At 46.1% G+C, this 240,732-nt stretch overlaps 4 protein-coding genes and 2 long non-coding RNA genes across 26 annotated transcripts; 4 read left to right on the forward strand and 2 right to left on the reverse strand.

Moving 5' to 3' along the window:
• The first annotated feature begins 1,806 nt into the window (after positions 1-1,806).
• On the forward strand, positions 1,807-25,086 carry MAPK8IP1 (mitogen-activated protein kinase 8 interacting protein 1). Of its 2 annotated transcripts, XM_075030756.1 has the most exons (12): positions 1,807-1,918; positions 9,038-9,143; positions 15,201-15,434; positions 18,626-18,707; positions 18,944-19,819; positions 20,457-20,532; positions 20,982-21,154; positions 21,434-21,543; positions 21,693-21,812; positions 22,841-22,911; positions 23,274-23,372; positions 23,811-25,086. In XM_075030756.1, exons 1-12 carry the CDS (start codon positions 1,833-1,835, stop codon positions 23,881-23,883), a joined length of 2,106 nt encoding a protein of 701 aa, XP_074886857.1. In that variant the 5' UTR covers positions 1,807-1,832; the 3' UTR covers positions 23,884-25,086. The 2 variants fall into 2 exon arrangements, with proteins under 2 accessions (XP_074886857.1, XP_074886858.1); XM_075030757.1 differs by lacking the exons at positions 1,807-1,918; positions 9,038-9,143 and adding an exon at positions 11,414-11,471 and having other exon boundaries at positions 23,811-25,084.
• Positions 25,087-25,796: 710 nt separating this feature from the next.
• PEX16 (peroxisomal biogenesis factor 16) lies at positions 25,797-33,318 on the reverse strand. 2 transcript variants are annotated; one of them, XR_012650797.1, is made up of 11 exons: positions 33,029-33,318; positions 32,823-32,858; positions 32,467-32,543; positions 31,059-31,192; positions 30,647-30,753; positions 30,084-30,164; positions 29,487-29,639; positions 29,056-29,128; positions 28,575-28,761; positions 28,368-28,432; positions 25,797-27,266 (listed from the first exon to the last, which is right to left on the reverse strand). XR_012650797.1 is itself a non-coding variant. In XM_075030758.1 (11 exons), the coding sequence occupies exons 1-11, from the start codon at positions 33,189-33,191 to the stop codon at positions 27,208-27,210; spliced, it is 1,068 nt and encodes a 355-aa protein (XP_074886859.1). In that variant the 5' UTR covers positions 33,192-33,318; the 3' UTR covers positions 25,802-27,207. The 2 variants fall into 2 exon arrangements, 1 of the variants encoding a protein (XP_074886859.1); XM_075030758.1 differs by having other exon boundaries at positions 25,802-27,266; positions 28,642-28,761.
• LARGE2 (LARGE xylosyl- and glucuronyltransferase 2) lies at positions 33,271-57,361 on the forward strand. Of its 10 annotated transcripts, none has more exons than XM_075030753.1 (15): positions 33,271-33,368; positions 50,462-50,635; positions 50,931-51,187; positions 51,586-51,668; positions 51,967-52,090; positions 52,612-52,783; positions 52,949-53,053; positions 53,308-53,420; positions 53,539-53,664; positions 53,822-53,977; positions 54,053-54,261; positions 54,529-54,807; positions 55,140-55,286; positions 55,575-55,660; positions 55,790-57,361. In XM_075030753.1, the coding sequence occupies exons 2-15, from the start codon at positions 50,536-50,538 to the stop codon at positions 56,038-56,040; spliced, it is 2,208 nt and encodes a 735-aa protein (XP_074886854.1). In that variant the 5' UTR covers positions 33,271-33,368; positions 50,462-50,535; the 3' UTR covers positions 56,041-57,361. The 10 variants fall into 10 exon arrangements, with proteins under 10 accessions (XP_074886854.1, XP_074886847.1, XP_074886852.1 ...); XM_075030746.1 differs by having other exon boundaries at positions 33,273-33,368; positions 55,465-55,660; XM_075030751.1 differs by having other exon boundaries at positions 33,273-33,368; positions 54,104-54,261; positions 55,465-55,660.
• A 4,899-nt stretch (positions 57,362-62,260) lies between these two features.
• On the reverse strand, positions 62,261-197,803 carry PHF21A (PHD finger protein 21A). Of its 8 annotated transcripts, none has more exons than XM_075030764.1 (18): positions 197,349-197,803; positions 165,282-165,322; positions 160,552-160,687; positions 155,860-155,892; positions 153,624-153,710; positions 94,661-94,861; positions 90,678-90,932; positions 88,815-88,901; positions 86,272-86,568; positions 84,389-84,487; positions 83,233-83,284; positions 82,325-82,404; positions 81,843-81,903; positions 79,510-79,532; positions 71,991-72,146; positions 70,263-70,338; positions 69,831-69,934; positions 62,261-67,902 (listed from the first exon to the last, which is right to left on the reverse strand). In XM_075030764.1, exons 3-18 carry the CDS (start codon positions 160,603-160,605, stop codon positions 67,648-67,650), a joined length of 1,920 nt encoding a protein of 639 aa, XP_074886865.1. In that variant the 5' UTR covers positions 160,606-160,687; positions 165,282-165,322; positions 197,349-197,803; the 3' UTR covers positions 62,261-67,647. The 8 variants fall into 8 exon arrangements, with proteins under 8 accessions (XP_074886865.1, XP_074886867.1, XP_074886866.1 ...); XM_075030766.1 differs by having other exon boundaries at positions 88,815-88,898; positions 153,624-153,689; positions 197,349-197,802; XM_075030765.1 differs by having other exon boundaries at positions 153,624-153,689; positions 197,349-197,802.
• Positions 107,869-111,883, forward strand: LOC142032463 (uncharacterized). The gene is made up of 3 exons (XR_012650834.1): positions 107,869-107,960; positions 108,540-108,639; positions 111,218-111,883. It is a non-coding gene; the product is annotated as an uncharacterized LOC142032463 (long non-coding RNA).
• A 24,680-nt stretch (positions 197,804-222,483) lies between the features above and the next one.
• Positions 222,484-226,464, forward strand: LOC142032464 (uncharacterized). 3 transcript variants are annotated; one of them, XR_012650836.1, is made up of 3 exons: positions 222,484-222,563; positions 223,629-223,735; positions 225,666-226,464. It is a non-coding gene; the product is annotated as an uncharacterized LOC142032464 (long non-coding RNA). The 3 variants fall into 3 exon arrangements; XR_012650837.1 differs by having other exon boundaries at positions 222,523-222,585; XR_012650835.1 differs by lacking the exon at positions 222,484-222,563 and adding an exon at positions 222,944-223,426.
• The last annotated feature ends 14,268 nt before the right edge of the window (positions 226,465-240,732 follow it).

The following is a 240,732-nucleotide window of genomic DNA, read 5'->3' on the forward strand; positions in this document are numbered from 1 at the left end:
GTACCTGATGGTCAATTGGACAATTTGAAAGAGACAAGAAAGACAGCAGGTGCCTTCTGTGCAGACACTGGCTAGGGCAGAAGTGTCGTCTCTATTTTGCAGGAGATGTACATGCACTCTCCCAGAGGCTACGGGCTCTACCGTGCATATAAGGAGATAGATGTGACTGGCAGTAGTGCAGCCAGAAAGGCCAAAATAGGTCTTCTGCCAGGCCAGCCTGAACCAGGGCTGGGATGAAAGGCCTGATGACCAGACTGGGGGGGAGCTCTTGGTGCTTGGCGTCCCAGCAGAAGATGGGGTGTGCTGGTGATGATCTGGGTGCAGGAGGAGGAGGCAGCCTTACCTTCTGCCCCAAGTCAGAGGCCAACGACAGCCATGCTGCAGAGGGATCGTGTTTTCGTAGATGGGGTTCATGCTTTGAGATGGAGCTGTGTCCCTGAATGAATGCTGCTGAGTCTTTTGAGTCGTGCATGTAAGACAGTTTGGTCTGTGCATCCAAACTGCAAGGGGGACACCCAGCCCCCCTCAGGAGGCTGCCCCGGGGGTACCTGCACGTGGTGACCCTGGGGGGGTGTGCTTGTTTCCACGCTGGCCCAGGAGTAACATCTCTTTCCAGTTTGTCTGGCAGGAGACCAAGGCTCCCGGGAGAGAGCAGGGCTGTGTGCCTTGGAGGGCTCTGCTTGCTCTTCTCTGGAGGAACAGCTGACGTCCTGGGTCTGGGCCAAGAACTAATACCATCGCCTCAATGGCAGTCAGCTCCATGGTTTGAGAAATATGGATGGGATGTGCTGTATCTTTAAAGTTTGAACTGCTAAAGCAGTGCCACCCACCCCGTCCAGGACCGTCACAGACAGTAACTGGGAGTGCAGTGGCCATGCAGGGAGTACGAAAAGTTCTCCTGTTCAGGTACAGAAGTGGACTTGGGACGTAAAAAGACTGATGTCTACTGTGCACAGCGCAATCTGCATGGTTTTCTGAGAGAGCCTGCAAAGCATGGAGAGAAGAGGCAGGGGAGAGAAACCTGCTGCTTGGGCTGGTGGGGAAGGGTAGCGGCAAAGACCATTCACCCAAGATCAGATGCTCCCTGGGACATAGCCGGATGCAAGAGTGGGTCTGCCTCTTCTGGGGAGAGACCTGCAACCTGGAGAGGCGGGTTTTTTCTCCCTTGTGTCTGGGGAACGTGTGTATAAGCTGCTTTTTTTTAATTCCCCTTGCTGCGCTTGCAGCCCTGGCCAGCTTCAAGAAGGGCAGGCTTCGTGCTGAGGCTGCCGGACCTGTTGCCAGCCGGGCGCTGCAAACCTGCCGTGGGTGGGAAAGCACAGCCTGGCTTTAGCTGCTGCTCCTGCCGCCTCCAGCCGTGTCCCCACTGGGGACGAGACCCTTCCTTGCGAGTGGCCCTGTGTGTCCATCCCCTCTGCCAGCCGGCTGGGGGCCACCGCAACCGCCCCAGGCCCCGGGGCTGCTGCCACCGCCTGCGGCACATCTGCCCGGGGGGGGGGAGCTCTGCCTCCGGCTGGGGGGGGGGGGGGGAATCGGTCCAGCTGTGGGCACATCTGCCCCGCCGGGGTCGGCGTTTCCCAGGGCCCGGGCGGTGCGGCGGGGTGCGGGGCGTCGCCTCCAGCTGTGGCCACATCTGTCCTGCAGCTGCCGCCGGGGGCCGCGGGAAGGAACCCCCGGGGCCTCTTCTTCTTCCCCCCTCCCTCCCCGGCGGCAGGTATGTCCCTCCCCGCCGGCACCGCCAGCATCCCCCTCCCTCCATCCCTCCTTCCCTGCCTCCTTCCCTGCCTCCCTCCCTCCCGCCCGCCCTCCGCCTGCATGGAGAGAGCCACAGAATGGCGGAGCGAGAGAAAGGAGCCGCATCCCCGCCCGCCTCCTCCCCCTTCCTGGGGCTGCACCTCGCCTCGCCCCCCAATTTCAGGTACCGGCAGCCCCCCCCCCAACCCCTGGACCCCCGCAGGGCTGCCCCAGCCCCCCCGCTCCGGGCAGCGGTCCCCATCTTCTGCAGCCCCCCCCCCCCCGCCCCACACCGCCGCGCCGGGCCCCCGCCTCCTCCCCGCGCATCCCTTCTGCCCCCCCCCCGCCCCCCACAGCCCTTCTGCCCCCCACCCCGGCACCGCTGGACCCCCCCCCCACCGCGTACATCACTCCAGCCACCCCCCATCACTGCTCGGCCCGCCCACCCCATATGTTGCTTCAGCCCCCCCCCCCCCCCCATGTTGGCCCTCACCCCATCTACCAGTGCAGCTCCCACCTGCTTGGCCTCATGTCCCCCATCACCCCCCCCAGCCCCCTTACCTGTCTTCTCCTCAAACACCTTTTCCTTACAAAAAAAAAAAAAAAAAAGCTTCATCTCTTTCCCCACCCCCAGGAAAGCCTTTTTTCTAGCCCTTTCCTAGAAATCCCAGGTGCTCCCGCTTCCCTCCCGCCCCTGTGAAACAGGAACCCCGCGTGAGACGGTGGGAGAGTGCCAGAATTGATCCTCTCGGCAACACCAAAGCGCTCCCATCGATTTGGGATGCGGGGGGCTGTCTCTCCTCCAAAACCCCAACGGAGGCTGCTCACGGGGACTTCCGAGGGCTTCGGAGCCTCCCGCGTCTCCCGAGGGCACCCCTGGGCCAGGGATGCGCTGGGTGGGTACGGGAGCTCTGCCGTGGCCCGTGGGTGCGGTGCCTGGCGTCGTTCGCTTGCCATCCGGGGGAGGCTCGCTGCTTCTGGCGGCCGTGCCGTCGTCAGCCATTGCTCTCTGCTTGCCTCTGGCACCCAGGGGTGCTGGCTGAGAAGGGGGGATTCGGTACGGGCTGCTTTGCGCGGTGAGATTTTGGAGAGGGAAAGGAGGGGCTGGTCCATACCGGGGGCCGTGGTTAAGCTCGTGTCTACCGCTGGCAGGCCCCAGCCCCTGGGGCTTGGGGGCCAGCGGGTCCCTGCGAGGAAGCAGGCAGGTGCTGTCGAGCTATGGTGATGTTTCGGCAATTTACCCCCGAAGGGCTCCTCTGCTTCTGGAGCCCCTTTGCCGGGTGGCTCCTGGGCTTCGGCAGCCGCCTCCTATTGCAGCACTGCCTGCGAGAGCTGCTGGGAGCTGTTGCAACATGGCTGGGTAAACCCTGCAAATCGAGCAATTAAATGCTGCCTCTGGAAATGTCCACCATGGAGAAAGGGCTTGGCCGCTGAGCCGGGGGCCGGAGGGTGAGCCGCCGAGCAGCTCCGGGCCCGTGAGAGGGTCGAGGTTGCCACCCGGGGCTGTCCTGGATGCAGCGGCTGTGCCCTGGGCACCCTCCCGCTCCCCAGCAAACAGCGATGCCCCGGGAGGGAGAACGAGGTGCTGCTTTTTGCTGCGCCTCAGACCTTCGGAAAGGGAGCCCAGCACGCTGGCAGCCTGCCCCGGGGGAGAACCGACCTCTGTGGGGGAGGCCGTGCAGCCGGGCGGAGAGCTGGGGAGTCGAGGCAGGGGCATGAGTTCTTCCCCAGGCGTCGAGCTCCGGCGGTGAGCCTTGAGGTGGAAGGAGATGCCGGTGACGTCCCCGAGCCTGGGGCAGGTTCTGGCAGACCGAAGGCGACGTCGTGACGGGGAGCGGCGTGCGAGGAGGGACCCCCGCTCGCGAAACGTTTGCGAGCTGTGGTCCTGGGTGAGCCCCGTCCTCTGCCCCAGCTTGCTGCCCACACAGCGAGGTGTTTCAGCTTTTCTTGCCCTCTGGTACGTTCGCCTGCCCTTCCAGCTCCCCGAGTGGTAACGCGCCGGCACAAGCGTTAGGTGATCGGTTGGCTTGAATTCAGAGAGGACTTGGTCCTGGCCAGCAAGCGGCCCGACGGGCTGGGGTCTGAAGCTCTGAAGAGGCTGGGGATGGTGGTTTGGCAGGTCCTCGTTGCCGGTGATGGTTTGGCGTTGTCTGAGAAGAGGTGGGAGGAGAAGGATGGTGAGGTGAGCCCTCCTTTAGCCAGGAGGACCTCCAGAGGTGGCTGCTCACCACAACAAGAACAGCAGCATTTTAGGAGACAGCAATAAAAAAGTTCTTCTCATCCAGCCACCCCTTCGTCCTTACGCCTCCCAAACCCTCGTGGCGGGGGCTGTGCCCCACTGGGGCTCCTTAGCATCTTTCTCCAGGACACCCTGTTGCAGCTCCTTGCCCTGCCAAGAAGCTTTGCCAGTGCTTCGGGCCAAGCTTTCCCATAAGGGGCTCTCTGGGGCTGGGGGTCCCTCTGTCCAGTATAAGAGGGGCAGGGAGGGCTGGCACAACTGGGGTGCAGCCGGGTGCAGGACCTCGCAGCGCTCGCCATGCTGCCCGCCCCGCTGCCCCCAGGAGTGCGGCTCTGAGGTAGCTGGGACCTGGGAGGGGGATTCAGCCACCCATCCCTTCTATCGCCTTCTGGTTTCTCTAATAAAAGCAAAGAGCATCCAACTAGCTGCTGGGGCAGGAAGGCTCCTAGGGAAGGAAACCCTTAGGGAGTTATTTGCATTGGTCAGGAGAGAGGGGGAACTATCCCACTCCTCGGGGAGCCCCGTGGGAAATCACAGCCCTTTCTTGTGCTGTTGCCAGCGCCTCGGGATGGGAGGAGGTCTCGGGGGAAGGGGAGCCCTCCATCTCCTCGGGAAGTTCAAAGAAGCAGCTTCAGGCTGAGGCAAAAATCAGTCCTAGCGCAATGGGTTGGTTTATGTGTCTGCCGCGCTCATCTGGAGCTGTTGGAAGAGCCTGTTTGGAGGCAATGAGCTGGGCGTTGGAATGGGGCTACCTGTCTTCTTGTGAGGGGAGACAAAAGGGCTGTCTTCTTCTGATGGAGACAGAGAGAGAGGCGCCTTCTCCTCATTTCAAATAAGAGTCTCTGTGGCTCTTGTGATGGAAGAAAAAAAACCAGGACCAGCCAAATGTAGGATAGTACTATTTTCCCCACTGATGCCGGTTACAGGAGTTCCACACGGCGCTGCCTGGGAGCAGAGTATCGGAGTACGGCCCAGGCAGGTGGGCTTGTTGGAGCCCCCCAGCTCTGTCGTGCCATGTTGCTCGTGGGAAATCCCACGCAGCAGCAGCGGGCTGGGGAGGCGATGCTGTAAGTCCCCTTTTCCCTGGCAGGGGATGGAGTCAAGGAAGGCGCAGCAGCCAGGCTTGATTATAAGGCTGTTATTAGGACTGTGATCAAGCTGCTCCTGCTCCGGGCGGGTAACGGCTGCCTCCGCTCATGCACCCACGTGTGCTCCCTCACTCGCAGTTCCCGGGTGTCCCACGTTTATCAGTTCTCGTGCATTCTGCAGGGCTGCCAGCCTCCGGGTGCCCCTTGGCTTGTCCTTCAGGAGAGCACCTGTAACCTCTGCAGACACAGGGTTCGCCCACTCTCACAGCCGGGGAACAACCTCCCGTGTACCTGCGATGCCGTGGTGCCCACCTGCAGCAGCACCCAGGTGGCACCCGTGCCTCCGCGGCTGCTGTTGGCAAGGGAAGTTGGCCAAAATACCCGTGTAGGTCCTGCTCAGACTATTACTGCCAGTGACGGAGCTGAGAGGAGTCAGAGCTGTTTCATTTTGCTGGTATTTTTAGCCTCTTTGAGAAGCAAGAGAGAAAGGCAGGGGTGTTCCCAGCACAGGGAGTGGGGGGAAAACAGAGAGCCTTCCTTGTATCTCCTACGAAGTCCTGGAGCATCCATGTGAGAGGAGAAAAGGGCAGGAGTAATACCAAGATAGAGATTTCTTTATTCATTGCATTAAGCGGGGAGGTTTCGAGCAGACGAGGTGCCTCCAGGCAGAGCTGATAGGGAAGATGGAGCCCTGGATACCGTTATCAGCGAGCTGAAAGACAACGAACACAGGATCACGAGTGACATTCGCCGGTGGCGCGGCACCGGTGGGGCGAGAGCCAGCAACAGGTTAGTTCAGCAGGGTGCTCCAGGCCACCCGGTGAGCTGGACTCCTGCGAACATCACCCACCTTAATCCGGCCAGGGGCGAAGCCGGGTCCCGACGGGGTGAGAGGCTCACAGCCTGCGGCGTGCCGGTGGGCGGCGAGCGGGTCCGAGAGGCTCGGGGGCGATGGCAGATTATCTGAGGCCACGATGCCAAAGGTTTGTCAGCGACACCTGGCAGCCCCTGTTTCCTTTGGCAGCAGAAGAGGGGTGGGAGCTGGCAGAGCAGCTCACCAGGGGTTTCTCTGGCCTTTAACAGGGGTTAGAGGTTGGGGAAGCTCAGGAACGGCCCTGCCTGAGGCGGGAGCGGGGTCGGGGGTTAGGTGAGGGCAGACGGGGAAGGGGCAGCTCTCCTGGCGCTGCTCTGCGCCGGCTGGGCTTGCCCCTTGGCGAAGGCGCTCCTCTTGCTTCCCTCCGCTCCGGGAATGCGGCCGGCTGCGACGCTGGTCCCGCTGTGCTGGAAACGCTCCAGCCTTTTGCGTCGGCGAGTGGCCCCGCTCTACCTGGCGAGAAGCCGGACGAATGCTCCTGCCTCCCGCAGGAAGGGATCCCGTCGTTTTGGCGGGGCAGAGAGGGGCAGAGCCCCTCGTCCCTGGCTCGGCCGACAACGCTGCAAGGGCAGGAGGAGGAGGAGGAGGAGGAGGCTGGGTGGCGTGGGCGTCCGTGCCGGAGTAAGCAGATCCTCTGCGCCCGCTGCGGGTGCTGGGGAGCGGGTGCTGGAGAAGGACCAGGAGCCGGGCTGGCTGGCTGGCAGGCAGAGGCAGTCAGCATCCCCGGCAGAGTGCAGGGACTTGGCACTGGCTCAGCTGGGGAGGTTATTTTTTTTTTTTTTTTTCCCCTCCAGGACAGCTGATTCCATCTATTTTTAATGAGCTTCCCCAGGTTGCGCAGTGAGGAGACAGAGCAGCGCCGGCGGCCACAGACTGCGACGGGGCAGGCGGAGGGGCAGCGGGCGCCCGGGGCTCGGCCGTCGTCTCCCTCACTCCTCCTCGCTCCGGGCCTGGGGGTCTTTTTTGGGGTGGGAGCGTGTCCCCCAGGGAAGGGGGGGTCCTCCTCAATGCAGCCGCCCTTGAAAATGGAGTCAAGCACCGAGGAGGAGAGCTGGCTGGAAGATCAGTGGGAGAAATGGTAGGGGACCGGCCGGGCCTCGGGGAGGGGGGGCTGTCCCGGGGGCTTGCGGGGGCACGAGGGGCAGCCCCTCACCCCTGGGCACATCGCCCTTCTCCGCGAGTGATGGCCGCAGGACAGGAAAAAACTTGGCACGCAGTCGAGCCTAAAGTTTTCCCGGCTTGTGCAGGGATCTGCACGGCAGCCGGGTGCCGGAGCGGCAAAGGTGGCTGGCCGCATCCTGCCACGCACCGGCATCTGCAGGCAGGGCCGGTGCTGGACACTTGCGCAGCATCTCCCCATCCCCGAAAGCACGGGCAGGGCTGTCTGCCCCCGCCGCGGAGTGGGGAGCGCTGGCACCCACCCCAGGTGCTTCTGCAGAGCTGGGGACCCCCTGCCAGCCCCTCGCCGACAACGCTGTGCCTCTCGCCGGGACCCCGCCGCGCTCCCACGCCGTGGCGGGTGGAGGCCCCCCAGCATTAGCGGCTGATGATGTCCCACCCGCGTAACCGGAGAAGAAATCGATTTGTGCTTTGAAGGCTCGTCATGAGCCTCCTGCTTTGCGTTCTCTCCCTCCCGCGGGCAGCAGCAGCAGATGGGTGAGGTGGGGGATTTGGGGGGGGGGGTCTGTGTCCCTGTCCCCCTCTGCCCCGATGCATCTCATGGGGGCTGCCCCCATGGGCACGGTCGTTCCCGGCCACCTCCACTGCAGAAGACCACTACTGGTGGGGTCCTTGGAAACACGGAGGGGAGATGCTGCTTCCCCCATGGGCTTCTCCTGCTCCTTCCCCCCGCTCTGGGGGCAGGGACAAGGGAGGTGTTACCCCTCCATGGCACTGGCTTGGTGCCACTGCCGGGGGGGGGAGCCCCAAGGTGTGCAAGTGATGCTTAAAGCGAGGGTGGGAGCTCTGCAGGTCACAAAATACCCTTCTCCTTCCTTCCCTGCCGGCGAGGGCCAAGCCGGAGAGGGGCGATGAGCTCGGCGTGGTACTTTCACCCGAGCATCTCCCAGCGCGAGGAGCTGGGAGCAAATGGAAACGGCGGCATGCGAAGCAGTGCCCGTGGCTGCTCCAGACAAAACTCAGGGGGCTGAGTTGGTTGGCAGAGGAATTTCAAGCTGGGCTCTTTTATTTACCCCGGTGGTAATGAATAAGCGAGAGGAGCATTGCGGTACCACCACGGAGAAATGTTTTAATGCACAGAAGCCAGGAGCGTCTCGCCTTTCCCCCGGGGATGCGAGCAAGCACATGAGAACCCTGCTCGTCAGCAGGTTTCCAGCCACTAAAAGGATATCTCTGTAAACTTTTTGAAGAGGTATAATGAGCCTGTGGGGCTGATAGCCCTAAGGGACCCCTGAGGCCATGCAGGCAGGCTCGGCAGCACCGATGGTCACGAGGATGCCTACAGTCACCCCGGGGAGTGATTTTGGCGCAGAGGGAAATCACTGCCCTCTCTTACTGCAGGCACCTGGGCTGGGACATCCCTCCCAGCCATGGCTCGGGGGCTGGTGGTGCCGTGGCCGGCAGGTTTGCGGTGCTTGCAAGGTCTGTGGGTCTTGATGTGGTCACCTCTCCCAGCAGGTCCATCCTCCAGTTGTGCCTTGCCAGGACCCCCAGCCTTTCCCCTCCCTGTAACCATGGCCTTTGCCCTGCTGGGTGTCTGTGCCCAGCTTGGACAACCCCAGATGGGGTCCCACATCCCTGGGATGGTGGGAGTGGAACCTCCTGGGACGGGGCTGCCTGTGCTGTCTGTCCCACGGTCTCCCAACCTGCACGTCCGTGCTGCTTTCAGTCAGGCAGGGGCTGGTTTGGGGCACACTCCTGCCTCCCCACAGCCACGCGCCATACCAAGCCCAGCCATTTGATGGGGACAGACCCATCACCTCTGGAAGGAGTCCCCTTCTCAGTCTTTCATCCCAGTAAAGACTGCGAGAGCCTGTCCTGGGGCAGGCGGTGCTACTCCCTGCCCGCAGGCAGCAAGCTGCCCTGCACCCTCCCGCCCACCGCCAGCGCAGTGGGTGATCGCAACGTCTCCACTCCCTCCAGGCTCACCCATGACATCAGCCTCGAGGAGTTTGAGGATGAAGACCTCTCCGAGATCACGGACGAGTGTGGAATCAGCCTGCACTGCAAGGAGAGCCTGGCCACCCGGGTAAGTGCGATGGGGATGGGGACAGGGATGGGGATGGGCAGAGCGTGCGCCGGTGGGGCTGGCGGGACCATCAGGTCCCACGCAGGACCACCAGGTCCCCAGGCTAGCGATGCTTCCTCAAGGCGTCCATTGCCACGACGCCAATCCCCTCGGGTCAGCAGTGCCCTCTCCTCCCCACGGCACAGCGCAGACCCCTTCTGAGTCAGCCAAACCCAAGGGACGAAAAAGCATCTTTTGAGAACCTTTTGAGATGCCGGTGCCTTTTGGTTCCCACTGTGCTGGAGGGGTTTGAGTTTGTTCCTCAGGGATGAGCCTAAGGGTTTGGGCGTGACTGGGGGCATCCCCCCCATTTGAACGGGATGGCCAGAGAGCCTCTGGCACCCGAGGAGCATCCTCGGGAAGCGAGGCCACGTGCGACGTGGCACCAAGGGTCCCGCACAGGCTGTGCCTCCTGCGCCCACGTGCATCCCTGGGTTTGGAGGTGCGGCTGGGCTGGCATGGTGAGAGCTCTGCTCTGCTCATCCAAGGCATTCCTTCTGACTTGCTAGCTGCCTCTCAGGAATTTTAGGAGGCTGGAGACCTGGAGGCTGGTGAATCAGGGAGGGAGGAGGTGGCTCTGACCCCAGCAGGTGAAATAAAAATGGGAGCTGTGAAGTCTATGCAGATGCAGGCAGGTCTCCCATCCACCTTAAGCACCCTGTGCAGACCCCAACAGGGTTCACGCCACTCTTTGAACTGCCCAAGAAGGCCATGGGGGCAGAAACGTGGAAATAAACTGAGAATTACATTGGATTTGGAAATATGCAGGGATTCTGCATTTTGCCAATGTGTTTCACACTAGAGGGATGCAAATGCTGGAGTAGCAACCAAATGGTCTGAGAATCATTTTGTCCCTCAGGAGAACTATTTCCTCCGCAAAACTGATAAAGACCCAGCAAGGAGGGGAAAGGCAGAACAATTTGTTACAGATTTAAAACTAGAAAGTGAATTTGTGGTGTTGGAAATCCCTCGTTACAGGCAGGAGGGTACAGGCAGACCTCATCCTTGGGAGGTGAAGGTGTCCTGCTGTGCTCCCTGGTCTAATTTGGCATCTTCCCAGCAGAAATTCAGCTTCTCCCGGCGATGGGGCTGCTGTTCCACGTCTCTGCTCCAGCCATAGCCTCCTGCTGCTCCAGGATGTTATGGCCAGGGAAGGACAAGGAGAGCCTGGGCTCGGGGGCTGTGTATGCTGAAGGAAGGAGGGATAACGCTGGAGGCAAAACCAAAGTCAAACCTCATGCTGGATGTCCACGAGGACAGAGCCGCAGCAAGGGCAGGGCATCGGGAAGATCCTCCTGCCTGCAATAGGTGAGGCAGGCAGGGGCTGCGGGTGCATTGCTGGATGCTTCCCATTAGCTGTCCCAGTTCTGCGCTGCTGATGGCACCACCAGGCTCTTAGGCCAGGATTTCTTTTTTCTTTATGGACTGCCAGCCCTTGGCTGAGGTTTGGCAGGGAGGGTAAGGAGGAGGGGGGACTTGCAGCTCAACTGCTGCAGCCCTTCCTTGAGGGTGAGGAAAAAGAGACTGTTTCGCCCATCTAAAACAGTTTACTGAGGGGTTTCTGCATCCCTGTGCTGCGATGCAGAGACCTGACCCTCGGTAGAGGGTTTGCTTGAGCTCCAGCAGCCAGCCCCACGCCTTCCCTGGGGATGGCTCAGAGCCGCTCTGCCCAAATGCCCGGGTGCACTACGAGTCTGCTGGAGTGGAAGGGGAATGCGACACTGCCCCTGGGAAGCAACGAGCTATTCATAAACACAGCAAAGGAAGAAGACTATCGTGCTTAGAAAAAATGCCTGCTAAAAATACGTCCTAATGGTTTATACGGGACATGAAGGATTGCCCAAGGAGCAGAACCGAAAGCAGTGACGGCAACGGCGGCGAGAGGGGCTTTTCAGTCCCAAACATCGAAGGCGAGAAAGCCAGGGAGCTTTGTGACCCGATCGTCATCCGGAGCGAGCGTGAGGCGGCGGGCTTGCAGGATCAGCCTGATGGAAGCAGCCAGGCCCAGAGGGAGCGGCTTGGCCGGGTCTGCGTGCGGCGGCGGGGGCCAGCAAATCAGTAATGACCCGCGGCCGGCATCAGCCAGCTAATTGCATCACGTGGGGATGGCTGGCTTGGCAAGTCGCTCCGACGCCGGGGCCAGGGCCGGGGGGGCCCCACGCTGACGCCCTGCCCGTGACGAACTCCCGGTGCCGGTGCCGCAGAGCGCACGACGTACGTAGGATGGACGGTTGGCCCCGATTGCCCCCGCGGCTGGCAAAAGCCCGGTGACGGACAGAGGGATGCGAGGTGAGAGTGATGCTGCTGGGTCACCGGATTACACCGGAGCAGAGAGTGACAGGGAAGGGGGAAACACGGAGACGTTTGCTCTGGAGAGCACGGTCAGCCATGGGGCTGGGGACATCCAGCTGCTCCGAGCTTCCCAACCCAGCAGCGAGTCTCCGGAGAGATGGGCAGGCACAGTAAACCAGCGGTGAGCAGGAAAGCACCGGGAAGGAGCGAGGGGACAAACCCTGCCGGAGGGCTGGGAAAGCGGCTGGCAGATAGGGACGGCTGGTGACCTTGGCGAGGCAGGGGGTCCAGGCAGAGTCGCTCAGCGGCAAAACCCCGTGGCAGGAACGGGCAGCCAGTGTGGAGGTCAACACCCAAACAGAGGTGGGGTTTGGGGTTTTTTTTGGCCCTGGAAAAACAAAGATGACTTCATCGTGGGCTATTTTAGCAGCTTTCCAGAAATAGTGGCTTAGACACACAGAAACTGCAAGGAGGCGTAGACTGATGTTTGTGCAAGAGGGAACTATCCACCGACAAGGACCACACCTCATGGACGGGAGACCATGTACTGAAAATGAGGAATAATCCCAAGCGCGGCTGAAAAAAAACCTTAATTTCAGCAAGAAGTCCCAGGTGAATGAAAAGCAGGAGCAAAGTGGGGGGTGGGCTGAGGAGAGGGCTCAGTGGAGGAGCAGAACTGCCTTTAGGGCTGTTGAACGGCAGGGCAGGAGGCTAGCTGGGGAGGAGCGGGGGCCACCGGGGCGAGGGATGCCACCCCCGCCTCGCAAATGGCAGCGGTCGGGCACGTTGAGAGGGACAGTGGCAACAGAAGCACCAGGCCTTTGCTTCGGGTTTGGTGGCTTGGAAATCCCGGGTGACGATCCCTGGTTTCAGCAAGATGGATCCCCGCAAACAGCCAGGCTGTGGTTAATAAAGGCTCGGTGCCTTATCTGTATTCCACGAGCTGCGGAAAATGGTTAATGCAAGAATGGAAAAAAAAAAAGAAAAAAAGAAATACCCTTCTTGGAAATACCTGAGAGCACAAAGAATGAGTGCCCAAAGGAAAAGAGCCGATATAGGGCTGTGCTGAGCCTTCGTGGTCTGCATGAAAAGGCCTGAACCAGCCATGCAGGTACAGAAATGTGGAGAAAAAAAAACCAAAACACTTTGTTTTTCCAGCATAATAAGACTGCTGGAAATGCCAGGCTTCCTCTTGATGTTCACTGTCACTGATCCAGTGTGCCGCTGGCAGCAGCCACCCCGAGAAAGCCAGCGGGACCCACTGCAAAGGGAGAAGCAGCTGCCATGAGCCGGCCAACCTGCTGATCTGGAGACCGGCGGGGAGCCGGCTGCATGGGCTGGGAGCAAAGGATACAGCAGCAAGGTGGCTGCTTACTCCGGGCGGCTTTTCAAAGGCTGTCCCACGAAGCTGCCTCTCTGATCCGTCGCCAGCTGCGGCTGCACCAGGCTGGGAGCAGAGAGGCTTCTCCTGGCGCTTTGAAGCCAGGAGCAAAGCAGTCGCAGCTGGGTGGTAGGGAGAGGGGACACAGCTATTGCCTCTGCTCGGCAAGTCCCCCTTGCTTCCCCATGCTCATAAAACGCTTTTCCTAGCTTCTCTGCTTGACAGGGAAGGCTGCCGGGGTGGGGGAGCAGGGAAGAGCCTTCTGCCTGCTCGACCGTAGAGGGTATGGACCCTCTACAGGCCATTAATAAGTACCTGCAGTGGCTCTAGTTTCCTCCTAGCTATTGAACCTGGGCTGGTGCATCCCTCCTAGGGCGTGCTTTTCTTCAGAACAGGTACTGTTTTGCTTTTCTGCATCCTTCTGGGAATTTTCCTTCTCTGTGAGTTTTCTGAGTGATTGCTACGGCTACAGGATTACTGAGGCAGCACCATTAGCAGGCTAAGTTGAACGTCACCAGCTGAGACAAATACACCTACCTTGCCTGGGTATCATCTATTTAGCTGGCATTTCCCCCCAGTTCTGTTCCTGTACCTCGATTTCCTTGCTAAAATCCGGTGCCACAGAAACACAGAACTTGTTGTAAGAAGGCTAATGTTAAAAACAAGGGAGTTAAATGTTTAAAGCCTCAAGAAGATGAGTTTGGGTGGCAGTGCTCCTCCAGGTGCTCACCTGGTACCTGCCAGGGCTGCAGCAGGGACACTGGGGTGAAACGGCCCCCGTGAGAGGGTTCGTACTGTGCCTGCAGCGGGCAGAGCCCTGTCTGTGCTGGCTTTAGTCGGACAGTTTAGGAGCTGGTAGCAGCGAGAGCTCTTGGGGGGGCTGCCAGAGCTGGGCCCCCACAGCAGGGGTTGTTTCTTCTCCCACAGCTCAAGGGGCATCCTCCATGCAGCCGGAGACATGGATAGCATCAGCTGCAAAAAAATGCCCTTTTCCACCTCTGCCCGCCGATGAGCTTTCCCGTCACCACAAGCAGCTGATAACACAGGGAATTCAACTCGCTAACGCCAAGTCGCAGCCTTTATTGCTGGCTGCAGCAACCTGTGCACGTGCAAGCTTCGGTTACGGCAAGGAGGGTGGCTTGGGAAGGAAAGCGCTGACCTTTAAACACCTGCAGCCGTGGCGGGGACATCGGTGCCTCTTTGCCCGGCAACACAGCCACGAGGAGTGCGGTGGCTCAGCGATGGGGCATCAGCTCCTCGCTGCCCTCACGGGCCATGGTGGCCACCCTGCTTCAAGGGTGCAAGGGGAAAGAGGGGGGCTGTCCCCAGCCAGAGTGCAGCCACCACCCGCGGGTGACTGGAGAGCTAGTGTTGGGCTACCGGCTCGTTGGGCGTCCCTTCTGCATGGCTTCAGGTCCCGATATGTGCAAATGCAGGGTGTATGAGAAAAGGCTTGTTCAAGGTGAGGAGGCCAAGGGGGGTGTAGCTGCTGTCCCCGGCTGCCTAATGGGTGTTACAGGGGAGAAGGAGCCTGACTCCTCTCGGAGGTGTGCGGTGATAATTTCAACCCCATAGAGAGAAGAAGTAGCAGTAGTGCAGCACCCAACACAGCGCTGGGTTCCCCGTCTGTGAGGATATTTGGGTGTGATGGGTGAGGCCCCAAGTGACCAGGCAGGGCTCGGACCAAACCTCCAACCAAAATGATTGCGTGCTTGTAGGAGTCCCAGTTGCCAGGACAGGAGCCCCGAAAGGGCACGGTCCGCCTCGGGAGGAAGAATCATAGGGCAGCCCAGGCTGGAAGGGACCTCAGAAGATCCCCTGGTCCAACCTTTCGTGGGAGAGGGACCCTAGATGAGATTATCTAGCACCCTGCCTGGTCGCATCTTGAAAACCTCCAGCGATGGGGCCTCTGCCGCGTCCCTGGGGGAGGCAGTTCTGCTGAATGGTTGTTCTCACCGTAAAAAAACCCCGTCCTTGCCAGGTCGAGACGAAGCCTGCCTTCGTGCCCTTGGCGGGGAACGGGATGGTGACGGTTACCTACAGCCCCCCCGCCACGGGGCAATCACGGCGGCTGCCCCTCGCCCTCCTGGGGCAGGCGGGGAGGGGGCGCGGAGCTTCCCGGCCGCGGGAATAACATCCCTGCCCCCCCGAAAGGGAAGAGAGCCGCCGGGGGGGCTGCACCGGCGCCGGCCCCCCCCGCCCCCGGCCCGACCCCCGGCCCCGGCGGGAGGCGCGGCGGCTGCCGGCCCTGCCTCTCTCCCTCTTTCCCTCCCTCCCTCCCTCCGTCCGTCCGTCCGTCCCTCCCTCCCTCCCGGTGGCCTGATCGCGGCCGCTAATCCCGGCAGGGCCATGTGAGCCGGCCGGGCGGCGGGGCCCGGGCGGCGGGCGGCGGGGAGAGCAGCCGGCTGCAGGCGGAGATGCTCCAGCTCGACCTCATCGACGCGGCGGGGGACGCGCCGGCCGAGGAGCAGACGGCCCCCGAACCGCTGCAGAAAGAACCCCCGGCCGGGACCACGGATGTCTACAGGCCGAAAAGACCCACAACTCTCAACCTCTTCCCGCAGGTGCCTCGCAGCCAGGTGAGGCCGGGACCGGGGGGGGGGTCGGAGGAGGAGGAGGAGGAGGAGGAGGAGGAGGAGGAGGGATGCTCCCACCGCCGGGGGCTTTTTGTCTCGGGGGGTTGAAGGGATGGAGCGATGCTCTGCGGGCCGGCCGCCCCCCCCCACTCCCACCGCCGGGGGTCTCTGCAGGTCCGGGGGACACCCGGGGACGTGCTCGGTCCCTGCCGGGCCCCCCCAGGCCGTACCCGCCCTGCCTGGGCACTGCGCTCGGTGGGGGTGGATGGGGGGGGTTAGGGGCCCGGTGGGTCCTTCCTCCATCCCTGCTGCCGAGGTGGGGAGGGAACAGGCCGGGATGGGGCATCGGTGCCCCTGCAGAGCCCGTGGGGATGGAGAGTAAACGAGGCACGGCGTACGGAACGCCGTACGGGACGGAGCCACCAAGCCACGGGGCTGGCGAGCCCAAGCCTGGCACCGCTGGCCAACAGCTGGCTGGGTTCCAGCTGCCCCAGGTCCGGGCAGCCCCAGCCCCGGGGCAGGACGGTGACACCCGGCGGCGCCCGGCAAAAGAAGCATTAATGTCGGCGCCCCGTGCAAAATTTGAGAGGCGGAACGGCAACACCCAAAATGGTGGCCGGGAGGACGAGGGGGTTCTGTTGTCTTGCTGGCGCTCAAATTTTGTACGAGGTTTTGGATGGCTTTTCCCCAAGACAGCCCGCCCCACGCAGCCGTGGGGTTGCTGTCATCCCCCGGGCGGGTGGCGTTTCGGTGCCACCGAGCACCTCTGAGCGGCGGCCGGAGTCCCTTTGCCCCACCTCTCCCGTAAACTTCACAAACCCGTGCGAGATGCGCGATGCGCAGAGGCTATTTTTGCCACCCTCCTGCGTTCAGCCGTGCCTTCTGCCAAGTAGGAGGATTTTCGTCGCGGTGACGTTCAGCCGAGGAGCATGAAACGAGAGGCAGGTGTCCCCGTGGGTGACAGATGGGGAGTAGTCGGGGCTGGGTGTCACCAGCCCAGCACCAGCAGCTGATGCCAGCTCTCTGCCTGAGGCCACGGGTGGGAGGAGGAGGAGGAGGAGGAAGGCACAGAGCCAGGATGGGTGCCCGCGGGGCAGCTGGCACCAGGGACAAAGGCAGCAGGGCTGGGGAGGCGGGGGGGGGGGGAGCCCCGATGAGCATAATGGACAAGGGGACAGTGGCAGCCTTGTCCCACCCTGTGCGGGGACCCCGAGGAGCGAGTGGCACATGGCAGCCACATCCAGCTGGGGGGACAGGGGACAGCAGGGCCCCCCTCCCAGGCAGCCGGTCCCAACCAGTGTCTAGAGGTGGCAGCAGGCTTGTGGAGAGGGATTGGGAGGGGGGGGGATGCTGCATAGACTGTGGGCCGGGGAGGGGGAGCTGATGGTCCCCTCACAAGGGGGATGTTGGAGTCCCCTCACAAGGGGGATGTTGGAGGCTGTGGGGCTGCACTGGGAGCCACGGGTATGGCCCAAATTGAGGATCCCTCCCGTGCCTGTGGCCTCCTCGTGCTGGGCAGGGTGTACGTGGGAAGGGCACCGTCCCACCCTCTGCTCCAGCTAGGGGCTGGCTTGGTGAGGTCTCAGTTGCTGCTGGGCTCTCTGTGATCATCATCCCAGGCAGGTGGTCTGGAGACAGCGGGAGGAACATTCCCAGCTTCCCAGGCTGGGAAGAAACAGCTGCTGGGACTGGCTAAGTTCATCCTCTAAGACCTTGTGAATGCCCCTCCACCCTGGCTGGGCATTGCAGACCCCAGAGCGCCCTGGTCCTGCAGGATGGGTGGGTTCTGCTTGCTGGGTTGCTGCCCCCCATCCCAGTCCGGGCAGCCAGTCTGGCTCGCGTTGCTGGCCCCGTGGCACTCTGCACGCAGAGGCCGTCGCTGCGGCAGCTCCCCTGGCCCGCGTCCCGGCCCGCCGTGTCCCTGGGAAAGGCAAGCGAGGACGCGCTGTTATTTGCCTTGGCACGGGAGGGGCTCGCGGAGGCTGTGCCGGGAGGTCACCGAAGGAAGCCCCGTGGCAGGGGTCTCTCCCCTCCCCGCGCGGAGGCAGGGACCTGGCGGCCGCGGTTCAGCAGCGTGCGACTCGGTGGACTTTCAGGGCAAAGGCTTGCTTCGTGTTGGTGAGGAAGCGAAGCAAAGGTGGGGCAGCCTCTGCGCTGCGGGTAATAGCTGTAGGCTGGCGATAAGGCCGTGAGAAAATCCAGGGAGTCCCAGCGGGGCTTAGTACTTGAGCAAAAACTAATGGTGTGGAAAATGTCACTGCTGCAGCTGGGGGAGAAACAGCCGGTGCCCCGCAGGAGGGGCTGGAGGAGAGGATGGGGACCAGGGCTGGGGCTGCAGCAGGTGGGATGTCGTGCCCTGCTGAGGTGGGCAGGGAGGACTTGTCCCCCTTCTGCGGGAGAGTCCTCGTGAGAGGGAACCTGGTGGCCTTCAGTCCGGGGTCTCACAGCGATGCTGAGCACGCGTTCCCCTGCGCGCACACGCATGTGCGCACACACGCATGTGCACACGCACGGCCGGCCACCCAGGGCAAGGCGGGCAGGGCACGGCGCCCGCAGAAACTCGCCCGAGCACGGGCAGCCCAAGCCTGCCTCTCCTCTCCAGCTGATCAGGATTGACGTCTGCTAGTGAGCTATGTGTACTACGTGCGTGTGCGCACGTGCATGTATAGATACGTATCCATACGTGTACATGTGTGTATGTTGTACCCCTATATACACCCAAAACGGATGACTCTAGTAGCAGGTGTTAGTCTGTCCCGTAGCATCCCCTGGCCCTTGGGATTTCCCCCATTTAAATAACCTCGGGTGGTCTGAAGGTGGGCAGGGCCAGCGGCATGGGAGCAAAGCATGCCCGCCCAGACTAGGCGGGCTCCAGGCAGGCTCAGCTCTTGAATTTTTGGTTTGGGACCGTCCTGCGTCCAAGTCTCCCTGGCGTGGACGAATACAACCTTCCAGGCCAGGCCGTCTGCCTCCGGGCTGGCTCTTTGCCCACGTTGCTTCGGCCGCCGCACCAGATCTCACAGCAGCGGCGTGGCGAGACGTGGGGCTGGCACTGGGGGGGGTCCCCTGAGCACCGCGTGCCCAGGCGAGGGGGGAACCGAGCGGGGCGCTGCGGACCCGGGGAAGGATGGGTGCTGCTGCGCCACGCGCTGTTTACTGTTCGGGCTACAAGGCGGCTTTGTTGTTCTCCTCAGGACACTCTGAATAACAACTCTCTGGGGAAAAAGCACAGTTGGCAGGAGCGGGTGTCCCGGTCATCGTCCCCTCTGAAAACGGGTGAGTTCTCAGGCTGTTGGCCAGGGGCAGCTCCTTGCACCCTTTCGTGGCTCTCAGGAGTAAAACCCCTGCCCGGAGCCTGGGGCAAGTGGTGCCAGAGCAGGGGGTTGGGGAAAGCATTCCCAGACGGATGCGAGGCACGTCCGGCTTGAGTCTGGTGGCATCCCCGGCCACCTTCCCCACCAGGGAGCATCCCCCTCTGCGGGCTTGTCAACGCTGCTCTCCTCCCTCTCCAGGTGAGCAGACCCCTCCCCACGACCACGTTTGCCTGAGTGATGAGGTCAATCACCAAAACAGCACAACCTCCACCAAAGACCGGGGCACATCCACAGAGAGCCCGTGCCGGCGCTCGGCGGCCACCCAGATGGCCCCCGCCTGCGTCGCCTCGTCCCGGCCACCCGAGAAGCACCAGGCCGCCAGCCGACCCCCACCGCACGGCGCCAGCGTGGTGGTGGTGACGACGAGGGGCCCCGAGGCCCACCGGGACCGCATCCGCTACCAGACGGACGTCAGGCTGGAGGCCACCGAGGAGATCTACCTGACGCCGGTCCAGAAGAACTCGGACCCCCTGGAGACCGACAAGCCATTCCTGTCTCAGTCCAGCGAGAACCGCATGTCCATCAGCTCCGACATCGACACCTCCGGCTATTCGGCCCTGGCAGGGAAAACCAACCCCTCCATCAGTGAGGAGGACGAGGTGCTGGACTACATGTCCTCCCCCGACAAGACGAACCTGCCCAGGGCCTCCTGCGGTGGCGGGAGCGGTGGTTCCCGGCCGGGGCACAACCTTCAGAGAGCCTCGGTGAGTTCGGACACCAGCGCCCTCTCCTACGACTCGGTCAAGTACACGCTGGTGGTGGACGAGAACATGCAGCTGGAGCTGGTCAGCCTCAAGCAGTGCTACTCGGGCTACAGCGACGAGAGCGACTCGGCCACCGTCTACGACAACTGCGTCTCCTCGCCCTACGAGTCGGCCATCGGCGAGGAGTACGAGGAGGACGCCCTGAAGCGCGACTCGGTCTGCCTCTCCGAGGACTCCACCCCCGAGGCGGACATCCACTTCTCCAAGAAGTTCCTCAACGTCTTCATGAGCGGCCGGGCGCGCTCCTCCAGTGAGTGCTGGGTGCTGGGGCGGGGGGAGGTGGGCTGGTGGCTGCCTGCCCGTCCCTGGTACGAGGCTGAGGGCACGCTCGGGGACCCCCGCAGCGAGGTGGAGAGCCACCAGCCCCAGCTCTGCTTGCTGCAGCCTGTGGCTCCATCCCTGGTGGCTTTGGGGGGGGCTTGGAAAAGCCTTGCGGCCTGCAGGTGGGGGTGGCCGGAGGTGTTTCGGGGCTGCTTTTTTGGCTAGCCCAAGGTATGGCTGTGCTGAGGGGAAGGTTGGGTGGTCTTGCAGGGGGACAGCATCCCTCCTGGAGCGTCCCCCTCCTCCCTGAGCCCAGAGGAGCGCCGGGGTGGGTGGCATGCCCCAGCAGGCAGGGCTTCCTGCGGTGCGGCTCGTCCCACGGTGCTGGTGACACCGGCTGTCACAGCCACCTGGGGTGGCACAGGCAGGTCGTGGTCCCAGCGGGGACCACCGGGCCCCGGCGCGCCAGCTCTAGCCGTGCCCTTCTCCCGTGCGGCACCGCGTGGCTTTGTCTCGGTCGAGACGTTCCCCAGGAGCATCAGCAGCCTGGTTGGCTCGATGACCACCCCTTGGTTGTGGTGCTGACCCCTCAACGCTGAGATATCCCCCTCTGCCTTTGTCCCCAGGTGCCGAGTCCTTCGGGTTGTTCTCCTGCATGATCAACGGGGAGGAGCAGGAGCAGACCCACCGCGCCGTCTTTAGGTGAGCTCGCAGGTCTGAGCGGTGTCCCCAGCCTCTCCTGGGGCAAAGCCTGTGCTGCCCTCCCACCACGGTGGAGCCGCCTCAAACCCCAGTGTTTCCAGCTTTTGGGAAGCCCTGGGGACCAAACCACTGCCCGTAGGTCGTGTCCTGCCCGGGAGCGACATCTGCCCAGGCTGCTGCAGGGGCAAGACCTCCGAGGGCGGCCAGGACCTCTGGGGACAAGCACGGGTGGTGCCGTAGGGATACCCTTGTCTTAGGCGCCAGGTTGCTGCCGCCTTTTGAGCCTAAACCCGCTGAGATGCGTTATTCAGCATCTCGGGTCCCCACGGCTAATTACACCCGCCAGGGCGCTGCCGGCGGGTTTTGCGTTACCCCCTGCCCCAGCCGTGAGCCGGTGAGAAGGCCACCAGCGCTGCTGGCCGGCCAGGTGCTAGTGCCTCCCTGCCCAGGTTTGTGCCTCGCCACGCGGATGAGCTGGAGCTGGAGGTGGACGATCCTTTGCTGGTGGAGGTGCAGGCAGAAGATTATTGGTACGAGGCCTACAACATGCGGACGGGCGACCGGGGCATTTTTCCTGCCTACTACGCTATCGAAGTCACCAAGGACCCAGACCACGTAACAGGTACCAAGCCTCTGCGCGCAGCCTGCTGATGTCCTCCGTCTTGTGTCCACCTCCTCTCCCCTGAGGACAGCAGGGGGATGGAGGGACGACCGAGCTGGGCACCCGGCAGGGAGCGATCGGCAGCTTCTGGTGCGATGCTGGGAGCTGGTACCCGCTGCTGCGGGAAGCCTTCCCTGGGCAGGGAAACGTGCCGGGCTGGGAATACGGAGCGGGGAGGTGGATCTCGGCCCACGTTCCCAGTCACCGGAGACGATCCCCGCCGCGTGCTCTCTCTTCCAGCTCTGGCCAAGAGCAGCGACTGGGTGGACCAGTTTCGGGTGAAGTTCCTCGGCTCGGTGCAGGTTCCCTATCACAAGGGCAACGACGTGCTGTGCGCGGCCATGCAGAAGGTAGTGTCCCACCCCATCCCCCGGAGCAGGAGCGCCTGCTGCTCCTGGGTGCAGGGCAGAGCCTCAGTGGGGAAGGGAAAGGGTGAACGAACCGCCATAACTGCTCACGAGTGTCAGAGCTTTGTCTCTCGGTCTTCCCCCCCCTCCAGATTGCCACCACGCGCCGCCTCACTGTGCACTTTAACCCACCCTCCAGCTGCGTCCTGGAGATCAGCGTGCGTGGGGTCAAGATTGCCGTGAAAGCCGACGACTCCAAGGAGCACAGCAAGGTAGTGCCCCGCTCCCCGCTCATCTCCTCCCTTCCCCGGCTCGTGCCCCCCCCGTGCTACAGGTCATGTTCGCGTGTGAAAATGGAGGGTCTCCACCCTACGTCTGAGGGTGTGACAAACACCATCAGCAGGGTCGTCGGCCCACCTCGGGGTCCCTCGTGCCCCACGGGCTCCCGGCTTTGGGCCGTACCCGTGGGGCTGGCTGATGCCCTCGCAGCTGCCAAGCGCGTTGCTGTGCTGGGACGCTGCAAGCTGAGCCATGCCAGTAATCTGTCAGCTGCTTCTAAACCTTTCTGCTACTATTTTGAGTGGTGTCCTCCAGATCTGCCCTGTAATCTCTTTAGCTGGCTATGGCAGGCTGCTGATTAGCGTTCTGCATAAGTAGCCGAGCAAAGCACGGTGAGATGCTGGGCAGGGGCAAGCGAGGGCTTTGCAGCAAGCTGTTGGGAAACCTCCCCTCCGGCTGGGGGGGCAGGAGTAGTTCATGGCTGCGGATGCTGTGGCAGGGAGCTGGGCTGGGGTTTCTACAAGTCCTGCCTGTATCTAGAGGATGCCATCAACTTGGTTGCTCTTTAAACTTGTATAAATGAGTTCCCGTTTCTGGCTGGGACCCTTTGAACACCCAGGCTTGAATGACTGACTGACTTAAAAGTTATCCATTCACCTTCTATCTGCGGGTTATTTCTGAGAGCTTTTTTAGTGAGGGAGAGGGGCTGTGTGTGCTAGGCAAACAGCAGCGCTGATTCTAGCCCGCATACAGCCTAACACAGGGCCTCCAGGGAAACTCTGCAGGAGCTGCTGGAGCTAGAGGCAGCCGGGATGGGAGCCAGCAGGGCTGCCTGGAAGCGCACCCTGTGTGCGGGTGCTTGGGGCCATCCTGAAACCGCTGCTGGTAGCAGCCCAGGATCAGGCTCCAGTTGATTATTTTACTGCTTAGTCCAAGCACAGATTTCCAGGGGTCAGACACCAGCTGCCCCACAGGCCTGGTGAGGAGGAAAGCTTTGACGTGTCCTCTCTCTGTCCCCCAGGTAAACAAGTGTAGCCATTTTTTCCAGCTGAAGAACATTTCCTTTTGTGGATACCATCCAAAGAACAACAAGTAAGTAGTGGGGCAGCGCGGGGCAGCTCTCAATGCCAGCGGCTTGGCCCAGAGGCTTCACCGCCTTACTGCTGAGGGCAGCGCGCCTGGGGCCGGGAGGGGAAGGGGAGGCTTCCCAGCGCCCCGGTCCTGAGGGTTCCCCTCCACCTGTAAGCCCAGCCCTGCAGTTTCACGCAAGAGCAGCCTTTGGACGGCAGTTACATCCCAGCTCTGGGCACGGACCGTGGGAGCTGGCGGTCACTGGGTTTTGTGGGGGTGCAGGTCCCAAACGCCTGTGCTCAAGGGTGGGTACACCTCGGGGATGCTGAGGTACCTGTGCCTGCTTGTCTGCCGGTCCAGTCTCGCCCACTCTCTGCCCTCAGATATTTTGGGTTCATCACCAAGCACCCTGCTGACCACAGATTTGCCTGTCACGTCTTTGTCTCGGAGGAGTCCACGAAGCCGCTGGCGGAGTCTGTAGGGTGAGTCCTGGCTGAGCGGGGAGCGAGGCGCTCGCTCCCGAAGGGCAGGAGGAATGAGGCAGGCAGGCTGAATCCTGCCATCTCCCCACACGTGTGGGGCTTGGACCTGGCCCCAGGCTGGCACCTCTTCCCTCAAGTGAGAGGCTTGGAGCGAGAGCCAGGGCTGACGGGGCTACGGGCGGCATATTCCTGACAGCACTGGAACAAGTCCCAGCGCAAGGCTTTGCAGGCAGATGGCTGAAAGTCATGCGCTGTGCAGGGGATCAGAAGCAGGATGGAGACCCTGCGGCTCTGGTGGCAGCTCTGGGTGCTAACGCAGGAGAGGCAAGGGGCTGGGGGGGGGGCGGGAGGGTCAAACTGGCCACAGGGTAGGAAGCAAGGGCAAGAGGGGCTCTGTAAATGCCTCGCTGCTCAGCTTTGCCCGGTGCTGTGTTGCAGGAGGGCTTTTCAGCAATTCTACAAGGAGTATGTGGAGTACACGTGCCCCACGGAGGACATCTATCTGGAGTAGGGGCTGGCACAGGCACCTCCTGCACAGCCAGGGCTGCAGTCTCGCCCCTTCCCCGTGTCGTGCATGGACAAGAGCTGCTTTGAGCCTGGAGGAGGAGGGGGGGGGCCCGGGGCAGGGCTCCCCAGGGCACGGAGCACCGCCTCTTTTCATGACTCCCCTTCCTCGGGCTGGGGGGGGACGGGAGGGGGGAGGGCTGGACAAATTGTGTTCCTTGTACAAATACTCTTAGTTTATTCTATTGGAGAAGCACCCGCTGGGTGCCCTGCCTGTGCGCGGCGGAGGGGTGGGCAGCGGTGTGCTTGGGCCCTTCCCCGCTGCAGGCTGGGGTGACAGCATCTCCTCCTTGTGACCATGGCCCAGCTTCCCGTCACATCCTTCTGGGGTGACTTTTAACGCAGTGGCAGAGTCGGACTCTCGCAGTATGAAGACACAGCAGCTACAGCAAACGAGACCCACGTGCTGGCTTCTGCCTAGGAGGTGGGCTTGCCCTGGGCAGGCATTGCCTCCCTGCCAGGCGCTGGGGACAAGGCTGCTGGGCAGGGATGACGGAGGGAGCCCCAGTATCTCCTCTGCCGGGGCCAAGATGAGCTGAGACAGCTCACCCCTGCCTCTGCCCCCCGTGCCTGTCCCTACCCTCTTGTATCTGTGCCCCAGGGAAAGAGAAAAATCCCCCCAATACCTCCCTGCAGTAACCACACCTCGGGAGGGGAGCCTTTCTCTGCCCCTTTCCCCCTCTCCCCCCCAGCTGCAGGTGGCAGAGGCAGTGGCAGAGCTGGGCCACCCCAGAGCAGTGGGGCTCAGCCCCTCTGCAGCACTGGGTGCCTGCCAGAAGAAGTGGGGCAGGGAAGGGCTAAGCCTGCAGGGAGCCGTGCGAAGCACCGGGGAGGTAGAAGAGCTCTCCCGGTCCCTGCAGCCAGCGGTCTCTGTGCTTCAGCTGGATCTGCTGTGATGGCAACAACTATTAAATATGATGGTTCATGGAGCAGGGCTGCTGTGCTGTTTGTGTCCCACCACAGTGGGTTTGGGCCCTGGCTGGTTCTTTCCCTTGGGACCCCCCAAGAGGAGCTGGAGCTTCTCAGGTTTGGTCCGAGAGTCCCGGTTGCAATTCCTGGAGGCCAGAGATCATCATATGATGATCGGAAGGGAACCTCTGGATGTCATCTGCTCCAGTCCCCACCCAAAGCAGGGCTCGCTTACCCTTAACCCACCCCCCCATTCCTACACCCCATACCTACACTGTCCTGCAGCCGTGGGGGGGGTCCCCAAGACCGGGCTGTGGTGGGCACAGGGGCACGCTGGTTCACAGGCGGGCATCGTAGTAGTACTCCAGTAAATCAAGCTCATCGCGCTTGCTTTTGCCAGCTCTGCGCAGTGCTGCTGGCCGCTCCCGGGCTGCCCAGGTCCTGAAGCGAGGCTGCTTGGGTTTGATGCCATAATCTGCCGGTAGAGTGGAGAGGCTGGGCTCAGCCCTGGGCTGCTCACAGGACCGGGGATAACTGCCTACCTGGAGAGGTGAGTTCATGGAAAGGGGTTTCAGAGGGGTGAGGAGAGCACTGTACCATCCACCAGGCCAAAGTGCTGCTGTGGAAGCTCCAGGGGAGCAGAGAAGTCCTCGGGAACAAAGGAGCTGGCCCTGCGGAGGAAAACCAGGGGCAGGAATGAGCCAAGACCCTACGGCGCTTGCCCAAGAGCTCCCACGTGCCGCTTCCCTTCACCCAGCCTGGCCAGCTCTCGAGGGCTTGTTGCCACAAGTGCCAGCCCACACCTGGGCCAGGAGCCCTGCAGCACCTCTGCAGGTACCAGGGTGAGGAGGAGGAGGAGGAGGGAAGCACCATCACCTCTGGCTCAAGGGCCACGGGAGGGCAGCCCCCAGCAGCAGGGTGAGCAGCAGGAGCCAGCACCGCATGATGCGCACTGATGCCAGCTCCGCAGCGAGGTCACAGAAGAGCCACACCAGTAGCCCCTGGACACCAACTGGGTTCTGCAGGGGACAGGCTCCTGCCCAGGCGCTGCTGCCTACCCCTCCCCAGTGTGTAAGCTTCTGGTCCTAGGCTGCTTGGTCCTGCCAGCTGCTCACAGCCCTCCCTGCACCGCTGCACATCCCTCCCATGCAGCCATAGCTCCAGGTCTGTTTCCCTGTCCCTCACCACCACCCTTTGCCGCCTCCTCAACCCCTCTAAAAGCAAACCCCTTCATCTCAGTACCCGCCCCAACACTTTCCAGACTTTGTAGTCTTCAGTATCTTCCCCTGCTAAAAGTCCAAACGAAGAGAGCAGAGTCTCTCCCTCGTGGCTCTTCCATGCTGCGTTACAGGGCATTGCTGTGACCTGAGGTGGCAACACAGACCCCCCACACTGCCAAAGCCCTGTGGTCCCCAACTGCTGTGGCCCGTTAGGGGGGCGTGCATGGGGCTACATCCCATATTTCAGGTGCTGAGGCAAGAAGGCTGTGACCCCTGCAGCCCCAGAGTCCCTCACGCTCCTGTCATCCACCTGAGGCCAAGGCACCAGTTTCCAGCTCCCAAGCTCTGCACAGGGCTGGTAGCTGCCTCTGAGGCAAACCAGTGCCACCAGCTGGCTTACCCCTTTGTCCTGGCCAAGGGAGCCACCACAGAAGCACACTGAGCAGATGGATGCCTCAACTGTCCCCCAGTTAGCTCAGCAGATATAAAGATGGTCATGGCTGTCCAAGCCTCTCCTGGGCCCTTTATTGGGGGTGGCACAGCAGTATTTGCAGAATTAATCTCTAAGAGACAGCATATCCCAGGGTAGACAACTGCAAAAGCTGCTCTGATATAGGGACTGGCTGACAACCAGATACGAGGGGATCCCATGCAAAGAGGGAGAGGTCCTTTAGCTCAGTTCTTTCCATTCAGTCAGTTTATTTGACAGACAAGCCTGCTCCAAGCAGATTGGCCAGGCACGGCCAACACAAGCAGACTGCAGGTCAACCTCTGTGCCATGAGGTGGGAGACAATGGTCTCCAAAAACCACTACGCTGCCTGGCTTTATTATAGTGCAGCTGTACAAAAGGAGAAAAATCAAGTGCTTAAAAAAAGAGCTTGTCCCATCACCATCACTGCAGCCACAAAACAGTCCAGAGAAAGAGGTGGCCAGGGTCTCTCCACATGTGTAGTGTCCATCATTCACAGCTAGATCTGTTAAAAAAGCTACATACAACCCCCTCCCCACCCTGCAGAACAGGAGCTTCTCATTGATGGTTTAACTGAGAATTAGGCATTATCAACATCCCTCCCCCAGCCTGTGTGCCCTCCTTAGAGATGTCCAGCCATGATCTTAGCAGAGAATAATCATCATCTTCTCATCAGCCCCAGTTATAGAAATAGATTTTCTGCCAAGCAGGCAAGTAATCCATCAGTGGCCCTGAAACAAGAAAACAGAGGGATCATGCACATAGAAATGCAAGAATTTGAGGCTGTATGTATACAGGGTATATCCCCCCTTCTCATTCCAATACCCACCAATCCCAAATCTCCAGTTATACAACTCGGATGTTCCCGAGAATAGAACAGCTACTTCTGCCAAGATGGGAGACAACTTTGGGATGTGGTGCCAGAGATCAGAGCAGGACCAAGCAGGGTGTGAAACATGGTCAGCATGGCCATGGTGTGGGACACCACTCCCTCAGAGCTGACATATCCAAGCTCCAGTGGGAAAGGGCATCTACAATGTGCAAGGGGAAAACCCGCATGCAGCGAGTCAGGAGGACACCGCTGTGGCACAGGGAAGACAACTCAGCAATAACAAGCAGGTGCAGACACAGAAGCAACTGCTGTGGAGTGAAAATGCTTATGTAGCACATGGCTTAATGCAGACTCCAAAGCCTCTCTGAAATTACTAACTGGAGGAAGCGGCTCCTGAGCTAGCCAGCTTTGTGACCTCCCCAAAGAAAGGACAATCCCACGATGCCAGGCTGATCTAATGCCACATCACTGCCACGAATCACTCCACGAAAAGGCTTCACATCAGCAGGGAAGAGGGGGAGGTGGAATTCTGGCCCATAATAAAGGGCTCCTCTGGTGAAGAAGACAGACCTGGTTCGGCCCTTTGATTTACCATCGGTTCCTGCCTGGGTCAATACCTCTAGGCACCTGTTTACCCCTCATGTCTGCACTGCAGACTAGGGATCAAGGAAAAGAGTTCAGAAACAGGGCTGCAAAGCAGGGCTCTGGTGCACCAGCTGAGGTGCAGAAAGGGAGCCCAGGAGAACAGGCCTAGGTGGCAGAGACTGAGCTCTGCAGCCAGGGAGGGCACATAGAGGTTTACCACTCTGGTCGAGCCAAGAAGCAATTCATCCTTTCTTGTCCCAGTTTAAAACAAGCATCACCACAGTGTGAACTGGTGCTAACCATTCTAGGGACTTCCCAACTCCTTCCTCAGGTTGGAAACTAATTGAGAAACATTCTGCCCAACTCCCCTGATTTTTCTCCACCAAACAGAGATATGGCAGTGGGGCCCACTTACGTGTGACAAAGCCAACTCCAGGCACGTAATCAGCCAACAAGCGCAGAAGGAGGAGGATCCTGCCCCTAGGAAGGGAGAGAGTATGAATGAGTCCAGCGGGACACCTCCCGTCCCAGCTGTCGAATGCAAGAACAGCAACGGCAGCTGTTACACAAGCGCTCAGATTAACCTGGTCACAGGCACCCAGACCTCTTCAGATCTACTCACCCAGTTCCCTGACGCTATTTCTGTTAAAAGGGAATTTTTCAGCAAAAGCCCAGCAGGGGCCCCTTACTCTGAATATCGGTCATAGAAAGGAGATCTCAGCAGGTAGTACAGCAGTAGGATGGTTCGTCGCCTCAGCTCTGCTCGCTCTCGCCTGTTCAGGTCTTTCAGATCACTCAGCAAGCTCAGACTGGAAGAAGGACAGAGAGGTAACTCACGGCAACAGCAGCCAGCAGGGAAAAGAAAGCGCATTTCTAAATGCCCTCCGTTCTCAGCTCCACGCAGAGTGGGCTGCACCAGCTCAGAACAGAGAGCACTGTAATTGTTGCAGAAGATGCTTAAATGTGTCAATCTCCCAGCTAAAGACCATCCCCTGTGCGTATTTCTCTCAGTGGGGCCCGCCCAGGTTTGGGGAACAGGGTGAAGTGTGACATTCAGCCACCACCAACCTCAAGCACCCGCAAAGACTCTTCCTCAGACTGACCTCGAGATGTCCAGGACTGCTGAGAGGAGCCAGGGTTTCCATGATCTCTGGCCCCACAATCCTAAACTCAATACTAGGAACACACAGTCAAGGAATAGAAAGAACCAGAGATGGCTAACAAGAGGCACGCAGACAAGCGATCCCCTGGGTACCAGCAAAGCTCTGCCGAGTGCAGGAGAACACACTCTAAGTAAGTGCCAGGGGGGGCCCCAGGGAAGGGGCTGGAGGACTTGCGCCCACAACTCCAGTGGCTGAGGCGAGCTCTCAAGGCGTAAGAGAAGAGAGGAGTCCCGAGGCCCCTGCCTAAGCAGAGCAGCAGCAGGGAGAGAGAAGCCTGGTGTGGCACTGCCCTGCAACAGGGCCGAGCCCGCAGCACCCTCTGCCGGCATCCGGGCTGTGGTGTGAGTCTGCACGCGGCCAGGGCAGGATACGGTGGAGCAGAGGGCGGGTAATGTAGAGGGATTCTGCGATGGTTTCTTGGAGACCCAGAGGGGTGGGAGGCTGGTTCATCTCCTCTGCTCTTCGGCTCTGTGACTCCTCCCTCTGCTGGGGGGACCCCCAGTGCCGGGACTGCAGGGATGGGGCTGAAACAAGCAGATCAGGTCACTAACACAAATAAAACCTTCCTACCGCACCACCCCCTCTGCTGCTTTCTGCAGCGTGAAGGTGTGAAACGGGAAAGCTTGAAGAGCTGCTCACACAGCAACTGCTGTGGCTGACCAGCACCCTCAGGGCTTGCCTGCAGATAGGACAGAGCAGGGACCCGTCCTTGTAAGGTCTGTGCTCCTCAAAGCATAACCACGCTGAAGGGTTGCCTCTGTCACACAGCTCACTTAGGAAAATACAATTTAAGTGCTAGCCTTGCAGCACGTGCCTGGATCCTCATGCTACCCCAGCACCCACAGCGCCCGGTGACTGGCAAGATATGCCCCAACACAAGGTTCTGCTCTTTACTGCCCACAACCAGGTCATACATAAAGGGCCCAGAGCAGAAACAGCTCAGACAAAAAACAGGCTTAGCTACTTACTGCTCTGGAGAGAGCGCACAACACGGCTGGAACGCCTGCCAACATAGGTCTGATCTTTCCCTGAGGAGTTGTCTTCCATGTCTGCAGGAGAAAACAGCCACAGGGGTCAGGCTCCAAAGCAACACGCCTCACACGGGCTGGCAGCACCCCTTCCTACATTCCCACCAGGAAGACCAGACTGAAAGTTTGATCTAGTGCAAACCAGACCATCCTGAAGGGGTTAACACTACGCAGAGGGTGAAAAGGTAAATCTGCCTGGCATTGCTCAGGCCTAGGATCTCTTTGCTCACTGTCACACCAGGGGACATGCAGCTTGACTCACAGTTCAGCCAACGGTTCCAGGCTTAGACTCCTCCACCCCCTCCTTCCAGACCGTAGGACAACCCTGCCACCAAGCTAACTCGTGCTCTGTAGAGGGTGGGAAGTTCAACACAGCTCAGCTTCGTGTTGCCTTACAGTTCCCTGTGCTGCCCAAGCCACTGCTCTGATGAGTGATTCGTAATAGGACAAGACATGTAGCCCAGCAAGGTGGCAAGCCAACGATGACAGCACCGTGGGCTCACCTTGGGGGTGGAGAGGCTGCTGCTGCTCCCTGTTCAGCGGCACAATGGGAGGAGATGTCTGGATGCCAGCTTTGTACCACAGCAGGAGCAGAAGACGAAGGATGGCTCTGTAAGCAGACACATGGAAGCTTTCAATACCAGGCTACGGAGCTGGGTTCCTGTTGCACTGGAAAGGTGGCTTCCACAGAAGAGGGAAAACCTCAGGTCTGCTCAGGGCAACTGGCAAGGCGAGAGGGGTAAGCGTCCCCTTCTGTGGCACAGTATTCAGCACACCGCGGGGCTCCAAATTCCCCCAGCCTCTGGGACTAGCAGCTCAGTCCTGCTTAGGCTTTTTCCTGGGGTACTGCCGAGTGCCCTCCAGATCCCCTTTCCGAGCGCACGCTGCCCCTTCCCCTCCGCTCGCGGCACTTACTTAGCCAGCTGGATGAGGACAATGATGGTCCACCGGCCCATCTCCCCCCACACCCTGGCTGTCCCCATCTCTGCAAAGACCTCCACGCATTCTAGCACACTCAGCCAGGTCAGCAGCTTCTGCTGCGGCAGCGACTGCAAAACACAGAGGGGAGGAGGGGGAGAGGATGGAGGTTCTGTTTGGGAGTTAAACGGGGCAGAAGCACAGCCCAGTCTGGTGGGACCCTCAGAAATAAGCACCGGATGGCCTTGGAAGTCACAGCCCCAGAAACAAAAAGTGGTGCCTCCGCTGCAGCCAGAGTCTACGCACAAGCCTGCTTCTCCACCTCCAAGCAGGGGCAGACCGAGACATCACAGTATCACACAGAGCTGCTACCCTAGAAACAGGTAGAATACCACAGCTGTATCTTGGATTGCGTTCTACCCCAACTGACACAGCAGGACAGTCTCCCCGGTTGTGGCACTGTGCCTGAACTCCATGCCAAAACTCTCTCCTCCTTGTCCCAGAGTCAGCATACACAACAAACCTCCTCCCTGGTTAGAGTTGACAAGGGAGTACGCTTGCAGTAGAGGGAAGGGGACCCAGAGTCCACAGTCACACCAGACCAAATGCCTGCTGAATACAGCATCAGTCTAGATTCCAGGCATGAACCCCAAGACAGCGGGTGCTCCGCCAGCCTGGGCCCCTGCTCCCCATGCAGGAACTTGCTGGTGCTGTCAACCACAGGATTTAACCCGTTGAAAAGCATCCATAAAGACAATACAGCTGAAATTTACTTCGGCCTTTAACAACCAGGGAAGCAAGTCTTCTGCATTTCTGTTTGTTACACACCTGACACTCCAGCCGGAGAGCTGCCTACACCCAAACCCACACAGCGGGCAGGCTTGCAACAGAAGAGGCCTGTCTGGAAAAAAACGCCCTCCTCCTCCTCATTCCCCAAAGGGCCTAACAAGTGCTGGGAGCCAGCCTGGGGCTCTTGCAAGAGAGACATAGAAGCAAGGTGCTTACGTTTGTTTTGCTCAATAGCGTATGCAAAGGAAGAGTCTGAGGAAATGGAATCGGCACTTCAGTGCTCCAGAGCCACTGCTCTGGAAACAGCAATGGTTATTCAGCAACACCTTTGCCTAGCTCAAGTTCCAAACTTCTCAAAAACCCAGTGGAGCTCCTGGTGCAAGTCAGGGCCTGATTTTTGTAGTCCAGGGAGTGCTCCAGCCACTCCTCCAAGCCAGGAGCTACAGGGCAGGGCTGCTGTTTACCTGCCTTCAGAGGTTGCGTCTGGCCTCTACATACCTCACAGCAAAGAGAGGCCACAGCAAAGACCTGTTAGCTTCTACAGACACTCCCTGAAAGCTTCTGCAAAGAAGAAAGCACGTGTTCCAAATCCTCCTCCCACACACTCCAACCTTACCACAGGCAGGCTCTGCTGCAGCTCTTTTCGGAGAATCCAGTCATTTAAGAGCACTAGGAGGTTGGAGGCAGAGTACACTAGAAAAGGAGGAGAAGAACACCGCAGTTATGGAACACAAAGAAAGCAAACCAAACCTGGACAGCTGCCTCTTCCCCCAGGAGGGAATGAGGGAAGAAGGGCAACAAGACATGCAGATTCCTCCCACGGGCTGCTGGAGGATGCAACCAGGTGTGAAGAAAACAAGGGGTCCGGGGAACAGCCCCACGCACCCCCGCGCAAAGCCACAACCACCAGCCCTTCAGCCGGCGGGTGCCAGGCTGCCGCGGCAACCCCCCGGCTCCCCGCTGCCCACCTACCCAGCTCCGACAGTGCGTGGGAGTCCGAGAAGCGACCTGCGAAGGGAAGAGAGCAGCTACCAGCCGGAGCCCAGCGCGGGGGGGGAAACCCCCGCTCCCCGCTGTTCCCCAGCCCCCCACACACCACCACCACCCACCCACGGAGCGGGGCCCAGGCCCAGGCCCCGGCGGGAGGGACGAGGGCCCGGCCGTCCCCCCTCCCTCACCTGGCAGCAGGTAGGAAAGGCCCCGCACGGTGCCTTCCAGCTGGGCCGTGGCGGCCGGATGCCGCCTCACGTACTCCTGGTAGCGTTGACACAGCAGGCGCAGCCGCGCCACCGGGCCGCCGCCGGCAACAACCGGAGCCGGGGCTGCCGCTGCCGCCGCCATGGCTCTCACAGCCGCGCGCTTCCGGGGATGGCCACCGCGCCTGCGCGCCCCGCCCAGCCCAGCCTAGCCGAGCGGAGCGGGCCAGGCGCAGCAGCCGAGCGCCGAGCAGCCGATGGGCGGCGGCGGCGGGGCGGGGGTTTAAAGGACCGGGAGCGGCGGCCAGCGGCGGCCGGGCAGGTACGGGGCGGGCTGGGGGAACGGGGGCTGTCGCCGGCTTCTGTGGGGGCCGAGGGGAGCCTGTGTGGGGCTGGGGTCCCGGCCTGTGGGGGGGGGGGTGTCCCGAGGGGGGACGTGGTTGCCGCGGGGTGAGGAGCCCGGTTATGGGTCAGGGGTTTTTTTTGGGGGGGGGGCTCCGGGAGGGAAGAACGTTCTTCAGGCGCTGCAGCGGGGCGGGGGGGTGTCGGCCCACGCGTGGATCTGGCGCTCCGTGGGCCTGGGAGCGGCGGCGTGGCGAGTGCTGGCTGCCCCCCCCCCCCCCCGCGGGGAACTGACACGGGGTTGCTCGGGGGAGCTACTGGGTCTGATGGTGGCACCGGTAAAAAGTTCCCGGGGGGGGGTGTGGGGGGCTGCCAGTCTCGTGTGCGTCTTGGATCGTGCGTGGCAGTGTCCGTCCCTGCCCCGGGATCGCGGCGGGTGGGGGGGGGGAACACGGAGAGGGGAAGGGAGATGGTGAGGTGCTGTCAGTGCTTCCCGGAGCCCACTCGGGACCTGCCCCGGCCCACGGCCACGCTCTGGTCTTTCCTTACTGAAGCGCTCAACCCAGCTTTAACAGGCGAAAGGCGTGGGACCCGGCTGGCCGCTGCCTGTTGCAAGAAGAGGGGCTTCCAACCTGCGTTCTGCCCCGCAGACCCTTCCTCCCCGCCCGGCCGAGGGGTCCCAGGCCGCAGGGGCTGCTGCGTCCCGGCCCTCCACGCGCCTCGAGGTGCGAAGACCGGCCACGGCGCGAAGATCGGCCACGGGTGTACGCGTGGCCGTGGCCGGCCGCCTCCCCGCCGAACCTGGCGCGCGGGGTGGGCGAGGAGGGGGTTTCGTGGCCTCTCGAGGGTCCCCCGAGCGCAGACGGAGCTCTGCCGAGCTGCCCCTCCTGCCTCCTGTCCGGTTACCTCCACACAATGGACGCAGTGTGTGCCTGCGGCTTTCCTCTGCAAGAATTACAGTTGCATGGGCAGGCACTTTATCCTTTCTGATCTCTCCTCTTCTCCCCCCCCCCCTTTCCCCGGAGGGTTTGTTTTCCAGCAGGCTGAGTTCAAAAAGGGCACGAGATACTGCTGGCAAACAGTCTGGCGCTAAGCAAACCTTTTTAGTCAGAATCACATGGATTAGACCCAGCTTGCCACTCACACGTGGGGTTACCTGTGAGCTCCTCCGAATTTCACCGTGGCCTAAGTACCAAGGCTGGCGAGAGAGCACCTGAAGCCCGTGACAGAGGTGGGGAGCACAGCTTGCTGGGGGTAGGTGCGCGCTGCCGGTGACACTAGGGGCATATCCAGTGCAGACTGCCGGAGCTGCTGTCCTTCAAGGAGAAGCTCTGTCTCTGCCAGACAGCAATCTGAGAGCTGGCTGCCTAGGAGACTGCCAAAGACACCTTGTCTTCAGCCGGAGGTGAAGCTTGATGCACAAAGTCCTTGGGCTACTCCGAACAGCACAGCTAGATAGTGCGGTTCGTCCCTGAGCGAGAAGCTTTTTGGCAGACGCTTCCTCTTCATCCTTTGCCCCCAGCCTCCCTCTCACCCGCTGTCCGTCCTGTCCCCCTTGCTGTTCATCTCCCTCCTGCAGTGAAGGAGTTTGGAGGACAGTTGGAGTAGCATCACGCTGCCTTTTTATGGTAAATATGCTACAAGGGAGCTCTGCAGGAGAGGTGGCTTCTCAGAGCAGCGGCGAGCCCGTCGGACTGGGCAAGACTTAAATCTCCTTGGCTTATGGTGCCCACCGTGGGGGGGTGGGTAGGAGGTGAAAGGCTGGGTTGAGGGGCTAGTTATTCTCTTGGCTGCACCCAGAAAGATCTCTGAGCAGCTCCTTTCTTAGCACTTACTGTCAGCCTGGGTGCCGAGGGCTCGTGCTTACCAGAAATCCACTGGCTGTAACTGAGGCCAAATGGCTCTGATGCTCTGACGGTGAGAGGTGCAGGCTCAGCACTAATGGTAGGAAAAGAAGCAAACCAAAAAAAGCAAACGCTCTGCCAGCCCATCAGTGGGTACAGTGCTAAAGTCCGACTTGCATGGCTGCCAGCGTCTTGCTCTTTGCTCGGATCTGCGAGACCACACCATTTCTGGAGCACTGCCGTGGGTCTGAGGCAGCTCATCCCAAGTAAGCCTTGCTCAAAATATACCTTGCAAGGTGCTGGGGTAGGTGAGGGTGTGTTCTTACAGCGTCAGCTAATACATGTCCAGGGAGTATTTTAGTCCCTGACACATGAGCCCTGCCTAGAATGGAAGGCCTGATTCACTCACGGTATCTCACTGGAGGCCAGCACCTTTCAGGATTGCTCCAAGTCCCTGTCCAAATGAGGAGACAAGGGCAATGAGGCACACGAGGCTCCGAGCATGGTGTTGCTGGTGGTGGCAGCTTGTACCTCTGATCCCCGACAGCCCTCCTGGGGCCTGGAACGGCAGCGGCTGGCAGGGGACGTCGGTGGTGTAGTCCTTGAGTTCCTGAAGTGCTGCTGACAGGTCTGCCGCTTGAAGCGGTAGTCTGAGGGGAAGGGAAACCCAGGTCAAACAAGCTTAAGGGGCCTTTTACTGCCTGTTTTGACTTGGAGGCATTTTGTTGCTGTTCTCTGTCAGGGTGCCCCTGCCCTTCTCAGCTTAGCTGAGACTTGGCATCTCAGGAGAGAGACTCTTTTTGGTTTCCCAGGAGGAACAACATGTCTGGCAATGTGTGCAGAGCCCTGCTGTGAGATAGTGACCGCCTCCCGCCTCCAGATGCCTTTTCCAGAAAGCCATTTAGAGCCCCAGGCTGTTACTTGGATAACTCCCTTCCCTGATTCATTAGCAGCGTGCAGTCTCTCCTGTAATATCCCAAATCTGCCTGAGCTAAAGGCTGAGCGGGAGAGGCCATATCTTTTAATAGCCATGTGATGCAGTTGGAAAAAACTTCTGGACATGCAGTTCTCTGGTAGCCTGAGTTAATGGAAACACTCCAAGGGAGAGAGAGATGGAGCTGGGCCCCGAGGGAGAGGGTGCTGTGGCTGCTTTTGGGGGGGGGGGGGGGCAACTGCTTGTAGTTTCTGATCTGCCTTTCCCCCAGCCTCACCCTAGCTCCCCCGAGCCCACCTGGAGAAGGCGGCAGACCTGGAGATCGGTCCCACCACGCGGCGGGTCTCGCAGGTCCCGTGCGCGGCGCGGTGTGAATAACTGCTGGTGGCTGGCTTGCAGCCGGTGGACGTGGGTCCACCTTGGAGATGAGGCTCTTGCCATGTGGGCACGGGGAGCCTGCTTTCCCGGTGACGCTGGTGGCCGTGCTGTGGCAGATCCCGCTGGGCAGCGCTGCTGTGTGTGGCAGGCACGTGCCTGGCTCTCCCCACTCAGTGTTAGCTCTGCTGAAGGTGCCTTTGCTTTTCCAGCTCTTTGCTATTGAAACTGCTTGGTCTTGCTGCTGGCAGCTTCTGCTTCCTATCCCAGGTGGGTGCCAGGGGCTTGGCTCTTACCTGCTTGTTGTGGTTTAAGCCCAGCCGGCAACTAAGCACCATGCAGCTGCTCGCTCACTCCTCCCCCACCCCACCATGGGATGGGGAGGAGAATTGGAAAAAAAGTAAAACTCGTGGGTTGAGATAAGTGGGTTTAATAATTGAAATAAAATTATTATTATTAAAACTGTAATGAAAAGGAAGATAACAAAAAGAGAAATAAAACCCAAGAAAAACAAGTCATGCACAACGCAATTGCTCACCACTCGCCGACTGATACCCAGACAGCCCCTGAGCAGCAATCGGCCCATCCCGGCCAAGTCCTCCCAGTTTATATACTGAGCATGATGTTCTATGGTATGGAATATCCCTTTGGCTAGTTCGGGTCAGCTGTCCTGGCCATGCTCCCTCCCAGCTTCTTGTGCACCTGCATGCTGGCAGAGCCTGGGAAACTGAAAAATCCTTGACTTAGGATAAGCAGTACTTAGCAACAACTAAAACATCAGCGTGTTATCAACATATTCTCATACTAATTCCAAAATACAGCACTGTACCAGCTACTAGGAAGAAAATTAACTCTGTCCCAGCCAAAACCAGGACACTGTTGAACTGCTCCCTGGAAATGCAGGGCTCTAGTAGCACCAGAGGGAGGGTTGTGACTGCAGAAGGGATGTGTGCCAGGCGGATTTGGCAGCTTAGTTCATATCCTGTTCCCCCTGCTCCAGAAGTATCCGTCTTCGAGGTTCCCCCCTTAGACTTCTTCTGTCTGAGGTGCAAGCTGACAGTTCAGGACCCTCGTTGGGATTGATGTTGCCTCCCTTGTTTCATATTGTGCAGTGCCAGGCTGGCCTGGGGTTTGCTGTGGCTAGAGGGGTGCAACGGGGCTGGTGCCCAGCACACTGCACACTTACTTCTCTTGTTTGGGGATCTAAAACAGGTGGGGCAGACCAGAAGGATGGTTTTGGTAGGTTTTACCTGCTTTGAAGGTCCTGTTCCACCAGCATCTCAGAGCAATGATGTGTGGATAGAGGGGCTTTAAATCAAAACTCCCAATTCCTCTCTGATACCTTTGCCCCGACTTATTGGCGTGGCTCTGTGCATCTGGTTTGGACTTTCTCCCGATAAGGAGGGGCTAATCCCTGTAGCCTCCTGGGAGAAGGGCTCATCCGTTCCAGCCTGCAATTGTGGGGTTGTGGGTTCCCAACTCCATGGGAGCTGGAGGAAAAGAGTGCGCTGGCAAGATCCCAGCAGAGGAGGAGGCTGCTCCGCTCTGCAACGCAAGTTGCGTGTTGGTTTTTGCCTGACTTCTGTCTCCTCTGCCTTTATCCCTTCTCTCTCCCTGTTGTGCATCTATCTGGATAGACTCTCTTGGAGTCCCCTCCTGGGACTGCCCAGGGTATGTCGCAGAGGCTCAGGTTACTGGACATGATAATTAATCCCTTCATTGCCTCACAAGCTAAACGCTTGCTGCTGCTATCATGTTTGGGAGGGGGCCAGGGAACTTGCATCCCTCCCCTAGCTCCTCGTCCTGCTGAAGAGTCGGTGTTAGGACTCACGTGTGTTGTGATGGAGCACGGTGGCTGTGGCTTTGCCAGCACTTCTGGGGACACGTGTACAGTCCTACTTGCGTGGGTGGGGAACGTGCTGCAGGACAGTGCAGCTATCTGGGACTAGGAACATGCGTGCAGATATTCTCCCATGGGCTGTCTGGGTAGCCTTGGGTGACACCGAGTTGTCCTTTGTAGCAGACTGGAGGAGAGGGACAGGACCTAGCTCTTCACATGACTGTCTGTTGGGTTTCAGGTGACGGCACGCTCCAAAACCCTCACGTACAGCTGAGATGTGTTATCTGCCCTTCACGCTGAGAATCCCTGGTTAAAAGGTGGTCCTCGCCACCACCACCAGGCCCTGCCACCTTCTCCAGTTGTTCCCAGGTACCCCTGCAACATTGGCAGCCTCCGAAAGTTAGTTATCTTGCTTGTTAAGGAGACGGTTTACACGTGCTCGTTCCCTTCCTGTCTTGGTGCTTCGGTACCCAAATTGGTAAACGGGGGACAATTGCATGGCAGAAGGTCTTGGCTCTGTGGGTTTCCTCTCTACTGGGCATGGGGGTATTTGGGACCTCTGGGGACATTCTGGCGACGACACTGGCACTTGCAAGCCCGCGTGGCCCAGTTCTCTGGAGGGAAAGACCAGATTCCCCGCATGAATCCTTGGAACAAAGTGTGGTCCCATCTCCGTGGCCATTTCAGTTGAACTCCCCTTGGACGTGCGTGTCTGGATCCGTCTCCTCAAACACTACTACGGTCTATTGCTTGTTTGTAGCATAGTGGGCAGTAGGTGACTGGGACCTGGACTGAGGAGCTGGAACAGGCTCCCCGGGCCAGGGGAAACGGGAAGACCCTCTTCTGAAGGCTGGGAGCTTGTGCTGGCGTTGTTCTGCCCTAGCAGCTTCTTTTCCCTCTGTCCCTCACACCAAGTGTTTCTGTGGGGCCACTGTTCTCAGTGGCCACCTCTCTCTCCTCTACCCCTCATTAGTGCGGGGCTTGGCATGCCAGCAGGAGGGAGCCTCGGCGTGTCTGCGCCTTGATCGGATTTGTCAAGGCTCCTTCCCTTTTCTTCCTGTCCATTGAGGGCTGAAACAAAGCAAACAGAAGAGAGGAATTCCAAAGAATAGGAGCGAGGGAAGAAAGAGACGCTGGAGTGACAGGCTGCCCCTGCACACACGCACCCCCCTGCACCCCACCACCCCCCCGCCTCGGTCTGGTGGGGCAGAGCTGGAGGCAGAGCGTTTTGGGAGGCGAGACCCTTCCCTGGCACTCCTGTTCCCAGCTCAGCCACCTTGCCCCCCGTGCTGTGGGGCCGTGACGTGCTGCAGCCCCGAGAGCTCCCGTCCCCAACGCTCGGGTAATTCCCCCGGCGAGGCTGTCCCCGCTGCGTGCCGAAGTTCCAGGAACGAGGAAGCCATTATTTGAACTGCTGTGTTTGTTGTGGGCTGCGGTAAAAGGTTTCCCTCTTAACCTGTGCCAGGAAAGTTTCCCCTTCCAAAGGAGCCCGGCGCGGAGCTGAACGTCCTGCCTGGGTGCCAGGGCAGCAAGGCACCGGCCGGTCCCCAGCCTGGAGCCAGATAAGAGCTTGAACGAGGCCCTTCTGTGCGAGACAGGTCTGTGGAGACAAACACGGTCCGGAGCTTGTGTTGTTTCCCAGGAGGCAGGGGACTCGGGACGGGAGTCGTGGCCGGCCAGGCGAGGCTGATGGAGCCCCTCGCTCCCTCCTCTGCCATCCCCAAGCCATCGCGTGGGTTCCCCTTCACCCTGCCCTCAGCCCCACTGCGGACTGCATCAGGGGAGGCAACAGGGTGCTCAGCAGCCCCGGCATAAAGCACTTGAGGTGAAATACATCCCTACCAGTGACCGCTGCCTTGCGTTTAAGCCCCAAGGAACAGCCTTTAAGCCACAGCCTCTGTTTCCTTTCCTTCTTCCTCCTTGTTCTCCGCCTTCTGGCAATCTCTGCACTCTGTGGTTTAATTAGAGAGCGGAGTAAAGTGCTTAGACTCCAAAATGTGCAGATTAGGGGGTTGCTAATCCTCTTCCTCAACGGGTACTCACATCCTGCCCAGTCTGTTATCGAGCTTCTGTCCCCAGCATGGAAACTCAGCCAAACTCGAGACCTCTACCTCTCCTCTTGCTTGCTGCGCAGAGGAAGGGCGAGGGGTGACAAGGAAAGCCGTGGGGGAGGAGGGAAGGGAGCTGTGGGCTTCTGAAATTCTCAAGGTGGGTTTGTAGTCCGCGCTGGCTGTCTTTGCTTCTTGTGCCCTGGCTGGTTTTGGTGCTCCAGGAGCAATAAAGCAAGGATTCGGTGTTGTGGTTTGGGGTTTTTTTGAGTGCCGTCTTCCTGTTCTGACAAAAAAAACTTTCTGTCAGAGGAAGCAACTGCTTCCCTGTATGTGTGCGTGCACGTGTGTTTACGTGTCGGGTGATTCAGCTCAGGTCTTGTGCTTTCCCTGCGCGTACACGCCTCTCCCCGTGTTCCCAACCGCCTCTCCCGTGCTTAATTCCCAGCGAATGCCCAGGCGAGCCGTGCTGCAGCACTGCCGAAAGCGCGGGGCTCCCCGCTGAGAGCGGGAGGCTGGTGCCTGGCAGTGCTGCGGGAGGCTGGTCGTATCCTCATCTGTGGAGGCTGAGAACCCTTTACGGGACATATGCTGTCAGTGTGAAGGGGAAGGCGGAGTATTTGCTGTTCCAGATGGAGGCACCAGCAGGGAAGAGGGAGTAGGGAGGGTGAGCGTAGTGGGAAGGATATGGCTCTTCCCGGGGGTAGGAGGGGAACGTGACCCTGATGGTCACAGGATGGGCTGAGCTCTTCTGCCTCTGTCCCACTCCTGGGGCGGGCTGGGCACTGCACAGAGGTTGCTGTGGATTACAGAAGACACGAGCTTTTGTCCTGAGCCACTCATCTGCTGCTTGGTTGAGTTGAGCTGTGCTGTTTCTTCCCTGCCTTTGTCCTTTGGTGTGTGAGCTCAGGGTTTAGCTCAGCAGTGTGAGAAGCCCTAGGGATGGGAACACAAGGAGCAGCGGGAGGGGAGCAGTGCTGGGAATGGTCAGTGAGGAGTCTGGGTGTTGAGAGCATTCTCTTTTCCACCGGCTGGCTTTGGGAACCACTTCGTCTCTGGGATCCACTTCCCCTCCCTTTTTGCCCCCGTCAGTCGCTACCTCATTTCCAGTTTGCAGAGTGCCCCACATGCGCTTTCACAGGTAAGTTCGCAGTCTTTTAGGCCAGCCAGCAGCTCTTCCTCCACAGTGTTGTCAGAGCCTATTTGCAATGTGCAAGCCTCTCTGTAGCTCAGGTACCACTTCAGGTCTTACAAAATGCCCAGAGCACCCTGAGTGGATGGCACTGTTGCTGCTTGGGTTTTTTAGAGCCTGCCCTGAGCCATCCTGGTTTGCTATTTATAGTTCAGTTGTTCCATTCCTCTGTGGACGAGCTCTGCTTTCAGTCTTGCTTGGGCACTGAGGGCACCAGTGCCAGGAATAGCTCTGGGCGAGGAAGACGTGGGAGCGGCTGCTTGAGCACAGCTCCCAGTTTGGGCCAGTCCCTGGTGGAAGGGGCACCAGGCTGCATCTGTGAGCTCGGGCTCTCGGTGAGCGTCAGCTGCTTTTCACGCAGGGGAAGCGAAGGGATTGCCTTTCCTTGTCAGATGCCCTGCGTGCCTGCCTGGCTCCTCCGTGCTGCCGAGGCTGCCGGAGTAGAGTTCGGCACTGTGAGAGATGGCATCTGGAGGAGTTGCTCCAGTGCCAGGTACCAGCGGGACTAGTGAGGGATCTTGTTGTGATGTGCTTGCACCGTGGAGGGCAGTTTGCACGGGAAGCCCTTGCACATCCTTCAAGCAGTGGCTGTGACCTCTTGGTTGTGTATCCTGAACCGCTGCCCACCAGAGTGGGTGGATGCCTTTTTCGGTGGGGCACCTGCCATCGCTCGCACAGCGTCCTGCTCTCCTTCCCCCAGGATTGCTTGCTGGCCTTGAGGGAGCTCGAGCCGAGGTCTGAAGGGAGCCTGCAGCGCAGAAAACACCAACACCCTCCTTAGCGCTGCTGCTTAGGCAGAGCTGCTCCGGCCCTTTGGCTCACGATGCTCGCAGCTTGTCTGGAGAGCAGAGCTGAACAAATAATTAATTGCTTGATTTAGTGCCCAAAATGAAAAGCTGGAGGAAAAAACCCAACACAGCCGAGTTTGAGAGGCCCTTTATCTTTTCTTTTAAATGTAATGCAGCTCAATTGCAAACGAAACAATGCAAAAGGAGACTTTTTGCTTGGAAAACAAAGTATTTTGTTCTCGTCGAAAACTTGTCGTGAAGTAGCAAAAAGCTCTGAGCTCTCTGGAAACTGCAGTTTTCAATCAATAACTATTCAGCCAAAAACACTTACCCAGCTCTGCCGGTGACAATGCACGGCAGGCACCTGAGGGCCTGGCTCACGGCCGTGCCCCTGGCACCTTCCCAGAGGTGGCGGGAAGGATGGTGTCATGCCTCTTGTGGACTTTTCCAGGCAGAGTGCCTGTCTGGGGTTGTTGGAGTCCTTTTGCCTCCTTTTTTTTTTGTTGTAATTAACCTAATTAATTTTGCATGAGGTGATGGAGACTCTACAAGCATGTGTAGGGGTGAGGTCTGGTCAGATGCGCTGGGATGCGGTCCCCCTTGTCCCGCCAGGACACCGCTCCTGGTGCAGGTTGTTCAAGAGCGTTTCAAGGGAGCAGGGAGATTTCTTTTTTTTTGAGGGGGGAAATCTGTCATTCCCTACCGGTGGGCACTGCTAGCTGGAAACTTAAGCCGTCAGTAGCTCACAGGGTGAAATTCCCACCCCTTTGCTTTATGGGGCATGACGCCTGCCGGGTGCTCCAGCTGCACGGACGGCAGAGCTGGAGCTGGCAGAGGGCTTGCTGCAGGCTGCCTTGGAGAGCAGCGGCAGCTCCCGGCTGCTGACCCTGCTCGGCTCTGACCCCAGTAACTGGTGTCTGCTGCGAGCACGCTGCAGTGGAATTGTCAGGAAACGGCAGGGGTGAACAGGTATTGATGCCCGGAGCACGTCCGGAGACCGGGACACGGTGAACCTAATGGATTCAGAGCTGGCCATTAGCTGCAGCGCAGGCGTCAGCAAAAATGCAGATATTAGAAACCTAATCCCGGCAGAGGGAAGGGAGCTGGAGATCAGCCCAAATGCTGCTCCTCTTCTGTTTCAAGAGGCAGGCGGGGTCCTCCTGCCCCTTGTAGTGCTCCTGCACGGTGCCCGGGCTGGGTCCCTCCTGTGCCTAGCTGGGCTGGCCTGGGGGGCACGTGGAAGAGATTTGATCCAGGACTCTGCAGCCTCTGTGTTGGTGTCAGAGCAGCTGTCCTGAGTCAGGCTTATGCTCCAGCAGGCCCAGAAAAAGGCCAGTCGGTGTCGATACGTCACCTGCCGAGCATCCTCCTGGCATCGAACAATTTGTAGTCCAGGGAGGTAAAGCTGGAAGCAGTGTGTTGAACAGGTATCATCTCCTCCGTGAGCTTGTCGGGGGTCTCGGCAGCACGTTGGCAGGGTCTCGCAGGGGGAGGAGGCACTGGGGTCACCTCCAGGTGCCAGGTTGGAGCGGGGCTGGTGTACCCCGCCAGGCTGTGTGGGAAACGGGCTCGGTGGGAAAACCATGACCGGCGTGGATGTGCAGGGTGCTCCCTCGCCCTGAGCCTGGCACTGCGGGCACAGGGCTGGCTGAGCCCCGGGGGAAGGTAATCTGCTCCAGAGCCATGCTGGAGGGTTGGACAGCCCTTGGGTGAGGGAGCTTTCTGCTGGCAGGGAGCAGCTTGGTTCCTGAGAGGTGATCCTTACCTCTAGCCCGGGGTGAGACCCAGCCAGCGGTGTTGGCACGGCTGGGTGGGTGTCCCGGGCAGCGTGTCCGGTGTGCTGCAGCTCTGCTTTAGGGTCTGTCCTGCTGCTCCCCTGCTGCAGTGAGGGACAAATGCAGCACGTGCAGAGGAGTGCAACCCAGCACCCTGCTTTCTGCTGCCCCAGTGTCCCCACAGACATGGTTAAAGTCTATGGCTGGCTGGATCCTTCCAGCTTCTTCTTGGGCTTAAGGGCAGTGAGAGCACTCGGGGAGCGAGTTGCTAGCTGGGTGGCCCCCTCTTGCCTTTGCCTGAGAGCTGTGGCAAAATGCAGGTGCCCAACTTGCAAGCATTGCGGGATGTCTGGTAGATGTAAGCCTCCTACGCAACACTTACACGCTCTGCTGTGGCACCGGGCTTCCCACGTGTGCCCTGCGCAGCCCTCTCTCCAGCTGGGGCTCCTGCCGGGCAAATGCATCCAGTGCCCGGCTGCAGACAGGGAGACCGGCTGCGGGGCCGCTCTGCGAAAGCGGACCGTGTCTAGCAGGGCCTCGTGATCGGAGTCCCTGCCAAGAGGAGTTGCTCCCTGATGCATTCCTGGGGTTTCAGGCATGGAGAGGTAAGCAGCGAGGCGTGTTCCCGTGTCAGACCCAGCCTGAACTTGCTTGTTTCCTCTGGAAACAGGGAGACTGTCTGGTGGCGAAAGTCCCTGCTTCAGCCAAGCTCTGAGCTTCAGCTGACACCCTTCAGAGACTGTTAGCTCCTCGTCCCCAAGTGCTAGGCTTCTGTCAGAGAAGAGGAGATGGCTTTTCAGCGTGACCTTTGCAGAATAAAAAGCTGAACTCTTAGAGCAGCAGAATTGTGTGTGCTGATAAGCTTATGGGCCTGAGGAGAGCTTGATGCATGAGGATGAGCAATAACTGAGGCACAGCTGACTGCTGTCCCAGGAAGATCTTCACCTTTCTGGGATTTTCTCTGCAGCTCGGTGGTGTTGGGGGCAGTGGAGAGACGGGGACACTTTTTTCTTGTACACCTCATGTGCCGGTATCTAACTCTGTGGCTGCTGCTCGATCCCATCTTTAGCATACGGGGGCTGTTTTGCCCCAGGTTGCTCTTTCCAGGGAAATAAGGTGAAAAATTCTCAATTTTTGCTTGTCATACGACTGGGGAGGGAGGGTCGGCATGGTAATCCGGAGCATGGGGTTTTAATCCTGCTCTCCTCGCCGAATTCCATTCCGCCTCTGTAAATTCCTGCAGCTGCCCTGCTCCGCACTGCCTGTGTGGTATCTGTCAGCTGGTGCAGCCCTCCTCAAGTGGCAGCACGAGGAGGGGGACAGGGAGGTGACCCCGAATTGTAAGGCACTTTTGTCAGGTGGGTGCTGCAGTACGTGCTTTAAAGGTGACCCGCTGGACGAGGAACCAGCCTGTCCCCTCCCATCTCTTTGTAAGAGCAAAAGAGATGGTCCCCGGTTGCCTCTCTTCCAAGTGGGATGCTTTTTCTCAGTTGCTGGTCTTGCTGCGCGGCTCTCGCCGTGGCTGTCAGGCCCTTTCTCACCTCCTGCGAGCCCGGGAAGCTGCCGTATCGTGCTCCTGCTGAGGCAGTCTGAGCAGGACAGCTAAACTGTTGCTGCTCTCCCAGCTCCCAAAGTGAGACCCGGGAGACGGATTTCCAGTTTCTGTCGCCTACGGCTAGGTGAGACAACAGGCAGCGTGGCTCTGCGACATCACTCCTCTCCTGGCTGCCCTGCAGCTCTTTACTGGGAACAGCCCGGGCACCTTTTCCCTTGTAACGCCTGGGGGGGACACAGTGGGGGAGCAGCAAGGCTGCGGCTGTCCCCGTGCCCCTCTGCGGCCGGCAGACACTCTCGCTGTGCCTCAGCGTCCCCTCTGCAGGCGAACATTAGCTCTAGGAGAGACAACAGGCTAAGATGCCCGCCCTGCCGCGGTGCTGTGGGAAAAGCGGGCTGCTCCCCTCCTGCGCTTGTGGGGCTGGGGGAAACGTGCCGATGCGGTGGGAAAGCTCCCGCTGCCAGCTCTCCCTAAACATTAACCGCTCACCTGATAGTCGCCGAGCCAGCGAGAGCGAAGGCCGGTTGGGCTGAGCCGTGCTCCTACAAAAAGAGGGGAATCTTGGAGGAGTGGGGTGCCTGCACGTGAGCCGCTCTGGGGGGGGGACCTGGGCCAAGCGAGGTGGGTGCACCGTCCCGGGAGCGACGGCTGGCTCTGCACGGAGGGGTGGCCGGCAGGCAGGCAGCCAGCCTTGGGCTCCTGCCCGCGCTTCAGAGGTCGCCGTGAGCGTGCCCCTGGTGTTTTTGCAGCTGCCCGGCGCTGCCGGCTCGACGCTCCCTGTCCCCCGGCTATCGCCCTGTCCTCGCTGGAGGCACGGGTGGCCGGGCACGAGGCGAGAGAGACCGGGGTCCTGCCTGCCCCTTCCCCGGTGTCTGCCGTCAGCCTCTCCCAGCAAGAGAGGGGACCCGGGTGCCTCTTTCTGTCCCGTTTGCCACGTCCCCCGATCCCTGCCAAAGCGGGAGCCGCGCTGCTCCCAGGGAGGACGTGGGGGAGGGAGGGTAACCTGCTGCGAACAGCATTTCTGCCCCGCACCCTCGCGCTGGGATCGGAAACTGGCAGTATTGGGAAACCTCTCGTCTTACTGCGGGCTGCGCTTGTCTGGCGCGAGCAAGGAGACCGAGGAGGGCCACGGCTGCAAGGATGGGCAGAGCCGGCACGCTTGCGTGCCGTGCCGCGGCTGCCGGTACCCGCTGTGCCCCTTGCCTGGGAGCCGCTTCCAGCCTTGCCCTCCACTTGCCGTTGCCTTTAACGTTTCATGGGGCAGGAGAGGCCACGTAGCTGCCTTCCCGCTCGCCATCTCCCTCCCGCTGCCATAAACATCCTAAACCGTCTCCGCCTCGCCTGTGTTCCCCAGCAGCCTACCTGCTCCCGCCCCGGCTGGTGTGGACCTGGCTTGGGTCTCGGTGGGCTCTCGCTTGCGGGAGCGAGCGAGGTAGGGAGGCGAGGAAAAGCGTGCGGAGAGGCGGCGGTGGTCAGTCGGAGCAGGAGGGGGTTCCCTCCCCTGGAGCAAGGAGGCTTCGAGAGGTCTGGGCTTGTCCCAGGAGCGTGGGTAAGCCCTGCGCGGCCGCTCAGGGGTAGACACCACGGGGCAGAGTCCCCGGGGCTGAGCTCCATGTGGCTCCTGGGACAGGCGAGGGAGCAAAGGGAGGGCTCCGGCTCTGGGGAGCAGGGGGGCAGCCTGGGGGGTTCATCTCCCTGCCGGGGCTGGGCTGGGCAGAAAAAACGCAGCTGAGCGAGTGCCTGTTGTAAGCGGGGCTCTGCAAGGGCAAGCGAGAGCTGCCTGAGCCGGAGGTGAACGCGTCTCCCAGGGCAGCGATTTCAGGGCTGCCTGGGTGGAGGAGACCCAGCCTGCCCCTGCCCTGGGGCTGGGGGGGCTGCCTTGGCAGGACCTGCTCTCTCTTTGCCAGGCAGGCCGGGGCTTGCTGCCGCAGCTCGCCTTTGGGTTACGGGGCGGGGGGGGGGGGGGCAATTTACTTTTCATCTAAATTGCTAAGCAGGCAGTTTGCATCCTAATCCCTCTGCCTGCTGCCGGTGGGGGCCTCCTCCCACCGCACCCTGCCTTCTCCAGGCATCTTCCAGCAAGGCTCCCTCCGAGACCAAGGCAGGCAGGAGGGCAGGGGGGGCTCCTCCTTCCCCTCCGGCCCGGGCAGGAGCTTGCTGCCTTTCCCCAGCCCTGGGGCCAGGCGTAGGGGGGGGGGTGAACTGCAGGTAGAGCCCGTCTCCGCATAGTTTGCATTCCCAACTCCGGCCTCCCGCTCCTGCTGCCGCCGTCCTGCTCGCTCCCAGTGCGCTGGGCAGGTTTGGGGGACGCTACGCCCTTCAGGGAGCCCCTTTCTCTGGGGCTAGTGGGGCTGGAGCAAGCCTGGGCAACTGGGGGGGCAGCTCTTCTTTCCTTTTCAAGCCTACAGTTGGGGTTTGCACCCTGTCCAGGTGAGGGGCTAGCGCTCAGACGGCAGCTGATACTTCTTCTTTCTGGGGAGCAAGGACTGCACCCCACTCTCGCCTTCCTTGCATCCCGGGCTGTCCGTGCAGCCCCTCTCTGCCAGACGAAGGGAGATGGGGTGGCCTCTGCTGCCTTCCAGAGCCCCCCCCCGAGTCTCTCTCTGCGGGTGGACAAAGCTTCCCGCACCTGCCCCGGGGAAGGAGGAGGTGGGTGCTGGGTAGGGGGTAAATAATCCCTATGCTTCCCTTAGCAAAAGAGGGATAATTGAGGCCTGGGAGCAGGAAGGGGGCTGGAGGGAGGGCTGATTCCTCCCGACTTACTTTGGGCAACTCCGTGCCCCTCGCGCTGGGGGCTCTTGAGTGGAAAGCGAATTTAATCTGTTTTGTTTGTTCTTTCTTCCTCGGAAAGGGGGGCTAGCGCGGGGCGTGCTGGGGGGGAGCGTGGGTTTGAGAGCGGGGAGGAGGGGGGAGAAGTGTCAGATCTGAAAGGGAGGAGTAAAGGGAGGACGGGGAACGGCAGACCCGGGAGGGAGCAGCAGCGGTGGGCTGCCAGCCGGCTGGGAAGGCGCCGGGGAAGGAGGAGAAGGGGAAAGGCAGGTAAGGACATTGCTTTCTGGGGAGCAGGTGAGCGGCCAGGTGAGGGGGGTGGGTGGATGGAGCCCTTGGGTGCCTCCGGGAGGGTCTTTGGCAACTGGCCCACTGCTGGTCCCGTCCCGTCCCCGCAAATCGCCGTAACGTGCTCCCGTGCAGGCTGGGGACAAAGTGCTGTTCCCGCAGTGAGACCTCCCCGGAGGGGCCGCAGGGGCGAGCGGGAAGCAGGAGGGGTGCTGCTGTGGGCCGCCTCCTTCTCTCTCCCCTCCGATCGTGCTAAAGTCCCTTTCTTGTCCCTCGGCTCGCCAGGCTGCTCGGCGCTGGCTGACCTCCCTCGTCTGGAGGACCCCCGTTTCTCGTGTCGTGAGCACAACAAAAAGTTTGGGGGATGCCCGGACCAGGCAGGAGGGGTGGAGATGGGCTTGTGGGACGGGAGACAGGCTGGCAGCAGCATGCAAAGACCTCGCCGGGTCCAGCACAGCTTATGGCCGTGGCAAGGAGAAGGGGTGCCTGGGCCTCCATCCCTCGGCTCCCTCTTCCCCGCCATGGCCGCGCTTGGCGAGCGGAAAAAAAAGCAGGGCAAAAGCAGGCAACACCAGGCCCCTGCTTGCGGGGTGCTGGCATTGACCCCTCGCCCGCCAGGAAAAGGGGTGCAGCGCTCGGGTGCTGTGCCTGCTGCCGCGGGGGCTTGGCTGCATCCCCCGGTGGGTTAGGGTGGCCGTGCTCCCTTGGGCTGGCCTTGCCCCAACCCTTGCAAAACCCGTGCCTGTTGCTGCGTATCCCTCGATCCCGGCGAGCTTGCTGCAGCAGGCAGGCGTTTGCACCCTTGTCCCAGGGGCTGCTCAGGGTGATGTCCTCCCCTGTTCAGAGCCCCCAAGCGCTTGCGGGGCCCCATAAGGCATCTGCACATCAATGGGTTCCGGGGGGGGGGGTGGGTGGTGGTGTGTGTGCAGGGGGGAGCAGACCCTAATCCGGCCCATTCATCCCTCGGGCAGCTTTTGTTGAGCCTCCAGATGTTGCAGCCGAGGGCAGGGGCTCAATCTTGAGCTGCAGCAAGGCAGGCAGGCAGGGGTGCGATGCCGGGCAGAGGTTGGTGTTCTCTTGCTTTGTGGGGTCTTTGTCCACCCCCCCCCAGGCACCTGGCTCTTTGGGAGCTCGGGGCAGAGCTCTCTGGAGAAGGGGCCTTTTGCCCCCACAGGGAAGTGAGTTTCACCGAAGTGTTTGGGATTTTTTTTTTTTTTTTTTCCCACCAAACTGGGTCGGCCTCCAGAGGCGGTGGGGAAGGGACCCGCGCTCCCTCTCAAGGGCAGGCTCCATTAACCAGACCGTCACCGGCCACCCGGCTCAAGGAGGACCTCTCCGGCACAGCCTCGCTCCTCCCCTGGGAGCCCTTCGCCAGTGGGGTGGCATGGGGCGAGGAACAGAGCTGGAGTGAAGTCGCTCGGCGGGCTCCTTCCCGGGCTAAGGGGGGGGTCCAGGTGCCCCAGCACGGACCGGGAGGGTGCTGGTGGGAGAGGCTGTCGCTGGAGAGGTGAAGGGTGTCCGTCTCACCGCTGCGCTCGCCCCGGGCAGTGTCCTGGAGGGAGCGGGAGATGGGGGACATCGTGCCTGGGGGGGTGTGGAGGCAGCCGGGTGTGGGCTGTGGGGCTGCGGGTGATCCCACTCTCTCTGCTCCCCTGCCCCTCGCAGGCTCTAGGATGCTGGGGCCAGCCAGGCTCGGGCTGCCCACCTGATCCTCGCCGCCCGCGTCCCGCCGGCACACCATGTTGCGCTCCTGGCGCGTGAAGCTGAAGCTGCTGCTCGCCACGGTGACCCTGGCCGTCCTCCTCTCCTGGCTCTACCTCTTCGTGGGCAGCCTCGAATGTGAGTGGGTCCCTCCTTGGATCGAGGGACGGTCCGCCGCAGAGGGTGGGCAAGGGGAGGCCGCGGCCTTGGAGCGGTTGCTCTGCGGCCGTGCAAGTTGCTGCGGGTGTATCGGAGCTCTGCGTTTCCCGGGCCATCCCCGGAGATCGGAGCAGCGGAGCCGTGACGTTGGCTGGGCACGCGTGGGGTGCGCCGGGACCTCTCGGTTGCGCCTCTGTCCCACCAGCCACGTGGGTCGCTGCCGGCCGAGCTCTGCCTCGCCGTGCCCGTGGCATCCCCCGTGTCTCTTCCACAGACGGCCGCTTCCTCCTCCTGCCGCCCTGCCTGGGCGAGCAGCCGAGCCGGGACGTGGAGCGGGAAGCGCTGGCTTCGCGGGTGCGCAGGGTGGAGGAGGAGAACCAGCAGCTTCGCCTGCAGCTCAGCCAGGTGCAGGCGGAGGGTAGCGACGGCAACCCGCAGTGGGGGACCTCGGCCGAGGATGGGGAACCCGCCGGGGGCGAGAGGAGCAACCGCACGGCTTGCCCCAAGCAGCGGACGGTGCACAAGTGTGAGGTGGGTGACGGCACCGGCGCGGTGGGTAGGGGATGTCGAATGGGAGGCCGGGACCCTGGCTGAGCGTGGATGTCCGTGCAGCCCGCCTGGCGCTGCCTACCCCATGTTCTGGCTGTGCTGGAGCCTCATCCGGGCTCTCTGTGGTGCTCAGCCGGTGGGTGAGAGTGCCTTGCTTCTCCAGAGAGGGAGGTCAGACAGGAGGAGCGCTAGCCGGGCTCCTGCTCCCCACTTCTGAGCCAGGGGACTCCCACCTCTGTCTGGGTCTTCTTCCCCAGGGGAAGGGCTGGGTTATGGAGCCTCTCCCCGTAGCACAGCCCCAGGGAGTTGCTGACAGGGTCCTGGGGGGTGTGTGTGTGTGTGTATCCAGTCTCAAAAAAGCACCGTTTGTCTCTGGGCAGCTCCTGCACGTTGCGATTGTGTGCGCCGGGCACAACGCGAGCCGGGATGTGGTCACCCTGGTGAAATCCATCCTCTTCCACAGGTAATGGGGAGGTGCTGTGCCAGAGGCCCGCTGGTTTGGGGTTCCCAGATGAGCTGCTGCAGGCTGCGGGGGGGGCAGTGCTGTGGGAGAGGGGCTCTAGGGCCTCTCTCTGCCCCCCGCTCTGTGCCACTGCTAAGTCTTAGAGGGCCAGAGGGGAATTTGTTTCCCCCAGGCAGCTGGTCTGTCTCCATCTGCCCCCTCGGCTGGCATCTGTCCCCCGGCAGGGGTGGGAGGGATGGGGACCGTGTTCTTTTCCTCTCACCTTGATGCTGAGTGCTGCTGCACTTGCCCTTGGCAGGAAAAACCCCCTCCACTTTCACTTCATCACGGACTCAGTGGCCCACCAGATCCTCCAGACGCTCTTCCAGTCCTGGATGGTGCCCTCCGTCCACGTCAGCTTCTACAACGCCGATGACTTGAAGGCAGGCGCTTGCCCCCCCTTTGCCCTGTCCCAACCCAGTGCTCAGAGGGCTGAGGGAAGCAACAGAGAGGGGCGAGCGGGAGGGGGTTTAATAACTCTTCTCCTGCTGGTCTGTCACTCACCTGCTCCCCTTTCTGGACTCGTTGCCGGTCCAGCTGAGAAGAGGGGCACAGGGTTGGTGCTGGAGGGATGGGGAGGCCCCTTGAGCTAGTGCTGCCTCTGGAGCAGGGCTGGGTCACCCACCGAGCACTGAAACGCTGGGGTTCTGGTGGCTGGAGGAAAAGCCAGGCCAGGGTGAGAGCAAAGGAGAAGGTGGTGCAGCCAGCGAGCACCCGAAGGGTCGCACCGTGGCTGCCGGCGGTGCAGCTGGAGGAAATACGCTCCAGGCTCGGCTGGCTCCACAGCTCTGTTGTGCCCTTCTGCCGGCCTCCTCTGCGTGGGGTGCCGGGCACACACAGCCGTCCTGCCCGGGCAGGGGAAGGGCATGGCCGTGCCCAGCCCTGAGGCCGTGTCGCTTTGCAGCCGGAGGTGTCGTGGATCCCCAACAAGCACTACTCCGGCATCTACGGGCTGATGAAGCTGACGCTTACCAAGGCGCTGCCCTCCAGCCTTTCCAAGGTCATCGTCTTGGACACCGACATCACCTTCGCCACCGACATCGCTGAGCTCTGGGCTGTCTTTGGGAAGTTTTCTGGTGAGGACAGGGTGCCCCTGGGACCCGCTGGGGTCCTGGCAGGACCCTGGGTGCTGGGCTCAGGGCGGCAGTCCCTGTCTGCCACAGCACCAGGGCGGTGGGTTTGCTTGGGCCCTCTGAACCTACAGCAAGACTGGCTGCATCCACGTCCCTCTGTTTCCTCAGACAAGCAGGTGATTGGGCTGGTGGAGAACCAAAGCGACTGGTATTTGGGCAACCTCTGGAAAAACCACAAACCGTGGCCGGCCCTGGGACGCGGCTTCAACACGGGTGAGTGTGGGCTGCCGGGGTGGACCCTGCAGCCTGACGGCACGTCCAGCTGAGGCGGCGCTCGGCACGGGGAGGCTGGGGAAGGCTGAGGTGAGGCAGGAGAGACTGCTGAGCGCGAGGGGGCTGCTACAGCGTCCTGGGGTCGTGTGGGTGGGCGCAGAAGCAGCGGCGCGTTCCAGGGGCCGAAGGCACGCAGGCTCTGTAATGGCTGGGTGCTGCCTCGGTGACTCAGTGCCCTCCTCCCCGGCACCCAGGGGTGATCCTGCTCCTGCTCGACCGCCTGCGTCGCCTGGGCTGGGAGCAGATGTGGCGGCTGACAGCGGAGCGGGAGCTCATGAGCATGCTCTCCACCTCGCTGGCCGATCAGGTAATGGTCCCTCCTCCAGGGTGGTCGGCCCTTCTGCGTTCCCGTAGCTCTGCTGGCACGGTGGCGGCGCCTTGCTGTCTTCCTCATCCACCTGTGCGCTCGCCTTTCTCCCTCGTAGGACATCTTTAACGCGGTGATCAAGCAGGACCCAGCCCTGGTGTACCGGCTCCCCTGCTTCTGGAACGTGCAGCTCTCCGATCACACTCGCTCGGAGCAGTGCTACACCGAGGTCTCGGATCTCAAGGTGGGTGGGTTTGCTTGCCTTTGAGGCTGGGGAGGGCCCGAAGGACAGCACATGCGCTGGAGGTCCGGGGGGAGTCAGCATGGGGTCTGGGGGCTTGGGGAGCGCTGGGTGCCGCTGACTTCCCCGCCTCCGCGGGGTGACACGCCACTGCCCTCAGGTGATCCACTGGAACTCGCCCAAGAAGCTGCGGGTGAAGAACAAGCACGTGGAGTTCTTTCGCAACCTCTACCTGACCTTCCTGGAGTACGACGGGAACCTGCTGCGCAGGGAGCTCTTCGGCTGTGCCGGTCTCCCCAGCCCACCCAGTGACCAGGTGAGGGTGACGGCGACTCTGCCCCCGACCCCAGAGCGTGGGGTGGGTGGGCAGAGACCCCACGCAGCCCCCCAGCTCCCCGTGGGGCTCCCGCTCTCCCTCACCCTCGCGGCGTCGCAGCTGCAGCAGGCGCTGGAGGAGTTGGACGAGGACGATCCCTGCTACGATTTCCGCCGGCAGCACCTCACGCAGCACCGCGTCCACCTCTTCTTCCTGCAGTACGAGTTCCTGGCCCTTCCGAACCCCACCGATGTCACCCTCGTGGCCCAGCTCTCCATGGACAGGTACTTGCTGGTGGGGCTGGTGGGACGTCGGATCCACAGCTTGGGAGCTACCAGGGATCTCGAAACGTGGGTTCCTCACCCTCGCACCAGTGCTTTGCAGTGAGGAGCAGCACCCCAAGCCAGGAGCAGCAATTCCTCCCGCTCTCCCCCCCCGAACTGGGCTCGCTCGGCTGGCGTGTGGCTCGCTGGCGGGCACCCAGTGCTGGGTTGGGTCAGGCTGCCACGGGGCAGGACTTCTGCCCACGCAGTTCTCCTCCGCTTCCACAGGTTACAGATGTTGGAGGCCATCTGCAAACACTGGGCAGGCCCCATCAGCCTGGCGCTGTACATGTCGGACGCGGAGGCTCAGCAGTTCCTGCGCTACGCCCAGGCCTCGGAGGTGCTGAGCGCCCGCCGCAACGTCGCCTACCACATAGTCTACAAGGAGGGGCAGTTCTACCCCATCAACCTCCTGCGCAACGTGGCCTTGGCCAACACGCAGACGCCATACGTCTTTCTGACGGACATTGACTTCCTGCCTATGTATGGCCTCTACGATTACCTCAGGTAAGGCTTTCTCCGGCTGGCTCTTGCTCAGCCAGGCTCCCCAAGCGCCGGGGCTTGCAGAAAACACTGTGGGCAGCAGATCTCAACACGCAGAAACCGTTTCCTTTGCGTTCAACCTCGGGATCCTGCCCTCGCTTTTGTCAGACGCCAGCTGAGGAGGAAGCAGCCACAGCTGTGAGGGCTGCCCCGTTCCTCCTCCTGCCCCTGCATGGCACCAGTACAAAGCGTCTAAACCCATTAATACCCTTCTGGGCAGGCCTGAGGGGCTGAGGAAGGAGGCTGCGGCCACGGCTGACAGCCAGGGAGACCTCACACCCCTCCTACCGCTGTAGGAACTCCATCCAGCAGCTGGAGCTGCCCCAGAGGAAGGCAGCTCTCATCGTGCCGGCGTTCGAGACCCTGCACTACCGCTTGACCTTCCCCAAATCCAAAGCAGAGCTGCTCTCCATGCTGGACATGGGCTCCCTCTACACCTTCAGGTAGGGACCGGAGCTGCTCTGCCGTCCCGATGGGGCTGTCACACCCAGCAGAAGCCCGTTTTGTACCCCGGTGCCTTGGGGCTGTGGGGCAGCCGGCCGAGAGGATGCCCTGCGTCCTCTGTCTGTCTCGGGGAGCTGCCAGCTCCCCCCAGTCTCTCATTTCCATCCCTCCCCGTAGGTACCACGTGTGGCCAAAAGGCCATGCCCCAACTGACTACGCCAAGTGGCGGACGGCCACCGTGCCGTACCGCGTGGCGTGGCAGCCAGACTTCGAGCCTTACGTTGTAGTGAGGCGAGACTGCCCCAAGTACGACCAGAGGTTCGTGGGCTTCGGCTGGAACAAGGTGTCCCACATCATGGAGCTGGATGCGCAGGTGGGTGAGGGACTGCTCCCGGCACCGTGGAGGCGCTGGGTGTTGGGGAGGGGGGTGTCTTGGCCGGGCAGCGACGTCTTGGTACCGCCAAGCCGATGCTGCCAGTAAGGGCTGCTGCTCTGCCCCCAGGAGTACGAGCTGCTGGTCCTGCCCAACGCCTTCATGATCCACATGCCCCACGCCCCCAGCTTCGACATCTCCAAGTTCCGCCTGAGCGCAGGGTACCGGGGCTGCCTCCAGACGCTGCGGGAGGAATTCCACCAGGACCTGTCGCGGCGGTACGGGGCCGCCGCGCTCAAGTACCTCACCGCCGAGAGGAGCCTGTGACGCCCGGGGACAGCGGGTGCGGGGCACTAGCCCACCGCCGCAGCCTGGCCTGAGGGAACCGAGCCGGCAGCACGACCTCTCCAGCCCGGCAAAGGGATGCCCGTAGAGAAGATGGAAGATGCCAGCTGCGAGAACAGGCGGTGCCTGTGGGTCGAGCTGCTGTGGCGTGGCCAAGGGGTTTTTTTTGGAGCAGCGGCGTTCCTGTGTTACAGGGAAACCTTCCCATGGCGGGGGCCAGGGGTCGGGTCTCCTCCCTCCCGTTTTAGGTTTTAGCAGATGTGGATTCTCGGCCTTCGTTAGCTCGCCTCACCTTGAGGCTTGGCTCCTCGAGAGGTCTGGGAGCTGTACCTTACCCTGCTCTGCCTCTGCTCCATGGTCCCAGGTCCCAGTCCTCTGCACACCCCTCGGGGGCTTTGGTGAGCGGATGTAGACGAGGATGTAGAGCATCCTTTCGCATCCTTTGCGGAGCAGGCTCAGAGAACACCCTGGGAGGTGGGGCCGGGGAGCACCAGGAATTGCGGAGACCTGCTTCAAGCCTGGATAGAGGCTGGCTGGTTAACAGGGCAAACCGGTGGTACTCCCCATCCGTACGGATGCAAAGTCTCCAGTGGGGTTGGCCCAGGACTGGTGGTGTGGGAGTCACCCAGAGCAGGACAGGCTGTCTGCTGTCCCAAAGCAGCGAGCTCCCAGAACAGGCTAGAAACAACCATGCCCGTGACAGGCCCCGTCCTGGGGCTGGCAGTGCCCCCCAGGGCAGGGCTGCGAACCATCGCCATGGGCAAAACAGCAGCTGCGTGGGCCAGCGCACGCTTGGAGAAATTCGTGGCAGGGGACCACCCTGCTCCTCCCCAGCTCTTGGCAGCTCAGACGTTGCCATCGACAATCAGGGATGTGGTTGACACTGGACAAGACCGTAGCTGAGCACTGTGGCGGGATCCCCGTGCCGGGAGCAGCTTGGCCGGGCGCTGTTCCACCGCTAGCACACACTGGAGCACAGAGGATGCATTGCTTTCCTCACGCTATTTAAATTATTTAATACTTTTCTCATAAGAATTAAATGATTAGGGTGTCTGGGGGTTTTTTTGGGGGGGTTTTTTTTTTTTTTTTTTTAATCCTTTCTTCCTCCCAGATGATTTTGCCGGTGGCCCTGGAGGCTCTCCAGGCCACCTGCTGCTGCAGTCACCGCTGTTCTCTCCTTAGCATTACTCTGGGCTGCAGGAGCCAGCTCTGTGCAGGTGTGAGGATTTCCGTCCATGGTGGGAGCGGCTAGGAGGAGCCATACAAAGCGCGGGGTATGGAAAGGGCACAAGGGCCTCTTGCTTATTCTCTCTTTTTAATTTAATTTTTAAATTAAAGCTTTTTTATTCTTTTTCACATCGTTGTTAGAACTGCCTGGTTATTAATTTTTTCTGCTGGGAGCCTGCACATGTCCGCTGGGGGGAAGGCAGGGGGAGGAGAGCAATGCAGGGGTAGCCTGAGCCTCGGCTGGGGAAAAGCAGAGCAAGCCCAGCAGTGCCTGGCGCGTTTGAAGCCTTTTCCCTTTCTGGCTGGCACAGTGGGAGGGTTGGGGAGCAGGGAGCAACAGCAGGGAAAAGAAACACCCGTGGCACCAAGCGGCAGGCACGCCGGTCCCCTGCCAGCTCCGAAACGGCTGGCGGTCACTGACTGCGGTGAGATCAAGTCTGCCGGTTCCCGGCGCCGCAGCGGGGCTGGCAACACGGGTAGCAGCGCAGCCTGCACCATTTAAATGGAGCCTGTGGCTTCATGGCTTAGGTATGTAGTCAGTTTAATCACACCCAAGTAGAAGAGATGCGGTTTCTTCTTCTGGCGGTGCTGCGGCTCATCCCCGAGACCAGCGTGAACAGCCTTGGCTTTACAAGACTGTTGGGAATAAAAAAACTGGCTCTTGGGCCACACGAGCCGCCAGCCTCGCATCTGGGGGGAGCGGGGAGGCTGAGGGGGTTATGCCAGGAGCGAGTTGTCGAGGCTTTATTTGGGAAAGGGCTGGGAAGACATTGCTAATCACTGTGAAGCCAGGCGCACCTCGACCCGACCAGTCCCTAGCAGACAGCTTTCAAACGAAAGCCAAAGCTTGCCGATATCGCTCTGCTGCCGCACTAAGAGACAAGACAGGTTTAGATCAGATCTAGGCAGTAGTTTAGCCTGCTCTCTGCTAGAGACGTGGTGGTGGCACAGTGCTGGGATGGGGCAGGCCTCTCCTGGGCGTTTCTTTGATGGCTAGGTGGCTACAGAAATGCTGGCTCTGCAGGTTTTTTGGAAGGTGTGCTGCTATGCCTGCAGCAGGAGGACTGTGTGCCATCATTTTCAGATAACGCTTCCCAGCCTAGCCAGTCCTTAGCCCAAAATGTGCCTACAAGGGTGTAGGTACCTGGAGTAAACCCAGCTCGCTGTTGGTCTCTATGTGCCCTCTGCCGGGCAGCATCAGCTGGAGGCAACCACTCAGTCAGAGCCTGTGGAGATATTCTTTAGAGCTAAAATTCATTTCTACTAACGCAGCACCCTTCTCCCTGCCAAGAAAGCAAGCCTTGAGCCGGAGCGTGCCGCAGCCATCACGCAGAGCCACGGCTCAGAAACCCCTCCTGGGGCTGGGGACCTTCTATGGGCACCGCGCCATCCCCTGTGCCTGTGGGACCCGCTGTCCCCACCTGGTACATATGGCTAAGGAGACAAGAGATTTTATTGTGTTTTATTTAGTAAAATGTTAAAATAAATAAATACAAATTGATCAGATGCTCTGTACCCCCTCCCCCACCCCAACTTTAATTTGCTAAAATCTAAACACATTTGTACCAAAACTGAAACCACAAGGGACTTGAAGGCAGCAAAGAGACTGCAGATCACTATGAGCATCAGGCTAAAAAAAATAGAGATATTTAAAAAACCCAAACCAGCTCACAAGTCGGTGTTCTCATGATGTGAATCTGTGACAACAGAGCAGTACCAGTCAGAAAGGGCATTTTACACCAGGGCCTGTAAGGACGGGAGATTGACGGGGAGAGGGGCAGCACAGGCGGCATCGGCTCACGGAGGGCAGAGCCATGGCTTTGCGGTGCGGAAACCCAGCCGGGACAGAAGCTGCCGCCGTCCCCGCGCAGCACCAGCCCTGCAGCCGCGGGGAGCTGTGCCGCCAGAACAGGGACTGTTCATCAAGAGCACCTGGAGGAGTCGGGCAGGCTGGGGAGGGACCGGGGCTTGGACACGGCACCCTTCAGCGTCAGCTCCTGGTCTGACCCCAAGCCAGGACTCCCACTTTACAGCTTGGTTTCGGGTGAAACGCTGGGGTGGGGGGAGAACGGGACGAAGCACGGCACATAGGCGGGGTGGTGGTATCAACAAGTCTACTGAGATGGTGCTGGCACGATCGCAGGAACATGAAGCTGTGATCGAGGCCTGAGTATTTTCTCTATACAAGCAGAGCTGCCTTCACAACCCGCCTGCCCTCGGCTGTGGACGACTCGGTGGGTGTTTGCAGATTAGAGCCAGTCAACTCCCAAAAGACAAAACACGGCACGGGAAAACCACCCCACTGCCGCACCAGACCTCGCAGGCAAGCAGCAGCTCACCACCGCTTCTCTGCACCACGGGCTCCACTGCTGTTGACGTGGCAAAGTTGTTTCCTTCCTCCGCAGGAGCCTGAACAAGTTGGCGCTAGCAGTTTCCTCCCACCGGTTACCTCGCTTAATCTTTGCTTAACGGAGTTTGCAACCCGTGCTTTGCTTCCGTGGGGGACCCAAGATGCCTCTGCCAGCCTAAGAGGGTGCTTGGGGGGGGTCCTGCAGCTGTAACCAGAGTGAAGCAGCTCGTGGACACAACTGCCTGTTGGCTCTGGTTGCGTGGGGCTGCCGGGAAGCTGCCTGAGCCTCAGGGGGCTTATGCGGTAGCAAAAACCCTCCTTAAGGAGGGTCTTGGCTGCCTGTCATATATGGCACCAGGAACGATTCGGAGATAACGTACCTTCTGGAAGGGAGAGCTGACAGGTAAGGCGCTACTCCTGGCTCTAGAGTCAATCACTGTTTTGATGCCAGTGATAATTAAAGTAAAGAAATGTATGAGACTATGATTAGAAATTACACAGTAGCCCAGAACAAGCAGAAACACGCAGCCTCCTGCTGCACCCAGCACGGAGCGTGACTGTACCTCTTCTTTCAACAGTGCCTGCTCCCTGTGCCCGCAGCCCATGAAAAACAGCTCTCGCAGTGTCAGAACTGCCAGTACCCGCTTAACGGAGGGGAATGCGAGGCATGGAGGCATTTCTTTCTTTCTCTTTTAAATAAGTGCCCTTCTCCCCTCAATTTCGGCATGCTCCACCTCAGAGGCCAAGATCTGGGTAACGAGCAAGGGGAACTCCTGCCCTTGCTTGCACGTGCACAGCCGCCTCCCTGTGCTGCTGCAGTATCAACCCTCAGCGCTGGGGATCCAAAATCAAGGGCGGCCACCGAACGCAGCCCCAGGAGCTGGCCTGTGCCACTGCGGGATCTGCATAAGCCACTGCCCCCCTTCCCCACCTGAGCTATGCCCCCAAGGCCATTCTGGTTGCCGACTAAGAAAAGGGCTTTCTCGAAGCTCGGAGGTAACAATACTTCATTTCTTTTCCAACACCACAGATAAAAGAAGGCAGGTGACAAAGGGGCAGGAATTGGTCGAGGTCTACATTTGCCAGTGTAAATTTAGGAAAAAGAAAAAAAGATGCAAATTCCCCAGGTGGTGAAAACACTGCTGAGTGCCAGCAGACTGATACCGCTCGCTGCTGCTGCCTTTCCGTGCCACCTCTCCACCCAGGACAGACAGAGCCAAGCTTTCAAGGCTTTTGAGTTCCCCAGGCACTCCTGATCATAAGTATGCCCTTAAGTACTTCTTCCTTCCTAGATGGGCACTGGGCTGAGTTTCTCTGTCTGAAGCATTTGACACCTGCTTGGATACTACAGAGTTAAAAACAGAAAGAGAGCTTACTCCCTCCTAACACAGGAGAGCTGGGACAGCCCTTGTCCCAGGAGGGTGCCCCATGGGCTGCTGCTTAATGTAGCCTTGATGCAAGCCCTCAGCTCCTGAAGGGTTATCTTAAACTTACCACATGCCCCTGTCTAGCTGTACTGGTGAAGTGCCCCTTTGCATGTGTCCCTAAAGAAACCAGATCCTAAGAAAACAGGGAGGCATTGCTGCACAGAGGGGTTTTGGCACAGAACTGCCAGATGTGACAGCTCAGAGCGCAGGAATCTTGCACGAATACTCCAAGAGATGGCCGAGAAGTATCTGAGTCACAGGTCCTGCCCGGCATCATCTCCTCCACTCGGGACCTGTGTAAGCTGACACTGGTTTCAAGTAGGCTGATCATGACACTTGAACTAGGAAGGTGCAACCACATTGGCAGAGCTGAACCTTTAGCTAGTCTCGGGAGTATTTCTAGCAAGATTTTTAATTAATGCGGTCCAGATTAGAGCAGGCTCCAGCTGCCCCAAGGTCTGCTTCATCTGCCTTATCCCACGTTGTAGCACAGAAGTCAAATAAGGCTCTCGTCAGGACGGCATCACTCGGCAGCAGAAGCAGAGCTAGGGATGACTTAGTGCCCGCTTCCTTCCCCATCCGCAGCTGAGCAGCTCTTTTCTCCCACCGCACTTGGTCCTTTTGGAATACAGATCAACCCAAGTCAGGAATCAAGGTAGGATAAAGAGCCTTTTTTCCCTAGTCTTTCCACTGTACTTTCAAACCCTGTAACTGCAGGAATACCTGTCTCGTCACAACAGAGCCCCATTTCACTCCTGGGTTTTTCCTACCCTCACTCTCCCTCCTTCTCCTCTCTTTCCATTTCTTCTCTCTGCTCTGCTTTATCCCACGTAATCTTCATTTCCTTTGCTCCTCCTGCTTCCTCTCTTCCTTTCCCCCGTCTCCAGCTCTGTACCCCTTCTCACTGCCCTTGCTTCTCAAAAGAGGCTTCTGTCCTTTCCTTTGTCCTTGCAGCACCCATCTCTGGCCTGGGGAGATGAGAAGCCCCAGCCTGGCTGTTCTCATGCGATACACTCCAGGGCCTTGCACAGCACAGTGATTTTCACAGCTCGTGGCTGATTTTTCACCAATGCTCTTGGCAAGCCTGTTTTCTGTTTGCTACTCAGGTAGTTTAGTAGTACTGACAGGGGATACAGACAGACCCTCACACAGGTAAGGTCTTGGTTTTCTGAAACAAGCCCACATCTTAAATTAACCTCTAGGAGAGGCGTTTGTCTTTTCATGGGTCTGTAATTACCAAGCTTACCAGTGCATGGTATAAATAATTTTCTTTATTGGCAAGTTTCAACTATGTGCTCAGCCTATACAAGACACAATGATGCAGAAAGTTCTTGTCCCAGATAAAAGATAAACATGGGGAAATGGGAGCTAAAGGTAAAGGATATAGAGTCATATTTTTCAAGTATTACATTCCATTCTGTAGGTGTTACAAACAGGACTGAGGCTCAAAGAAGGATCTGAGTAAGACGGCAATAACCTGGAGACAAGATGTCTGCAGCTCTTGTGTTTTCCTGATCCCACCTGATATTTAGGGCATTCCCTGGTCCAGGTCTGACCACTGAAAACAAGGATCCAACAGTGTGTCGCTGCGAGGCTCGCTCGCATCCCCTCAGAGACCAGTACCTAGCTGGCTGTTGGAAGGGTTCTTCGGAGACCTTTTGCCTTCTGAATGCCAGAAACTACAAAATCCACATAGTGCTTGGGAATGGCCTTTGCTGAGGTAGTTTGTTGGCCAGGCAAGCCTAAACGCCAAATGAAATTAGCTGCACGACAAAACATCTTCCTCTTTCTCCAGGTTCCTGACTCTTCTTCTACACACTTGTCAGAAAACTGTCTGCAGTAACCCAGCAAGGTTGAACTTGCTCTGGATCTTCAGAATTCCCAAGGGAGGACAAATGGAGGTGAAGCAAGGTCAAAACAGTTCTGAAAAGACACAACAAATTCTGCCCAAAGGGGCATGGTCCACAAGGAAGTGTAGTATCGGTATTTCAGTGGTTATCTGAGCAGCTCACTGAGAGAGGCCCTCAGTAAAAGAGTGAACTGTGGTTTGACATCAGAATTGGCATTTTAAAAACATGTTTCATTAAAAAACATGTATTCATCATTAGTGCTTCACAAGCAAAGAGGGCAGGGTGCAACCCAGCTGGGGAAAAAAAAGCAAGAGAAGCATGTGCACTGCAAATTCACAAATATTTTCCACTGTATCCACACGGGAAGGAAATTTCAGAGTTTACTCCCTGTACTGTGGGCTGCTACAGCTTGGTGGGGCTAAGAGGGAGATTTCACTCTGGGTCCTCCTGAATGCTGATCAAGCTGCTTTTCAGGGCTGTCTCTGCAACAGTACAGGGAAGAAGATGATTTGAAGCCAGGGAGGTCAGAATTAGGGTTCACATTTCCAGACAGCTGGAATACACATTTGCTCTCTTAAGCCTGGTCAGCTAGGAAGGATAAAATACAATATTGTTCTTCCTACCAACCACAAAACCAACAGATCTGCCCTTAAAATTATCACCTCTTTAATTTCTAGGTTAGCAGCTTTTAGTTCATATCCCCACCAACAGAAACTTGCTTGCAACAAAGAACAAAGTCCTTGTTTTGCTCATGCAAACCATTAGTTCATCCTACCAACATGGTAACTCCTGGCTAATGATGTCCTCAAAGAATCATCCATGCTACTCACCCTACTCGCCAATCTTCCCTAGAAGTATTGCCTTTACTGCGTTTTGTACAGCACTAAACCCACCGCTGGCTCTAAACGAACATAATGAGAATATTAATGATAATACTAATTCTTCTAGCCAGGTCACACCCTCACTTTCCCACTCTGACCACAACACACCTTTCCAGCTGTTTAAAGAACAGATTGCAAGGAGGAGGGAAAAAACTACTTCTGCAATGCTTACTCTGTTTCTGAGCAAAGAAGCAGGGTGACTTCTTAAAGCCCTTAGCACTGGGCTGAGAGCCAGGGCCGTCTCTGATGTGAGCCTCCTCTGTGGTCTCATCTCCTCCTTTATAACTGAGATTTAAAAGCCACTTATTTCCCATCAATGACAAGCAATGACATAAGAATTAGTTAATATCTTGATGGTGGTTTGGAAATACAAAACGCCAGTCATTATGACAGCTTCCCAAAGAGCAGAAGTTTTAGTACAAACTCACCCTCTCTCAAATATTACATGAGAAAAAAACCAAACCAGTCCAAACCCAGAAGACAAATTTGAGCTTCTAAGCTGTCAGAGTTTAAATTTCTCCCTTGATTGGAAACTCTTAGAACAGCTAGAAAACCAACAGTTTCCTCTGTGTTTAGCAAATGGCAATTCCCCTTCCACCCTATTGTTGCTAATTGGGCAGAGATAACCCCAATTTACTTGTGTCTATGTAGCAGCATCATTGCCAGTGTCAGTGCAGCCCTGGGAATGCTCCTTGCCTATTGACTGATACTGCTGCAGAGCCAGGAGGGAAAGCATCCAAACGGGATCAGCGAGAGAGAGAGAGAAAACTACCTAGCAGCATCGAAAAGTCTAAGTTAAGATCATTTCTCTGCCAGGTAATGATTAACTAAAGGCGTCCTTTTACAGTCTGGAATACAAATGCTGTAAGAAAAGGGACATAAAAGTCTATACTTATCTACTCGGATTCTGGAGACAAGCAGATGCCTCAGAAAAGCAGTAATAGCTGTTTTAAGATCTCCTGGCTGGTTAACTGCACTCAAATTTAAATACGGCTACCAGTGAATTTCACTTCCATCCCCTCCTGAATTGGCAAAGAAAACAGAAGGACTATTGAGTCTTCAGGCATAGCTTGCTACCCCCAAATAGTGCAGTGCTTCCAAGAGAGCTCAGAAGGTAACACCAGAAGTAAGAACATGAGAACCATGAAGCCTCAGCGCACCTATCCCTAGAGACTGTCTCTTACCAGGAATGTACTCGATGCTTCAGAAGATGATGTTAAGAATTACCCAAGTGGCCAACTACAGAACAACCTGGCCAAAAAGGCAGTTTCTCCTGAGTATCTGGCCGTTAGCTGCTGGCTCATATTCTAAAGAAAGAAGGCTCATGTTCAGTTTGTTTTTTCTCTTCATCCCTTCAAATACGTAGTCCTTTGTTTAAGTGCTATGGGTTGCTGGCACAGTGCTGCCCTATGGTAATGAGCCCCACTGGTAACTGGGTTGATGGAAGGACATTTTTAGTTTGACCAGTTTTGACATCGTCTGCCCAGCTGTCTCCTTGCCACTTGTGCTAACATATCCTTCCAGCTCTGCTAGTTCCAGAACAGAACTCAAACATCACAAGACAGAGTCGAGGTTATCACAGGTTCAGCTGAGAAGTGCACGTAAGAGTCACTTTCCCAACTACAGACAAAATGTGAGAACTCGGGATATCAGTTCTGAGCTCAGAGCTGAAAATAGTGCACACGCCTACAGAAGGAATAAAAGTCCTTAAAGGGCAGAAGGGCAACCTAAAGGAGAGGGAAGCAAACAGCTCCAAGAATCCCACAGAAGCATACTTGGCTGTAGCAGCAGAGAGACTCTCTCAGGCTATGTAGTGTCTGGAGTATTCACTTCTTGCTCAGAAATGCATCCTTGAAATCCAAACCTTTTCTATCTTCCACTAGAAACAGCTGAGCAGGTCTGCCTTGCCACCCAACGCCATGCTCTCAAGGGCACCGCACCGGGGACTCTGCCTCACATTGTGTATAGTGGCTCAACTCTGCTCCCACTGGAAGTAAAGGGAGTTTTCCCAGTACTTACAGTAGAAACAGGGTTTGCCCAAAAGTTTATATGCAGTAGTGAAACTAGGCAGCTCTGGGACACAACCCTACATGACCAGAATCAGCACTCTAAACTGAGACAGACCCCACAATAACAGGAAGCACAAGGCAAGCTTTGCTATCTAGAGTGAAAAGATTATACATAAGAGATGAACTTCTTAAACAAGAGGATGTAACAGAAGGCGATTTCAGCCTAACCAACTCACTTTCATTCTCAAGCTCTAATCAGTCTGTATCACAAAACTATAAAAGCCTTAAACAAGCACGCTGCCAATTGCTTCTCTCTGGGTTACGAATGCATGAAAGAATGGGGAAGATATGGTAACAGCAGAGACAAGCCTGGCAGATCCTCCAGGTGGGGTGAGATCCAGCACTGTAGGATTTGATTCTCTTTAGAGTTTAGCCAGTAGCATGTATGGTATAATCTATGGAAACTGTCCCATTGGATTTTAAAACACAAACACAGCAGAATGTCATCATAAATAAGCAAAGTCTGTGTTAAAAAATTCTAAGTACACAGCGTTTTCTCCAGTTCTGACACCTTTTTAATAGAAATCACTTGTTTAGGAAACAAATAGCACTTTTGTAATTTTTTTTTTTTTACAATGTTTCTTACCTTGATCTTATTTTAAGTAACACTAGGAAGACCTCAATATCTTTTATTTTCCTTTTTAATTTAAAAAAGTTGTTTTTTTTTTCCCCCAGATACAAAGATTTTGCCCTTGCATAAAAAAACAGTGCCCAAAACGATGACACAAGGACTCACAAAGACTCACTGTATCTCACTGACACTATTACTTCTAATCTATACCATGCAAGGTCCCATCTACCTCTTTAATTAGACTGTCAGCCTGAAAAACAGCTTTTCTATTCCTTATTTAGTTCTTGTTACCAAAAGAAGAGAAAGGAAGTGAAAGAAAAGGACATTTCTCTGTTCAGTTCACACATCTGGGTCATGTGCTACTTTGTTCAGGATACCTTTGTTGTTTATAAATATAGAAAAGGGTTGGAATCTCATTTTCAAGTAATCGATGCACATTTTCTCTTGGGACACCTCCGTCCAATGCTCCAAGCTGACCCTGGATTCTGGCCCTCTATTTTCCCATTCCCAACATAGACTTTCTGGATGAGTGTGAGGACCCAAACCAATTCTGCAAAGCATGTCTGTTGTTTAATGTGAAGAAACAGGATTAACCCAAAGCTGTTGGGACAGTAGATACTCAGCCTGTACATGTGCTGGTTACTCAGTGAAAAGTCCATCTCCTTTCCTTTTGTACATCTCCTGTCTAAACAATAGTAAATACTGCTTATTTGATAGACTTGTCCCTTCTGGGCACTGGGATTTGATAATTTATATTTCTGGTTTTTTTGGTTTAATAGTACTGAGAGTTTAGAAACAGGAAAAGCCCACAGGCTCTTTGGACTTGTTTTTGTTTTCCCCTAGCTAAACAAACTGTTCTGCAAATAAGGATTTGAAACCTGCTCTCCTCCCTCATCCCTGCTCCTCACCCCAAACAAAAATAAAACAAACCTATAGTGGCTGTGGAGGCTGCTGCAGGCACACACTGGTGTAAAATATAGAGAGAGTAAATATATTATTTCACTTGGCATGGTGCTGGCAAAGAACCCCCAGCTGGCACTATTCATGTAACATGATCCAAACTTTGCATGTACACACAGAATAAGAAGGATCAATTGGCAAACTCCGGTGCCGCCTGGCACAAGCATCTTCACGCTCTCTCTGGAACCAAAGAACTAAAGAATTCTGCACTTTCCAGAAGAAATCCGGTTTTGCTTTTCTAGAGTTTCATTATTTTGCTCTTCCTCCTCGCCGCCACCTCCCTTGGCTCCTTCTTAACTTCACTGTGTTATTTAGTCTCATCGCCCTTGTTACAGTTCACCATGCAGCTCTGGGAAGGGGAGGGGGCTAAGGTGGAGGTGGCAGCATTAGTATTGTTAGTGGAGTCCATGCCATTGGAGATGGCTACTGAATTGACCTCAGAGTTTATGGGTTTTGAAAGGTCGATGCCTTGGATGAGGCGGATCAGCTGTTTTACCTTCTCCAAGGAGCTGTGCATCTCCTTCTGTTTTGCAAGGATGGTATTCTTCATTTCCATGCATTTCTGCAGCAAAACAGAAAAGCAGTAATAAGTTCAAGCTTATGAATTAAAGAAGGTAAAAGAAGGAATATGATGTTCACAGATCTAAATATAAATATGCAGAAAAGAGGCTGCAACTACAATTTCACTTTCCCAGCCTAGAAGAAAGAGAGTCTCAGGGCTGTGTTCACAGGAGAATTCGTATTTGCAGGCTGAGGAATTAAATTGCCAGTACGTAGCTGTCACCTGGTATGGCCCCCTTTCATCCCAAGGTGTTTTGCAAATGAACACAGACAGCTCCATCCTTTTGTGTTCCTTTTGAAGGGAAACTTCCAAGTATATGTTCTTCTTATTTTTTCTATTAGTATTGCATTGCTGAAATTTCTTTAGCTCAGATCTGCAAACTCAGGCATCCTACTGCAGCTGACTGCTGACAGTGTGTGTGCAGGCCACTAAAGGGATACAGCCTTTGCTTTCACATATATTTTAGCAGGAACATCACTTCCTTCTCTCAATAAATAAAGGGGTACTTGAAAAGAAAAACAAGCCCTTCTTGACTTGAAAATCTTATTTTGTGGACACTTCTTTCTCTTAGAAGCAAAAGTAACCTAGCTAGCTCATCAGGTAAGAGTCAGCATAAAATAACTGTAAAAAAAGTCCAGAAATGATGTTTCAAGGGTGAAAAACTGGTTATATCTACATTTGAAACTCTCAAAAAGGAGATGGTAGCTATGTCTGTAACATTGAGGTTCTTACATGAAGATGGCAACCTTCCTACATTTCTTAAACCTTTTATCCATGCTGATCTCCAGACACTGTTGGTTTCAGCTTTACTGTTTTCACACACAGCTCATAGCATCATAAAAACACCACAATATTTAGACCTAATGTGTCTTTTTTGGACAGTTCCAATGAAAGCATAAAAAAATGACTCGATCATAGAAAATAAACCATTCTCCTTACCTACTGTCAATCCCTCACATTAAGGGCTTGCATCTGCCTGGGTACATCACAGAGAAACAGTGTTAGTGCTCTAGTGCTGCTCAGGTTATGCCCAGCTACTGCTAACCAGAAGATGACAGTCTCTAGAACTGCTAACCAGCACCTCTCACCACTTGTTTTCTCCCAGTTGTTTTATTTGTACGGTCAGCATTTAGGGGTCTATAAACATGGGACATTTACTTTTGTCCTAATAGGTAAAGACAGGCAGACCAGAAAGTGCATCTGTATTTAAAAAGAAAAGCCTGTACTTACGTATCCAGCCTTACAGATGCTGCCACATAAGAGATTACAGTATTTTTAATTCTGTGACACTGACTAGGGCTACACCAAGTGAGAGGCTCAAACTTTACACTGGCAACTCAAGAGCCTGATTTGCATAGAGCAAATCAATATGTATGCTCCAATTACTGTGATAAACTAAGGTGGGAACTACAGTTTCTGGTTCCAAGTATGACATTGTCTGATTAATATTATGCAGTGTCCAGCTGCTGACTGCCAAGGCAACATGTCAAAAGCCTGAGAGTCAGTCATGAGTCAACAGTCACTTTTGTGTTAGGAAGGTCTAGGAAGTGCACCAGGACTGTAACTCTTATTACACACAGAGGCCCAACCATTCTTATTTAAGTTAGCCACTGGGGAATTGGACTTAATCTACTGCCCACAGACAACAATGCTCTGGGTCATGTTTGTCACCTGCTGATATTATAGGTCACTGTATGTCTACAATGTATGGTCAGCATGGATCATGTATAAGTGACTCAATGTAAGTATACGTTGCCTGTATTTCATTCCTGCTCCCCAAAGTCCTAAAAAGCAAATGAAAGTGCTCACTCAATTCTCAGTAAATCCAGTGGACGACAGGTCTTGTACATGGACTCACTCTACAGTTTTCTCTCTGCATTCTGGCACCAGAACACAGGTGCAGAGTTATTTGCGAGGGCAATACTCACCGTTATAGAATTGCTGAGCTGTTTGACCTTCTGCTCTAGTTGTTCTCTTTCCTGTTTTAAATCTGAACTCCATTTAAGTAGTTTCTGTTTTTCCTCTTCTTTTGCTGCAAAACAGAATATTAATCAGACTATTTAAAATGTTCCTGTTACAACAGTGAATAGAGGATCTAAACTGCTTCATGTAAAGAGGGTAATTGTGTTTCAAGTCAATTTAACAACTTGTGCGCTAAATCATGCCCAAAATTTCACCTACACACACAAGCATCACAGAAGGCTTAACAAATATTGAAACTGCTATTTTCACTTCACTAGTGATTAAGGTTCTTCCCTTTTAACTTCCTTTTGCAAAGCAAGTACCATTCTATCCCATTCCTAAAATAACATCTTCCATTATTAAAAGTGAAACAGAAGTGTTGTTCTGCATTTTCCTACCTGCTTTATACGCAATATATGAATGAACAATTGCTAAAGTTCCTGGCCATGGGATTGCTTCTTCCTTCTTTAGCATCTGGAAGAAAAGCATTTAGAGATTTAGATGGTACACAATCCACCTCTAAGAAAGCAAAAAGGAAAGAGAGAAAGAGGGAAAGACTGAGGATTTTCTTTTATGGCTATCATTAGCCTCAGCCCTGTTAACAAGAAGCGTCACAGACCTGTTCTGAGATTTAACAGAGAGAATTATTCACAACTGTATTGTGGCTCCCGCAAAGCAGGCCTGTTTCTTACAAATGTCAGCATTTTCTCAAATTCCCTCCATAGCCACAAATAAAGTCTACTAATGAAACTGAACAACTTAAAAGAGGAATGAAAGGATAATATACCTGAACTCAAACTTGCCAGGAGACATAAACGTTATTTCATGGTTCAGACAAATTGCTGATCTTAGTTGTTCTGGGATAAAAGTTTTCATGGCACAGAACAGTCTCCACACCATACATTCAAACATCACACTTCCTGGCTAGTAAAACATGAAACCATCCTATCTCCCCTTTTTATCAGAATCATCTTAATAGAGTTGTCAAACCCTCTTTATAAGGGTAAGTACCATTTATATCTTTCAGATCCTTCCTATGTATTCCTTCCTAACAAAATTTATTTTGAGAGGAAAGACAAGTATTTTTAATAAATAAATCAGAGGCGTGTCTCAGAAGATAGAGGACTTGGTCACTTTACAGTGAAATTACTTGGATTCCGCCCCCCCCCCCCCCCATTTTGTGGAAACCTATCACAGAAATAGGAAGAAGAGGGATAAGGTGAGAGTAGGCAAGAGCAGGAATAGGGAAGTGGTAGCACTCCCTCCTCTCTCATAACCACTGACCAAGTCACCTGAATTTTTCATTTTCATTCTTTTGAACAGCGTATCATACATCAGGCTGTTTTCTTATGTTGCCATCTGGCTAACCGAAGGTCACATGGGCAACCAAGCAATATGCTACATTAGACAGAATGCTAACAGCTTCAGGCTGCTGATTATCAGCAATCCTTTGCAACTTCTGGAGTTCCATGTAAGGGTTAGGAATACAATAGTTTACTTCTTTGTCTTGTCATCTCAGTGGAATTATAAACAAAATATTAAAATATAATCTGTTCACTTCAATTGTGTACTTTCAGAGAGGGATCTAGAATGAAGAACCACCAAACTGTTCGCCTATTTTCATTACACTGATGCTGGCTGGTATTATTAGAGACGTCACTGAAGACAACCTTTCTGATGTTTGATTTATATAAGCAAACAGGGGCTTATATTTGCTCTATCTATTGAGGTAGGCTTGTGCAAATGTTTTATTTATTTGTCCAGAAGAATATACTAATAACTTTTGAAGAAACAATAAGCTTAAGATGAACAGCAAAATTTCTGTGGGTCATAGAGAACCTTTCCCAAAAGTCTGTGTGCTTTGGCCCAGTAAAAACAGTAAAAACACAAGGGTAACAAATAAAGATCCCAAATCTGGGAGCAAAACCTAACAGTTTTGTATTTGCACACATTCCAACAGAGGCAATTCGATCAAATTCACACAAGCCTTATTACAGATCAAATAGATTTTTTTCAGCGTCAGGCTGTCTCGATCTAAGTAAGCCAAGTGATCTGGTTATTTTCTTTAACATGGAAAATTCTTCATAGCGCATTGTATATAACTCTTCCTGTCTGTCAAACAATACCTGGTCTTGACATTTGGGACAGATCCACATGCCCTTGGGAATGGTTTTCAGAGGCGGGTCCAGACAGTCCAGGTGATAAACACGTGAACACGTGTCACACATCAGCAACTGCCCGCTTTTTCTGCAAACACTGCAAAAATCCTCATGGATATCGCCCTATAAAATTGAGGGGAAAGGGTGTGGGTGAGAGAAAGAGAGAGAAGGCAAAAAGTGAACTTTGACCTTTGACATCTACATCCTAGTTGAATGCAAAGTTTACAGCACAAACTATTTCTAAGGGGATTCCAAATGGTCAAGCCCTTTTTAGGCTGTAAAACAGGAAAACGAGGCAAGATGTCAGAAACACTGACATCTGTCCTCCCAAACACTCCCTCTGTCCTCCCAAGGCAAAATGTTACAACAAACACTTATTACCATAGCTTCTCTTAACAACTGCTACCCCATGGCCTTTCTTCTTTAAGTTTCCCCTTTACCCTGCTTTTTTTATTTTATTTTTTTTTTCCTAAAGTAATGAGCTACCCACTTTCCTAACCCTTCTCATTTCTGGATATAAGCACAACTCCACTTCATGAATGCTGATGAGACTGTCTCTTGCCAGTAATAGTATGTAAGAAACCCCAGCTGAGTGACTTAAAAGAACCTGTCAAATATTTAGGTCACTTTTAGAAATGAAACTGGAAGGAAAAGGTGTTGTGCTTGTAAATGAAAAAGAACAGAATGAACGACGATCTGAGACAATTCTTTTTACTTCACTTAGGTTACCTCAAGTTGCACCAAAAAAGCTGTGACTCAAAATTTTCTCATTCTCTATTGAGAGTGGTTTATGTTTCATCACTAACACAGGCTGAGAGCCAGGATGAAGGAATACCAAGAGAGATTTTCTAACTAAGGATTTTTTAAAAGAAAGGATTGAAAACATTACTGGCAGTGGCTCTCAAAAAAACCTAGATTTAGTAACTATTGCATCATCATCAGAGAGAATTTTTTTCTATAGCCATTAACTTCCCAGAAAGGTAAGTCTGATTTTTGTCACTTCTTCCCTCTCTCTCCTCCTGTTACTCCCATCTCATGCTTGGAGTAGTGGTGGTGTTTCTGTTTGTATTTCGGCTATTTGAACAAAGAGGTATGAAACAAAGATGGCTCAACATCCACAGAGGGGGAGAGGGGCACCCCAGCCCTCTCCTCTCACCACCTGTGGGCTGTCCTGGCAACTCGACATAGTCAAGACCCCACCTGGAGTCTGAAATATGCACTTCTCACCGACTTTGGTTAAAGTCTCACACACACAAGAGATCTGCAAACCCACAATCTTAACACGTGTGGGTTGAGTCAAACTGTGCGTATACACTCCCCCTGTATGAAATATCAATGTGTGCAAGGTTTCATTTTGACCCATACAGTCTTTTCACGTGCGTGAATAAGTTCTATCAATTTGGAGGGTAGCAGATTTGGCTGTGAACTTACACATTAAGTTGCCAGGCAAGAAAAATGACGCTGATCTCTACTACGGATAAAATATTAAACATATTAGAAGAATGACACACAAGCAATCTGCTCAGGTTTCTGCTTCCCGGCTCTACTGCTGATGAGGCCTTTCTTCAAAGGGAAGGCTATCCTTCTTTTAATTCCCAAGGTTAGCACTGATGTCATGTTTTGTAAAGGATCAATTTTCAGTGCCATGTTTTGGTTCCGTAACTCCCAGGTATCACTGAGAGCTGGGTTATAGTATTACTTCATCCTTTAACACCAAAAGGTTCCTCAGTGTTAAATGAAGAAGTAAATGAGTGACATCTCATGCCTCTTGTGAAGTGATCTGTGTAACCAGGCTGGGAAGAACTTCTTTTCCTCTATCATGCGTTCTGTGAGTACAAGGAAAAGAAGGCAGGCAGGTGTCCTGGTTTCAGCTGGGACAGAGTTGATTTTCTTTCCAGTAGCTGGTATAGTGTTATGATTTGGGTTCAGCATGAGAAGAATGTTGATAACACACTGATGTTTTCAGTTGTTGCTGAGTAGTGTTTAGTCGAAAGTCAAGGATTTTCCAGCTTCTCATGGCCAGCCAGCAAGAGGGCTGGAGGGGCACAAGAAGCTGGGAGGGGACACAGCCAGGACAGCTGACCCAAACTGACCAAAGGGGTATTCCAGACCATATGACATCATGCCCAGTATATAAACTGGGGGGAGTTGGCTGGCCGGGCACTGTGGCTCAGGGATTGGCTGGGCATTGGTCAGCTGGTGGTGAGCAATTGTGTTGCGCATCACCTGTTTTGTATATTCTATTATTATTATTATTTTCCCTTCCTTTTCTGTCCTGTTAAACTGTCTTTATCTCAACCATGAGTTTTACTTTTTTGTTTTCTGATTTTCTCTCTCATCCCACAGCAGGGGTGGGGAATGTGCGAGCTGCTGTGTGGTGCTTAATTGCCCGTTGGGGTTAAACCACAACAGTAGGAGATGTCACAAAAGCTGAAACAAAATCCTCTGCAACCTAAGGCAAAATTTAAGAGGAGAATTCTCACATTTTAGAAGGAAATTCTCATTCTAGAGAATTACATGTGTTAAGATGCTTTGGTTGCCACAGACTACATGATGGCACTTCGTAACTGGCTCGGGTGCAAAATTATTGGTGTGTTGAAAACAAAACCTGTTTTGTCTAATACCTTGCAGAAAGAGACACATGCAGCTGCTTCTTGAGGGGGAGACATTTAGACCCAGAACCTTCTAAATTCAACTGAATGCTGCAAAACCTGAAGTGACACAGCTGGTCAGTGTGCAGTGCAGCTGAACGCGTTGAGATGACAACAGACGTGCACAAAATCCAGAGTCCTATTTTTGGTAATGCAAAATTCAGGGCATTTCCTCAGAATTAATAACCAGCCTTACCAAAATCCCAGCCACTGTTTGATTCCAAAGAAATGCCCCAAGTTTTATGGGCAGTTAATAAATATATGCATAAAGGCAGGCTGGATTTGATGTTGTGACATGCACCCCACTAATCTCAGCTTTTGGACCAGCTCAGTGAGGGCTATAGGCAGTGAACTTAGACTAGAGCAGAGCTCGCTGAGGCTGCTCTAACACATGCTACAGGCTGAAGAGACTGAAGAATAATTTCAGAACAGAGACCATAAAAGGTGATTTAATGTCACTTTTTGCTCTACTTCCTCTGCACCAAGAGACCACGAAAAATAAATGAAAGCTTTTTGGATGGCTAACAGTTTTCTTTATTTTTATAAAGTGTGTAGAGCAGCAGGGCCTGGCTTTAGGCAATAGAACTGAATAATACAGTATCAAATCAGAAGTGTATGTAGTTTGTGTGTTAGAATATGTAATACCTATACTTATATGTACATTTCACTGGAACAACATGGGAAAACTAAATACTCCGCAACAGGAATTGTTCATGACAATATAAATAAAGATGATCATAATGTATGATGTAAGTGAATTAAGTTATCAGAAGCAATAATAATTCTTGCATTTCGTAACTTTTATGGGCTTGACTTCGCAATCTGAATGTTCTTTAATGTTCCTCTGAATTGAAATCTTGTTTTGATATAAAAAGTTTACTAGTAAAAAGGCATTTTGTGACCACAGACTTGAACCATCACTAGAATAAAGATTTTTGCACTGTTCTTACTGCATAGTAATTGACCTTCAAAGGCAATTGCTATCTTCCAGGTGAATATGCCGCTACTGCATGAGGAAGAATCACACATAACCAAGTGGTTCACAGCCAATTGCCAAAAAGAAAAAAGAAAAAAAAAAAGGGGGGGGGGGGGGGAAAGGAGAAGTTTTGCTCAATCCTGCCTACTGCATTACTTCCTTCCTTTTCCCAAGTTCTATTCCTACTTTCTACCCTGCCACCCTTAACACCAATCCCATCTCAAGTTCCTGCTTCATTCTCCCTTCAAAATTTACCCTTGTCATTCAAAGAATGACAACTCAGGAGAAAGGCAAGAAGGTCATTCTGAGCCATGGTGCCTGGTGCCAAGTGCTGGGCCTGATTCGTAATTTTCATAGGCTTGCTAAAGACAGAGATTACTCAAGTGCTAAATATCAAATTTCCATTCTAAAGCCGATAGGAATTAGACCTTCTCAGCAAATTAATGCAAAAATATTTTGAAGATGGGCAAAACTGCAGTCTTCTGTATCTGTCTGAGGAACTGCTCATTTGTTTTAACCAAGACTTCTGAGATAGCCTTTTACTTAGGCATGCACTTGTTGTGTTTTCATTTTTAAGTCCCCCAAAGCTGGAGGCTGTAACTACAGACAATGTTTTCTGTCCTATCTAGATTAAAGAGACCTTTCTATAATCACATCATCTGCTAACAGTGTAGACCCTCTACAACACAACATGGACTGGACTCACTGCCAGAAGAAGTGATCCTGCCTTTTCTATGTGCCCAGACATTCATTTCTGTCCCCTGCATGAGGCTGGCACAAGAACTAGTGTGTCTATAAAATTAACCAGATTAGGGCACGATCTTGGCTAAGACTAACAATTTTTAGCTATGCCAGTTCCCTTATGCAGATCACAATGTGGCCTCAGATATATCTGTGCTGGAACAACACAGGAGGCATTTAAGAGATGAGAAAAGACTGCTTGTGACAGGCAGGACAGTTCTCAGTGGTAGCACTGGTCATAAACCATGGCATGAGCATTTCAGTGTATACTGTATTCTACATTTAATTAAGCTGCAAGCTCCTTAAATGCCAAAGACCTATTTTTCCTCTTTGTCTTCACCGCCAGCACAACTCATACTGTTGGTGTTTAAATATATAGTACTTTTCCAGCATTATGTAGCACTTTTCCAGTCAAGGATGCTAAAGGTTTTTACAAGTATTGCTAAGTTCTCAAAACTCAGATGGGAAAAGGAAGCACCACGCCAAATACATACATGGGGGAAACTGAATCACAAAAAAGGGATGTGACTGCACGAGCTTATACAGCAATTTTATGAGAACGTATTAACAGAAGACTACCTTCCAGCTCATGATGGCAATGGGAAATCATTCATCTCTTTATGATTAGCAAGTAAGAATCATTAGATCTTATGACAGAAGAACAGATCTCATATTTACTTCCTTTCCAGTATTTTGCTGTCTCTGAAGGTTCAAATTTTGTTTAATAGTCTATTTTTTAATTAAAAAAAATAATTTTATGAGCACTTTGAAATATACTTTCTACTTGTATTTTATTTTATATGGAATTAAATACCAAATATTTCTGAAAAGTCTACCAAATTAGCCCAATTGACAGCAAACATGCATTGAATGGGACTTTGGGATAAAAATTTTTCAAAAAATTAAACCCACAAAAATGTTAGTGCTGTTGTATATATATAAACCAAATGACTTGTCTGGAAACATGTTAAAGGAGATTTATATATGATTCTAAAGGGGAAAGAGTGCTACTCTGCTATATTGTAATATGCTCAGGTAAGATAGAATGTTAATTACCTGCTGTGTAATATTCCATTGCCTCCTTTAAAATCCTTCTATTTTCATTAATTAATGAATATTAAAGCAATCCCAAACCTAGGCCTAAATACTATCAAAATTCAGAAAATTCAGGGCATTCAGAACTAGATTTGAATGCTACAGAAATTCACTATTCTTCATTTAGGTTGCTGCCACCAGGCACTGCAGAAAACAGGGCAACAACTCATCATACTGTTTTGAGAGCTCTTACATGGTAGGAAAAGACTGGGCAGTATACACACACAGGTCAGAGATGGAAAAGACCCTCACCACATTATCCAGTCCTTCTCTTGGGGCCAATGTAAAAAATGTGCTCTCCAGCATGCTTCCTAGCTGTTTGTACTGTTTACTTTCAAAAGTCCCCAGGGATGGAGCTGCCCCACCTTCTCCCTGAGGGGCTGTTCCACAATCCCATTCATTTGACTGTCAGGAAAGGGTTTTTACAGTCAAGTGCTATTCTGGTCTCAAAAATGACTATATGAAAGAGAACCTTTTAATTTCACATACATATTCCCTGGGTATCAGAATTGCATCTATTTATTTCAGTGACTCAGACACACTTGTACTATTTCTATTCCTGTTACCTCTGCAGAACAAATACAGTTCAGAGGCAAGAAGCTGGCTTCTATTCCCTGTTGTATGTGGCCAGTAGAGTTGGTCTCTCAGTCTATGTATTTACAGTGGTGCAACTGCACAGACAAAAATAAAGCTGCCCAACTCTTCCTTAAAGCCCATTTCAAGTGGTTGGGCCTCAATTATATGTGATATGTTTAACAAAAAAAAGGGGGCGGGGGGGGGGAGGAGACCACTCTGACTCAGATTGCAGAAGGAGTTTGCAGCACTGGTATGAAGAAATAAGCAAGCACCTTTTTATTTTTAAACTGTGCCCAGTAAGTACTAGTCATTGAAACGCAAGCACTTTACTGGAAGTACACTACAGCTCCTGAGAATTTTTGTGCAATGAATTGTTTCACCCATACTGAACAGGCACAGTACACTTTCAGACAAACCATAGTGTACAGTCCCTTCCTTATGTCATTTTGGACCTACGCAGCGATTCAGTCCAATTCTTCCCACACTATTTTTCTTCTAAAGTTTATGCATGACCTTTAATTTTTTTCATCATGTTTTTGCAAGAAATAAAACAATGAAATAATTGGATAGTTATCAGCAACTTAAAAAAGGTTGTGCTTTGAGTAACAAATCTTATCTTTGTATTAACTTAAAATAAGGACACTCACTTCTTTATAAATTATAACAATATGACCAGATTTCACTCAAGACAGATTTTGTGATCTGACCACAGGGGCAATGTATTTAGCTACGCCAGTACACCAGAACTGCCAAACCAGTGCCACAAATGCTGCTCCTGGCTGTTCTGCGTGACCCAAGCAGTTTCCCTCCTTCTCTCATTACAGAAACACCACAACTTTTTGTTATTATGGTCTGTAAGTAATACTTTTCATTCTCCTCTTCCCCCTTTTTCATGGATGACAGATTCAATTCAGTCCGACAAGATCTCAGACATTGCACAAAGGAAATGAGCTCATCTAGCATGCCTGGTGCCTCCCAATGTTTCAATCCACTGAAGGAGTTATAAATAAAATCTCCACAGGACAAGAACATAGGTGCAGGAGGAAAAAGGAAGGGTGTTAAAAGAATGCTGGACTGTTTCATTGAACTGAATCAGGACAAATGATGAGTGAGACTAAAGAACCAAAATCAGCAAAAATTTTCCTTGTGGCTGTTTCTGCATATCTTTCTAAAAGTAACCCCCTCCCCAAGAGTTACTTACGTCTGTGGAGCTGGGGCTAGGCAGGGACACAGGCTGAACAGCTGCGGGAAAAGTAAATGTGGTCTCTGTCTTTTCATTTTCAGGGGAGTCAGGATAACTGGACAGAGGGGATGTGGGGGTCAAAGCCCCGAACCCCAGCACCGTGTTGTATTTAGGTGGACGACCTATATATTAACAACAGGGAACACAAAAAAAAAAAAAAAAAAAAAAAAAAAAAAAAAAAAAAGGAAAAATGATCTTACATACCTTTGGCCAGTGGTCCTCATTGGCTAGCGTGAAAAAGGAAATGATGTAGCACAGAGAGGAAGTTAATATAAAAGTTACAAGTGGAAGGACAGAAGCAAAGATTTAAACATTTTTTTAGAAATCTTTAAGTAGAATTGTGCAAGGAAAGAACATTTAAAAGATGTATTTCAGAAGGAAATAGAAATAAGCTCTGTAGAGGGTCAAAGAATCACTCCCACAAAAGCCACTCCTAGAAATGAGGCTATTTAGTTTTTAGGGAAAACATGTTGGCATCAAAGCTAGAGAGAAGCTACAATAACTACTATTAAATCCTTTCTACTGTTATCCCACACCTCCCTATCTTTCTAGTGCCAGCATGAATCTACACAAAGGTTAAGTCCTTTATCAGAGGCCAACACTCACCAACCCCCCCCCTTTTTTCCCCCTTTTTTAAACCCACTCACCCACAGATCAGCACTTCCTACCCTACTGGTACGTTTTTTAAATTAGGCTACCTCAAGAACAGGTCCTGTTGTCTGACTCGCACCACCAGCACTACCAGTTGTAACCTACCACTAGTATTCCACTGTAACCCCCCCCAGATTCTGTATTCTTTCTTAGACTCTCTCAGTCAAATATGTTTGATTATGCACAACTTCTATATGCTCCTTTAGACTAGCAGAAGAGCCAAATGTGTTCGTAACATTTTTCATAAAATTATGTATGCAAAGCAAGACAGCAAAAACACAGTATGTAACCATCATTTCTGCCTCCCTTCTCCAGGGTAATTTATGGATATGTAAACATAAAGGAGTTAGGATCTAGGAATAATTCCCCAGATCTTATGTTTACAGATTGTCAGTCTATACCTATTAACATGCTAAACCTTGCATTTAAGGTCTGGATATGTTCCAGAACTAAGTATGTCCTTGGAAACGGATTTCTAATAGTGATGTCCATGGCTGAAATTTCTGACATGCTCAGCACCATCTAGAATTAAACTAAAGCTCTCAAGGGCACATGCTTGCATAAGCTTTTTACCTAATATATTGCTATACTAAATCACAAAACAAGTGTATACATCCAAATCTTTTGTCAACTGAAAATGTGTGCTACTGATTTGGTGCTGATGCAAGGTACAGGCTCACAACAGGGTGTGAGGAAAAGAAAGTATAATAGCAGTCAGTGTGCAAAAACAGGCTAAGAGAGTATCAAGTACAAAAGCATGCAATTGTTTTCATCGATACAATAATTGTTCACAATGAGTTATAAAATAGAATTAAGAAATCAGTACTAGGAGAAGGAACATTTACTTATCCACAGAGTAAATGCAAAACTCTCTCTCTCTGTAAAATCTACATCATATCATTTTAAAAAATACATTTAATGTTATTAGAGGATGGCAGTAGAGACTGGTGTCTTTTATTTAGAAACAGCATAGCTGCAGAAGTGTCAGCTTTGCCACACTACCTGCTGGACTGAAGAGGTATATCAAGGAGAGTACACGTCAAATGAATATTTGACCTTGCAGCCAAAAAACAAAGCTAATGGAAGTGGTCAGTGCTAGACAGGACTGGGTTTTTTTGATCCGATTGATTACTTTTTTTAATACAGCAAACTCTGGAGTAGAGAAGGTATTACGAGACTGCAGAAAATCATCAAAAATCAAGGAAAGATTGTCATATATGTGTGGTTGATGCCATGCACAAAAAATGGTATCATGTTCTCTCCTATGCTGTTCTGACTCATCTGTTTCACCATAATCTAAGTCTTCAAATTTCACCTGCTCTACAGACGGATTTCTACTGAATAATACTGCATACCTATACGAAAGATCCATCTCTCATTTTAGGACAAGTAGCACTCTGGTTGCAGAAAAGTGCTCCGTATGAGCACGTTAGCCCTTCTTGCTCAAGATAAATTCTTTTGAAGGACCCATCTCTACCCCCAGTGGGGAACAAGGCTTTTGTCACACTAAGTTTCCTCTCCTATTCAGGGCACAGACATTTTTCCATAACCACCTTCTTGACAGTAACAATACAATTTAGTTATTAACAAGAGGATTTGACAGCAGCTTTATACCACTAAATGATGTTCAAACATCTCACCTTTCACTTGCTCTATCTGCTGTATTTTTTTTTTTTTGGGAGAGTGAAACTGAAATGAAACAAGCTGCCTAATAAAACCTGCTATGCTAATCCCTAGAAGTCATGACCTTTGCTGTGGAAATTTACTGGACAAATGAAGTACTGTAGAGTCCTTCTTTGTTTTGCTCTTCAAATTAACAAGGGGACTGCAAATGCAAGATGGAGGAAGAGGCATATAGCAGGGAGACAGGTCTAAGTATACCTCACCTCTTTTACGTGTTCCGGGATGCATTGTGCTGTTCAGGTACGTGACTGCACTCTTCTTGCGCTGCAGGGAAGAATATAACAATTTTTGTTGGTTAATATTACATAGTAGTACTAAGTGAGATTACTAGCTGTTCTGTTTTCTGAAGCACAGCTTCAGAAAGGTTGGCTTTTTTACACTACTGCTGACATCTGGACTGCTTCAGGCTGATATGCAAGCAGACCTAATGGTAAGACTAACACACGCTGCCATTTAACATCAGCTTTACATAGGAAGAGGCAGAAAAAGATGCATTAGAAGAACATCCCAATGCATTTACTATTTAAAAATCTGAGGGTCCTATCATTGCAATGGCCTTTTGAATTATAAATGATAGCTTGCCTGTCTAGTTAGGACTGAGATCGCTTAGGAGATAGCAACATGGCAGAAAAGACACACAAGCTCAGAATGAAAATACCAGCTTTCCCCAGCAAAAAATTAATACCTCAGGCTCAAAAACTGCTCCACTGTACACTGGATTTGCTGTTGTTCTTCTTTTCCTCTCTTGTCGCTTACTTTGGATTTCTTGTAAAACAAAGCATTCAGGTTAGAAAACAACGGGTCTCGGAAATTATATAAAGTCCTCAGAATTCAGTTTTGCATGCAGGGAGAGCTGTGAACATTTCTACAGAACACCAGTCATGCTGAATATAGGCAACTTTGTTATACTTCTAATTTCTGAAGGTTTGGAAACTAAGAGCTGACCAGGAATACAAACGCAGTGCTCAACTAACTAATGAAATGACTGCCATCTTCTCGCCAAGTACTCCACGACTAAGACGTTTTAAACTCATGGTCAGTGTAATTGGGATTTGAAACAAAAAGCCTCTGGTAACCTTGTTGATACTTAAAAATAAACACAGTACAAAAATATGCAAGCCATTGAAATATTAGGCTGTATTTCACTGTATAGGATTAAGGAGATTAAACTATAAACCCAATTATAATCTATTAACTCATTCACTACAGATTACAGTCCCATGACATCATGAAATAAATGAAAAGCCCACATGTGGGTTACAGTAAAATTAACCATGGTGTAACTTTGCAGATACAGGGGTTGTCCAGAAAGCAATGGGATTGTCACAAATTGCTTTCCTACCATCAGAGCATATACATTCTTCCCAACCACTGATCTCTGCTGCATAAGTAATTGCTTTGTTTCAATGTAATAAGAGGAATAAAAAAAGTCTGCACAACAAACTAAGTTAGATCAAGAGTACAGACATCCCAAATGTACTTTTGTGCAAGAAAATACTGCATTTAATACAGAAATATTTTGGACCCGTACTTTCAATTCAGAAAGGCCATGAAACAGGGAGTTTAAGAACCAACTTAAGACGTTTTTCCTACCTTCCAGATGGTCATGAGTAACTAGTCCCAGAGACACCATGAAGGCAAGTTTCTGTGAGGGGGGAGAAAAAAAGATCATGACAAGTCCAACCGTTAGGATGAGCTATGTCACTCAGGCCCTTTGAAGACAGTTGACAGATAACTACAGAACAAAAATGTTATTGGTAATACTTTGCTTCTATAAATCACTTTTCATTCATATATGTCAAACTGCTTTACAGAGGACAGACAACAGTCCCATTTTCTAGATGGGAACCTAGGCTGAGATACAAGGAAATGCCAATTGCTCACGATCACAGAGCTGGCAGAGGTGGGAACAAGAAAGCAGTTTCTTTTCTTACAGGCCAGCACTGAACCAACTATATGATTGGCTCTTAGTAAATACCAACACAGTTCAATTGCCAGCAAAATATTGGTAGTTGAAGATCATTCTCCATATACTCTGAACTACAAGCAGCAACTCTGGTTTACATTTGCCATTTGACAAGGGCTATGGCTTTCTTAAAGGATTCTAATTTTAACACAGGAAGTGCACAGACATGTAAAAATCAGAATTTGTACTGACAACAGTTAATGCTCCACAGTAGTCCATTTGAACCCACCTACAAAAACAAATGTAGTAGAGCATTTAGCTGTAATCAGTTCCAAAGCCCTGCACGGCAGAAAGGCTTTAAGAAACAGCCATTCTGGCCAGTCTTTTCCCCCAAAACCAACGGGACTGAAACTTGAATAAAACCCATGCAGAATGTGAACATATATGACTCTTTCCATCTTGCTCACCAGAGCAGAAATATTTTATAAAGCAAAATAAAGACATTTCTCTAGCATTAAAAATAACTCCAGAAGTCTAAAACCTCAAAGGAATGGAAATCAAAACTGTAATCTAAGCCTCCTGGTTGAAGTATCAGAAGGAAATTATGATCTTCTATCTTACAAAAGAGTCAGAAGTCAAATGCATTCCAGGACTGAAAAATGCAATGCATTATATTTATTTAGAGTTCTTATTCTGTAGCCTTATCAACTACTACTATCCAACAAGAATGTATGGAATGTTAAAGTTAGGGAGTCTTGAGGGAACAGAGAGGGAAAAATGTTTTCTGAAGGACAGAGTGTTTCCTTTTTTTCTTAAAAGAAAGCTCTGGGTGTGTTCTGATACCTGTGGATTTTCTTCTCGTTTTGGCTTCGGTGCAGCAGGTGGAGTAACTGTACGACTTTCTGTTTGCTTCTCTTCTGCTTCCACGTGCGGTTTAATAGTCTGAAAAGAAAGCGTTTCTCTCATTCAGTGATCAGAATTACTTTTTTTACTTTGACTAAGAAAGCAAAACAAATACTTTTGCAGATACAGGAGAAAAACAGTTTTAAAGCTCGCAGTGTACTAACAAAGACTTAATTGACAAATCTGATGTGAGAGGAATGTTAAATAAAGTGTTTTCCTTTAACAAAGGATGAAACAGGCTTACCACCATGCCATTAACCCACGCAGCCATGCAAGCAATAAAAGTAATCTTAAGAGTTAATTCCATTACAGAAATCACTATATGGTATGGGAAAACTAACAGACCCTTTAAGAAAAAGCATCCCATGGAAGACTTCCAGATAGAAACCATTCTGCATGGCACATGCATTTTGTACTTCTCACTCCTCAGTCTTCCTATTTCATAGAATTATGAATGGCTCAAAAACTGTCTCTGTGACTCCTACAATCTCAGATGTTTCTGAAGCTTTTTTCTTTTCTGAAGTCATAAGCCTCTGCAATGGTATCCCAAACCCTGCATGACAATCCTCAGCCCATGGCATAGTGGTTTAGGCTACAAACTGAGTGAGGAAAGCTACACAGAGACAAACTTCTCCCCTTTACGATATGGAGAAAATATAGGGAAAAATTCATGTATTGCTAAACCACCACAATTCTGTATGTTTTTCAACAGTTGAATTGCCAGTAATTATTCAAAGAGCAAACAAATATTGCTGACATCAAAAGGAACAGGTATCAAAAATATAGTATTGTAGAAGTACAACTCCAAATCAAACAAAAAGGGCACTCATTGCTGAGTAACTTGTGGCACAGCCTTGAGGTATGCAAGAACCTACTCATGAGAATTAATAAGCAGAACTGAGCATGAGCATATCTTTCATGCACATGATTTTCAGTCTCCATAGGTGACTTCAAAAGCAGAAGGTAACTTAAAGGCACATTAGTCTATGAAAGAGTTACAAATGAAATATACACTATTATTTATATAAATTACATAAATATTATATGTTATAGATAATGTATTATATAGTATACAATATTATACTATTACTAACATCCAATATACGGTAGAGTTAAAAGTGAAACAGAAGATTGCTTTACTTGAACTGAATGGCAAGGACTCTCAGTTGCAATCCACACTGACTAAAGTCATGTTTTATTTTATAAAAGTTTTTTCTGGAGAGAGACTATAAAACTAAACATCTAGAACTCTCTGTTTCTGAGGGTCTCCTTTCCACTCAATCAATCCAATTTAGTCACAGGGAACTATCAGTCTTCAGAAGCTGAGTTAGCCTATTTTGCCTCCAATCACAAGACGGCAAGATCAAGGAAGAAATGGCTACATTTATCGTATTAAACACCCCTACAATTTTGCGTAATTTTTGCCTTTCATGTAGCCACCCTTTGAAAAACAGAAACACAGAAAATATTTTTCCAGTGTTTCCTAAAGGCTTGGTATGAACATGGATTACAGTTTGTACTTGGTCTCCAAGATACTAGTACAGTCCTGCGATGTAGCTTGCTTATAAACTACTGAAGTTAAAACAGTAGGGGGAGCATAAAAACACTGAAGCATGAGAAAAAGATTCCAACAGCCCGTATTAAAGAAAATGGTAACTTCTACCCCAAGAGTTGCAAGTCATTCCATAATTTGTCCTATTGTTGGAACATGAGTATCTCCAGTACCCACTGAAAATTTCTCCACGGTTGTCATCCCCTCCAAATCGGCACAGTAAAGCAATAAACCTGGTACGTTGCATTAGTAGACACTTTCTTATCTGTACCTGTTTTTCAATGTTTGGTTTGCTGATCTGTACAGTCTGAGGTCCAGCGAGCCTGGTACCCGGTGCTGCTATCACGATGCTGGTGAGCTGTGCCATAGGGAAAGTTTTGGCTATGGTTGCTGTCTGCCCATTAACTACACGAACTGGATGTATGGAGTTCTGAGAGTTGGGTAAAGAGGTGGGTGTGAACTTTGTTGTCAACATCACAGGTCTCTGAATAAGCTGAGGAGCTGCAAGCATTGGAGGAGGTGCTGGGGCAATAGGAATGTTATTTTGGGCAACTGGTTTAGGTCGAACCTACAAAAAAAAAAAAAAGAAAAAAGAAAAAGAAAGAGATTTGTATATCAGTATTTCAGATGAACTTTTTTACTAAGTCTTTCAATTCAGCCTGTATAATCTGCAGAAGGTTGCTCAATTTTTTTATAAAATGTAATTTTTAGCATAGTGTCCTAAGTATGCTATGAGAAGGAAAAGCCACATTTTCAAACCTACTTGCATAAAACCCATCCATAACATTTGCATATGCAGTCACTGTCCCCGAAATGGTATTTGGATGCATAGACACTTATATTGCATGTTTATTGCCAAGTGCCTTATCTGTATCTAAATCAACATATTGGTTTTGCAAGCCAAAAAATTCATGTAATATTTACAGACACAGCTGAGGCTCTCATGTTAAAAGTGTGTCTCAGGGCTTTATACTGAGCCTCCAAGAAATCATGAACAGTTGATTGTGCCCTGAAAGAAATAATTAAATTTTTCAGCAAATCCCTGTTACCTTTGTCAACTCCATATATTATTTAGACACCTGCACAACCAATCTTGCTAAGCAAAAAAATTGCCAGGATTATACATTAATCCCTCATTGAAAGTGCTAAAGGCTACACGTAAATGCAGTCATTACTCTTTTCTTCTTTCACAAGAAAGAAAAGAGCCGCAAGAATCTTCATATACTCCACCACCAATACTTGCTTATTTCTTTCCCATTGTTAAATTTGTACTTATCACATCATTAGAGTACAGAAGTAGAATGCATTACTCTGAAAATAAAGTCTTTTTCCTTATTTGATTCCTCTTGTCCTATCTACCTTTAATACTCAATAATGCATTTTATCATGGAAAACTAGGTCACATTCCAACAGATCTCACCATCGTCAAATCTTAATCAGATACCAGCCTATATTTTCCTTTTTTCTTTTGTAAAAGATTTAGACTTTTATTCACAGTACTACGTATTTCTTACAAATGAAAAAGTTCCTCCAAGATGTTTTTTTTAAGTGAACAAGCAATCTGTGTCTTTCCCAAACCATGAAAAAAAAAGTAAACCCCAAGTTTTACTGCTCAGCTGCAAACAGAGGTCACTCTCTGTTGCAATACAGAAATAGTTGGGAACAATCTAGAGACATATTGTTTTTTCTTTTTTACTCATGAGCAGCAAACAACAACTAGAGCAATTTAAGGCCTTGTGTGATGCTTTGATTTTTTTGACACCTGTTCCATGGGTTCATTTCGTTTGATGTAAATAGGATCATATATGACCATCATATGCACATTTCATAATCACAGACTCATGCAGGTTGGGAGGTGGCTCAGGAGGTCTCTAATTCAACCTCCTGCTCAGAGCAGGGCCAACACTAAATGCAGACCAGGTTGCTCAGGGCTTTGTCCAGATAGGTCTTGTAGAACTCCAAGGACGGAGCTTCCACAATGTCTCCGGGAAGCCTCTTCCACTCCTAATCGTCCTCAAAGAGAGAATTGTTTCCTTATACATGGTCTAAACCTTCCCTGTTTCAATTTTTGATCATTGTCTATAATTCTCCTGCTAAGCACCTATGTCTCCATCTTCTTGTTAATTTCCTTGTTGATATTGGAAATAAGGCTGCTGTTAGGGTGCCCCCGAAACCTCTTCTCCAAACTGAACAAGCCCAGAACCCTCAGCCTCCCCTTGCAGGTCATATATTCCTGCCCCTGCCCCAGCTATCTTAGAGGCCTTCCTTCCCTGGATTCATTCAAATTTATCAACCAGGGGGTCCAAAACTGCATGCTGTGTATCAGATCCAGTTTTATGATTGCTAAGGAAAGGTGGCTAATCTCTTCCCTTAACCTACTGGCTGCAGTCCTGCCGGTAGAGCCCAATAGGCTGCCAGGCTTCTTTGCTGCCAGGGCACATCACTAGTTTAGCGACTGTCAACCAAGACCTTTTAAGCAGTGCTGCTCCCTAGCCAGCCAGCCCCCAGCCTGTACCTATGCAGGGGGCTAGTCCATTCCAGGTGCAAGACTTTGCCTTTTTCCATGCTGAAGCTCAAGATATTCCTGCTGGCCCATTCCTGTGTCCTGTCTAGGGCCCTCTGAATACCAGCACTGCCCTCAAGAGTATTGACTGCATCCTCAAATTTGGCATCATCTGCAAACCTCTTGAAGATGAATTGTCTCCGCTACCAGGTCACCAATAAAGACTGACAGAAATGATGTTCATAGAAACTCTCTCCTATCTATGCTATAATTAAGTTCCTCCTTCTATTGCTTGTTCTCTGTACACTCACCTGTGGAAGAAAATTTGGACGAGGAGTAAGTCTGGGAGGAGGGATGAACTGCGGCACTTTTATGGGCTGAGGCGTAGCCTGAACCTGCTAGAAGAACATAAGAGATCAGGAAGAGGAAAAATAGCTCTGCAGTTGTTCACCAAAATCAACGTCCTCAATGTATTTGCAGACCTGATGTCCCTGGTTTTCCACTCTGTAAAAAGTTTTTCACAGTAACAAGTTCCTCATTAGAAATGTATTAAAGACAGAGCTAATCTTACTTTCCAGTTCCTACACCTTGCTTCATAAATTGAAGGTATCTTTTCTTTTAGTTCAACTGTACTAACTACTATGCTCTGCATTTCATCTGAAGATAATGAAAACTCCTATTTGTTTTAATAGTTAAAAATTAGCTTTACAATGGACAGAAAATAATAACAGACTTTGATGTCCAGCTATATGAACCATTGTCCTTTCATACTGAATGGCATACGGAAGAATGAAAGAGCATCTCACGCAAACAGAAAAGAACTGAAAGTTACAAGTCTTTTAGCAATGCTAATGACGCTATGAGGGGCTCTAAATACACAACTTGAAATTTTCAGAAGTAGGCCATTCATTTGAAACAATTAAGATCTGATTTTAAGGCAACCTAAGTACTTCGCTGTCTAACTGAAATCAGTTGGACAGAGCTGCCACAAAATTAACCTCTGAACAGCACTACTAGCTACCCTAAGTTGAGTACCCAGTGAGCTTCTCCGAAATTAATGTCTGTGTTAGTTTCCACCCTTCTATACTTCTGTCCACCCACATAAGACTGCAATTTACTTCAAAAAGGTCTTGTACTGATTAATTAATGCTTGGGAGAATATTCTGAGATTTTTGATGAAATTTGCTACAGAAACATAAATCATGAACTATTATTAAAACAAAATCACCTCCCCAAACCTAAGTTATTCAGCAAAGAAATGAAGCACAGACAGAAAGGACAGACGACAGTGGTGCAAGCGATGACATGGGAAAAGAGAACAGTAGAAAAAACTCCACTCAAAGAGTCTTCTCTATTCTGATTGCAAACATATGCCTCATTAGGAAGCAAACTTACTTCCATTTGCATTATGGAACTGTATTTTTTAATAAAGATAAATTGGATTTTTGTTTAGTGAAGCCTTAGCCTTTATTCCAAAAGTAAAATTTCCCTGTCATGATGTTATACAATGACTGGTTTCCAGACCAAGAAGCCTATATAACCCAATTTTAAAACATTGCTTCTTTTATTTCTAGGTGGCTAACCACTCTGGAAAAGACTGTGTGGTGTCATCAAAGCACTTTCCAAAATACATACTTAAAGAACAGGATCTGTGTATGTGTATGAAAAAGTGGTGAGCAAAGACATGGTAGCGGGCAGAGTTAAGTGATGTGTCTAGCACCAGAGACTTTTTATCATGCAAAGGGAACGAGAGAGATTGACTCAAAATACGTAAGATGAAAATCCAAACTGATCAAATGAAGAAAGTCTGACATCTCCTTTACCAAAGAAAAGAGTTGGAATTCTGCAGAACACAGCCACGTAGATTAGGTAGGGGGCAAAGCAGTCATTACTTCCCCATGACTAACAACTACTAATAGGGGAAACTTTACACAGAGGTCATAATAGCACTGATTTAATTCTATAAAGCAAAACAGTAGTAACAATCTGTGTAGATAGTAAATGCTTTTCTCTTAGACTACCATTTTAACAATGTCAACTAGTGAAGACTCACGACATGTCCCTACTATTCTCCTTTCTGTGCAAAAAAGTTACTTTTTTTTTTTCTTTCCCCAATAGCCCTCTTGTAAACCAAACCAACGCATATCTGCAGGGCAAACACATGGAACGCTTACCAAAGTTACTGTGTTTTTTGCCACTATTTGGACCGCCTCAGCTCCTGGCCCAGTGACCTTATTTGTTGTCTGGAGGTTGACTGGTGCATTCTGCGCATCAGTGCTGAGGACTGCTTTCTGATTGTTGTTGATAGCAGTAACCATGGCAATGGTAGGTCTCTGACCCACAACAGAGGCAGGCATGGTCGCAGTTGCTGCTTTCAAGACGAGAGGTAGTGTCTTAGTGGTGATCATAGAAGCTGTAGTTACAGTTTTCTAAGGGAAACAGAAAACACACTGTAAGAGACAGAGACACTTCGTATCAGACAGGACGTGGGTTGGTTAGTCAGAAACAATAGACAGTAAGAGAAAGAAAAGGCAGCACTGAGTCTATCTACCTACTGTTCAGACAAGCACATTATCTTATGTCTCTGAAAACTGGATAGCTAGAAAGGATTCTCATTTGAGGCACCTGTTGGGTCTATTTCAATCACCTGCAGCATTACAGATTGATTCAAAACAAATTCCTGACAAAATGACAATCAAGTGTTAGTAGTGGCATATGCACTTCTGGATCTTTTAGTTTTATATTACTTCCAAACATGTACTGTCAATATCAAACCTGTAGGGTGGAGGTTTATGAAACACACCAGCAAACTAGCTTCTCAATTAAAACTCAATTTTTCAAATGGAAACTTCATTTACAGAGATCCTCACAATCAGAGGAAGAGGGGAAAAAACATTCATAAATTGGTTTCTTTAAGAACAAAAACATATTTTGATTTTGGGTATCCCAAATTTCAGTTTTAGCCATACATACAGTTATTTAGCCCTTAACTTTCTTTCCTAAGAATATCAGTAGGGCTATCCTGAAGTTGTATGAGCTGGCTGCTAGTCTGTCCAGCTGCAGGCAATTAAGTTTAACTTCCGTGCAATGGGCTGGTTTTGGAACATATATGTGATGCCATGATTGCTCTTGGCCTGTTTTAATGAGAGTGGTTTTGAATCACTTAATGCCAGCATTTATCTGAAATGCCTGAACACACTATGCCCACAAATTCCAAAGTTAAAACAACTATAATTTCATAGTTTTGTTTTAAAATGTACTGTCTTCTAAGATGTTAAGGGAAATGGACAATTATGAATCTCATTCAAAAAGCAACAAGGCAAGAGAGTCTCCATATAAAACCAGAACACAGTGTGCACAGAAAACTCACAAGTGACACTCAACAGAATGTCAAGTGAGCTTATTTCTTTTCTTTTTGGTGTAAAAAATCCGTTGTATCAATGGCAATGCATCTTCAAAACAGTTATTGGCACAATCGGATGCTCTCAGTGTGAAATAACCGCCATTCCCTCCTGATGTCAGCACTAGGCTCTACAACAGGAAAAAATGGAGAACCAGGGATCAGGCAGTCTTTTTCACATTCTGAACACGCCTCATTTAGACTGCTTGATTTTAGTCACACAAGACCTTTCTCTTCTTTCTAATAAAATAATATAAATACATTTCCAGTTGGATTCTTCAGTATTTTCACCAATATTATTTCCTTAAACAAAAACGCATTTTACCTTCACACTTCTTATTTCATAATGCTTAAACTATATTCCCTGTTAATTATGCATAAGTGTGGAAAAAAATTCAAACACTGTATAATGCCAAATCAAAGGATAATTCATGCTTCAGTTTTACACATTTATACAAAATCCAGACATAATTAACTTTTCCTTGTTGCAACATGAACAATTCCCTTAACTTTGAGATTTAAGAACTTATCGACCTCTGCTGCACTTTCTCCAAAGCAAGAGGCTCCATTTCTCTAATGCAGTAACATTATTCAAGCTTTTCCAATGAGATGTAACATGGTATAATTTTCACAAGCATTACATTCATCCATAAACATTTTAAAGTAAAGTGTAATCAATCATGTAATACAAGGCTGTGACTCTTTCAAGGGGTTCTAGTAAGTCTGTAAGTACTGAGAGTATAGTTTCAGTCAGCCGATCACAGAGCTTGAATATCCCTGTTACTTTGCTGAGTATTAATTACCTTGGTTATTCTAAAAAGTTTTCAATGCATGAATTCATACTGAAGTGGCATTTGTAGTAAGTCTGCATTATTTCACATAATAACATGGCAATAATATGACCTTTTAGCAGACTTGGTGCTTTATGAAAATTTAAAAAGCCCTTCTTACTGGACTATATTAAGTATATTAAAATGTCACAATTAAGGCAGCATATATACCTTGATTCCTAAATTTAATTACTCTGAAAATAACCATTGAAAGCATTCTCTTTACTGACACAGCCTTGAAAGAGGCATTATTTGCAAAAGTAGGCACCAAAAAACTTTCTAGAGGGACAAAATATTTGACTTCTCTTTGCTGAAAGAGATTGAGGGGCAACAGGACAGAGGCACAACCTTAGATGTGAAATGTATACAGAAGCAAGTGAGGTTACTTCAGAATTACACCAACATAAACAAAAGTAGAAAAGTGTTAAGGATAAAAGCTGGCTTATTTATTCAAATGAGAGGATGACCTGCCTTTCAGTTTGTAAGTACTTTCCAAGTACAACTGTATCAATGGTAGTCAAAAGGGTGTAGCAGTTTTTTGACTGTTTCACTAGAGGGCTCTTTAACTTTGAACAAAACCTCAATTTTTATAACCTAGGAGATGACCTGGAAGTTAATGCATGAATGCAAAGTCTGGAATATGGAGAAACACATGAAACTGCTTCTGCAGTCATGTTTCCTGACTGAAAAACAGAGATCAGTGATACGGCAAAGAGTGATCCATTGTTTGCCTATAAATATTTTAGGACGTGGTAATATTTATTTCTTTTTTCTGTTTTAGCTTTGATACTGATGTTGCTGCTCAGAAATGCCTTTTCCTTAGTTAAGTTTGCTTCATTTCTTCAATATTCTTTTCTGAAAAATACAATTACCTAAGCCTCACAAATATATTTTTAGAGGGCATCCCAAACAACTTGCTGAGTTAAATAAGAGAACTAACAGCCCAACCATTTCTCTCTCCTCTACTTCCAGGAAAAGGGAAGACAAGAATCAAAACCGGTCAAAGCTATGGTTGTGATTCACTGCAATGTGCATAAAGTAAACTTCACAGGTGAATTCTGCCATCTGCCTATCCAGGTAAACATGAGCTGCTGAGATTGCATCAACAGGTTAAAAGACCTCACACACATTTCTTTTTACAAAACACCTCCGTGCACTGTCTAGCTGTTTTATTAGCACGCTTTGGGGATTCGAAATATTTGAACAGGAGAAACTTGGAATTCCCCTCTCAGTAGAGGCAGAGCACTTCATCTGGTGAGTTCTGGGATTACGTCTCTAATCCTATATTGTACTGAAATTCAGTGTACCTTCCCAATAAAGACATTACTTTCTAAAACTTGAACTTTGCAATTAACATTGTACACTTTTAAATGAATCCTTGCAAACTCAGTTAAATATTAGTTGATATGAGTTACATCTGTTTAAAAAGAACCAAGCAGAAAGAGGAGGGAACTGTTTTCTTACATTTTGTTCACAGATACAGTGGGCACTCTGTTAGTCTTTTACAAATAAAGTATTTTAATCATACACCTCATACAGTGTGTGTAAAGGCTTTACTGTTTCTTGAGACCTACCGGGTATGGACAGACCATCATTCATGCACCTATGGAAAAGATAGGTTAATTTGCTAAACTTCCATTTATTTTTAAGAAAGGTGATACTGCCACCCTTCTTTTCTGTGAGGTTATGATTCAACTTGTAAGAACCACGTAATCTTTTTGACTCAGATAGAAGGTTATTGCCAAAAAACCCCAAAAGACCCATATCTGCATATGCATAGAAGGAGAAATTCATATTGGTACACTAACAGGTGTAAGTGAAAGTCTGCAATTTTCTCTCTGCACTTCTCTTTTTTTCTTTTTTTTTTTCTTTTTTAAAAGTGAACTTCACCTTTAGCAAGGAAAATAATTATTGTAGAGATTTTTACCTGTGATCCAATCACGTTTGGAGAGGGTGCAGTAGACTGCTGCTGCTGTTGATGGTGATGTTGCTGTAGCTGTTGTAGTGGTTGCGGCTGTGGTGTCTGTAGTTTGTTTTCTGACTGTGCCAACGGCTGTATTTGAAACTTACTGTCTGGCTGTTCCTGCTTCACTATCAAATTCTTTCGAAGCTGTTCCACCACTCTTTTCTACCAAATAAACAAAAACATAAACAGAAATTATGACAGTTATTTAGCTGCACATATTAGAGAAGATAATAACACTTAAAGTTACATTTATTTAATGTAAATAAAGAACTGCTCAGAAGCTTAGTGGGATTTCTCTTTTTGGAATTTTAAATATTGGTGTTATCTAATGGGCACTGTGTCAAAATAGGCCACAGAGCAGTCAGTACTGCTGCCCAGCAGGATGACCTTGCTGTCCTTGCAGAAACCCACCCACCAAAATTCAGCCCATTCACAAACCACTGCAAGACCTCCTTAACCTAATATTCACTTGAGACACGTTAGCATTCAGACTCCAGAGTTTCTGATTCCTTCAAACACGCACTATTCCTAAACAGTGACGAAAAAGGACTTCAGGTTGATGCCTTGAGGCTGACTTCAAGGCAATGGGGATGCCATTTTGTACCAGGCATCAAAACTGAGTGGAGAGATAGCCAGTCTGAGTGCAAAGCGGGGAATAGGAAGGGCATTCTGTTCAATATTATTGTCACCTGAAAGAAAATCAGATAGGGCTACCTACACGGGAAGGAAATGGCAGAGATATATTTCTTCCAGCTTAAAGACTTCCTATTACATTATAGCTTCCATGAAAGTTTGAAATTATTTTTAAAAGCTTCTTCTCCTGGTAGCCATTGTGTCTCTCTAAAGAGTAACTCAACAGACTTAAGAGCTGACCAGGTGTCCTGCAGGGTAAGATACCATGTCACCACATGGGTAATAAGGGCTCACAATTTATGTTCATATTATGAACTAAAGTTCATATTATACTTTAGTGTGGACAAGGGAAAAACCACCACAATACTTTTTTTACCTTTTGTGGGCATGATAGAAAATGGACATTTTTTCCTACACTCCAACCACCCTCAAATTAGTACAGCTTTAAAAAGATTTAGATATACACTTAAGCCCCCTTGATCAAGAGCATACGCATACTCGGAAACAGTTACATGACAAGGTTGGCTTTGGAAGAGGACAATGAAGTCAACAGATGTAGGGGCTCAACTGAGAAAGCTCTAGTGGAAACAGAAATGGTGAGGAAACCTCTACCAGAGCCAGGTGCTGACAGTGGGCTGCCCCAAGCAGTTCCATTTACACAGAAAGGAAAAGAAAAAAACCCACATTCTGACAATATCAAATCTTTTGATTTTTGTTTTGAAGCATTAGTATTAAGACACAGTACAAAACAGAGACATGGAGGAAAAAAAAATCCAGCTATTTACAAGCAACTGAAACAATTTTTCCCCTCCAACTTCTGTCACACAGGATTATGAAATTCTGAGCTAACAAAACATCTGTTCTCTGCATAGTTCTTGTGGACATACTGTAGACTTTTGATTCTGAGTGTCTTGCTTATGATGAGTTAAAACTGCAGTGCCTCACACACTGAATGTGTACCTCTAGCCCAGAAGAAGATAACAAAAGGCGCAAGGTCCCAAATTGGCAGATTTGAGTACCGGAACTTTAAAAAGCCAAATAAAACACAGAAGCAACAAAAAACCCACCCCTGTTTCATAAGGTTGAAATGTGTGAGCTCACATGACTCACCTTTTTGCAAAAGACTGAATTCAGCGCCTCAGAGGTGTACAGAAGGTGGATTGCCTGGCTTCTACAAACCCCACAGCCCCGGCTGGGGATGCACGCTCAGTTCCGACGGCAACAGAAACACAGGCCCAACCTCACTGAAAATTCAGGGAGTTGGTAATGGACGACAGCACAAAGGAACTATTTTACACTGCATCCAGAAAAGTGCTAAAAGCTGTCAGAGCCTAAAAGCTGTAAATTGTTTGTTCCCTTCTACAACAAGGAGAAAATAATAGGAGTGTGGAAGGCATTTTTCTAATTCCGATATTATACATAGTTTTAAATAGCCTGTGTCTATCAGCTCATTCGTATACAAAGTAACCGAACAACCATTTAAAATTGCTTTCTGAAAAGATCAACCATGTTAACATGCAAACCAAAGTGCCATGTCAGCAAGCAGATACAAGAGCTGAAAAAAACATTTCCAGAGAGTAACCCGAGGGGGAGGAGAGGAGAACTGAGCAAAGTAGGAGAGGAAATAATGCAACATGCCTATGGAATACCTGCCAAAAAATGGACTGCACGTACAATGCGCAGGAGGCTAAAGAATTACTGTACCCGGCGTGAACAGGAAGGGAGTTTTTGTCTTCCACAGCTGCCTGTATGAAATTCAGTGATAATGGTGCTCTTCTACCGACTCCCTAACCGGAAGAAATCAGCAGCAATGGCCCAAGAATATGTTTCCATCTTGTTCTTTGCAACGGGAGGAAGGTTAGTGAAAGGATTTTTTAAAAAACTAAAAAAGAAAGAGAGGAGAGGGAGAGGCAGGCTGGAGGACTCCTCTGCCACACTGCTACAGCAGGGCGAGAGCCAGCGAGGACGGGAGCAGGGGGCAGGAGGAGGTGAGTCACATCGTGTTCGCACACCGCCTGTTCCACCCCCAGGCCCGAACCACGGAGCGCAGAGCTGGGGAAAAACAGGACCGAAGCACAACTTTTATTAGTGCCTTGTGCAAAAAACTGAGGCTCAGCATATTTGGCACAAGACGGATAACATGAGTGGAAAAACACTGTTGCTCTGGAATTCTACGCTAGCCTGTTAGAGGCTGCTGAGAGCTGCCTGGCAGCAGCGTATCCTGCCATCCATATCCATTATGCAGATATTAAATTGGAAGAAACATCTAATGCTTTTAAGATTCAGAGAGTAAAACTGAAGTTTGCAGTGCATGCCAATTGCTTACGCAGTTTATTAAGCCGCTTCTATCAACTGTCAGTAAAAACACCACACTGAAACTACAGAAATCCTTTTACTATCTGCGAGACTGTTGGGATTACCTGTTCGTTATCCAGAGGAAGACTCTGAACGACATATGCCAAAGTTACGTAGCTTAATTAGCAACACCAGCCGAGACTCTCGGGGTTGCACCTACACAGAAACTAAGAGCAGCTCTACGCCCATTTCCAGCACCACCCTCTGCTCGGTCTCAACCCACGCCGCTGGTCGGGCACTGTACATACAGCTCCTCCACGGCGTCCTGCTGGAACCGCTGCTCCGCAGCTGCACAAGAGCCGCGGCACGTGTCTGTCTGCAGCAACCTTACCAGAGCCTTGTTTTCTAGGGGATTAAACGGGAGGGCAGCATGAAAGAAACTCTTGTCTGCTGTCAGATTCGCTACTTCATTAAAACCGCTTTTTGTAAAATGGCTCTTCAGTTATTTGACTGTTCTTAATCAATTTTGAAGGTGGCTTGTGCTGCAGAAAGTACAACCTGTATAACTGAAATTTGCCAAGGCTGGTATAAAGTCCTAGCTATGTGCCTTAGAGATTGAGTGCCAGTGAGACCGAGGTCATCTAAAAGTACTGCAGAATCTAAAGAAATATTCCTAATTCTTTAAATTTAATCATTGCCATTTTTCCTTCCCACATTTAAGAATATTTAATCCAATTAAATTCTTACTGACAACTTCAAAATTTTAAATTGAGATTAATTCAATCATAAACACATCATCATAAACACAACATTATAGTTTTCTGCATGGCAGAGAGCTCTAACTCTCCCCATATAACTAAAAGTTTCTCTTCCAGCAACACTACAAATATATGAAAAGCATCTGTCTTTCAAGTTTACTGAATTTTCCTCAAAGCCGAATGCCAATCCTCTCTTTACATTCAGAACATGGAAGAAATTAATAATCACATCCTTTCTTCCAAACTGTATTCTACCCCAAAACTAACTAGCCCTCTGCAACGGTTACTATGAGACTACTTCAAAATCTGTTTGTCTAACAGTGCCCCGTAAGCATACTACATAATCTCACAGCTCTTGCTGTCTTGACATCTTTATCACTAATCTCATCAAGAACCGTTCACACCACTGAGTTCACAGAGCCCTACACATCTTATATGACCCTTTCTTAAAGGTAATAATTGTAATCAATATTGTGACATTTAGCGATACCACTTCCTCATTCATGCCACAGGCCAGATCCTAACACAGCATTAGGAGATTATTTTGGTTTGATTAAGCAGAAAATCTGTCTTGTTGGCCATATATCTGTGCCAAAAGGTGTCTTCTCTGTGCTCACATAAAAAGCTATCATGAATATGTCACTAGAAGATAAGGAAAGTCCTTGGAGCAAATTTAAAGCTTAGTAAGGTTTAAGTTTAACAATATTAGCTAAGCATTATTTCCATTTTAATCAATCAATCAATAACAAAATAGTTCTCCAAGTACAGCAATTTTTTAAGTACTAGATTCCTTGTTGTATTTGGTGACACATTTTCTTCTTCATCCAGGAAACACATTCAGAAAAGCATACATATCTAAAGGAAGGTCTATCTTTAAACTTAAAAAAATATATACAAATTAAAATATAAAAATCTTGTAAAAATGAGAAAAGTAAAGTACTAAACAGCCTTGCAATGCATACCTTTTGTATCGCAAAACCAAAGCTGATGTGGTTTGAATTGCTCAGCTGCCTGTTAGTGACCCGCTCTCCTGCTCCACCAATTCCATGAAGTCAGCTATTAGGGATCATCTCGTTACCTGTTCCCTCCAATGACCAAGAAATGTTCTCTGGGATACTAAAATTGCCAACTGCTACGAATGAAATGGTAAGAGAAAGTACCGATTTCAAATAAGCTCTAACTTGGGAGTGGGGAGGATGGAGGGAATTTCACTGCTCTGCAATCTTCCTTTCCAGCCTCACTCCTCTCCTTGCCAGCATCATCCCCTGCCACTACCCAAAAAGAAGTGAAATACCTCTGCTTTTTGACAAAACAGAAAGCTACCAAAAATTCTGTGGCAGAAAGAAGCTAAAAGATTTTTGGAGCCCTGGCACAGTTAGTCTTTAACCTGCAAAGAGGGTGCATTTTGGGAGTGGAATTTTGCAGTGGAAATATTACAAGCAAGGAGAATAATGGTACACTCATCTACTGCTTTAAGATAGTATCTAAAATTTAAAATAGTGAAATCCAATTATAGAAATTGATGACGCAGAATCTACACCAGTGAGGGGAAAAAAACCCTGTTGTACAAAACAACTTGAATTAAATTTCATTGAAAGAATGATCACAGGACTACAGAAGTATTTTCAGCTACTCTGTGGTTATCCTGAATTTTTGTGGAATTTTGCACTTCTGGCTGTGCTTCACTCATACCCAGATCTTTTTATCAACAAAAAAAATTTAAACCAACTAAATGAGAAAGAATTTTATTCCAAGAAAAAAGTGTGGTACAATTTCCTACTTCTTAAAGGCGATCAAACTGGTACCTGTATCTTTCAGTAGTAAGAAAAGACTCTCTTGGGGCAAGGGTGCTTGTGTCCTGAATGGGAACATAGCAGTGGGACTGGGAGACCACCTCATACTTGAACGCCTTACTGGGCATGATTATCAAAACGTGCACTATTCCTTTTTATAGTTTAAAAACCTAATTTTTTTTAAGCTTCTATTAAATACACAGATATCTTAACCATACCCAGTCAATGGCTGCATTGCCAACACTCCAGTAACTGTCCCAAAGAGCATGTGCTGCATTCAGCCCACAGAAAACATGGCTAAAAGCTGCACAAAGAAACAAGGATGACCTCTGCATGTCTAAAAGAGGTTGCGGAGCATGTTAGGGGAACTGAATGCTTCTCCTCCCTCTGCCACGATGGTCCTATGGGATAAACTGAGCAATACACTTATGAAACCAATGAGCACTAGAGATGGACCAAGATAGTACTGTTAATTTTGGTACACCCTAAATTCATGAGCTTGCATTGCAGTCTTAATATCTTTAATACAATTACGGAACACGGCATAGGGTACCTTGTGTAAAATAGAATTTAAATAAATCTTCATTCCGTAAAAATCTACTTTGACACTTTGTCAGATAAATATTGTTATATAGCATTGGCATGATGTGAAAAATATTTTTGTCATTAAAAATGCTGGCAAACTTATTACACTTCATTATATTTTAGACTATTTAAAATAATTACTACAGGTGCGATTCTGAAATAAATACACAGTTCACACATGAACATACGTACTTCGAAAAAGAACATGGGATTTTTGCTTCAGAATAGAGAAACACTACCTGAAGTTGCTAGAAATCATTCAGAAGTGAATTATTTAAGTTCTGAAAATAATGTTCATTCCTTCATTCTTAACGAGGGAGAATGCTTATAATTTTTTAATTTTCTTTAAAAATATAGCTAGAATTGTAAATGAAAATAACCAAAAATAGCTGCTGTGCCATTCTGCTTTATGTGACTTCTTGATTGCTTTATTTTCAGTACCGTGTCTTTTACATTTGCAGCACCACAAGATCAATTAATTTTTGGAAGGGAATGTTGTACCATGAAATGCCTTATGCATCACTGTCTTCTCATTTTAGAATTTTTACTCTTGCACAAAGTAGGGAACAGAGACTGAACTAGTTGAAGCAGCACACATACAACGTTTTCCTGCAGCTTATATATCAAATAAACCTAGTATCTACCTTCTTATCTTAGTACTTAGATTAACAGAAAGAAACTTGCAAGAACAGCTACAATAATTAAACAATGAAGCAATTAATGAATGGAGAATTAAATGTATGACAACAGACAGAACAGGAAAAACAGTTAAGTGCAGTACTTTGAATGTAATTAAGGAGGAATGGAATGAAAGGAACGAAATTAATTTTTTAAAAATTGGACAAGGTTTAAAAAGGTTTGTTTTGGTTTAGGTTTTTCTGCTTCCCAGAAATACTTCCGAGTGCAAATACAAACTGGTAAAAAGATGTGGGGATCACCTTAAAATGAAAAGGCTGAAGAAATGAAAAAATTAAACTGCTGACTACCACAGAAAAGGTGCTCATTTTGATTTTATCTTGCTCATCTCTGTATTGTTCTACCCCCATTTGCCTGTTTCAGGAAAAAAAATCTCCTTAGGAAAAAAAAAAAGCCACCTAGACTGTGCAGAAATGAAACAAGCTTTCTTTTGTACTTCAACATAAAGTATGTTTCTGTGATCTCTGACTGAACCTAGTTTTCCAGAAGTGTATAACGTGGTCTTGTAAAACCTGTCATGGACCAAAGCTTGGGATATAAAATCTCAGCACAAAAAATACTGTGGGTTATTATTCTCCTGTGCAGGAGAACACACAGGAACAACCACCCCCATGGGAAAGCCATTCGCATCTATATACGGTAGCCAGTTGCCCAAGCTAAACACCTTTGCCAGGGAAGTCCTGCTGCTTCTCTTCTCCTACCTCTGATTCACCTCATAACGTGACATCCTTTAAAGTGAATTTGTCTGAATTAAGCAAGCACAGTAGAGCAATTTAAATTAGTAAACTTATTTCATGTTTTAGAAATGATCAACCTAAATAGAAGTCTACTTTCTAATCTGATAACTCCTCATATTTTTGAACAACCCAAGTGGAAGGGATAGTCATCAAGTAATTTTACAGCGTACTACTGCACAGTAACAGTCCCTTGACTAAAAATGAATCAGCTTCAGCAGGATTCTTGTGCATCCTACAGCTATTCTCACGACTGAATCACACCTCCTCTCCTCCTCATGAAAGGAAACACACACAGTTCAAGCTCATGTGCTTCATGCATGATCGGAAGTATCGAGCAAGATGACTAGCTTTATTTCACCACAGAATGCAAACTTGTTTTTTTGTGGACAGAAAGATCTGGATGCTCAAACTATACTGCACAACCACCTGTTGATTACTCTGATGTTGTTAACAGCATCTAATGTTTCATTTCCACAGTTGCTTTACAAACATCACAAACTAACAGCAGCAGACAGGCTTTTTCCCTATGTCGTCAACCAAATACTGCTTAGCGCCAATTCAATTAAAACCCATCACTAACAACATCACATCACAATTCACTGCTGATCTGCGCTTCATAGGGAGAATGAGTTATCAGAGCAAAAAGTCATAGTTTTACCTCACTCAAATGAGAGATTTTCTCTTCTTCCTAGTCACTTGAACAGGATATCAAATACAGATATCCTGTCCAGCTAAATATACCTGCTGTACTATTCTCTTTAGTTAACCAAGCACGATCAAAACGAAGAAAAATGCCTGCTTCACAGAGAAGACGAATTAAATCACTGCAGAGGACCCAAATCACTGGTCTTCAAGTGTATCAAGGTTTGTGGATCAGTCAACAGTGACTCTCTGAAAAACAAAGCAATGGTTCTTCCTTAGCCTCCCGATTTAAATGGCATGGGGAGGGGGACTTTGCCCCTGTGTAAATTTATCTCAGCGCAAAAAGCGCCTCACGAAGCAAGGCCAAAACTACTCAACAACTGAAGATTTGGTGAACTTCCACCTCCCTTAAAAACACCCAAGAACAGGCATTTTGCCAAAAGAACGGAAAGCTACCTTTTTCACGAGGGATGTAGAGCTACTGGAGACAGTTCAAAGGAAAACCACAAACATAATCAAGGACCCAACAAACAACGCTGTGTAATGTGAGGCTTACTGGGGCTCAGCATATCCAATTTATTGAGAGGTGACTTCTCTGAGCATAGATATTTATACACGGGAAAGAAATCTGATGATGGGAGGGTTTTTAGTTAGTTTCTCTGAGAAATGTAAAATGATGATTCTGTGGCTGCAAGTTGAAGGCAGACAAATTCAACCTTGAAATAAGATGCAGAGATGGTTAAATGCCAGAACAGCCTAATATGAGAAGTAATGGTCTACTATGGTTTGAAGTCTTTAGGACAAGGTAATACAGCTTTCTAAAGGTAATACTTAATCTAAGTTTTGGAGGAGATTGTATAGTACATGTGAGGAGGAGAGGGATCTGGGACCTGGGAAGCCTCTGCTCATTCTTGTCCCTTACAGGGACAGTGCAAGTGCCAGCACTGCTCCCAGCACGCTTCTCCAGCACTGAAACTCCACATAAAGACAGCCTTACTCTTCAGAATATGAACATGTCCGGAGGCACAAACAACCAGATATACTCAAATTTGTTTTTTCAACTTTCTCTGAAACACAAGATATTGGCCACAGCTAGAGAACAGAAGCTAAGCAAAGCAAGCTTATCTTCTTCCTTTGATGCCTTTTATTGTATGTTTTCTTTACATATTTAGATTCTTATTGATTTTAGACTTGGAATGGGAAAAAATTTCCCCAGGTCAGACTTGCTGGGATGGTTTTTTTTTTCCCTTCTGCTGCAATGCAGGATGTGGACTGCCTGCTAGGATTAGCTGGGCAAATTTCCCCTAATCAACCTGCTGACATTGCAAGGGCCTTCAGAATAACTGGCAGCCCAATCCACCACCTGTTTTCTGGAACACACAGATGTGGAAGACAGAAAGTTAGTACCCTAATAACCAAACCATCCTACTCTCCCTGAAGTCAGAAGACATCACAGAGGAGTATTAAGGTAGAATATAATGCCCTCTAACGTACAGGAAGTGAAACTGGGTAATCTCCTTTTCCTTTTTGGATTTGACGTATCTTCCTTCTACTTCCTAGATGAAGTTTCACAACTAAAAGTTATCAGTATTCTTTTAAAAGGAAAAAAAAATATCTGCATGCTAGATGAAAGACAAAAAAAATTTTATGAACATGATAGTTTTCAACAGATGTACATAGTACCTAACTTAATTAACAGGATCAGGCATTAGTATCTAATATCAAATTATGTATGTAATCTCAAATTTCGGTTAGTTCCTGGAATGTAAACCGCAGTAGCAGTTCTTGCTCCTGCCAGAACTCTTCTCTATGAAAGCTTAATTCCTTGGTATCAAAATGCCTTAGGATGGTGCCATCGCTTCATCCTGCAAGGTAACAGTTACACGAGGTGCAGACACGAAGAAGCCATGCATGGAACACAAAGATCTTTCTGGCTTTGATGGACACCTCACAAGAAAACACATTTGAGACCTGCTGTATCAATACAGAAAATATCCCGCATGAAAAAAAAAAAAAGTACTAACAGAGACCACATAAGGGAATGTAAACACTCCTATCCATAAGTTCATACTACTTCTTCACAGTGTGCTTGCTTGTTTGACAGTTATACTGTCATATTTTAGACTGTTAAACCTCTGCTCTAGGGTTTATAAAAGATCAGAGCACTTGTCACTCTCAGTGCAGGTAGAGTGAGATAGAGTGGATGAGCAGTTCATTCTTCTTTCTAATTACACTCCATTAACCTTCCACATGAGAGCTCCCCTGTGCTTTCATACCAGCAGCACCAACTGGCTGTGTTTGATAAGGCTCAGCAGAGTCTGCAAGACCAGCACGTGTAACTAAAGGAACACTTTAGCACTGCAGACTTAGCAGAAGCTGGGCTGAAGCTCTGTTACTGAGCTGCAGTTATATTCAGCTAAATTATACACAGATGGACACCAGCCTCACCCTACCCACTTGCCTCACAACTCTACTCCTTGAACTTCATAGATACGTGATCTAGCATTTGAAAGCCAAATGCAGAACTAGGGAATTATTCACTATAGGGAGCTGAATAGTTACCATGCTTTCACCTCACTGCAGAGACCTGCCAAGAGAAACACATTTAGAGCATTAAAGCATGCAGGGCAATAGAAAAGAAGTTGTTGTTACATTATAATTAGATCATGTTAGTGTATGCAATGAGAGTACAGAGAAGGAAAATCACTTTTGAAATTTAAATCTTTTTTAAATGCACTTTCAGTATCTGGGGTTGTTTGTTGTATGTTCTGAAGACCACACGGTTAACAAACAGCATTATATTTATCTATAAGCTTCTCAATGGTGACCACGTAAATGATAGGCTTTTCTAAAAAGAGAGACTTCTTCGATTAATAATGTATTCTATGGGAGTTTTAAACTCAGTGCCAGGAAAGCTATTCTCCATGTGCATGAAGGTAGATTAGCATTTGTGTATACTGAGCAACAGCGTCAGCACATGCTTGCACAGATAAAAGGGAAACAAATTTGTAAGGAGGGTTTGTAAACAATCTGGAACAGAATCCAAATTATTTAAAAAATAAATGAAACACTGCAAAATCTGCACTTTCAAATGACATTTTATACTATCCATTGGAATTTTTAACCATTTCAAATGACTTCACAACATAAAGTTGTATATGGAACTGGCCTATACAAGTGAGTAATGGTGATACTCTTTTTGCTATTACCTCCATTCTCCTTTCCCATCCCTCTCCTGTTGTTTAATGCATTGTGATACTTGCATCTGCATGCATCTCCATAAATAAATATAACTTATTTCTCTTCTATGCTAAGTTTCCCAACCTTCAGCTAATATTTTGAAGTGATCTGCTGTTTTCCCTGTCTTGGTAACATTGAAGTGTCTGAAACAAAATCTGTTTGTGCTACAAGCCAAGCTATGAATCCAGCACTGTCCTTGTTCAGAATGGTACAGGATTTTTATTTCATAATTCTTGTGAACATTGTCAAAGATCCCCTCCATTACAAAGGAAAACGGAGGTGGCCCTTCTCTTGTAACAGAAAGGTAAACACTGCTACTGAACCCACCTAAAGTACCCTGAGGAGACTCAGTTTTCTGAGTGATTATTAAAGACCCTTAACGTAAGACCCCTTTTCTACATCTAAGTAATTTTCTAAACCATTTTGTTTGGACCTCCTTTCCCAAATTTTCTTAAATTTAGTCTAAAGGTGCCAATTCAGTCTTTAATGCAATTTAACTTGTGCCATCTAAGCCTATATTATATGACATAAATTCAGAATTTGTGGATGTGACTGAATACAGTGATTCCCAAACTGTCAAGCTGCTGAGGTTGCCTCAGGAAAGCTGAATAGTCAGAAGACAGTTAGTTTTTTCCTCTAAGATAGGCTCGCTCAAAGTGCAAACACAAGTACCTTGGTGACAATAATTTCTTAGATGAACAATGAACATTGTTGTTGGGATGCATTTGATATCAACTAAGATGCAAGATGAATTTTGTCAGATTTAAGTTCTCTACTAAAGATGATGTTCACTCTCAAACCTAATACATTTGAAACAAACATGATTATGACATTGAATAAAATTATCAAAAGCATCCACATCTCGTGTTGTAAAAATGTATCTATAATGCTTCAACGCTGTAACACAGTGAAATCTTGTTTGAGCTGGGATTAAAATTTGTCAGGACAGTCAGGATAGCACTGTGAAAGAAGGCAGAACCGTGTTTTTGTGCCACACTGAGCTCTTACTTCTGTAAAAAAGAATTTTGAATTTTTGTACACATGAATTGTACTTAATACCTCTATAACTTGCTCTCTCACCTTTTTTTGGAATACGTACTAGAATCATGACTGAAAGCTCCAAAATTCCTGGCTGTAAGCATCGAGTGCTGAAACTGCTTTCAGAATAAAGCATTGCAGAGGTGCTTCCACTTCCTTGAGCAGTCAGCCATCGCTGCTAACACCATGTGGAATACCGTTTTCTAACAAGCGGGCAAGCTCACCTCTGAAGAATACAACACTGCAGTTGATGGGACCTTTTTTTAACTAATCCCCTAAGAACTGTACCTCTTCGGAACTTTTTGGTAATGTTTATTCTTTTCCCAACACCTCTTAGAAAGTATTTCAGAAGGAAATATTTTGCTCTACACTGGCTCATCATTTCCTTTTTACAGAGGAGCTGTCAGGAATAGTGCAAGTACTTTCCTTTTTTATTATGTCAATAAAGAAGATCCCTTCAGGGTTTTGGGGGGCCATGAGGTTCATGAACAGATCTTTTAACCTAGCACAGACAGAAATACGCAGTCTGGTGAAGTACTCCTGGAAGAGAATTGCTGAGGCGTTTTATACTGTTCTTGTAATAATCCTTGAAGACTGAGGGACTGTTGATATCACAAATACAAATGTGAGAATCTAATTTTAAATGGTGGTTGAAGAGTCCTAGAGCAACTGGCTAAAACTCTATGTATTTTGGGGGGTTCTGGGGGGTGGGGGGTGTATTTTTGTTAATAGTATTTTGTTAAAATTTTTAGAGAGACCATAAATGCTACAGATGTAAAATGAACTCTGAAGAAGGCTTTGATGAATTTCTGTAATTCTCCAAGGAGTTCTCTGTCAAAGAGAGGTAAGAAATAGAAAATAAGCTCTCTTGTAATTCCTCTTATGCAATACTAAACATACATACTTAAGTGTGTTTTTAGGGGAGACCATGATTTCTTCTTTGCCTCTGCAGGCCCATATTAGATTTAAAAGGCACATTTAATCCTTTTAAAAAAAAAAAGTTAACAAAAACTACTGTATATTTTCATCACATAATGAAGTGCAAGTTCTGTTTTCAGACCATATGCTTGACTTGCTACTTATTGCAGAGAACATGCAATATATTGCCGGATGAACATGCTTCATGCTACAAACCGGTCTGACCAGCTAAACATGCACTCTGAAGTATCAGACAGTCTTAGCGAAACTCAGAAGTATTATTTCATTGGCCCTCAGTCAGCATTTCTTGCGTGACAATTCAGCTGTGAATATGTTTGGAAGCATTAGCTCAGAACACACGGACTTCTAAAAATAGCATCAGCAGGTCTCTCTCGGGTATCTCTAAAGACACCTATCACAACTGCCTCTAAGAGCTGTAAATCACAAAATAGTAGTTTTCCTCCCCGTGGTTTTGCACTGATGGATTTTTTTTTTTTTTTTAAAGGAAACACATGTTGCGCTGTTGAGAAAGGCTGAAAGACTACAGAAACCTAGCAACTGAAACACAGGCTGTTACAGCAAGCCATCTTGCTTTGTGTCCTCAGGTCTGGTAACTTTACTCATACTGGGATCTCAAGCTCTATTATTAATCTAAGAGAAGGACCCTAAAGCTGCACTGTCTTTGCAACCAGAGTCTAATTAAAGTTTCATACACGTAATGGGTACCCTTTTAAATCCCAGTCCATAAAATAAGCCCTCACATAACCCTCTTTCTCAGATAACTTCCACAAAATGAGAAGAAGGGGAGGTTCAACATTAGGGAGCAGGTTCCATCAGTTCTGAGGTAGGGGGGCCATTAGAAGAAAAAAGCAGCTGAGATAACTTTTTCCCTCATATTACCTCTGAATAAACCAAACCGACGCTGAAATGCAGGGATACTTTGGGGAAAAAAGCTTCAGGGCTTCTTTATGTTTTCTAACAAATACGACAGGGCACATATTCAAGAAAATAGGGCATATTTATCTGTTTGTTTTGATAAAACTATCCTCTATTGTATTTCATCTGGAGTTGGGACAGGATGTAAGCAGAGGAAAGAGGCTTTTAAAACAGCTATATTACACACACACTTCTATCAGTAAATACATGCAAGGGCATGTACGTAACTAGTGATCTAACTTTGCTTTAAAAAAAGAAACACTATGACCAAAGGCTGAGAAAATATAAACCAATTGTAATAAAAATGTCATTGTGTGATAGGTGTTGCAGAAATAAAAAAGACCAATGTAAAGATTTTAATGTGCAAACAGAAATACTTGACTTTGCACTGTATAGGCAGTCTTTGTTATGAGCAGAGTAGGATTTTCATGGTAATTGTTTGGAGGATCATATAAATATGTTTGTATCAAACACACACTTAATTCAAAACACATTTGTCAGTTTGCATAGGAAGACGGTCAAGCTGTCATTGATTGCAAGGAAGCTCAGAAGAAAACAAAAAAACAAGCTTCAAAATAAAAAAAAAATAGCAAGAAACATAGAAAGCAGTAAGAAGAAATAGGCTCGCACAAGCAAAGGGTACTCACAGACAATGTAAAGCTGAACTGAAAAGTAGTGAAGTCTGACAAGCAAAATTAGTCCTTTCTCACTGGCAGGCTTGCAGGAGAAACCATTGTATTTTATCAGATTGACTTGGAAAAAAGGGCTCACCTCTGGTCACACAAGCCCCTTTTAAAGTCCCTTCTCGCTGACACATCAGGCCTATGCCCAGAGGGATGTCCAAGGTGACACAAGCAGTGCAGGGCATACTTTTGAGATTTTTTTCCAAGGTATTAGAAATAACTCATTGAAGAAACAAAGTCCATAGTTCATATACACATATGCAAAAACTGACCAGTAAACCACATTCCATTTAACCCCACAGACCCACATTCTTAATTGTTTTTCCTCTTTTGTTTCCCTGCTGGTACGTTGCACAATTAGCTTGTACGCTCTGCAGGCCAAAAACCTAGTCTGCAAAAATCTTTTGAAATATTTAACGCGTACTGGTACTATGTAAATAGTAATAATAATTCAGTGGCCTTTTTCCTGCTCTGCATTTCGAATGTATTTATTATGAGCTAGACAAATAATGCAGGATTGTAGCATTCTGCCTCCGCATTCCTCATCTTCCTCTTCCAGTTTACCAGAGCAATGATGAAACAGGAGTTTTTGCTCCAAGCCTGTAACACTTTCAGCACAGATTCCCACACTGCACAGCTCTCCAAACTGGAGGATCCATCTTTTGCACAGGGGCAGAAACTGATTTCCTTTCACCAATTTAAAGACGACCAGAAGCCTGCCCAGTGACCCACATTGCTCGAGAAACCACACCAGCAGCGGAGGCTATAGAGGCAGCTGCTTTTAGGCCAGCAACAGCATGCTCAGCATGAACAGACTGTACTAAGATTTTTTTCTCCCACACACAAAACCAAACTGTTCCTGTGCCCCCTTTGTGCTGACGGAGCCCGTCTCTTGGTGGATGAGCAAGTCGCTGTTCAGAAAATAATTTCTCAACCTATTTTGGAAATCTGCAATCATGTACAATTGGCTGTGTTGGTTAGTATTCAGCGGCGATTTCAAAGGTTCTTTGTCCTGGGGAGGAGATACGACCATTCACCAGCATGCCGGCAGAACTGCTGAGTGCACAGCTGGAGCGTATGTGGGGGAAGGGAAACGGTGTATGATTTTGCAATTATATCTGTTAAATCCATGGATCTGAAGAATGATCACTTGGCATTTCTACTGTTTTGCAAGTGAAAACTTTTAACACGCTTGCCAGAATTATTTGGCTGTTTTTTCTTGTAGGAGGATAGAGGATCAGTGCAGAGAAACGTTAAGCCACATGTACGTGCTACATAATTGGTTCTTTCAGCCCCTTGCAGTGCAAATGATTTGCAGTAACATGCTCCGCACCTCCTTACTAGTTAGCAGCCCAATCCAAGACAAATACTTCAAGCAAAGATAGAGAGGAAAAGCTGTGGACAAGATTAACCACACAAGCTTGGCTTTTTCATGATGCTCACATTTTTTCTATTACTCAGCTGCTAGATATTCAAGAGAAAACAGGGTGTACTATAACAACTGCTACAACAGGCCACAAGAGCATAAAACCAATAAGAAACCTTTCTGTTTGGCTCTTCACAGGGTTCTCGCTTGTACTAGAAAAACGTCACTTTGATGCCCTGTTTGCATTCCATTTCCAACAACAAGGAGGAGGATGGAGGTCTCGGGTTTCTATGACAACCCAGATGGGCCACAATACAAGATACTTACAAATGTTCAACTGCGGGGATGCCAGATCAAATTAAGCTAGAGTTTACACTACTTCATAGAAACTAAAATGAAAGAAAAAACCCAAACAAAACATGAACGTCAAAGGAAGGATGACATTTCCTCACCACATTCCAAAAGATTTCTGAAAGTAGATGATAAAGAAAGGAGGAATTTGTTCTCTACGAAAATAAATAATAATGTCAACACAAACAAACCGAAACCCTCATTTACATGAGTAAATGTTTTCATTAAAACTAGACTACTGGAAAATTACTATCAGACATTAAAAGCAAAAAACAGGTCCCAAAAATAACATTATTTTATTAATTTACTTAACTCATTATGAACTGGCAAATTTGTCATCCCACTGTTTTGTATGGCTTGTTTAATGCCATTACTTATATTTTGCGATACAGTTTGTTTTTCTGTTGTTTACCCCTGATCTGCTCTTCTATGACATTTTGCAAAAGACACTCAGATATAGAAAATAGTCCGTATTCTACCTGAAGAACTGAAATTATTAATAATGAGATATTCTAGTAACACTAAGAAAACTGCAAAAACATTTAACGTGTGACCTTCGTAACTTAACTCGTCAGTTGCTAAAAAGGTGAGGTGAGCTTTCTTCTCAAAGGCGTTAATTCAATGTGCTGGGAAGGCAGGTAACTGTTAACAGGCAAGCCAGTTCAGGCAACATGAATACAACGCCTTCCAAAGAAACACCTGTAAAGGCTTTTTCCAAGCTTTTCAGATGTGGCATACATAGATGTGGTTCCCAAAACAAACCAAGTTTAAGAACTTCTTAATAAATGTATATTTTAAGGAACATTATTTTGAAAATGTGTATTTTTTTAAATCTTCTGATACAAGCTAGGTATTGTCTTCCTTTTTAGTCACCATCCTATTTCAAGTTACTCTCCTGTCTGTCTTTCAATTTCATCACCAGGTAGCTAATAGCCTTCATTAAATATGTGGTAGCCGGCAAGGCTCACAGTAAGACAGATAACCGTGGACTTTGAGAGGCTTATGTTCTTTGGGGAGAGGAGAGGCGGGAGAGGAGAGGCAGAAGAGGAGAGAAAGGCTTAACAGCTGTGCCTAGTCAAAATAATCCAAAATTAGAGGGACTGTAACATTTAAAATTGGAACAGAGAGCCTTAAAATCTGGGTCTGTGCAGCTATCTTCATAAACACTTTATTAAAAACTGCAGACACTCACTCTTCATAAATCATTCCCCTTTGCAGCACCGCTAACCAGTACTATTTACACAAGGACACATCAGCCTAGCTTTAAAGTGCCACCTCAGCACCCAGGAGCACCCGTGCTGCCAGCTGAGAACAACCACCCCTCGCACCGGTCGGCTGTGCCTCCTCTCCCCCCGTATTTAACATATGAGCTAGGACCTGGGGACCACGGATTTAGAGAAGGTGCCAGGGGTGGGCGGACAGCGGCACTGAGACACCCAGGTTAGCACCTGCATGTCACCCGCTCCTCTTCCTTCCTTTTTCACACCGAGACCTCCCATTCCAAGTCTCCCCTGCGAACATCCACAGCCCGACGTTGCAAGGGCTCTTGTCATTGCTGACAAGAGCACGGCTGGCACGCGGCTTGCCAGGCCGAGGCTGAGCAAAAGCTGCCCGCTCTGCTGCGTTCCCTTGCCCTGTGCAACAGTGAGTGGAGCCGGGAAGACACGCCGTGGTGATGGTATCAGCACCTCAGGCAGAGTGCTCCGGGGATTTGCAAGGAGCTCCTGCAGAATGACCAGAGTGCCTCGGTACTGAGAGGTGAAGAGCTGAGGGCTGAAATTACACATCTGTAATAAAAATTAAAACACCTGATGACTCTGCTCAGCTAGTGGGAAGTGATGAATTAGGATGGAGAAGTGTGACTAAGGACACAGCTGGGCATGATTAGCTTTAAACTTGGACTACACTGCTTAAACTTCGGCTATACAGCTGGGGCTGCACAGTCACATCATGTTAACTGCTACCTGTGTTTCGCATATAAAGCAGAAGACAAGGAATGGCATAATGAAAAGGAGAATTTGCAAAGTGCTAATGCTTACTAGAATCATAACAGTTTAATGGGGAGAACAGAATGAACTGGAAATACCACCAGGAAGGAGCTGGAAGTTGCAAGGGATGGTAGTGCGGCAATGAACAAGCTGCTTGATGCCACACGGTTAAAGTTACTCTAATCATTGTTTGGTGTAAATATCAAGAGACTGAGACAAATAGCCAGGCCAGTGGATTCCTCACAGGTATTGCCAACCACATACCTCAGACATTTCAAAGCATGAACTTGCACTCTGCAGTGATACGGCACGGAAGAAAGTTGTACTTGCAAACTGCACAGCATCCGCTATTCCATCGGGTTGTTCAACTATCAATTTCATGCAACCACTACAGCGTAACTGATTACTGGCCCCTATAAAGAATTCTTTCTCAACAATAACCAAAGAAGCAGCAAACAAAACACCAAACCACCATCAACAAACACCAAAGTTGTATGGAAATTCAGCGACAAAAATTTTTATTAACATGAAGTTATAGTTGCCTGGTGCTCCCACTGACTATCAAACTCAGTGAAACCCAAGTATCTGAAACTAAGGAAGTGTTCAGGGTACATATCCATGCATATTAATTTTGTCCTCTTGGGATCCTCATGCTCTGGATATCATCAACACTAAATACACAGTACTTTTTTTTTTTTTTTTTTTAAGAAGTAGCAGGGAATGTATTTGCAGTCTTCCAGTACCTTAGCTGATCACAGCACAGATATTTTCAGAAAAGCCATCTACACTGCATACCTAGGATGGTATTCAACTCTTCCAATAAAAAAAAAAAAATTATCCTTTGCCTCCATGTATAGTCAACAGACAGATGGACGGTTGAATAAGTAACGCTCGGCATGTGCCCTCCACAAATTCCGGACAGTTCAGACTACTTTTTACACAGCTGAAATCAGAAACCCTGAGCTGACTCCCTAAACAGCACATCTCTTCCTTAACTCCACAGACCTCTCCTTTATTGCCCCATTACTTGTATGCATATATCACCGTTTGATATTATAACTTAATCTGTCCATCATTATAAACAGCAACCACACTCATACTCCACTTTGCTGCTGACAGCAGCAATCATTTACAGATGTGTACCCTGATGCTAACACAGGCAATACAATGCAGCACCTCTGCCCTTGCTGACATTCACTCTGCTTCACAAATACCACCCACTTCTTCCTCTCCAACTGACAGTTTTCAATTAAAACACTGAGTGACTTCTCAGCGTGTTCGTAGCTTGAAATGTGCTTTTTCCATTTTGCAACTATAAAAGGCTTGTGCTCCTGATTGGGCATCATTTCTTTGAATCAAAGCTATTACCACTTCCTATAACCCTCGCCACAGTGGAACGATTCAAAGCAGATCTCCCTGGGTATATATGCATCTTGCTTGTTTGGTTATAAACATTAGGAAGAAACAAAGGGGTTATCTCATGAAGCCTCTAGGAAATCCCCTTAAAACAGCTCTGCCATATGATCCAGCTAAATATTTTTAACTTGGAACACTGTTTTGACTGACTTCATGTTAATAGTAAAGTATTTGCAAATAATTCCTACAGACTAGCTCCAGTATCAAAGGAGCCGTAACACTGAGTTTTGCTGAACTTAACTTTTTGCAAGGGCCCAAGATATTATTGGGAAACCTGTGTTAAAATTTCAAATGCTGTTCATATTTTCAATATATGCATCATAATATATCGAGTTTCAGCCAGAATTGACACACTTGGGTGGGGTGTGTGTGTTTGTCAAAAAAGTAGATCATCTCTCCTGTATTATTAAAGTACGTGAGACTAGAGAACTACCAAGGACCACAAGACTTACAGCTTTTCTATCCTCTTGACTTTATGACTATACTGAAATACAGAAAATCAACTGCACAAGAAACCAAAGCAACATGTTTTTTAGCACCTGGTAAATGATAATTTTAGAATGAAAACAGTATTATCAGTCTTGAAGATGCACAAACAATGAGGTAAAAAAGAAGAAATTGACATTCACATCCAGTAAAAACACATGAAATACATCAAAGTTTGCTGAACAGAATAGGATGAAGTGGGTGAAAAGCAGGTAACTTACCTGCTTCTAAAAGGCTTTTTACAAAGAGATTAAAACCAAAAGTTATTAACATTTATAAAACCAAAAGTAGTTAAAAGTAAGCTTTCACATGCCCAAACATTTAAGCAGTTGCATCTGTAAAATGCATCCTTCTTCTGGACTTGACATTTTTCCGAGGTACCAAATTAATGTTTGAGTTTTCAGTTATGTGTCTTAACAACACTGAGTGAATAAGTATTGTTGTAAGACAGCTAAATACTTTTGCTGCTGTATTTTGTTCAAAATCCAATTACAGGACCAAACACTTCTGCCTATTGTTTTCTGCTTTTGTACTTTTTTTTCCAAATCTGCTCAATTATACTATGTACGGGCACACAGGAAAAACATATGTTCTCAAAAACTTTCCTCCACAAATGTTTCTGTATTAATTTTCAATTAATTAGGGTCAGAATGGTCTTTAAAAGTAAGAAAGCTGAACCCTAACAATCTGTCAGTGCAAAACAAGCACTAAAGATAAGCTCATGCTGTTCGAAGTACTGGCTGTTCCGTGCATCTGGAAGAATTTACATTCATCAAGTACATTTGCACGATAGGACTAAAAATTACTTTAACAGAACATGGAAGTTGTTTTAGTAGCAGGAACCCTGACTTCCTCAAGATCCGGCCTTCCAAGAAATGACCTACTTAATGCAGATAAATAGGTATTTCACATTAAGAAACATCCCCCAACCAAAAAAACCCCAAAACTTGTGCAAAGTTTTGCGTTCTTTAAAATGAGCTGAAACTGCTACAAAACTTAACCAAACCTCACAAATCTTTCTCTCTTGCACAGAATTAAAAATAATGGGGGGGGGGGGAGAAGCAGCATCTCTTCCACTTCACTTTTCCAGTGGCCAAACCACCAAAACGGCTAACAAATCATTTAGTTGTCAATTCAGTTATTATAAAAACTTTCTTTTTCTTGGATGGTACCGAGAAAATTCCTGTTTCAACAGAGAGCGGCTACATTCTACCCTCACCTTCTAAAGTCAGAGCGATCAGAAGCTTAGCGATTAAATAAACCACCAAAACCCACCACGCCACTCTCATCCACGTCCTACAGAAGGCGGAGGATGCGGAAACCCATCTTTTCCTGGCGGAGGAGGGGAGCCGTGCCCGCCCCACGCCCGAGGGTTCCCCGTCACCGGCGGGTGGGGGTGTGTTGGAGCCGGCGCCCGCCGTCCCGGTCCGCTCCCCGCCGTCCCGGTCCGCGGCCCCCGCCGCGCCGGGAGTGAACGGCCGCCACCTAGCGGGGGCTGGCGGGCGGCGGGACCGCTCCTCCATCTCTCCGCGGGTCCTCATTAGGCACCCGCGGAGGCGAAAATTTGCAGGGGTACGAAAAAACATGAAGCCACCGCTGTTAAATTCCGAAGAGACTTTTCGGATCTCCAAAGCCACCCGCATCCGCTCGTAGCGCAAGGGAAGCCTTACAGCTACGCCGCGAAGCTTTCGTTCACGCGAACCTCCCAGCGAAGGCGTTCCTAGACGCTTAGCACTAAGCCTCTCTCGCGTGACATTATTTACTCCTACCGCACATCAGGGTATTTGCAAAGGCTCTAGCTGAAGACCGAACAAGACTTTAGAGACTTCCGTCGCCGATCCCGCTCCAGCTGCCGTGCGCTGCTCCAGCGGCTCAAGGCAGCTGGAAAGCCAGCAGGAACAGCAGCCCCGGCGCTCCACCAGTGCAGGGGTCCCTCCCCAAATGTGGCACAGCCGGCACACGAGCTGGGGCGCTACTCGCTGCCAGGCACGACCAAACCAGAACTTTACACCCGCTCTCAGACTTAACCACCCTCGTGGCCAGTGGAGCCGCAGCCCAGCAGATGTCCAGCAAAAGGCCTTCAGGTTCCTCTAACTTACAGCGAAGACTAGTCTAGTTTCATTTGTCCTCAAATGAGAAGAACACAACCAAGACGCGCGCATGCACACACACACACTCATATATATATATATATATATATAAGGATGTGAGTAAGCTATTATCACAAGAAATCCAGTTCTGCATTTCTGTGAGTTATGGCAGAACAGGATTTAAATGTGCTCTGCATTACAAAGTCCGAGATGCCTGAAAACAAATACTAATTTCCACACGCCCGTAACAGCAATCTGTCAAGCCACATCCATGTACACAAAAGGGTTTTCATGTTCAAGACCAGCAGACACCTCTACTGCTGTCCTGACAGCCAGGCCTCTAACACGCACTCTTCAGAGATGTCTGCCAGTTATCAGTTATCCAACAGGTACTCCAGACCTCTCAAGCATCACAGATTTCAATGTTTCAGAGCTTGAGTCAATCAATCTTCTCGACACCCATCTCGGCTAAGCAGAAGTTGAGAAAAAGTGTGTTCTACAAAATACACGGCCTCAAGGAAGGTGTAGTGAACTGTAAGGCAAGGAACGCTCACTGCTATTCATGTTTTTGTTCAGTTCTAGCATTTTATTATTGAACCTGGCCACAAACCATTCAATCTGTAAAGGTGAAAAATTATTTATTTTGCCTTATAAATGAATTAACATAGATTACACAAGGTTTTTTCTGGAATATCAGACATGAAACACAGTCCTAATACAAAAGAAAAAAGACTCATCCAGTCCAGTCTTTAAGACAACGTGTCAAACCCATAGATTTGACTATTCTGCATGAAACCACAGCTCTAATCAGGTGCCTCTCCTCAAAATAGCAGGAGATTCTAGGAAATCCAATGCACAATCAAATGCTACTTCAAAAATAGCTGGTTTTGGCAAAAACACCAACAAACTGCTTTGTTACTTCTCCCACTATCCCATTAACTCAGTCAAGACAGAGCCATGCTGAAAGCTAACGAAGGGACCTTGTTTCAAACCTTCCTGTAATCCACTTGCATGAAGACAGAAAGTAGCATATTTGTTATGGTAGCCAGTAGCAAAATCTGGGTTTTTTTCTGGTTTTCTTTCATAAATAACTCTGATTTAATCCACATGAATATTTTCTTCAAAAATCATCATTGACGAAAATACCATAACTGAAATTACAAGGACACACAACAGAAGACAGGTGTTGGAAATTTCAGTCGCTTCTCATGTATTTTGATCATGTCCCACACACCGTATGTCGCAGCGTGTGGAGGCTGAGACATGCCGCCCTCCACTGTCCCAACAACTCTCTGGGAGCAGAAGCCCAAGGAGCTGAATGGGCAGTGGAAGCTCCAGCCTTGCAGAGAACAAGAATTGATTTTTCTTAACTTCATAGTTCTGAGATTAAACTGCTGTTCCCAAACTTTATAAAAAAAAAAAGTTAAATGTATCCACACACTTTGAAAAAACTCCTTTCCTCTCTCCTGACATTTTTGCACTGTTTTCAAGGAATAAAACCCACAACTGTCTGTACAATTGTTTAATATACTAAGACTTTAATTTTAACTAGGTCTTCTGGCTGTTTACATTAAGCAAAAATAAGCCCTTAACAGTTGGAAGAGCTGAGCTTAACTGATACTGGTGAATGCAAAAAGATTGGTAACATTAAACTTTTTTTCCTTCAATTTGGGTCTGAACACTTAAGGAGGAATATGCTACAAAAAATTCTAGATAGAATTAGAAACACGTGAAAAGGAAGTTTAAATAAGGAAAGTGCAAGGTTGAACTTAGCTAAAAATAACAACATAGTAATTAAAAGAATGTATCAGAACACGTGGAACCAAACAGAAATATAACACTTTTTCTGTCTCATCTCCAGTCAAGAACATCTCTCTGCTTAAAACAGGAGCACTTCATTAAGAAAGTGTGGAAACAGAAAGAACAGAGGTTTTAAAAATGAGAATGCCAGATGTTGAACGTAACACTCTGCTAAATTGTTTTCCTGGATACTACTGGAAATCACTGATTGAAGGGCCTTACTCCAACAATCTTGCTTCAGGAAGCTACTGTTTTTGTTCCAGTGCATTACTGGCTTTCTGAGGTGTTGTTAATAATTAAAATTTTCTTTTAAAATTATTCATTAATATTAACTTTGTCTGAAATCTTCCTGGAAGCTAATACTTTTAAAGGAAATAAAACAGTAAAAATACACTAACCACAACAGTTAAATAAAAGAAAGCATTTAATTTGAGAAAGAAGTTACTTCTTGTAAATTCACTTTCCACAATTCATACTCAGTAATAATGCTGTATAAAAGACGTTTTCAGCCTTCACTCTTTACACCTATGAGAAACTGAAAACAATGGCAATTTACCAACCCAATCTCCTTCTTTGCTTTTGATTCCTCTAAACTAATAGAAGGTCAAGTAAGATAAGAAAGTAAAACAATGTAGGTGAAACCATCGTATATAAGCCTCAGAAACCTAATAGACTAGCGAAGTCTGTTTGACACCACTTGCATGTGAAATGTGAGGAATAACCATTAGTACTGAATTGGATCCAAACGAGTTGTCTTACAAGAAAAGCCACTTCTCTAGCTCCCGGAACTACTCAGTTCCAAGTTATTTCATTCTTACTTCTTTAACCTTTTTTCCTACTGGCTAGTGCAGCACAGCTCCACAATGTGGAACCAAATGCATCATCCTGGCTATATACACGCAGATTCAGATGCTCGTGCTGGGGTACCCCTGTACCTTATGCACTGCTTAGGGAGAGTTAACACAAAGATTTACAGCACCTCAAGTCCCATGAATCCAATTCTGCCTAAAGGAAATCCTGAAGGGAAAGAATGCCTGAAATCCCATCTCTTCTGCACGCTTAGGCATCTACCCACTCTACTCTGGCAGTGCTTGGCTGCACATGTCCTTGTGCTTGGAGTACTTGCCCAAAAAGTGACAGATGACATTCATTTCCCCTTTCAGCTGGAGATAATACAAAAGTACATCCCCTTCTCCCAAGAGATTTCTAAGCGCCTGGTAGTATGTGAAGTTGGGCCAGGGACACTTCTTATCTCCCCTTCTTAGCCTCAATGTAGAAAAGAACCCAAGATTGCCATGGATGGAGCGAGAAAGGAAGAGGGAGAATAAAGAGGATAGATGTCCCCCGAGGCAGAAAGCTAGTCCCTGCACCAGCATCTGTTTATTTTAATTTTGCGTTGGAAGCCACCAGATGCCATACATATGAAGTATTCCCATATAGTCTGCCTTATGGGGACCCCCCTCTCTTCCACTCCACTGCACACAAACCATAAAATTCCATCTTCTACAATCATTCCGTCACTGCCACGTCTCCTCCCTCGGAGTGAGCAAAGCTCTGCAAGACATCCCAGGGGCATACTGCTACCCAGATTCCACCAAGAATCACATGCAAGGGCTTCTGCCGCCTTTCAATTTAGTGGGAGGACTGTGTGTTGAGCCTCTACCTGGAAAAGCTACATGTTACCTACAGGTTCCATCTGCTCCATTAGAAGAACCAATGAAGTCAATATTATTCCTAGGTCTTGTTTGGATTCATTTATTAACTTCTGTATCAAATATTTCTGGCATGTTTATTTTACTTTCCTCTTGAAACACTGTATACAAAGTAATGAAAAAAATGCGTACAGAATGTACTGAGGAGAACTGGGTCTTTCTCTAACATTGCAACTCAGAAATTCTGGTCTGCAAAATCCACTCTCTACAAACTACAGGCAGGAGAAGACTGTGTTGCAATATGTGCAGCATGAAATTGTTTAAAGCTGTTCAAATTGGTCTCACAGCCTTTTTCCTTAAAAACATTTTCTACCCTCAGTTCGAAAACAGAAATGACGTTGTTATTTGGGTGTAACTATACCCTATTTCTATAAATATTCTTCCCCCCACTTTTTAAGGAGAAGAAAAAATGCTACCAAAGATGACAGCTTCCAGCAAATAAGCGCTGTCAGATGAGTCCAATGGGTTTTCTCAATTGCATTTTGCCTGTAACAGAGCCACTGAGCACTCTCATGTAACACAGACCGCTAACTGCTGTTTCCCCCCCCAAAAAAACCTTCTTTTCAAATGCAGAGACCCGAAGTATAAGCACTAGCTTTAAGGAGAAGCTACTGATAAAATTACGAGGACTCTCTATACAGGGTGGCTGACTAGCAGGTCACAATTCCCTCTGCCATTCAAGCTGAGGAGCAGCAGTTGCTGTCCCTTCTCAATGTGTACAAAACTTCTGAAACGTCTATCACATTCATTAATGTTTTTTAAACCTCTTCTAAAAGTAGCCTGTCAAGATCATTTTCACATTAAAGTGAACTCCATTATCAGGTCCATACAGCACAGCATACAGAATCCATTTCAATCAGCTACAAACCTCTCAAACCTGTATGTGGACTAGGAAAAATCCAAATGCTGCCTTTTGATTATTTATAATGCATGTTTTGGATTCTGAACACTGTAATACCACACAAAACTGTAACCTCAAGGATTCAGCTGTACGGTCAACTTGGCCAATGTTGTCACCAACTTGAATAGCTTTACCTGGGTTTAACTGCTGCCAGCTGAGGCTAGAAAGAGTAGAAACTGTGTCATTAGTTTCAGTTGCAGCAGAAATGACTACAGTTCCCCAAATAATGACAATGAATGTTTGTCTACCTATCTAGATACTCTGTTAACTTCAGGCAGACAATGTGAAAGCAATAGAACAGTAACCAAATGCATGACGGCAGGGTAACGGAACACTTTCCTTCATCTCTAATAACCTGCAGGTGTCCAAGCCTGCTTCTTACAGAGATGACCAATTACAGTAAAATGGCTCAGTGCAGGCCACTGGCAAAAGTTACAAGACTTGTCATGACAACCGCAAAACTAACACATATCCCATGCATCTGTAGCAAAAGCACATCTTCACTGTGACAGGATCTCAGTTAAAGCTACGAAGGAACAGGGAGACTAAGCGATAATTGAAAACTAGGCTTTTAGAAATACACAGAGGCCAGTATTACCTATTTGAAAGTCAGCCCCTAGAGGGAAATAATGATGTTTTGAAAGTCTAGTCCTATCAATGGGTATCAAGACATTTTCTGAAGTTTGACTTGGGATACAACAACACAATATCATTTTTTAAAACACCTGTTTTCGAAGTTCTTCACATGGTATCAGCTATGTCCTTGATGATTAAACAGTGATGTATTTCCTTCATGTGCACACTGTGAGATAGACATTATATTGTCCAAGAGCCTGTAATTTCTCATTTTAAATAGTTGGCTTTTGCTTTAACTTCTTGAATATACAGAGAAAAGCTACTTCTCATGTTTTTTAAAGCCTTTTAAAGCATTTCTAGGGTGTCAGCATTCTCATTTGCCACTAGAAGCTCTTTCTGATGAGCTCAGGACTTCAGCTTCAAATCAAGTTACATCAAAATGACATCAGCTGAATATTAATCAGGGTTGCATGCACAAACAGGTGTGACAAAACCATGTTGTGACTAAAATGTGGAATTCTAATTCCTATCAAGCCCCCCAAAGAGTCTTCATTTCAGTCCCTCCATTAAAAAAAAAGACACAAAAACCTATTGAACACATTGAAATGACAGAATTGTTCACTAAAACAGTTGTGCGCTATAGAATAACCCTCTTGAAAAAAATCAAACAGCAAAATATAAACTATGAGGTTAGCGTAATTCACATATGGAGAGTTACACATTCACATGTGGATGCTGATGGCAAGGCTGTGGTTACATGCTACTATTATACACTACTACATCACTGATAAATTCAGCCTTTCTGGAGGCTACTCGTTTATTCAGCCCTGCTGGTTCAACTGTAGCTGGAATAAAACACATGTGGCGAGGGGAAGGAAAGGAGGGAATCTAACAAGCAACAGAATAGTAACAAGAAACTGGTACCTACAACCAGCACAACGCTGCTGACCTCTGCTTCTAACATACCTCTCTCTCCAGGTATTCGGATAAAGAAGTGAACATCCACTAGTGACGTTATAAGCAAAACAGATCATATGGATACAAAGAGAAAGACTCAAGACAATGGTGTTGCCCTCTGACTCCCAGACACAAAGATCTATAGGTTCCCCTGCATTATCAGGTGAGTTAAATCAATTAAAATCTAAGGGTACATTTTATCCATTAGGGTGCCCAGGGAAGTTAGTGAGCTTTGATTTTGATTTTTCCTTTGAACAGAAAAATCTTCATTTAAACAGCTGGGTTTTAATCTTTTCTGAATTTGTATTTATTTTTAATTTTTTTTTAGAAAAAAAGCTGGTTCCCACTGGCAGTGAATCTATAAAACACACAGTCTCTAAGTTTTTTTACCTATCTTTGCTAACCAGAAAGTAGCTCAGATCAATATAATTTTAAGGTGAAAATAAAGCTAAACATACATTCATTCAAATTATTCACATATAGATTACTATGTTCAAAACCAGTTATTTCATGTTACTAGGTTTTATTCTTTTAATCTCTTACTATAATTTGTGGCAAGAAGAGTATCAATATTGTACCAGAACACTATACATTTTAAAGAAGATCAGTACAAATATATTGAATGAGTTGTGTATCTGAGGGGAATGGAAGTTTATCAAGGCATGATTTGCATTTAAAACAGATGTGTTAAACAGAGAAGGGCCATCTGATAAGACAAAATTGAACTGTTTTTAGGGAACATGTCCTTCAAGATCTTAGAATTAGTAGATCTTGCCCTTCTTCAGCTGCTTTTTACTTATAGATTAAGATAGAAAACAGTTTCTCCATCATTGTTTTTCAGCTCTTTATGAAGCAATTATAAAACTAAATTAACTGAATACGCATAAATGAGGAAATATGCTCTCTACCTGCAGAAGGGACTACTACTGTCATAATTCAATTCAACATACACACACCAATTCCAGCAGTCTACCAAGTGATTTCCATGAGGTGGTTCATTTGAGTTCTTTAAGATGTCAGAAAAAAACTTGTATTGTTTAATATTATCTTTATTAATATTAGATTTATTCAAATTGAAACAGGGCATGACATTGATTTGCAACAATTTTAAGTAGGTACATTTTAAAATAAAAGGAGGAATTTAAATGAACAATCTTTTTTTTTCCTTCTGCTTTTTTAAACTATCAACTGCTAACTACTCATCATTGAACATTACACATCTATTTATAGGATGAACCATGCAAATACCTAATAAAGCACAGTAATACTGCTGGCAATATTCAGGCCTTTATATAATGTTTACAAGCATAATTAATCTTCACAATAACCTTGTAATGTTGGTAGGGAGTAAAGTATTCATTATTCTTTAACTTCACATATGGGAAAACTGAAACAGAGAGATTAATTTAAAAACAAAAATGCAAGTGTAGGTCCCCCAAATGTAAAGCCAAGGCCTAAGCAAAAAAAGACTAATTTTAAAGGCACTAAAAATCAATAAAAGCAGATGGGGCTCTGAGCTTGTGAAAACAAGTTTTCTCCAGGAGTATAACATTAGACATTTGACAGTCTGGGCTAACATTTTTATTATATTTTAAAATTTTGTTACATTATTTTCCATAATTAATGAAATGGGAGTCCAGTTCTGTAGCAAGATTACCCAGGTCCTTTTACAGCTTCTAGTCCATGATCTTACCTACCTTTTTATAACAATTAATTTCAACTGAGAATGCATGTTAGTTCTTCAGACACACAAAAAGGCCTTTATTTAATATGACAAAGAATGAAGAATCATACACTGGTCAGTGCCACCTTCGTCAGAATTAGGGCAACCAAGCACCAGCCTGAGCCCACTTTTGCTTTGGTTTTAACAAGAAGCAGGACAAAGGTGGCTCCAAACTTACACAGAGAGGTCACCTTCCTGCATGGATTTCTATCGTACAGAAGTAGAAAGACCACCATTGTCTCTTTCAGCTGTTCTGATTACGCAACACAGGAAAATGGACTGTATATACTATGCCGTATCAGTTCAAGGTAAATAACTTCCTAGCAGGACATTGTTGCTCTTAATTTGGCTTCGCTTCCCTTGAATTCACTTACATGTATATTTTGATTTTTTGGAACAAAACCTGGTATTGTTTTGGGTCTGCATTTTCACCGAGACTTTTGCTTATTCCGTCCCCCGCAAACAAAAAGTTTGTGAAAATAATTGCAAAAGAAACACTTCTTCGCGGGTGCTGACCAGGGAGCGGTGAAAGGAAATATATTGCGACGTGCAGCTGACATATGTAAGCATAAGCAAATGAAAAATACAGGTACGCGGCCAGAGCTGGTCCGGTCTTTGTTTTCTATACTGGGCTGGAACAGACTCCTGCCAGGGACACAAACTCCCGGGAGAAAAGAGGGTGCAGTAGCAGAAAGCCGACACAAGGTGGTGGTCCCTGAAGCACGGAGGAAAGGAAAGGGAGCGGGAAGCCTGAGTGGGGAAGGCCATGAAATGGGGATGTTGGCTCCAGCTGTGGTATCTGACTGTCGGGCAGGGGATGCTCTAATGGAAAGCATTCCCTTTGAATCTAAGCCAAAAACTTAAAAGCATCGCCACAGCTGCCTGCATTGTGTTACTCTAGATTTCAAAAGGGGAGGAAAAAAATCCAGAACTATCCCCTTGGCTCAGTTCACGAGCTCCACCAGTTTCTCCAATCATGCTTGAAAGCTCCTACAAACACACAAGGCAGCTAACCGGACACTTACACACAAATGTGTATGAATACTGCCCAGAGAGGATCCCTTTGGGAAAGGGCAGGTGTTGTGCAACTGGAATTCCAAACGCTAACTGCTAACTTAAAACTTCAGAAAACTGACGTGGGTCAAAAGGCTTTACGAATAAAAGCAGGGAAACTAAAACCCCAATACTTACCAGAAAGCCTTTTACCAAGCAAAAAAGACTCATGGAAACCATAAAACAAGCAAAGAAAAACACCCATACAGAATAGGAAGCAAAAAAGTGAGAAATAAACCGGTTTCATTAATGGTATGACTGAAGAGGTCATTAGAGGCAAACATGTATCCTTCAAAAGAGGGAAACTCACCCCTAGCAAACCGATAGCAGGAAGTATCAACTATGACAGATGAAATGAAAGATGGAAATAAGGAGACACGACAGGAAACGTGAACAGCAAATAACAGAGCTATAACGGCAATACCAAGGCATTCTTGCAATGCATCAAGCAGGAAGCCCCTAGTCTGCTGGACTGCTGAAGAATCAATGGACAGCTAAGGTCGAAAATTTGCAGGTAAAATAAAATTATGTCTTTGTAGCAGGTCTTCTTCACAGAAGATGAATATAAGCCTCTAAATTTACTTTTCATATATCTTGATATGATAACTGAGATGCCAAAGAGATGATGTTGGAATCAAGATGATAAAATTACAGGAGAAATAGTCACTGAGAATATATATGAAGTATCTTGAAAGTATGAAGGACTTGATCAAGTGACAGAAACAGGCATTTCATATACACCAGCATATTAAAATGTAAACACTATAACTATCTTAAAGATGCAAAAAGAAATCTTAGGAAATACAGCTGAACCACAATGTAAGGCACTTTGAGTGCTTACCACAGACAATCTGGTCAGCAGTGACATAGCAAAATCAATCAATAAATATATTTTAAATTAAAAACCTGGAATGCTTCTTTTAGAATCTCAGTTTTACACAATGTGAAGAATCATTTTTGAAAAAGCAAAGCAAAGAAGATGTAATACACAAATTATATGGCACTACATAAATTAGCAATAGGCCTAGGATCCTGAATATATATTTTCCCTAATTCTGTTCTCAGAAACAATCAAAATATAATTAATTCAGTAATAGACAACACAAATAAATAAATAAAAGGCTTAGAAAGATTTTCTTGTGAGGGGAAAAAAAAATTAGACTTATATAATTGGTTCAGATGAAGTGAGTGAATGAATGCTACAGAAAAAACAAAGTCCTCTTAGTCCTTTTAAAAATTGAAGAGCAAAGGAATACTAAAAAAATTGAAAGTAAACAATTTTGATTGGAAAGAAATGGATTTTGTTTAATAACTTTTAGAACTCACAGTCACAAGGTAGCATGGTGAAGACCTAACATTCATATTTATTTAGGTAAGGACATCATTATGTAAAGAAAAGACTCCTCCTACCCTTTTATTTCCCCTTTTCTCCCCCAAAAGACAGAAAATCTAATTTTTCTCAAGGGTTAAGGTACCAAATCAATTACAATCTCACAGCACGTTTTGATAAAGAAGGAAAGTTAACTACATTATTTCAATAGGTAAAAATATTTTACCTATCTCCTTGTCAGGAATACTCCAAACAGCAGATCAGGTCAAGATGTAATGCAGTACTCTACACTGCTTAGTTGTGCATCAGCCTGGTTAGAATAGTCTTACCATAAAACAATTCCTAATATAAAAATTTAAGATTTTTTTAAAGATTTCTGAAGCTTGCCAGAGATGCAGAGTAAAGGAGCTAGGGATACTGAGAAAGGTAGGAGGTTGCAGGGTGAAAGTCTCATTTTAATGAAATCAAATCAATTGGTAAAACTCCTGCACCTGAGTAGCAAAACAAGTCACTTGGGCTCTATGCCCTTCATGTTATGCAGACATCTAGCCAGAAATCACCTCCAAGCTGAATGAATGCCTGCCTTTATAATTCCCCCACGTGACTTATGAATAGAATTGCCCTAATATTTAAAAAGGTAATTTTAAGGTAATACCACTGCATGTGTTTAAAATGTCAATTAAAAAATAAGGAAAAAAAGCAAAACATGAAACAGGCTGGTAACTGTTACAGACTTACTTTCAAACGCAGCCCAGATTTGCGCAACGCTTAATCTCACTTAACATCATCCTTTCAGATCGCATTCAGGACATGTAAACAAGCCTACTACCTTAACTTATTTGATTCATGCAAATACTCAGTAACAAACTGTTAAGAGTTTCCTGATATGAAAGTACTACACCATTCAAAACTACTTAAAATACTGAAAATTTGGTTTGGTCCATTTATTTAATTTCTTTAGAATGTGAAAAATATGCATTGCTTTAAAAAATAAAATGCTTAGCATATATATATAAACAATCATCACTGGTATCTGATGTGTTACAGCCAAGCACAGTAATCTAGCTACCAGTCTGCCCAATTATAAACAGGCTGCCAATCTGGGCAGCAGCAGCAGCAGCTGTCTCTCATCATTCTGCTTTCCCGCCTCCATTTCTTTCAGATTTCTAACATGATATAGTGATTTCTGCATATTTTCTCCACGCTCCGTAATAGGTGTGACAGGCACAAGCACAAATACATTTGTTTTTAAGATCATTCACAATGAACGCAATTCTATCCTAACCTGTTACTGTTTACCTGATTTATATATGTGTACAGACTAACTGGCCTGCACACTTGCATTGTCTGTTATAAATTAAACGTTTAGTATTATAATTCAGCTGTCTTTAGAAAAACAACTAAACTGCCTGTCCTACTAGACACTGGGAAATAATATATGCACCTGAACGTTGAAGCCTGCAGCAACAACCACAAGACACAGACCAGTCTCTGCCTCTATCATGCAAGCAACACAAATTACCCAACTCATTGAGGTACTTACTCAAACACCAACATAATGAAAACCACGCTCAGAAGTCTGCCACCTCATTATTAAACTACATACAAACTAAAAATCAAAACTGTAATTAAAACCAACTTACTTCGGTGTTATACGCGGAAATGCCATAAAATACTTTATCATAATTAATATTCTGTAGTGGTTCTATAAAGGATGACTTTCAGAGTACAATTCTTATTACAAAAATTGTAAGAAGTGATCTCTGGTTTTGTATTTGCAACACATTAAGTCTTGACACTGTTCCCACTTGAACACTTTTACTTTCTGTCTTTAAAGTCTTTTGACTATAGAAAAATTACTTTGTCAGATAAGTATTAGTTTTATCTCATCCTGTTGGCAACACTGTATGTTCAGATACCACTACATCAAACTATATCCTTACAAGTAGTAGAGGTATTTTTAAGACAAAGTACACAAGTGAAAATGTTCTTGAAGGGCTGTTAGCGGTTGTAATGCTCCAAGTAATTGGGAATGCATTCACAATTCTTCTCCACGCTCCTTGGCCAAAAAGTTCAAAGTCCTGTTGGTTTAGTGGCTATTTCCAGCAAAGGCACATAATTTTATTTCAATACACACATATGTTATTACACAGCTTGCATCTGAGAAATTTCAGTGGGATCAATTAAAGACTACCTTTCCTACTGCATACTTCCTCTAAAGTATTGAAATCAACATGTACAATGCACCTACTGGTGCTTAAAGTAAATTCAAGAAAGCTGAGAGCAGATGCTCTCAGCAAAAGACATCAAGCTATAGAACACTGACATTGATCAGGGTTAATCTTATCTCCTCCTTCCTTTAGAGCAACACAAGACAGATGTTTGCTCCAGATTTTTTCAGACAGGATCCTACATCTAGAGCCAAAACAGTGTTATACTGATAAAAAAAACAACCAAACAAAACCAAACCCCAAACCCAAGACTGAACTACCTGCACTCTTAATACAGTGTTAGCAAGATCATATTGAGCTAAAATTTTCAGTAGATGCCTAAATTTTACCATGATTGCATTATCAATATAGGTGACACAGACATGTAAAAAAATAAAATGCAGAGCTTTTCACCTGTCCTTCAAGTTTTGTCAGTATTAACGTACAGATTCCTATTCCTGCCCAGGTGCTTACTGATACCACACATTATACAGAAATTCATTAGTAGTCTTTGCAAGCACAATGCAAGTTCTGAAGTTATACCCATTTAAACCCATTGTATAGCACTGATACACAAACAACATACTAGTTGCTTTCCAGGCAGCTTGGAGTCCAGTGGATACCATCTTCTAAGTCTGCCTACAAGCCTTTTAGCAGTTACTTTTCCCCACTCTTACTTCAATGTTCTACTCTTCTGCAGATGGAAATGTGAGGCCACTTCGCCCCAAGTTTTGTCACTATCAACTTGTAAAACATTTGAAGTATTTGATTAGCTGAGGTGCAGAACATGTAACTGCTGCCGGTAACATCTTAAATAAATTCTACACGTTTTTGCAAAAGGATGTCTGTCTAGGCACTTAAAGGGAGTTGCTACTATGAGCAGTGTACAGTTTATAGATACAGCAACAGAAGTTACAGAAGGAGGAATAATAAACAGCAAAGATTATTTTTTTAAATAAAACCCAACTCAGCTCCATAAAAGCAGCAGAGAAGAAGTATGCTCTTAAATGGGACTTAAATGTGGCCAAGCTAAGCACTTCTACAGATGAGTCCTGGGAGGTCACAGGATGCATAGATGGTAACATGGAAGATGACACGGAAGCAACTGCTCAAGAAGTGACAGATGGATGTGTGGGAACATTAAAGAAGTGGAGCGAGTGGGGGAGAGACAGGAAACTCAACGAGGGAACAGAAGTAAGGAAGGGCAGAATTATATAGAACTTTGAAAGTACTGAAAGGAGCTCAAATCTGATGCAAATATGGGTGGTGAACAGTAGGGGGAATACAAAAATAAGAGTGACAATTAAATCAGCAAGCAGGAAGGATTATTTTAACAGCTACATGTTAGGAAGTGAAAGAAGTCTCTATTCCTTCTGTCATAATAGACATGTCTAGAACAGAGCTGAAGATAGTGCAGTGGTTAAGACATGGCATGAAATGAGGCTTGCCCATAGGGATTAATAAAAGAAAAAAGCATGTCTTAAGATGCTAAGAAAGCAAGCACCTGATTTATAGCTGACCTAGATGACTACAACCAATGGAATGAACATACTAAAAAAAAAAAAAAAAAAAATCTAAAAATTGCACACCTAAATAATACAGAAATTGAAGACTCTACTGTCAGTAGCAGAAAGAGATAGAAAACTAAGAATCTGGGACAGAAAGAGGGCAAGAGATGAAACTTTGGCCCCACTGAAATAAACAGCAAAATGTACACCAGCTTCATTGGTGTCTGGATTTTACAGAAGGAGATAATTTTTGGCCATTTTTCAGCTGATGACATGGTATCTGACAAACATCATATGAATGACTGCCTAATACTGGAAAATGGATCTGGAGATATCATGGAGAAGCAGAATAAAACATAGTTTCTGAACATATTCATATTACTAAGATCTCATTAAATAACTGGGGGAGATCAAGAGGTTATGAAAGGGGCCAAGTTTTTTTTTCTGTCTTCCATCAGCTGAGTACCAAACCCCAGACAATTTTCACTATTCACGTTCTAATTTCAAGAAGGATTACTCGGTTTTAATTAACCCACTTTACTAATGTTTAGAAACACATAGGACTGCATTTGTATCAGTCCAATAAAAGATTTAAATATGAACACTGAAAAATTTTGCAAAAGGTCTGCTCTATATTCTATTCCAAAGAACTCTACAGATTGGCTATAGTTTTACACTCCATTACACCTGCTGCAAGCTTTAAAAAATAATTTGAAAGTTAAATAAAGACAAATTTTCCACAATGGTCCAAATGACTACAAAGTCTGTTTTCCATTTGCAGGTGAGTAGGCACTTCAAAGTCTGCACCTTCACAGAAGTCAGCAAGGCCTAATTTTGGAGATTTATTCCATGGCTCCCATCAAATATTAAATGGACAAAACCAGGTTGACTACAAATAAAATATATTTGAGAGAGAACTAAGACCTACAAAAAGCAAGATTAACAACTTGTTCTACAATTTAAACCCCCCCCACTATTAGAAGCAGTTTTGTTTGGACAGCCATTCCCGCGTTTGCAACATATATAATATATTAGAATCCATAAAGCTGATCAGAAACATAAATTATCTTTATACCACAAGGATGTAATACAAAAGTTGGCAAAAATATAGCAAATGATGTTATTTCATAAATCACCTGGTTTAACTACTCTTAGGGCTGTTGTTAGTGGAGTGTTTCAAGGATTTTTCTTTTACTTTCTTTTTTACATATGGACTAAATCCCTGAGCTACTCACTTGTTTCTCATTCCCAATATTCTAAGACAATTTCTCACCAATTCAGTGTGTATTCACCCCAAAGAGCACTTCAAGAATTGGCTCTATTTTCTAACTGACATCATTCCAAATGTGCTTGAGAGTTTCATTTCTGAATAGGTGAAAACTGAGGGCAGGACCAATAAAACAGGTTAAGAACACACCCACTTCCACTAAAAGCCTGCATTTACATTAATGAAAGAAATGCACTACATAGTTAATTCATGCCTTACATGTGTATCTTAGATCATTAACAATAATAATGTTAAAATATCCATAAAGTTCTGTGGTTGGTTTACTGATTGTAAGTGTTATGAACACAAGTCACCTTTCCACTATTCTGTATCTTTAAGAGTAAGCTATCAATATTGTTCATGATGACTGCTGGGAATGCTGCTCTGAAGGCTGCTTTGCACAGGCTGTCCATGGCTGGAGCATGTTTCTGGGTTCTCCTCTGGCCTGTTTCCATTTCAAGATACATTATTTTCTCTGACCATGGAGGTAAATTTACTGTTTAAAACGTGAAGGGAGACTTAGAGTTCAATTATTTTATTTCTTAGTGATTTATTCAGAAAATACAAGAGTTTTCTGTGGGAGACTTGATTCTGTACCAATTCAAGTGAACAGAAAATTTATTGATTTTAACTGATGAGAATTGAGCCTAGGGAAGGGCTGGAATATGCCATGCATTGTACTAAATAATTAGCAATACCCACAGATAAACTCTTTGATACATTACTTATGCAATGTAATGTAAATATTCTGGTCCATTTAGCAGATCTGGCTTTTCGTAAGTTGTAAAACTTAAAAGTTTTGTAAACTTTTACTGTTAAATACTGCTGAATCCATCCATGCAGAATTTATTCAATAAAAATTATGCACTTCTGCTTCATATCAAGTCAAATTCAAACAAACTTTGAAACATACTGTTCATTAATTGTGGTCTAATTTTTTAATCTTCTGTCATTTTACTCAACCTGCTTTAAAAAGCAGGAAAATATTTGTTGGGACTTTTTTTTTTTTGGTCCAGAATATCTCCTCCTAACTTGAAATTAAGACAACTGTTTGTAACAAATAAATTAGGCTGTCCTTTTGCAAAATTATCTCAGCTTAATTTCTGCAGTAGCAATACAGAAAGACATCCTTACAATTGATCAGAATGAATGTTCAATAGTTACCAATGACACAAGGGCAGCAGATAGTGTAAGAGAATGGTGCTTGTGGCAACTAACTCCCCCCCCCCCCCCCATATTGTGACACCCATATAGTATATTTAGCTCTCTGATCATATACACCAACAGGTAAACAGGTCAGGCCTTTCAATCAAAAAAACTTTGAGTGCCATTTTCTGTGCCATTTTTATTCTGACGTTCATGAGTGGTCTGGAGTATGCTGAAATTTCCTGAATGAATAGTGTAAACTGATGTGCAAGTTAGCCATTCTATGCACTGCATCTGTTAATCTTATTTTTCCGAATTTAGTCTAGGAAAAAATAAATCAGTCAATAGAACAGAAGATAACTCTGTTCCTCAACCATGCCTGTTCACAGTCTGACATCTTGCTGTAAATAATAACTTATTAGCATGAGTTTGAGATATGATACAGGACTGAACTGGTGTAGTCTAAGCATGCAATATGTTCCTTCCCTCTACTGACAGTGCAGTAACTTGAAACAGAGAAATACACTGGCTACCTTAAGGCAGAGCCCTACCTGTAGAGCTGCCGCTTACTCTTCTTTATCTGTCCTTCCAACACAAAATGATGAGAGCACTCTTTCACTAGTAAATAACTAAAATCTATTACTAGATTTCCATTGTCTTCTGAGTTTCTCTCAAAGCAAAGTAAAACCATCATTAAAGAGAAACAGACAAACCAAAAATAACCACTGGAGGATATAAAAATCTGCAATTTTTTCTGAAGCAGCTCAGAACTTTCTAAATAAGATTAAGTAAGTATGTCAGAGTGAAGATTACCAGGAGTAGATCTGACTCTATTTTCTTCCCTTCCACACTTCATTTCGCAGCAAAATGAAGCATGAAAGTATATTCCAGATTCACATGTGAAATTACTGAACACTAAGACCTTGTCCTAAACAGGTGTTTATATTTGTAGGCTCGTCTACACAGATGGTTCTCCACCTACACACATCTAGATGGTGTCCAGACACTATGGCATTATACCAAACCAATGGTATTATAACAGAACTCGGCCTTCCTTATGTATGAGCAATCAAAGTAGTTATAACACTATTTTGTCCCTATAGCTTATGAGGCAATTTAATACTTCAAAGCACCACACAAACATTAACAAATTGATCTGGAGAGTCTTTTGTAAGTTATGCTACAGAAGTAAATTCTACAAAGTAGAAATTCTATGTTCTACAACTCTACATGTTCGAACAATTTTTGTGCTTTCATTTCATGCACTGGGGAATAAAATCTTCATTTATGTGACTTCCAGCATAATTACTTCTGAATGAATTAGTAAAAGTGAATAAGAAAACAGCAGAACAAGGCAAACGATGTCCATACCACAACACTTTGCCTTTTCCCACTTGCAGCCTTCTTCACATGGCTGTGAACGAGCTCTCTCCTCTCCATGTGGGGGGCTGTCAAGGTATCTAAGTTTCAGCTGAATACATCTACAGACAAACACTGGCACATAATTCCTGTTTTGATGTACCATTACATACACACAATGAAAACTGCCAAAAGATTCATTTTTAAAGAAAAATGACCCACTTTCAAAAATCAGCAGTTTTTTGTTCAGGTGAATCATGAATATTTATATCTAAAAGTGATGATGCCAGAAGCAAACATTCCAAACAGGATTACCGATGTGAGCATTTCACTTTGGCATCCTGAAGGACAATCCTCTAATAATTTTCCTAGCCCTCAGAACTATATATTGTAGATCAGGTGGCTATGTGTGAGGAAAACAATGAAAAATTAATCTCTTTTAGAACCTTAAAATGTGCATTTAATGATTTATATCAGGCCATTTAATAATTGAATTTGCAGTACATCAAGGCAACTGGGCAAATTTGGGTTTGTGGTTAACAGCTTTAAACCTGCTTCCATCTTTGCCATACATTAACAAAGCTTTCTCATTGAGCACTGTGGTTCAGGCCAGCATAAACTTATCATGATGACACTTAGTGAAATCCAGTTCAAGCCTGAGATCAGTTGCTCAAGGACAGATTGATTCTGACAACTCTTAATACAGCACACTTGAAGAAAACAAGCCCAGAAACATTACATCCTACCCAAATCCACACAAAAAACCCCTTACATTGAGACATTCTTTCTATCTAGATTATGCTGCCTTTAAATTCAATAGAAAGTAAAACTGTTTGCTAGTCTTTGATCAGCCTTCTTTGAACTGATCATTCTGCTGGAAGGAGTTTCAACCAAGCTTAAAAACCGCCAGTTTAATACTAAGGCACATTTGCTTGCAAAGTATGTACTGTTAAAATGTTGCATTTTACAATGTTTAGATTTACAACTAGCTTAGAGTTGGTTTCGACTGCTTTTGCAGGGAGAGGAGCAGGGGTCCTGCAGAAGCTCTCATTCTTCCCTTCCTTAAATACACTATTTAAGCAATGCCACTCCACAGCACTTGCACAAACATTACTGCCTAATGAAAAAGCTTTTATTGCCTTGTGCATGTTTTCCCTTGGAAGACCAGAATATATCTGAAAGTTTCTCTGCATACAGGAAGGATTTAAAAAACACAATCCTAAAAAAGAAATCTTTTGAAAAATTTGAATACATACTGGGGTGATGTTGATACATAGCTATAGCTATATGGACAGCAGGGTGCTTCCATGTCCATGCCAATGTGTGTAGTATCAGATCGCTTACATTTAATAGTAACATAGCTCTTTGCATAATCTAGGTAGTTTGTAAACAGAAATTAATGTATCTTCAGTTACTTAGTCACTTGATGAAATACTCTGAGCTATGTTTAATTGATCAGGGATATGGCACAGAGAAGCAAAAGGCTGTTGTAAGTACACCCAGTGAATGACAGGCAAGTAGGAATTAGAATTCAGAGCAGTTCCTAACTTCCAGACTATGATTTTTTTTTTTTACCTACTCACTGAACAGAACGTGCTGCAAAAGTGTTCTGTGAAGAGAGACTATGGTGAAACAGTAAGGGGAAAATACAGACAGTAAACATCTTTTTTTCCCTCTTCTGATAATCTTCACAATGATGATGACCAAAACTGTAGCCCCCCCTCTTCCCCCACAAGTACCCTCTCAGTTCCTTCCCCCTCCCAAACAACTGAAAATCATCCTGTAAGCAGCTGGAATGCCTTAGGGTGAACAAGAGATCAGTGTATCCTAAGTGCAATTAAATTTTAAACCAGCCTTTTAGGGAGTCTAGTTAAACGGAAAGCCCACTATTTCCCTTTGTACTTTTATCATTTCAACAGCACTAGAAATCAAACTTTCAAATGTGAGTAACCCTGCTCTGAAGGTTGTCCATATTACAGAGCATCTATGTACACAGCCATAGTGTGCCTACATGACCTCTTTCACAGCATCTGGGAGAATACCTCCCGGCATTTTTTACTGAAATTCTTTTGACTCCTCAATACACTGTGCAAAAGCTGGAAGCATTTGCAGATGGGATAAAAAAGCATGTAAGTTACAGGAAAACACTGGAGGTCTTACGTTATTAAGTGCGCATCCTTAACTACTGGCTGGCATCTGCCAGCTCACAGTTAAGCAAAATTCACATTTGAATCCACATCTCCAGTGAGCAACCTAGTCAAGAATTAAATTATGTCACATAAGATGTATATACAAGGACTGTAATAGGACGCAGAATAAACTTTTAAGTTCAAGGGCCGACCCACATCTAGGTCACAAGCCCTGTTATAGCAGGACAGTGCCTATAGCCAAAGGCACACAAAGGAACCGATACAATCAGCAGACACAGCTGCCCAGCAAGAATGATCCGATAGACCCACTATCAACACAGCAGAGACCAAAGGGAAAGTTTTTCGTGGGAGTTTGAGGCAAGGCTAAAACTCACACCTCAAGCTGGACACAAGAAGAGCTTTAATTTCCACACCACCACATCCCTGAAGGTGAGATAAGCACCTTGCATATTATCCCTGCAGTTTGCTAGAACGACTGGCATCCAGATTCAAGCTGATGTGTGAGTAGGGACACTTGCTATATCCCAGTTACTGTCTTCTCATAGGTAATAAACCACTTACAATTCGCTCATAGGATTTCAGGCCCTAGCACAGGTTGCTTTTGTGTTGTATGCATTAAGTGGTGTGTCTTTCCCAGTTTTAGAACTTGCCCACCCTTCCAGATACACAATGGAAAGAAACTACAAAAAGTCATTAGAAAACTATCATAATGCAATGACTAGAAAGTTATTCAGAAGTGGCTGATTAAAAGGATAAGTGTAAAAAAATACTGCCCATGCTTAACAGAGACTCCTAGCAGCAAAGGTGAGCTTCAAACCATGCCAAATTCAATGAAAGTTTGGTGTGTGCATTTGCATAGAAGTTTGTATAGAAATAGGAGTGTGAAAACTCCTGAGAATGAGCCGAGTTAATTGTGCAATAAAAATACACACCAAAGGAACAATTTTATTTCTCTTCCATTAAACTTCACAGGCAGGTTTGTTATTGTGAAGTTTACCTGATTTCTCAGAGTTTGCATCTTGTCTTGTTTTATGATTGTATACATCTGTGTTTTAAAAGCACAAGTCAGTCCTTTAAGTTGCCTGTATGAGATTTATATAGTCACTCAAGAATTTTCAAACACTTGAAATACTGCAGAACATTTCTAGGTTATTGATGTCATCACTTATTATTGTTTGTTCCTAAAGTAACACCTTAAAAACTGACTAGTTGTTACCATACAATGGTAAGCTGTGCCTTTCTGTAGTTATCTGTTGTAACTGAAATCCCCAATTTTTGCCAGCTTTAGCTAGCATTCAGCATGACAGATTATGAAGCCACATGCTACCCCATCATCTTTCTTTGTGTTTCTTAGAGGCTTTCTCTCTCTCTCTGCACATGCCTGCACAGGAGTGTATGTTCTTCAGTTGATTCCTACACATCATTGAAACGGCATGAGCACATATCTAGGCCCACAGCAGGGGGGTTAATTAACTGTACAAGGGACAGAGCTGGCTCTAGAGCTATCTTTTACATGTATACAGAGAATAAACAGAGCTGATGCTCTAGGGAAAATGCAGTAAGTTTTGCACTCCTCACTTCCTCATAAAAAGACACTAATTTAAATAAAAACAAAACAAGTTTAGCAGCAGCTCTAGACTAGAAGTGAATAAGAAAGATCTCATCTTAAACACTGACACTGGAACAGTCAGTTTAAGACTCTTTTCAGACTGGAATAAGACCTTGCAGATGAACAAATGAAAACATTTATCTCCTTGTCATAGCGCCTGCTCAGATCAACTGCAGTTAATAATGGTTGGATGCACAAAAGAAAAGCACTGGTTGCTTACTTTCACATTAAGAGTTAGCAGACAACACAGTAGCAAAAACTGTTTGCATACAGCACCACTCTTGGTGTTAGTGCCAGCAGAGCTGCAGCAATGTTAACGCCCTGGAAGAGTTTTAGAAAAAAAACCTGGTGTTTTCAAAACATCTTCCTAAAATGCTGCAATGGACGGAGTTCTCCAGCCCGGGAAAATAAATTGTCAACTATATGAGTGAACATACTAAGACTGATGGCACACGCATTGAGTTCAGACAGGGATACTAAGTAATACAAATGGGAAAACAACTGTTATACTTCTATTCAAATAATGCAAGTCCAGGCCATCAATCCCTTTTGGGAGACTGGTATCACTCTGTGTTCATGAAGTACGTATGTGCTTTGAGCAGGAGGTTGGACTAGATGACCTCGGGAGCTCCCTTGTACCTACAGTTTTCCATTTACCATACACCATCAAAACACCAATTATGGTATCAGCCGTGAATGCACATTATGAAAATAAAACTTGCATTATAGGCTCTAGAGTGTACCCCAAGCCTGAACTTCTCCATCTTTTTCACTTTCCTGTGCCATAACAACCTTATTTCTTATCAGAGGCATAACTCACTTCTGAGAAGCATCCTGTAGGACTCTGCATCTCTAGAGCTGAACTATGTGCTCTATTACCAGTGCGCTTTGAGGGGGGTGGAATATAACAAAGGTAAGCTACAGCCAAAGGGGGTTTCCTTCTTCCTCCATGTAAAGGAGCCTACCTCTGCCTACTGTCAGTCAGCATCTCTTGAGAGTTTCTCACTCTTTAGACTGTGAGGATCGAGGCTGATGATAAGGAAAGACAGTTTTCTTGGAGTTTCGTTTTTCATTTTAGTGGTTGCAGTAGCTGGGGGCGTGGTTTATTTGTTTTTAAGCTCCATTATGTTAGTCTTTGTCATTTACAATTCCTTTCTGGCTGACCTGGCTGCTGGTTTATTCAGAAACAACCTGAGTGCATCAGCACGCTGGTGAAAAATTACTGAACAGCATGTTGAAGTTTCACAGATGTCTTTTTTCTCAGACATCCTTACCCATCACCCTGCTGCCATATAAAGCAATTATGATGGGAGATTTGCAGGGGGCAGAGGAGCAGAAAAATTAGAGGCTGCCCTGCTTGGAAAAAGCAGAAAACCTCTCACAACTGCCTGCCCCAAATGGTAATTTTTGTAGGTTTTGGTTTTTTTCAAATCCACACCTGTGACCAACTAAATTAAAACGTCCATGGTCTTATGCCCTAACATTCTTAGAGTTTCTTTAGTTTTTTTTTTTTTTTTAAATGATCAAGTCATAAATGTCTTAAGAGTAACTGCTATGTATTGATCCAAAATACAAAGATACCCTACAGCACTAGACTGAAGTTACCCTCTGGAATTCTTGATTCTGAAAGTGATTTTGTGTAAGTCATACTGCTAGCTTTCTGTTACTCAGCTACACTTTGAAACATGAGTGCAGAAAAGTTGTCTTCCTTAGTAGCTCGATCACTACATACATTTAAAGTCTAAAAAAAACCCAAAAAACAAAACCCAAAACAAAAACAAACCACCAAAAAACCAAATAATTTTACTATTTTTTATTTATGTTGAATCAACTCTGCAGAACTTAGAAGGAAAAAAACTTTCTATTCCAATTCATGCATAAAAAACAACCCAACACTTTTTAACCAAGCTCCAAGTACATAGTTTTATTCAAAGCCAGAGATTAACATGTAAACAAAGGCTCTGACTGTATGAGATTTTGAAGACACCTCATTGTTTGGCCCCAGTGTACGTGATCTATATTGAAACACTCAGGACTTGCAACATAAGTTCTCAGGCAGAATTTAAAAGTTCTGTCTCCAGCTAATTCAGTTTGAAATTTGCTAAACAAAAATCATAATGCCTTAGAATTCAGGTTGCTCTGCTGTCAAACAGCTTCCAAAACACCTTCTCAGCCGTCCTTCCTACACAGAACTCAAGTTGTACGAATTCAGTTCTTCAAAGAACACTCAAGAACCGTTTTAGATTTCTTTGTGTGCTTCATCTTCATACTTATGTTAGGTTATACTGAAATAGTATCAATGGTGTCAAAGAAAATGCAAAGCTTTAACAGAAATTTTCCATGTGCAATTGTAACAATCTCCACCCTCTATACTTAAATCCCTGTCATTCAGGTGTACTGTCACATGTGTTGTGCCTGCTTCATGCATAGGGCTACTGTGTGGATTACCTATTCCAGTGGGAGAAGCAAGATAGACACAGCCTGCCTTCCCTTCTGCCATTCAGGAGCAGCAGGTACATTTACTCTTACTTTTGGTTCAGACACAGTCCTGTCCCTGTTCTGGTCCAACTTAATTGCATTCATCTTTCAGCCTGACGTGGCAGTAATGATACCAAGCCTTAGTGTAGAGTTTTACCAAGTGAGCCCAAGATTACTACAGCGCCTGGCATTTCTGTGTGGCCTTAGAATTTGATGCTGTCATTAGACACTGTCAGAGGAAAATTTAACTTTATAGAAATGTATACAACTAATTTTCAAAATATTAGGTGGGGACAGAGGGGGCAAGGGCTCTGTTTTCACAGATTTACTGGCTATCCCAGCCAGCCCAAGAGAGTACAGACACTGTGTTCTGTGGGTTGTAGGTACAATTGTAATAAAAAAATAGTAATAAAAAAAAAGAAAATACCACCCAACCCACTGCATGCCTCAGACTGGCGTCAAATTTAAGTCCATAACCCATTTCTCCTCTCATACAGAAGTTTATGAGAGATTACGTGACCAATTAGTCAAACCTTGTCTTTTCAAGGAACAGACTTCAACTCAGGAGGTCTTAGAATATTTAATACGGTTAGAGACATGTAGCTAAACACAGAGAAACCCTGAGTACCATAAGCAGTAAAATGAACTTTGTCTCAGCATTTTCTAGTCTTAATCAGCATATTGCATGAGCAGATCATTAATATTTTAAAGGCAAATAAAGGATGTAATGAAATTTTGGAGACATCTGACCCACTAAAATATTTTTTAAAGCTAAGGCTCAAAATGATTGTATGTGTGTCAGTTAAGTGGGTCTCCTGCTAACTCAGGAGAGGTCAGAAGGGAAGCTAACTATCTGCTAAATGCCATAATACACATACTGCTTAAAAAAACACATAGCTGATATAGATACTTTAAAAGCTAGCAAAATAGCCACCATTCAAAGATATAAGTAAGTGAACTACGAAGGTGAAGGAGATTCTGCCACCTGCAAGGCTTCAAACGATCAGCAATTTTCATTCGAGCAACTCTTGAATAATTTGGAACCCAAAAAGATTATTTTGAGAAGAAATAGTACATCAAGTTTAATTCCACATAGCTAAATCCAAATGATGTAAACCCCATTATGAAATGATGGAATAAGAAGTGTTTACATCACTTAATACAGCAGAAAGAGATAAGCAGGATAAAGAAAGAGGAAAGGGCAAAACCTGTTTATTTACCCTCTACCTTCTAAAAGTGCTAGATAGATTACTTAATATGCACTGTACACTAGCACCAGTGCTTTGAGAGCATGTCCAATTATTGTAGAGGATGCACAAGCCTGATAAATACTAACTGTTGTTCTGATGGAATTTAGTTTAAAAGTAGCATTTATTTTCAGAACTAAAAACCAGAATAAAAGCAATGTAATATTTCAAGTTCTAAACTTTCTTCTTGAACATGAGGACAATAACTGTCTTTTACTATTCAAATGTAAACCCCAGCATATTATACATGGAGTTAAACCTAGCACTGCCATATTGCAGTCCAAAGTGATATTACCACATAAAAAACAGGTACACCGTATTAGTGTCCCACACAGTGCCTCACCTCTGCAGCTGCAGGGCCATCCTACTTAACACTTTGATTATTGCCAGTGTTCTTGGCAGAAAAAATAAGGTTTAAGGATACAGAACCTGACACATTTTTATATTACCATAATGCACCTTCCTAATGCAAAGGATAGAAGCAATGCATTTGGCATTTATTACAGAAACAAACACACACACAACAAAACTATCAGCTGTGGTTTTACTTGGTTTATCCAGGAAAAAATGCATTGTAGAGCATCAGTAAGGTAAACTCAGGTAGCATAGCTCTTTCTAAAAATATTTGGTTATTTATTTCCTCTCTTTTAAGTGCTTTAGTTTTATGACTGACATTACGTCTAGTGATTTTTGGTGACCTCAGAAAAAATACTCTGCTTGCTGATCTGTCCAGCTCACAGGCTAGCTTGTCCAACACACCATTCATTTTGCTTGCCTGCAGCTGGTGTGTCTGCCTGACATCTTGCAGTGCCCAGAGACGTTTGCATTGTAAGTGTTGATTTCTGTGGGTTCTTGAAGAGTTTTCTCTTTATAGTTCTCCATGTAAGTGGGATTTAAATGCCTTCAGGTTACTAAACTAAGAATAATAATAGAGACAAGGCTAAAAATTAAAAGGGCTTCATATTTTAAGTTAACTGGATTCTAGCCATAGGATTCCTTGGATTTTAACATCTGAATTGACACCTACTGAGGGCCTGACTCAATGCTCCTGTTAACAGGAGATGCACATTGCTCTAAACTCCAGGGTGTAGATAATATTCAAGCATCCAAAGTGATCTACAAATTCATAATACCTCCTGAAGACACAACTTTATATCATATCTAAAAATCCTCTCAAAAAAAATCTTTCCATTAGCAGATCAAAACTGAATTTGTAGTACCCGCATTTCTCATCTAATTGTATTGTATTTTGCTCAAAAATTAAGACCTTTGCAGAAATTTCATTCTTTACTGTTGAAACTCTGTTAGACAAAATCTATGCAACTACTTGAATGCATTTAAAAGTAATTTGGGAGAAATTATCAAGTCTCTCACCAGTTCTCCATAAAGAAAACTGTTATAAACTCCAAATCTATTTTGTGATAGTCATGTCTAAGTGACTATTTAAAGGAAATTAACATACACTAAGTTGCATTTAAAGACAAAATCTTTCAAATAATTTGTCTGTATCTATAAATATAAATTAGACTCATTTGCTTTTGAAAAAGAAGCCTAGTATCCAATTAAAATGAATCTTCTCCACTTCAGCACTGTATTGTGCACCAAAATCCTTTACACAGTAACTTCGGAAGTTCCTAAAGCTATGTTAAAAGCAGACCTACAATGAATTTTTGTCCCACATGACAGTACCTTGATCAGTAACCAAACAACAGGGTAGCAGTTCAAAAGAAGGGAATAATATTCAGTTCTCTAAACAATAGTAGAATAATTTGACACTTAGATGACACCCAGTCCCCCTACAGAGGGCCATTTTCTCCGTAAGATATTAAACTACCAGTCCTGGCCTGGCAGCAGAAGTAATGCTAACATTTAGACAGAGCAAGATTTTGCTGCTTTTCATCCATTTAAAGACGACAATTTCAACACACTAAAGCATCCCAATCCAATAACTCATTTCTGAAGAGTCTCACTGTATGGAAGAAACACCTATCAAACCAGCCTTCAAGTGCAGGATTCCTGCATATTACAGAAGACAAGATGTTAAGAAAGTAGCTCTTACGTGGCAGGTTGAACTGAATCTTGGACAGCCAGTAAGTCATTCTCATTTGAAAAAAACTTAGAAATTGAAAAGCTGCCTCTGTTTCCAAGTTTCAAACAGAGAACACAGTACCTTTAGGCCACACAATTTTAATAGCCCAGCAGAAAAATGTTAGGAGCTTAGTGTTCTGGGCTGCTGTAAAACTGCTTCCCCCAAATGATTTACTCGAAGAATAGGATACTTCTGTTTCTTGAGATATATGACAAACTTTAGAATGAGTTGGAGAATTCGAGAATGTAGTTTTGTCCAAACTGATCACTGAAGCATTTGTTACCAGCCCAAAGGTGTGCGTGCTTTTGACAGTAGAAAGCTGCTAACAATCAGGTACTTCCACGCTGCTCTGGGCTGGCTGCAAGTCTAAAGGACAAAGCACTGCTCTGAAAAGCTGCCATACTAGAACGAAAATGAAGCATTTTATAAAGAGAGTGCATGGATATAGAGCAAGACTCCACAGGCTTAAATACTGCCAAGTATTCAACTTTTCGGAAGTCTAAAATAAAAGGATAGCCACTCACTGTTCTGCAGGACATTAAGCCATTCTAAAGCATGTGTCTCAAGAATTCACATCACATATTAGAGTTCCTATGTAATTTTTCTCTGTTTATTTTTGAAGGAAAAATAAGGTAAACAAGTTCTGCCTTCTATAAACAGTGCAAACACCATCACTGAGGTTTTACTTATTGGATAAGGAAAAAAGTGGCTTGTTTCTCCTTGCTACATAGGGCAGCCTGGGTCCAACTCTTACACACTAGTGTCCATTTACTATGACACACTGCCAACATTTTACTGAGGAAATCTTGAGAAAGAAGAGGAAAAAAAAAGAAATCACAGCTACTTAACTGTTTCTAACTCACCTCAACTAACCTTGAAGGGAGTTTACAGGACAAAAAAGAAATGCTCATGGCAACTCAAGGGCTTTCTTCCTGCGAGCTTTCAAAAGTCTACTGTAAGAAGACACTTAGAATTTCTCGCTATTAGAAAAATAAAGAATAGAACAAGAACTCTCTTCCATCAGATAAATGTTGTAGGGGAGAGGTAATGAACTCACAGGAGTTAACCAAAGCCTAATCTTCCTACAAGTTTTCTATAGCCAGTGGAGTGAGGGACGGGCCCTCACAAATGCAACACAGGACAGTAAGAATTAGGTTCTCTTGTTTGAAGTCCCTCCTGGGAAGTACTCTCTACCCCTCTCTTGATCCCCATAGTAATTCAAACTTCATTCCAGCAAAATTTCTGTCAGAATTCTGCACTCACCACTACCTAAATCTACCTGTTATGTTACGATAAGGGGGGAAAGTTGAGAAAGACACCTTGCACATCAATACCCGTTTTGACAGACTTAGAATTTCTGAGAGAGAAAATAAGAAAAACTCAGATATAATGGACCTAATTAAAACAAAAACACCCCAAGAAAACCTACACGCTATCTGGCCTCCATCACCTATCTTCCCTGACACCCCATCAAGTGTATCTGCTAACTAGGTATTGCAATGCAACAGCAAGGAAAAAGTTGCTCCAAAGAGATTACATGCTTTCGGGGGTTTCCAAAAATCAGAACAAATATTTTAAAAGTTAACCCAGAAATAAGTACAATACTGAAAAAACCTGATTATATATAATGCCCACAAATAGTAGAATTCACAGTTATTTGGCCCAGATTTGAAGAAAATAAACCATTCTTAATTATTTCTATGGAGAGAAAAATGTATACCAGGTTATAAAGTCAGCTGACACCAATGTTTCCTAAGGATGAAGACTGCATTGTCTCCCTACAACAGTGTCAACACAGAAAAGAAGGCACAGAGATTTAGTGAAACCCCATCAAGGGCATTCTTTCCCTTTAATCCTTAAGGCTTGTTCTCTCTTTAAGCCCTTCAAGGCCCAAGCCTATCACAGTCTCCACAATAAAATGAGAAATAAACCCTCAGAGTGACTAGAGCAATAAGGGCAGTTAACATTTATTCAAATAGAAAAGTCAGTCCCTAAAATAAACTTTTATAAAAACTGTACATGCATTTGGCCCTCTCATGCTTCCTTAGTATGCCATCTTCTCTCTAAATCGCTTCCAGGAAGTGTATTTCCTCTTTATTTGTCCAGTGTCCACCACAAAGGACCCCCAGTCCACCTGTAAAGGCCACTACAATTAACAGAAACCATTCCAAACCGGCACTACAGAAGCAAAGCAATATATCACATTCATCTTGGTTCTTTTCAAAAATGAGCATGAGGAGTTGAACCGAGTGGTTCCACACTGCACTATGAGGGTATCACATGTAACCCATACACTGGAGAATACCACCTAACGCTGACTACCCTAGTTGGTCTTGTTCTTGGCATAGTACCATTAAATAAGATAATCTTTACTAATAAAAATATTTTAGCCCATAGCTATAGCACATTCAGTAAATAGTGCAAAAAAAAGCACAATCTTAGGAAGTGGCTTATTTTCAAATCAAGTACCAGGCAGCAGAGAACAAATGGCAAAGACAAGTTTTTGCCTGTATTCTAAGCATTAGATGCACTGTCTCTCTCTCTTCTCTCCCTTCCAAAATTCAACACAGTTTTCAGAAGAGCTAGGGACAAAACAACTCCAATAGGAACTAAAGATCCATAAGGCTCTGAAAAGCAGATCCCTGGATTTGATTCCCCTTCTAACACTGATACACTTGGAATAAATCAAAATACTGCTTCTGTGTCCACAAGGTTGTTCCACTGAGGCATGCAGAACAGAGCAGAATGGGCTATTTTAATCTGTTTTCACTTATAAAAATTCATTAGTAGATTTAATCCCTTTTCCCAGCCTCCAACTAAGACGCCTTCAAGGGTGCTATACAAAACATCCTAAATCCCAGATGTTTCTCCTGTCTTTCCTCCAAATATAAAAGGGAAAAGGGAATAGCAGGCCTTAAAATAACTACTGATGTGTAAGGTTATCCAGCAAGTCAAAACATGCAGGAGCACCTAATAACCAACTCTCGCCATCAGTAGGGGATTTTCAAGGAAATACTGTAGTTTAACTGCCCATTTTCTATCTACAGTGTTGATTTTCAAGCAGAGCAGGCTATTTTGGAGTTATGCCCTGGCCTATATGAAGATGAAAGATGTATCCAACTAGCCTCAATTAAAAAAGTTCGCCAGCTGCATCCAAATGTGGCTTAAACACAGCATGAACTCAAAAACTGTAAGTTGAGCCAGTGCTAAAGGAAGGGTGGCAGGGGGAAGGTGTGGAACTTTTTTCTTCTTTTTAATGATATAATGAAATTGTCACTTGCGTTTCCTAAATTAAGTTACTCCAGTGCTAATGTATATTAGATATGCAAAAACTAAGTTCACAAACCCATAGCACGAAGTCTAGGTGGAGTTACACTAAGAGAAGAACGGGAAATCCAAGTTTAGATGCCACAATGAGTTTAATCATGATTTAAGCATTACAAAAGGTCTGAGAAAGCTTAGCAATATTTCAGTCATATGCAAATAATTATAACATCAGTTTTGCAAAAGAGGCAGCAGGGAGAGATGCATGCACTCTGCCTATCTACAATCATCTGTACAACATTCAAAATTTGCTTCAGCCAGTATATCTTGAGAATATGGAAGATGATAACTTAATGAGAAGTCATTATATTCACATTTTCACACAATATTTGGATGCAAATTAAACAAATACCAAAGATTAAAACAGTAAGCTCATGCAGATTTCTCAAACAAACATTCACCTTCTGAACAGGTGCTGTTCACGCTGATCAGAGGGTTCAAAAGGCTCTGACGATTCACAGAGGCAGTTAACTTACTCCTCCTTACGTCCAGACAGACCAGTATCTTTTTCACAGGAAAAATGAGTCACTACTTCAAACCACCTAAGAAAGGAATCTACAAATAGTCAACTATGGAGGCAGAGCCAAGTGTATCACTACAGCATTTCAATATTAAACCCAAACTTTGGGAAGATGCAAAATTGTTTTTCATGTATTTTAAGACTGCTTTATAAACAGTTGGCATAAATGGATGCTTGCAGTTACATGGAAATTAGCGTATCTTTATCATTCATGCCATTTACTTAAAAAAGACAGGTGTTTAGTAATACATACAGTTCTGGACAAACAACTGGAACTGAAATTAAGCATTACCTGCCTCAAGTTATTAGTTGCTACACATTCATATGGCATATTTGCACACTTCCTCCATTACTGACAGAACTGGCATTTTAATATGCCCTTGATGGATCTCAGGGAAAGGAGGTATTAGAAACTCCAGACGAAACTGGCAGGAGTGAGAAGTGACTGACTTCATTGTTTATTTCCAGATTTTGAGCCCTAAAGTTCTCATGGTATTCATTTGCTGTATCTACAGCATAGAGGCATATCTTCCCTACCTTCTCATGCAGAAGCATTTCAGAGTGCTCCTTTCTACCCCTTAACTGTACCCAGTTTCCCTCCTGCTCTCTAGCTTTGCTGCACTTATTTTCCTCTCACCAAAACACTGCCTTTCCTCTTTACAGAATAGATGGAACATGTTTCGGGTACAATTTTCTGATAATGTGTTCAAAAAGCCTCCATAAAAATTCACCTTTACTATGATTGACAAGCGTTCAAGAAGAACAGTCTCACAGGATGAATTTATGCACATTACCAATCTTTTCATTACTCAGTTATGGTACCTGTAATAAATATAGCAACATTAATGCTTAAACCTATTCCTCACAGTTTTTTTGAAGACTTAAATAACAAGTTTCCTTTGTCAGTCTAAACCACATGTTTACATTTGTTCAACTACACAAAGCCATGGTTAAACTACACTACCTTTCTTAATCTCCCCCCAAATCCCCTTTCTCATTACTTGCTATTTAGTGCCAACATTAAAAGGAGTCTCACCCTGAACATACAGGATTTAGAATAACCTCAACCACCACAATTTGCTGTAAACTTTAAATACAAGCAAAAGTCACTAGATTTGCCTATTCATAAGAGAGATAAACTTGCTTTTATAGCATGCATTTTTTCTGATGATATTCTACAGTTTCAACTATTCTTCACAGTAAAGTATGTTAAACTTTTTCCCCCTGAAAAATAAAAACCACAAGTATCCCTATGATAACAACTATTTTTGGGTACTTTTCCCTACAAGTGTACACAGCTCTTCAGAATTCAAAGTAACAAAGGGATCCACTTTATTCTTTCCATGTCAAGAGCAAATGCATTAGAATACAAGTCGAGTTTTCACAAGACTGTTTTCTGAAGATTCAATGAATTTCCGTGCAACTACAGTAAGAGACATTTTCATTTTATTTTCAAATATAGCAGAAAGAGCCATATGATTTCTTTAGTATATGCTTACCACCATCACCTTTTTACCATAAGGTCAAAAGACTATTTCTGTAAGCTTTCTTCCACATTTAAGACAGAATGCTCCAACTTCTCCAAGAAATTGTAGTAAGGACAGATGTAGAAATTCCTCTGTATTTGACATGATATTGCTAAAAAGCACTTGTTTGCTGCCCACTTCTTTCTTTACAATTTTTAGTGAAATAAAGATGACCTCTTCCTGGTCACTGGAAAAAAGTACTGTTATGATACATACTCAAGGATGTTATATCTGCAAGATCATATTATAAGTTTTTAATTAACTATGGAGGGAAAGAAGCAGAAAAAAGGTGTTACTTCAAGATTACATCCCTCTTGCTCCTTTATGTTAGCCCTGCTCTACCTCAGTCTTTCACCAGTGTCACTGGTAACAATCTCCACCCCACCTCCCCAAAGTAAAAAAAAGTACACACTGATACACTTCCTCATGGAAAAATTCAAGAATACATTCTTTATGTTTTTTTTATCATAAGGAGTACATTTCACCTAGACAAGAGCTGAGTAGTGACAGGTAATTGTGGGCAAAAGTCTACAAAACAGAATACCAAAGGAAGACACTATCATAGAATACAAAGTGAAGGAAAGGGTGTTAAGACTATGATTTTCTTACAAAGATGTGAAAATATAATAAAAAACAGCGCTACACAGCAACAGAATTAATTCATATTTACAACCCAAGCTTAGATTTGGCAATTAAAACTGTTTTGCAAAAAGTTACTCTTGATTTCTCTTTATTGAAAAGAGGGATGGGGGAAGAAAGAAGAAACCAGTTTTAAAACCAATGCATTCCGGCTTTCCAAACTGCAGCACCCACACAGCTGAGGAACAAGACTGTTAAACTGAATTCACCTTATTGCCCACGGATTAGAAAAATAAGGTAAATGCAGTTTAGAACTCTGTGGTAATAACAAAGAGAGTAGCAGAGGAAAATGATCTTCTGAAGGATTCAAGTTTACTGCCCTTTAAATGCAAATTATGTTCACATAAGTTTTTTCTCTTTTTTGAAGGTTTTCTTCCATATGATAACGCAATCAGCATCCACTGCTACATCATCTCTCAGGTGAAACAAATCAAAGCATTTATTTTCACCTCTTTTACATTTTCAAAAAACATATGAACATATGACATATCTTACACTGTAACACTTTAACCGTGCATCAGCTAACAAATTTCTTTAGGTTTAAGCGTACACGCTGCACAGCCTACTTGCTTTCTTTTTGTACTTTGCCAGATCTCTTCAATTTCACAAACTTCTGAACAGAGCTGTCATTAATTCTCAGCAAGAAACCTAAGCCACTACGAATCACTGCAGCGACTGGCAGCAAGTGTCGGCACTACTCTCACAATGCTTCAGAAATGGAGAGAAGTCCTAAAGTAACTAAAAGCTTTTAGCTAACCTACCACTGGCTTGGTTCTTGCACAAGTCTTCATGCAACTTTATTAAATAAGCAGGCAAAGAAAAATGGTACACTAGGCTGACATAATATTTCAGAAGCCAGAAATACCTCAGTATTCTGCCTCTCTAACACCAGGGTCTCAGCTCCACGCCACTGTTTCCGAGTAGGGACACCATACAGGCTGGAACTTAAGCTTTTAATGAAGTGTGAAAAACTAATCAGACACAATTATGCCTCCTGTAACTGTCCACAGTGGAGTTAAGCCCTCAGAGTTTATTCATCAGACATCAAGACTACTTACGTGGCTCTAAACAGGTACAGATAACACGTGTTGCACTCTTCCTTAAGAAATGCACTGCACAATTTACTATGCAAAACTGCATGTTTCTCCACAGTGTGTGAAAATTAAGTTGTTGGATAATATTCTCCCCATAAAACAATTTATATTAATTATTTTTCCTAAGGAAAAATGAAAGTGAGAACAGAAAAAAGGGCTTTGTTGTAGTCTCTAAAATGCTGCTTAACTCTGTATTGCTAAGCCACAGATGTCTATAAAACAGATTCCTACAAATAAGAGGGAGTGAGCATTTCTCTGCATTGGGAAGTTGTGGGCTCTCCTTCTAGAACTCAATTTGCCATGACCATTGCATTTTAGCAGCCGTACTACTTTAACAACACTATTGTCTGGGACACTGGCAGGTCTGCGGTCCAGTGGCAGATATTACAAAATACTAAAACTTCAACAATCATAGATAAGTTCACTGTTCTACTGATAATCAAAACCATAAAAATACAAAAGAAGGAAACTGGACTGTGACTTCACATTGACTATATTCGCTATGGGGTTGAAAAATTAGTTTCTGACTTCTACTTCCGAGTCTTTCGGAAACTTAGCCCATGTTCATCCCCATGAACAAGTGTGCTTTACTACTTTGAGCTGTAATTTTCAGCAGAAAAGATACAGCTGCATTTCAGGTGATGGGTAATTTAAATACATGTTAGTATAGACCACTGTAATGTAACTTTAAAGAGTTATGAATCCAAGTTTACAAGTTACAGTAAGATATACTTACTTCTTTCTTACCTTCCCTTCACTATCTCACTGCCTTGTCCCTGCTGATCATACGAACTGGTAGTCAATATGACTTGCTTCGTGGCATCAAGGCAAGCTAATTTTGAAATTACCATGGGCCTCCAGAGCTTACCAGAGAATTCTGGAGCTGCTTGCTGTGAGACATAGCCACATGCAGAGGCTCATGCTGGTTTTAGAGACTAAATCATCTTCAAGAGAGGGATGCCATCACATCAGCAAAACCTCAGTTTTTGTTGAATTAGTATTCTCATTAAAAAATCATTTTCTTTATCATCCTTACATGTTCCTTCCTAGACTCACTGTTCCACCACTAAAACATACCATAATTTTTTAGTAAAATTTCTAGATAAGTGTAATCACTATCTGCCCATTTCCTTAGGAAAGGTAATTCTCAAAACAGAACACATGCAGATAACAGATGAATGCAGGTATCTAGATGTGACACTGATGCATAACTATATTCTTACCTATACACACGTTCTAAAATGTTTCCCCTCTTCAAAGGTGTTATCAAATGACCTAATTTGGTTCTGTTATTGACATAATAGCAATACAATTAAGGGACTGCTTAAGTCAGTTTAGTTTTTGGGGGGACGTTGTGTATGAGGTTTTTTGTGTGTGTTGCTGCTTTGGTTTTTTAAAAACATAAGTGAGAACAAGTTTTGTAGATCTCTCAAACTTATTTTTCTTCCAGTTACCCATAAGATGCGTCTTCAAGTTTTACAGTCTTTCTATTAAGCATTCAGTTCTAATTACTACTCATACTTTAGACCTGTCAAAAAGAATTCCTACCAAATGGCAAACCTAAGACAACTGTGGTATAATTTATCATGGTAAAAACGCACAACTGATTTCCAAATTGTCTATTAGGTACCTGTAACTGACATGAATTTAATTGGTCTAGACACAAAAAATTCGAGCATACTCATCCAGATGCACAGTGTGGGCCAACTAAGACAAAATCTAAAGATTTGTCTAAACCAGAATGGTCTGGTTTAGAGTAAGTTTCAAGATAATAACAGAGGAAGTGACAAAATTAATTCCTTTTTCCAGCTCCCTTAATATAAAACATTTGTTTCAACACAAGAAAAATTGCTATAGCTTCCACTGATTATACTAGCTGCTTGTTTGACAGACTCACAATAACGTGACCTATCTTTTGTTGAGAAATCAAATAAAAATCCAAAATGTCTGGTTGCCCACACTTATTTTTGCACATAAAAATTTAGCAGCTTTCTTGGAAGCTGGGAAAAGAGACCTCTTTGGAACAGGGTGTTAACAATACATCTCTTTCCCTACCTGTTTCTCACTCAGAGCTGTGATTTTGGCTTGAAGTTCATGAAGCTGTTTCTTCAAATCAGCATTCTGATTAGAAAGAAAAAATATCTGTGAGAAAGATATTCCATTTGTTAACATAGAGTAGTAGCAGGAAGGTGGTTTTTTTTGTTGTTGTTTGTTTTTTGGTTTTTTTGTTGTTTTTTTGTTTTGTTTTGCATAGTGTACTAGAAATACAGCACCTCTGGATGTACAGCCAATAAAATTCAAGAGGCCCAACAAAGCCTTATTTAAGTCACTGAGTGCAGCAATAATCAGAGGACCTTTCTAGCACTCAGAGATACAACCCAGTTTGGAATGAAGATTTCATTAAAACATCCATTAGTGCTTAACACATTATAAATCACATTTGTACATTTCATCCAAGCTTACAAATTAAATGAGAAACATTTGTTAATATATAATACAATAGTATCATATTGTATACAATAGAATGCTATGGTATGTTACCTAAAGCATTCTCACCTATGCTACTTACACAAAGATATTATCATACATTTGACTGTGTAGAGCATCAGCAAACATATCTATTAAATCTTAATTGACACACATGTCAAATGAAGGCAAACATATCTAAGTCTTCATTTCCGTGTATGTTTATACCTTTAGCTGTATTTAAGAGAATTACATTTGCCTTAACACATCGTTCATATCAGCACTTTGCTTACAACAGCACTTTAAGTTTAAGATTTCAAAGCCATAAGCATCACTATAGCGATGCAGTCAGAAAACAATTTTTTACTAGGACCATGTCTTTCCTACTAAAAATAAAACAAAATAAAAAAATCCGTCCACAGTTTAAAGCCTGTGAAGCTCTGCAGAAACATGACAGGGAAGTGAGCTTCCCTGCATTTTTTCTCTTTTTCCACTTTCTTTGTTCTCATTTATGTTGTAAACTCTACATTAGATTACACAGGTTTGCTGTGCTACACAGAAGTATTAAAACATAGGACTAATGTTGTTACAGGAACTTCATGCTCAGGAAAACTTCCCTATTTTTATATTCCTCCACACAATTTTGAAATGCATTACAGTCTCAGCTTGTAGATAGTCTTCTCCAATATACACACAATTCTAGCAAAACCAGATATTGACCAGTCATCCTCCCTTCTAGTTTCCACTTATCAATCTGGCATAAAAATTCATTAAGAGCATTGGAAGCTGGGACCAGATTTACTCTTTCTGGCTCCAGGAACTTTGCATGGCTACTTGCACCATTTTCTGGCCTTCAGCAGGTATGAACTGAAAGCAGATTGCTCTGCAGACTAATCATTAGCAGACTTGCCCAACAACTAAGAGTAGTAGACCTTACCCAAATCCCATCGGAAGTTCTAGAAAGCAGATTTTTTCCAATACCACCCCACTCCCTGGTCTAACTATTTGACTGTTACAAAAAGCTGTCTTCCCACTCCACTGAGCCCAGAAAAATATACGCTCAGAAAATTACAGGGCATTTAGTATTGTAGGGGGATGGAAGAACTTAATAGCAAGCTTCAAGTAAGCTGTCTTTATCCCTGTACTCAGCATTACAGACTGGTTAGAGAACTCCACGCAACTCCCCATTCAGCACACTGGAGTGCTCAATTGCTGTACAAGATAACCCAGTCTCCTTACACAGTCATTGGGAAAGGGATGACTTCAGCTGCCTATGCAAGGAGTCCAGTTATCCAACTTCAGTAGCTCTGAAACACCCCAAGGCCAGGTGCCCACTCTGTGGACACTACAGTGCTGAAGTTGGATACCCGAGACAGGCAATCCGAACACAGCCTTAAGCTACACTATTTGGACAAATTTCTTGGTCAGAATATCCTATCTCTTCTCGTACAACTGTGAACCTTCTGATAATCAAAAAAGAAAAAAGCAAATTCAAGTAATGGCAGATTTTATAAAAGAGCAGCTCCTAACAGAATCAGAAACTTACTGCATGTTTGAACTGCACCACAGCCCACAAGAGTCACCCGATTTAAACTATTAAGAATACAAGGCAAAAAGCTCCATAAAGGAATAGGGTTTTTTTGTTTTGTTTTTTTTAAACTATCCAACAGTCATTGTTTAAAGATTTGTTCATAATGGTTTTCTTCTAAACACTGTGTTAGCAGGCAAGAACATGATCAAGAAATAGCTAAAATTCTCAAGCTTCATGCACTGTTATTTCCTGTATTCTTAAGGTAAATAATGCAATATAAAAATAAATACTTACCTGCGGATCTTGCTTCATTTGGGCAACCAATTTCTAGAGAGAAAAAAGATGCAACAATACAATGAAGATTTTCATTACAGATCTTGTTGAACAGTTTAAAATTCAACATTTTTGAAGAACGTTTGTAAAAGCAAAATATTCAGTTTCCAGCATTTCAATAGCAAGGCCTGGAATCCAGTATTATATAATTTTCAAACCCATTCTTATTAATATAGTAAAACCACTGCACTAAGCCACCACTTTTGCTCCTTCTCTTAAACAGCTCTTGAACAAGTGATGCCTTTTAAAGACAATTTCAGCCAGCTGGGTAAGATAATTTAATAGCTGTGTCTCCTCTAGAACTGCTGCCGCCTTTGCTTGCAGTCACAAGAAACACAAATCGCTGATAACCACTGCAGGCACAAAAGCTGTCTGTATATTCAAGAGCAGAATGTTTCAAGTACTAAGGGTCCGCCAGTGTGTTGGCTTGGCTGGTGCCACATGGAAGACCCATGTTCACAAGTATCTTTGCCACTTTTCTCCCTCAGAGAGAGATTGAGATCATTGTAGAAGAGATGCCCTCCACATCCAAGGGAAAGCAGACAGATAGTTACCATTCACTATTCTTCCTCCTGGCAGCTGCAGGAGAATGCTGTCTATTGCTAAGCAAGGAAGAAGTTACCAGGCTGTCACCAAAGAAAACCAGAGCCCAGAATGAAGCAATGCAAACCAAAAATTCCCAATTTCTTTTTTGGTTACAGCCTCGTTTATTCATCACATTGCCATGTCCTTTCCACACATGCAAATAACAATGTAAAGTCTGTACTTTCTTCCCCATTTCCTCATCAGAATCAGGAAAAGGACTGAGAAACAGAAAGGCAAAGCAAGCAAGAAAAATATATGTTTCATTCTGCCTGCATTGATACCAGTCAGAGAATTCAGATTTTGTCACCTAATTATCTTTATAAGTTTATTTTATTTCACATCCTAAAAATGGTATTAATTAAAAAAAAACAACCATAAACAAAGATAATCCTGCATCAGACCACAGGTTTACCTGCTGCATTTTCTTTCCAGTACTAGCCAATAGCAAACAGAGGTATCAGCATGTCTATGCTGGACAAGCATAGTGTTATATCCCATCTTTCAGAATTTTACATCTCTGATGTTTTCAAAGATTATGTCTTACGTTTAATAGCTAGTAACACACTTTTTTCTTCCATTAATCTGCCTTAATTACTTTTTGAACTCAGGAAAACACTCAAGATTCTGTGACAATAAGTTCCAAAGTTAAACTACAAGACTTTTACATAAAAGGACCTTCTTTTTCTTTTGAATCTGCCTCCTGATAATGCAAGCATGAAGGGCAAATAAGATTATGGAAAATGAGCCTTGACTCGAGTCAAGAGGAGCTGCAAGTTGGACTTGATGATCCTTACGGGTCCCTTCCAACTCGAGATATTCTATGACTGTTTCTCTATTTATCTTCTTTCTACATTTTTTCCACACCACATATTCCTCCATCAGTCATCGCTTCTTCAGACTGGAAGTCTCCTCATGCACGAATCATTCCATTGCTTTGCTCACTCTTAACACCCTTCCCTGTACTTCTCTAGTTCATCTCTATCATCTGGAGACAAAGTTTAAAACTGCATGCAACATTCAAGTACTCTGTACTGCAAGAACTCCTTCAGCAGCACTAATAGCTAATTCACAGCCTGCTATTGCAGATGTAAAACGAGGACTGTTTTTCCAAAGTGCATCACTTGGCATTTATCTACACTAAATATTATTGTTTCGTCATGCTGCCATTCAGTATCACAGGAGCTAAGGTGCTATGTTACCCTTTTGCTTACATGCTTAGCTTATTTTTCCTTGGTGCTTTCTGCCACATTGGAGTTTGACAAGCAATAAATCTGTTAGTTTTTATGCAAAGTGCTTGTACAGACTCAGTCATAAGACAATACAGTCAGTGACTGTAAACTGTTCGTAAAGTATTGCTAAATTTATGGATCACACAATACTGTGTCATCCAATCATAAGAAAAAAAATAATGTTCTTCTGCACTGACCCCAAATGCAAGCTAAATTTAAGATATTTTAAAACCTACTGATCTTTTTGCTACAAAATGAGAGAAAGAAAAGGATGTTTTAGGTTCTTTCTATGCATCAGCTCGAGGAGTCATCCATAAAACCCAACCCTTCTGTGAGAATAGCTAAATATAACTCCCTTAACACCTCTTGTGATCAAAACTATGAAGAGCAGACTGTTTCAAAATAACCTTAATTAAGTCAACACAGTAGCAGAATGAACTACTTAGATTTGATGCATCTCTTCTCAGGACAAGCAATATAGCTTTGACATGGAAGATACTTGAATATTCAAGTTGTACCCTGATAAAACAAGCGACCTGGTCAGACTTCAGGTATGGAGGATTCTTCAATCATCAAAACGAAACAAAAAAAAGTAGCTTTTTCTAAAGAACTAAACACCTCCTTTGGGTCCTTACTGGTAGTTTAAGATACACTTTGCCAAAGCAGCAGCATCAAAGCTTCGGACAGAGTTCTGGAGGTAAACTGGAATAGGCAGAAAACAAGGAGCTATTCTACTAACAAAAATAGTCATACTGAGCATCACTTTCTACAGCTATGTAAGCAGTCACAGGTAACACACTGCATGAGGAAGCTGGGAGACTTTGCTCACAGTGCAGAGCTGAACTTTGTATGCTCATTAGACACCTGTCCACCACTTACAAGGGCATGATAAACTCTGACTGTATGAGTGCTGGCAAGCTTTTTCAGAGAGTCCTCAGAAAAAGAAATACTACATAAGTAAAAGATAACAAGTGAGACAATTCTCCACAAATCCTGAGCACTGCCGAAAGAAGGGATATATTGTATCTCTAAGTTACAAAATTCAAAGATACACAATACAGTTCAAGCATTTCATTTGAAGATTTCTTTCTTTTTGTGCCAAAAACAAGTTTCATTTCTATCAGTGGCCATTTGACAAGCACAGCAGTAACCACCCGCACACAGTTCAAGAGAAGTTTACGGAAGCACCCAACATGTTGCTACAAGTGTTATTTTCCACTGTAAACATTTAGACTTGTTCTTAGCCTTAATTATGAGAATATACAGTATCTTGAAGAAAACAAGACAACCTTCTGATACAATGGCTTGACTAGCTTCACCAACTAAACTCAAATTTAATTAAAGTTGACTTCAGTGCAGAGCTCACTTTTAATGAAGATTGGACAAAGCTAAAAGCAAACAGGGTCAAAAAACCTTGAAGTTGTTAAAAAAAAAAAGTCTTTTGGGGCATTTTCCAGTCTCCATCCCTATTCATCATAATTATGAACATATGCTAAAGATTATTCAAAATTTGCAGTCTTAAAATTTTTGGTTAGTTTAGGCATAAAGGGGAATGAAGATACACACAAGTAGTAAATGCTGTTATACAAACACAAGTATGACTAGTGCTCTGATCACCATAGAGCAGATAATACTTGGAAAAAAATACTCACTGGCCTTAAACATTTTAATTTCTGCAGCAAAATGCCATGGGTAATTTCTGAATTTCCTTACCCCCATAACAAAACTTCATTGAAGTTTTGAATGCAAGGGCCTTGCAGTTTCTGAGGAGAGCAAAATACTTGTATGTAGTTCTGGAAATTAATCTTTAGCTTTTTCAAGCTTTTTTTCCCTAGCTGAAAGTTATATTTTGTTAAAGCAGACATAGCTTCATTTTACTAATCCACCCATTCAAGTTCCTGCACTATGCTCATCATTGCAGCAACTCCTGAACAAGTCATCTAGAACACTTGTCTAAACAAGTCACCAGGTTATTTGGAAACGTTTTCCAAATTTTGTATTGATAGGTTACACTGATCAGTGTAACCTATCACATATTTCTTGAATCCACTGTGTAACAGTTGCGTGTTTCAGACATCCAGCAGAAATACTTGGAGAACTGTCTTTAGAAAAGGTCTCACTGATAAATTTAACATTTTAAGTTGGCAGCTACTCTGTTTATGGCTGTAACAATTTTGTTCCAAGAATTAATATGCATATGTCCTCTTACATTTACTAAATTAAGTTTTATTATTATTATTTTTAATATTTCTCATTTGTATGTAACAGAATTGCAAACTGCAACTCTACTGCCATATAGTATCGGACAGGCCACCAGTAAAAAGACCCAACGTGTAAGAATTTCTGAGCCCATGCACTACAAGGTTTTGGTTAGCAAAACTATGTAAGTTTAGAAGGTACTAAACGAAGTCACTCCAGAAGAGAAGAACCAGATGAGACTATGCAGCACCATACACATTTTGCCTGAAAGTTCCTCCACTGTATTCTTCCATTGCCAACTGAATACTGAAGTTGGCTTCAGAACGTCAGAAAAACCTTCCAGACAGAAGTTGCTGAACTTAAGAGTTTTCAGAATGTTTTTATCACTGCTACAAAATATTAAAAAAAAATTTAAAAAAAAAATCCCCACCCACAGCCTGATATGTAGATTTTTCTAAAAAACAACAGGTGGTGGGGTCAAAATGCAGAGTATAAAATTCTGGAGTAGTTTCAAGCTTATAAAACAATTATTACTATAGTTGTAGAGCTATTACTTAATGCTACCATTAGTAGTAATACTATCAGCAATACTAATGCTGCTATTACTTGAAAGTATAAAGCATGAAAGAATACAAATTACCTGGTGAACCTGAATTTCCACTTTCAGAGCCTCCTGTAGAGTCTGCAGCTCCATTCTCTACCTTCTCCACTTTCTCTAGAAGTGTCTTTGCTGATTCTAGTGCCTTTAGTTTCTGGTTTCCTCTTTAACACCAGTGCTACAGAAAAAGAAAGGTTTTGGTTTTGTTAGTGAACAACAGAAGCCAATTTGAAAAAAGGAGATTACAACAGAGCAGGAATTCAGTAGTGAACTACATTCAACTGCAGCTTTCCAGCCTAAACACAAACAATCTTTCGAACATAAGAAGTCTGCAGGCTGTACAAAATGCCTGCCTTAGAGTCGTTAAGCCAAATTTGTTACTTCCCACATATCCCAAAGTTGACATACTTGCCCCTTATCTTAGTCTGCAGGCAGCTATTTCCTACCAATATCCTATTGCTGTTGCATATTAAATAGAAAATTTAACCACCGGGAATGTTTTAAAAATCTGTGTAGATGAGAAAATATTCTGGAGACTAAAATTCTGTAACCCAAACAGCAGTAAGTTGTTAAACAACGTACTGCATTAACATACTTCCATGATACTATCGAGCTGTTCTTAGATGGGATGGTCTGCATGCAAGTTGACAGAACAACATTAATATACCAATAACCCACTGCCTAAAGTTTGTGCTGAGTTACTCATTTCAGTTGAAACCTATTTTGAAGGAACACAAGATTGATATAACGCAGCACAAGACTTTTTCAAAGCCATTAATTTTAAAATCCTTTTAATCCTGGAATTCTACTTCTAGAACAAGAGTATGAGTTTACCATCTTCACTTGTACTACAAACTAATGCCCCCAACCTCTGACATAGAAAAGCATTATCAGCTATACTTATAAAAGCCTTGAAAGTATCAGCTTCTGAAACAGGATTAAGATTCCTGTCTATCCCATATGCTTAAATCACAATGGAACCTGTATAAAAACATCTATAAATCTATCTATACACATAAAAAGCCATTGGAAAACGTTATATAACAATCTTTCCAGTCACTTTTCCATGCAGACACCCCATATTAAAGAATTGCTGGAGTGTTAAAATAGTTCCTATTTTTTTATTTTTTGAAAATTGCTCACAATTATTGCACAGGTATTGTAGCCAACTCAGAGGCCTTCATAATGAGACTTCATTGTTTTCAAAAGGATATTGACAGTTTAGATTAGACATGTAGGCTGTAAAAAGAGAATAATTCCCATAAGTTACAGAATTTTATTTTAAAGTTGTCTCACTACAGTAAACTGAAGTGCTGGACAAGTTTGTGAACTCCTGAAAATAAAGAGGTTGGGGGTTGGTTTTGTTTTGTTTATTTAAATTAATTGTTTCTCTTTCCAAACAGAAACATGTTATAAAAAGAGAAGATTATAAAGGGGTCTTAAAAAGCATTATATTTAAATTCATTCTTTGTCAGTGCTGTCTGCTGTTAGCTTAAAGTTACTTATTTAAATAACAAAGGCCTGATCAGAGTTTCTAGTCAACACATGAAATGACCTTCTGCAAGGGCCTCTCCCACATGTGACACAGATGAGCGAAAACAGCTGCCTTTGCAGCACTACTCTCTATAAAATTGTAATTTGTATCAAGGGATACATGGAAATTACATATAGTTCCCTGTTCTATTACCACAAACAGTAATGAGAAAACAGAATCCTGGATTATTACTTCCACTCACTGACAAGAACAACTATAGCCTGCATTAAGTCCCTACCATTGCAGTTTCAAAAGAAACCATGCTTCAGAAAACCACGTGGGAGACTGGCTAATGAAAACTGGAACCCACTGCAGATGTAAAAAGTCTTTCATAAGCCTTGGAAATGCGATTTCGGGGTAGAGATACAGGCAGATATGGCCATAGTTTCTTTTTCAGTGTGTCTTCAATGAATGAGAAGGCACTTATGATGAATAGCTAGTATCACTCTGTAACTATGTATTAACTTTAAAGTTAAGTGCAAAACAGCAGAAGAGACAGTTATCTCAGTTGAGAATGTGAACAATATCCTTAACTTTAATATATGTGACTGTAAAGCCCAGTACTAGTTCATGGGAAAAATAACACTGTACTTGCGTTAAAAAAAAACAACAACAAAACAACAAAGATTGAGCAACTACTGTTAATGCACACCTTAATTTGACAGATAGAAATTGTAGTATCAATGGTTCATAAAAACTAATCCAACCTAATTGCATAGATGCCTTGAACAGCTAGAAGGATTTTTCAAAATTAATAGTTAAGAGGTTTAAGAAAAAAGTGTTAGTGCTTTGCAGAAGCAAGTGGTTGCTCAGCCTAGCCATGTTTACAGGGGTGTAGATATGAACTAATGTAATCCATTGTTGTATTGACAAACACATATTGTGAAAAGTAAAAAACCCAAAACAATTCTAGTAACATACCAATCATTCAGTTCCACCCCAAAATATGTTACAATTTCAGATTTTTCTTTCATTATAATTTAAAAAGTTAGCAGATTTTACGATTCCTCAGAATTTATTCCTTCCATATATATAAATTTGAAACAGGTGCCATACTATAACATCCTGGAGGAATTAATTTCAATTCATAAGACTGAAGCTTCCAAGAAAAGGCAAAAGAGATTAACAAACTTTTGATCTTTATTTTTTTTTTTTATTTTTGGTAGGTTTTCTAACTCTTGACTCCTTCCTACTTCCCCTCCTCCAGCATTCCCATTATAGCCTCAGAGAAACTCACTTCGCAGTATCATTTACTTCCAGTTACCTTCTGCCAGCAAAGTTATACTGAAGCACATTTTAAACATAGGGAACAACCTCCTCTTCAAAAACTAAGTGTCTGACATGTAAGGAGAGAGAAACTAACACTGCTTCATCAGTGAAGGCCACACAGTGAAGAATGATCCCTTGCAATCACCTCTGCCAGCTGCTGTATTGATCAGCTAGCAGCACCAGTGTTCTCCTTGGTAAAAAAGAACCAGGATAAGCAATTATGAGAACTTTGTTAAATTACAAATAAGATACCATATATTTGGCATGCCAGCCCAGCTGAGGCATGCATCACCACCACCTTAAAGACAAGGAAACAGGCAAAGGACAGCACAGAATTTATTACAAGGTTCTGAAGTGTTCTAAGCATTCAAATCATTGGTGGGGTGGGAGGACACATTAAATAAGATGTTCATTTAAAAATGTGGTCAAGTTGCTGATTTCTGAATACGAAATATATACAAGTTGTTATTTGGTTGTACCCCTCTAGAACTGAAACACTCTAGAACATGCACTTGTAGCTTTCCTTCCCAAACAGGAATAACTATCCAAAGTTATCCCTGTCCAAAATTCCTCTGGAGTACCTTAAACACTTCTCCAATGTTAATTTAAAAAAAAAGTTATCATTCCTTACATCCAACAAATCCTAGACTGTATTTTTCTGTTTTACGTAGAATAATGTCTAGAAATATCTATGAGGGCAGCTGGTTAAATATTGCTAATATTTCCTTTGAAAGCAGGTACAGAACTATATAAGCAAGTACTCACACACATTTTATGAGTGCAAAAATCTTGAGTATTTTTGAACATCTATTCTTTTAGACTGAACTTCAAGGGAAGATTTAAAAACTTAAGTCCAGTGGCATTATAAACTACCTAGAATACCACATCCGAAGACGTATAAAACCATTCCTGGATTAATCACAAAACATACTGCATTTTCCATTTTACTCTTATGACAGTGGAATTATTTTAATTAAAAAGCCTGTAGATGATTGAAATTGCATGGATGGGTTGGTCTGCAAATATCCTTCATCCCATTAGTTTTTAAAGGAAAACATGCAAATGCCTTGTTCAATGCGAGAATCAGTGATTTTCCAAAAGGAATGCAAAGGATTGTGGAGTACATGCATCTCTTGTACATCCAGACATACTTCCAAGCCTCAGCCAGAAAGAACACTGAGAGCAAGAGGTAAATTTGCCATTCCTTGGATTGATTTCAACCATTGGGAAGCAGCAACCCTCTATTTAATTTCTTGCTGGCATGCATTTGTTACAAATAATCCCTTATATCTTACGCGGTTGCTTCAAGACTTAAAATTTCATACTCAGATCTAAGTACCCCAATGCACTGCAGTTAAGGTAGTAGATGTTTATATACTGTATAAATATTCAGAGACTGAATGAAACCTTAAACTCTACAATAATCACATAAGTGCATAAACACTTCTCTATTATTATCTCAATTAAATACAATCCACATCAGAACATCTAAAATATCACAAAGCTATTTAAACTATGGCTATTTTGGAAACTACACTAGAAACACAGCGGACAAGATAAAAACAAAGGTAGGACCCACACAAAAGCCATTAATGCCTTCTGCATGTATGGAAGGACTCTGAATAGCTTAATTTTAGACAGAAGTCTTTCTGTGCCAAAAATCCCTTCAAATAAATTTGTTTTTCACATTACACAGAATAAAAATTTAACATTATTATTTTTTAGTAGATGAATTTAAATGTCTGCTGTACTTACAGACCCTTGGGCCCAAATCTCAGCCCTACAGTGATTTTATTTATAGGACTGGGGCTTCCATCAGTAACATTCACTTTTCAGATTTAATTTCTGAATATAAGAACAGATAGGATTTCGCTTTCAGTAAACACTAAACTTTTCCAGGAATGGATGCCAGGTCTTCATGTCATCTATTCTTAGGTAAACCATCTTAGCCTTGGGAGGAAGTACTTACCAGTTTTGAGAAAGTTATTCCCTTCAGCTCTCCACCTCCTCCTACAAATGAAAAACAACAGAAAAAAGATAATTACAAACAGCTTAACTACAGTTTGAAACAGAAAAGGACAATTCAAAGATGTGGAAAGTTGCCAGGTTAGGGGGGGAGTTATTTGCATTTGGGGGAGGGTTTTTTTGTTTGTTTGTTTTTTTTGTTTTGGGGCATTTGGGTTTTGGCTTTTTTTTTTTTTAAATGCTGAAGCTAACTATAAAATACTACTTAGAAAGAAAATCTGTTTGACATGGCAGGGAAAGCCAAGGAGACCTACAATTCTAATCTGGATTAAAATACAAACTATTGTTGTCACTACGGGAAGAAGAGATTACAGGTACAAGCTTTCTTAGTTCTGTTCAAGGCCTGTGTCCCCCTCCCCTGGGGGGAAATACCTCCTCTCCATCACATTTATTAACATCTAAATCACAAGCCCTGTCAGTTGCCACAGCCAAATATGACAAGGTTACCCACCCCAGACCTTTGCCCACCACCTCTGCTAGAGGTTATACCAACACAACAAAGATGGTAGAGCAGGTGGTGTGTCAGCACAGTCACTAGAGCTCAAATCCCAGAGTACTAATGTAAACTGAAATCAATGGCAGTTTAAGCTAATATGCTAGGTCATGAACTGTGGAGGCCAAGAAGATACACTGCCCATTACACTGCCTGTGTCATGGGAGAACAACATTTAGCAGTGGAGCAAGGTAGTACCTCTTAAATCATGCTCATACGAATCATAAAAATCTTGTGAGTCAGAGTCCTAAAAAGATAGCTAAAATATAAATGATAACATTTGCTCAATTACTTTGCCTGATGCTAAAAAAAGCCTCCAAAATACTCCAATTTTCTAGTAAAATACTAGAATATTAGCATATTTTAAGCTTCAACTCCACAGCTAACAAGATCTTCGCAGATATGTTTCTATCCACACACAAGTCATCACAGAGGTGAAGTTTAAGCCCCAGCCTTATAGATACAGCAGCAGAAAGCCACATAATCAGCTCTCACTCACTGGAGACCAGCACAAGTGGAGGAGTTTACATTTACTAACCAGTAGAACCAGGGTGCTGATGCACACCAAGAACAGGAAAGAAAACAGGAAGCCTACTGCTGGTAGTGACTGTAAGTATTGTCGCTCTCCTAGTCTCTTATTTTATGGTGCATTTTGAACAATATTACGGAAGGTTAGTTGTTAAATTAATTTTAGAGCAGTTTCAGGTTAGTTTAAATAACATCCAACTGCTAATATGGTAGGTTATGAACTGGGGAGTATGGACTGTTTTGAGGCTATAGTCAAATTAAGTGTATTTGCTCTGGATGCTACAGAATTTGAAATACCCTTATTGTTGAGGGTGCTGAAGAGATAGAGTGTGATTCTCAAACTCTGGTTGTTTCTTTGATATTAAAACATGAGTTTTCACCTTCACCTCCCACTATCAATCAGTTATTTAATTGCTCCAAAAATCTATAGAGGAAGCTCTTTCATCTTTCAAGCACTAGCCATCCCTCTTCAACAAGCGACTACAACTAATCTCCATGCCATTAATAAAAAATAACAATAATTTAAAAAATCTCACTGCTGTAGATGACTGACTCTGGAAAGCTAAACAAAATGGTCAGTACTACACATCTGCAAATACAGTCTTAGAATAAAAGAGCATGATTTTTATTCAAAAAAGAAAAGCATCAATTTACTTGTAGCACAAGTACACTCAAACTGAAGAGAAAACTGTCACTTGATAATGACAGCATGAGTAACTGTTCTTTCCTTCCTCCCACCCCTACACAGAGACTTGCCTCCATAGCAGGACCCTAGCTTCATCAAGACTGAACTGTGCAGAAAAAAAAGCTGCACAGTTACAAACCTTTGGATTGCATTTAACCACGCTGAAGGGCCGCAACCCGAGGCTGAGAACCCAGGGGCTCCCAACAACAAACTTAGGAACACTAGGAGTTTAATCGTGACTGAGTGATTTGCTGTGTTGCCTTGGAGAAGTCACTTAGAGAGGACCTAGACAGGAAATGGAAATACATTTGCATCCTCTTCTCTACATAATTTACTACAGGCTTTTTCTTAAGTGTTTAGAACAGGTTAATGTTTGAAAGTCAAGCCTTTGGAAATACAAAATATGTTAATTCTGCCCTCATGCAAGTATAGCATTTTTACTGGCATCTCTGCCTCATTTAGCAGAGAGGACAAGCTTAAAGAATGAAGTATCAGTTGAAAAATTTCATTCTGAGTTTTCAGTTTGCATGCTTTTTTAATTCAACATCTAAGCTCTACAAAAAATAAAGAATTGGTTTCCTCATAAGCAGCACACTAACAAGAGCCACAGAAAACCTTGTGCCTGATACAGGCAAGTTTTCTTAGATAGGGAATCGAGACAGAGACATGAAGAACAAACATCCAAGATTGTAAGTCCAAGCATCTTAAACAGACTTGCATTCTTCATTGCTCTTTTTATAGTAGAGAACAGTTAATGACAACTAAATCTGTAGCTGTGGTTCTTGACAATTCTCTGCATTTCTGGCTACTGTGAACCAATCCAGAATAGTATTAATGAAAAAGGTAACAGATAAAATCCACTCTATAGATGAAAAGAGATTATTTCTTGTTCACAGCAAGAATACATAGACAAACTCACACTGCCCTTCTCACTCTCACTACAAAACACATTAGAAAGTTAAGATTAGACAGCTCACAATCACTCATATCAATAGAGAAGTCTGAAGAGTTTAGCATTTTGCAGGGTTTCTTAGAAAAACTTCAGCAAATAGAAATGTATCACAAAACCTCAGCTATTCATTTTACTGAGGTTGCCTTTTGAAGGCTCTAGAAACACATGCTGTAAGCTCCCTGAGATATGAGTCTGCATGGCTAGCTCTCCAATTATTACAGTATGTTCTACAATATTTGGGGTTCTTTAAAACCCCAGCTATAGGAGTCATATTTCTGCACTACAAGCTAAAACCAAAAAGCAATTAAAATTAGCATTAACCAAATAAAACATCAAAGTTTTAGAAATACATTTTTCTTAGTGAGATTGATTGTTAAGAATGTGATGTCAGTGTTACTAACAGGAAGGGTAGTTTGATATATACATACACTTAAAGTAGTAATATCCCCCACGCCCCAGATAAAGGCTCTTAACCTTTTCAATGGCTCTATACAACATATGTCAGGAAAAATACACCACCATTACCAAAACAATCATATTCTGCAGATCAACTTTAAACTTTTTGTCTAAGTTTGTAAATAAGGCGAAAAGTTACTCATTTCATGGGACCATTATGAAAACGAAGACCTCAAACACGGAACTCCTATGTTTAAGGCTTGGTAGCCCCTGAGGACATCAGAAGAACTACACATGGTGGTTAAACATTTTAGCATACAGCACCTGAAAGTTTAAGACTATTTAAATGCTAAGTATCTGTATATTAAGATGTTTGGTTACATCAGCCAGATACTTATTATTACCTTTAAGTTACACAATAAAGCTTATGCTACTGTAACCAGAGACTCATTTGGAAAAAATGGGAGAAATGAAGTCACGTTTAGCCATTTTTTGTTAGCATTTTTCCTAACTCTAGAAGCTAGCACACATTTACTGTTAGACCACGTAACTTTAATCAGGAACTTTTTATGTGCAGATCACATTACAATATTTAATTATGTAATTTTTACTTTTTGCCAATAGGACCTTGGTCTTGTTCAATGCACAGGATGCACTCAGATGAAAAAGGACTAATTGTGCACAGGCAATTGTAAGCCTGACATTCTTTGACACTTCAGAGCATTGGTTGACAATATTAAAGATAAAGCATTCAAAAATTATAAATCAGTATTTTTTTGGTACAAAATACACTGCACACAGAAGGGATTAAAAGTTTTCTCTGGACCTCTGTCTTTAGATGTGAACTCCTCAAAGTAACAGCTGTCCTTCCTATATTTGAAAGGCATCCTGTATATAGAAAGGACTCTCAGTATTTTCTAGGAAAACAAGTCTTAACAGTTACTTCACGTGATTTTCAAGGCAGAAATGAAACAACTTATATTCCTTAAGAGGACAGGATTTCTGCAGTTTCAAGAAAAAGACAGACCAAACACAGCCCAGACAGAGGTATACAAGCTATTTCAAATTACATTATTATAAGGCTCACGTTTCAATGACCATCGTTAGCACCGCCGATGCTGTCGCTTCCATGACTAAAAACAAGCCTCCTGTGTGCTAATGTAGGGAATCTGATCTTGCCATTGTGCTGCAGCTGGGAAAACTCCCAGTCAGCCCCAGCAACACGTGCCAGGCAGGTGGTAGACGGACCAACAGGATTGCCCAAGATAAGTGAGACTGCACTGAAGTGTACTAGCCATGCTTTCCAGTTTGTCTGTCTGCACAACTCCTTTGTAACTTCTCTCTCTTCCTCCTCCCTATCCCCACACAATACTGGTAGACAACTCCCACTAAAATGGCCAAGGACCTTCAGTTCTGCCCCTGAGATCCTTCTGCTGCTACGATTAGCCATGAAACAGATGCAGTTTGGAGTTTAAGACACGAGAAGCTGATTTCATTTGGGGATAGACTGCTTCACCTTCTCTACAACAGTTTATAAAACCATCAAACTAAGTTTAAATGGAAGCGTGCGACACCATCATTCATCTTCGCAGAAACAGTACTATATTTAACATACAGAAAATGAGCTAAAAGACTCATTACAGCTAAAAGACCATCTCTATTGTAAAGGCAAAACCACTTCACAAGCTGATTTTTAAAGTATCAACCAAAACTTGCCATGGCAGTCAAACACACGTGAGCAGATGAAGACTACCCTCTTAGCTCTGCTTGTCCTATTCACTACAGCTCTGACAGGCATTAGTAACTCTTCCTGAACGCAGTCTTTCCTGGCATCTAGGGGGTGGGGATGAGATCACACTCTCTAGCAAAATGAAAAACCACATTTAGCCTAGTGGAAAGTTAGCACAAGTATGTTTTAAAATCTCAGGATCACCTCTCTCACCTGAGCAGATTTAAGGTATTCAGCTTTGCACTTTCTACCCCTCCACAAAACCCTCTTCTTTGAACAGTCTTAGTCTATTTCTTGAATCAGAGAAGCATGTCCTAAAGCCACTTACACTTGAAAGGGAAAAAGTTCAAGTAATTTAACTCACCAAGGACTAACCATTTAAGCCATCTTTAAAACAAAACACTCATCCTCCCACTTCTCACACACATACACCTTCCATCCTCCTAAAGGAAAAAGAGAAAGGTGCTGCCATTAAAAAAAAAAAGCACAAAACAACAACAACAAAAAACAAAACCAACAAACCAAAACCAACCCACAACAAACTAAATTCCCTGCTTTTCTGTTTCCTTCCATACAATAAATAAGGCATTCAGGGAAACAGATTAAAAACAAACAAACAAAAACAAAACAAAAAACCAAAAAACCAAACCAACCAACCACCCCCCAACCCCCCCAAAACTAGAAAGTTACAGAAAGTCTGTCTAACCTATGACCATTAGTAAGCCTGGCAGAAGTTCTTCCTGACTTGATACCAGGGGCTCAGCATATTCCCCATCTAACCCCTTCTAATATTCATAAAATTACCATCAGTACAATTCTGTTTTTTGTACCCAGAAACCAGTGTATGGGGATGTTTTACAGCATTGAAAAGTTCTGGTACTGCAGACAGAGAAGTATGAACAAGAACACTAAGCCTCACTTTGCTCAGTGAGTTAACCATTCACCAGTTTTTAGATAAGCACAAAACCAACTTCTATGCAGCACAGTTAAATTCCTGCTCATGTGAAAAGCTAGATGACCTGAACTTTTTAGTGAATTACTGTGTTATTTAGAAGGACCATTTACCTATACATACACTAAGAGGAACCCCCAGTGCTAATTGTGTCCATAAGCTTATGCTTCACTAACAGTGCAACAGCAAAGTTTCATATTTGAAGCAGGGAGCTAGGGAATTTTTTTACAAAAATTGAAAGATTTACATGATGTAAAGATATAAATCAGTGGAAGGCAGAGTTCAGCACTTGTTTCAAAAAATTCTTCCTGCATTCTGCCATATTCCATAAAGTTGCTGGAAATTTGTTGGGTTTTTGTTTTGGTTGTGGGGGTTTTTTTTGTTTGTTGGTTTGGGTTTTTTTTAGAAAACAAAGTTTACCAATTAAACTTCAAAAGAGTCAGTTAATCTATAAGTCTTTAAAAAGGAAAAATTCCAGTTTTATTATTTTCAACTTATTTACAAAGTATACACACAGCTGGGAGGGAAAAAAAGGTGGAAGGTCAATAGAAAACAGAAGGAGTTGTCCCCTCTTGGCTGTATTAGCCCACTGTTTTGTCACAAAATTAATCAGAAATTCAAAGGGAAGTTATTTGGAGGTTGGTTTTTTGGGGTTGTGTTTGGTTTTTTGTTTGGGGGGGTCGTGGTGTTTGTTTTGTTTTTTTGTTTGTTGTTGTTGTTTTTTTAACAACATGCCTAGAAAAATCAGTTTATTAAACCTCTACTGTTCTTAAGGTGTGTTGTAAATTTCTTCCAGTCACTGAGAAGTTTCTGCCTTCCTTTCATACTTCAGAGACAGAGGACTATTTGGGGAAAAAGGAGATGGAGGAGAAGGAGTTGCGATGAGGAGAGAAGACTACTTCCTAGAAAGAACACACACCATAAACCCCAGTAACTGATTTAACAACTGAAGATCAAAGAACAAAAAAAAAAATTAAGAAAAGTCTACTCCAGTACTGATAAAAGTATTTTTCCCCTCAAATTCCATTAAGAATGGAGGGATCTCTGGTTTCTTGTTTTATTCTTTTAAACATGAGAAGAAATCTCATACTGAGTGCCAAACTATTTTTCCCCTTCTAGCAATCTACTTTATCTTGGAAAGAACTGGCTTGCGGGAATGATGCGTTAGTGAGGCAGAAGCACCTTAAGAGTTTTGGAAAGAGGTCCAGAGTACAAAAGAAGATGATCTGGGCAGTGCTGCAAGACTGCAGGCATGAAATGCAAAACTAGAGGTATCTCTATCACTGGAAGTGCTACTGCACTTCTGATGGGGAGAACTTCAGGTATGTGCACATCCCCTGCTTGTACAAACTCTTCTTTGAATTTTATCTATCCACCAGAGACGTTCAGAGGACAAAACAATCAGAAAAGCAGCCAACGCCTCAACCACAAAACAGTGACATTCAAGGACAACTACAGCCTTCCATTTCCACAGCAGAAAAAAAGTGCTATTAACTCAATCTGCCAGCAGGGGGAAATGCCAAACAAGTGAAAAAAAGTTAAAAGAGCAGAACACTAAAGATGAGGAATAAAATTAAACAAAACAAACCAATCCCCCCCCCATCCTCAGCAGTTAAGGAACATAAAGATTCGGCTCCTGGAGAAGGGAGGCAGGATAAACGAAGTATACACAACTCAAACTAACCACGTATTTTGCTCATTCTTGCAGGTTTTAGAGAGGAAACAGTGAAAGTGCTAGTCCAAAATATAAGCATTTAAGAACAGCACCAGCAAGCAAAAACAAGCTTTCAGTTTCAGTGTTAGCACAGAGTGACTGCAAATCAATTAGAGTTTTCTTAAATCTAGCATTTCAATAAAGAGCAAAGTTTTGTGATTACACAGCTGAGAGAACCGAGGAGAAAGAATAAGAATTTTTAAAGGACTATCCAACAGGAATGTATGAACTAATTTATTTAAAGTGAATACGTATAGTCTAGAAAAGCATTCTGCATTACAGAAGACTTCCTATTACATTTATACAGAGTCCCAAGAGTCTGGACTTTTTTTTTTTTTTGCTGAAGAGATTTCAGAACAGCAGGGGTCCCACTAGACACCCTGTTTTTCCTTCTACCTTATAAATATTATCTGTACACTATTTCCATGGTTACAAAGTATAGTGAAAACTACTTAAAAGGAGTATCAGTTAAGGGAATAAATCCATGTTAGACGTACTTTGATGAAGGGCAACTTGCTTGCAACAGACAGGAAACGGACACAATTACACAATGCATTTTAAAAGGAATAGAAAACCAAAATGCGAAAATTTGTTGAACAAAGAAATTTAACATGCATTTACAATGAAAAAAAGACAAGCCCTGCAATCACAAGGACTTTCAGTTTAAAGCATCACAGGCTAAGAATCACAAGTAGCAACAAGGAGATTTGCAGTGACAGATTTATGGAGATTAGCTACACAAGCTTCTACTGATGTTACCTTCCCACAAATACCAGACACGTAATAATAAGCAAACATTAAAAAATGCAGATGAATTGTGATTAGTGATTATATGGTAGGGCACCTTACAACAACAGGTAATCTTTTATACTTCCATATTTATAAAGCTCTTTCAAAACCAGATGCCGTACTTTCAGTAAAGCTCTTCCCTCAGTGGGTCCATGAAACCTGCTAACTGAATGATAGTTCTTCAAGCATACACAAGGAAAGACTACACTAACAGTACATCAAGAGGTTTAAGTAAATCCCAGTTCTGCTCAGAGTTTATAGTTCTACCTCCAGTTTCTCCCCTTTCACTTAATTTATCCTGCAGCTGGAACACTCCCACAAGCAGCTAATCTATCTGACCAAGGCGCTCTCCTTTATGTTCTCTTCCAGCTGTTGAGTCCTACCACCAGCAGTCCCCGCTCTTTCTGGAGGGAGTAGGGGGTGAGGGGGCGTCACACTCCGCAGAAAGTTGAAGTGATTCACAGACGGGTCTGGGGAGCACCAAGCACAAGCTTAAGCAGCAGGAGCACTGGGCTAGCAGCAGAAGGGAGACCTCCTTCCTTCCTCCAGCAGTCACTGAGTTCCAATGTGCTATAACGGGTAAAAGACTGAGCACTTTGCTGCTTTTCTTTTTAACTAAAGCAATCATCAAGGAGTCATCTTTCACTTTCCCCACCTGGTCAGAAGTTTGGCTTTTGAGTTACATTTTCAGTGATCCAGTCACGTAAACACATTCTTTTCCTTTTGAGGATGCAAGACCTACAGGACAACTGGGGAAAAAAAGGAGGCATCTGAATTTGCCAGGCATCTGAATTCTCTATGTTCTGCTTGTTACTCAGGCAGAATAGAAATCACTATTATTTCCTGCTTATCCTCATGATGGCACAGGGGATAACAGTTCTTTACTTGTTTGCTGTATCATCCACGAAAAGACTTTGTAAAAAGGTCAAGGAGAAAAATCATCATTTAACACATACTTTAAACACTAAAATTAAACCAACCTGTGCTGGTTCTGCTATGGGTCAACTTTCATGTCAATATACTGGAACAAGTACTGGTCCACACTTCCTGTCTGGCACAGTTCTTGTAATAAACTGGCCTCTTCAATTTAATTATTTTAGCACATGCATTAAAAATAAGCCATTTCATGTATATAAAGTACAGCAGCATAAACTTGAAAGTTAGCTGCTAAAGTACATTCTTATGTTCTGTATTTTATGATACTGAAAAATACTTAAAAGAATACAGGAGCTCATTTTATCTTTTGCAGAACTTTTGTTTTAACAGGAAGCAAGATGGCTCAAAATGAGAAACTATACATAAATTCTTGCCTTTACGACACTACAGATCACTGGCTCTAATATGCCACAGGCTTCTGAATAATTGTCAGAAGACAATATGAAAATGATTTGTTAATGAACAGATGTTCACATGACAAAAGTATCAAAGAACAATCATTTGTTTCTTAATCTGTCTTCAGATTTTAAGAACAAGACGAAAAAGGTAATGCTTCTCACCTGCTAGAAGTTATTTTTTTTCTAGAAAGAATACTGGCAATTTAATTTTACACAGTTCTATGCAAACAAGTGTCAGACTTCTGTTGATTCTCTTGGGTGCTCTGAAACCTGTAAAAGCTGGCTGGGACCCTCTGCTGCTACCAGAAAGGTATCACATTTTCCTCTCCTCTTGAATAAATACAACACCTGTTCTAAGTACAGCTTGCTAACATTTACTAAAAAACATTCTCATTCTACATTTGAATTTGATTTGCTTTTTAGTCAAACTTATTTTATTTCACCAACTATTATTTCATTACTCTGTGTTGACATTTTGGCATTCCTGATCTCGTGAGCACAGAGACACACTAAAAAAAAAAACCAAACCAAAACGAAACAAAAACCAGACAAGCTTAAGACCCTCTAACAATAAGTACAGTATGCTCTGTGTATAGATTAAATAAAGAAAATAAACATCATTAGGGTTTTCACCAGCTTCTAGTTTTGTGTACTGATAAATTATGACAGAGCACTTAAAGGCATCAACATGTTTTACAAGTAGTCTAAATAAAAAGACAGTAAACAGAATTAGGTAAAACATGCTTGTTTCAAACTCTCAACTAAACAGAGCATTGAAAGCTCTTTTCTCTCCCCCTTCATCCCAAAATAAAAGCGTGAGCGAGAAGGGATTTCTTTACATTCTTAGAACTGTTATAGGCGAAGTCAAATCCAGCCACTCGCATTTAGCATGCAGGCTGTACACGCTCCCGAGTACGTCATGCTCACAAAACATGCTTGCTGAGCTATCTGCCTTCCCAAGGCCTCCGACATAACTGTCACTAGGCCTAAATCAGGTAGGCTCTGTGTGCAGTGCTGCTGCAGGTGAGCAGGAGTCCACCCCTTCTCCCCATTTCCCTTCAGATTTAAACTACCAGATCATTCCAGCATCAGGTTTTTTTCTCTACTTCCTTTAGCTGTAGTGTCTGTTTTTAAAAAGACGAGGGAATCACGATTTACTGTGCAAGATTTGGCCCTAATTTTTTTTTCTTCTTTACAGCACCAGCTACCCTGCAGCTTTTGAGCCATCATCGGCTGTTGTTTTTTTGTTCCTTGAATGCAACAGGACTCAGTCTGCCAGGCTGCATCACTGTTTTCACAGCATACCTCTAACGGGAAAAAATCCCTTCTCGCTTGCTTCCTGCTGGGCTCTGAACATTCAGATTTCCCCATTCTCTCAACAGATACACAAGTCCAACACTGGTTCCACATTCACACATTTCTCTCTTCTTTCAACACCAATTCCTTACTCCCCTATTTCCATACAAAGCTATTAAATAAAAGTGCAATTAAGTGGTGGTCCAAGTACCTCAAGTGTTCTCTTACAGAGAACTCAATTTCTCTGCCAGGTTAATCCCATTCTGACAACTACTTTAAGCCTTTTACTTTATCTAATTCAGCATTTTTCTGCTCTTAGGATTCCTAATCTACCTTGTAGCTTTGCAACAACCAGGTTCAGGACAAAAAAAAAAGTTTTGTCTCTATATGGCATGAACTTTCTCATCCAGGCAAGATGGAACAAGACTAAGATAAAAACCACATTTTCTAATAGCTTTACCCTGAATGACATTTTGGGTAAAGTACTTGATGCAATGCAGTCTCATGAGACTGACACAAAACTACTGGAGAAACAGCATGAACTAAGGTACAGATAAAGTCTCAAAATTCATCTTCGCCAGGCTAAACAAAAAGGAGTAACATCCCAGACATCAAACATGTATCAGAATACTGCATTTAAACAACAACAAAAAAAAAAAAAAAAAAGAAAAAGAAAAATCTTTAAAGAACAAAAAGACTTAGAGGTAAGTAGAGAAATGCACACTTTACCTGAACACTGGAGGCAAAAATGGTTTCATTGTACTTTTTCTTTAAAAAAAATCCCCACAAAGAAAATCAAAACCACACCACACCACCCCCACCCCTCCCAAAAATCACCAGTTTGTTCCTTCCAGGGAACAGTCCACAGCAATTCAAAAATAAAAGATTTCCCAATCCAGAGTGCATGCAAGTTTTCAATATATAATTATTTATACAGTCATTTAACTAGTGCATTGCAATGGAAACCCCAACAACACTTGATACATAAAACATTTATGACAAAGTCCTAAAGAACTCACTATTAGACAACAAGCAACACAAGAAAGATGGACAAGTGAGAACAATTTTATATACAAGTTTATATACACACCTTGGAAAGACCCATTTTCTCTTCCCCTTTACAGATTTGCTTTCTGATCTCAAAAGCTGAGCAGCTGTTTCCCCTTTTATTCTGCACAATATATCTGAACTAAATCACAAGGTTTATTTCAGTCCCTGGTCTTCTGAGAAACACCTGCCCTAGAAGGAAGGAAAAGCAGGAGGACACCACTCTCCACACCCTTTTCAGCCCCCTCTGCTGCAAGAAACATACATCCTTGTACCAGACAGGAGGTATTTAAGTTCCCAAAACAAAGCATTTTAAAGAATTCTAAAACAAGAGGCATTTAATGTCTCAAAAGTCACTCCTAGTGAACAATAGTCCCTATTGTCATTTTAACCTGTGCCAAGTGGCATATTTTCAAATCATCTATTGGAGAAACGTTAATAATTTCAATTATTTCAGCCCTTTCTATTTTCTCAAGTTGCATTAACAAGCACAAAATATCTGGCACAGGTTCTGTGGAGGAAGTGACTTATATATCATCCTTTCATACACACTACAGGCTCCAGTCCTGGAAGAAGGCCGAATGCTAAGAAGAACTTTTTTTTTTTGAAAAGGACAGGATGGTTCTTTAGTGAATGGACCAAAGGACCCTGGGATCAGCAGTAACATGTGCTGCCAATTTCAGAACTACTTCATTTGAACAGCCTCCATCAAGTCACTTAAAGTGTTTCATCTTCCAAATACAAACACACAATAACAATACCTGGTTTGTAACAATGCACATATTAATTTCTTGGCTTTGTATGTTTTTAGGAGCATCTGAATAAAGTTCACTAATACACAGAACAATGGTTTGTCCAGGTAGAGACAAGCTTCAGCTGCTTAGGTTACATGTCCTACAAAACCAAACCACATTATTCAGACTTCTCATTCATGAGCATCCAGAACTGTCAATCTTACTTTTTCAAAATCTGTATAAAAGTTGTTGTACAAGCATTCAAGATAACAGTAATTTTTATGAATTAAACTTCTTGCAGTTACTAAGTTCCTGCTGCAGTCACACAGAACACTAGACACTGTTCAAATTCCACAACAGATTAATACTAACCTACCGAAGAAAATTTTTTCCACAACTTGCAAAGCATCACAAGTATGCACCCACACAAGAGCACAAGCTGCTAAGAGTTTCTGAATATAATAATGTAAAATTATAATTCAAATTACCAAATGCACAAATAGCAAGGAAGCTGAAAGGGGGTTGATTCCCCCACCAATAACCTAAACCACCTAGGTATCTGAAAATTTGTACAATGCGTACACACTGAGCAAAGCTGAAGTAAAGGATGCAATTCCTACAGCAAGTAAATAGCTACAGTCTGGATGTCACATCTGCATGTTCATACATGAAGCACTAGTCTTCTTGTCCTCCAGGCTAGAAGTCTTCTGGAAGAAGTGTCTGTTGCAGCCCTTCTTCCTACCCCTCAGATATGATAAGAAAGAACACATGTACTACTCTGTCAGTCTAATTATTTAATCCCCAATCAATACTAAGAGCAGCAAGGGAAAGGTAAATTCACATGTAGAAGCATAATAATCAAAAGAAGCATTACTTTCTAGCAATATTTATTCTCTGGAAAGTGTCTGTTCCCCCCTTCGCAAAAATGTAACTTGTTAATACAAACTCCCCCCAAAAATCAAACTGAGATGCTCTAGTTAAACAAGGATTAAACCTATGAAAGTTAACACCTGCCCTTTGCCTGACAGTCAAACTGCCTTTAAAGCTGATCATATCTCATTGAGGTCAATGCTCGGTGAGTGAGAAGTTTTGGCTTTCAAACCAGAGTTTCAAATAAAAACTATGAAAATCCTACTAAGATGACAAAAAGAGATAAGCAGTGGATTCTTGATATTTATTCAAAAAATAAACTTACAGCTGGTTGTAACAAAAAACGTAACAGACTTGGTTTAAAAGGCAAGACAGGGATTTCCACAAACTGGAAGAGGAAAGAACGGAAAAAGAGGCACGGAAAATGCCGCTACCTACTGGAGGTGATATAATTCATGGATCTAAGCTTACAAAGCAGTGGCCATTTAAACTATCATTAAAAAACAAACAAAAAAACCACAAAAACAATTCACATCTGGGAACATTCTCTTCTAAGCTTTCATATAGAAGATTGCAATCTTGATGAAATTAAGGTTTTGGACATCCAACTTCAAAGCAAAAGAAAAGGGACACTGGAATATGTAAGTCTTGAACAGCAAAAGGTTCATATACCACGTTGCATCAAAACCAAAAGGAAGGTGAATCCATTTGTACACCTCACACCACCTTAGAGCAAAATCCATGACATACCTTCCCCTTCTTAAGAATATATTAAAAGGCTGAAAATAAAGAAAACACTAAACAGTCAAAGAGCAGGGAAGTTACCATAACAAGGACCAGGGTTGAGTCTGTGTACATACTTTTAACTGATCTGGCAAAAAGGGAGGTTGCAGACATTATGATGCTTTCCATTATTCCAGATAGTTAAAATTAAAGCAAACTTCAAAGAGTTGTAGAGGATCTGATAATATCGAATGATTGATTTTCGTTTGTAATTTTATTGTCCTCTGTCGACAAGTACAAAGTAACATACTCATAGGGAAAAACAACCCTAGCTATAAATACACAATGATGAGTCTAAACTAGGCATTACTACTTACGAAAAAGATTTTGAGATTATTGCAAGCCAACAGTTCAACTCCCAGCAACAAGAAGTCAGAGAAAATCTCAGAAGGTATTAGAAACAGAACAGAGAACAAACAGGGAACATTCTGCTGTGATGCTGTGATGCACGCTGCACGTAATTCTGGCTGCTCCACCTCAAAAAGGGGAGAGCTAGAAATGGTACGGAGAGGAATGACAACTAGGGAGCATGTTTAAAACAAATGAAACTATTTTTCTCACATCAACCCATCATGCACACAGAAAATGCAGGTAAACTGCATGGAACTTGCTGCTGTGGAACACTATGAAAGCCACGGATATAAATGAGTTCAAAAAGGCAGCAACAAATTCACCTATAAATAGTTTGATGTTGCTATTCACAGTGCAATAGCCCAAATGTAGCTTCCATCTCAGGCAGCGGCTAAGCAAGCGTCTGTCAGAAATTCACTGTTAATATTTTAGCAGCTGACAGAATTCACCCATTTCCTACGCCGTTCAGTCAGCTGCTGCTGCTGGCCACTGATAAAGGCAAGATGCTGGATTAGATGGACATTTGGTCCAGCACAGTATGTTAGTTCTAACATTTAATCACATTGAGCAGCTATACCAGTGTATGTCTTGGGTTGTTTTGGAGGTTGGTTCTTCTGGTAAATAAACCAGGCTATAATTCAAGCATGTAATGTTAAAAGCAGAAATTGTAACTTCTGAAGCAGAAATCAAACTGGTTTGTGCTTATTGTGTAATATAATGCAACACTGAGAGACATGATCAAATATTCAAGGGTGTGGTGGGGGTTGTTTTTACATAACCCATCAGACTGCTGAAAAATTCTCCTGTAAGCCCCTCACTAATCCGGATGTCAACCCAAGAAGACTCAGGCAATTAGTCTCTCCTAACCGAGATAGGCCCATAAAGTTGGAAAGTAGCACTAAACATAAGCCATGGATGTTTGCTGGAAAAACTACCAAGACCCATTTAAAATTGGCAACAATTTGGCTTCCTCCCAGCTGACCAGAGGAAAAATCTCTTGAACCAGTGGATTCAAAGGGAACACGTAGATGAATGTCTGACTCCTCCCAAAGAAAACTGAACTTTCCAAAGTCATCAGGTCATGTCTGACCCCGGAACAGTACTGGATGCTCTCCTTTTTGCAAGGAAGTCTAGCTGAAGAAGCACTACTGTTGCAGAAAATGCATAACCTCAAGCTGAGGCCCAGGACAAACATTGAACAGAATTCTGCTAGGAAGTACTGTTAATCCTGCTAGAAAGCACTGCCTAAACAATTTGGTGAATGTCTGCCTTCTCATCACTGTCAGCTTCCTTCTCTTCTGACAGATGAGCTTTTGAAGATAGCCAAGCTGAAAGCCATGTAGGATAAACAAGCAGGTCTCAATCTGTGAGAAACACAGAAGTTTCATTTTCTAGAGCCCAAATTACAACAGGTCTGGAAAACAAAGCAAGTGTCCAGTATACACCACCTTTCAGTATTGCTGCAGACAGTGAGATGAAGATGGATGTACCCAATAAGCTTATCATCCTTATCAGGAACAAGCAAGTATCAAGGATAGAAATGTATTAAAAAGAGCAGAAGCTTTGTGATCAGTTTCATGAAGACACAGACATTGCCTCAATAAAATTATTGCTCAGCTATACTGGCAAGAAGGCTGACCACGATCCAGTTTATATGAGAAATCTCTTAAGTCACACAAAAAGACAACAAAATAAGAATTTCAGGCTGCGCTACATTTTGTTTTCATTTCACATAGGGGGTAGTATCATTTTGTTATTTAAATAACCTTCTGCTTACAGAATCACACAGGTTGGTTTGGGCTTCTTTTGTTTTGTTTTGAGGGGGGGATTGTTATCTAGGCCAGGAATAGCATTGAAATTGGTCCTGTTGAAAGAAAACAGCAACATAATGCCCTTGTCATCCTAAAGATCATTCGCGCAGACTACACTGGCAACAAATAGCACTACAAACTAACAATTCAAAGAAATTGGCACTCTTATTTGTAGTTGAGAACTTCAGATTTACTAGAAGTTTTCTCACTCTATGCTGTCATAGGCTGAATGTTTCAGGTTGAATTTGTTGGTATCCCCAAGAGAACCGCAGGAAGATTTAATCATAATGTGTGTGTACCAAGTTTATTCAGACTTCACTGCTTCTGCTGATCATCCATGGGGCAACACTTCACTCTTCTCCATCCCACCAGTAAAGCCCATCACAGATGCATAACTTGTCTTCCAGATACATAACTTAGAAAGTTTTCTTCTGAAGTGCCCCATCTCTCACTGAGAACAAATTCTAGTACAAAGCAAGGTATAAAAGAGCTCTAAGCAGTACCAAGAAACCTCTCAAATATCATTCACGTTTTTTGCTTACAACAGAAAAATGCTTATCCTCTTGCTCTCCTCTTAAGTTCAAGGGGAGTTTCTGTTCTCTCCCATATCTGCTGATACTTCTTCAACTATTGCACAGGAAAACTCAGTTGATCCTGATATATTCCGAAATACTGGCAATGATTTTGATGCATCATCTTCTCTTCTCACACATTAGGCTGTGTGGAGACAGAGGAAGAAGTGGACAACTGTATAAATGTCTCTAGATTTATGCCCATTTGCCTGTAATTCCAAGCCATTGGTCTTAGCGGTGATGCAGGCTGACCCTTCCGGTGCAATACAGTTCTCACATTGGTTTACTTCACATTTCCATGACGTTTGCATACAAAGCATAACTGCTTCCTTTGGCAACACGGAGAACAAGAATTGAAAGCCTTCCCTCTGAAAAACACAGTGCCAGCCAACACTACCTCTTTGGATCTCAGGCCTTTAATGCCAAGGCAATATACCTGAGAATTATTTTAGAAACATCATTTCATTAAGCAGTGGTGATGTAAGTGGGACTAGCTGCACATGAACAGGAAAAGCATGCCAATCACTAAATTGTTAACACAGGAAGTTACTCCAGGAATTTTCATTACACCCATCTATAAATCAAGAGATCGCCAAAACCAGAGCCCTACTTCACAGAAGTCACATCGTAGAGTACAAGACACGGTAGTTACTGAAGCTGCCTTGCATTTGGCCTTGAAGCCGTCTCCACAGTTACGGAGTTGAGATGTCACAACATAAAAACACTTCGGTATAGAGACTGTACTGAACCAGCTTACTGCCAAAAGTCAACCCCAGGCTTATGCAGAACCAGAGTCTCAAAATATGAATAACTCTAATGTTTCATCAGAGGGGCATATGCCAAAGTTACTGAGCTCCACAAATACTCCAAGACACCAGCATACACCACAAGCAGTGTCATTATGGGTTGTAACTGGAGATAGTCCAGAACAACAGACACGCATTTAAAAGATCACAATTCAATATCCCACCAGAGCCCAAGAGCCTAATGCCATGGGTAGTCACAGAATCAATCACATGGAGTTCTAAACATGAGACTCACACCTGTAAGTGAGCTATTTACAGTAGACAGCAAGGCATAAAACAAAAAGGGAGCCATACCTTTCATGTTTGCATTGGAATATAGTGTCCTTATTAAGCAGCACTAAAATAGTTAGTGGAAGCAACGCTGGACCCAGCCAACGGGGACAGATGCAGAAATTTGGGTATTGCTGACTCTGCTGATTTTCCACTTGGAAAAGGCATTTGTCCAAATTAACAGAACAAGGTATCAGTCCCCGAACAGTACTCACTTTGGAGGATTGGAGAATTCTGCTCACATAAGCTGCACACAGAATAGTTTTAACAAGTGGTTAAGACCTCAGCACTGATGACACTAGTTACGCAGTGTTAATTTTGCTGTGCATTGAACCATTCCATGCAACTAGCTATATTAATTCCTTTGTACCAGACTCAGAAAGTATGATACAGAACAGTGATATTATGCAGTAAAGTTACTGGAACCTCATTCACACATTAGTCATAGACAAAGTACATTCTGGAGATGTTTCAGCTTTGTAAATGTAAGCACTAACCTTAACTCTGACCCTCTGGATACATTTAGGATGTGTGCCCATGTAACAGTATCTGTAAAAACATAATCATGCCTACACAGTAATATGCAACTTCTTGCATTAATTATAGTATAACGCAAGGGAGCTAGAAAGGTGGACAAAAAAAATTTCAACACCACCATCTTTCTTCTGTATTTTTTTCAGGTTCTGCAGAACTTAACTCAGGGCTGTTTCTTGGCACCAGTGCTTACCTATGCAACTCAGATTTCACTGGATTTCAAATTCACATTTATTGATCATTATCTCCCCGATGCATCAGAATGTCTCCCATCCCCATCCAAACCTCTACGTTTCCTTCAACCCAAGATAACCTAATAAAAAAATATACCCAAAACTTCAAAAACAAAGTACCCTATTTATTTTGTACAACCAGTTTTACAAGAATCTTACCTCCTTTGGGGCAAACACTACTTATTTGTACACCACCCATACTTAATCAGTAAATCGTTTTTAGGATCATTTTTGTTTACAACATATCAGCATTCAGAACTTGAAGGAAGCAGGCAGTTTACTGGATTAAACACACAAGTGAGGGCCTCAGTTCCTAGCTTAAGTTCTTCAATAAATTTACTGCAACGCAGAATAAATCAGCTTCTCTCTGCCTCAGTTTCTAATCTGAAACAAGGGAATAATACTACTTACCAGACTGACCTGTTATCTTTCAAGTGGAGCAGATTCTCAAATAATAACAGGCACACCTATACTCAAGTGAATAAACTATGCTGATTCACAACAGCAGATTGCCTGGGCCAAATTCCATGCAGTATTAACAAGTCAACAGGAAGCACTCCAGAATTATTACACTGATGTGCTCTGATCTTCCTTCCCCTACATTCCAGTCAGCTGGCACTCTCACTGCTCCCTGTGAATATACAGGCACAGGTATCAACCTCAAATTCTGTCTTCCCTTCCCCTTTTATTGTATTCTCCCTCCTTACCCCTTAAAAACCTTTTTTTTTTTTTCCTTCCTTCTCCTCAAAAGCATACAAATGGGAACTGTAGCATCTGGAGAATGGTATTTGTAGCTGGGGTAGTCACACTCAGTGTGGGAGTACTGATGGTAGTCACTAATCTGAAAGGAAAAATTCAAGTAACCATACACTTAATAGAAGTTCCTTTCTTCTCAAAACCATGATTATTCAATACAAGTAGAAAGATTTACATGCTATATCACATAAACATAACACCGAATCACTGTGCCAATCTAACATGGAATCACGTAAGTATGCAATTAGCATTTAAAAGAAGAAAAGCTGAGTGCAAGACTGCTGTACGATGAAAGTAGACTTCAGCTACAAAAAAAACAGAGTCCAAAACATTTTTACTCACACTGATTGCCATGGATTTTCAACTGTTTACTTAAACTAGGAAGACTAAACTGTAGAATTATCCATTTTTAGTGGCTAATATAACCAGCTGAAAGGCAATACCATTTTCAACTTTTACAGTGCTGATAGAGAGTAAGAGAGTATTGTGGTGCATGGTATGATCACGCTTTCTAAACAAAAGGATCAGCAGTTTGAAGGAGGCTGCTGGTGGCAGTCAATTTTCCATCTCCCTCAAATTATTTTTATTCCCAAGGAGCCAGGACCTATCCCCAGGTGCTTCACCCAGAAAAGAAGGCAGTAATGTGCTAAGGGACACTCCTCTTTCACGTCCGCTCACACCAACATCACCATAACCCTCACCTGCTCTCCTGGGACCTACTGATTCCACATACACAACAGCCCCACTCCAACACTGCCCTAGGAGATGGAGTTAGCCACCACATGGCAAGAAGGCTTACCTTCACAGCAGAGACTTAAGATGAGACAAAACGGTGCAGGGCACTAAACTACTGCATATGCCACAGTAGTATCAAGACCAACACCCGCAATAATAAGTTTACAATCACAGCACTGCTGTGTTATCAGCGTAATGCCCATTGTTACGGTAACTTCTTCGCAAAGTTACTCTTTAAGCAAATTCTGTTATCTAAAAATTAATGCCCAGATTTTTAACAGTCCTATTGCTGTGCTAGAAAAGATGTTTGAACACATCTCTCTCCACACACACACACAGAGAAATTCTCATGCACTCCTCTCATCACCTCGTCTTTACATATTCCTCTCCTTGCTGTTTCAAGGATGGCTTTTTTTTTTCCTTTCCCTTTTAAACTGCCTTTGAGAAAAATCCCAGCTCCTCTCAATTTAGACTATGGTTATTACACAGTAGAGGGGAAAAAAAGCCATATGAGGACCAGAAACATACATGAAAGTTTACTGTGTGATTTTAAGTCCCTTCTAATACAACTTCTAATCCCCAAGAAGCCCATATCAGTCTTACTGCCTACTGGACTACCAAAGACCACAGCATGGAAAGCAATGTAGAAAAAACAAAATCTAATCATAACACAATGGATAGTGGAAGGCTTAATATGTACCCTGCATATGTGGGAAAGTGGCAAAAATCATGGAAAAAAGCATGCAGCTGGTATTTACCACCTCTCCCATATTATGCAAGAGTTTCTGAAGAAGCTGCAGGAGTTTCTGATATACCCAAGAGAAAAATACGGGCATGTCTCATATATAGTACTTTCTACATACAAACAAACAGGGATTTAACAGCTACTTGTTCCCTTCCTTAGTTTAAGTTTTCAAAAGCCTTAGAGTAAGACAGCTTAAATACATGATGATGAAATCATCCATTATATTAACAATATATTCTGCATAAGGAAAAATCAGCATTTTTGGACAAAACCAATCACAGGCAGAGAAGTGTAGATTAAGTTAGAAAAGGGAAACCAGAAAGAAGGTACCAAGTTTTGAGGAATCATACATGTTCATCTCGCATCAGGAAGGAGCAAACCTAAGGTCAGTATTTTTGCTCATGCAACTTTGTAGCAATGACAATGCCAGTGCAAAACAACAACTTAGGTACTGGTATTCACACAATCATAAACCTATGCTGAACTAATCAACTCTGCAGCTGAGAAGATGCTGTTACTACGGTGAGGAACTAACCTGGAGCATGCATTTAACAGGCCAACAACATCAGGTTTTGACTGACTGCAAAAAACTGCAGCTCATCATCACAGGAAAAAACATCTGATTAAATTAAACACTGCACAATCTATTAAGAGTTCTGCATCAACAGCCAGGCATCCAAATATAATTCCTGCAAGAAGTAAGGTGGGAGAAGACACTGCAAGTTTTAAGCCAAGAAGAAACTGTCATACAGGGATGAGAATTATGTGAACTGGGGAGACGTCCACATTTACTTCAGAGCACAAAACTCAAAGGAAAAGTAGAGCTAGTGAAATATGCCAAAATGCAGGTGGGAAACAGAAACTAAGTCCCCGATTCTGAAACAGGTTCCATGGTGACAAATCCACCAATTTCAGCAGGATTCTCTGCGAATGCAAAATAAGGGGTATGGTATGGTAGGATTCCTCCTTGGGAGGAGAATTGCAGTTGACTCAAGGACAGGTACCTGGTGTTCAGAAACAGTGCAAACCTTGCTAGTGCTTCCCAATTTATTCCTGACCAGAATGTACTCTCTGAAAGGGTAATAAGGGAAGCTCAGGTAGCCACATCCTTTCCATTTGGGGTCACTGACAAGAGCATACTTAATACAGCAAATTCATACTACACACAACAATAGATTTACATGATAAAGATGCTTAGCAGAGACAATTGCTGCAAGCTAAGCAGCAGTGAAACAGTAAGGTATGTGGAGCTCCAGCTAGATGCAAATTAGCAAAAAGCTTCATTATTAGTAATGTAGGCCATTGTAGTCCTTCTATAAAGTTATGAAAAAGATTTGTTACTTGGGGGGGTGCTGGTTTTTTGTTGGGGTTTTGTTCATTTGTTTTGTTTTTTAATTCATCACAAGTCAGGTTATTCACATTTCATACTGAACATCTCAATTTGGGCAGTTTTGTCACACTGGCAAGAAGGAAGAGACAGACAAAAAGTATTCCTTGGATACAGGAAGGACTAATTTCTGGCTTTCATGTAAAATTTTGTCGTGTTAGCAATTAAGCAAAAGCCCTGAATAAATAGATTCCAAGTTCTTACAAAGCATTACAGGAGCTCAATATTATCCACTTTTTAAAGGAACAGCAAAGACACTAGAAGACAAAGTACCTGGTACGAGATCCCCCAAGGGCCAGCAGCAGCATCTTAAACAGACACCAGATTCTTCAAACTTTGTCAAGTACTTCAGCCCTGCAAAATCCACTTAAAACCACCTTTTTGGGCGAAAAGAATGAAATCCTGGTACTCTCGATTTAACTGGGAAGCTTCCCATCGACTTGAGCAGGGCCAGGATTTCCTCAAAGATCAGGACACATTTGCTTTTATGAGATAAGAAATACTTACAGAAGAGTTTTTCGTTACAACTATGCATCAAACCCTTTTGTACATCCCTGTTACCCATGTTCCTTATCTAGAATACCCTGATACAGCAGCATTACAAAGGGCACTATCGCAGGCTCTCTACAGAGGGTAAAACATCCTTGAAGGACAAGATACATCATCACTCCACTACACAGAGATTTATCCTGGTTTCTTCTCCTGCCTGTTGTGTAGGCCTAATCAGCCAATGAAAGGGAATTTCATCCTTGCACGGCAACAATGACAGCCTTTCTAATCATGTCAATATACTAATAGTAACTATTTCAGCTAATCATGTGTCCTGTCAGCAATTTGCTCCACATGGGCTGTGAAGGGGCTGGGAACACTTAAAGAAAACTATTACTAACTGTTTACAAACTCTATTACAGTTACAGCATATGTAAGGTTTTAGATGAATCTCCGTATAGTTTTACCTTTTTTTTTCAGTTTTAAACAGAAGTGTCAGCAATGTACAGTGTGTACAATGCATCAGTGCTGACAAAATACATTCCCTGCCTCAAAGAAGCTATTACCACCCAAATATCGTATCTGTCATATTTATAATCTGTACAGGTGAAGGAGAGAGCAACTTTTTGTTGGTTTTTGGTTTGGTTTTTTTTTCCCCCACAACTATGAAGCAAATATGAACTCTAAATTTATACTGAGTGGAATTTCCGGACACTCACTAAAAGAAGAATTTTGCCACACAGACCTAGATATAAGCTAATTACAGTGAATACAAAGAAGCTGCTTTCCAGCATTAGAAATTTGGAGGTCTTGATCCTACTACTACTTATAAAGGTTCCAATTTTAGGCATTCAGATATTCTCTCTGACTTCTGCAGGACTTAAAAGTAAAATACACATGACTTTTTGCAAGACTGGAGCTCTAATTAATTTCTCCAAAAACATCAAAAAAGTTTATTTCATATTGTTTGGTACTTAAATATAAGCCTTTTTTATTATTATCTCACGCAAACTGAGGAACAAAGAAATTAACTGGGATAAGTTAAGTGTTTGCTCACTTAAAAATTAAGACAACTGCAGTACCCAAAACATGGCACATGAGACCACAGTGAATACTAAATTTGCTACTGGCCTAACAACTGAAATCAAATTAACGTCCATGTTCACTTTAGCAAATCCCACTGAACATTATTAGTTAACGTCTTGTGTGAAAATACGTAATTCTCAGATATAAAAAAAATAAGCATTCTGAAAGTTACTACTCCCCTACCCCTACTCCAGAAACACTTCACCGCTTCGATGCGAGTTCAAGCGTAGTGGTCAGGGCTCAAACACACCGACCAAACACCACCAGATGCGCTCTGCTTCTGGTGGCACCTGCCAAGACCTGAGTTTGAGACCCTGCGTCTCCTTGGTAACCAGCAATGACGTCATTAACCCCCCCAGCAAGAACACGAACCATCTCGCCTCCCCTGCTCTGCTGCGTAAGGCAGCTACGTCATCGCTCGACCTCAGGAAACAGAGCGGTGAGATCTCAGCAGGTAAAAAGCTGTTCAAATCCCCTTTCGCTTTGACAGAATTCCACTGCGACGGTTGGGCAGCAGTTTGAAAGGAGAACATGGCAGCCATATTGCCAGTAACGGAAGCCTCCTTCTGCCAAATGTTTCCATCCACAACATTGCCTTGAAACATTAAAAATTTTCAGAATACCAAGCAGGAAACTTGCAGTCACAGATGAAGCAAGGTATTAGCGCAATTATTAATATATTCTTTGTACAAAAACACATAGGCAGTTGGAGGACTTCTTTCATCGACTGCTCTTCCCTAAACATACTACCCAACTATAAACGGTCTTCGACTGGTAAATAAAAATACATGCTGCTGCACAGTAATAGTGGCACAGGTTTAAGCTGACCAACTAAGAACTGCATAAGCTATCGACGACTCGGTTTCTAGAACGTTATAGCATCTTTCACTTGTCACCCCGAATCTCCAACTTCTGCTCATGAAAACTACAGGCCCCAGGATGCATTAGTATATCGCAATCCAGGCAGGCTATTCAGATAAAAACACAGCACTGCACACTGGGGCCTGTAGTTTCCATGAGCCACATTCTTACTGAAGATGAAACCAGATGTAGGCCATATTGCACACTTCCACAGGCCAGCAAACAACATACAGATACCGTACAGGGAGATCGCTGCTAGTAATCATCAGGTAAGCTGGATTGATATCCAGTTCTCAAACGTCAAAGTTAAGAGGACGAAGATTTCAGTAAAAATAAACACCAGCTAACCAGTAATTCCCAAAGAATAGTCAGCAGTTTAGCTACTTTTAAACATGCAGAATGGGCCGCAGCTTTTTAATATCTTTAGTATAAAGTGCAGTAAGATTCCCCTCCCCCCCCCCCCCCCCCCCCGGCCCAAGACTGCTACATTTATTAACATTAAAGAGTGCACTTCTGAGTATCAATAGAAAAAGTATGTTTGGCGAGGGTCATATTCTCCCTGTCCAGAATTTAGTAATCTGGAAACAAATCACTCTCTTCCTCCATTTCTACAACATACTGAAGCAGGAGCTTGTCCCTCTTCCAAAAAGAAGCAGAGCTTAGCTGAAAATTAAATAGCTGTATCTCAGCGTAGGCCTCAGAGAAGAATACGCTATACTTCAGTTCAGTAAAGGGAAGGGCAGCTCCCCCTACCAGTCTGTTCTAAGAAGGTTTTAATCGAGGAAGGAAACAACCAGGGATCAAAATGAATAGGTCCTCCTTTCTTTTCCCTCCCTTTTCCCCGAGCTCTGGATTATTATTATTAAAAAACAATAATATGCATATATCATTCCATCTAAGTACTTATGTTTCACTAGTCCTTGCAGAACAAGACAGTCTTTGCAGCATTTCCAGGTTAGCAGGTAGCACACGCAAAACACGCAGAAGAAAAAGGACCAAGACTCTGACCCAAGAGAAAGGCAGCGTCCCGTTGCAACAGAAAAACAAACGGTGACGCTTCAGTCACCTGAAAGTCATCCTGATGCACTTCCCTATAGAGGCAAGAGGCCTCAGGAGCATCTAAAGGTTTTGTCAATACAGCAATACTGTCCATAGGCCAAAGACAGCTGTTGCCATAGTTACTATCAGCCAGCTTATCAGAAAATAATTATTGCAATTACTCAGAAGTTTTGTTAAAACAATTTAAGGCTTCAATAGGATACCACTTGATCTCTTCAATTAACTGTTTACAGCTACGCTGCCTTCGGGATCCACATAGTTAACGACGCTGGGATCTACAGGGCTGGAGGGGAACAAGGAAAGGAATCAATGTTCCTTCTCCCTTTTGTACTCACAGCTTGTATTTCACAGGCAGAAACAACGAAACCGAACCAACCGTAGAGTTCTCTCGCAGGCCTAGAGACCGAGTCCAAGCACAGGCCATCTTAGAGTCACAGGCTCAGATGTGTCCTCGTTTGTTTTAACCATTCACACATCCGTAGTCCCATTCAAGAAACACACCGGCTACATTTTCAAAACATATTTCTAATTACACATGCAATGGTAGAGTCCCTCAGTTAAGAGGCAAGCAACACAATTTCTGTAGCAAGTAAACTTGCTAAGATTCCCTTTTGTCCTACAAGCACCATACTGTCAGGTAGAACAGCAGAATCTGGAAAACACACATTTTAAGAAATCTGACATTAAAAAAAAAAGCATAGAAGCTGTGTGAACACAGCTACAACACAGATCGCATTAAGCAGAGCCTCACTCCTTATGTACTATCTATAAATGCATTCCCACCAGTACTAACAAACATTAGGCTAAGGCCGGGGGGGGGTGGTGGTGGTGGTGGTGGTAGTAGTGTTGGGGGGGGGCGGGGAGGAGGTTCTGATGTGGGTTTTTTTTAAAGCACACTTTGAGCATACAATCTCTAATCAAAGAGTGTGTGCTTGCAGTGACAATGAACAAGAAACCTCAGGTAAGAGGGCACGAATAACAGGTCAAACCATCCAGGCAAAGAGCTTTTAAGACACAAGGTACTTGATAATACCAACAGAGACATTAAAATTATATAAACAGTAAAACTGAAAATAAATGCTGCAGAGAAGCCTGCATCAAGTAGTGCATTCTTTCCTCAAAAGCCTGGCATGATCAAAGTATTAAAACAAAAGATTCTTTGGTAAAGTTGGGGCTTTCTTAGGGCAGTAGGCATGGCAATCCTCTCGGACCGAAGGAAGGGACCTTTCGGAACTTTCTACAGCTTTAAAAATTGTTTTTAAGGACAGGTGATCCTAATTATAAAGCCTGACTGTCACATGGGTGCATTTTTCCTCAGCACGAAGTACATTTTTAAAAACTCTTTTGATTTTTGTACATTTTATAGCCTTTCAATACCTACACTTGCCACTTTGTTTTTGTGAGGTTTTGACATAACAAAAGCAGAGTCAAACACACTTAAAATCATACTTTACCAATTTTAATCCAGTGAGGAACCTGGTACAGTCCAGGAGCCATAAATTATTTAAAACTTGTAAGAGAAACACAGGGCGCTTTTTTTTTTTAATGAGACTGTATTTGCAATAAGAAAAAAAGAAAGGAAAATAAGAAAATACAAAGTTCCCCCTCCCCAAATGTAAATAAACTTCTTTTTTGCCTGCATAATGCATATCCCTCCTACCAGCAGAAGCCAGACACTGGCTTTGTGCTATACTGAACATGAAATATTAATGTAAGATACCTATAAAAACTATCCTTCAGTTCACCCTCTATTTACAGGGTACAGAAGTAAATATCTTGCCCCTTGCATTCAGCAGACATCTCAAAACCCTTCTCTGTGCAGTGCCCCACCTTTCCAGTATATGGTTTGTTCCTAAATAACCTTTGTGCAGTTAAAATACATCAGAAACAGGATGTGAGCTGCTTTCTGGCACAGAGTAATTGAACAAGGGCAATTCACGAACGTACAGGAGCCAGGCCTTTTGTGGAGTCTTACGCTTCTAGTACACAGCTACGCATGTGACTGCACAGTTGTGAGTATAAAGGGTGAAGGGGACAGTGAAGAAATACTATTAGAAGCTTACTAATAGGTTTTTAGCGCTGCCCCTTCTACACCAGGAGCTTCTCCTGAAGGCTGGTCTGCTTTACAGCTCACATCACCATGTGATGGCCCTCCAAAAAGCAAAGCCCTATCACACTATGAAGTTCTTTCTGGAAGATTTTAAACAAGCAAAACCAACAAACAACAAACCCGAAACAATAGTAAAAAGGTTAAGTCACCAACATGTGTTTCTCACATGACATTCATCTTGAGTTTCTGGTACCCGCACAAAATGCCAATAACATATGAAATAATATAGTCCATCAAGGTTCCTACAAACTGGTATTGAAACGAAAGAGAAATCTCCGTTGTAAATGATTTCCAGTAGTATCAATTCATCTGACTGAATAAAGTTCTTCACAGCTCCGAGAATAAGTATAAAGGAACTGAACAACTACGATGTGCTCATAGGCAATTATGACCATTATAAACAAACTGTATGAACAACCCAAGTGATAGCTAGGCTCATTATTAAAGCTTTCCAACTGCACACAGAATTTCACAACTTTCTAAGGAGCCATTAAAACACACTTTATTTAAAAAAAAAAAAAAGCATGAAAACTGTCTCCTTTGTACAGATCCAGTCCAAGGAATTTTTTTTTAAATTATTATTTCTACAGTGAAGTTTAACAGACACACACAAAACCTGATCTCTAAAAAGATAAGTGAAGTTGGAATAAGAACTATTTAGGCCCAATACTCAAAACACAGCTGAAGCTGAATGGCCTAGGGTAAAGAGAGATCTTTACAAAACCTAAACTGAAAGCAGTGATCTTCCTGCTGAGGCTGGAAAACACAACAGCATTTTTCCTCTGAGGAACGCAAGTTTCAGTTTCCTACTTTTGCTTTATTTAAGTTCTTTGAAGGAAAGTTTGTATTTTCATTCCCTAAAAGAAGAAAACCACTTTCAAATGCCTTCCACCTCACAACAAATCCAGTTCAGGATGCACATAGAGAAGAGCAAAGATTTTTACTTGAAAGCTTTTAATCTTACGATGACTACTGGTAAAATAATTATCAATAACAAAATATTCCTTAACATGACATTTTGAATTATACACCACGTCAGCTTTGTTAGTTAACTGAAAAATCACTAAAACCCGTAATGGGACCCACTCCAAGTTTCTGGTTGCTCAGGTCAGTATGGCTAAAAACTGGGGGTATGACATAGTTGACATCCAGCTGGTGGTAAGTACTCGGTGACCAAGCACCTACCTTCTGCTGGACAACGGGTCTCTTAAGACCTTGAAGTGATACTCTATACATGCTACTACGCAACATGAAATCAATGGATAAAGAGGTTGCTTCATACTCCCTCTGTATCAGCTCAAACTTCTAGCTGATGTAACCACCATAAAATAATCCAATTTCTCTACCACAGTAAGGCTGAAAGGTTTAAAAACATGCAAGAAGCACTGCATCTATTTTTTTTAAATACAGTTTTAACATTTCATTTACTGAGCTACAGAACTCCTTTTTCTAGAAAATAGTAATAAAAAAATGCCCCCAAAGAACCAGTTTCATTTAGCTATTGTGAAACATGCCCAGATATAAATAAAATCCCCAAAGCCTGTGATCTTTCTACTAAAGTGTGGTAATTAACTTCTCCAACTAATATGGGTAGTTATGCACATTTTTTTGTTTCTTTCCTTCTCTTAAGATCCTGTTCTTACTAGTAATTTAATATCACTATTTAAATATAAACTATAAAGTTATAGTACACGCAATCGCTAACAAGTTTAATATAAAAGTTTTAGCATTACACATTAACCGGGTAGAAGTCATGAATTTTAGATTTTGAGGGTTTGTATGGGTTTTTTTCCAAGGCTTTGAAAAGCATGTTATTTTCTTCACAAATTAAGCCCCGAAATAAGCCTCTTTTCGTCAAAGTTAAACATTCCCCGGCTATGTAGCGTATCCAGCCTCACCAGCTAGCTCCGGGCAAGCACAGGAAAGCCAGAGGAAGCTGACTTACAAAACTGAAACTAAGCAGGTGTCTTCATTGTTTGAAGTGAGCACAATGGGGGAAAAAAAAAAGTAAACAGACAACCAAAATCCGTTTTATTTCTGATAGCTGAAAATCTACAGCTAAGCAAAAAAAGATGTACCTATCTGTTTATAAGACTGTACAGGACTATCTGTCCTTTAACCCGGTAACAAGCAACAGCATATCTAGTTAAGAAACTTCACTGGCCCAAAGGAGCCTCCTACCACTTAATAGAGCCTTGCCATTAGTGAGTGCATGTCCCCACCTGATTTTTTTCCATGCTCAGACCTACCATACATCACAGTACACAACTTTCTCGTGACACGCAAGTTATTACCCCCAGTGGGACCTTTTTACATGCAGTCTCCACAGTGAACAAAAGTTCATTGTCAAGCTCAGTGCTTGGGCCCAAACAAACATCCAGGGGGTAGGAGGGAGAGACAGAGGGGAAGTGCCCCTATCCACAATTATAAGATTTGCAGGCAACCACCGTTACTTACAATTAAAAAGTGGGAACAGGTGTAGCAGATATCATACTTTGATAGCTGAACAAAGAATATTACAGCACGTGACTGAAATGTGATGACATTTGTTCACCAATCGAAAACAAAAGCCACTCTCCAATGGCACTCTTTCCTCCACCCCCAAGAATTAGGAACTTGGAAATCTCTCCATATTGAAACACATCTGTTCATAGCCTCATTTTTTGACACTTGCGAAGAAGTTGAATGAAGAGCTCCATGCATTAATCCAATAAGAATTCACCTAAAAACCTCGGCGTACAATCCTGCCAGCACCCACCAAACTGCAGAGGTGGTTGGGGGGAAAAGCTCTACCGACAGCAAAGCTCGGAATAATACAGGAAAGAAAAAAAACAAAACACACACCACCACCAAAAAAAAAAAAAAATTATCCCGCAGGAAGGCAAGTGAAGAAAGGAGCATACACAAGAGGACTAGACCAAATGGCAGAGTCCCACATAGAGCCCCACTCCGCCTACGCAGACGCAGGAGGGAGGGAAAAAATAAAAATAAAGAAGTAGCCGTCCCCAATGCCGGCAGCTGTGCCGGAGCAGGAGTGGGAAACCCCGGCGGCGCCCCGGCCCCGAGCTCCGTACCTGTGCGGGAAGGGCAGCCCCAGGGCGAGGGGGGCAGGCCCGGCTCCAGAATAACAAGTTGCAGAAGAAACGGAATTTTCCCGGCGCTGCTCGGGCCACAAAGACGAATGAAAGGAAGGAGGAGGGAAGAAGGAGAGAGGAGAGGAGAAAAAAAAAAAAAAGAAAAAAAACCGCAGCAGCGGCTTTACTACGAATTATCCATCACCGAAAGCGGCATCATTTCCCAGATAATAATAAAACTTCCCCGACAGCATCGCGGCGAAGGACCCGACCGAGAGAAAAGGGCCTGGAAATAATCATCCTGAAGGAAACCGGAGGGGAGGGGATAAGCCTCCCTCCCCCACCCCATCCCCAGTGCAATGTGTCATCTCCTTCCCCTGCTCCTCCCCCCAACCCCAATGTGTCACCTCCTCCTTTTACCCCAAGTGTCACCCTCCTCCACCTCTCCCGCTCCCGCTCGCAAACTTCTGCGGGCGCCCGCCGGGGAGGCCGGGGGAAAGGGGGGGGGGGGTGCCGCGCCGGCGCCCCGGGACGCTCCGCTCTTCTCCCCCCCCCTCCCACCCCCCCCGAGGGAGGGGCCGGGGGCCGCGGCGAAGTTGCTGCTCCTCATCGCCAAGTTGGCCGGAGAGAGTGCGGGGCGAGACACCCCCCCCCCCCCCCCCAACGCCGCCGCCATCCCTCGGCGCCCCCAACCCCGCGGCGGCGGGGGGGGTCCGGGGGGGGTGGGGGTGGGGAGGAAAGGAGGAGGAGGGGGGGGGGGGACGGCGCCCGGGGGGGGCAGGGAGGAAGAGGAGGAGGAGGAGGCGAATCCGAAAGGTGGGATACTACACCCTGCTGGCGGCGGCGGTGCTGCTGCGGGCCGGCCGGGGTCCCCCTGGCAGGACCTCTCTGTGAGGGGGAGGACTCTTCTTCATAGGGGGAGGGTGCCGGCGCCGCCGCTCCTCCGGGCCTCCCTGTCCCCCTCTTCTGGGCGCCTCTCTCTCTCTCCTCCTCTCACTTTCTTTAAGCTAAGCGGGGAGTGGAAGATGGTAGGTTGCTCCCTTCTCCTCCTCCTCCTCCTCTTCGCTCGCTCTCGCCTCTGTGGGGTCCTTTTCCTTCCCCCTCTCCGCGGGGGGCTCCTCCTGCGGCGGGGAGGAGGGGGCGGGCGGGGAGGGAGGCACGAAGCCGGAGAGGCGCAGGAGGAGAGAAACTGTGACACAAAAACAAGCCGAGAAGCTGAACTCTTCTTCAATCCCATTCACCCGGCCCGGCCGCAGCACCGCTCGCCGGGATCCCTCCGCCGCCGGCCTCCCTGCCTGCCTGCCTGCCTGCGGCGCGCTCCCGACACGCCGCCGCGCGCGCCCCCGCCCGCCCCGGCCCGGCCCGGCCCGCCGCCGGAGACCCGCGGGGGAAGGGAGGGAGGGGGTGGGGGGGGTGGGGGAGTCCGGACCGACGGGCCCACGCCCACGTCGTCCCCCCCACACACACCCCACCCCACTCCGCCCCCCGCCGCCGCGACGGCGGCGGGGCGCCGCCGGCCGAGCCCGGGCCGGGAAGAGGCGGGAGTGAGGGGAGTGGGGGGGGGTGGAAGCCGGGAGGGCGGGAGGGCGGGCTCGGCGGCTTCTCCTGAGGGGGACTACTTGACGTGTCGGTGCGGCGAATTTATTTCCCTTTGCCTAAGGAACGGGCTGTGCTGCGGCCCCCATTGCCTAGGGAAAAAGCCCGGATGTAAAGTGAGTGAAACTAAAGTAGAGTGAAGTAGGGCACCAAACTCTGCCGGAGCGGCGCCGCCGGCCGCGGCGGCGGGGGGCACCGGGCGGACGCACCGCACCCGCCCCGCCGCCACCGGACGGGGGGCAGGGGGGGCGCGGATTTGGGGGGGGGGGGGGCTTGGCCAGCGCGCGCGCCCCCCCCACCTTCCCCCCCCCCGCTTTACCTCTTCCCCCCCCCCCCTCCCGCCGCCTCCCCTCCCCCCGCCCGCCCGGCCGGCGCGCGGGGCTCGGCGGGGGCGGCGCGCGCGCGCGCGCGCACGCGCGCGGGGACCCGCGGCGGCGGGCGCGCGCGGCGGGGCGAGCGCGGGGCCGCGCGCAGGAAGCTGGGGCGGGCGGGAGGAGCCGCCGCCGCCGCCGCCGCGCGCGCACGGGGCCCCGCCGCGAGGGGCTCCGCACAGGAAGTTGATGCAACAGGGCCGCGGGGGGGGGCGCGGCGGCCGCGGCGAGGCGGGAGCGGGCTGGGGAGAGGGGGGGGGGGGAGGAAGAGCGGCATCCTCATCCTCATCCTCATGCAGGGGGCTTTGCTGATGCACCCGGCGGGGTGCGCGGCCGGGCGGCCCGGGCCCGCGCCCAGGAAGAGCCGCCCTCCTTTCCCCTTCCCCTCCCCGGCGCATCGCCGGCCCTGCCATGTTATTCGCAGAAATAGCGCACCCGCTCGCCGTGCGGCCGGGGAGGGTTTTCCCTCCCTCCTCCTCCTCCTCCTCCTCCTCCTCCTCCTCCTCTCCGCCGCTTTTCCGCCTTGCCGTTCGTGCAATGGGGTTTGCTTATTTATTTATTAACTTACTACTCCAGCGCCGGGGGATGCTGCCATTTGCTTTCGTGCGAGCAGCGGGCGGGGGGGCGGGGGGGAACGGGACGGCAGCGCATCAGCTTTCCCTGCCTTTCTCTTTTTTTTTTTTTTTCCTTCCCCCCTTTCCTCTTTTAATTCCCCTCCCGAAAGAGAAAAGAAAAAAAAAAATCGCGGCGAGTCAGAAAGTTACGGTGAAGTTACATATCACGAATCTGAACGTTTTCTGCGGTCGACGTGAAAGGCAAATAAACGTGAATTCGACTGGGGGGGGGGGGCTGCTAACAACAGGGTCAAGATCTTGCAAGGCTCCTGGCTTACTCAGACCCACGGGCGTTTCTGGGTCCGCGTGAAAAGGCAGCTCGGGACCGTGTGTGTCCCCCCCCCAGTACCCAGCCACAGCACAATGGGCTGCTGGGGGCTGCCCAAACAGCCGCCCGGTGCAGGATCAGCTCTTATCTCCGATAAACTAAGCTTAAGTTATAGACGTAGCGTGCACACACACCCACCCGTGCGTCTCCGGCTTCTGAAAGTCTCCAGAGTCTCAGAAATACTTTAAACCTCGCCTTTACATCGGAGCCACCATTGCTAAAGCAGTGGGACGTGTTCTGGACGCTGCGGGATTTGCATGAGCTCTCACAGAAAGCCGGGGTTTGATGCAATGCAAAACCGATTTTTTTTAATAGCCTCTCGCATCACTTTATTTCTTCAAAATGTTCACAAGTTGGGAAGAAAAGTAAGTGTTTGCATTATCTCTGCAGATGCTTCAGGAAACCACGATGAACTCATTATTATGTTGTGAAACTAAATCCATAAAGCAGTCATGATGAGTAACTCAGGGACTCATCGTAATTGGGCAGTAATGCACAGTTTTATCATCTGGAGGATTCTGGTGTGCTCAACGTGAGCGGGGATTTACAGCAAGGTTCCCTCTCGACTGTCAAAAAATTGGGCTACCAAGCCATTGTTTATTTAATTGCTGTTAATTTTCCACTTCTTTTCCATCAGTTGGTTGCCAAGTTCTGTGTGATTTAATTGTGAACTTCACAACATTTGGTGCCTTTCTTAAAGCTGTAGCTCCTGGACTCATACAATTATGCAAGAAAGTCGGGTTTATTTTTTTTTAATTAAGTTTCTAGCCTGTGGGTTTGTAGATATGAGCTTGAAGACACAAACCTTAAAGGCACAAAAAGGAAAAGGTACGAAGCAAATAGAGTCATCCAAAAATGCCTTTTTTTTTTTTTAAATGTCACGTTGTTCGGCTTTTTCTTTTTGAGGCAATCTCTCCTACCCCCCCCCTTTTTTTTTCTCTTTCTCTCCCTCTCTTTTTTTTTTTTTTTTTGCAAGCTGGGTATGATTCTGAACAGCAGGGTTGATGCAGTACTAAAAAAATAAAACCACAGAAAATATCAGGGTGCTGATCAAATACAAATAATTACTGATAGGTGCACAGTTCATGGATTAACAGGTAAGGTCACGTGCACGGGACTACCAAAAAATCTAAATCTACCAAAAAATCTACTGCCATCACGGTACCTTTTCTAACATGTCCAACTGTGACAAGAAGTGTTATGGTTAGTGTAATAAAAATATGACACAATTTTTAATAAATGTGTATTTGCTTTTTATACTTCTTTCTACTTTACTTCTGCAGCCACTCAGTAGATAAAGCAGTACCGGGACCAGGTCAATTACTGTCAGATCTGCACCTTAGTTTACTGTGATTTCTCCTGGGGCTGGGGCACCGTCCAGCCCTGTCCCTCCTCTTACCCCTCCAGTCTCGAGTCCATAACCAATTTTTAAAACCCCCTGAAAATCCCAGCCACAATACTCAAACTTTTCCGCCTGCATGTAAACTTTTACTACCAGCAGTTCAAGTCATGGAGGCTGAGTGTTACAACCCAGGCATCAGCCTGGATTTTAATTTTACCTTCACTTAGGGTTTGCAGCAGGAAGAGGAGTCAGCTTACTCTGAAAACAATCACACCGGAGTTGCTTTTGTCCTTCAGAGTTTTTGACAGAGGCACCAGAAAAATAAATACCAAGTAAAGCCTATTTCACTGGTTTTTATCTTTCTGGTTAACAAGCAAGTTATAAGAAGTTAGAACCAGTGATTAAGCGTTATTAGAGATTTGGCATGTTTATTCTGCTGAGGAGTCAATACGCTCAGTTTGACTAAAGTTTGTTTTAGAGATGAACTTTGGACAAAGTTCAGAGAAAAAAAATAATCATTAGCTGTTACCGTAGATGTGCAAAGAAATTTTACGTGGTTTGTCTTAGAACTCAGACCACGATGGGTATCTCGCGATGCCGGTTATATTCAGTGTGTGTTACTCACCGTGATCTTCGGCTCACAGCCAGGGAGAGTGGCTCAGACCATTTTAGACCCTGAAGTGTGCAGTTTAAGCCACAGATCCTGATTATCACAGACATGCTGAAAGTTTTTCCTTTAAGAGCGGTGCCCATGCACTACTCCTTTGTTCAGACTCGTGATGATGAAGAGGAGTGCTCCCAGCCTCCATGCTACTTAGCAAAAAGTACACCTCCATAGGTGTATGTGTAGCATTCACCTTCTAGTAGCATTAGAAGTGGTTTCATGTACGAAATTGGAAGCAACGGTACCATCAGATGCACAGCTAAATGCTTGAATAAACGGGCTGGTTTTGTTTGTTGGCTTCACACAGAGATATCTAGCATGCTTTCCTTGCAGTGAAAGGAAATCTTGCTAGAAGCCCTCCTTTGCTTTCTGAGTCTTTCTGCACAAAATTGCCCTCCGCACCTCCAAATGTGGTGTTCGTGCTGCTCATCAAAAGTCATAGTTCGGTTTGTCTGGATTTTCCACTTTCTGCTTGATCACATCACCCCGCATGCTCACCTGGTCCCCTTTGCCAAGTTTGTTTCCTAAGAGCACTTACAACTACAAGGCAAATCCAAAGGCTTTCCAAAGGTAGTGGAAAACTCACAAAAATCAACAGGTTTTCGGTGAGAACTTGCAAGCGGCTGCTGGATGACGTTTCTCGTTGAATGTTATTCCACCGGTTTGGGTGAATTTCAGACAAAGATGCACAGTCCATGTAAAGTATTAATGCAGGGGCATCTCAAGAGTAATCAGTTGTCATTACGGATAATTATTGTACTAAGTGTTCAAAACAATAACAAGTTACATCATAACGTGCTAGCTTTGCTATAGCCAGCCCATCTTACAGTGCTGTTTGCTGAGAACACTTAGAGCAGAATCCGAGAAGGCATTAGTTAACATGCAGAAACAGTCTTGTGGCAACTCATGTTAAAAGGAATTAGCAGCAAGTGCAAAGGCTCCTAAACTACAGGTCACAGATCAAGCTGACAGCAGAGTAGCCACGTAGCACTTTCTCTTCCCCTGGCTTTCAGCAACGAAACTCCCTTAAAAAATAAACCAAGAGTTAGTTACTTGCCTATTGCTGTTTTTCACTGTGCTTTTGGCAGGGATGCTAGATGGCTGCAAATAAGAGGGGAGATAGCCTGTGCAGTCGTGCTTAAAAGAGAAAGCCGTAAGACTATTTCAGGCAAGACATACCCCAGCCTAAGAAAACAGTCGGGAACCTGCCTGTTTTTCGCATCGGTGTTTGAACACGGGGTTATCTCTCCAGCAGGATCCAGGCAAAGAGCTCCTTCTACAAGCAAATACCTTCCTCTTCCCAGGGTCAGAGAAGGATAGGGCATCGCTCACTTCCAGACGATAAGGGAAATTAAGCAGGCAGTTTAGACCACCGGTTGGGGCCAGAGTCTGAAAACATGACGCACATGAGACACTTGCCATTAAGAATCTCAGCCTAAGTACAAACTGCGCTGCAGAACGCAACCACCTCCAACTTCAGCCATGGATTATTACCTTCCATAGGAGCTACGGCTTACAGCAGCCCATGAAGCGGACCCCTGCTTGCCCTGGCCCATCCGAAAGGACTTGCTCACTTGGCAGCTGCCGGTCGGTCCAGCCAGGAGCGGTGCAGCCGCAAATCTTGCTCTCCTGATGCTCTGCCTGGGAGGCAGCGGTTTTGACTGGGTGAGCTAAAAATGGCCGTAGGAGTGCATTGCCTGGGATCTATGTTCCAGGAAAGGTAATTCAGCCTTCGGGCTGCCCTGTTCCTTTTGCAAAATTCATGTTCTCCAGGCTGCCCCCAGCAGCAGAGCCAGGGAGGGCCTGTCAGCGCAGCAGAGCGTCGCGTCTGTAGTGGGATTTCGCCGGGGCTGCGAGCTCTGCCGAGGTTAGCCTTGAAAGGATGACTCCGTCTTGCTTTCTCTTCCCCTGATCACTTAACTCTTTTGCTTACCGGAGAGACTGGTTATTTCATACAGAAGGTGGAGGACTGCAGCTCAGAGGGGGTCGCCTGGCCGGTCTCACCAGAGAGCAGGGGGTCCTGTGAGGACCCACCATCGTCTCGTACCTGCCAGCAGCTCCCAGAGCTCTTCTTCCTTGGGTCCCCTCTCAGGGCTTCAGTCGTGTTAAGGTTTCGGTATGTAAAGTCAGCAAGGTTGGCTGCTTCTTATCTGATCTGAGCTCCAGCAAAATGCTGGCTATTTCAACCAGTAATTCTGTATCGGATCGGCAGTTTGGGGAGGCCAGAGTGTATCTTACCCTTCACAAGCCGTTGCTCTCTGCTTCTAGAGGTGCGTCTGCTTTCAGGGAGTCTGGTGGTCTGGCCACTTCCAGATTGAAGGAAGATCTGAGCAGCGATACTATCTCTGGGAATCAAGAGGAATGGGTTTTCTTGCCCTTTTTTTTGTCTTTTCTCTTTAAGTAGATGTGAGCAGTCATAAAGGGGACATTGCTCATGGCTCTCAGGTGGCTGGCCAGGCTGACTAAGCACGCTTACAGATCCCGTACACTGTTTAGAATCACAATGAGCTAGAAATTGTGTGCCAAGATGCAAACGGTCCAGGGAACAGTTTCTCATTTTTAAGCCAGCAGTATGAAGTAACCTAGGAGCAATTGCAGTTCCATTATCAGGTAAAAGAAGCTCTTTTGGGCTCATTGCCCTTTTTGTTAAACAACCTAATGCCCCCTAATTCAGGTTGATTTGTTGTAACTTGGTCACCTCGCTACATTTTTCAGGTGGAGATTGTTGGCCCACTAGTGATTAGGGATATCTAGTCTCCATCAAAATACCCTTTTCCAGATGCCTTCAGCAAAATTCTCTCACTTATTTTGGAGGAGCTTGGAGGTGAGCAAGTTTAGTAGAATTAGAAAGCTGTGGATGGAAATGAAACCGCTGAGTAAGTTTTCAAGGACCCACTGAAAGGAAATGACAACTTTTGTAATGGAGCATTTCAGTGTGTCACGAACCTGATAAGCAAATAGAAGTGCGGAGTGGTAAACCAAGGGCACAAGCCACAGACCATGACAGCAACTACCAGGTTGTAACGCAGGCATATAGACATCTGAATGGGTAGACCTCCCACACGCAGAGAAACCAGACATTGCAGCAAACAACGTCCACAAAAAAATGTCCATTCCTATAAATGGTACACCACCAGTAGAAAGGACGTCATGTTTTTTTAGTTCTTTTAGGTGTTAATGGTCATTTTGGCACCTCGCAGGAGAGATGTGATAAAGCAGAGCCTCCCCCAGGAACATACAATGTAAAAGGTCACTACAGGGGAGAGGCGGGGAACCCAAGGTGCCTTAGGAAAACTAGGTGATGATGACAATTTCAGGATGTTAAGTACTTCAGATATAAATACCGATTGTGGTTTTCAAAAACATTTGCAGAAATTTGGCCCCTAAGTCTTTCCATGTCACTTGATACATAAAGAGCCTGGGGTTTGAGTGGATGGAACACCTAAAAAGCAATTCAGTTCTCTTCAAGTATTTCACGAGGCATATATTTGAGCTGCCGGTTTGGGGCTGCCAGTTTGGGACTACCAGCTGAGCAGCATCTTCTCTTATAGAATGATGTAGCAAGAAGAATATCAGTGTTTGAGAGCAGTGCAGAAGTAGTAAGCTTTGGGAAGTATTAAACTACTGGAATCCCATGTATTAATACACGTTGTCCTGACTTTACTGTGCCAAAAAGTATCCCAGCATAGGCACGGGGACGGGAGAGAAGAGGAGCTGTGAAACAACTGTTACGAAGGAGGGATGGGGAAGAGGAATCCAGGAGCAGACCTATGCCTGGCTTTGCATGCAAGCATAAGAGAGTTAACGATGACTCAGTGGACAGAGAGGTCAGTGCCAGTGCAGGGATTCAGAGTGGGTTTTCATGGCCTAACAATAAATAGTGTTAGTCAACTCTAGATTATCTGGGATTAAGTGTATCGTGGGTGCAGATACCCCTGAGGTGACCGATGCTGAACTAGCGTGGGCTCGTGGGAACGCTGCTGTGCTCACAGCATTGCCTCTTCTGAGGAGCTGTGGTCCCCTGCCCTTCACAGCCCCTGAAGACACCAGTCCCTCCCGGCGGAGTGACACCCTCTTCTCCGAGCCTCCTGGGCAGGTCTGGCTATTTCTGGGTTTCTGCTTTGGCTGCGTTACCTTGTCTTGCCACTTCCTCGGATAATCTGGAGTTGAATGCGGCTGCGTTTTGAACAGTGGGCAGGGACAAAGTAAAGATCAAAAAAGAGTCAATAAACCTGATGGAGATGGGAGGCATCTGCACAGCGAGACGATGCCCTTTTTACTTAGTCATGTCTTAGAATACAGCTACCGCATCATAAATTCAGAGAGACATGTATGTAGAGAGAGGTCTACACAGATATTTTATTTATAATTGATTTTAATATCTTCCACTCGAGTCTTCTGTTGTTTGAGTGATAGGCAAGTTGCAAAATATATCACTCAAGAGTTAGGGAATTCAGCAATTAAGCCTGTTTGCACATTCTTTGTGTTCAAAATTGATTAATAACAGTAAGATACACCAACATTATGCTTTTCAGCTAAAAGACAGTTAGATAATGTCAATATATTCACATATCTCACTGGCATCGCTTCCCTATATGAATAGTACATGTAAGCATAAACATATTTTTCTCTCACTAGGAGGGACAGAATGAAAAGGCTGTTTCTTTCAAAACTCTATTAGGCAATCAAGTGGAAACATGACATAATTTGATTAGTTTCTCTCGCACTGGACTTGGAAACACCATAGTGAATTTGAATAAAAAACTATGATAATTTGAAAACATTGCAAAGTTCCAGGTCACCTTAGTCTCACTGGTAATATCAGTGGGGCTCCTGAAAGCATCGACTCAGTGCTTGCCATCAGCCAGATAGTTAAACAGGGAGCTGGAAGTTAGACGAAGACTATAAAATTCAGTGGAAGCTTGTGTTTTCCCTATTTACAAAGCCATTGCATGCCCACCCCTTCAGAGCAAGCTGAAGGACGTTGTTTCATAAAAGATAGGCTAGAATTAGAAAGGCAACAGAAGGAACAGGGAATAACTTTCACCTTGAGAAAAAAAATGGGACTAGGACTTTTCACTGAAATAAGAGAAAACTGAGAGGTAATATAAGAGGCCTGCTAGATGGAGAGCGGTGAGGAGAAGGGAAGTAGGGAGTGATGGTTCACTGTTCATCAAGACGCAAGAGTAAGTGGCACTGAGTGAAATGATTAGACAATGCTTAAAACAAACAAAAAGCAATACTTTTTTGCTCAGTGCATAACTACATTTGGAACTCATTGCTGCAAGATTTCCTGGAGCCTGAAATCCATACATAAATGTGTTCAGAAAGGCATGAAACAAATCTACTGAAGGATGCAACATCTGACTCAGCAAGCCCTTTTACTACTGATTGCCAGAGGCTTCCAGGAGGAAGTTCCTTCTGGATGCTCCCAATTTCTTACAGTCCCCCCTAAGTACCTGAGTTGGGACATTATCAGAGGGAGGCTGGGCTAGATGGCGCATCTTTGGTCTCCTTCAGTATTGTCACTTTTATGAGTTCAGGAGTAAAGGAAGTAGTAGTATTTTGGTGAAGGGGGAAGAAAATCAGTGCAAGAGGAGTCTTCCCTATTCATGTGTGCCAATGGTGTATAGACTTTGCTTTTTACTTGAATAGAGTGAAACTTCTTGTACTGTGGGTTGGGGTTTTTTTTCTTCTGAGAATGAAAACAGGCCTTACATTGTCATTCATATCACATTTATTGGAATGAGCGGCAGTTTATCTTTTAATAAAAACACACTGTTTGAACGGGAATCACATAAGGGGGCTGTTTGAAGGTCGTGGAGGAAATGGGCTACATGTCCCTACTAAACCAAAACCAGCATCCTTGCTCTCTGCTGCTTGAAATACCGTTCGCAGGCAGGCATTGCTAGGCAGGAGCCGGCCAGGGAGGCTGCCCGGTGGTGCCCAGTGACCGGTGTGGCTCTGCCAGGCCCCTGCGGTGGGTTTGCAGCTGCCCACCATCACGCTCCCATCCCAGCCAACCTCTTCCCTGGAGAGATGGAGATCAGGGTCAACCCACCCAGCAGCTTCCACTAGGGGCCACTGCTACATAGAGGAGGAGGAAGAGGAAGAGGAGAGGGAAGAAGTCGGAAAGCATCACTCTTGAGGTTTTATTTCCAGGCATGAGGACATCTGTTTGCAAACGGTTTGGCAAATGTGGATGAAGTACTACTGTTTCTGTTGAGGCGCACAAGAGAAAAGGGATGGCCACTGCAAGCTGCAGGGGCTGTTTTGTTTCCAGCTCAGACATTACTGGCAGGGACTGAAAAGTCACTCCTCTTTCCAAACCCTTCTCCCTGCACCATGTGAGCTTAGAGGAGCGACGGATCGCTCGTTCCTGAGGGGACGTGAGGTCGGGGAGGTGAAATGTCCTATGCGACAGCACTTCAGAAAGGAAGCAATGCATGTTCTGACAACAATGAAGTTATATTTACAAATATCTGTATGAAATTTGCAGCTTCCAGTTTGGACCTAAAGAAAGGCTTGTGTGCCTAAAAGCTTGTTTGTTTTTTCCAGTGATACTGGTTATCTCATAACATACATATATATTACCTTCAAGACTTGCCCTTCTTTATCCTTAGACCATGGCAATGACAGCACTACTAAATATAATATTGAGACTTGGCAAAATATATTTTTATCTCCCTAGTTTCACATGAATCATGTCTTCCCTTGCTTGCATGGGATGCTTGCTGCTTTCTAGGGCTTCAGTACGAGCAAAACTGAACTTACAGGGCCAGGGAGTAATTATATCAATGGATATTTCTGGGGAATTCACTCAGAAGTTTAAAATTCTTTAGGGAATCCCTCCTGGCAGATGTGAGAAGACTGTATGAGCAATATTAACCTTGATGGATAAATTGAGACACCTCAAACTCTGCCTGCCCTCATGGAGAAGAAATGCCTCCTCGACAGATTTAGAGAGAAATTCAAGAAAATGCCAAAATACATAAAGGTGCTAAAAGACCATTTCCAGCCCACCACACCCCTCAGCAATTCTACTTTCACCCAGAACTGAGAGAATTTAATTATTCCCCAGAAACAAATGTTTCTCTGCTATTTGTAAAGAGCTAAGGGATAGGAAGTTACACCCCTTCTACCGTGGAGTCCTTAGAGGGGATCGAATAGCTTGTGTTTATTTATCTTTACTAGCATAACCGGCTGTCAGCGGATTATCTCCTTCTGGCATCGAGATGGCTCCTTTTCACCATCAGGCAGCTGCAGAAGCAGCAGAGATTTTTTTTGCTGATTTTTGGCTTCCTAGTTCATCGCGTCTCTTCCTTTGGTTGCTGGTGTGAACCGCTTGGTGGGGAATCTGCCTCCGAGGCCAGTCTGTCCTGCTTCTCTGCTACGCATATGAAAAGTTTAGAGGCTCCTTCTTTGGTTCAATATTGAGGCTAAAATAGTGTGACTAAATAGATAAACAATAGCGTCGTTTTGCATCCTCTGGCTCAAGATACAGCTGCCCCCTGTATGTGCTTTGAAATGATAGGGGCACAGGAGCTTGTGCTGGGAAGCAGAGGGGTTCTCCCCTGCAAGGCGGGATTGTCCCAGATGTACAATGCTTGTCATGGTACAGCAGCACCAACACCTGATTCAGGTGAGAATCATGGGGTTTGGGGCACTGTGCAAACAGTTAAGGAAGGGACTTACTGTTTCCACCCCTGAAAACTTAATATACAGCATCAGCACTAACGAACTCCAGCCCTTATCTCAGTCTGAAACCACACGCAGTGAGAAAACGTGCCTTTTGCCATTACCTGTCTTACTGCTACTGCCACCCCTAGCCCTGGGCTTAACACCTGCAGAGGGGATATGCCTGTGCCAGAACAGAGCGTGCAGCATTAGGATTATTCAGATATGGTCCTTACCTTCACCTGGAAGAAGGAACAGAATACAGTAACGATGAGTCCTCTACAACTGCTGGCTGCTTCTTTCCACATTGCCGCAGCTTAGTCCATGCAGGATGCTCCTTTCTATTGAATTCAGCTGGTGGCACCTCAGGTTGTATCACTTTGAGGGAGATTCCAGGTGGTGTGGGGTGAGGAAGGTCCCTGTGACACTTTTGTCTGTGGGGGTGTGGGATAACTCAACAGTGTGTGGGCTGGGGCAGGGTGGTGCCTGGGGGGTACACCTGCATCTGGAGCGGTCCAGGGCACTGCCATGTGGTGGAGCCCAAAGGAGAGTAATTTGGAGGCTGAGATTCCTCAGCATTTTAAGGTAAGGACTGGTCACCTACTTACAGGGGGACTGAGGTGCTTGGTTTGGGACCAGCTGAGGTTCCTCAGTCCCAGGGATACGGATGATGCCTCAAGAAAGAGACCCCAGAGTGCAACAATCCAGAAGTGTCCCTTGAGCCTCCATTTGGGGTGATGTGGGTCATCTCAGTTTGTCATTGACAGGGCACCTCAGATTCGCTGCAGTGCATTGATTCTGCGCATGCAGGGGGCACTCGACATTAGGGGACGTCTCCAGACCTCAGTCCATTGGCCTCAATATGCCAATACTGAGGGTCAGGATACCACCACCTGGATGGGGAGTTAGCTCAAGGCACACCAGGTTTTGGAGTGCAGGACTGTGTGATATAGAGGGGACCAGAGAAATTAAGTTTGTGGAGAAGTTGCCCAAGAGCACCTCCATTGTGCTGCCAGGATACCCAAGTATAGCGGGTGTCAGAAGAGCAGAGCTTGGAGGTCTCTGGGTGTCTGGATTTGGGAGGGTACCAGGCAACTCAGCTGGAAGGCACACATGGTGCTGAGCACCATCTCCACTGTGTCACTGGCTTCTTAATTTGGGAGGATCCATGGCGCCTTCATCCCCTGTGAAACCCCTGGTCCAAACAGTACTTCTGGCAGTTTATTTTTGCAACTGAAAACTTTATGCAGTTGATGGGAGTAGTGTAGGAAAAGGATTATCCAAGTCCAAATTTATATGGGCTTCCCATGTCTACACCCAGGCCTAGCGGCAGGGCTTGGCCAAAGGATGGTGTCCTGGTTTCGGCTGGGATAGAGTTAATTGTCTTTCTAGTAGCTGGTATAGTGCTGTTTTGGGTTCAGTATGAGAAGAATGTTGATAACACACTGATGTTTCCAGTTGTTGCTAAGTAATTTTTATACGAAGTCAAGAGTTTTTCAGCTTCTTATGCCCAGCCAGCAAGAAGGCTGGAGGGGCACAAGAAATTGGGAGGGGACACAGCCAGGACAGCTGACCCAAACTGGCCAAAGGGGTATTCCAGACCATGTGACATCATGCCCAGTATATAAACTGGGGGGAGTTGGCCGGGGGGGGATTGCTGCTGGGGAACTAACTGGGCATTGGTTGGCAAGTGGTGAGCAATTGCATTGTGCATCACTTGTTTTGTATATTCCAATCCTTTTATTATTATTGTTTTTCTATTATTATTATCATTATTAGTTTCTTCCTTTCAGTTCTATTAAACTGTTCTTACTTCGACCCACGAGTTTTACCTTTTGCCTTCTGATTCTCTCCGCTATCCCACGGGGGAGGGGGCGGGAAGTGAGTGAGCGGCTGCGTGGTGCTTAGTTGCTGGCTGGGGTTAAACAGGTTGGAAACATAGGGCTGAGCAGCACTCTTGGGTATGGCAAGCACCTGCATGGTCAAAGCGAAGAGGGTGGTTGCTGTGCATTAGTCCCCGTGCTGCAGAGCAAGGTGGGGGCTTGCATTGCAAGCTACGGGGAGGCTCAGAAAGTGTCCCGGTGAGGAATCCTGTCATTCCTGCATGGCTCGTGATCTTCCAGCCTTACCATTCGTCACAGTTCAAAAGCGTGGCAGAGCACCCCAGGGTGGGGGAAGGTCTGCCAGCAATAACGGGGTAAAAAGAGAAGAAGGAACCGGTACTTTTCCTAATTCAGATGAAATACCTGGATCAGAAGAGAACGTCAAAAGAGATTAGTTTGAATACGAAGCAGAGGGGACCAGAGACCACGAGGTCAAGTGTTGAAAGCGAATAGAGAATAGATGTGTGATGGGCCTACACGTGGTGGAGGGGGATAGTGCTTTCTACTGGTGTTCAAAGGGGAGCTGTAATGTTTTAGATATTTCCCTTTGATGAGAAGGAATGAAATACTGCAGGTACCCAGGGAAGTTGCGTGAGATCATCGGGGAGAGTACCCAGTCTGTGCGATATGTGCGGGGCACGTGCGTTGGCAGGGGCAGGTAGGAGATGGCTTCTAGAGGTGGGCACCTGGAGAGAGAGGGAGGGAGATGAAGAGGAGGCATGGGCAACAAAAGGACCCCCAGAGGGCATCAGGGTAGGGTGGGTGAGGAAAATACAATCTGAAACTGAGTAAATTGTTTGAGAACAGTAGGCAGAAAGTGAAATTGGGCTGAAAAAAACGTGAAAGGGAAAGATAAAAGAAAAACAACACAACCAGGGAGAAAGTGAGAACAAAGAAAGAAAACCAGACTGTGAAATCCACCTGAAAAGATAAGTGAGTTCCTCACTCCCTATCTCTCACTGCAGTGAATATTTGGAGGATTTGACTTGCTGCCTGAGGCAAATTATGTTAAGTAATGGGGAGGATAATGGGGTTTACACATGGAGGGATCTTCTTGCCTCCCTACTGCTGTTTCAGTAACAAGTGTGTGGCTTTACATTATGTCCTTTGTATAGGGAAGGGCTCTACAGTATGTCAAGGATTTTATAGTGACGTAAGGGCGGTAAGGGCTGGGACCAGGAAAGGTGACTGAGTGTGCTTGAAAATGTTTCAATGCTTAAGAAAGTGTGTGTTCATATTGTTGTGATATTTTTATAAAGATTCAGTTTAGAGCTGTTTTAGGGAGGAATTCTGAAATGCTCCCAGGCTCTTCTCCTTTCCTCCCATACTTCTGTCTTCCCCCAAGACTCAAATAATCTTCACCTTTTTTCATGCTATGTTTTAGGATTACTGTTGTCTTTTGTTTTCTAGCTCCTTTTTTTTTTCTCATGGACTCCCCTACTTTAGTATTTGAATTTCTTTTTTCTTTCATTCCTTCTTTTCCCCCTTTCTTTCCCTTCAGCCGTGTTTTCCTCATTGCAAGTGTGATTCTACCTTTAATTACCCGCCTCCATGAAATGTCCCTTCTTTCCTGCCTCCTAATGCATATTCTTTCTCACATCCTTCAACTTCCCCTTGCTCTTGCATATGCTCTTCCCTAGCTTCCCATCTTTTTGCCCCCATCCTCCTTGACATTTTTCTTTCCTCTCCTTGTTCCTGCCTGTATCCCGGTGAGTGTCCCTTCCTGCCTTCCTCTCCCTCCATCATCTTCCTTGCTCACTTGCAACCCCTCTGGTCCCCAGTTTTCCCTTCCTGCCAATGCCCCCCTCCACCCCAAATGTCTTTGTCTCTCCTTCTCCTTGTGGAAAGACATGCCTGTGAGAGGGACAAGCCTGAAAAGAAGGACTTACAATGAGAACTTGAGAAGAACAAGCCACGAGGAAAGCTGAAGGGGAAGCGAAATGTGTAGGAAGAAAGTCAAGGAAGGGAAATGAGACCAGGGAGGCAAAACCAGAGAGAACTAAGAGTCACAAAAATACTCGGACACAGTAGGGGGAGAGAGAGACAAAAAAAAAACACCCAACCAGCTGGAGAACACAGTAGAAAAGATAAGGGTGTTCCTAGTTATCTGGCGCTGTGGCAATGAGTCAGAATCACTGAGTTTCCGATCTCCTATTCAAATGTAAACAAATATTTCTTCATCTTTCCTGCAGTGATGCCCAAAGGGTGCCAATCAACCCATGGCACAGCAGGGTTATCCACACCTCGCAACCCCAGCAGCACTTTTGCTGTAAGGCAAAGAGCAGGAGGAGAGTACAGCACACCTGCAAAGCTGTCAGGCAGCTGTCAGGCAGAGGGGTTAATAACTGGTTGGGTTTTTTTGTTTTTCTCCACCAAACCTGAAACACATGAAGATGCTTGCCCACAGATAAGCCAGGACGACCACGCTGGCAGGATAGCCTGGCCCTCACCAGCTCTGGTACTCCTCTTCAGCCTGAGAGATGTCCAGCAGCTAGATATTCTGCTCCTCTGCCATTTGCTTCCCGTAACTGAACCCTACACGCTCCCAATAACTCTCACCTTGTGTATTTGGTAAAGTCTAACCCCTGTGTTCAGATATGTGAGCTAGAGAGATGTGCTATACTGACCCTCGTTAAAGGTTATTGTATTCTCTGACTGTGAAGTCTGTAAGATCTACCCATTTTCCTCTTCTGTTTGGACTCATAACCACATGAAAATAAATAGTTATAATAAAGAGTGATTACCTTTTCTAGGTACATCTTGCCTATATCTGGCCATATGTCAGTGTGAGACTGCCTCACCCTTTACTTTATATTTGTCAGGAGAAGCTAAGTAAAGGTTGTATTAACTGCTATTTGCCCTGGTCCTGTGGTATGCAGCCAGTGTGAAATTCAAAGACAATTTAGAATGCTATCACCAGTCCTACTGATGGTATTTTGCACTCCCTTTATTTAGTACAAAGCAAATCATACCTCAGGTGCTTAATTTTCTTCTAAAAAAATTAAGACATTAAACATATTTGCTTTTCAGCTTGCGAACACTCCATCCCTCTGATGCAGTGGTTCTGACTTCCTGGGGACTGCCTGTCTAGAAATGTTTGTGCAGAGCTGCTCACTGTACAAATACACCTTTAAGATCCACTCCTAGCGAGTACTCCCCATTTAAATCCACATAAGTTGGTCGTGAAGCAGAAGGGTCACTGAGTGTACTTTGGTCCTTACAATTGCAATCAATTTCTGAAGAGCAGAAAGTTTCCTTAGGCAGCAAAAATATGTTAGCTCCATCAGCAAGACAGCACAGATTGAGGCTGTTGGCACTTAATATATGTAAATTGTCAGGAATCCCAAGTCACCCATCCAAACCAACTCTTCTGAAGGCAATGCACTGCGCCCCATCTCTCTCAAATCCGCCACAAGTCTTGACCAACTCTAGTTGGCTATTTCTGGCACGAACCAGTGAAGCCCTTACAGAGTTTTTAGTGCTGGAAGGGATCACACCTTCTGTAACGCTGTATTTCAAACATGTAGCAGAGAACAGGAAAACAAGCTGCAAGAAAAGCGATGTACGTTCAGATCTTCTCTCTTTCAGTGGCTTGCTGGTGGTGCGCTAGCCAAATCACTGGATTTCTCTGCCTACTCTTCCTTATGCAAACAAGGGGAAGTGATACTTAGTCATTATTATAACATCTAGGGATGCAAATTACTGTGTCAATGATTACTGTTTGTTCTCAAAATACATTCCATTTCCCTTTATCCCATTTACAACACTGGATTAGTCACTTCCAATATTACAGAATCATAACCATTCATTCCTTCAGCTGAAGTACTAGTTTCCCTAAAAAGAAAAGCATCTCTGAGAGGTGGGCCACTATGTGACACAAGGATATGCGGGATCGAGTTGCTTAGATACTGGGGTGATGGAAGCTATTAAGTACAGAGGTGACCAATAAACAGCACTAAAAAGTGCATAATATATTGAGGATATAGCAAACGCTTGTCTAATGTAACATCTGATGGCTAATGAGGATTTGTAACTCATCTGTAAGAACAGCTTTACTTTCTTGCAATGATACTGATTGCATCAGGAATTTCATAGTAGTGCAGAACAGTACATAAATTAAAATCATTAGACTGATGGGATACACAACTGTTAGCACACATCAGTGTGCTTCCATGAATGTGGATTTTATGAAGTAGGAAATATCTTCAAGAGTCTACGTACATCTTCGTGGTTTTGCAAAGGAGTTTTTCACTGCTATGTGTGTATTAGTGCCAACTTCTCCCTCACTGAATTTGGAATTATAAAAAAATCCCTGATATCTGACTATATATTGTCCTAGCGAGGGAGGAAAATGTTTTATTGAAGCTTGCTGGAATTTTGAATGAGCTTTAATCACGGAGATGCTGGAGACAATTACTCGGGCTATGGCTACACACAAAATTGCAGCAATTGAACTGAAGATTGGAAACTGATAAAGCAGTTCAAGCCTGTATAAAAATACCTCTCTCGGCTTAGGTCAGTATGGGCTCTATACACCCTTCTTCGCAGGTAAGGAGGGAGTAACAGTTGTCATACATCTTGATTCTTACAACGTTTTGACACCATTCCACACGACATTCTCCTAAGCAAACAAAGAAAATACAGTTTAGGTGAAATCCTCATAAAGTAGGCACATGGCTGGTTAAAAAAATAGCTTTAAAACCCAGTTATCAATTGTTCTCTGTCAGACTTAGAGGAATTTTCGAACAGGGTCCTTCCAACATCTGTGTGGAATCCATTTTATGCAGTATTTTCATTAACAACCTGTGACGAGGGAATAAAGAGTACTCATAAAATCTGCAGACATCATCTAGCTGGGAGAGGATGCAAACAGTTTGGCGGATGGACTGAGAATTCAAAATGATCTTGCTAAATTGGAGAAAATCAACGACTCAGTAAAGAAAAGTGCAAAGTACTACACTTAAGAGGAGGAAATCAAAAGCACAAAGAGAAAATGGGGAATAAGTGGCCAGGCGGCAGTACTGCAGAAAGGCAGCTCGGGGTGTGAGCCATGAACTGAATAGGAGTCAACAGTATGATGCCGTTCCAAAAAAAAGGCAGAGCTAATGCGGTGTGCTGGGTGCACGATGCAGCAGGTGACCGGTTTGCTCTTCCTGGCACGGGGGAGGCCGGACACAAACGGAGGGTTTCACAGCTGAGCAGCAAACCCGAGAAAAGGGTTTGAAAGCACATCCTGCAAAGAAAGATTAAGAAGGTTTCTTTAAGAAGGGCAAGACTAGAGAATGATGTGGTAACTGTTGGCTTATAAAGATGAAATGTTTCGACTGACCACTGGGAGAAGGACAAAAAGAGGTTTCTGCTTCAAAATAGAGGCTCCGGGAAGAGATGAAAGCCCCTGCCATTTAGGCATAAGGGAATGAAGTCGTGGAGCTACTGAGCTGGGTGTGCACAGTGTCCTTGACCATGTTGTGACCAACTTCATCCAGGGATGCTGCAGATATGGTCAGGCCTGCCAGTGGGCACCGAATGTAGGATGCAGATGGAAACAAGCTCGAGGCATCTGCTCGGGGTGGCCACAGCTGAACTGTGCCACCCCAGAAATGAAGACAAACTTACTTCTTTTGCTGTAAACCCCTGAGATGCCAACATTTAATTTGACAGTGAAAGCAGAGCAACTTCCTCCTACCTACCAAGTTACGGAGAAACCCTGTGGCAGCTGATGGAAAAAGGCCACGAGTTATGTCCCCGGCCTCTCCTGTTGAGCCGTTTCTGAAGATCTTGGTGAGGAGCTCCCAGGAGGCTTCCAGGAGGCAATATAAAGTGCCTAAGCCCTTGTCAGTGCAGGCAGCCTCTGCTTGTCTGCCTACATCCATGTGGACATTTTTGCATTTCAGTAGCTGCTAGCCTCTGTTGTGATTTAACTGGGGAAAAAAAATTGACAATATTTTCCTCCGTGTTTTCAATTATCCCTAGAGCTGGCTGCACTTTCTTTGAATACCAGAGCTTTGAATTTCATTGAAGAAACAAAACAACCAAAAATGCACAATTCTGAACCCACTGAGTTTTTCACCTGTTTCTCAACCAGGAGAAGGAAAGCATAGCCAATGGTAAGTGGCAAATATGGGTTTGCTAACCTCCACCGGCCAAATCTAGTGACTAATGTCTCCTTCCTTTTGGATGAAATGGGATTAGCAGAGGTATATTGGTCTTGAAAATCAAGCAAGAAACATAGGGTTCTAGTAAAAGTTGGGAAGTTGGGAAGCTCTGTGGAGATCCATCATTACTTAGGAAGCTGTATCCTCTGCAGTAGACCCATAGCTGGAAGGATGCAACAAAACTGAACTATCCTGTTTGCTGTGGAGTGAGGGGGAGAAGAACAAATAGCACCGTGGAGGAGCATGTGGCTCAGCGGGCAGAGGGCTGGACGGGCAGGTAGCGGAAGCTGGGACTAATCGGACTTGCTGCATGACACTGGGGAAACTCTTTCACCTGTTCCTATGCCACAACATCTCCAACTATAAAATGAGATGATGAGCCTGGCTTTTCCTTATAAATAACTCAAACTAACTTTCCTTATGAATGATTTTCCTTAAAAATAACTTCCCTTATAAATAGCTTACATGGCAAATACTACATAGGACATAACAGGCTCTGTGGCGTTTTTTGTAATAAACACATTTCCGAACCCAAATAGCTCAGTAAAACAGTTGCAGATGCTATGCTTCTTAAGGGAAACATGTGCTTTCAAAATGTGTTGTTAGTATAAAAAAAACAATTCATTGCACTGATTTAAATGTATTAGCAAGCATCTAACCTGCAGTAATTTAATTGCAAAAATTTAATTGCAAAATTAAAACAATTAGCAAGGCAGCCCTCAATGTTCATGATAGTACATCTATTTTATACAGAAATTGATAGTATCTGAAGCACCCTATAAAATAAACAAAATAATCACTAACTAAAGACGGAGGGTTTTTTGCAAACCTTCTGGGTTAGAGTTAAAACAAGTAACTTTACCCATTAGTCACAGAGTGGCTGCTTACTCGGTCTGAAAGCCAGTCCATGCCAGCACTCACTGGCACTCCCTACATGTGCCACAGCCCAGTGTACCAGAGATGCCCCAGGTGACAGTAACTAATGGGGCAAAGAGGTGTCTTGTGATCGCAATTCATGTGCACGCAGGGCGATATCCACATCTTCCTACAGTTAAGCAGATAAACAAGCTGCAGCCACAGACTGAGCTGGTTCACCCAGGAAATGTCTTCACTTAAAACACCCCATCCACTCTCCTTTCTTGAAATGTCCTTGCAAGTAAGTGGCTTCTCGTATGGTGAAGCTTTGCCTCTACTTGCAGGTTGAAAGTTATACAGTGGCCAATGCTTGTTGGTGGCCCCAACATGCTGCCAGTTGTTGGAGAAGATAAAAAAGATTGGTCCATTTTATTTTCTGCCTGTGGCCGGACAATGGTGCTTAGTTGTGGAATGTTTGAATTGGCGTTGGCGACTTGGAGCCTCTTTGCAGGATGGATGCTTTGGGTTTCCTCCTGACTTTGGCTGGGGTTTCAGAAGCCAAGTTCACGCCAAGGCCGGTGGGCCTGGGGCTTTGTTCCCATCGTCTTCCAGGAACTGCTCTTCACTTCTGAGAATTATTGAGTGCCGAGATTGCCAGCTGAGCTAGTTTCTGGTGGAGCAGGCAAAGCGGATGAACTTGACCTGTGTTGTGGTTTAACCCCAGCCAGCAACTAAGCACCACGCAGCTGCTCGCTCACTCCCCCCCACCCAGTGGGATGGGGGAGAAAATCGGGAAAAGAAGTAAAACTCGTGGGTTGAGATAATAACAGTTTAATAGAACAGAAAAGAAGAAAGTAATAATGATAATGATAACACTAATAAGATGACAGCAGTAATTATAAAAGAATTGGAATATACAAATGATGCACAGTGCAACTGCTAACCACCCGCCGATTGATGCCCAGTTAGTCCCCAAGCGGTGATCCCCCCACTCCCACTCCCCCCAGTTTATATACTGGGCATGACGTCACATGGTATGGAATACCCTGTTGGCCACTTTGGGCCAGCTGCCCTGGCTGTGTCCTGTGCCAACTTCTTGTGCCGCTCCAGCTTTCTCACTGTCTGGGCTTGAGAAGGTGAAAAATCCTTGACTTTAGTCTAAACCTTACTTAGGAAAAACTGAAAACATCACTGTTATCAACATTGTTCTCATACTGAACTCAAAACACAGCACTGTACCAGCTACTAGAAAGACAATTAACTCTATCCCAGCTGAAACCAGGACAACCTGGTAAGCAGGAACATACTGACCTTGTCAACTATTTCTGACAAAGTATCCAGTGGTTTCATTTCAGTTAGGGTCAAAAAACCTTCACTTTCACAAGGGGAAAATGTCTCATTTAAATTATCTCAGGAAGGCAACCGTGAAGTTCATTTCTCCAGCTTTATCAAAACAAGGGTCTTCAACCGGACTGCTGCTGGGCCTCCTGGCACCACCTGCACGATGGGACTATTTCTCTGTACAGGCAGTTGTTTGTGAAACTCATCTTAGCCCTTTCACAACACCCTCTTAGCACTTTCCAAGAGCCATTTAGCACTTAGCACAGTAAGCAATATGTGGCCAAGGAGATGGGAATAGAAGAGGGATATATTAGGGCCAACTGCTGTTTGAGGGAATTTGCTTATTAAAGCAGATGATAATAATATCAGAAACAGTAATCAGGTACTGTAGTAACAGGAAAAGAAACCCCAAACCCTCCAGGGCTACATATCTCCAGACTCTGGTTCTGACTATTTTTTAACCAAATCAAAATCAGCAGTCGCTAGGAGCTCAGTGGAATCTATGTCTTTACTCAGTGTATAATTTGTTTGAACTTAGTTGCCATCTCTTGAAGAACTGGCCGATTGTCCAGCTATTTGCCCTTTAAATAAGCATGGGCTATGTGTGAGAGAGAGAGTGCCTGTGGAATATCTGTTAAAAGGGATAGGGTGTTTGGTGAGCTGCTGCAGGACAAGCAGCTTCCTGGTTCTTTCTTTCACATTGTCAGTTCACATGTCCATGATTTGGACTTTGGACTGAAGTTTTCTGAGTCTGATCCTCCCCACTTGCTGCACTTTGCTGCAGTCTCTGCAGTGCCTTGTGGTTGGGAAAGCTCTGCCCATGCCCTCCGTGGAGCAGACAGCGCAGCCCTGACGTGCCTTTTGTAATCCTTTATACTTCTGTGCTTTCACTCCACAGACAATTTTCTGTATAGATTCCTACCAAATGCAATACACAAACTTAGCGTGCTCAGCTTCATTGCCACATTTTGAACCCCTTTTTCTAGCAGATCTTTTGTAAGTTAGCATCCCTTTATAGATTTTCCACTGATTTCCACTCCCATTTCTGTGGATGTTCCTTCCTCTCCATGACCTGGAGACAGCTTGGCAGCCCAAGGCAGCCTAAGGAGCTGCTTCTATGCAGAAACTGCAGGTCCTAGAGTGTGCTGAGCCAACATCAAAGATAAAACATTAAAGATACTGACACAGGAATGGCACTGGCGATCAGCTCTTGCACGTGTGAAGAATCTGTAAGGATGTCCTTATGCACCTCCTTCTTCTGGCCGTCTGATTAAGGTGATCTGCTACCGTTTGCATCACTTTGCCAAATGAATATATATTTGCCGGTTTGGCCTGCTGTCACCAAGAACATTAATATCTGTGAAAGTTTCCATGTTCCTATAATTATCCACTACCTGTTACAAGTTTGATCACTTCTTGAATATAGTTTTCCCTTTAGCCAAGTGCTGTGAACCCCTTATAAATCCTAGTTTTTACAAGTGTGGGGAGCTAACCTGGGTTAACTCTGCACTTCTTTTGTTTCCTAGCTTTGTTTGGATTTTGTTTTAAATATTAGGTGCTTTTGCAAAAAGTAGGTGTTTGATGCTATTCAGAACATGAGTCAAAAGGCTGCAAAAGTGGAAAAAATTAATTCCTCGCTTATCCCTTCCTTCTGTACTGCAGCCCCAGGCTCCTGCAGGGAACAGATGACATGACACCATCAACATACCGGCACACAGTGAGCAGGAGTGCTTCTCACTGCACGGCCACCTTGCTGCCAGGGCAGCGGAGACAGACCGAAGCCAGCTGCCAGCTAGCAACTCCTACCAGTATAGCCATGGCTACTGGGCGTTCAGTGCCTGGGTCTTTCCCCAGGCTCTCAGCGAGTTTGTAGTTGGCATGAAACATCACGCTGCTCACACCATGCCGGTTAGTAGCCAAGTTGTCAGTGAAAACCAGCTCTACCACATGAACCGCTGTTACATCTGAGTTAGAAAGTCAGCTTTACTCAGTAGGAAACAGCCAGCTTGGACGGATAATCTACATCCTGACATTATCTCTCTCTTCAAGATCTTCCTCCATATTTACCTCTTGGACCTGTCTTGGCATTCAGACGAGGCTGGTGCTCCTGTATCAGTGCAGTGATACAAAGATGTGTAGGATCCCCTGTGCAATGAGGGGCAGCTTTAGTATTGCCTCTGTCCTACGTCCCCAAGGAAAATTTCCCTCTTGGATGGCTTAGTAAAACCAGTAACTTTTGAGCTAAAGAGCTGGCCTCTAAGCCCAAACAAGTATTTGAGGACTTCTCCACCGCTACATGGCTTTGAGACGCAGGGAAGGAGGTCCCCGGGGGAAGCACCTCTCTGCCGAAATGGCCAATTTCGGTGGAGGGTCGTGCCAGGTTTAATCTTCAGCTCCAAGGCGCTAAACTCGAACGCCGTGGGCAGTTAGGGGAAAACTGCTCTTCCCAGTCTTATGCCGGCGGCGCATCTTTACGTGGCCGATCCTTCCCTCTTGACAAAAAAAAAAACAAAACCAAACAAAAAATATTAAAAAATCCTGTCTATGAAGGCAACCAGCCCCCTCCTTTTATTCCAGCAGCAGAGGCCGAGGGCGGCGGGCCGGCGCTCATGGCGGCGGCGGCGGCTCCGCCCTTCCTCCGCCGTGGCCGCGGCGGCGGCGCCCCCTGGCGGCCGCGCCGGGTGCGGGCGGCTTCGCGCTGCCGCTGCTGCCCGGCACCGCCCCCTCCCCCCCCCAAGTTTGTCATCCCCTCCCCGGTGCTGAGGTACCGCAGAGAGAAAGTGGGTTTGGCGGTTGGTTTTTTTTTGAAATTTCTGAATAAAATGACGTTAAATGCCAGCCGGGTTTTACTGGAAATGGCGCAAACTTTCCAAAAAAACACTCCGAACCCCACCAAGTGTCGTTCGGGGACGTGAAGTAAATTGGAGGAGGGAGTATTTAGCTTTCCTTTTCCATCCAGGGAAGTGTACCAAAACAACCTCGGCGGTGACAGGGTGGCTTGGCTCACACGGCCGCGGGCACGGACACGGACACGGACACGGACACGGACACGGACACGGACGCGGACGCGGACGCGGGCAGTGCCGCCCGCCCGCCGCCAGGGGGCAGCGCCGCCGCGGGCCGGGCCGGGCCTTGGGCGCGCGGCGCCTCCTCAGCGTCAGCGCGTGCGGGGCGGAGGGGGCGGCGCGGCGCCTGATGGCGGCCCGGGGCAGGGGGCGGGTGAGGGACGCTGAGGGAGGCGGTGAGGCGAGGAGGGATGTGGGGGGGCGGCTCGCCGCAGACGGTTCCCGGTAGGCGAGGCGGGTGGAGCGGGGAGTAGCGGCGGTGGTCGCGGCCCGGCGGTGGTCGCGGCCCGGCGGTGGTCGCGGCCCGGCGGTGGTCCCGGCCCGGCGGTGGTCCCGGCCCGGCGGTGGTCCCGGCCCGGGCGGCCCTGAGGCCCGGGCGTAGACGGCCTGTTGGCGGGGGTCAGGCCCCCTCCCCGGGTGGCGTGCGTTGTCCCCGGCCGCCCTCTGTAATACTTCCAGCCACCGTGCCGTCAATATTTGGCAGGTGAGGTGGGAGGGGCCTGGGTTTGCACCCCTGGGGCAGGGAGAGCAGGTGCCTGGTGCGGAGGTGGGGGAAGGCCGGTCAAGATGGATCCTGCCTTCCCCCACCCCTACGCCCAGTCCTGTGAGGTGAGCCTGGCCCTCTTCCCTCTCCAGTGGTTGCTTCTGCCAGCATAAGGAGAGCAGCACCATCTGTCTTCTGCTTTCCTTTTTCCAAGTCCTACATGCTTCACAAATTGCCAGCGTTCAGCCTACAACTAGCACTCCATACAGTGTGATTTGCCTTTTTACATTCTTCCACTGCTCCATTGCTGTTTTCTCCACTATGAAGAGCAGCAAAGAATGAGTGGAGTTGGGGACCAAGAGAGAAGATCAGATCACTTTAAAAGGAAGGAGGGAGGGGGAGAATGAAAATATAACTTCTCGGCCCTCTTCCCGATTTTTCATGCAAAAAGGTTAATAGCTGAAGGATATGCTCTGGCCCACATGCTTCACCAGCGCAGGAGGTGGCAGGTTTCAGGACTAGAGCAGCCATCGGTAGGTTCCAGCACGGCAAGTTCTGTGTTCCTTTGATTTAGAGACTGGGAGCAAAGGGCCAACCAGCCAGTCAATTTTGGGGGAAAAATCCAGAAACAAAAAGGAATTGAAGCAATCCATTCCTTTTGAAGATAAAGGTGAGGTGGTACACGTGTCACCCTAATTGCTGAGCATCTCTCTATTGCCTGCGTTACGTTTGCAGGTCAAATGCAGTGTGAAGGCAATGTGAAAATCTTAACTGCCAAGGCATCTGGGCTGTGTCAGAAAGACTTGCTGCTCTCTGCTTTCTTGGAGCTAAAAGAAAATTCAGTAAGTTGCTGAGTTGAATGCTTCATCCTCCTCTCTCACAAGCTTCTGGAGGTGACAGATGTTTCCTCAGGGCCTGTTATTTTAGACACCTCCATGATTTATATATCTCTGTGAGCCTGGTGGGTGGAATTGGATGTCACAGACGAGCTGAAAATAACTTGTATACTCAGACTCTGATATCTACTGGCCCATGTAGAAAAACTCCGAGAGCAAATTAAATCACATTATATGTGCCTGGCAGATGCATTGAGATGCACAGATGGAGCAATGGTGGGTTAAAGTGAAGTTGAAATGTTCTGTGGAGAGCACTGGCAAGGACTCTGCAATAACATTGTGCACAGCAGAACCACCGTGGCTTAGCCCTCATGATTGTTTTGTTAAGATCTGTAGTAGCATACAGAGAAAAAATTCATATTTAGAACAATACGTAATTACCCATGTGATCATGATGTAGACTGGGACAGAATGCCTTTGGCCTCTACGTGCGAGGTTCAGGAAGATACCCGGAGAGATGGCCTTGCAGACCTACGCTTGGGTCTCCCTGAAGTAAGGCCAAGGGACTTCAAACCTCCTTCAGGGTCTTTCTGACTAGAAGCAATATTTGGTGGGAAAATACTGCTGTGGGACCTTGGAGTCTCAAACTGTTAATGCCTTGTCAGGTATTTGGGGGTAGTCTGGTGGAAGAGGCAGACAAATAAATATGCTACATCCACGCATGCCCAGCACTCCAGAAATATAAATCAGGGAACACTGTATTATGGCACATAGGCAGGTACCAGGCTGAAAGCACAGTGTCACGGCTAAGATGTAAGGGAATATTCTCAGGTGAACTTCTCAAAAGCCGAAGGCTCTGCTTCTTTACATGTGTAGAGCCCAGGGAGTTTCACCCAGCCGTTCATTAAGTTTTCCGTGAGTGCAGCCTGGCTTCCTTAGGGTGCAGCTCAGAACCAGTGTTCTCTGGGAGGTGATAATATTTTCCAAGGCTGGGCCATTCATCCATGCCAGCCTCTAGAGGATATGGAGATGCTGTGCAGAAAGGGCCTGGGCACACTTGGCCACACCCTGTAGCCAGCAGTAGGGCATTCACAGCCTGCCAAGGTAAACTGCGTGAGTGGTGCGCCTCAATTTACAGCCAGATCTCTAGAGCAAAAGCAGTGAGTGAAGAGTGGCAGAACTTTATCTCCATGTGAGGAGCTGAAGACAGAACTCGCGGCAGAGGACCCAAACTCCTGGAGGATATTCCCACCTCCAGGGAGCATGTATCACACGGGGTTTTATGCCAGAGTTTCTGCTGTAGCACAGCCTTGGCATGTGTCATGTCTGCATTTAAAGCCTTTTGGGGGTTTGTCTCTTTGTTTGGTTGTTTTTCTGCCAAAAATTGCCTTCATGTATTTGTTTCCACTTACCTGAGTGCTTCACTGGGCTTAACCTCACTGGTGTCTCTAGTCCCCTTTGAGCACCAATATGTGATGACTCAGATCTCCTGAGGCCTAATCCAGTGCTTTCATCCAGGAATCGTTCAACCTACCTCTCTAATTCATCACAGATTATTTGGATTCAGTGTGTGCTCCTTTCCCTTTCCTCAAGGCCGCAAGACTTCCACTCTTTCCTTGCATCTTCCAACCTCCCTGCCCCCATGGTTGTTTGCTGCTCCTTTTCCTTCTTTTGAGTCCCTCTACCACAAAGTGTTGCAAAAGTGATACTTTTGGATGTACGGTGGCGGGGATGGGGGACATTAATCCTGCTCTCAGAGGTTCCTTTAGAAAAAACTCTTTAAACACCCACAAAGATTTGAGCCAAAAGTTTTTCATTTTTTTAAGCTGATGAACAAATCATTTGTCCAGAGTCAAAATATTTGTCCTGATAATGGTGCTGTGCCTTGGGGAAATTAATTCGCCTATCTTACATTATTTGACTTTCCTGCTTGCAGATACCGCCGTCCAGCAATACCCCATGTTGTGTCCCAGTCCGAGACTCACAGCCCCACTCTTGCAGGAGGAAAATGCTGCATCTTTGGAAAACCTGGATGAAATTTTAAGTGGCACAGCAGGAGTAGAAGCCAAGGCCTTTTGCTGGTTCACTGTTACCCAGCACATTTTGGACTTGTCTGTCCAAAACTTTGGATGATGTCAGTGAGATAAGTGGTGTAAAATTCCCATTCTGTCTGGGAGATGTTAGATCCATTTGCTTTCGCAATGTCTTGATGTGTGTGGCCGTACAGGAGTGCGGCAGCAACTCCTCTAATTTTCAGCCTATTACTGTAGTGGAAAAAATAACATAGAAATATCATGTAATTTTTTTTTTTTTAAATTGTGGGTTTTAAAAAAAAAAAGGCCTCCCAATTCTCCTATCACTAGTTGCAGTCCAGGAAACTTTGTGTTTATTAAGCACTGTGTAAATTTGCAGCTCTCTATAAATGTAAAATCAATAGCAATGATAACAGCAGCAAAGTGCTTAGTCCAGCTCTGGTAATAACCCAAGACTGCTAACTTCTTGATAAGGTCACTAGCTTTACACAGGCACCTCCTCACCATGTGAAAGCACAGGGTGCAGAACAGAAGATCCTTGTGTTCCCTGACAAGAAAGGAAACACTGAAAACATGTAATTTCCAGTCAGTGACAATGGCAGGCAGCAACCTGAAGGACTCTCTTAAAATCTATTGTGGGGGCCTTAGCCCCTCCACGGAGTGCTGCAAACACACTTCCTCTTCTAGGAAATTAAAATCTTAACAAACATCTCCTCGTTAATGGTATCCTTTTTTTCATCTCTTCTTACAAGCACACGAGAAAGGGGAATTTCCAGTAACCTGACAGAGTGAGCAAAATCGCATTTCTGGAGGATGAACAGAGTGATAAGATGATGGCTTGTGTGGCTGACCCCTCCAAGCTCTGGGCTCTGTCAGCGATGCCACCACTCAGCTGCTTGTAGTAGGGCGTTCCCTGTGCAGTTTCTGGGGTTCACAGCAGGAGCGACCAAGTGTGCGTAGGGACCACACTTCCACCTCTCCCCAGGCGTCCTGCAGCTCTCATGGCAGGTCTGCCTGCTCAGGCTACCCCACTCCTGTCCAAACTGGCAGGTGGAAGGGCTTTGGGCTTTTTATAAAAAGTGGAGCTTTACCACCACTGGCAATAACTGTCTCTACCATTTAAAAATAGCTCGTATACCACTAATGGTGGATAGCCCCCTCTACCTTCCACCCTGGTGATTCCCTTAAGGGTGGAACCGCTGCAGGCAGCTGTGGTTGGCTCCATGCAGTCTGCTCCTCTTCCACCAGGTCCCCTTTAAACCTGGTTTAGGGTTCCCAGATGGCTTACTGCCATCCGACTTGCCTCCGTCATGACATCCCCAAGAGTTACCTGGTAGACCTGAGACCCCAGAAGTAATCCCTTCCCTCCTCCCTGCCCACCTCTGTCAGCGAGCCTGGCCTCATCTTGCTCTGTGGTAGGTCCACAGTCAGCTTTGGGCTTTTTCTTTGCCGTGCTGCTGTGGTAAATCAAGTCCATCTGCACACCACTTCCTTTCTGTTTTCTTCTTCCCTGACCTCTGCCTGCTAACCTATCCCTAGGTCCAGTGACCTTCAGCGCAGGAAGAGTCGTCCTTAAGCCCCTATCCCAAAGGCAGCACTCCCGCTGTTAAATAATAATCATACAATAATAATCACCAGAGGTCTGGCAGGGGCTTCAGGAAGTCTCTGAAGCCACCCCCCCGCTCCGAGGTGGAGTCACCCAGGAGCAGTGCCTGACGCGTGCGTGAAATGCTTCTAGCGATCGGGATGCCGCAGCCTCCCCAGCAGCCCCCTGCAGCCCAGGAGACCTTCCTGGGAAAAAAAGCACTTTCTTGAGCACAGCCCAAATCTTTCTTCCTGCAAATGAGGCCCATTATTACTCATCCTTCTTCTGGTGGATCTGGAGAAGAACTGATCACAGTCTGCCTTATGGCAACCTTTTATATAATAGCAAGACAGCTTTTAGAGTAACCGAAAAAGAGGCGTTTGCTCACTTGCAAAGTCAGGAAATTCCCTGCCAATGGACATTCTTTGTCGGGGATCCTTTGCCAGCATAGGCTGAGTGCTAAGCCCCACAATCTGCATTTTCCTTTTGAATGACTCCCACAAAATAAACCAAATATCACATCCAAGGAGATTTATTACATCCCTTCCAAGGGCGAAGCATTCCTCAGCTACATTCCACTTCTGTCTTTTGTGCTTAGGAAAGGGGAAAAAAATCTCTGTGATGCCTCTGGATCCCACCCCTTGAGGGCTTCTGTCATTAATAAAGCCGAGCAGCTGGAGCCAGATTTGTCAGACTAGTCCTGAATGGCTGGCTTGCTCCTGCTGCAAGAGCAGTACCATCAGAGCAGCTCTAGGATTCCTGTCTCTGCTAGAAGATTAATAACTCGTGGCACCACGTTTCCTCAGTAAAAACACCTTTTGTTGTTCCCAGTGACACCCTATCCCCGTGGCAGCAGCTGCCAGAGTGGATCTTCTCACTTCCTAGCCGCTCTGGCTTCTCCTGCCTCTGCATGATGCAAGAGTTTGCAATGCTTTTTGGGAGCTCAGATGTGCTCTCGGGGACTCTCTGCTTGAAGCGATTGCTCTCTCCAGGCTTCGCAGCGAAGCTTTCATCCAGATGTGTAAAGGAGGATGTGTATAGAGGGCAGGCAAGGGGGTGAAACCTCTGTTGTGTTATCTGAGCTTAATTAAGCTTCTCCCTAGGCAGTCTCTAATTGATTGACCCCAGGACTGCAAAAGGGAGCAAATTTACTGGGACTCATTAAAAAAGCAGAGTTTGGAATTTGAATTTTTTTATTTCAGAGATGAATACCTTTGACTGATGTCTTGCTGACTGATACCAGTGAAACAACCACTATTCAGCAAATGTTAGTAGGTGGATTTGGCTTTTTAAACCCAAATGAGAGAAGTGGTGAGTCCTCAGATGCCTGCTTATCATCGTGTCCCTTGCCAGCATTTATAGGTATCACTTAACTGGAGCTCTGATAGTACTTTCTGCCCCAGCCTGGGCTGTGCTAACCAGCCTGTAGTCTCTTCCAGTGGGTATCAAATCCATTTCAGTTTCACAGGCTTCAAAAGCATTTCACAAAATCGACCAAAAAACCCTCACCAAACCAAAAATCAGTTCGCCCACCATAAAATGCAGCCACTGCAGGCATGGGTGAGGCCAGCTCTGCAACAGCACAGGGCAACGCTCCAACACAACTGTGGAGAAAGTGGAGAAGGGGAAAAGATGCTGTGTCAAAGGGGAGCTGCAGGAAAAATGAAGGGAAGAGGACTGTCCTCTCCCAAATGTCTGGAACATTGACTTTATCAAAAATGCTGAGATCATCTCCAGTCTGATGGTGTTCAGATCTGTCTTGTGCAATTGAACCCGTACCCAGAGCAGGGGTTCAGGCTCACTCACCTGAGTGACAGGTGCCTTCTTCTCAAATACCTGCAGCTCAGGGCACTGTTTGCAGGTCTTCTCTGCAGGTACTACTCTTGGCTTTTTGTTGGTGAGGTTTGACATGATGGAAGCTGACCCTGTCAGGACTGAGACATAGCAAGTGTGCGGAAGAGGCTACAGGAAGGTAGGGTATGCAGAACAGTGTGGAAGTGATATGAATGCCTGAAGATGGAGACGACCATTATGAGCACAAAGTGACTGGAAGAGCAGCCACTGGCTAGGTGACAGAAGGCTGTTAAAAGGCTGGCTTTCACAACCAGCCCACTTGGAGCCAATTCATTGTGGCTCCAGTCAGCCTTAAAACCATTTCAGCTGGGCTTTAAAGCTATTTAGAGCATGGAGGGAAAGCCCTAGCGTGTAGCAAACTGAAAAAGTTGTGTGTGTGTGTGCGCGCCCTGGGTGTGAGATGTTGCTGCAGATTTGGAGTTTCTCCTGTCAGCCTGTGAGTTGCTTCCCTTTTTTTCCTTGCTAGGACAGACTGGTGTCCTACTCCCTCCTACTCTCTATCCTCAAAGAAGATACTCAGCTCTCCTGAAGAGGTTTCTGTGCATTCTGTGAAGTTTTGCAGGAATTTGATGGAACTATCAGCTGAGCACCAACACGGACAGGTGACACATATCCTACATGGGTTTCTCTGTGAACACATCTCTACAGTCGTGGCTGCCTATCCCTGTCCTAGGCCTGTTTGCCTTTAGGCTCTTCAGAGCACTTCTGAGTTGCTTTTCTGTCTCTTCCATTTAGAAAATGTTTAACATCAGTGAGCGTTTAGAGGAGAGTCCCCATTTTCATGCCATGTTTGAAGGACACTGGTTTGTTCGGTCTCTGGGTTTAGGTAGTGGCTGCAGGAATTAAGTCCCTAGGTGTAGCCATGAGGAAGAAGGACTGCCACTGTCTCTGTGGTGAAATGACATTTGTCAGCAAGGAGAACCAACCCTCCAGAAGAAGATGCTGCTGAGGAAAGAGAGGAAGCCAAGAGTGTCCTCTCCAGAGCACATGGACTTCCCTGTCCTGAGGAGGACACTTGTGACCCTCACAACCCTCCCCCCTACTGCTTGCTCTGTCTGCTTCTTTCTCTTTCTTCTTTTCCTCTCTCCTCAACCACACCCACTATTTAACCATTTAGATATAAAAATAAAAAATAAGAAAACCACCTAACCCGCTAGACAGAGGGTTTGCTAAAGAAGGGTAATTTTAAAAGCAAGTCTTTGAGGTCAGCGTGTAATTGTAACATTGGGACTATGTGATCCAAGACAAAAATAATCCACTGGGTATCTGGTCAAGGAGGAAAGGATGGCAGCCTGCAGTGAGGGAAGAGTGACTTACACAGGATTGATCAGACAGCAAAAGACCAGGCAAAAACTACTTGCTGGCACCAGGACTAATATTTGCCTAGGACACTGCAAGATTTTCTGTCTGTGATGGGATCGTAAGAGCTTCTGTTTGGGCTCACAGCATCCCTTGGTCGGTAACCCTGCCTCTGCCAGGGACTGGCACTGGGAGCTTCCTGGGAATTTGATGGTCATCTGCAGAAATACAGATATGTTGTGAAGTGTATTTATATATTAACCTGCTCATGAGGAACACTTCTGGTTTGGTCTGAGTTGAGGGTGCTGAGGTTTTTTAATGGTTCCGCATTTTCAATCCCCTGCTTCAGGTACTTTATGAAAACGTGTCTTCTTCAAAGGGTTCATGGGGCTGCAAGCCATGCCTTTCCCTTGTGTCGTATAACGGAGGATGTTTTCATGTGTATAAATGTCGGATCCTTTCCTCGCAGTTCCTTCTCAGTTACAACAGACAGCAGTAAGTTATGTGGGCCAACCATATAATGTATTTTACCAGTATTTCCTCTGGTGCATTTTAAAAGAAGAACTGAGCCTTGTAAGTGCCCGAATATCTCTGCTCTCTGCTAGCCCTGAGAGTACAATACCAGGGGGTAGGAGTACTACACCACAGTGCTGGTTTTGTTTATCATTCTGGTGAGAGATGGGCAGCCCCCATCACTTGGAAATAATGATGCCAATTCTTGTACTGGGGCAAAGCACCAACTGTCCACAGAGGACCATGATTTTCCTGGCTCCAGAGGTGGCACGGGTAGGACACCAAGCAGTCTTTCATCTCTGTTGTTCCTAAGACTGAGTTGCTTTCACACTTGCTCCCAGATGAAATCACCATAAAAATCAGTTTTATTGTGAAAGAAGGGTAAGAGGAGGGAGCACGCCTGTACATTGATGCCAATGGCTGGGTGTATAGAGCTGTACCTGCATTGATGCCACTTGTGTTTCCATTCCAAGATGCCCAGGCATCAGCTCTCCAAGCTTTCACCGCAGTTCTGTATTTCCCCTTCTCAAACCACTGTCTGTGCATGAAAGGGATTTATTTTTAATCAGAGGCCAGCGGTGGTTGCAGGGGTCTTTACTTTGTGACCTTCAATTCTGTTTCTAGGAGGAGACAGTGGGTTTCAGTACCTTCTTGCTGTGGCTGTCTCTGGGTCAGCCCTTCCCAGAACAGATGCCACTGATTCAGGAGGGCTTGCTGCCTCCCCTTTATTTAAGTGCTGGTTACACAGCTCCGCCAGGATCCATTGCAGTTGTAAACCACGCTCAAGGGATGAGCAATTTAGGGTTTGGAGTCATTGTGGACCAGCCCTGGAGACCTCATGCAATTGTTTTTCATCTCTCTTACACCCACAGTTTTGCTAGATTAGAGTTACTGCAGAACCCAGAGAGTCTGTGACTTGAATTTGAGTTGGGAAAGACACACAAAAGAAAGGAATTTGTGTTGTAAATTAGATTTCTCAGATTTCGGTGATTTGTCATGGAAATGTGGCTCAATCTATGCAGTCATAAAAACATTTCACATGTTCAAACTCTTCTCATGCTATTAACTTCCCTGATGTGGCAAGGTACAGTGACTGTAGGAGGTAAGGTTAATTTCAAATCAGCTGTGGCAGAAAAATGACTTGACACCCCAGCTGGGGAAGCATTAAACCTACAAAATGAGGATTAATCTAGAAACCATTCCCCAATCCTAGTGATCTATGTGAGAGGACTGCGTTCTTGACTCAACTTGTTTTCTGCCCCTTCCCAAGTGTCCAACAGGGTATATGCTGCCTCTTGGTGCAGCTCAGGTCAGCAGGAGAGCACCCAAGTGCCGCCCTGTGCGCACTGTGCTTGCACACGATCCACAATGAAAACCATAATTCAGATCTCAGTCAATGGGGGTGGTCTAAAAATAATAGCATTGAAACCAGTAAATGATGGTTTCTTAGGTTTGCCTGCCTGTGTTGTAGCCAGGGGGGTGCATTTTCAGCCGGTTCCTTGCAGCCATCAGAAGTCACCTAAGAAAAGAGCAGGGGAGGTGAGAATCTTCCACATTCCCAGCACTCCAGGTGCTCAGGCTTTAAGAAAACCACTAAATGTCCTGAGATGCCTGGAGAAAGAAAGATCTGGCAACGCTGTTAGCCCTGTTTGCCACACAAACCAGAACCTCTCATTTCTCTTGTACACGAGTGGACATTAGGGATGCACAGGCGCACTGCCGCAGGCGGTGAGTTCTTGAGTACTTCAAAGAGCCTTTTCCTTAGTGCTGCTGCCTTTGGGCATGTTTCATGCTTCACATTTTGGGCTGCTGCCATACTCAAGCTCTTGATGAATCAAGAGCTGTACAGGACATGGCAGCACCAAAGGGACCATGCTCAGCATGCCAAGGAGACAGTTACTCTGGAACAGAGGAGACAGGGACTCTACTGCCTTGCCTTGCCTTGCCTTGCCTATCTACCCCCCAGTCAGCTGGAGAAACCACATCTCTCTGCATCTCTGTTTCCTTGCTGGGCATCTATCTAGCAAGCGTGAGGGCTTTGCTCAGTGGGGCTTCTGGAAGGCAGCTGATAATTTTTATCTCTTTATTTCGGAGCTCGATCGGTGCATGAAGAGGGTTGCATTACACGCTTGGCTGCAGCTGTATGAGCCTTGCTGACCCAGGAAGTCCCTCTCTTCCTTTTTGCAAGTCGAAAAAGCCACACTGGGGCTTTTCAGCCTGGGAATGGCGGTCAAGCAGGGAGTTCTGCAAACCCCGCTTTACCGGGGCTTCCCCCAAAGTGGTTCTTGCTCAGCGAGAGGGCGGCTGGCTGGCTCAGGTGAGCTCTCCTGAGGCTGGGAGAGCAGCAGGGGAGTGCTGGGCTGCTCCCAAGAGCAGCTGCGTGCCCAAGCGGCATGGGCAGTGCCAGCTCCACGCTGCCATCCTGCTGCCAGCCCCAGCCCCATGCACCGCTTGGGCAGGGGAGTTCGCTGCCGAGAGTGACATGTCTGCGTGCGCCTGACAGCATCTGTTGCCATGGCAATGCGTATTTGAGCCTGAGCCGAGCTGCGTCTTCCCTGAAGTTGTGAATTGAGCTTAGCTTTATTTATTTAAAACCAACCATAACGAGTGATAGAAAGAGAAGAGACACGTTACAAATCCCCTTGCGCAGGCCGTAGCCAAATGAGTCAGAGGCACTGCAGGCTTTAATCAGCCCACCTGACGTCAAAGCTCTCCATCAGAGGAAAGTGCCGCCTGGAAATGTCAACATGCCCAAATGGAAAGGCCAGAAGGTAAATCTTTTCCTGTGCTCACTCACCGAGTAGGAAAGAACAATTAAAATTCAGCCAGTTCCCTAGACGCATCTTAATAGCAATCTGATTGAACGCTTTTCTCCCCCCGGCCCTCTCCCATCCCTGCCGCTAGCTGCCTGGGGACAAGGCCTGTTGGTTTGAAGGATCTTTCTAATGCAGCATCAAGCCCCAGATCCTGCAAGACCGAGGTGTTGCCACCGGCAGCAAAAATGGGCTCTGCAGGAAAACTGTCACTAAAATGAGCTCTCCCACAAACACTGAGCTAACCGTGCCATGATAGCGGTTCCCAGTTTCACATATGTGTATGCCCAGGGGTTAAGAGGGGCAACTTAGCTTGGACCTATGTCACTTGCTGACAGAAAGTTGGGACGAGGAAGGAGAGCAGCAGGAATTAGACCGTGTTTGCCAGAGGTGTCAGCCACCTGTGGGCAGGTCAACACTAACCCTGAGAGATGTAGCACAGCGACGGGAAACGGCCGTGGGCTGTAACAGAGGCGTGTCGTGCTGGGAAGAAAACCCCTCCTGCATCATTCCTGCATCCTTTCTAACAGAGCTCAAACTTTGGGCCGCCGTGATATAGAGAAGGTGAGAAGGAGCCCCCAGCTTAGGATACAAGAAGCCTGTTCTTGAGTGTGTATTGTAAGTTAGGTGTGCAAAAGGGAGAGGGGTCAGCCAAGGACACCTACAGCTTTATCTGCCCCTTTGAGGAACGTCAAACTGGGAAGCCTCGGGAAACCATCTCTTCCCGGCCCACTGGTGTTTGCCAGGGGTGACAAAGGGACACACGCAGACATCAGGGGACACGAGCATGTGGAGAAGGAGGAAGGAAGGAAGAATGTAAGATGCAAACCGCACCACTTAAAACCAGGGCGGCTTTCCAGTTCTTCCAAAGTGCTCCCCACACCCAGCGCTGTACAGCAGCCAACCTGGTGGGCTTCTGATCTTCCCAAATCACTTAACACTTCTCCCCCTTTTATTTTTGTCCTAAATGTAAGCGTTTTACTTTGGTGGCTGATCCTGGCAACGTGCCCCAGACATTACACTGGGGTTGCTTTTGCTCTAGGAGATAAGTCTGTAATGAAGGTTTCCTCTGCCGTGTCTCTCTTTCCCCTGTAGTGAAAGTCTGTAATTACCACTGAGGGGCGAGGCAGACAGCACTGAAACAATGTCATTTAAACGGGGGTGAGACCTGCCTGAATTGCTGGGTTGTGCTTTTTTTCCTCGCAGGACTGCTTGTGGATCCGGACATTGCTTTTAACCCTTGGCAGGGCAGGGAATGCTGTGTCCCCCCCACTCCCCCAACCAGCCTGCGTGTGCTGGAACTGCCTGGCTCCAATCGGGGCAGATCCTATTGGACATAGCCAAGGTGTGAGTGTCCGACTTCTCTGCCATGCCCGAGGGGTCAAGTGGCACAAATCAGTGGGGATTGCCCCCTAGTCATCACCGGGGGTTTGGAGGTGACTCCGTACGGTGCACGCTGTGTGTCAAAGCAGAGCTGTTGCAGTCTTCTTGCCCCGACTCGGCTAGTACTGTTCCAGTGGCTCTTCAGCTCCCTCCTGCTCCAAAGACGTCTGCTTCCCGCTCCTTGATGGAAGGTATCTTCTTGGAATAAAATTCAGTCAAACGGGGTGTGCAGCTATACCCCTCATCCTTCCTTGGAAAAGGTTTGAAATGTGGGAAACGGTTAAGAGAAATGAGGCAATAGAGCCCCCTCAAGATGACTTTTCAGGTTGTCTGCAGCCCCATGAAGTCTGCCCGGGTCCCTTTTGGAAGATGGCCTTGCAACCATGCAGGCTAGAAACTTAGTAGAATAGAGTAAGTAAAAATTAGCGCATGGAAAGCTGAGGCAGCTGCCCACCTCTGCTGTCCTGCAGCTTCCCATTCACCTGAGTTTCCTGAAGGGGAGTTATTACATCTTCAAATGCTAACAAACCGCTGGAAGGAGATGCCCTCATACTGAAGTTACTCTTCATTCATATAGTCACCCTGAAAGTTGTCTGGTTCTTCAAGGAGGTTGCCAGAAAAAAAAAGTCGGGGGTGGGTGGGAAGAGTCTCTGCTCTTTCTGAGGTACAGAGCGGGGAAGGCAGATTGTGTGTGACAAGGCAAATAAATATTCTTAGCCCACCGTGAAGAAGTGAAGGAGATACAAAGAGATTTCCCCCCCTTTATCAATTACCTTCCAAGTTGTAAGTTTTCAGTTCTCATCTTTTGTTACAGTACCTATTTTCTATTTTGGGGCTTTGCTTTCTGGCATACCTGATCCTGCTGCAGGCAGCTCAGCCACTTTCCCGGGAGGCTGAAGGGGTTCCATGGAGGGATGTTCCTAGGGTCTGGTGTCTTGTCTTCAAGGCTTTCCTTTCCCTAGGTCTTGCATTCCCCGCTTCCCTGTCACTCACTCCTTGTTTGCAAGGCTGATTTAGATCTATCCGAGGGCCCTAAGTTCACCCCAGAAAGAATAATAATTGCAGCGCTGAGCTCCGCGGCTTCCCTTTCATTCCCCACATAGCATTAGGGTGCTCACTGAAACCACAGCATTCATGGATCCTTGCCATATGCAAACACGCAATTAATATGCTCTTCACTTTCCCCTCTACTTTCCAAGCAAGAGGGGGAAAAAAAGTACAAGTCGTGGTGTACATTCCCTTACCACACGCACACGTGCGTGTCTGCACCTCGCTCAAGTGCTCCAGCGTGGCTCGCACCTATCTGGACTTGGAGGTTACTGATGAAACTTGTCTGCTTGCAGGCAGACATTTAATTTGATGCAGCACCAGTTCTGTGCGGCTGCACGCAAAGCAACACGCAGAACGCAACTAATTTCCTCTTCCAGCTGCGGCAGCAGATTTATGAACACTCTGGTTTGACAGGTGTGTGTCCGTCCCTTCTCTGATTTTAGCAGGGAGCTGTGATAGGTGTGATCTCCTTGGTGGCTGCTCTCCCTGTCCCACTGCTGCTCACCGGCGGTGGGAGCAGGTGTGCTGGGTACCTGGCTGGGAGACGGCACCCAGGAGGAAGGATGAAGTGGAGAGCAGCTGAAGCTGGCTGGAGGGACAAGAGTGTGTGAGAGAGAATTTAAACCAGCCGCTGGAAGGAAGTCAAAAGGGAGCCAGATTTCCCGGATGAGGCGGGGCTGTGGAGCAGAGGGCAGAGAAAGGCTCCAGCATCTGCAAGTCCTTCCTCGAAAGTTACCTTTAGCTAGAGGATGTTTTGCTGGATTCCTCCCCTCCTATCTTGACTTTTTCATGGGTTTTGAATTGTTCCCACAAAACCTAAATGAAGAAATCATAGCCTGAGTGTTGAATGTGTAGCTACTTGTGACGGCACACACTGCCTCACTCCTAAGGGACTGTCTGGGGCTGCAGTGCCCCTTCTTTGAACTAGGTTGTAAGTCCCATTTCCATTCTCACCTTGTTCTCAGTGGGACTTCAGGAGCAGAGGGGACCTACAATGCAGCAGTTTCTCCCTCTGTCTGTGTTGCATGAAACAGTGAGCAAAACCACCCCCAAGCAATACACTGAGAGGTAATGGAATCCAGAGAATAGCTGGAGACAAATAAACGCAGGACTGCTATAAAGAGCTACTAAAGGGCCAAAGTATGGAGCCTGCATGCCTCCAGAAAGCCTTCGTGGCTAGGAAGACAGCTTGTGGCAGAAACCAGCTATTCCATCCATATGAACACCAAAGCTGGAAAAATAAACAGGACAAATGGTATCTTTCGCCAGACTTGAAGTAAAAGCTCTGCTGTGGTGGCAGTCCTAAAGAGCCAGGCTGACCCCCAAAGCAAGCAGCTCCAACAGCGTGAATCATTCCCATACCAGCTCTCCAGGCTGCAAATGAGGGCAAACCCCAGACAGACGAGCCCTCTCGTAACAACGGAGCCTGCATGCAGCAAACCAAAAATCACCGACGCAGACAATTTGCCTCACATTCCTCAAGAAACACTCATCCTCGATGAGTTTGTGAAACCTCCTGGCTCGGTCTGGGGCGGAGGGGGGGAACCAAAAGCTTCAGCTTTGCAGGCTGCAAAATGGCCTGGATTGCTGTGCACATGTTCAAGCCCAAGGGCTGCTTCCCTTGTCTTGCATGTCTCGCTCAAAACGGTGCAGGGTGAAGGCAAAGCAAATGCAAAGTGGTACGAAGAGACTTGGGGTTCTCTCTTCATGGGCATAAAGGCAGACAGTGGCAGCGATTCAAGGCAGGATGGAGCACAGGAGAGCGAGATCCCTTTCTTACGAGAACTGGGTTGATGATTTACGTCTCAGCACTGATAAAATGAGCTTGGTCATACATGTGCATTTGCAGTATCAAACGTCGTGAGGCCAGGAAGGCTTATCTGATGTCAGTTTGAGACTCATTCAATCTAAACATACTTGGCTGCTGTTTCGGTCTCCTGCTGTGATCAGATTGCAAGTAAGTCTAAATATAAAATCAGAGAAAACAGGGCTGAAAAGGAATTTGAGCTATCATGTGATTCAGCCCCTGCCCCAAGGTTGCCTCCTGATCTGCCGTATCTATGTCCTAAGAGATGACTGCAGAACTTGGTTTTAAAGATGCTCCAGTGAAGGCAACGTTGCCGCTTCCCAGGCAGTCGTCTGTTACTGCTTGTCCCCTCCAGTGTGGCAATGGAGAGCAATTCTTGCCTTCCTATTTCCTGCAGCTCTTTGAGCGCCTAGAGGCTGTTGACGTGAGAGTCATCTCTTTAGACCGAAGAAGCCCAATTCCCTCAGTCCTTTTTTAGGGTTCACTTTTTCTCCAGTTGTTCCCACTGCCCTCCTATGGACCCAGCCCAGTTAGTCCCCATCTTGCTTGAGGGGTGGCACCTCAGATAAGCGTGGTATTTTGGCTAACGCCATATTCTGCACAGGTCGTCTGCAGAGCAGAAGGGGAACTTCACATCGTAAAGGTTTTGTAGGAGGATTCCTACATCTACATCCCAGCATGACATTTGCCTTTTTCACAGCTGTGTGAGGCTGTTAACACTGTTCGAGTGTTGCAAGTGCTGTAGTTGCCAGGCCTCTGGTGCAGCAGTGCTGCTCAGCCTGTCCTTTCCCCCCTCGCTGCGGGCACCCACTGCCAGCTGCAGCAGCACGTCCGAGTGCTTCTGAATTGCGATCACCCCCTCCTCACCCCCATCAACACTTTCCCTGTCCCCAGGTCTCTTCTGGAGCAGAAAACTTCTTGCCTGCAGAAATACCTCTCCTTTTTGGCTCCAGAGGGTGAGCAGCGACACTCTCTGAACATAGAGGTAACGTTTGCATTGCCTTTAATGGACCACACTCATGTCTGACATGGGGAAAATGTCCGTTTCAAAGCTCTGTGCAAGTGCTAGGGATGGGGGTCTCTATCGCAGCTCTCCAAGACGGGACAGAGCAGCTTTGCAGTGCAATAGCAAACCAGGAGTTTTGTTATAGTCCTTCCTTGCCTGCAGAGGTGCAGCAGCAACAGACAGGGTAGCTGCGTCTGAGCAGTTATGTTCAGTACTGAAAGTATTAAATAGAAGCAGGGTCTCAGAGCAGGCAATTTCATTTTTTCTGAGATATTTTAATCTTCTGAATGGACCTCACAATCCCTGTCTGAAAGTGCCAAAGCATTTTTCCTTCAGAGCGCAAACAAGTAAGTGAGGTTTACTTTGCTTGACCTTTTCTGATGACACTGCCACCCATGCTGTGCAAACAGCCACTGGAGCTGACACCATCTCAGCTTCCCCAGCCTGGCGCTGAGGATAAATACAGCATGTGTCCTGAGAAGAGTCTTCCTTGTGTTAACTTGGGCGAGGCACTGAGCCGGAAACTCTTGGTTTCACCGGTGAGTCTTCGCAGTTAGGGAAGCGATGTCCGTGTTTGGTTAGCAGCGGGAGGTGAAGCTGCCCCTGTTGTGGCTCTGCCTGTGCTCCGTGACCCTGGGCTGTCACCCCACTGCTATTGCAGGGCTTGGTCCTTCTACGCCTTGCAGCCGAGAACCCTGCTGACAGGGACATTTAAAGGAAAGACGTCTTTCCCCTTGCTTGGAGATAGAGTTTTGCTTCTTGCTGAAGGGTCTGGACAGATTTCTTCTCCCCAGCTTACGGTGGCAAAGGTTTCTGTGTTCCCCCCTTTAAAGCCACTGGCACCCGCACTGACAAAGAGGTTTCTTTACCGTTAAGGAAGGAGGAACAGCATTATTTTCTCAGCACAACTCCATCCTGGCTGAATTTATGTCTCTGACCTTTTACCCAAAGGCTCTTTACACTTGACTGAAACGTAAGGTAAAAGTAAATGTAACTGAAAGAGCCCATTGTGTGTGCAAGTATAAAGGCTTTTGTGTGCAGAAGGTAGCACGCGGCTGCTTGTGCAACGAGTAGCCAAGGAGCACCTCGGTTTGTGCTGTTAGTCCTGAGACCCGTGGGCAGTGTGGAGCAAAAGCCTGGATGGACGGGAACTCAGCGCAGGCTCCAGCCAGCCTCAGATCCGCACTTCTCCACCAGGACCGGATCCTCACTGCTGGCAACTTCCAGCCAGCTTTCTTCCAGGAGAGGTGCACCGCTGCCTTTGGTTTTTTTCTCCATATGCCTGTGACCAAGCAAGCCCCTATGGGGGACTGGGCCTCCAGCCCCTTCTCTGTGGAGCCACGAAAGCAGGGACAGATTAATAAAACATCAGGGCTTCTTCAACGGGATTATTATAAGTGGTTTTCCTGAGTGTTGGTTGGAGCAAGGATCAGGGAGGACAGGGATCCATAATCCTATTTATCTGAAGCCATATAATCTTCCTGAAGCTCTTTAATGGTGCCCAACTCTTTAATTACAGAGCAGCCGCACGGGCTGCTGCAGCCAGGCCTACCTGCGAGCCCGCTTGCGGAGAGCCGGGGCGAGGAGATCTCCCTGCCGGCTTGCGGCTCCCCTTCGGGCACTTGACTCCTCGGAAGACCCATCTTTTGGGGCTCTGCTC

The sequence above is a fragment of the Buteo buteo genome, chromosome 6, assembly GCF_964188355.1.
Source record: "Buteo buteo chromosome 6, bButBut1.hap1.1, whole genome shotgun sequence".
In the NCBI taxonomy this organism is placed as follows: domain Eukaryota; kingdom Metazoa; phylum Chordata; class Aves; order Accipitriformes; family Accipitridae; genus Buteo; species Buteo buteo.

Excerpts from the sequence above, each read along its gene's own strand:
- MAPK8IP1 (XM_075030756.1), top strand. The coding sequence starts at position 1,833 with ATGGCGGAGCGAGAGAAAGGAGCCGCATCCCCGCCCGCCTCCTCCCCC. Across the intron at positions 1,919-9,037 it reads GCCTCGCCCCCCAATTTCAG|GCTCACCCATGACATCAGCC; the intron begins GTACCGGCAGCC and ends CACTCCCTCCAG. Across the intron at positions 21,155-21,433 it reads GGACCCAGACCACGTAACAG|CTCTGGCCAAGAGCAGCGAC; the intron begins GTACCAAGCCTC and ends TCTCTCTTCCAG.
- LARGE2 (XM_075030746.1), top strand. The coding sequence starts at position 50,536 with ATGTTGCGCTCCTGGCGCGTGAAGCTGAAGCTGCTGCTCGCCACGGTG. Across the intron at positions 54,262-54,528 it reads GCCCAGCTCTCCATGGACAG|GTTACAGATGTTGGAGGCCA; the intron begins GTACTTGCTGGT and ends CCGCTTCCACAG. Across the intron at positions 55,287-55,464 it reads GGCTCCCTCTACACCTTCAG|GTACCACGTGTGGCCAAAAG; the intron begins GTAGGGACCGGA and ends CCCTCCCCGTAG.
- PHF21A (XM_075030759.1), bottom strand. The coding sequence starts at position 160,605 with ATGGAGCTGCAGACTCTACAGGAGGCTCTGAAAGTGGAAATTCAGGTT. Across the intron at positions 88,902-90,677 it reads CAAAAAACACAGTAACTTTG|CAGGTTCAGGCTACGCCTCA; the intron begins GTAAGCGTTCCA and ends ATGTTCTTCTAG. Across the intron at positions 70,339-71,990 it reads GTCCCAAATGTCAAGACCAG|ATGCTAAAGAAGGAAGAAGC; the intron begins GTATTGTTTGAC and ends CTTTTCTTCCAG.
- PEX16 (XM_075030758.1), bottom strand. The coding sequence starts at position 33,191 with ATGGCGGCGGCAGCGGCAGCCCCGGCTCCGGTTGTTGCCGGCGGCGGC. Across the intron at positions 30,165-30,646 it reads GCAGCCTCTCCACCCCCAAG|ACATGGAAGACAACTCCTCA; the intron begins GTGAGCCCACGG and ends TTTCTCCTGCAG. Across the intron at positions 29,129-29,486 it reads TACCCGCCCTCTGCTCCACC|TATTGAGTTTAGGATTGTGG; the intron begins GTATCCTGCCCT and ends GTGTGTTCCTAG.